This window comes from Ctenopharyngodon idella, chromosome 21, assembly GCF_019924925.1.
Source record: "Ctenopharyngodon idella isolate HZGC_01 chromosome 21, HZGC01, whole genome shotgun sequence".
Classification (NCBI taxonomy): domain Eukaryota; kingdom Metazoa; phylum Chordata; class Actinopteri; order Cypriniformes; family Xenocyprididae; genus Ctenopharyngodon; species Ctenopharyngodon idella.
Genome location: NC_067240.1, coordinates 23166452 through 23454809, shown reverse-complemented (window position 1 = coordinate 23454809; position 288358 = coordinate 23166452). Strand labels below are relative to the sequence as shown.

Here is a 288358-nt window from a genome sequence, read left to right as displayed (position 1 = left end):
ATATTTTTGATGAAATCAGAGAGGTTTCTGATCCCCCAAATAAAGCAACATAAGCAGGGGTGCGCATAAGTGGTATGCAGGTGCTCATGCGTGGTAAAAATAAACGATGCGCACCAGAAAACTTGGATGGAAGCGCTTTTGAGTACCAACATTTTTGAGGACCGGTTCACAGGGACACGTTTACTTGGAGTAGGATTTTTCTCCATCACTGGTAAGATAGCAATCATGATGATAAGTGTGTTCTTTATTAAGTGTGCAACAGATCGCAGTTAATCCGTGATCCGTACGGATAAGGTCCAATGGTTCGGCATGCATGTGATTCGCGGATTAACTGCTAAATTTAACCATCATAGAGTTAAAGTTTATCATTTGGATGTGTTTTGTCTTGCCAATTAACACATTCAAATGAAAAGCGGAAGAAGGGGAGAAAATCGGGACTTCCAAGCTGTTATCTGTGCGCACAGCCTCACAACCCCCAAAAAGCGCGCACGCAGAGAGAGAGAGAGAAACAGAGACAGTCAGACAGTGCTCGAGCACCGAATTAATTCCTCTTTCGCGTTTACTTGCGCTTGAACGGACAGAAACCGGATGTGTGTCAGTTATTGTACTCAACTGTGCTATTTTGAGACACTTTTAAATATGAACTAAGATGTGCTTTTAATATACTATCTTTGTATTTAAAAAATGTATTTAGTTACCATTTATAGTACACTTAACCCATAGTGTACATACAGAGATAGTATGTTAAAAGCACATTTTAGTTCATATTTCATGGTTGTCTGTGACGGCCCGAGGCGTGGCCGCACAAGAGTGGTAATGTGAACGTATCGTCGCACACGCATCCACATGCAAGCATTCATGCACACACGTTTACATGGAAGACATGTTTATACATTTAAGGTTAATCTTTGTTTATCTATCTTATCTGTTATTCACATTCATTTTGGTTTCAGTATAATTGCTTTTAATAACTACACAAAACAAACAATATTCATTCATTCTTTATTTGGTTTGCATATAATTACATTTATAACATTTTTATATACATTGTTACTGATTTGGAGTGCACACAAATTAGTTACATTGTATCTGTTATTTATATTTGTTTCTATCTTTTGAGTTTAAGTTTACCGTTGACATGTGGCGATCTTTCGACATGGTCTGCTGCGGCCGCATCTTGGTGTCACGAAAATTGGAGTCCGGCTGGAACAGGGCATTTAAGCGCTATTGGTTCCGCACGGATTTTCCATTCGCTGAGGTTGCCCGGGGGAGGAGGAAACGTTGTTGTCTTTTATTAATTGATTTATGTAGTTGTACATTTGCTGTATTTGATTGCATTTTGTTTTTCTTTATTTTGATTTGATATATTTCTTTGTATGATTCTATTTTGATTTATTTGATGTTATATGTTAAATGTAAAGTTTAATTTGTTTCCCTCTTAATTTGTAATGGGCCCATCCTTTCCCTTATAAGTTGTTGCTTTGTTCATTAGATCAAGTCAGCTTTAGTTTGTTGCTTTCATTGTCTGAATAGTTTGACTTTATTTTCTTTTTGTTCATTTTGTTACTTTTTTTTATTTTGTTGTGTTGTAAAAGATTATGAGTTTGTAAAGTTGATTTTCTTTTCTTGGATTCAAATAAAAAAAAACCATTTTTCTAGTAAATAGCTGGTGTTCCTTGTCCTTGGCTTCTCGGTCCCTCACAATGTCTCAAAATAGCACAGTTGAGTACACTTAGATGTACACTTAGATTATCTTAAGAAGTACTAAAGAATTTTTAGTATATTAAGTACAAAATTAGTGCACGAAAATAGAACACTTTAAGTACATTATAGAAATGTACTTTTGTTTTAACTGGGAATCTACAAAACAGGCAAAGAGGTCAAAACACAGGCAAACAGTAGTGATGTGACATTTGAACCGAGGCTTCGGAGCTTGTGCCGAGCATAAATGGCCGTGCCAGATGAAGCCCCGATTAGAGGCTTGTGTTGGTAACGTAGAAATCACGTGACGAAGCCTCACTTTCTGTCCAATCACATGCGCGATTCACTTTGAGTGTCGGAAAGTTCGAACCCCCAGATCTTTATGAGTTTTTCATTTAGACTTTTAAAATACCCAGTCATACAAGTAATATGAAGAATACAAATTATTTCAGGAAAATAATTTGCCATATGAAATTCATATACCTGTACATTTATTCTTCTGTTACGTCATATTGATATTCATACTGGGATGAAATGCCACAGTTTAATGGGTAAATTAATGTATCACAGAGATAAATTCAACACACGCACGCACTATTAGGCTTTTATTTGAGCGCATAACATGAAACTGAGGTGGCTGCTTCGTCCGATGAAGCTTCTTTCACAGGGTTTTGGCTGCTTTATTTTTTAATAAATAGCAGATGCCGCTGTTTTCGACACCCTCGAAGCTTTGAATCTTTTCCCAAAACAATGAGGGGAAAGCCTCAGTGCTTCACGAGGCTTCATTTGCCCATCACTAGCAAACAGTCCAAACAATAGCAGAGTCCAAGGAAGAGGCAGAATGGAGAAATCCAGGGGAACAGGCAGATAATCCACAAAAAAAAAAAAAAAAAAAAAAACGTGAATGCTCAGAAATGCAGTACAGCTACACACAAGACTTAGCAATGACTGACTGAATTGATCATGATCAATCTCAAGCCTGCAGGCTTATATAGGGTGTGCTAATGAGGCTAATGAGACACAGCTGACAGCAATCAGGGATGATGAGTCCATCAGTGAGTTCTGGGAAATGTAGTTCATGTGTAAATGGTAATGAACAAGAGGGGAGTGCCCTCTGGTTGACAACCAGGGCACTCTTGCTGGTGATCGTGACACTATTAATCGTATAGAATCTTCATTTTCTGCTGATGCAGTAATCATTAATAAATGGTTTAGTTCAGTGGTCTCAAACTCAATTCCTGGAGGGCCACAGCTCTGCACAGTTTTGCTCCAACCCTAACCAATCACACCTGATCCAGCTAATCAAGGTCTTCAATTACTAGAAACTTCCAAGCAGGTGTGAGTTGGAGCTGGTTGGAGCTAAACTGTGCAGAGCTGTGGCTCTCCAGGAATTGAGTTTGAGACCACTGGTTTAGTTCTTCATGAGTCATACATTAACATGTAATTATCTGTGCATTACTACTTAAAGGTGCAATGTGTAAAGTTTGGGAGGATCTATTGACAGAAATGCAATATAATAGTACATAACTGTTTTCAGTGGTGCAAAAAGACCTTACATAATGAACTTTTATGTTTTTATTACCTTAGAATGAGCCATTTCTATCTCAAACACCGCGGGTCCCCTTACATGTCAAGTCACCATTATGCGCCGCCATGTTTCTACAGCAGCCCTAAATGGACATACACTCTACAGAGCATGTTTAGTCACTATGTTGTTCTTCTAAATCGTTTGTGTTTTTAGAGGCAGCTTGCATCGTCACTACGTTGAATGTGCATGAAGTAGTAGTAGTAGTAGTAGTCGTCGTCTGGTTTATTAGAAGCAGAGACAGAGTGTCTTATAAGGTCAATTTCATTTTTCATGTACTGCATTATGAAAAGAACTTGACAGGCTTATTTCTGCTCATCTTTGAAAACATATTTCTGGCTTCAGAAGCTCCTTATTGCGAAAATGACAAACCATCTGCAAACAATAGCAGAGACAATAGCTGGATGGACATGTTCAATTTCAAAGAAAAAAAAAAAACCTCACTGAGCCTATAACCGCTGGCACCAGGATATACTGTCATGTCAGGACACACATTGTGAAACCGGGACATCTGATCAATCAACCTACCCTAGATGCATGTTAATACCTGGTGGTAATGTGTGCTAAAGTTCTACAGAACTCTGGTCTGTTTGTTTCTCTTTCTCCTTGCTATAACATCCAAAATCTTCACTGCAGGGGCCCCTCAGAGCATCAGAGTGTCATTCAAAGCGTCCTCCTCTAACGTCAGCGATCCCTCAGAGGTCTGCCGGATGGTTTGAGCTTGGTCTCGCTGCTCAACCCACTTCAAAGGCCTGGGGTCTCCAGAGACCCTGTGAACCAGTGCGGCCAGCCTTCCCCCAAGACCGCAAGTTGAATGGGAAAAATCTTACAAACCTAACTTAATGTAATATTGAAACCAACACAATTCACATAACAGAAACTTTTAAAGTCCCCCTGTAGTCAATAATTTTATCCCTTAAAACTCATCTTTGATCACCAAAATTACATATTTAAATTTTTTCCTGTGAATTTTTTTAATGCCTTAAAATAGCTTGAATGTAACTCTATACCCTTGCCATTTAAAGGGGCTCTATGTAGGAATGACAGTTAATAATTTTCCTGGATCAATAAGACATGTTCCTGGATCAACATCTTTGTTGATCCTGGAACAACATTCCAATCAACCAATCAGATTTGAGGGACAAGTTTACCGTTTATGTCAAGTTTAGGCTTGCAACCAGGGTTAGGTGCTTCTACATCAATGTTATTCACCTATCTTTCCCCTCTGATTTTAGAGATAAGTTATGGGTGGGATTAGGTTTAGGGGTAGCAATAGGGTTAAGACTAAATTTTCAGACTGGAATGTTGTTCCAGGATCAACAAAATATGTTGATCCAGGAACATGTCTTACTTGGCAAAATCACAGTAAACGTTGGAAGGCAGCTGCCTGACTCTGACATGGCAAACAGGAACATGGTTTGTGTAACATTAGCAACACATTATTAGCTGTTTGATAACATAGTCAAGCAAAAGGCTAATCATATTAATTACCTTTAAGAGTGACACCATTGTGCAGCGTTTACCTCAGTAAGTTGACCAAGTGGATAATTTGGGCTAATTTGCATATTCATTGATCCACGTATATTAAATGAGGCAATGGTGTAAAGTTACATTCAAGCTATTTAAGGCATGAAGAATTTTTTTTCACAGGAAAAAAAAAAAAAAACGTTTAAATATGTCATTTTGGTCATCAAAGATGAGTTTTAAGGGATAAAATTATTAAACTACAGAGGGGCTTTAAAACAGTTTATAGATATTCTTCATTCTTTCTAACAAACAGCAAAAGACAATGTGAATTACAGTGTGTACAGTGTTTTCTACATTTTTGAATTGCAGTGTACAGTGTTTATTGTAAGGGGATAGAATCTGCAGCTTAGTACTCACTACTCACTACTCACGAGTATTTTTAAATAAGCTACTTTTTTACTCTTACTCAAGTACTTTTTGGAAAGTAATGGTACTTCTAGTAAAGTATATTTTTTCAGTACTCTTTCCACCCCTCACCCAGCAACATGCTGGAGCTCTGAGAAACATTGTGGTTCATCTTTCTTTGTTTTCCATTTTTTTCCTGATAGACTTAAAGCAAAATCAAAGAATAAACTGGTCTGATGTCATTTCAAACAAAATCAGGCCAAAACTAAATCTGTTTGGAGTACTTCTTGGGAATTTAAAATGCCAAATCTAACTGTTCAGAAAAGGTCGAATTTGTAAACACACAAGTTTGTGATGCTTTTTCCAAATGTTCATCAAAACTGTTTCGGAAAAAAGGGACAAATCGTTGAACTATGTTAGTAACAATGGAACTTGCGACCATAGTTGGCTAACAATGCTTTTTGGGAAACGCACCCCTGATCGGTTGTTCAGGCGAGCAAACCAGTGTATGAGAAGAAAAAAGGAAGTGATGAAAGCCAGCCAACAATGAATGACAACACCAGAGCAGAGCCATTTGCAAATTATCAGTCATGTTACATGTCTGTGGTGATTAAATTGGTGTGAAAATGGAAAACAAGCACTGCTTTTAGCTTTTCGGGTTTCCTGATTTGAATGACAAATACAGATTATTGCCACCTGCTGGTATGGAGAGTTATTTCCTCTCACACAGGTGCAGAACATAAATGGTGGTTAAGCATTATCTGTAGTCTTGATGTTGTGTTCAAATGCAAGAGACAGGTGACATGAGGCGACATAACATTCTGCCTTTGCTGCCTCTAGCTCTTAGATGCCAGTTTGGTGTGTCTGGGCCTTTAACACTCTTCATTTTCTCTACATTTTTGTTGCCTGCATCCACTCCTCTTGCATTTATTAACTTATCTCTTATTCATGCATTAATCTTGTTTTTTTCTCAATGCTTTTGGGAAACACACCCCTGATCGGTTGTTTAGATTAGCAAACCAGTGCATGAGAAGAAAAACGGAATGAAAGCAAGCCAACGACGAATGACAACGTTAGAGCCATTTACAGCTAATCACACATATTCGAAGAAGTCATTTTATGAATTTGTGGTGATTAAATTGGTGTTAAAATGGCAAACAAGCACTACTTTGTTTGCGGCTTGTATATCTGCAGTCGTAGCTCTTCGCAAGATGCAAGAGACGCAGACGACATGGGGCGAGACAGTCGGCTTTTGTTGTCTCTGTTTCTTTGATGTCGTTTTTGTGTGTCTGGGCCTTTAACGCGCTTCATTTTCTCTACTTTTTTGTTGCCTGCATCCCCTCCTCTTGCATTAGCTTATCTCTTGCCTTTATTCGTGCATTAATGTTTTTTTGTTTTTTTTTCTCTCTCTAAAGGCAAATTCCTTGCACAGGCCATGTCAACATACAGCCCATAAGAGGCTTATCAAATAATGAATAGAAATTGATGGATTATCAAATAATGAATGCCAGGTTTTTACAACATTTAAGAGTAATTTCTTAGAATAAAATACTGTTTTCGAGGAGGAGGACTGACAATAGTATTGTTATCTCTGGTGAACTTTTAATATGGGTTCTCAACCAGAAATGCACAGACTAAGCATACAAAACTGTACAATGGTGGAAATCAACATAATTTTATATTTATACAACGGCAAAATAAAACAGAAAATAGTACAATAACTAAGTGCAAGCATATTATTATGTACTGTGGACATCACACAATTTAGTTACTCTATAAATATACAAGAGATTACTGTGGATACAGATAATCATTGTAATTCTACAGCATATTTCTGCTACACCACAGTCATTTCCTGCTGTGGAGTCACAGTATAGTTGTCATTCATTTGTAATGAATTAAAAGTACACCAACTAGAAGCCATGAATAATACAGCACTGGCCAAAAGTGATGTCCGGCCTAGGAAAACTGACATTTTCACCCTTCATTCAAATTATTAAAAATCTATTATAAAGAAATTGTATGCATACTGCGTAGTTGTGCTTGGAGTCAATTGTTTTATTTGTAATAAAGCAATAAAACATGCCAAATTGTGCAGACATAATTTTTGGCCAGGCTGTCATACAAAGAAATTATGGACACATGTAAAAACAAGAGACAGCCAACAAAATATATTGTAGTCAGTTGTTCTTTCCTCATATTTAAAAAATATTAAATATGTTCCTCCTCTCCCCCTGCACTGGCCTGCAGTCAATAATTGTATCATTTAAAATATCTTTGATAATCAAATTTAAATGTCTTGTTTTTCCTGTGAAAATAATTTCTTCATAAAAGAGCTTGAGTGTATCTCTACACCTTTGCTTCATTTAGTATATGTGAATTCATGAATATGCAAATTAGTCCCTGCCTCCACTCAATAACATCAGCTAGGACTACCTAATCCACTCGGTCAACTGTAAATGCTACACAATGGCAAGTGGAAATGTTGGTTTAATTCATCCATATATGTTTGAACCAGAAAATGATTCAGAAGAAAAAGAGTGAATTATACAGGGGTGCTAAGCACCCTCAAATGAAAGCAAGAGCACCCTCAGTTGATATTGTAATAATATCATATTGACGAAACAGATTTGGTAAATGCTCCAGTGTTCATTTGTGTCAAATATTTCTATTTACTATGTGTTTGCATAGTAAATGCAGCTAATCAAAGACATGTTTGTTGAGCTCTTGAACGTAGTGGCCAATCAGGAGTGGTTCATTTAGTCAGAATCCACTCGCTGGTCAAAACGTGAGAATTTTTGTTCAGCGTTTAGTTCTGCATGCTTGCTAATCCTCTCTTACATAAACCAAGTACCTTCTAAAAATCAGCATCCTTAGAAATAATGAAAAAGCCCTGCACTGCTTGCTGACAGGATTGGTTTCAAGCTTATGATGGTGGGAAAGGGAGGTGTTTTTGAGACTGTCTTTGGCACACTGCAGTTTTAAAGGTGACCAGTACCAGTTTTAAAGGTGACCTATTATGCCACTTTTTACAAGATGTAATATAAGTCTCAGGTGTCCCCAGAATATGTCTGTGAAGTTTCAGCTCAAAATACCCAATGGATTTTTTTTTATTATACCATGTTTTAACTGCCTATTTTTGGGTGGGAGAAAAAATGCACTGATTTGGTGTGTGTACCTTTTGGTGTGTGTACTCTCATTAGAGTAACAAATGATTTGCTCTTATCATCAGATCGTGGTTGTATCTCTCTTCTAGTGTTACTGGATCTTAGTGCTACATTTGACACTATCGATCACAAGATTCTTTTAAATAGACTCAAAAATTATGTTGGCATTAGTGGAATTGCTTTGGCGTGGTTCAAATCATACTTATCTGACCGTTATCAGTTTGTAGTAGTAAACGAAGAGACGTCATATCGATCAATATGGAGTTCAATATGGAGTACCGCAAGGCTCAGTACTAGGACCGTTGCTTTTCACTCTGTACATGCTACCCTTGGGAGATATCATTAGGAAGCATGGCGTTAGTTTTCACTGTTAAGCTGACAATACTCAGCTCTATATTTCTTCGTGCCCTGACGAAACTTACCAATTCACAAAATTAATGGAATGCATAGCTGATATAAAAAATTGGATGACCATTAATTTCCTACTACTTATTGGACCAAAAACTTCTGCACGTAATAACCTAGAATACTGTCTAACACTTGATGGCTGCTCTGTTAAGTCTTCGTCGTCAGTAAGGAATCTGGGTGTGCTCTTTGATACCAATCTCTCATTTGAAAGCCACATTTCTAGCATTTGTAAAACTGCATTCTTCCATCTTAAAAATACATCTAAACTATGACATATGCTTTCAATAACAAATGCAAAACAGTTAGTTCATGCGTTCATGACCTCAAGGCTAGATTACTGTGATGCTCTACTGGGTGGTTGCCCTGCTCGCTTGATAAACAAACTTCAGCTCGTACAAAATGCAGCAGCTAGAGTTCTTAATAGAACCAGGAAGTATGACCATATAAGCCCAGTTCTGTCAACACTGCATTGGCTTCATATTAAACACCGTATAGATTTTAAAATCTTGCTAATCACTTACAAAGCACTAAATGGTTTAGCTCCCCAGTATCTGAGCAAGCTCTTAACACATTATAGTCCTTCACGTCTATTGCAATCTCAGAATTCAGGCCAATTAATAATACCTAGAATAACAAAATCAACTGCAGGAGGTAGATCCTTCTCCTATTTGGCACCTAAACTCTGTAACAGTCTCTCTGTTTATCTCGAGGTTTACCGTAGTCAGCTGGATCCGGGCCGTATCCAGATCAGATGGAGGACCTGTGTCTAGACAAGACAACAACGCAGCCCTGAAGTGTCAGCAGAGATTGAGTCAACTAGATCATCCCCTGTGAAGGCCTCACCGACACGACAGCCAGTGGCACAGATTCCCAACAAACCATCCCATACCGACGTGATGAATACGATCTTCAACTACATGGAACTGGATTAAATATTTTGACTGTTGCAATCCCAATCGGATTTATGACCTGTAACGCTGCCTGAATCATAATTACGCACTGTTCGCTGTTGGCCAGAGGAGAACTGGCCCCCCGACTGAGCCTGTTTTTTCCCAAGGTTTTTTTCTACATTTTTATCACCTGTTTGTCATCTGATGTCACCTGATGGAGTATGGGTTCCTTGCCGCTGTCGCCTTTGGCTTGCTTAGTTGGGGACACTTGATATTCAACAATGTTTTTCATCTGCCTGCATTGACACCATTGTATGCGTACAGAACTGAGCTGGACGATGACATCACTGTTTTCTACAGTGCTGATATATAGACAAATTAACTAATTATTGGTTTTTACGGAATGAATCAATACTGAATTTACTAAAGGCTGGACAATGACACCATTTTCTTTAAGAGCTGCTGTGCAGCCAAATTATTTACCAGTTATCACTGTAAAGCTGCTTTGACACAATCTGCATTGTAAAAAGTGCTATATAAATAAAGGTGACTTGACTTGACTTTAAATGCAAATGAGCTTGTGCTCCCCACCCCCAAGACCACGATTCCAATACCATGAGGCATAAATAATACAGGGGAAGCTCGCACAGCAAATATAAGTCCGAAAATGGATCATTACAAACTGTTTGTGATGCAGAACATCAGATCATGTAGGTATGGCATATATTTTGTGGATGTTTGCTAACATTCGATTCTGAATAAGTTTGATAGCGTGCTGCATAGCTAACGTGGCTAAAGCTACACACTGTTGGAGACACTCAATAAGAGTGAAGATACATTATGAATTATACAGACTGCAAGCATTTTCAGGTTAAAAATGAAAATAACAACATGGCTCTGGTCTCCGTGAATACAGTAAGAAACAATGGTAACTTTAGCCACATTTAACAGTACATTAGCAACGTGCTAATGAAACACATTCAGAAATACAATTTGCAAACATGACAAAATATATATGAAATTAGACCAGATTATAGCACTTAAACATGGAAAAAGTCTGATTTTCATGATATGTCCCCTTTAAGGAGAAAATACTCAATGATGTTTACTAGCATATTAGCATACTAGCAACACCACACAGACATATAAACTACATTAAAAACTTGATTTTCACCATAGCGGGTCATTAATCAAACTTGTAGGGTCTTTAAATACAAATCCCCAAACCAATCACTTTTGGCCACTACTGTATATTTATAAGTCTCTGCAACACTGTTTCTACAAGAAGACAAGGATTTGGGTATGGTGGCCATATCACAAAGTTTTTCTTGTCTTTAAGGGAGACATGAAGGAAGGAGTTTGCTTGATCACATCAAGGACAGAAAAGGTGGCAGAGCAGATCTTTTCACAAGCTCTCGTTATCCAACCATTGCAGCAGCTGGCCAGATACCGACTTGAGCTCTGCAAGGCATCAAACGGAACAATAAGCTCTTCTGTCATCTGCTGTGGATTTCTACTTTTATCCTTGCCTTTCATCCACTTTTCCCTCGCTCTGACCCTCATTCCTGAATGATGATGCCTGTGCTGCTGTTTCTACAGAGAAACATTGATGGTGTGGCCCCAGCGAGGCTCTCGGCAGGGCTCTGACAGGTAACTCCCCTGGCGGTCTTTTGCCCCAGCCGGCTGCCATTAATCCCTCTTTCCCACTTGTAAACGTCTCATATGGAAGCTGTTAGCACTCCTGATGGGGGCCGTGGAGTGAATTGTGAGGGATCTTGTTTTTAATTACACTGCCTCATTGTTTCAAATAAAAATTCTGTCATTATAGTGACCACATCTGTTTATCTTGGGAAAAAAGCTCCATGAAGTACCATAAATGTTGCCCATTGTAAAGTCAGACATAACGAGACACGCACAGACAAATGACATATGTACGCAATTTCCTGCGAAAACCAACCTGTCAGGTCTAAAATATAAACAACTATAATAGGCTTACTATAGTGAATCAGGGTAAGAAAAAAAGACGTTTTGGAAGAAGATTTGATTGATGTATTGACTTGTTATTTAAATGTTGTTAATTTTGAACAAAAAATAGTGTACCCCCTAGCGTACATAGTGTACCTTTAAGTAATTACATAAATAACATTAAAGGCACAGTACGTAAGTTTCACTGCTAGAGGTCGCTTAGTCAAATCAGTGACAAAGACTCATGGGAGTGGAATCATGGGAGTTGTTGTGTTCACCCCCACAGCCATTTTCGATTTATGGGGTTATTTTTGGTGACTAAACCTGCAGGAAACGATAATAAATAATTGTGGACTGTCACGAATGTGCAAAACAATCAGCTGTGACTTTCTAGATGCTACCAGAGATTTTCGGCTTTGATGCTACAAATAACCCTAACCCAACCTCATTTTTTTCAGGAAGCACATTGTCTTTCTATGGTTTCTTCCAATGGCTGAGAGTAGGGCGGCCGTGTCACTGGTTAAAATTTTGGATTGCTCTGGATTATACATTGTTGGAAACATTTAGGATAATGTAAGTCAACAAAATATATAACATTGTTTTAGTGGTTTTTGGATATTTTAATGCAAAAATCTTACATATTGTACCTTTATTTAAATACAAAAGAATAATAATAATAATAATAATAATAAATAAAATAAAAAATTATATTTGTTTCATGAATTCAATATTCTATGAAGTTATGAAAGGAACTGTAAACATGTTCATGTCTCTAAAGGTGTTCATGCATAAAAACGGTTACTTATGTTGGTTTATTTCATGCAGTTCTTTTTACAACTAAACATAAGGACGAGTATAGTATGACAAAATGTTCATTTTTGTGTGAATGGTTCCTTTAATTACTGTGTGGCTGTGTCCAATTTCTCCTGTGACCATTACAGTTAGACAACTTCTAATAAAGATGAAATATACTGTATGCAGGCTGCTTGTTGTACTGGAGAACCGGTATGTTGTTCACCATTTATTCTGACATTTAAGCATTGACTACAGCTTGGCGCATGGTTAAGCAGTGCAGAGTGTGCAGTCAATGCCTCAGATATGCACAGGTAGCCAGCCAGAAGCTGTTAGAGGTCAGCAACGGCATGTATTAAGTGGGATTGACTAAGCAGAGATGCTGCAAAGCCCCTAAATAATTCACACATTCCCCCACACAAAGGGCTCGGCCCGGCCCAGCAACTTTTCTAAGTGAGAAAATCTGCTTTGTCAGCGCCGCCCATGGGTTGTCAGCTCACACCATTTCACATTTTTCTCCCTCGCGCTCACGCCTTCAAGAATGGTTAACGAGCGACGGTGCTGCGTGTCTCGTGCCGTACATCCCGTGGGGAATTCTGGGGTCAGGCTCTAGCAAGACAGTGGGATCTTTTGGATGACAGTGCAGTTTTTCTTTTTTATTTATTTTTTTACTGTAGTGATTTGCTGTGGTAAACCTAACTCTGGACAAATTTTGGTGGCCTTTTAGTGTCAATGAGTGCATATCATGAATAAGTAGGCATAAGTAGGAGGAGTGTTATTTTAGTATCATTGATATCCAGTTTTTGTTAATATTTTGAATTAGATTTTATTTTTATATTGTCATTTTAGTTTGTTTTCATTTTATTTAGATAAGGTTTAGTTTATTAGCTTTTTAAAAAATGTCTATATAGTTTTTAAGTTTTAGTTTGTTTAGTTTTAGTTCTTTTAATACATTAAGTAAAACAATGAAAGTGAGAAAATTCTTTATTTATTTATTTTGTATTTTATTTGATTTCAGTTAACATTTATTTCAAGTAATGAAAATGCTTTGTTATGGTTTTAGGATTGTTTTTAACTTAGGTTAGACTTAGCTTTAGGGTTAGGGCTTAGGCTTAGTAAAATAAATAAATAAATAAAATTCTTTTGCGTCAGGTTTTTTTCTGTGCAGTCAATAAAACATTGTTTGAAGATATTTTCAGATTTTTCAGCCTCACATGGAAAAAAATACTGTATAACATATTTTATTGATTTGTTTGTTTTATTTAGTTTGTTGTTACTTGACACAACTTACCTACTGTTACTGCAACAATTTCTGCAACCATAATCAATATAAATATCAGATAGTTCTAATATTCACTAGATATACATATTGTTATTATTAACATTCCTGTTAAATAATAAACTTTATTTTAAATTTGCCTTAAACTTAAATTAGGCTCCAGCTTCCACACATAGGACAAGTGGTTTAAAGAATGACTGGATAGATTTCTGTGGATGGTAATAACGGCCTGTTAAGTATTTGCGAAAATGGTGCATTCCATAGTAAGCTTATTTGCATAGAAAGGAAGTGTATTTGTGCTAGAATGAAAGACAATGGGCCCTATCATACACCTGGCGCAATGCGACGCCAGGCACGATGAAAGTGTTTTTTGCTAGTTTCAGCCTGACACAGTTACCATTTTCACATCCAAATATTAAAAAGGTGCAAGCACGCTTGGCTTTTAAAGGGAATGGGAGATCACACCATGACTCATTAAGAGACTAGGTACAACCCTTTTGGACCATGCGCCTGGTACACCAACTATTTTTTCCGTCGTTGAACTAGAAAAAAAAAGTGATTTCGGACATGACCTAAGGGCACCTGCGCCATGCGCTTCAGACCATGCGCTTAGATCATTAAAATAGGGCCCAATGACTCAATCAAGACTTTGATGTCATATGTATGGGTTCATAGACATGCCAGCAGCAGAGAAAAAAACAAACAAACAAAAAACGGCACATAACGGAAGCCCGTTTCCACTACATAAGAAAAAAAAAACATGCTTTGGTAAGTCTTAATTATGACATAAAAAGTTTTCTGTCATTCACTACGACGTGTGTCATAACGACAGTATGGGGATCGACCTTGAGAGCCCCAATCACCTCTGAGTATCATAAAAGGCCAATGAAATGTTAACGAAATGCCTCGCAAGTACATATGGGTATTTAAGGCCAGCCGCGTGCAAAATGCACTTCACTTCTGTTCTTTGGAGCCTGAGCTTCGCATCTCGTATGAGGAGCGAGTTTTCCCTTTCACCTCAAAACCACTGGGTTTACAGCACATTCAGCGATCTTGAGGCAGTTCCCTGGGTGCTTCAGTGGTTTCACAGAGAGTAAATTTCCCTCTAAAAGAGTGAATTTTCTCTAAAAGATCTTTGCACAGCGGTCTGCGTCTTTTTAAAGATGCCATTCCAGCACAATTGCTGCATTCTGTGTTTGAGCCGCGCCCATGCAGAGGCAGTGTTTGTGGGTGGATCATGTTCTCACTGCGAGAGCATGTCCATTGGAACGTTGCGGTTGCGGCTCTCATATCTCCTCTCGAAGAAGAGACTGAGAGCATCCTCAGTTGCTCCCCATCCTGTTGCTTCTACCTCCGGATACGAGTACTCGGTGTCGAGCGCTGGGGGCGATCTGGTGGCTGCAATGGAAGTAAATCCGCCAGGTACATCCTTGCGGACCTTCCATTCACCAGCATGCTCTGTTCCCCTGGTTGAGCTTCCCGGTTAGTTGGGCGGCTCACCCACAGGTGAGATTGGGAGCTCTGGTGGATGATGAAGTTTCCCTCGCAGCATCAGGGGGCGTGCTTACAGCTTCTGATGCTGACAATTTGGCTTAGCTGCTGCCTTCAGGCATTGTGGCCCAGTCTGAGACTGACACTGATACGTACACCTGTGCCCACAGAACGCTGCCACCTGGCGGAATCGTCCGCGACACCCGTCCAAAGCATGCAAGTTTACCTTGTCTCTCATGACGAGGGCATACAATGTTGCTGGCCAGGCCACCTCCACCCTCCACACTTTGGCCACCCTGCAGGTCTACCAGGCCAAAACGTTGAAAGGTCTGGACAAGGGTAGTCCTGACCCAGAGCTGCTGTGAGAGCTGCGTTTGGCCACCTACTACGCTCTCCGAGCAATGAAGGTGATGGCGCAGGCTCTGGGTTGAGCGATGTCCACATTACTGGCCCAGGAGTGCCACTTGCCAAGATGAAGGATGCGAGAAGGTTTGCTTTCTTGATGCCCCAGTCTCTTAAGACGCCCTCTTCGGCGAGACTGTCAAAGAATTTGCGAAACAGTTCTCGGCAGTTAAGGAACAGACGGAGGCCATTAAGCACATCCTGCCTCGCGCGGTACTGCCTCCAAGGAGCCCAGGACCCCCAGGCAGCAGGCCCCGTCTACTCTGCGAGTGCTGCACCAGCCCCGCCTCGGTCTAGGCCGGCAGCCAGACCCCAGCAGTCTTCTCGCAACCAGGTGGTGCCACCCGCCCTTCCGCAGGCTACTAAGAACCCTCGTAAGGCTTCAAAACAGTCCTGAGACGGGCGACCCGGGGACAGAGAGGTTGCGGATTTGCTTTCCCCACAACACCGGGCAAGCCTCACTCCTTCGGGGGGAAGGAGTGAATTTTTTTTCACAAAAAAAAGCAGTTTCCTCTCTCCCTGGGTCAAATTTCTTCTCTTGGTGTGCTTTGCCTTCGTTCTTGCAACACACTGAAAGTCTGCATCAGTACCTCGGTGGATGCGACTCCCTCGCCTTCTCGCACCCCAATGCCCTTGGACCAAGGTCAAGGCTCAAGTGCACCATGTGGATTTTTCAGGACACAGTGCCTCCCGATGTGACGGACCTTGCTCCGTCTCACCATGAGCTCCCCCCCCACGGGTACCATGGATATCGTTCCTTTAGTACCACTTGTGCAGTGCTTGGGCGCGTGGCTAAGCACTCCCCAACCTGTCTCACTGGTTGGTCAGGACAATCTGGCTCACCGGATCAGATTGTTACATATGAGACTGCTACAGCATTGACTTCAGACTCGAGTCCTGAGATGGGCATGGTGCCATGGCACACATCGCGTGGCTATCACACTTATTTGTCGCTGTCTTTTCAGCCCTTGGTCGGATCTTGCGTTTCTGCAGGCAGGAATTCACTTAGGACAAGTGTCCAGATGTATCGTTGTCTCAACAACCTCCAAGACAGGCTGGGGCGCTGTATGCAACGTTTGTGCAGTTTCGGGCTCCTGGACAGGACCCTGTCGTCACTGGCACATCAACTGCCTAGAGTTACTGGCTGTGCTTTTGGCCCTGGGGAGGCTTCGGCCGTTGATTCAGGGCAAGCATGTATTGGTTCGGACGGACAACACAGTGACCGTAGTGTACATCATCCGCCAAGGTGGTGTACGCTTTGTCACATGTCACAACTCGCCCGCCATCTCCTACTTTTGGAGTCAGCAGCGGCTGAAGTCGTTGCATGCCGTTCACATCCTGGGCGACCTCAATCGTGCAGCCAACGCGCTCTCATGACAGGTCACTCTCCGTGGAAAATGGAGACACCATCCCTAGATGGTCCAGCTGATTTGGAGCCAAATTGGGAAAGCACAGGTGGACATGTTTGCCTACCATGAATCCACACATTATGCTCTGTGGTATTCTCTGACCGAGGGTCCCCTCGGCACAGATGCACTAGCAGACAGCTGGCACAAGGGGCTATGCAAATATGCATTTCCCCCATTAAGCCTCATCTCACAAACCTTGTGCAAGGTCAGGGAGGACGAAGATGAAGTCTTAATGGTTGCCCCTTATTGGCCCAACCAGACTTGATTTACGGAGCTCATGCTCATGGCATCAGCCCCTCCCTGGCGAACCCCCTGAGGAAGGATCTTCTTTCTCAGGGGCAGGACACAATCTGGGACCCACGCCCAGACCTCTGGAACCTTCACGCCTGGTCCCTGGATGGGACGAGGTAGAACTCAGAGGCCTATCACCGGCGGTGATAGACACCATCACTCAAGCAATAGCCCCTTCTACCAGGTAGCTCTACGCTCTGAAGTGGCGCATGTTCACTAGTCAAGTCAAGTCAAGTCACCTTTATTTATATAGCGCTTTTTACAATGCAGATTGTGTCAAAGCAGCTTTACAGTGATAACTGGTATATAATTTTGGCTGCACAGCAGCTCTTAAAGAAAATGGTGTCATTGTCCATCTTAAGTAAATTCAGTATTGTTTCATTTGGTTGTAAGAATCAATAGTTATTAATTTAGTTAATTTATCTATATCAGCACTGGAGTGAACAGAGATGTCATCATCCAGCTCAGTTCAGTTCGCATACAATGGTGTCAATGCAGGCAGATCAAAACACTGTTGAATATCAAATGTCAAAGTGTCCCCAACTAAGCAAGCCAAAGGCGACAGCGGCAAGGAACCCAAACTCCAACAGGTGACATCAGGTGGCAAACAGGTGTTAAAATGGAGAAAAAAACCTTGAGAGAAACCAGGCTCAGTCGGGGGGCCAGTTCTCCTCTGGCCAACAGCGAACAGTGCTTTATTATGATTCAGGCAGCTATCATAAGTCTTATTGGGATCGCAACATTCAAAGTTCCATCCAGTTGAGGATCGTATTCATCACGCCGGTATGGACGGTTTGTGGTGTTCTTCCCGAGGCAAAGACCCACAGAGATATGGCCTTGTGTCAGTGCTTTCCTTTTTACAGCAAGACCTTTAGAAGCGCCTGTCTGCCTCCATGCTTAAGGTTTATGTGGCTGCTATTGCTTTGCGTATCCACAGTGGGTACGGAAAGTATTCAGACCCCCTTAAATTTTTCACTCTTCATTATATTGCAGCCATTTGCTAAAATCATTTAAGTTCATTTTTTTCCTCATTAATGTACACACAGCACCCCATATTGACAGAAAAACACAGAATTGTTGACATTTTTGCAGATTTATTAAAAAAGAAAAACTGAAATATCACATGGTCCTAAGTATTCAGACCCTTTGCTGTGACACTCATATATTTAACTCAGGTGCTGCCCATTTCTTCTGATCATCCTTGAGATGGTTCTACACCTTCATTTGAGTCCAGCTGTGTTTGATTATACTGATTGGACTTGATTAGGAAAGCCACACACCTTTCTATATAAGACCTTACAGCTCACAGTGCATGTCAGAGCAAATGAGAATCATGAGGTCAAAGGAACTGCCTGAAGAGCTCAGAGACAGAATTGTGGCAAGGCACAGATCTGGCCAAGGTTACAAAAAAAATTCTGCTGCACTTAAGGTTCCTAAGAGCACAGTGGCCTCCATAATCCTTAAATGGAAGACGTTTGGGACGACCAGAACCCTTCCTAGAGCTGGCCGTCCGGCCAAACTGAGCTATCGGGGGAGAAGAGCCTTGGTGAGAGAGGTAAAGAAGAACCCAAAGATCACTGTGGCTGAGCTCCAGAGATGCAGTCGGGAGATGGGAGAAAGTTGTAGAAAGTCAACCATCACTGCAGCCCTCCACCTGTCGGGGCCCTCCACCCGACAGAAGCCTCTCCTCAGTGCAAGACACATGAAAGCCCGCATGAAGGACTCCAAGATGGTGAGAAATAAGATTCTCTGGTCTGATGAGACCAAGATAGAACTTTTTGGCCTTAATTCTAAGCGGTATGTGTGGAGAAAACCAGGCACTGCTCATCACCTGTCCAATACAGTCCCAACAGTGAAGCATGGTGGTGGCAGCATCATGCTGTGGGGGTGTTTTTCAGCTGCAGGGACAGGACGACTGGTTGCAATCGAGGGAAAGATAAAGGCGGCCAAGTACAGGGATATCCTGGATGAAAACCTTCTCCAGAGTGCTCAGGACCTCAGACTGGGCCGAAGGTTTACCTTCTAACAAGACAATGACCCTAAGCACCCAGCTAAAATAACGAAGGAGTGGCTTCACAACAACTCCGTGACTGTTCTTGAATGGCCCAGCCAGAACCCTGACTTAAACCCAATTGAGCATCTCTGGAGAGACCTAAAAATGGCTGTCCACCAACGTTTACCATCCAACCTGACAGAACTGGAGAGGATCTGCAAGGAGGAATGGCAGAGGATCCCCACATCCAGGTGTGAAAAACTTGTTGCATCTTTCCCAAAAAGACTCATGGCTGTATTAGATCAAAAGGGTGCTTCTACTAAATACTGAGCAAAGGGTCTGAATACTTAGGACCATGTGATATTTCAGTTTTTCTTTTTTAATAAATCTGCAAAAATGTCAACAATTCTGTGTTTTTCTGTCAATATGGGGTGCTGTGTGTACATTAATGAGGAAAAAAAATGAACTTAAATGATTTTAGCAAATGGCTGCAATATAACAAAGAGTAAAAAATTTAAGGGGGTCTGAATACTTTCCGTACCCACTGTATCTGGACCGGACAAAGAGTTTCAGACAATCTAAACAGCTTTTTGTCTGTTTCGGTGGTCAGCAGAAGGGGAAGGCTGTCTCTAAACAGAGAATGGCCCAGAGGATTGTGGATGCCATTCTACGTGCTTAACAGGCCCAGGAAGTGCCATGCCCACTAGGAGTTAGAGCTCACTCTAGTCATGGCTTGGCTGCCACTTCGGCTTTGGCACATGTTGCTTCACTAGCAGACATATGTAGGGCTATGGGCTCTGCTACACCCAACACCTTCATGAGATTCTACAATCTCTGAATGGAACCAGTTTCATCTCGAGTTTTCGGCAACATCGGTTATGTCTCGGACAATCTGAGTGGGTGTAGTGCTTGCATTAGCGCCCGTCCTGAACTGTCTAGTTCAGTTCCCCAGGAATGGTGAACACTAGACCACTTCTCCATCAGTCTAGCACTTCTTCGGTATGCGAGCTCGGTGGAGGAACTCACTACCAAGCCTGTTACTCATGTTGCTTCCCCTTTCCAGGTGAGCCCTTGTAATATGGCTAGTGCTCCATATGTAGGGGTTGCCCTGACGGTCACCCCATACAATGTATTCTCCACTGTTCAGCTCCCCTTTCGGTGAACCCAGTGTCTTCCCCTTTGACAGAGCAAGCTGTGGGTAGGTAGTCTCCCGCTCTGATGAAGCCCACCACAGAGATCTTCCCAAGGTAGTACTCCCCACTGGTGAGTCCTTAGGTGTATTTCCACATGATACCTCCCTTCGGGTGGGATGTGGTCTCCGTAGCATTCCTGTTCATGAATGCTTCCCAACATTAACAACCAGGTTGTAATGCGGCTGTTATTTTCAAAAGCTATATGCTTCTGCCTTTAAAGAATCAGAAGAGGCCCCACAGCCACAGTGACCTCTTTTAGGTGAGTAGCACTCCTTGTCAGGAGGCCTGAGGTAATTTACCCACATTTGCACCGCATTGCCTCGTGACACGTTAGTTGTGGCGTTTAGTTTAGGGACCCCCATACTGTTGTTATGATACACGTCATAGTTAACAACAGAAAGGGAGCATCTCGGTTACAAATTTTAATCCTCGTTCCCTGATGGAGGGATCTGAGACTTGTGTCCCTCAGGCCACAACTCTGTACTGATTGCTGATGTGGCCGAGATGCTACCTCGTCTCATCAGAACAAAACTGAAGTGCATTTTGCACGTGGCTGTCCTTAAATACCCGTATGTACAGGCGCGGCCTCGCATGCGAATTTTGCATGCCAACTTCATTCGCATTTCATTGGCCTTTTCTGATACTCAGAGATGATTGGGGCTCTCAAAGATGATCCCCATACTGTCTTTATGACACACGTCTCCGTTCCCTCCATCAGGGAACGAGGGTTACCATTTGTAACAAGACGTTTTTCTTATGTGGTGGAAATAGGCTTCCATACATAACCCCTTTAAATGAGGAGGTCAGGACAGCCTCAGGTGCCAATAAGGTGATCCCAAGGAACTTAATCAGACTGCAGCTATGGCCGATGAGCAGTGTAAATCAATCTATTTATATGCCACCCTCTATGAAAATAATTAGCAGGGTTGTTCCCAGTGACCTTCTCCATCTCTACCTGACACAATGTGCCCCTCAGAAATAAGCTTGAACAGCAAAAGTCATTACAACACATCTGACTGCGTAGAGGACATACTGTATAATGTTCACGTCAATAGAAAATGCAGGTTACCTCATATACATATTCCCTGCATACATTAACTACGTAAGTAAGCATTCATGCATTGCCAGTATGTATTGCCTAATGAGTTTATTTTAAATCAGACAAATATTTTCTGAGACCTCATATAGTTTTCTTTTTAAGAAGATGGATTGTGGACTAATGACACCGCAGCTTTGCCAGATTTCTAAAACACATTTGGCCCCAGGTAATATGTGCCTCAATAACCTTTGTATGCATAATAGCGTACATCTATTTTTATTTTTTCCAGCACCATGCTATGTCCCTTTTATACTTGCGACAGATTTTGCTAACTCAGAATTAAGGCAGGGACACACCAACCCGACGTCAAAGAACTAGCGGCAACGAAAGTTGATGGTGTTGTCGCCTCACGTCGGCTGCATCGGGGAAAAAATATGTGCTTGAACACACCAAAAGAACTTCAGCCTACTGTCAACTAGCACACGCGCGTTCAGCGCCTGCGTATAAAGGAGATAACTGTCTATTTAAGAAGATATATTTGTCTATATTCGTCATTCAAAAAGGGAAAGCAAAACTAAGACTGCATGTATGCAAACCATAAATTAACCGTTATGAATATCAATCATGCTGATCACGTTCTTTATTCCACTACGCTCATGTTATTATGAAAATATTTGTGCATTCGAGTGCTCAGGTAAAATGACGTAAAATTAGAACACCTTCTGTCTGTGCCGTCATGACTTATTTGCTTGCTTTCATAACTTTTGCTTATATTCTCGTGAACTGACTCGTTTGCTATACTGAACAGCCAATCAGAGTTCTCCCTTTCTACCACTTTGTAAACAGCCCGACGGCGATTCAACATGTCAAATCAGGCGAAAAAAGCAGACGAGGACCAACTTCAGCCGATGGTTTGGAACAGACTGAGAAAACTTGGTCGGCCTACGCACAAAAACAAATTGGGACTTACGATTGGGTCATACAATAGCTTACTTTTGTGTGAGGAACAGACAAAAGTTCAATTCATCAGCCACCCAAGCTGTCCTTCGCATAATGAGTGAAGGTGTGATGCCTAATTCGTGAACGAAATGTTGATCAATGAATCCATTGATTCTTAATGATTCATTCACTAATCTGACTGATGTGGTTCTTGAGTTGAACTCAATGACGACTCAATGATCCAATCACAGCAGTTAATAGCTGATTATCAGTGAATAATGACTGAAATGTTGGAATTGGAATGTTCCGTATACAAAACTATCATATAAATTCAGAACACTTAGAATATAATGTGGACTACTTTTGAAACATTTATGGTGAAAAGAATGACCAGTATATTTTTCAAAATTTCCTTTTTTGTGTTAAATGGAAAAAAGAAAGTCATACAGGTTTAGAGAATGACATGATGAACTATTCCACCACTGTTTTTGAAACGGAACAGTAGGTGTAAAGATGAATATTTGGAACAGAATCTCTAAACCATGCATGTTCAGATTTGGCAGGACTTTTGCCACAGCTGATTCTCTTTTCTTCTCTATGCCCCAAATAACCTTCTCCTGTTTAAAACCCCAAACTTTGCAAAAGGCGATCGGTCCCTGGGCTCCAAGAGAGGAAATGACACGACTCTATGATCCATAGAGTTTAAAAAGTGCAGCTCCCTTGCCTTGCCGCTTTTTGTCAGACACAGAACTTTTAAAAGTTCCTGGGAAATGAGTGTGTAAATTAACTGTACTTAAATTATTAACCGGGAATTGCATAATTTAAGTCCATTCCTGTGAATGCATCGTATCTTAGTTAGAAAGGACAAAAGTTTAAACAAGCTGCTTGAGTTTTCCATGAGGTTTTCTGCAGTGACAGCTGCCTGTTTGACAAGCATCCTACACTAATTGCAACCTGTCAAGGCTGGAAATAAACAAGAGGGAACATGTTCAAACAAACAAGCTAGTGTCATATTTTTTCTGCAAACAAATAATCACTGACACTAAAAGTAAACTTTGGGATATTAAAATGCTTCACTGATAAATGGCTGAATTCATCAGAAATTAAGGAAAAAACGCAATGCACAAACTAACAAATTTACATGAGATACAGAAGTTTGAGAAGTTTGGAATCTTTGAGATTGTTTTATAAAAGGTTTTTGAAAGAAGTCTTATGGTCACCAGGCTGCATTTGTTTGATCAAAAATACAGTAAAACATTAAAGTGCCCCTATTATGCCTTTTTTAAGGTTCCTAATATTGTTTTGGGAGTCTCCTACAACAGGTTTAAATGCATGCAAGGTCAAAAAACACTTTCATTTTCTCATAATATACGTTTAATGTCACCTGAGTTTTCAATCTTTTTTAAAAGATTCGTTTGAAGCAGTTCAGAAAACCCCTCCTTTCCGTGAGCCTACACTGCTCTGATTGGTCAGATGGCCCAATCCTTTGTGATTGTTCTACTGCGCGCACCGCTCGCCCATTGCTATAACTGAATAACAGCTATCAGTTCACAAGACATTTTGTATACAATGTATGGACAGAAAAAGATAGCATCGATTTTACCGTATCAATTTGAGCCCGAGCCCGAGTCCGACGATGAAACGTCTGAAGTAGTCGATCAACCAGAAACTGATTCGCAATTACAACTGGAGTACGACGTTTCTATATGGTTAGTGTCACCTTAGTTATTTATAAGACGTGATAGCAGTGTCACTGTTATACTTTATGTAGGTGCACCTGTAGGAACTGTATCAGAATGCCAAGCAAAGCTGAAAACCTCTAACATAAGATAAACATTTAGGCCAGATGTGTACAGACATTTTCGTCATAACTATTAACAAAGAAAAATGGCTATATCATTGTTTGACATCACAAGGGGTGTTTACTGTTTACAGAGAGAATACTTCAACTAGTTAGCGCGGACTAGCATCTTAACATCCTATTACAATACAGATAGAGCTCCACTCTACTGTAATAATAAAAACGCAGAGATAGAGAGAGAGAGAGAAACAGTTTGTTTTGTATGTTGTAAACTCCCATGTTAGCCGAGCACAAACGTGAATAGCTGATAATGCATTGCACTTTGTAAACAAAAGTCGTGCTCCATCCTTGATCATTACTCCAAGTACTAAGACAGACAAGCTGCATTAATCGACACATTTTTGGACAATATTGGACCCACATCTGAATAGCAGAACTACAGAAACGTGAGTTAGCCGGTTAGCAGGAGACATACAGACCAGGGTGTACGTTACACAACATAACATACAAAACTACAAATTTTGAACGATCGCTAGAAAATATAAACATCAATTATTAATCATACTTACAGGCTGAGATTCAGAGGAGCAAGCTGGTCCAAAGAAACTGGGCATTGATCCATAATGACCAAGCGATTTGTGAATCCTGCGTTAAACTCCTCGAGGTTTGAGAAGCAGTCGTCAGTAAAATGACGGGAACACAACAAAAGATTATACTGCTGTGGTATTGCTGAAAAAATTAATTTTTCCTGGCGTCTGCGCGCGCAATAAGTGGGCGGGCAATATGCTAATGTTTTGTTGTGACGTCACAACGAAACGGCTTGGGATTCGTTTTACAAACGACTCGTTTAATTGACTTTGAGTTGACTCTTACTTTTGAGAGACAATAACTTTATAAGGTGCACTTTCAGATTTAAAACTTTGCAGGATGCTTTTATTTACTTAGAGGGTTAGGGTTAGGGTAACCCTATTGCAATATTATTACAATTTAAAGTACTATTTTCTATCATGTTACACATGAAAGGTAATTTTCAAAAATCCATAATAGGGGCACTTTAATATTCTGAAATGTTATTACAATTTAAAGTACTATTTTCTATTTGAATATATTTTAGGAAAGCTGAATTTTCAGCACCCGTTACTTCAGTCTTCAAGAAACATTTCTTATTCTTATCAATATTGAAAGAAAACAATATATAATTTATTTATTGTGAATACTTCTATTCAGAAAGGACACATTAAATTGTTCAAATGTTACAGTAAAGACTATTATAATGTTACAAAAGATTTCTATATAAAATAAACACTGATTTTATTACTTTCTTGTCATCAAAGAATCCTAAAAATGTATCACTGTTTGCAACATAACAAGAAATTGTATCACTGTTTTCAACATTACATTCACTGTTTTCAACATAACAAGAAATGTTTCTTGAGCAGCAAATCAGCATATTAGAATGATTTCTGAAGTATCATGCGACACTAAAGACTGGAGTAATGATGCTGAAAATTCAACTTGCATCACAAGAATAAATTTCATTTTAAAATATATTAAAGTACATAAATAAACTACCTTCTTGCTGTGAGGCCACCATGCCCCCCTTAAAATTCTGGTCAATAGAGATAATTATTTTCATGTTATTGAGAATAAACAATAAATGGTTGACATTATACAATATTGCATTACTGCCTTAAAAAGTAACAAATTGCGTTGGTTTATTTTTTATGGAAAGTAACTCATATTTTGTTGTAATTTAAAAAAAAAAAGAATGTGCTATTTTATTCGATACTTGAAAAAGTAATCTGATTATGCAACTCACATTACTTGTAATGCGTTACCCAAAACACCGATAATTAAATGCTTGGCGGGCTTTTCATATCACAACTAGACCAAATGAAACTGAACACTCATGGAATGAGTGAAACATCATAGTAAAAAGGTATCTACTTCCTAATTTATTATTCCAGGTGTCTGTCAGTAATTGCTTCCCAATATCATGTAGAGCCTCAAGGCTACCTGAGCCGACAGTGAACGAAATTAAAGTAATGTCAAATGCTTACGGCTTTTCAGTTCATTTGTGGGATGAACAATATCCACATATAGTATGAAAACAGACATATTTTTGTCAGTTCAACCAATCACAAGCTCATTTTAGGGGTTGTGTGGTGTACGTAGCCTCAGCAGCTCAACCGTTGAGCTAAAACTGCGGTTCCGCCTGCATTTGCTGTTGCAGTGTCAGACTAATTGGCTGACTGAATTAGACCAACTGTGAAGTGAGTGATTTTGATTGTCTCAATCTGTTTGTTTTTCAGTGAAAGGCTTTTAAGTTTCTAAATTCACCTCTGCAAATGAATTGGATGGAAAAACATGCTAGTTTGCTTGACATGAAAGCAAGCTACTTTCATTTCAACATACATTTTTCCCTCCAAAATGTCTCCAGTTATACTAGGGACAATGAAAATCAAGGTCAAGGGTCAGAAAGAAACCGGGTTAAGAAAATAAATTGTCCCAGGAAGTGAGACAGACTGAACTGATCTGAGGTTTTATAATGCAAAGAGCTATTTTTCTTACCCCTTAATCTGCATGTCCTTGCAGCGTTTGCATAATTACACCGGATTTGCTTGCGTTAAATGTACCGCAACAGGCTCAATAGTGACACATCCCCACTCAAAGCAAGGACAACACTTATGTAATGTAGCTTACACTGTGCCAGCTGAGCCCTCATGTACGGTAATGAAAACCCTACGGACGTATTTATTGTTCGGCAAGGCTTCTGATCACACCAGCCAGGTGTTGCAGTTATTTTCCTGTTTTTCTCAAACAAGTGTTTTGCTCTGGGGAAAGTGCGGCCATGGAAAATGAAGACGCATGCAAACTTAGGATGACTTGCGTCAACAGCACTTACATGCCATTGGGGAACTGAAAGAATAATTCAAAATTGAAAATGATAATTAGTTGTTGACAAAAATGAAAAAAAAAAAAAAGTTATTAGTCCATAAACATTGAGGTTTTATATCGTAGTGTGCATTCACCTAAAGCTGACAGCAATAAAGAGGTTTGGTACAATACCGCTGTGTTCCCAATGATCCTTCAAAGTGAGTCTTCAAAACCAGGTTTGAGTTATGACTGCATATAAGTTTACAATAATGTCAGCAGAGGAAACTCTGCTTGCTTTGATTTGTAGTCTTTGTATACTAGTGCATCAAGCAATTCATCATTATGGGAAATGTTTCTCTGTCTCTCGCCTATCTCACATCCTCACCGCTTTGGAACAGAGGAAATGTGTATGAATTGTTTTGCATGTAGGTCATAAGCACTTTTAAAGGTGAAGCATGTAATTTCTGTACCATTGGTAAGACAAACATATAGTCCCGCCCCCAAACTCACATTATTGGTTGAGTCATTGTTTCTGTGTCAGGCTGGTCAAGATGTTCAAATAAAAAGTGATAACACCACACAGAGCCAGAGCAATGAACACTGAACATGAACATTGTCATATGGTTTGGACGATGGATGGATGGATGGATGAGATTGATAAATAAATAAATAAATAAATAAATAAATAAATAATACTTCTTGTGAAACCTGACATGCATAATCAGGGTACTTGTTTAAAGTTAAAAGCTTCAAATTGCAATAGATTCAAAATAATATTTGATAATATCAAGAAATTCTGGATATTTCCAGTTCATGGAAACAAATGCCCTACTATCAGCCATTTTACTCTGTTCTATATTCCAATAACTCAAGTACAAATAACAGCTAAACCTTCCCAGAATTTACTTTCCAGCAGTGGGCAGAGATATTCGTTTATTATTTATTAGATTAACTGGATCTTTTGAGCCTTTACATGATAAACTAGTAGTCATACATCTTATTTAGCTCTGTGTTTTTGGTCAATCAAATTCTGCCCCCTAATGGCAGGCCACATGGAGGCTCACTGGTTGGAGGCCAAAGATCCAGAAGCTCCCTCATCTTTCTTTCATGTCTCCTACCTGATGATGAGAGAAGATCACACAAACATGGTAACTTGTGTCAAAGGCCTTTGATATTGCTGGTTGAGATTGCTTACTGGTGCTCAAAGATACAGTCTCTATGTCTTTGTTGTTGTAGATTGTCCAGTGGTGTTGATGGCAAACAAACTTCAGGCTCAATGAATTATTAAATAGCTTGTGCTATTTCGCAAATTATTATTTATGGAAGTCCTCAGAGTAAAAAGGTGATTGTGAGATAAAGTTTAAAATAAGAAATAGTCACATTGTGAGATATAAACTCACAATTATGAAATAAAAAGAAAAGTTTTCTCACTTCCTTTTTTGCTTCCAGAAGTTTTGCAACAATATTAAAAATGAAGGTTACAAAACATTCTAAATTAAATAACATCTCAACTTTCTTCTGAAGTAGATGCCATTGAAATTCATGGTCACCATTCTAATGCAGGTCTAAATATAAAATAAACAGGTAGTTTATCCTTTACTTCGTAGCCAGTCTCATATCATTGGATCCACAGATAGTTGATGCAATGATTGAGTCGGGATATCCCATCTGCCTGCTCTTACTGTAATGCATATTGACATATTGTCTATAGCAGCATTGGATTCTGTACATCCTAGCATCTTTGTCCAATTGATGTCCATTTATGCTGATTTACACGTGTTCTGTGAATCAGATCCTACACTCTAAATGGGGACCTATTATGCCTCTTTTTACAAGATGTAAAATAAGTCTCTGATGTCCCCAGAGTGTGTATGTGAAGTTTTAGCTCAAAATACCCCACAGATCATTTTTATAGCATGTTAAAATTACCACATTTTTGGGGGGTGAGCAAAAACATGCAGTTTCTGTCAGGACCACTATCCTCAAATATGATTGATAATTGCATAGAGTTTGCAGCCTAGCATGGATAAGAGCAGGGAGAGCAGCAATAACCCCCCTAGGGTAAACCGAACAGAACCAATATATGCAGATATAATTAATGTCAATAATTTAACATGTACACATTTCAAGAATTAGTCTGATTCAGGGGAATCATAAGGCCAATCCTGACTGAAGAGAGGAGGAGCTGGGGATGGAGGAGGGTAATTAGCTCCTGAGAATGCAATAGCTGCTGATAATACTGAAGAGCTTATATATGGATGCTGTTATAGGCGTCGTATTCCTATAGGTAGACTTGAGTCACCTGGGAGTCAGCTGATGCGAGCTTGACTGACGTGACCTGCCAGAACTGATGCTAATGCTGGATTTCTGTCAGGACCACTATCGTCAAATATGATTGATAATTGCATAGAGTTTGTATTGGCGGTATGGTTCTGTTCTGGGCAAGAACTCCCTGCGCATCCATGCAGCCTAGCATGGATAAGAGCAGGGAGAGCAGCAATAACCCCCCAAAACAAACCATATGCTGATATCCCCCAACACAAACTGACTGCGAAAATCTGAATGCCATGTTCCTTAAAATGTGGTTACCTGAATGAGCCCAGGCCACAAACACATTACCAGTACCTGAAAGCTTAAGCAACATCATATTGCCAACAATACCGGAAGACTTAAGCAATGAGCATGTTGCCCTTACCCAGATGACCTAAACGAGTATGTTGCCAATACCCGCATAAGGCATAGCAACAAGCATGATGCCAAAATACTAGCACAATGAGCATATCCCATGAATAAGATGCCATCTGGAATGAAGAAAGTGAAGATTGGTTATCAAAATGAATCGACACTGCTAGCTTAAGGTTTGTATCTGCAGTCCAAGTTCAAATTCTATGATAAATGTTACTACCACCTGCTGGTATTGACAGTTAATCTTCTCATGCAGATACAGATGTACACGCTTGTTGGCTGTAGGCTTGTGGTGAACCTTTATCTGTGTGAGTTGTCTTAATCTTTACTCAGAATGTGAAGATAGATTCTCTTCTAGAATGGTGTCCTTCTCTGCTGCGTCAGTTGTTCACTTGGGCAAAACATCCTTAACTTCTCCCCTGCAACAGACAAACTGCTGTGAGCTTGAGATGAGAGATGGAGATTTCCTCTTTACTTGGAAATACGTCACTATACTGAAGTAATGTCAGTGACAACCTCCAGTTAATGCAAATTTAGCAACAACAATCAATAACAGCTGGATGGTTTAATGCAACAAGCGTGATGCTTATACCTAGATTTACTTAGCCATGAATATGAGAATTGCTTAAAATTCCCAAAGCACTAGAACAAGTTTTGTATTGTTGACGTGTACTTGCATAATTCCCAAATATTTCCACAGTTTAGTCAAGAGAAATCCACCTGGTGAAGTTCACACTCCTTACGGGATCATCAAGCCACGACGTTGTTAGTGTTGAATAAGAGACCTCTGTGTATTTAAGGACAAGCATGTTACAATACTCTGATGAGTTTTAAGCCACAGAATAGTTGCTAACTTAACACAGAATTTTGCAATAGGATCGGATATCATAAAGAGCATAAAGCATAAGTCTAAGACAACAGTTTAAGATAGCATGTACCTGAATAACTTACCACAGTATGTGCTTATAGTAGGTGGCACTGGAAGCTTAGGTAACAGGCATTTTTTTATACATTTGCCTTCCATAGCAACTAGATAGCCTTAAGAACAGCATGTTCCCAATAGCAACCATAGCTTTAAAAACAGCGTGTTCCCAATAGCAACTATAGCTTTAAGATGAGCGTTTTTTTTTTTCGAATAGCAACTAAGAACAGCTTGTTCCAAAAAGCAACTATAGTTTAAAGAACAAGCGTTTTTCAATGGCACTATAGCTTTAAGAACGAGCATGTTTACTATGTGCTGTGCACAGCAGAAAATCCGTTAGCACCATGAATCGTTTTTTTCCTGTCTCTACCGCAAAGCTGCTTGAATCTGCGATGTATAGCGCCAAACACAAGGCAACCCGACCAGAACGTATGCTGCTATACAAACGAAAGCGACCCGACAAGCGTGCGCAGCGATCGAGCCAGTTGCACATGACAACAGATAAGTAACGCACATTGCCAAATATGATCACAAAAGCTTTGCAAAAACATTTTTACTGAGAAGGACTAGAAGCCTAAGCAACACTGATAGCTTTAGCAACAGCATGTGTTAGCTTTAAAACAATGAGCATTAAAAGGAACTTAGCTTAGCTTCGTGGAAACATTCAGAGATGAAGGAGAGTGACATAGCCGGCTGTGATGTGGATGCTTGATCTTCTCTTGAAACACTTCTTCATGCGGGGAGTGCAGATCCATCTGAAGCATCAGATCCATCTGAGCTTCAAGAGCTCATGCAACAGCAAAACAGGACAATTTCACGCACTGAAAATTTCAGAAACTTTCAGTAGCGGTGTTCAGTCTTATATATGTTCGAACAGGAGTCAGACAATGATGCCTACAGAGCCAGAGAATATATGCTGCGTGGAGATAGAACAGGTATAGTTTAGTTTAATTACAGTTATAACTTATGTTGTCATCTTGCTTTTATCTACTATTAGTACAAGTCTGCTGTAGCGGACCCTGTCCAAATGATGGCCAAAACTTTACTGATGAGTTTTATGAAGTTTATTGTATATCACAGAAAGGATGAAGCTGTTTTCACTCCAGAAAATCACCATAAGAGCTGAATAAAACAAAAAAAAAAAGAAGTGAGCATCAAAGTCTCTCTCTCCCTTGCATTATCATCAACATACACAGCGAATTACACAAAAACAGTATGACGTCATACTGCTCAGAAAATGAAAATGGCTTGTTCTGAGACATTGCTTATGATTTAATGGGATTAAAAAAGGAGTGGGTGGATTTTTATCATTATAGGGTGGTTGTGTACACACACTGCCAACACACGTCCATGTAAAAGTGAATTTTCGCATATTAAAAATAAAGGTTCTTTATTGGCATCGATGGTTCCATGAAGAACCTTTAACATCCATGCACCTTTTCATTCCACAAAAGGTTCTTTATAGTGGAAAGGGCTCTTTATATTTTTTAAAGGTTCTTCACACTGAGGAAAAAAAAAAAAAAAGGTTCTTTTAAGAACTGATAATGGTAACATAAATGGTTTTTCTATGGCATCACTGTGAAAACCCCCTTTTGGAACCTTTTTTAAATTTAACCATTTAAAAATTTAAACATTTTTAAAATTGTACACATGCTAGACAATGGCATTCTAGCTAACAAGATCTTGGCTAGCATCACTGCTCACAATAAAATTTTATTCTAAAAGTATTTTTCTAAACATTATCAATTAAAGCTAGATATTTTGTACTTTAACTAGGTACTTTGTGTACCTGACTAAATGAAATATCTCATGAACAAAATGTATGCATATATCTACTGGCGCTTTTCCACTGCGTGGTGCGACTTGGCTCGGCTCGGCTCACATACTTTAGGTTTGCTTTTGCACTGCAGTTTAGTACCGCTTCAAATTGGGAGGGATTATAGACTGATCGTATAGTTGTGCCGCCTCTACTGCCGTGGATCCGCTCCTCGTCTCCCAACGAGTCTGCGCCAAGTCATTTAAAGAAGTTGAGCAAACAAATGATCCTGCGGCGGCTGTTACTGACTATTTAAATCTAGTGAGTTTGGTGTCTCGTGTTTCAAATCCAATGACACTGGTAGTGACGATTCTCTATATTCTCTATAACTCGCAATTCTGAGAGAAAAAAAGTCCAAATTGTGAAGTAATGCATCAATTACCTTTTTATTTTTATTTTTTTAATTCCATGGCGGAAACAAGCTTCCATAGCAATCATATTAACTAATACAGAAAAAAAGCTGATACATTTGCATATTTTAAATGGTGTGATTTGTTATAATTAAAAATGATGATGGCTTGTTTAACTGTGAAAAAATGAATGACACCATCAGTGAAACATGAATGTTTGCCTGGTGCACCTGAAATTCTCTCAGACCGCTAAAGGGATTTTTCCCCAGTTATCCCCTGGGATTGGCTGGCAGACTCATGAGGATGCAAACGCATTGGTTTGGTGACTGATGATCCGAAGCATGACACCTGTTTATCCAGACATTTGGTCTGATGTGAAATATATGATAATGAAATTAATCTGCGATGACTGCGTTTAGTTGAGTGATTTCACAGTTCACATCATGCACGGCATGCACGCTAAATTGATTTAATAACACGGGCTGCCATCCACTAATTTGCTTTGATGTGATATCACTTCATTCTATGGTGTGAAGTGCATCTGTACAAATGAAGTATTTACATCTTCATTGTAATTACTGGGGCTAATATTTCAGGCTGACAAACAAGCGTAAATAAGAGTAATCTGCATAAAAGTAAGTTTTCAATTAGAAAGACAGGAAATGCTGCCAAATAATCTCAGTGGGATTATAAGAACAACATAATTATGCATAGCACATCCATTTGATGGCATCCTTCATAGAGTAGTAATAAATAGGTAATAAGTAATGTATTAACCCTTTAAATAGAATTATATGCATTCCTAATGCATTTGTAAATGCATACTCAAATAAAGACTGGCCAAACACCCATTTTTCAATGCAAACACCAATATTCCAAACTTCAGTTTAGTTTATTTGAAGAAACATTAAAAAACAATTGCACATTTTTTAAAGTCCTTATATAACTTAAAATGGAAGTTTAAATCCATGTTGAGAATAATAGTCTTTATGATGTATTTAATCTTTGTATTGGTTAAAAGTGATGTCTGGCCTTGGAAAATTGACATCTTCACCCTTTATTCAAATGATTAAAAAATTGTTAACGATTTTGTACGCATATCTATCTGAGACTGAATGACACTCCTCCAAAAAATGATTTTTCAAGCACCTTATTACGATCTTTATTTACGTTTTTAAGTCATGTGCCCTCTAGCTGGTGTAAAAATATTGTCAGTGTCGTGTTACATCTGTCGTCATGAAATGAGGTATGACCGCCGTTACCAATCAAAACGCGTGTTTATTTAAAGGGTTAGTTCACCCAAAAATGAAAATTATGTAATTTATTACTCACCCTCATGTCTTTTCACACCCGTAAGACATTCGTTCATCTTCAGAACACAAATTAAGATATTTTTGATAAAATCCGATGGCTCAGTGAGGCCTGCATCGCCAGCAATAACACTCCCTTTTTCAGCGTCCAGAAAGCTACTAAAAACATATTTAAAACAGTTCATGTGACCACAGTGGTTCAACTTTAATATTATAAAGCATCGAGAATACTTTTTGTGTGCCAAAAATAACAAAATAGCGACTTTAGACAATATCTAGTGATGAGCGATTTCAAAACACTGCTTCATGAAGCTTCGAAGCTTACGAATCATTTGTTTCAAATCAGTGGTTCGGAGCGCCAAAATCACATGATTTCAGTAAACGAGGCTTCGTTACGTCATGAGTGTTTTGAAACCTCAAAGTTCACATGACTTTGGCAGTTTGATACACGCTCCGAGCCACTGATTCAAAACAAAAGATTCGTTAAGCTTTGAAGCTTCATGAAGCAGTGTTTTGAAATCGCCCATCACAGATATTGTGGAATAAAGTTGCTATTTTGTTATTTTTGGCGCACAAAAAGTATTCTCGTCGCTTTATAATATTAAAGTTGAACCACTGTAGTCACATGAACTGTTTTAAATATGTTTTTAGTAGCTTTCTAGACACTGAAAAAGGGAGTGTTATTGCTGGCGATGCAGGCCTCACTGAGCCATCGGATTTTATCAAAAATATCTTAATCTGTGTTCTGAAGATGAGCGAAGGTCTTACGGGTGTGGAGCTACATGAGGGTGAGTAATTAATGACATAATTTTCATTTTTGGGTGAACTAACCCTTTAAATGCAATGTGTGGACTTTTTGCACAGTCCCTTACCCACTTTTTGTCTTATTTCCATTTAGCAAAACTCTTTTCTTTTTTTTTTTATTAACGACTACCCCAACCCTAAACCTACCGTTATTGATTTATAGTGCATAAACACTTTATGAGCACCTGTGTTCCCTGGGATTGAACCCACAATTGCATGATCTCATGATTGCATATTGTTGTATATTGCAGTGCTCTACCAATTGAGCTACGCAAAACCCGAAATATAATGCAGATAAAAGGGTACAATGCATTAAAATGAAAGTGTCCTGTTGTCGATAGGGGCACAACTTTAGTAAACACTCCTATGGGGGGACGTAGTTCAGGGAAGTGACAACGACCTATATGGGCGTATTGGTTGGAGGACATGTTGATCTATCTGTGCCCTTCTGACGCCAAACCTGGAAGCGCAGCCCTGTCTACAACATCAACAGTGTAGGAGAATGACAAGGAAGAGAAGAAATTGTTGAATAAAGTAATTATTTTTGTTTTGTTTTTGTACACAAAAGTATTCTCGTCACTTCATAACATTAAGGTTGAACCACTGTAGTCACATGGACTATTTTAACAATGTCTTTACTACCTTTCTGGACCATGAATGTGGTAATAACGTTGCAGTCTATCAGAGGCCAGACAGCTCATGGATTTCATCAAAAATATCTTAATTTGTGTTCCGAAGATGAACGAAGGTCTTACAGGTGTGGAGCGACATGAGGGTGAGTAATTAATGACAGAAATTTCATTTTTGGGTGAACTAACCCTTTAACAAATTTATTAGACCATCACCCAATGTAAGGTTTGTGCCAGGCTGCCCTAAACGTAACAGTATTGGTGATTACCAAAATATTTCTTTTTTTATGTTTCTGCAATGGTTAATCCACAACAGTATGCGTAAGCTCTTTAGTCATAGTAGTGTTTCTAATGCTAAAATATAATTATAGTTGGGATTTAATGGATTCAAAGATAAATCACACAAAAGTTTAATCAAAAGCAAGTCTTTGGGAACAACTAGAAACTATTTGGAAGTCAATAACAAAAGAAACTGGAAAAGTACATAAACAAAATGGCAGCAAGAATGCAAGCTGCCAAAGGAAGGCCATACAAAATAAAAGCTTTTTTTTTTTTTTTTTTGGTCATTATGTGTGAATAAAGACTATTTAGTTGTTTCAGTTTGTTATTTGCCTAATAAATGACAATATATTTTTTTATTTTTTATTTTTTTGACAGGGTGGTCTAATAAATTTGTTAAACACTTGCTACAGGTACGTTCAGTTTGTTTTAGGGGCCGTTTACTCGACAACATTTTCAACTAAAAACGTAAAACTTTTAATGCGTTTTAATGTCATTTACATGACAATGGCGCTTTGTGTGCATGAAAACGCAAACTTTTGAAAACGAGTTTTTGAAAATGGTCTCCGTATAAACAACAAAAACGCGAATCTGTGGAAACGATGACATCATGCACATGCATATTACATGCTCAGTCTATAGTGTTTCATCACCATCTAATGGCCTGGCAGAAGAATACAGCGTTTTTAGTCACTTTCGCAGATCCGTGTGAATTGGGATCGTTTTGACAATGTACGCAGAAAACTCAAAAGAAAAACTTCTACGTTTTAAGCTTATCGTTGTCATGTAAACATACCCTTGGTTTCATGGACATTCAGTTTGTTTTGATTAGTCACATGCCTTCCTTTGCTCAGTTTTTCCGCCACTCTTTAGTTATCATGGTAGCAGATATGATTAGTTTTCAGTTCAGCTGTGTATCATTAATTACCCTTGTTTGCCTTGTTATTTAAGTTGCTGTGTTTGCATCATTCATGGTCATGTTTCCGCATAGCGGTTTGTTTCTTTCGCTCATCTTGTTTGTATTGCCTTCTGAGTGGATTATTAAAGACTTTATACCTGATCTTCATCTTCATCGTGTCTTCCTTGCAACCATTGGTGACAGCACTACACTGTATAATTGTTGAACATTTAAGTTACTCTGTAGTCAGTGTCACTGCATTATGTTGTGTTGTCACACTGTACTTGCGCCAATTTACATGTAATTATATGTTTTTTTTTTATTATTATTATTCATAAAGATAGTGACTGGAGACAAAAAAAGTTGGGAGAGGAATTCAAAACTACTTAAAAACAGTTGCCATGTTCAACGCGTAGTGTTCGACATGCAGAAGCAAAAATCAGAGGATTAAAGGGTTTTACAAATCACTTTGACATTGGTGTACTGTATATGAATCACTTATATTGTTAAAATGTAAAAAATAAGTAAAACCCACTCAGACACTTACATTTTTAAAGTGTATCCAAGTGCTAAATGAATCAATTAATGAAAAGAACTTTAACTGTACAGATTTGCATACTGTATGACTATTTTAGCGACCAACAAGGATGCACAAATTAAAAACCATTTATACAACCTTTGATTATTTTAGTAATTCAATGTCCCAGGCAAAATAAAGCATTTAACAACACCTTTTTTGACTATCTTCTGAAAAATAAACTGTCTCTCCGTAGACAGTCCACTTACAAAAATCACTTCTGCTCTATTCAACATTTCAAATATTTTTGTTTTTGTTAATACACTCAAAAAACCCTGAAGAGGCTGAATAAACAGTATCATCAAGCAGCACCAGCTCTGTCCTTCATAAGTTCCTTCCTTTATAACTTCTTGATTACTTTGGTATTAAACAGAGATGAAACTGAATAGGGGGAGGAAATGACTTTCTGATGAAGTGTAATTCTTCCTGGAAATGTTGCACCTACAGTGAGCTCGGCTTAAATTTTAATCTCAAAGTCTGGATGATGAAATAAACATAAAACATATGGATGATAAAGCCGCTGCTCCGCTTAATTGATGCTCCATCCAGCCTTGAAGCATCTGATTTAAAGAGCAAACTGTGTTGCAGATTGGCTCCCTGCTCCATTCTGCAAGTGTGCATGCTAAAACCTTTACAGTCACAATAGCAGTACAAAGACGCCTTTGGCAGTGACGAAATTATGTCTAAAATTTTAGTTCTCAGGTGTCAGATCTCTCCAAGATGCTCTGTAATTATACGTTTGTCTTATGTTCCATTTGAAGCCAACATGTCTCTATGGTAACTGAGGAGTGAAACAAATAAATTACATAGCAGCCGTGTGTTTTTCTTTCTCTTCCTTTTTGCACCAGCTAATAGCCTATCAGTCTGAATTCAACACAACGTTGATTATTTGAGAAGAGACTGCAGTGTATTGTCATTAATGCTTCTGGTTATTTCATTCACTTTTAACCAGATTTCATGTTGCAGCTACAAAACATTTTATAATATTTAATTATAAGGAAAACAAATAAAATAAAACTTGTCTTTGTACCTGAGATGTTTTATATAGCGTCTCAAGCAATGGGCATCTTATTAAAATTCTCTCCTAAAAATTGTAAATTATTTCATTAGCTATTTACTCATATATACAGTCTTGGTCAGACGTTTAATACACCTTGTCACCTTGGAATTATAAGGTTCTACCTGACATTTTTGTCAAAATTGAGTTATTCACAGTTTCTTATTCTGTGACAACTTATTTACATTATGTGATGTTTTTTTTTTTTTTTAAGAAAACGAAAAGGTTCTATCTACAAAGTTGAACTCTAACTTGGTACTATAAGGTTCTGTCTCTGGTATCTGCCAAATTACAGTCATATGGTGCGGCCATTGTAAAAACACGGGGAAATCAATCAATCAATCAAACAATCAATCAATCAATCAATCAATCAATCAATCAATCAATCAATCAATCAATCAATCAATCAATCAATCAATCAGTCTATCTATCTATCTATCTATCTATCTATCTATCTATCTATCTATCTATCTGTCTATCTGTCTAACTAATAATTAAAAGAATAAAAAGAAACTTAAACTAACGGTTCCTGCGATAATATGTGTAATTACCCACCATTTTCCTACCTAAAATTAACATCTGCACTGGACAAAATATTTAGCACCCCTTTTTATGCTTAACTTGAACCAGAAAATAATTATTCGTCCTAAAATATGAAATAAATGTCATAGAAAGCATTACATTTCACTTTCTCATACATGTCGACACATTGTTACAACACTAATTTTATGTTTTAAAACAAATTACAAGAAAACTGTTTGTTTCTTGAAAAATATTGTTTTGATTAATGTTTTGCAAGATAGAACCTTATAATTCCAAGTGAAAAGTCTTTTTTTTTTTTTTTTTTTTTTTTTAGAATATGAATGTTCTATCTGCATTTGACCTGTTCCAAAAATCTCCATTTACAAATTTGAAAGGATTTTGATTTTGCACATTTAGAATACATTTAGGGTCTCTGTCATATTCATGTATGAAAGAGACTTGTTCCCCATATAATTTTTGCTATATGGAATGCAAAATCTTTTAACCTCAATATCTCAAAACTGCTTAGAATGCAGATAGAGCCTTATAATTCCAAGGTGGTGACCTTGCAAAAGCTGCAAAATGTTCATTGTTTTAACAAAATAAGAGGGATCATACCAAATGCATGTTATTTTTTATATAGTATTGTCCTGAATAAGATATTTTGGTAACACATATTCACTATTAACTATGACTATTCTCTCAATAAACTTCTAATTTACTGCTTAGTAAGGTAGTTGTTGTAGTTGTTAAGTTTAGGTATGGGGTAGGATTTAGGGATGTAGAATATGGTCATGCAGATATGACATCAATTTGTGCTTTATAAGTACTAATGAACAGCCAATATGCAGGCTAATAAGCAACTATAGTTAAAAGTGATAATTCCCCATACTGAAGTGTTACCAATATTTACCTAAAAGATGTTTATAAAAATAACCCCATTCAAAAGTTTACATACACTTGATTCTTAATACTGTGTGGTGTTACCTCAATGATCTATGGCTGTTTTTTTGTTTGTTTTGTTTTGTTTTTCCCTCCATCATCCTTCAATCCTCCAGATCCCGCAAATTGTTTGGTTTTCCAGCATCTTTTGCATATTTGAACTCTTTCCAGCAGTGACTGCATGATCGTGTTTCCTTCTGGAGCATCATAGAATGTTTTCACCTTTTGTAATGGTTGCGTACGAGTCCCTTAGTTGTCATCAGTGTGAAAAGATGGATCTCAAAATCATGCAGTCACTTGAATATTGAATCACGATGCAATAAGAACCAGGGGGTGTAAACTTTTTGAATTTGAAGATCAGGGTAAATTGTACTTATTTTGTCTTCTGGGAGACAGGTAAGTATCTTCTTTAGCTTCTGAAGGGCAGTACTAAATGAAAAAAAAAAAAAGATCTTTAAACAAAATCAAGAAAAATTTACACATTTCAGCTTCTTCAAAAGTTTTCACCCCCTCATAATGCAATGAGTCATTTGTATAAATTCAACTACGGATACTGCTATAAATTCAAACTTAAATTCTATATAGCTGCTGTGCGCGAGCTGATAAACGAAACATAGAGTGGATTGAGTGCGGCAGCATAGACGTGAGCTTGTCAAGCGCACATCCCTTTTTCACAGACGCTGGAAAGTTTGCAGTTCAGACGGATATGTTAACAGCAAATAAAGTAAAACATATTACTAACATTTACTGACGGTAAAAAAGAGAGAGCGCACTTCTGTTGCATGCTCTTGATTGCTGATTGCAGCACATGTGCGTCATTTGGATTAAAACTAAATCGTATTTGTAAAAAACTTGAACTGTTATGTGATTTATGTATAACGAGTGGTTCCCTTTGTTATTACAGGACGAGAAGTTTACTGCGCGCAAACATCCGAAGAGCACGCCTAGAAAGCCACGTCTAAACGGCGCTTGAATGCTGCATTGAATTATCTTGTACATCTTCTTGTGCTTGAACCGACAAATTCACTCAAAATTATGTAAAAATGCTCCGATGGTATCGGAGTTTTGCGAGTATCCTAGTAAACATCTGGTTATGCCATTCTCTATTGACACAACGTGACGCGACGCTCGCATCCTGTGTAGGCATGTCAGCCGTTAAGTGACTGAATGCCAGTGGGCGGGGCCTATAGTGTGATGATGTAAACTATTTGTTGATGTCTTGCTCTGGAGGCAGTCATTTACAAATGTTTTGCCTGTGTGATGTCACAGATCCCGCAATATCAAAATGAGACTTTTTTTTGGAGATTGATTAAATAAATGCTTTGTTTATAATGAGGAGGACGTTTTAATATATGAAACTTGCATGATGTTTTAATGGTACAAAGACCTCTTACTGTATATGTCAAAATATCAAGGCAAATTTGATTTCTCATGTCATGACCCTGTTAAAGTTCTCAGTTTGTGCAGTTTTAAATACAAAATCTTACTTTGTTTAAAGTACATCTATATGCTCAGTTAGGCAGATGGAATTTCAACAAGACAAGCATAAGAAACTTAAGCCAATACCTGTCATGACATTATATGTCACTGAGTTGTGATTAGCCCTTAACAGTAGCCTTGAGAAGGGGAAATATGTCTTATTCTATTGTGCAACCACCAAAACACAGTACTTGAGATGAGGAACCAAATAAGCACTCATGGATGGCCTTGTTTGAAGTTTGAAAGGACAAAGTGGCTCATTTATTTTGTGGATGTGGTGAACTTTGAATGACTATTCAATGTTTTGCAGTTTGTACTTATAAAAAGAAAAAATGTTGACAGTAGTCAAAGCTTCTGTTGTTTGGCAGTTCTCCTGAAAATCCTTTTGAGGGAATTTTATTCTCTGACGAGAACCACGTTTCTTGATATATACATTAATTCATAAAACATTTAAGGTCTGATGGTTTCTTCTGCATCCCTTGAATCTTACTAGCAGCAGTATCTATGTTTATCAAGAGACCCATTTATTATTAAGAAAGGGTGTGGATATTATACAAACATTTAAATCCAATGGGAAATGAGTTGCTTGAAAAGATAATGTTGTGTTCACACTAAATGGATGAACAGGCAGTAGTTCTAAATATTCTATTCTAAACTATTCTAAAATAGTATTTAAATTCAAGCAGCATTAGCCTTCATTAATATATGTCACAAGTAAAGCGGTATAAAAGTATATTCCAAAAGTCCGTCATGGCAGCTGGAGGATTTGAGCAAAACATCTACAGAGCTAATGATAAAGGATGGAAGGTTGACATTAATTGCTACATTGTAACAGCAATGAGTCATTTGTTTACTAAGCTTTCAGTGCTGCAGTGCTGTTCTTGAGCTTGATTTTACTTTTTAAATCATTGCATATCAATGCAATAGGCTCTCCAATATCAAAAAAGTTTATCAAATATATACATTCTATCATCATTTACTTATGACATTCCAAACTTGTATGACTGACTTTCTTCAGTAGAAAAAAATAAAAAAGAAATAAATTACACAATAATTACAGGGATTTGGATATGGATATGCATATGGATCACTTCGTAGAAAATAATACAAAATCACCACCTCGTAAACTAGTTATATTTTCTCACAAGATCGTTTTTTTTTTTTTTTTTTTTTTTTTGCTCCATACAATGAAAGTCTCAAACATTCTTCAAAATATTTTCTTTTACATTTTGCAGAAGAAAGAAGGTGTTTGGTATTTGGAAAGAAGTTATGAGAGTGTGTAAATAATGACTATTTTAATTTTTAGTTACTGTATCTGTATCCAGGGCCTAAAATTAAAGGGTTAGTTAACCCAAAAATGAAAATTCTGTCATTAATTACTCACCCTTGTGCCGTTTTACGCCCGTAAGACCTTTGTTGATCTTCGGAACACAAATTAAGATATTTTTGTTTAAATCCGATGGCTCCGTGAGGCCTACATAGGGAGCAATGACATTTCCTCTCTCAAGATCCATAAAGGTACTAAAAAATTTAAATCAGTTCATGTCAGTACAATGGTTCAATATTAATATTATAAAGCGATGAGAATATTTTTGGTGCGCCAAAAAAGACAAAATAACGACTTATTTAGTGATGGCCGATTTCAAAACACTGCTTCAGGAAGATTCGGAGCGTAATGAATCAGTGTGTCGAATCATGATTCGGATCGCGTGTCAAACCGCCAAACTGCTGAAATCACGTGACTTTGGCGCTCCGAACTGCGGATTTGACACGCTGATTCGGATCGCGTGTCAAACCGCCAAACTGCTGAAATCACGTGACTTTGGTGCTCCGAAGCTTCCTGAAGCAGTGTTTTGAAATCGGCCATCACTAAATAATTCGTTATTTTGTTTTTTTTGGTGCACCAAAAATATTCTCGTCGCTTTATAATATTAATATTGAACCACTGTACTCACATGAACTGATTTAAATATGTTTTTAGTACCTTTATGGATCTTGAGAGAGGAAATGTCATTGCTCCCTATGTAGGCCTTACAGAGCCATCGGATTTAAACAAAAATATCTCAATTTGGGTTCCGAAGATTAACGAAGGTCTTACGGGTCTGGAACGGCATGAGCGTGAGTAATGACAGAATTTTCATTTTTGGGTGAACTAACCCTTTAACACTCGTCAAGCGCCAAATACAAGAAAAAAAAAAAAAAAAAAAAAATCAGCGTTAGCGAGTATATGAAATGGTGTCAATCGCCAGTTGCCCGGCAATATTTTTCTAGCAATGAGTGCAGTGTTGTGAGAATGTGAACGTGAACGAACATGAACAATGCCCGACACAGTTAACTGGCCTGTGCTGCATCGTCACAAAAGTTAAAGCCTTGCCAATTGAAAAATTCAAGCGCAAGAAGATGCGAAAGGGAACTCAATTCGCTGTGTGGGAAATTGTCTGTGCGCAAACATCTGAAGTGCTCGCCCAGAAATCCGCGTCTCGACAGCACGCAAATACTGAATTGAATATTTCTTGCGCTTGAAAATGCCCGTATTGGTGAGTATCCTCATAAACATAGCCAGCTATGTCTTAAGTGAACATAAACAGTTGAGAAAGAAAACACATGTGTAACAGTATATTGGATCCGTGCATTAGCTCTTAAAGTGACAGCAGCCTAATGATTAAATGATTACTGCCGTCTGTGTATTTAATGTTAATCAAACAACAAAACACAAAGAAAAATCATTCACTGCTCTTGACTGAATAACTTTTGTGTAACTTTAATAAGGATTAATCCATGTTTAATTTATACAGTGAAGACTATGCAGTGTTATTTTACATTTGAATACTTTATTAAATTTCTGTAACTGAACACAACTGAACACTTTAAAATAAGGTTTCGTTAGTTAACATTAGTTAACTACGTTAGTTAACATGAACTAACAATAATTCTACAGCATTTATTAATCTTAGTTGATGTTGATTTCAACATTTACTAATACATTATTAAAATCAAAAGTTGTATTTATAACATTAGTTAATGCACTGTGAACTAACATGAACAAACAATGAACAACAGTGTTTGCATTAACTAACAAAAATGTATTGGTTTTCAATAAATACTGTAACAAATGTATTGTTCATGTTAGTTAATACATTAACTAATGTTAACAAATGAGACCTTATTGTAAAGTGTTCCCAAAAATATTTATGGCCGGAAAATTTTCTTAAGTTCCCAGCCACTGGCAGGTGTGGCAAAAGGTCAGTTTTAGGTCCTTTCTGTACCTGAAAATATTAGTAAAATAATTTTTTGTAATAATGTCTTAACAGTTGACACTTTACATAATTCTATATTTATAGAATTCTAAAATTAAATTTGATATTTATTATATACAGTATATGACTACATAAATATTATGACAAATTGCTTCTGATGTTCCTCGTTTGCAAGTCACTTTGCATAAAAGCATCTGCTAAATGAATAAATGTAAACACAATTATCAAATAATGAGTCAATAATAGATATTGAATGACTATAAATAATTATCGTTAAATAAACAATTGATATTGATGACAGTTAATCTATCACACTGGAAATTAAATACAGTATTTTTCACAGTATGGTCTATTGTATACTGGACATTTATTTATTTATTTTTTCAAAAACTTGCATACTGCAGTACATACTGCAGCACATTCCGCATAACATGCTGCGTGATGTTTCAGAATCAGTTCTCCGAATTTTTCCCCAGATCTCCTGTATTAGAGCAAAAATTGTTTTGATCATACAGGTGCTGGTCATATAATTAGAATATCATCAAAAAGTTGATTTATTTCACTAATTCCATTCAAAAAGTGAAACCTGTATATTATTATCATTCATTACACACAGACTGATATATTTCAAATGTTTATTTCTTTTAATTTTGATGATTATAACTGACAACTAAGGAAAATCCCAAATTCAGTATCTCAGAAAATTAGAATATTACTTAAGAATACAAAGAAAGGATTTTTAGAAATCTTGGCCAACTGAAAAGTATGAACATGAAAAGTATGAGCATGTACAGCACTCAATACTTAGTTGGGGCTCCTTTTGCCTAAATTACTGCAGCAATGCGGCGTGGCATGGAGTCGATCAGTCTGTGGCACTGCTCAGGTGTTATAAGAGCCCAGGTTACTCTGATAGTGGCCTTCAGCTCTTCTGCATTGTTGGGTCTGGCATATCGCATCTTCCTCTTCACAATACCCCACAGATTTCTATGGGGTTAAGGTCAGGCGAGTTTGCTGGCCAATTAAGAACAGGGATACCATGGTCCTTAAACCAGGTACTGGTAGCTTTGGCACTGTGTGCAGGTGCCAAGTCCTGTTGGAAAATGAAATCTGCATCTCCATAAAGTTGGTCAGCAGCAGGAAGCATGAAGTGCTCTAAAACTTCCTGGTATACGGCTGCGTTGACCTTGGACCTCAGAAAACACAGTGGACCAACACCAGCAGATGACATGGCACCCCAAACCATCACTGACTGTGGAAACTTTACACTGGACCTCAAGCAATATGGATTGTGTGCCTCTCCTCTCTTCCTCCAGACTCTGGGACCCTGATTTCCAAAGGAAAATCTAAATTTACTTTCATCAGAGAACATAACTTTGGACCACTCAGCAGCAGTCCAGTCCTTTTAGCCCAGGCGAGACGCTTCTGACGCTGTCTGTTGTTCAAGAGTGGCTTGACACAAGGAATGCGACAGCTGAAACCCATGTCTTGCATACGTCTGTGTGTAGTGGTTCTTGAAGCACTGACTCCAGCTGCAGTCCACTCTTTGTGAATCTCCCCCACATTTTTGAATGGGTTTTGTTTCACAATCCTCTCCAGGGTGCGGTTATCCCTATTGCTTGTACACTTTTTTTCTACCACATCTTTTCCTTCCTTTCGCCTCTCTATTAATGTGCTTGGACACAGAGCTCTGTGAACAGCCAGCCTCTTTTGCAATGACCTTTTGTGTCTTGCCCTCCTTGTACAAGGTGTCAATGGTCGTCTTTTGGATAACTGTCAAGTCAGCAGTCTTCCCCATGATTGTGTAGCCTACAGAACTAGACTGAGAGACCATTTAAAGGCCTTTGCAGGTGTTTTGAGTTAATTAGCTGATTAGAGTGTGGCACCAGGTGTCTTCAATATTGAATCTTTTCACAATATTCTAATTTTCTGAGATACTGAATTTGGGATTTTCCTTAGTTGTCAGTTATAATCATCAAAATTAAAAAAAAAAATAAACATTTGAAATATATCAGTCTGTGTGTAATGAATTAATATAATATACAAGTTTCACTTTTTGAATGGAATTAGTGAAATAAATCAACTTTTTGATGATATTCTAATTATATGACCAGCACTTGTACACAGTCAAATATTCACTTTAAACATAATTACTTGCTGTTTTGTGTAATCATGTGCAATTAATTGGAGCATATCGAACAATTCAGGAGAAACCTGACCGAGCCATTACATTTAATTAACTTTTAAACTGGGCTGTCACTTCTGTGAAGGACTACTTAATTAGTGACAAATTGTGCTTTAAAGAAATCATCCAAATGACCTAAAAGGAAGTAAAGAAATTCACTCTAAACAGCCAGTCAGTGCAGAAACATGGAATACATGTTACAGTAACAATAATAATGGATTTCAGCAATACATGCTACAATAATAATAATGCACTCTGGAAATACCTAACAGTTAAATGTAATTCATGTGAAGTCTAAGTCACAATTAGAACCTCCTATCATGCGTGATAAATATTCATGAATAATGCATCGGCTACAATAATTATCGGTTGACAATGCAAGGTTCGGGTGGGGTTCACTGATGCAACCATGGTTACAGATGCTTTAATTGTCACTTTTGAAATGGCTTGGTCTACATTTTCCCCCAAAGTTTTGTCTTCTCAAGTCAAACTGAAAGTATACATTCAGTAGAGTATGGAATGTGGGCGGTAGCGTATGACGACCAGGGATTGGAATTGGAAAGTTGCCGATTTGAGACCTGCAAAGAAACAAGCAAAGGCAAAGCACCAGGGTCTCTGTAATAGATGTACTGTAAGTTGCTTTGAATAAAAGTGTCTCCTTAATTATTACTTTCTTAAAAGTGGGTGGCACCTGTAGTCATTGAGGAATAACAGGATCTGCATCTTTAAGAATGTAGCTGGGTGTAATTCAGTAGGATTGCAGTGAGCTAAGAATAGTTTCGAAACTGTATTACCTTTTCAAGTCTTTGAGTCGTCATTGACATGCTGCTGTATAGTGAGCAGGAATCCTATCTATTCCATAATCTATTCTAGCCATTAGTGCCACTCATGAAATCATTTCCTCTGTGGGGTTGCCATGGTTGCCGGCCATCAACATAGAACATGTTAACAGATGTCACCCTAACACAACTAATTTTCCAATATTACCCTGGAGTCATGAAAAATGCTTCATAAAAATTCAAAAACTGAAGAATATAAACTGGTAACACTTTAACCGTCTAACCCAACAGTCTACTAATAATCTAATGGGAGTTAGTTGACATGTAGTTGCAAAGTTACTTATAGTTAGTAGAATGTCTAAAGTGGAATATCGAAATAAATTGTTACCTATATGTTAGATAAAGGTTTTATAATATTCTGAGAATTAATTTCACTTTAGACACCAAAACAGTATCATATAAAATAATATGTAAGGGTGGATAATGTTCAGTCAGAGATATTATGACTGCATTATCTCATATATTGTATCGCTAATAAAAAATGGGCAAAAAATCAGAAGCAAATGTTCCAGAAAACTGTGGATTGATACTGTAAATACTTCCAGTTTATGCTAGTGAAGATTCTGGTAACACTTTATTTTAAGGTAATGTAGTTTCTATAGTAATAACAGTAAATTATGCATAAGCTAACCCTAACCTAAACCCTAACTTTAACCCTATAAGTGCATGAAGTTAATTAATATTACTCCGTACTTGTGTAATTACAGTGTAATAACAGTGTAACCAAGATTCCTAAGCAAATGTTAATAAGTGTTTAACTTCGAAAAATTGGCCCTTATCCATATTTTCTTTTCTCAAGTTTATTGGTTCAGTTTAGGTTGCAAATCAATTCATAAATACAAACCGTATACATTAAGTTTAATAAATTTAATATAGACAGCTGACATTTCTTTGCATCAATAAATTTCTCTCTACAACCATGTATGTTTTGCATAGAATATGCGAGGATTTTCATCATTGTTACCTCAAAAGAAAAAAAAAAAAACTACAGAAAAGAAGTTCAATGAGTTTCCAGTCATCACAAAATATCAAACTAAAGTTTAATGTCACTGAATGTCTGCAAAGTGGCCAACAAAAGTCTGATAGACCAAATACAGGATAAAATTCTGCACACCATTATGGAGAAAACCAAAATAAATGAGCCGCAGCTTCAACCCAAGGCATTTAGCTTTGTAAGATTAGCTGTTTATGTAATCAAATTCTCAATTTTATTTACACAAATGTATACATGTGGGAGACTCATCCTGTATAGATGTCACACATTGAAAGCTAGGTTATGCTAGAGCTGAAGTGTTGTTTTATTATCAAAAAATATATGAAACATTTTGTGCTCCTCTTACAAAATCGTACATACACATTGTTCAGAAGTAACGTCTGGGAGAAGAGAGGAAACTAAATGCTATATATTTTCCTGAACACTCAAAATGGCTGTAGATAAAACCTTTATTTAGCACAAAAATTCATCAAACAATATAATGAGCACATCAAACAACAGACATATCCATCCTAAAGTCCTGCTTTTAGTTGAGTTGTTCAATACAGGAGAAAAAAAAAAAAAAAATCAAACAAACGTAACAGTACACACAATATTTTTGCTAACCTCATTAAAAAAAAAAAAAAAAAATCATGGGTTTCATGTCTGTCACTGGTGTTCGTCTTTTAGTATCAAGCAAGAGTTTATTACAATAGCAATCAAGCACACACACACAACACACTATCAAATTTCAAATTCTCCTGAAAAATCAAAAGAGAATGAATATGATTAAGCCCTTCTGTGATGCTGTGTTGTTCCCTACAGAGTTCCCCGTGTTCCTGTCTCCTTTCACTACCCATAGCATTTAGTATGTTAATTGAATGTCAACAATTGCTGGGGGCTTCGGCTTTTAAACGCTATGATCACAGCTGTCACTCCTCATTGCTTCAGATACAGTGGGCAAGTGGCAATGAATTACAGTTATAAATTATATCAAAGATTTTTTTTAAATATATTTCAGTGGAATATTACCCATTGGAGTGTGAAATTTAATTATACAAGAGACAAGATTCAGTGTTTCATAGGGTCAGTTGAGATCTACATTAAAAACAATGAGTACATCCGAAATCGTGTACTGTCTGAGTAGTTACTACATTTGAATTTGAACTTACTTTGTGACTATTAAAAAAGGATGTTCTATATAGTATGAATATGGGTAGTATGAATAAAATTTGGATGTACTGCATCCGTCATGTTGTTACCATCACATGACCTACCAGCACCAGTTGTGTCTCTTCACTGCTATTCATATGGTCTATATTGTATACACGCTACCATTCAAAAGTTCAGTAAGATTTCAATAAGATTTATTGGTAACACTTTATATAAAACCTTTATTTTTAATGCATTCATTATGCTTTATCTTATGATACATTGTATGATATCATGAATAGTTGTAAACAGCTATATTACATTAGGTCACACTTTATATTACTCTGTCTTTAACTACTATGTACTTGCATCAAATGATAATAATAATTGTAAGGTACAATGTACTTATTGTATTGTGTTGATGGTAAGGTGGGATACTGGTAAGGTTAGGGTTTGGTAGTGGGTTAAAGTGTAAAGGAAGGGTCAACTGTGTAATTATAGCTGTAATTACATGCAGGTATTAAAAAAAAAAAAAAAAAGTACAGTGTAAAAACATGTATGTTTTTACAATAAGTGCATTGTATCAAATGATTAATTTAAAGGGGACCTATTATTTTTTATTTTTATTTTTTTTTCCAAGATGTAATTTAAGTCTCAGGTGTCCCCAGAATGTATCTGTGAAGTTTCAGCTCAAAATGCCTCAGAGATCATTTATTATACCATGTTGTAAATACCCATTTTTGAATGTATGCAAAAACATGCTGTTTTCGTGCATGTGTCTTTAAATGCAAATGAGCTGCTGCTCCCCAGCCCCCTTTCCACGATCACAGCTCCTGCCTGCATCAGATACTCTGCCAAATACTAACAAAATATCTGCTTGGTTTTGATTATCATCTATATCTTTCTTCTTTATCATGAAGTGTTTTAAAGCTATATCAGTTTAAACTTCAAATTTATCATTTTCTGAGTGCACACATTTAAAGCACATGCACAGAAAGCTGGTTGTCAGACATCACGTCTTGTGAGTATTAAACTAAGTTCTCTTTCATGTCTCATTTTGTTTAAACTGTCAAATACACACAAGGTTATGTCAAAAACACACAAAGTTCACAAACACAGTTGGTGATGTCTGTGAACATAAACAGCAGAGACAGAAATCTCATGTGTATATTAGATGTTTGGGCGCATTACCTTCAAAAATTAAACAAATCCACTGCGCCTCAATGTTGGGAGTACTGATGTTGAAGACTGTTATGTTCACTCTTACATCCAACAACAAAACACCTCAATCACTTACGAGACATTCTTGTCACTACAGCTGCTCCGGTGTCGAGACAATAACCGACCGTGTACAACTCTCTCAGGGCGGGGTCTATGCTAATACGGCAGACTCTGTCAGCAGTCGAGGGCGGGGCCTGTACAATGTGACATCACATTGCTCAGAAAATGAAAACTGCTTCTTCTATGAGACTGTTGAGGTTTTATGGCGATTAAAAATAAGGAGTTGATGGATTTTTATCATTATAAGGTGGTTGTGTTCACACACTGCTGACACATTTATGTTTAAACACCATGTAAATGTGAATTTTGCATAATATTAGTACATACAGCACTTAAAGACACTTAATATAAAGTGGGACCAAAAAACCCAAACTTCTGAACGGTAGTGTATATATATAAAAATAAAAACAACATTAGCCAATTCCTCTTTCAGTCTTGGGAATTGGGAAGTGTGAACTTTCAATTCATTTTCAACAGCTTTGTTACATGACAGCTTTGCTTTTTGGTTTGGGTGTCTTGGTTTGTTTAGCACATTTTAATGTTCAATTATAGAGAAAGAACAAAAGTCAGGCTTAACACACACACAAACAGTAAAAACATCCACACATCAAGAAAGTGTTTCTCCCAAACTCAATTTTTCTTCATTCTGTGCCAAGCCAAAAACAAAAGAATTTTAAACTAAATCAGAAACGCTCTCTTCTCCTTTCCAAAATAAAGTGGAAATCAGCACATTATGTGTGAGTTTGGGGTCACTGGGTTTCTCTGCGATCTGTGGGAGCAAAAGGCAAGTAACTTAAATGCAAGTATTCTTGTCTAAATAAAAGTCAGTGGGGTGTGCTTCTTGCCACGAGTGCATTGTATTAAGGCACAGGCGCTGTTCTCCTTTTTGAACAGAGTGGGTGCACAGGTTCCATCCCAGTGCAAGCACAGTTTGGGTTCAGGTGATCACCGTCATGAGAGGAGTCCCAGATGGAGGACTGTCAATGTAGGACTCGAGTAATAATACAAAATGTGATGTTACAAATAGTTTTGACCTCAAAAAGAGAAGAAAACTGTCACATTTATGTGGCTTACGCAAGATAAAGCACCCACTGTACTTTCCTCAGCAAAAAAATATATTGATTCTGATTGAAAAAGAGGACACTAATGAGTAAAAGCGAGGTATGGATCTGATTGGTGACTGTCATGATGTGTCGAATGGTTCTCTGGTGATCACCTTGAAAGTTTCTGGTTCAAACATTGTTTTACAAAGTATTTTCACAAATCTTGAGGAAATCCTTTTCGGCTCTTGTCAATGTTGGAATCTTCAAGAGGAACGAGTCCTCTGTATGTACGAGTGTAACGTAGTGTGTGTGTAGAAGTGAGTTTGTGAGTATCTAGAGGCATAAGTTGCTGCTGATCTGGCAAGTGGAGCCAGTTCCTGCTTGTGATAAGAAGAGTTTTCCATTGGGGCAGACACACACCTCAAAGACAGTCTGTCTGGTTCCAGAGGGGGAGGCTTTTCCCTCCGGCAGACGTAGGAGCTTGATTTTACTGGCATCCAAGCTGATCTAAAAAGAGAGAGAAGAGAGGATCTGAAATTTATTTCATCGTTTCACATTATAGCTATTTTAAATAAATGTACCTTCAATCAGTGTGTCACTTTCCTAGGTCCTTTATTGTCAACCTCAGATGCCTTTATTGTACATTCTTTGTTTTAATATTACTTTTTAAAGCCTGTTACTAAAACTTGGAACATGTCTAAAAGTATTATTTTGTTATTTTCTAGCAATAAATATTTAAATCAACATCAAAATTAAATAATAAATATAGCTGCCAGCAGCAATTATCGGGGTTCAAGCGCTTTAAGACCTTTAAGCGCATGCTTAAAAAGGTATTATGTTTTAATTAGCAAGCCTGTAACCATCTTCATCATAGATGGAAAAGACCATTTACAGCAAATACAGGCAATTTACCATAGAAAATATATAGTTTTTAAAGCTTTTTAACAGTTATCGAGCCAAAAACCTAGGACTAGTTTGCCAAAGTTGTTTTTTGAAATAATCTCCAGTATTTAACGATTGATTCGATGGACAGTGGTGGTCCTAGAGGCAAAGTTGCTCAGAATAAGGAGTTCTACCATGTGGTATGAATGTTGTGGGTGTGTGCAAAAAATTGTGTGATACACAATCCTTTACGCAAATTCTTTCAAATTTCTCACAGGCCTCTAGGGCCGTGAGTCAAACAGGCCCAGCGAGTTTTGTTTTGATCGGCCTCCATTAACCTTGTCTAATAGCTGCTCAAACTTCATTGGCCGATGGCAGCCATGTTTTTTGAGATGCGTCAATGTCCTCAGACAGTCATGGCAACTTTTTTTCCTGTTATACCGCCACCAAGTGGCCAGTTGCTGCATCCTTTTTCACACAACCACAGAATGAGCTCTTACATAGGTCTGCTGAGTTTGGTGAAAATATCTCATTCCGTTCACAAGTTATAGCCATTTAAGTAAAACGTCTTAGTGGCCCCTAGGGACTGTGAATCGAAATTTCCACAGTTTTTTTTATAATTATTGACAATCAGACTCCAGAGAATCTCACTTCACTGGTTTGGTTCCGATCGGGTCAAAAACCTAGGACTAGTTCGCAAAAGTAGATTTTTCTAAAAATCCAATACCCGAAAATTTCGGCAAGAATGAAATCCGAGGCATGCATCTTGACCATCTTGAGCCGAGAATTCCAATGACACAAGACACTTCAGTCTACTCCTAACGGTTTAGGAGTTATGAGCGATTTCATACTTTTCACCGCTGTAATGCCCGCGTTAGAGGGGCGAGCCTTGGTGTTTCTGTAGGTGGTGTGAGTACTACCAGCCCTCTAAGTTTTAAATCTCTACGACTTACGGTTTGATCTGCCCGAACACTTTTAGGGGGGAATGCTGATCCTTGGAAAATTAAACAATTACAATAGGGTTTCAGCACTACGCGCCTCTAATTGAACCTCTAATAAGCTACTTTGGGACCTTATGATGGTTTATAGTCAGAGATAAACTGCATAATATTTTTGTGGAAAACTTTTTTTTTTCTGGATTATCTGATGAACAGAAAGTTCAAAAGAACAGCATTTATTTGAAATAGAAATCTTTTGTAACATATAGATGTGTTTACTGTTACTTTTGATCAATTTAAATTGCAATAATATTTCACTGTATTACTGTTTTTACTGTATTTCTAATCAAATAAAATGCCGTCTTAGTGAGTATTAGAGACATCTTTCAAAAACATAAAAAAAAAAAAAAAACTTCTTTCCAAACTTTTAACTGGTAGCGTATGCCGACATGATTTTATGACATTGGTACTATATGACTTAAATTGTTGGATACAGCAGAGAAGGTCAAGGTCTCTGAGGTGAACAGGCCAAAATCACTATTTTAAGAGAGATACGGAAATTTGATGTGTTTAAAACTAGATACATTTCATGCTACATTAATTTTATATTAAATAATAGTGTACTGTATTCATAGAAAGTGCTTTCTATAATAGTTAAGATTAGTTCCATGTTTATTTTTCTCTTTTACTATCTAGAAATTGTAGGCCCAAAAAGACCAGCACTGTCATTTTATTGAACAAAATATTTCATCTCACAGCCTGTTCATCCAAGTCAAGTCCTCTAACTTCCTACATCCAACCAATCGTAGCAGTTTCAGTGACATAAGCACTCCAGTAAGTCTCGCTTAGACACACTTTTAGCCCTTTACCCGAGCTGCACCTTTCTCATTTCTCACTTTCTATTTTTCATGGGACCCTTGAGAAAGCATGTATTACCAAGGCTGGGAGAGGAGCTAGTCAAGGTATAAAAAGGTAAGAGGAGTCATTACTGACAGCCTCAAGGAAGCATTCCCGTCAAATGACCTGAAACACTTTTTAAGCAGGGGTCTCAGCTGACTTCCCCAGACATCTGCTACCAAGCAAATTCGAGTGAGGGAGCTTTTTTCTCCCCTCTAAGGTGGCTAATGCGCAAGCCTCCAGTCTAATTGTGGCGGAACTGTCAAGGGGGCAGTTGGGCCATTGGAGGTGTCTGTTTCTCCTGGTAAAAAAGGATCGACAAATGAAAGTGCTGAGGGGTACTGGAGTGGAATATGCGACAGACGGGAGAAAATCAAGAAAGCATAACCTGAAACTATGAGAGCTGATTGAAGCCCGGTCCCTTGACCTCAGTGGGACTCGTTTATCCATCAATCTGCAAGTCAAATGGCAAAACCCAGGGGCGTAGCAATTATTATAAATGGGGGACATGTCCCCCATCACTCTTTTAGAAATTTCTGCATTGGTTCCAATACCTTTTTTTTTGTGAGAGAATTGTGATACTTTGCTCTTTTATTCAAAAAATGTTTCTGGTGAAGATTTGAAATTTTGCCTCCACAGCTTTGGCATGTTTATGGAAGCTTGTTTCCCCCACGGAATAAAACAATTTAAAATATAATTGCGACTTTTTATCTTGTAGGATATAAACTCATAATTGCTAGAAATAAAGTCAGAATTGCAAGATATAAACTCACAATTGCGAGAAAAAAGTCAGAATTGCGAGAAAAAAGTCAGAATTGTGGGATATAAACTCGCAACTATGACTTTTTTCCTCGCAAGTGTGAGTTTATATCCCACAATTCTGACTTTTTGCTTGCAATTCTGACTTTTCTCGCAATTGCAAGTTTATATCTCGCAATTCTGGCTTCTTTTCTCAGAATTGTGAGATATAAACTATAAAGTCCAATTCTGAGGGAAAAAAAAAAAAAAAAAAAAAACTTGCAATTGCCTTTTATAAAGTCAGAATTGCAAGATATAAACAATTGCGAGATATAAACTCACAATTCTGAGGGGAAAAAAGAATTGCAAGATATAAACTCGCAATTCTGATTTTTTTTCTCAGAATTGTGAGTTTATATCTCACAATTCTGAGAAAAAAAGTCAGAAAAAGTCACAATTAGCTTTTTTTTTTTTTTTTAATTTTTATTTAGTGGCAGAAACAAGCTTCCATACATGTTAGCAGATAGCTGGGCCAATTAAATTTATAACTTGATACAATTAAAATAGAAGTACACAAACCCATTCTGTATCATTTTAAATGGAATGATATTTGTAAATAAAATGAAAGGTTATATATTGTGAATAATAATTTTTATGTATCTTTCATGTATCTGTACATGGTAATGTTAGTCAATGCACAGCATCCTCATAACACAAAGCATATTTTAAAGATGGGCTGAATAGTAATATCAGACTTTAAACACAAAGCAATCAAGAAAAATAGATATTTTTATGCAAATAAATATAAAGAAATAAAGATACACGGATGCTGTGTGTTGTTCACACAACTTCATGAATGAACTCTGTGACATTATTCTGAAGTTTTTCCTCTACTCCAAATCGCTAAACTCTTCATCCAGACACGGTGTGATGTTCATCACGGCACCGAATAACCTTCCAATAGGCTACGTCAAATGTGTTTTGCATTTGATGTAAGTAGATTAAAACAGTGGCCAGTAACATGCCTACTGTATCTGAGTTCATCATTTCTATAATGGCGGTAAAAAGAACCACAAGTCTTAGCGAATAATAAGAATAATGAAAATAGCATGTAAATATGAGTGAAGAGGTTTACTTGTATCTTGTAAACATCTTACAGCAATTAAAAGATTAGTTCACTTTAAAATGAAAATTACACCATGATTTACTCACCCATGCAGAGTACATTTATGATGGATGGATGCACTTTTTTGAACTTCAAACAGGTGGTTTCTGTGCACTGCCATTATATAGCTTGGGAGCATCAGGGTGATTATTAATATAACTCCTATAGTATTCTTCTGAAAGAAGAAAGTCATATACACCTAGGATGGCTTGAGAGTGAGTAAATCATCTGGTTATTTTCATTTTAAAGTGAACTAATCCTTTAAGTCCTTGCTCTGATTATTGGAAATTGCATAATTGGTGCACATGTAAACATAGTCAAGTTTAATGTGCTTATGGTTACTACGATAATGAGCTTTATCGCATTAGTTTGATTGAAGTATTATGTTTAGGCTATACGGTAAAGTTTAATTGCCCATTATAATCGCATTATGAGGATGCATGTAAACGTGCCCATTGTTATGGAATTATGATGAAAATGAAACAAAAAATAACAGAATTAGGACATTTTTTTTTACTCATTCAAACTGTCTGAAACTGTCATTTTGGGAGGATGAATGTTGTGAATTGTGCTTCCATATGTATCAGACATGTGGAAGCACATTTCAGCTTCAGAGTACAAAAATATAACAGGCAATTATAAAATAAAATTTAAAATAAGAAATAATGTCACACTGTGAAACAAAGTCCCAATTATGAGAAATAATGTTGCAGTTGTGAGATATCAAGTTGCAATTATCACAAATAAGTCATAATAACAACTTTATTAATTTAGTCTGAAGCAGAAAATGGACCTCCATAGATTACAGTTATTTGTGCTCTCCCCTAATTATTACTTTTCCATGCCTTAATGACTCTACTTTTGAAATCATTCCCTAATTGGGAAAACCATTCTTGCTGTTTTTGTGTAGGTCTTTGGAATTGGTCTTTTCACCTAGTTCTCATAGAACATATATTGCATATTAGTTTCATTCATTTAAAAATATGCTGATAATTTAAAATTCATTACATCTCCCATAAACAGATTTCAACCTGTGCCTCTTAAAAGACCATCGACAGCTCATTTATCAACACATCACCAGTCTGTACAATTTAATCACGAATATTTGAGTCAGATAACTGACATCTACATATTGTATTACAGCATGAATGTTTAACTAAACGTCTGCTTCCCTTGGAAGATGAGAAGGGGACATATGGATGTAGACGGAGCGCTTGTTTTGACGACAACTGATGGCAGATGGAAGTGTCACAACACAGAGTACATTAACTACAGCATTAGGACTCCCAGCACAGAATGAAGGACAGTTACCTCTCCGTCTTTTGACTCCAGGCGTAAATCGCTCCTACAGGTCACTTGGAAATCACCTGCGTCGGCTTCTATTTTCACTCCTTTAGGCGCCTCCATGTAAAGCGAACGTGTGGGTGACTCCAGCCTGAGCAGAAGACATATCACAAAATGGAATATCTTTCTAAATAAGACCTTCAAATCAGACTTCAAAATGTTACAGCAATGAAGCTGATGAGACTTTAGTGCTTCAAAGGGTGGTATTGCAAAGTGAATGATTCCCTGGAGAAAATGCAATTTTATGTCGTCTCGTTTTTATCACCAAATGTAATTGAAAGATTTCTGAGAATATCCAGAGTGTGTAATATGAGAATTATGGAGCATTCAGTTAAACATTCATATGTTAATCAAGGCACTTTGGGAATATATAGTGGAGTGTTTATTGGGTTTTTAGGTTTATTTTAGTTAATTTCTGTATAGACATTTACTACATAGAGATCAAAACAAAACAAAAAAGATATCATTTCCAACATTACTTCTAAAAGATACATTAATTTAACACACTTTGGCCTTTTGCCTGTTACACCTGGTGTTAAGGCCCCGATATACTTCAAACGACATCGAAGAACGAAACTGATGTGATGTCATTTTGAACAAATTTAGGCCAAAACGAAGTTTGTTTTGTGTTCCTTTTGGAAGTTTGAAACAGATTGCCAAAGAAAACTCAAGAAAAGTTCGCTCCAGCTTCAAAACACCTTCGTACTACCATTGGTCTGTGACGATATTGTTATAGGAGGTGTGCGCTGAGGCTCTGCCTTCTTTCACGGGGAACTTTTCTCTGGCTCATTTAATCTGTTGAATCCATTGAGGCAAGATCTCTGCAGGTGAAAACATGAACACACTGGATAGCTGCTTTATAGTAGAAAATAAAGTTGTGCTTCTGATGAAATGAGGCACTGACACTGTTTTTCATGTTTGATACTGTAAAGCTGCTTGCTTTTAAGTAATCTATTGAATAAAATGGCATAAAAATAAACATGACATGACTTTACTGGAGTGCTAATTTGCAGAGCTCGTGCTAACATACCCATGTTGTTATGATCAGATGCTTTTCTTATTTTCTTAAGCTTTCTATTAAAAATACTTGCTGTTTTCTCATTTATGTTGTGTTTATTGTGTTACTGAGAGGAAAATGCGCAGCACATATTTATATATTCATCTAAATGTCACTCTCAGCAGTGTGGGTGGCGTCAGATGTTATAGATAACAGTATATCGCTGCTCACATATTTCAAACTTCGTTTTACCCCTAAACAAAGTACGAAAAAGGATTCCGCTGTGAGTATATCATGGGCCTGTAAGATGCTTTTTGGTCAATCACAAGAAGATGAGGGAGACACACACCTGTTTACGCCTGGTGTTTGTCTCTTTTATCCACTTTCAACCACTTTTGTCCTATTTTCTTAGAGGGGAGGGTCTATGGGCTGGTAAATGTAATGGGCTTTTTCAGATATTTTGATCTAATGGACAAAATAAGCTTGCACAATTTACATATGAATGCGAGCGGAGACAACGGAAAAACATACAGTATGGAGAGCTGCAGCTTTCGTTTTTGCTCTAATAGCCGCAAGACTACGCCAAATGTTGTGAGTTTGTGTTATAAATCAGGAATGCTGAGAGAACATTGTGCTTGGTATGTTTTTCATCTTTAAACCAAATTTGGGTCTTCAGCCAACAAAGTTTAAATCCTGTCTGGATAGCGTGCTTCCCATAATGTTTACGCTTTAGGTCAGTAGACACTAGGTAGAGAGTAAGTGGTCTTTAGTGGCTGTTTGAACATATTCGATTACATGAGCATTTACACTACAAAAGCAATCTGGTCAAATGCGTTTGACTACCTCTGGAAGTGGTTGAAAGTGGACAAGCTCAAAACGTTTTAGACCCTGTTTACACTTGTATTTAGCGTTGTCCACTTGTGATCGGATTGACCAAAACGCATCTTAATACCAGGTGTAAACAGAGCCCTTGTGTCAACATGCACCAATAGTAAGTCAACAATTGTTTTGGCCAACAGATAATGTAATTAATTAATACAATTCCCAACTTGACTACACAACAACATGTTTAATTTTTTTCTTTTTTTTAATAATTATTTTAAATAGAAAATATTCTGGACATTTAGTTGGTACATTAAATAATTCGAGATTAAGCAGTAAATTTGTTATATCATGCCAAAATTTGGCACAGTGTCAAAAATATTTTATAATAGTAATAATATTATTATTATATTTTTTTATAGAATGATTATATTTGAACAAAATTATTGTTTTACAATAAAACTATGTTTTAAATCATAATTCTTTTATATAACAATTATTGTTTAGCTATATTTATAAAAATGGTTTATTTTATAATAATAAAATAGTATGTTTGTATATTAAATCTCAATTGCAAAGGATAAAAAGCATTTCTAGAAAAAAAAAAAAAAAAGTTTTTGAAAATGGCTTTTTATGAAAAAAACACGATACAACACAATGACCTGCTATAGTTAATGAGCTGTATAAGAGCTCTGATTAGCATGATATTATAAGCGAGGCGAAGGTAAGAATTGGAAAAATGTGAATCTAAGCAGGGCCAATCTGATGCAAATTACCAATAACAATAGGGAAGATGAGGAGACTGAGCTAGAGATTTAATTGAAAAATCACTTTTTATTTCAACAATAGCCAGGATGGACACCTTAAAAGTTTTTAAGATGGTTACGCCTCAAGATATGAAAGCTATTTTGGAGTTTCAACGTTACACATCAAAGTAAAATTAGGATCATTAGCTTGATGAAACATGAAAGCATCCTTCATTATCCTGAACCCGGCATTTAACCTTTTCAATTTCAAACAGTCAGCATCTGCGAGATATCGGTATTCACAGTGAGGTGGAGCAGCAACGCAGGTGCTGTCAAAAAGGAAATTTAAGCAGATTAGGTGGCATCGGGTTGGTGCACGACAGTCGCACCTACCAGGGATAAAAGGGAGTTGACTAATTTGTCGCAGGTAGAAAAACAAAGGGAAAATCTAATTTACCCCCTCTTGGGTTTGAGAGAAATAGGACAGAGGCAACACAACCTGCATGTGTTCTACTCAGCCAAGGGAATACAGCCCTACAAATGCAGCTGCACAGAAAGAGAAACAGAAGAGGAGTTCAAATAAACCTGTACAGTAGCTCAAACAGTAGCATGGCACTAACAGCTACTACTACTTTAAGGAGCTATTTTTACCTTAAATTTGTTGGTGCCACCCATGTATTCAGCTTGATTCAGTGATGTTAAATAATATTTCTGACCACATGAAACACATCTCTTCATAGATGTCAATGGCAAATGTAAATACTTAAAGCATTGGTTAGCATTAGCGGTTAGCATTCCCATTCAACTCAAAGCCATTTGCTTGGCTGGTGCATATGTTTCATAATTTCTTTTGTTCATGGTTTCCGTTCATGTCCATGATGGAATATGTCATGTGTCAGATGAATTTACGCCAAAATACAACAGTTTTTGACTGGACGCATAGCACTGACTTGCCGTAAACAACAACAAATATGAAACATGTTTTCTCCTCCCTTTTAAATGGTAGTAAGCCTATTTACTTTCCTAACAACGCACAATTTTATTGTTAGTTGCATTTTATTATTTACATTTAGCATGCTGGCATTTAGCAGGCTATAGCCTGCTCACGGCTATTGACAACATTGCTTCTAGCCACAATTTTTTTATTTATTTATTTATTTTTTTTACATGCAACAATTTTTATGTATTTTAGTCATAGTGTGCAGTGTGCTTCTGTCAGTCCTGTACAAACCAGCAAACCTCATACAAAACAAAACAACAATGTGCAGACAGGTGAAACAGGTGCCTCCATCAGTTTTCAACAGTGTAACTAATTTCCAGACATTTTGCTTTATACAGCCTTACGCTCTCACTGAGGACTATTTCAAGCTTGCTGTTACAATTTTCCAGCCCGCCACTGGCTAAGCTGATTATTCGCAGTACGTTTATTCAACGATAATGAAAGGACCCAAGGGTGACTGTGGCCCTGTGTACGGTGCACAGCATCCACCCAATTACTCCTATAAATACAGGCCCCAATGGTGCTCAGCGAGACAGTTCTGGGCTCTTTTCAACTCCGATAGGAGCGATGACCAACGGGTCACGAGCAGCGAGTTCGCTTCCATGACCGAGCGCATGGCTTTCAATAATTACTATCGCCTCCTTAAGCTGCGAATGTAGAACGGACATGGCTGTTGAACAGAAAAGATAAGAGATACCACAGAAGCACTCTTGTTATATTACATGCACACTATAAAATGTGTTTTATGGCCTATTGTTTCACTGAATGCCTCTTTCTCCATTATTCTCGATTCTCACTGCCTTCCCTACTTTTATGGACTGCAAATTTTCCACGGCGGCTCAGTCAGTCTGTACCTGCCACAGTCCAGTGTCTTAAAAGTGTAATTATTTCTCATTCTTGCATTATGGGAAAGGAATTGAATAATAAAATGTTAAATCCGTATCGACAACGTAGTATTACAAGGACAAAAAAACGTTTTTTTGCCGAAAGCCACACAATTCCAAATTGCTACCTGCCAAGCCTTTTAGTCTAATGAAAAAGGGAGTGAATTTTACTTCAGCCCGGATGGAGAGCATGTCATGCAAAACAATAAAACAAAGGGTCAAAATTTCATTTCATATTCAGTCATGAAAACGCTAGGATATGAAAACATCATATCTAAAAAAATAAAAACGCGTGTACATATATATATATATATATATATATATATATTCAAAAATCTATCCAAGCATTAATGATGTCTGAGAGTCATGACTTGAGGATTAAAATCACAACACTTGGGGAGAAAGTGTCATGCCAAGTCTTTACAGTCTGAAGAATTTAAAGGCACTTCCATCCATCCATCCATAATTTTCATTTTTGGGTGAACTATCCCTTTAAAGCAGCTAGGACCAGCTTAAAGTAATCTCAGCCTCAGACATCACGTCCACAGACCGTTGGGTGAACGCCTGATGCATGAGGCAGACATCTTCTACTTCTGAATGCTTTCTTGCAAAGGTAGATGATACAATTATGGCTCTCAATTAAATTAATTACATAATATGCTGATTAACTAATCACATTAATTGCATATATATCAATATTTTCTGAGACAAGCCCACAAATGAAGATAAATCAAGACATTATACACTTTGGGAAAATGATTAAAAGCATTGAACAGACATAACAAAAGGTGATTTTTAGAAGTATTATCCATCCATCTATTCTCTAAACCACTTATCCTCCATAGGGTTGCAGGTAGAAGCATTTATATTAAAATTATATTATATTATAAAAATATAAATTAAATCTGTTCATGACATAAAGTGATACTGTCTTTTCAGAAGACATGGATTAAACCACTAGATTCATAGGTTTACTTTTACAACTTTTTGAAGCTTTAAATTTGTTCGCATGGATTTCAATGGATTGATGAGAATGAGAATTTTAAAAATATCTTCAATTGTGTTCTGAAGATGAATTAAAGACTTTGATTTTTGCGTGAACTTTCCCTTTAATGCTAAAACATTACAAACACCATTAAATCACCAGACAATTTTTTTTTGTGTCTGTTATACTTTATCCTGAACTAGTTAAACACACAGTCCTTTTTACAGGTATTCGGGGAGATTTCACCCCTCATTTTGATTGACGGCTGTCAGTGTGTTGTCCTTGTTCATCACAGAAAGCCTGATAAGCCACAACACCTGTCTATGCTTGTGGCTTTACTTCTGCTTGCTCCATCAGCAGAACAGACAGCAATGGGCCAGTAATGTGTTTGTGTGTGCGAGGGCCGTTCTGGAGGAGCCCGTCTCCCCACAGGCCATTTATTGCTCATTATTTCCTGCTAAATGTGCATTCCCTGCCATATCTGACCCAGTTGCCAATGCTCTACCATTCATGTTCGCCTTCTGCTTGGGGTATTGGCATTGCACTTCACGTGTTTGTTTTAGTTAATGAGAATCTACTTTAATTAGATTTTGATGAGCATCCAGGCATCGATCAGGACAGGAAAGTGCGTCCATCCAAGAGAGGAGGTGCCAGCGACACACACATTGATCTTCCTTTGTCTGCATGTATACAACATTACTTGGATCGAGCCCTGGTCTTAATGAGTAGCTTCACCACGGGTAAACTGTACTTTACAGAGCCAGCACTTTCTCCAAAGAGGCCTCCGATTTTATGTAGAGACCAGGGACATATTTTGTTGTGACATTTGGATGCGACAAAAGCAGAAAATAACACTTAAATTGGCTGTAATTGCTCAAAGCTTTCAGAGCAAACGGCAAGAGTGAATATCCCCTCAAGAACTATCATAATGCACTGCCTGATCTTTGGAAGCGGCGTGTTGGAGGAGGTTGGAATTTTATCTGGACCATTATTACACGACAATGACATCGGCCTAATGTATAACTCTTATCTTCTCCCACCATAACGCTGACCAATAATAACTGTGGAACAATGTATCTGATTGAATTCCGCAAGCCTGCAATAATAGAGAACATTTGTCTGAATTTAGATGGTGTGACGGCATTCGATAGCTTCGAAAAGAACATCAACTCTATACAAAGCAAACGTAAACCATTAAAATCACAGAGCACTGACATCCTGTTTGTTTTACGAGTACCTTAGACGAGATAGTATTGAGATATCATGACAACTGATACCAAACATCCATTTGGGTGTTTTTTAAATAAGCAGTGTTGGATAGGTTTCCGAATGTGTAGTGATACATTTAAAAGGCTGTAATCTGAATTGTGCCCACCCTTCCTCTCTGCTGTCAAAAATCCCTTACAGAGGTTCTCTATAATCTGCTGTCAGCCAGACGCATACGGTAAAAACCTAAATTTAGGGATACGTGGAATTTGCACAAATGTCATGCTTTATTTCCCTCCTTTGTAGCTCTCAACAGAGGCGTGTAGTGCTAGTTGGAAAAGAATCATTTTTCCCTGCAATCTTTGATCATTACACTCTGTGTGGGAAATTGCAATCGACGTGCAATCATCTCCCTATGCAGCTTGGTAGCACGGCTCTGAATGTGGCGTCTTCTGCAGCTGTACTTTGGTGAAGGGCTTGCTGTTAATGATTTGGATAATGCTAGCAGATGCAGATCTATAAACAGCATGTTTTAAAGAAAATAAGCTGCTTTAAAGAGAAACCTAAAAGCGTTCTTAAATGGTTCATCATTTTGAAATGTGATATTTAAACTTCCATCAGTGTCACGGCTTTAGATTCAAGCACAAACACACACAAACACAGCAAAAGAAAATTTTGATTTTGGTAATCAGTAGATTTCTTTCGCAGTAAAAAAAATAAATCAATAATTAAAATATATAAACTAAGGATGTGCTATCAGTACCATGTTGGTTATATACTAATATTAGACTTATATTTTTACACTATCAGCCAATATTGTTTGAATACTGGACATTTAATTATTTCCCCTAGTTTCTTTTTTAGAAAAATAAATGTATTTATTTAGAATATCTTTGCTGTTATCTAACGCTCACTTAAACTGTTAAAAATACTAATAATCAGATAAAATGACTAAATTCACTTGTAGCATTTAAAATGATTGATTTTAGTTTTTACTGTTCACTTATTTAAACTAAAAGGTATAGAAATTTAATAATTTAATAAAAATTGTCTAAGATATGAAGATTTCTTTTTCAGAGAATATCTTTAATTTATTTTTCTTAGCCCATTGACAGTTTTTTTCTCCTTACCAATTGTCACCAATTTTTTTTTCACACCAAAATAAACAATTTAACACCAAACAAAAAAATAACTTACTACTTTCTAATCTGTCTAAATAAAACAAACTCTAAATAAAAAAAGTCTTAATAACTTACACAAATATTCTTCTAATGTAAATTAAAGGGATAGTTCAACCAAAAATGAAAATTATTTTCTATAATTTACCTACCCATCCTCTGTGTATATGACTTCTGTGTATATATCTTCTTTCAGCCAAACACAATCAGAGTTATATTAAATAATATCCTGGCTCTTCCCAGCTTCCCATGATTAGTGGCAGAGTTTTTGAAGCTCTAAAAAGCGCATCCGTCCATCATAAAAGTAATCCATATGACTCCAGTGGGTTAATAAATGCCTTTTGAAGGAAAGAGATGGGATTTTGTATGAAAAATATCCATATTTAAAACTTTATAAACTCAAATCATTGGCTTCCAGTGTCATGACAAATTGGGTCCTCCCTCGAAATCGGGTCTCTATCAACTAAGCACATATGAACGTTATTAATTTAAAATGTTTAGATTACTATATAGTAATACATAATAAAAACCAATTGAATGTTTCTTTCACTTGATAACCAGTTAATTAATAATAGCCTATTAAGTGAATAATTGAACATCATTACATTCTTTTTATAACTGAATATTTGGACATTTAACACTTAATTTAATACGCAATTACATTAAAGGTGATTGTAAATGTAGGGCAAGTGCAAATGCAAGTATAAACTAAGCTATCAAGCAAATCGGGTATCTGTATGCTATGCTGGTACACAATACAGACATCAATGGTCATTATAACGTAGTTCAAACAGCATTTATCATAACATGATTTTGTAGGAATTGTAATCAGGCACTAAAAGAGAGTACCTAATAAAAGTCATTTGAACCAATGTGATCACTTGGGGTCCTAACAGAGACCTGATTTTGAGGAGGACCTGATTTATCACCACACCGGCAACGACCGTAGCCGAGAGTGACGTGATATGAAGGCCAAGTATGGTAACCCATACTTAGAATTTGTCCTCTGCATCTAATCCATCCAAGTTAGGGCACACACATTAGGAACAGTGAGTAGTGAAGACACACACACTGCAAACAGTGAACACACACCCGGAGCAGTGGGCAGTCATTTTGCTGTGGCACCCGAGGAGCGATTGGAGGTTAGGTCAAGGGAACTTCAGTTATGGGTATTGAGGGTGGAAGACAGCGCTGTTCATTCACTCCCCATTTACATTTTTCCTTCCGGTATTAAGAATTGATCCGGCAACCTTGGGGTTACAAGTCTGACTCTCTAACCATAAGGCTACAACTGTCCTCACGACTCGTATGGAGAGAGTTGAGTTTCGGTGGATGGGTGACCCGTCATTGCTGGAAGCCAGTGAATATAGTTTATAAAGTTTTAAATATGGATATTTTTCTTACAAAAACCCATCACTTCGCTTCAGAAGGCACTGGAGTCATATGGGATTACTTTTATTATGGATGGGTGCACTTTTTTGGGCCTCAAAATCTCAAGCCCCATTCACTACCATTATAAAGCTTGGTAGTGCTTATATCCTTATATCCTGGAAGAGCCAGGATATTTTTAATATAACTCCGTTTGTGTTCATCTGAAAGAATATAGTCATATACACCTAGGATGGATTGAGGGTGAGTAAATCAATTTTGGGTGAACTATTCCTTTAATCTTGTTTAACTGGAAAACAAGACAAATAAAATTGCTATTTTTATCTCATTTATTTATTTATTAGTTTTTTGTCTTTTTTTTTTTTTTATTTCTTTGGCTATCATGTATGACTCTTTAAAATTCAGTTTATGACAAACTTTGGAGCAAATTGGAAAAGAACATGTGGTCAATAAACCTTAAACTTATAGCTGTGTATTTAATGAAAACACCTTGGAACACTCAATCAGAATCCAGAAATCAATAATGTAATCATATTTTGTTAAACTGTCTTACCGTAACTCTTTGAAGGGCTCGGCCCTCACATGCGGGGTCTCCACTGAGTTACTGAACACTGCACCCTCCGCTCCTGCAAACACAATCCGACATGTACAATCTCAGTCATGCTCTGAACGAAGCCGCGGTCCACATGCTAAAATCAATAGACATAATCTGTGAAGCTCCTGTATTGATCCATACAGTCTGGCTGTGTCCCTGCAGATGTGACCTACAGTTGAGTCACCAAAACCTTTCCGCTAGGCTTTGCTGAAACAACTGAAGCTGTTACGTCACGGGTTAGGCTTCGATAAGGACTGTGGAGGTGCTTCATGGAATGCTAATGCTAATTTAGAGTCCTGTTGTAAACTACACCTAGAGCTCAATACAAGTGCAGTATCATACAGCAGGAAGTGTGATTTTCCTCTTGTAGACACTAAAGGATGATTTGACTGAAACCTCAAACTTTTTGACACCAAAAGAACCATGACTCACAGAATAGCATGGCTTGGGTGCTTTAAGAATGTATGTACAGCTTGGATGTTTCCTGTGGAGATGCTTTCAAATTACAGTGCACCCTAGGAGGCTGAAGTGTTCCTAAAAAAGGGGGCTACAAGGCCTATCTCAGGGGGGAGTGCTACCATTTGGTCGAATGGTTGCTCCGGGAGGTATAAGATCTGTTGCCCACATGTAGGTTGTGAGAGCAACTGTGGATAGATTTGTACCAAACTATCAGCAGGGGGCAAAACAGGGTTCTCCACAGGTGTTTTATTACAGTAAGAAGATGGTTTTATCTTAGTACAGCTCACTTCATGTGAAAGATTTAGGGTCTCAAATATAATTTGGCTAATTGAAGGAATTCAAACATCAGCGGACAAACACCAGAGCACCTGTCCAGACACCAGTGCAATCACAAAGAAATCAATAGCTATTACACCAGCAGCACTGTGAAAATCCTTTTCTTAGGTATATAGCATTTTTGTGTTGTTTTCAAGCAGTGGTGTCGTTTCACAAAAACTTAGGGTATGGCATGATTACTTCTGGCCATACAACAACGACATTCCCAAGTATGCTAATCATATTATATCTAAACAAAATGTGGACAAAAATCTACCATACTAAAATAATGAACGGAGTCCACGGAAATGCACAGACTTAAGGGGTTAGTTCACCTAAAAATGAAAATTCTTTCATTAATTACTCACCCTCATGTTGTTCCACACCCGTAAGACCTTAGTTCATTTTTTGAACACAAATTAAGATATTCTTTTATAATCTTTTGTTTTTAATCAGTGGTTCGGAGTGTGTATCAAACTGCCAAAGTCATGTGATTTCAGTAAACGAGGCTTCGTTACGTCATAAGTGTTTTGAAATTTCAATGGTTCACCACTGGGGGGCGTGACTTTGGCAGTTTGATACATGCTCCGAACCACTGATTTTAAAAAAACAAGATTTGTAACAAGATTTGTAAAGCTTCGAAGCTTCATGAAGCAGTGTTTTGAAATCGCCCATCACTTTATTGTTGAATAAAGTCATTATTTTGTTTTTTTGGCGCACAAAAAGTATTCTCGTCGCTTTATAACATTAAGGTTGAACCACTGTAATCACATGAACTGTTTTAAATACGTCTTTAGTAGCTTTCTGGGCATTGAAAGTGTTATTATCTTGCTGGCGATGGAGGCCTCACTGAGCCATCGGATTTTATGAAAAATATCTTAATTTGTGTTCCGAAGATGAACGAAGGTCTTACAGGTGTGAAACGACATGAGGGTGAGTAATTAATGACAGAATTTTCATTTTTGGGTGAACTAACCCTTTAACAACAATACAAAAATCAATGTTCTGAAACAGCCCTACCTACACATTGTCCTAACAAGACTCAACGGTGAACAAACATGTATTCTATGATAAAAAAATAAATAAAAATTGAGTCACTCAATATGTATTTTTAATTATGTTAAAATGGTGTAAGATTTAGGAATTTAATGTACTTATCCATTTCGTTGCGAATGCAGTGCGCTTGCAGAGACAGCCCGCCCACACGCTTTTCTGATTGGCTGTAATTTTTGATTGATTATGTCTTGTCTCGTGTCTAGTCTGGTTCGGACAGGCAAATTGCTTGCCGCTGGAAATTTTGTCGCATCACGTCTGGTTAGGATATGGTGTTAGGCTTTTTAAATTTGCTTTTCAAAGCTGCAACTTCTGCCAAAGGCCAACTCAAGCAACAGAATTTATTTAATCAATTTACATTAGAGCAAAATTGTATGAAATAAAAGTCTAGAGAGCTGCCTTGCTGCAAATTACTTACACTAACTATATCTTTCAAAAGTTTAGGGTCGGGAAGATTCTCATGTTTACCAAGGCTGCATTTATTTGAACAAAAATACAGTAAAAACAGAAACATTGTGAAATGTTATTGCAATTTAAAATAACTGTTTTCAATTTTAATTGGTTTTAAATTAAATGTCAGCATCATTACTTCAGTCTTCAGTGATCCTTCAGAAATCATTCTATATGCTGATTTGCTGCTCAGAAATCAATCTATTATCAATGTTGAAAACAGTTGGGCTGCTTACATTTTTTTTGTGTGTGTGTTATACTGTTACTTTGGATCAATTTAGTGTGTTCTTTCTGAATAAACGCATTAATTTCTTTGAAAAAAAGTGTTAGTAAGTGTTACTACTACTGAATATATGGACAAGCTCTTAGAGAAACAATGTTTCTTCGGCTAATACTGAAAAGTATGGTAGAATGCAAAGTAAATGAGGTGTGTGAAGAACTTTATCTTTTTAAAGGTAAATATATACATCAACATGCCATGTGCCTCTGATAACATCACTTTTGGATTAATAGAGAAAGCAGGACAGGCTACATATGAGATCAGATACACATCTCTCCTGTGGCACATTGGGTGGGCTTGTTCATGGAGAATAGCTAGAGGCGGCCACGGCAGATTCCCTCAAGGTCAGGAATTACTCCAAGGCACAGCAACAAAGCGGCCATGCCTGAAGGCCTTGGGACTTTGCAGAAAATGAAAAACAAGTTTATCACCTATGCTGTATGAAAATGATACTCTTCTTCAAAATCAAAATGCCTACTCCTCTCTGACAATAACATAGATTATTATGGCAGCTTCATAATAAGACTTCATGCAGATATATGGGCCTTATGAATGGCAAGTAGATCATGAAAATCTCAGTGGTCACCTGTGGATTCATTTAGGGCCTCAAAAGAAGTTTTGTTTGCAAAGAGGCATTCATGGCTGGATTTTCTAGAAGTCTTGCACAGAAATAAAGAAAATAGTACAAATATTTTAATGCCCCTTGGACTTTTTCATGGCTTTTTTTTTTTTTTTTGCCAAAAAAGTAACAACAGATCACTACAAAGTGATTTGATTATTTATATATATATATATATTATATATATATATATATATATATAAAATGACTGAATTCATAAGTATTCACCACCTTTTACGTTTTTTTAAAACGTGGTCGATTCGATATTGATTCTCAAAAGCCACAAATCGATCTTTTTCCTTATTTATTTCTGATTGACGTTAATCTTATTACTAGTCTTCTCCACTAGATGTCATCCTCTTATTTAAGTATTCAAGTGAAGCAGACGTGAAAGAGAACTGGCGTGTGCTATGGGAGAAGTTTCGTAAGTGCAAACAGAAATTAAATTTTTTTTTTTCTTTCCCGTCTCCTTGCACTTGAACAGACAAATTCACATAGATTTATCTCAAAATGCCCGCCTTGGCGAGTATCCTAGTAAACAGTTGGTTATAGCGTAAGTGAAAGACAATGCATGTGTATCAGTATTAGGGGTGGGAATCGCAGGGTACCTCACGATACGATACGATCACGATACATGGCTCAAGATGACGATAATATCGCGATTCTGTGATAATCGATATATTGCTAGACATTCCTATAATGACACATCACGATATCTGTCTAACTATGAAAACAAAATGGCAGTGAAAAGGTTAAGTGCAGGTTTTCTCTCTCTATCCGAAAAATGGATTAAAGACCGCAATAGGAGAGAGTGGCAACAACACTGGTAAGGTCTCATTACTTTTAATGAAGGTAATTGTGTGTTATGCATCTGCGACTTACTTTCTCTTTCATATGCGGCAGTTTGCGCGTCAGATTGCTGAAGAGATACTCAGCTGTTCATCTGCGGCAATGCGTGATGCAGTAGCGCTGTCATATCTGACTCTCACACGTTTCAGTTTTAGTATTTTTGGGAGAAGTAAAATTTACATTTGTGGTTTCAACAACCAGATGCATTTAGACTGATGCATAGACAGTTTTGTCTGGAATGCGTCCCAGACCACCTCCTGAAGTGGTTTGAGCGATCAAATTTAAATCCTTCTCAAATGCGTTTCAGAGGGCATTTAGACCTGGTCTTTTCACGATCAGATAGCTATCCGATCAGAGAAAATGCATGAAGTGACCAGGTGCAAACAGACCCTTTGACGTTCTTTACCGAGCGCTTACACAGATATACACGGGAGCGTTCGAAAGCAGGCGTCTATCAGAGAATCCCTAATATATGCTTTCAAATGCTCCCGTATCACACAGAAAAGGACGACAATATATCGCCATATCGATATTTTGTCCCACCCCTAATCAGTATATTGGATCCTTTCATTAAGTCTTAAAGTGACAGCAGCCTAATATTCCTGCTACTGTGTTTTTAATGTTAATCAAACTACAAAAGAAAAAACTGCTCTTCTCTGAATAACTTTTTTTGTAACTTTAATAAGGATGAACTTTTATTTAATTTCTGCACAGAAGATTATATGCAGTATTGTTTTACATTTAATTACTTTATTCAATTTATGTACCTGAAAACTACTGTTAGACCTACCCGAAAAACCTGAAAAGCACTGATTATTCATTTGTTTCTTTGTTCTATTGTATTTATTTATTTGTGCTATTGCTTGTAGTTTAATTTTTTTTATTAATGACTGTTTACTTTTCTTTAATAATCTTTGAAATTTATATTAGTTAGGTAGTAGTTTTAGCTATGGTATCAAAATTGAATCATTGAATTGAATAAAAAAAAAAAAAAAATATCGAGAATCGAATCAAATTGAGATCTTGTGAATCGGAATTGAATCGAATCGGGACATCTGTATTGAACAGATATAATTAGGCTTTTATTCACATATGAACATTCATTAATGCATATACAGAGCACATCAAATATGGTAAACAAAAGCTCAACTGTACTGCACGAGAAAAACAAAACAAAACAGTTTTTCCACTACACATTTGCAATAATTATCAATGGCATTTTGTTGCCCAAATTGTGAACAACATTATATTTTCCTGAACTTCCTGAGCTGCATAAAATCGTTATTTAGAATCACAGATGCACAATTTCTTTCACAAACGTGCTATACAGTAAAATAATCATAAGCAATAAGAGTGCAAATCATGCTGGTCTGTGTCTGTATTTAAGGATCCAGTGCTTTGTTGCACCGATGTCTGTAACATTTCAACAGAATAGGCAGAGCAAATGAACAAATAATCTGTGGCGGTCTTGTAGAGACGACGCTTCCCACGACACAAACTTCACTGGTTTGTGGTAAAAGTGCTGCTGTTCAAAGATGCTAATTAATGCCCTTGCAGTGAAGTTGTTAGCTTGTCTAAAAGAAGTTTTATTTATAACACACTTACAGAGCTCAAGGTTGCTTTGCAGCAAAGGTCATACTGTATGAGTCATTACATTATAAAATGCATTACAAACACAAACCATGCAATAGTACAAGAGCACACAACATCATACATCTTAAAGATGCAAAACATACTGTTAACATACAGTTAAATGACCAAGCAGATTCACCCTTCAAAGGTGAAGTGTGTAATTTCTGTGCCAGTAGCATCACCAGAATAGCAACTAGTAAACAGAATAAACACTAACTCACATTAATGCTCTCTCCTTCACTAAGCCATGGCTAAATTTAGGCTCTTCATTTTATTTCCTCTTATTTTTTCTGCCATTGTGTAAATAATCAAATTAAAATTAACAAACAAAGCTGCTTATACATCCATCTGAAAGCCAGTCCAAAGGCTGAATTATACAAGAGATTAATGATGGAATATGACACGTGTTGCTTCTGTTGTGACCGGGGGGGATAATGCACATGGCAGACAATTACCAAGCACCAATCGCTATCAACAATCTGAAAATCGCTTAGCTTGAGCTGCCCATGAGGAATTATCAACTTTTTACAGTTCTCTTCATTCCTTAATCCGAAATATTGTGGATCTTTTCACAGTAATATGCACCAGAGGATATCTTAAGAGAAAATAGTTTTGAATCAGACATATCAGACATTGAACTTTTAGGTTGTATTTGAGTGTTCATTGTTTTCCATACATTTGTAGAATGGTCTTTGAGAATCTGGTAACACTTCAGGTTAACATTACTTAATGCATGAATCATAAAACAAAAAAGAACATAATTCATTAATCTAGATGTTAAATTCTAAGTAATTATAGATAAATTATACATCATTTTTTAATAATATTTATCATAAAATATTTCAATATTTTACGTAACTTGAAGGATGAAATAAACAGATTAAAAGTTAGTTATTATGGAATGTTTATGTTAGTTTTAATTTTTGAAATGTTGCCGTAAAACTTTAAAGTAACAATTTGTATTTTCCTACACTGACCAAAATCAAAAGTTCCAATGGAATTTTCTATGGCTACTTCACACTGTCAGTTATTGGGATTGACAACTGCATTTACTTACAGGTGTGAGTCTTGAAATGTCCCGTTCACACAGCAACTTACACTAGCATCTTGAATACGGTTTACATGCAACTGGAGTCAAGCCTGTTTTCTCTTACCAGTAACCATAGCAAGTGACCAAAGTAATATCAAAAATGGCGACATCCATAAAAATTATCATCATCACTTTTTGATACGAAAAGAGTCCAATGGAGCCATGAGTTCATCCATTGAATCTTCATTAACCGACAGCAGCTTTTAAAGGGGACCTATTATGCAAAATTCACATTTATAAGGTGTTTGAACACAGATGTGTTTCCACAGTGTGTGTAAACAACCAGCCTATAATGTTAAAAATGCACCCACTCCATTTTTATAATCCCCATAAATCATAAACAGTACCTGCCCATGACTGGTGACGATTTGCCCTATTAGCATAGATACCGCCCGGAGTGAGCCGCAGCAGTCCGCCATTTCAGTTTCCTCACTGTAGCAGCTGGAGATATACAATGCAGGGCTCAACACTAAGGATTTTTTCTACTGGCCCAGTTGGGCCAGTGGTTCAAATTTTTACTTGCCCTGACAATTTTTACTGGCCCCAAAATAAAAATAAATAAATAGATAAAATAAAAGAAAAGAAAACGGGCCTATAAAATAAGCCTAGTTATTGTTTTCATTGTTTTTAAAACATGTAACCTTAATAAATAAGGTAATGACACCAAAAGCTACTAGATTAATTCACTTAAATTTTAAATGTTAGACAAGTAAACAGTAAGTAATAAAATAAGAACAAAGAATCAAATTACAAGTAATAGCACAAATAAATACAACAGAATAAACAAATGAAATAAACGGTGCTTTTCAGGTTTTTATGTAGGCTTAAACAGGAGATTTTCAGGTACAGAAACTGTAATCTAATGTATAACTATATAACTATAGATTAAAACGTTAAATACTGTTGTTTGAAATTATTTATAAAATGAAAGGATACTTTAAATGTGAAATTAAACCCGCCAGGAGGTGGCAGCAAGTCCCCGTTAATGAGCGAGTGATTGAGATTCAACCGATTCATTCAAACGGCTGATCCATTCAGGAAGTGTTGCTCAAAGACGCAAAACAATTCTGTGTGGATTTTGTTTGGAACTGTTTTCGTTGGCGAAATAGAGCGAAACAAGCGATTTGGAGTCTAAAATGTAAGTCACTTAATATAAACTGCTTGTTTATTAAACTGTACGTTGTATTAAATCAATATCACATTTGTAATCATGCTTATATTTGGATAAAAATGGCGCTCTTCATGTAATATTGGTTAGTTATATTAAATTATATAAATTTATTACACGGCCCTGTGGAATACTTGATTCTGATTGGTCAATGGCGCCATCCAGCAGTATGTTATTCCCCAATAACAACCACTAAAAACAGTTCACAGGCTCATCCGGGTAGCTGAAGTCTGCAGCGCTATACGCTTACTAGGAACGTTTTTTTTTCCTCGTGGAAGTTTTGCCTTTGGTGAATTAATAAAATATTAAAAAGCAGTCAAATTTTGTGTAGTTATTTAATTATGTCATCCGGTATCGTGGACTCGCTCTCGGTTCATACAAATGCAGCTTCTGACATTTTGCGACCATTGTTTTGTTCACTGTAATGGATTATAAGATAAAAAACAGGTATGATTTTAAATCAGTTTAATCTCAGTTCAATATCTCTTATCCCTATAATTATTTATGTGGCGAAATGCCTATGTTGTATGACTGTACCGTAGCTCTTAAATGTGTTTCTGTCTAGTTTGAACTTGCCGCGCGAGCAACTGCTCTCACTGCGGAAGCGGACTTAGATTGACTCAGATCAATATTTTGTGTCTAATTATTTACTTATGTGGCAAGTAGCCATGTAATAAGCGGGATAATGTACATCCAGCTGGTTGTTATCTCAGAATAAACCCCGACAGGGTGATCAGGACTTGTCAGGGTGATCTTGTATCAGCCTGAAGGGGTTTACATAAAAGACATACAGGGGCATTTGTGCCCGTTATCTTGAATTCTGGGGGCATTCTAAATGCATTTTAATAGACTAATCACACAGTGATCTCGTGCACTCTAAATATGCACGCGCACTAGTCTAATGATGCCTTCACGTACTCTCTGAATTTTCATAAATACGAGTTTCCTAGGTAAAAACTGCACATGAACGCCTTCCCATTTCGAAACTTGAATGCGATGAGCTCAATCACGACTTCAGAAGTGGGCACGTGAAGGCAGCATAACCTACTAGACTACGTCACATAGTGTATGCGTAGCCCTGCAATGTCTCTGCCAAAAAACATTACAAATGTTGTTATTGGATGTACCAACGAACATAAGAGTCTCCATAGACTCTCGGCATCTGAGTCACTAAGGACACTGTGGTTGAATTTCATTTATGAAGGAAATGTTCCAAAGAAAGTTGGTAAAGTGTTATTTGCGCAAATCATTTTATGCCAGACTGCTTCACAAACAAGGGTCGGTTTAACCCTGGATTTGCAAAAAAGATTAACATGAAAGTACATGCTAGTCGATGAGTTGAATGAAACAACTTAACTCCACAACAACAATATAAATTTATCCACTAGCGATTCAGAAACGCCCAGTTGCATTTTAAAAGTTGTAACTTCTTAATCTCTCCATCAGTATCCAACCCCGGTTCGAACAATGTAAAGCTGAACACCACTACTGACAATTTCTGACATTTTGGCTGAGTGAGATTATCCAGTTTTGTTATTGATGAAGTACAAGCTGTTAAAGCTCCACCCTCTTCTTGGAAAGCGGGCCAGGAGCAGCAACTCATTTGCATTTAAAAGGACACACACAAAAACGGCATGTTTTTGCTCACACCCAAATAGGGGCAAATTTGACAAGCTATAATACATGATCTGTGGGGTATTTTGAGCTGAAAATTCACAGACACATACTGGGGACACCAGAGACTTATTACATCTTGTAAAAAGGGGCATAATAGGTCCCCTTTAAATCTGGGTGGAGAGCGGAGCATTTTAGTCGTGCGTAAAATACAAAACTGCTGAAAGCAACTTCGCCAAAGAACAGTGACTGGATCTAGAACCTTCAGATGACACAGCTCATATCTCCACTGCTGTACGTTACCAAAAGTGAAACCACACATGAAAACCCACAACACACAGTAGACACGCATCTCACACTGTCGCGAGAATTCACAGGTGAGAGTTTGGTTATAGAATGTAGTTGTCACTCCCGTAATTAGGCTAACTGAACTGTGTTAACATAACCATATTAAAGACTCAAATACAGGACTGACAACCGTATTCTGTTGCTGTGTGAATCTGGCCTATGGTATTCTGGTTTCTAAACAGGCTTCTGTAATGCAAGGCCATGGGATCTTTGGCCTGTGTCATTGTCTGACTAGTGAAAATACACAAGTCATTCTCATTGCTTAAATATATATATATATATATATATATATATATATATATATATATATATTTATTATATATATATATATATATATATATATATATATATATATATATATATATATATATATATATATATATATATATAAAATACACATTTCCAGCAAACAGCACAATTTGACGTATCATTCTTGTCTATGAATTGAACTAACTAGTAGTATGAACAACAGTAATAATGAAGTTTGCTTTAGCGACCTAATAAAGAAGAAAAACAATACCTACAATGGGAGCTCGTCAATACTGCAAATGAACATTTCTGTAAGGGCTTTTAAAAAATACTTGACTAGAATATTTCAGCACTTTCCACTGAAATAAATATACATGGAAGCACCATGGCATAAATATTCTTTACACAAGCCTAATGAAATCTGTGTACATAATATACAAGTAAATTTAATGGATAAGGAACGAATATAAATAATCCCAGGAGTATTTTCACATTGACTGTTCATTAGCATCCTGTTTTCTCTGCTCCATTAGCGTTACATTATTCTCTGACTGTCTAAAGCCAAATTAGCTGCAAACTCCAACAACATCAGCTCGATAAACCACCTGTGGAGGTATTGATATATCATTTTTTCAATCCCCCACCTCATTAAAGCCAGTGCTTTCAATGACTTGCACAAACCCTAGATAATCACGAGCTAATTCTTCCAAACAAACCTGCAGCTGCTGCTCCCTGCTGACACCCTGCAAAATAAACTTCATAAACAGATTGAGGGTGTAATCAATAAAGCCATTCGAGTTTCGCTTTAACTTCCACATACCGTCCCCATCTCAGATATTTTTATCATTGTGTTTCTATTTCATTGGCCGTGACCCTCCTCTTCCCTCAGTGTCACATCTGATCAATCCTGGAGTTATGGGCCAGTGCTCAAGTGTTCTGGGCACTCATAAAGATTCACTTAATGGATTTGTCCATTGGCACAGGAACCACAATAGAATCTGACCCGTGCGCTGGAAGGTGCTCCCTCTGAAAAGATGCTTTGTTTACTTATGAACCTGTCAGTTGTGGCACCACGTAAAAAGCTTTGGAGTGTGTCCGATCAAACACAATCTCTCCGCTGAGCGACTGCTGCTTGACAAGTTGGCACACTTTCAAAATACACTGTCAAATCATTGTTTTAGTCAGAATTTGAACAATATTTGTAGCAATATCCAAACATGCTTGAAACAAAATGACTTTAAAGGCAACCCTTGTATAAAAATGGACTTTAGTATACCTAGCTAAAAACATACTTTAAAAGGATGTGCAAACTGAATCTTCCCATCACATATCACATCAGAAAGTAAATTATTTTTCAAAATGAAAATAATGTTCTAAAAGTGGAAATAAACTGCCTAACAAGTGTTTAATAATATTAAAAGTTTTTATTTGGTAGGGTTAGAGGACTGTGTAGGGAGGGTTTTTATTCTCCCAATAACGAAGCATCCATTTAATAATTGTAATAAATATAATCATTTACACTCTATGATATTATTGCATCCTATTAATGTACAAAAATACTGAGGTGCAAATAGTAATTAGATGCTATATTTTTATTGGCAGATTATTTAAACTTTTTGCAAAGAACTGCTACTTTTACATGGTGTAAATAGAATATATCACAATTTTCACCTTGTGTAAATAGCATATCGCTAAGAAAATCCTCCTATTGTCACTTAGTGTAAACAAAATATATCGCTATTTTCACTTAGTGTAAATAGCATCTACTGCTATTTGCACTTAGTGTAAATAGCATCTATCGCTAAGAAAATATGCTATTTTCACTTAGTATAAATAGCATCTAATTTCTATTTACACAGTGTAAATAGCATCTATATTAAATGAAATTAAAGTTTTTTGACCCACTTCAGTAGGACTTTTTAGTGTAATTTTATAATTACTTCTGTTGTCTTTGAAATATTATTAAAGTGTACTGCCAAATGTACTGAAAATTGTACGCCATGCATTTAAATATATTTGTAGTTACACAAATAACACTACAGGTAAAATTATAATCAAGTACTTTATATGTGCTTTAGTATGTAAGACACATCAAAATGAGTGTATTTTAAAGCATAACAAAATATGATAAAAATATTATATTTTGTACTTTAAAGTAAAAATTTTTTAAAGATATATACACTACAAATGCACATTAATAAAATTAAGCACACTTTTTTTTCCACAAGGGTAAATTGTGTAAGAGAATTTATCTTGTAGCGGTCACAGTCACAAGCACAAGTTCACAAGATCAAAAAAAGCCTTTTAAATGAATAAGAAGAACACGCAGGAGAATGAGCGTAAAATACACACTCGCATTAACATTACCGGACACCAAACTGAGGAAACTAAGGGTTTAAATAACAGGGAGAGCTGATGAGTAAAACTGAAACAGATGTAGGATTAATTAACAGGGAAACTAATGAGCAGGAACAAAGGCAAACAGGCAGGACTGAACTAAAACACTGAAACTAAACAAAACAAAACAGAAGCATAACCCTGACAGTAGCCTGATTTCATTAGTGTTTGTCTGTAACGTTTAGAGTATAAGTATATTTTTAAATGTTTGGATATAACCTGAAACATGGAGTATAAATGTGTTGACAGCATCTAAAAAGCACTGTAAAATCTTTATGAATCCTTTATATTTGTATTTTAAAGGGGACCTATTATGCAAAAATCACTTTTATAAGGTGTTTGAACACAGATGTACAGTATCTCACAAAAGTGAGTACACCCCTCACATTTTTATAAATATTTTATTATATCTTTTCATGTGACAACACTGAAGAAATGACACTTTGCTACAATGTAAAGTAGTGAGTGTACAGCTTGTATAACAGTGTAAATTTGCTGTCCCCTCAAAATAACTCAGCACACAGCCATTAATGTCTAAACCGCTGGCCACAAAAGTGAGTACACCCCTAAGTGAAAATGTCCAAATTGGGCCCAAAGTGTCAATATTTTGTGTGGCCACCATTATTTTCCAGCACTGCCTTAACCCTCTTGGGCATGGAGTTTACCAGAGCTTCACAGGTTGCCACTGGAGTCCTCTTCCACTCCTCCATGACGACATCACTGAGTTGGTGGATGTTAGAGACCTTGCGCTCCTCCACCTTCCGTTTGAGGATGCCCTACAGATGCTCAATAGGGTTTAGGTCTGGAGACATTCTTTAGCAAGGCAGTGGTCGTCTTGGAGGTGTGTTTGGGGTCATGACAATGTTGGAATACTGACCTGTGGCCCAGTCTCTGAAGGGAGGGGATCATGCTCTGCTTGAGTATGTCACAGTACATCTTGGCATTCATGGTTCCCTCAATGAACCGTAGCACCCCAGTGCCGGCAGCACTCATGCAGCCCCAGACCATGACACTCCCACAACTATGCTTGACTGTAGGCAAGACACACTTGTCTTTGTACTCCTCACCTGGTTGCCGCCACACACGCTTGACACCATCTGAACCAAATAAGTTTATCTTGGTCTCATCAGACCACAGGACATGGTTCCAGTAATCCATGTCCTTAGTCTGCTTGTCTTCAGCAAACTGTTTGCGGGCTTTCTTGTGCATCATCTTTAGAAGAGGCTTCCTTCTGGGACGACAGCTATGCTCAGTTTCAGGGTCTTGGCAATCTTCTTATAGCCTACGCCATCTTTATGTAGAGCAACAATTCTTTTTTTCAGATCCTCAGAGAGTTCTTTGCCATGAGGTGCAATGTTGAACTTCCAGTGACCAGTATGAGAGAGTGAGAGTGGTAACACCAAATTTAACACACCTGCTCCCCATTCACACCTGAGACCTTGTAACACTAACAAGTCACATGACATCGGGGAGAGAAAATGGCTAATTGGGTCCAATTTGGACATTTTTACTTAGGGGGTGTGCTCACTTTTGTGGCCAGCGGTTTAGACATTAATGGCTGTGTGTTGAGTTAGTTTGAGGAGACAGCAAATTTACACTGTTATACAAGCTGTACACTCACTACTTTACATTGTAGCAAAGTGTCATTTCTTCAGTGTTAAAAATATAATAAAATATTTACAAAAATGTGAGGGGTGTACTCACTTCTGTGAGATACTGTTCACAGTGTGTGTAAACAACCACCCTATAATGGTAAAAATCCACCCACTCCCTTTTTTTATTATCCCCAAATGTTCTGATGTACCAACAAACACAAGAGTCTCCATAGACTCTTCGCATCTGAGCCACTGAGGACACCGTGGTAGAATTTCATTCATGAAATGAATGTGCCGAAGAAAGTCATAAAGTGTTATAGTTCAACCACGATTTGTTCAACACTGGATTTGCACAAAAAATTAACATGACGGTACATGCTAGTCACTGAGTTGAATCACAAGAACTACATAAATTTATCCACTAACCATTCAGATATGTCCAGTTGCATTCTAAAAGTTGTAACTTCTTGAGTCTCTCCATCAGTGTCCGACTCTGGTACACCGCTACTGACAATCGGTATTTTGGCTGCGTGAGATTCTCCAGCTTTGTTGTTGTTGAGTATGCCAAGTATGAGCTGTTGAAGCTCCGCCCTCTTCTGAAAAGGAGGCCGGGAGCAGCAGCTTATTTGCATTTAAAAGGGGCACACACAAAAACGTGTTGGGGCAAATTTGACAAGCTATAATAAATGATCTGTGGGGTATTTTGAGCTGAAAATTCACAGACAGATTTTGGGGACACCAGAGACTTACATTACATCTTGTGAAAAGGGGCATAATAGGTCCCCTTTAAATAAATATATAGTTACATTTTACTATTATATAGATATATTTAAATGATTAAGTAATGATTAATTTATTGCACAATGTCAGGGTTTTGATGTTTCATTGTGTTTATTTCAGTGCCTGCCTTTTGACCCAGTTTCCTGTTGTGTCTGATTAGTTGTCCAGTTCACCTGGTGTCTCGTTAATTACCCCATTAGTTCCTGTCTATTTATATCCTGAGTTTCAGTCTGTTCCTTTGTCCGTTCTCATCTATGATGTACATGGTTGTGTTCTCCTGTGTTGGCTTGACTATTAAATGCTATTCCTGTCGAGCGCCTCATTCACCACAGCCACTCATGACACACAAGACCAGAAATCAGACCAAAGAATGAAACCATTATAATGTAAAATAAGGTAAATGCATTAAATAAATGTAATGTGTTGAACATATATTAATATCATTGATATCATTAAATACAATATTTAACCAATACAAATACAAATTATCCTATTAATTCCAGGAATTCCATATTTTATGAACCTAAAAGGAATCACAAACATTTGCCCATTTCAAAAGTTGCTAATAAGTCAAATGTTTATATTGTAGATGCTGTCAATACGTTAACAATGCATATAGTAATGCATAGTATAGTAATACAATAGAAAGGTATTTTCCACATTCAAGGCCCAGAGAAGTATAGTAACGACATTGTTAAAATAGTCAACGTGATTATAGTGGTTCAACCTTAATGTTATGAAGCGACGAGAATACTTTTTGTGCACGGCGTTCTGACGTAGAACACGGAAGCTCTGCACTGCGTCAACTGCGTAGGCTGCACTCCAACAGTTTTGCTCTGAACAGATGTACACTACTTATGAGGTTCTTATTTTATTGTTTTCCTTTTGCCATTCTTTATTGGCATAGTGGAGGAATGACAGGATGTGGAATGTGGAACAGGATTAAAGGTCACTGTACAGAAAAAAAAAAAAAAAAAAGAAAAAGAAAAATACAAAAAAAAGAATTGCCAGTCGAGTAAGAAAAATAAATTGAATTCAAGTCAAGTAAATGTTAATTGTTTCAAGGAAAATTAGATATACTAGAAAAAAAAATGCAGCGGAGCCAGATTTGAACCTGCATCTTTGAGGTGGGTTACAGGTACGGATAAGACAGGTTTGGTTAGGTTTAAGGGTTGGTTAAAGGGTGAGGGAAGGGTCATTAGTGTAAATATAGATGTAATTACAGAAATTAATTACAGCTGTAATAACACATGTATTTTTAAATATACATACAGTACAATGTCAAAAACATGTACACAATAAGTATATTGTATCAAATGATTAATGTAAATGTTTTTGCTAGGGTTGTCAAAAACGCTGTTGAGCGGTTTTTTAAACACCTTATTGGCCATTGTGTTCACGCACTCAACAGATATGTCTGTGATTGGCTACAATGACCAACGTTTTAAAATCATGTTGTAAATAGACATCTTTGGCGCTCTTAACCAAGCGCTTACACAGATATACACAGGAACGTTTGAAAGCAGCGGATCCCTAATATATCTGCTGATAGACTGATCCGCTGATAGATGCCTGCTGTCAAGCACTCCCGTGTGTATCTGTGTAAGCGCTCTGAGGTGTTTAAGAATCTGCTCAGCGGTGCTCAAAATGCTAGGGGGAAATGCTGGTATTGTCACATTTTTAAAATTTCAGTACTGACTTAGTACCGAAGTTGGTACTTTTGACAACCCTAGTAGGACACATCGATAAAGTTTTTTAATCACTTACAGCTGGATGTTAGGGTTGGATTAGTTTCAGCCTTAGATGTCACGCCCACGGACTGATGGCTGAATGTCAGACACATATGGCACACAAAATTGGAAACACTTCAGGAGTTTCAAAGTCATCATCTGATTGGTTGAATTCTACAGGATGTCTGGGAGACGTGTGTGTCGCGTTCTTTAACGATCTGTCTGGAAACAAAGCTGTTGTGACGCCAAACCCCCTCATGGAAAAAGAAAGCTGTTGTGTTTACAACTGTGACAATGAATGCTTATCCGGGTCAACTAAATGCTGTATTTTCAAAAGTATGTGACGTATGTGAAGTTCGCGGCAAAGACTCTTTAAAATATGTCCAAGATTTTTACACGGCGGTCTATTATTGTAGGGACATCAACGCTACATTGTCATGCCCCTAAACATGACGCTGAACAAAATGAACTGTGATTGGTTGTTTAAATATCAGTCAGATGGCTTCTGGGCAGTCCTTGGCCAATGAAAGATGAAAGCACCTTCTGCCGTCAGTCTGAAGGTCTGGCTACGCGACACTAGGGTTGGATGGGCTTGTATCCAGCAGAGAAGCGTAGTGCATTGACTGTGAGGAGCTCCACATGAACGTGAGTAAATCACAAGCAGAACTGCAGGGCGGTATGACTGTATAATGCTCAGAGTGCGGTCAGAGCACAACAGCTTGTTACCGCAGATTAATGGAGACAACCGGGCACCATCCGTTAATGGCAATGCAGGCAACTGTGTCAGAGGAACACCGCTGCAGGTGGCCAAATGAGGGGAAATTGCAGCTATCTGTCTGCAGCCAACAGCACTTTAGAATCAGACCAACTTGTAGCAAGATTCCCAGTGGGTACCTTATTGTGATTAGCATGAAAAAGGAAGTGTGTTTCTGTGCAAGATTATTATAATTTTGTATAATTTATTTTATTTTATAATTTAGGGTCACACTTTATTTTAGGTGTTTTAAACTACTATGTACTTACATAAAAAAAAAAAAGTCAGGTACAATATACTCATTGTGTTCATGTTGTTTTGCAAAACACTTTTGCTGCTATTGAGGTGGGATACTAGTAAGGTTAGGTTGGTATGGGCAGGTTTAAGGGTGGATTAAGGGGCGAGGGAAAGGCAAATAGCGTAATTAGGGATCCAATTACAGAAATTTATTACAGCTGTAATTACATGCAGGCATTTTCTAAATATAAGTACAATGTAAAAACATGTATTTACAAAAAAAGTGCATTGTATGAAATAAAGAAATAAAGTGTGATGTAATTTAGTTTATTTTCATTTTTTTTTTTTTTTTTTAATTACATTTAATCGATACCACAGCAGAATACTAAAGTGAACTAATGTAAGTAAAAAAAAAGTCCCAAAAAAAGTGAAAATAAGTAAACAGTCAGTAATGCAATAAAAACAAAAAAGCAAATTACAAACAATAGAAAAAATATAGATAAAAAGATTCAACTGAAACATGCATGTCTAAGTATTCAGCTAACAGCCTACTACAGAAATGGAATAATCGAATGTAAAATAAAAGACAGCATAGTCCTGACTGTAAGAATTAAACGTGCTTTGTTCCTTATTAAAGCTACAAAAGTCCTTCAGTCAAGAGCAACTTTTGTAGTTTGATTAATATTAAAGTCCCCATGAGATCAAAATTGAAGTTTTTTGGCTTTTAGTATGAATATGTTAGCCTTACTGTTATCTATAAGATAGTGTGTTCCAAAACAATGACAACATTTGCATTTAGAAGATACAAGCATTCAAAATTATACTTGTCTCACTTCCGCCAACATGGATCAATGATTTTCATGACATCATTCTGCACTTCAGCTTCTCAGACAAGCAAAGTGAACTCTGAGGTTCAGGTTCGCGCCTAAATTTGTCACATAAACATAAAAATGTCAAAATGCTGAGCTTGACGAGTATTCACGTAAACCCTAGCTGGTTATGTTGTAGTGAGTGTAACAATATATTGGATCCGTGCAGTTCTTAAAGTGACAGCAGCCTAATATACCTGCTGCCATCTGTCTCTTTAAAAGCCCACTGAAATGCCTTGAAACGCACAGTGTCATTCAATGTAGCATTTCGTTTATATCACAGCTTGGCAAAGCCGCATTTGACAGCGTATGACAGCCACTGTCTAATAGATTCCTGTTTTAGATTTAATTATGAAACTGTTACTAAAGCAAAAAAGTGAACATGATCATGCTGAGGATGTGTAAAAAGTTGTAATTTATGTGTGTAATTTATGTTGGTGCATGGCACCGGTGTTATCCTAATCATCAGTGCTGTTTCTAATCAATCATTTGCCCTCCTAATCTCCTCCATATCGCTTTAAAATATAGCATTCTGTGTAGAATTCAAATGGGTCCGATACGTTTTTTTGGTCTGCGCCGAATCGTGAATATGATCCGCTCTATGCTATTTTGTCTCTGGACTGGAGCAGACTGCATGCACGCAGCGGCAGTTCACGTCACACCAACATGAAACCTGACTTCATTCACCTCAATGGAAAGTATATTTACACTGTCTTAATCATTTGCTATCCCCTATATAGTGCACTATGTGCCATGTAAAAAAATAGTAATTGTCTGAACAAGTGACCAATTTTAGCCGCAGCTTCAGCGTCTGTTTATAGTGTAGGAGACGGGACGTTTCAGATTCTAGAGAGCATTTGATTGGACAGAAAATCTGATGTCTGAGTTCTGCTTCGTCTCGGAGCACACACACAGAAAGCTGCTTGGAGAACAGCGCGAGTTCTCTTTCACGCTTTAAAAACAAGCATGCCCCATTTTGCAAAAGTCACGTTACATGATTTCACTGATTTGCATGTTAGGTTTGGGCTTTTAAGTGCAAAAAAAGCCCAAAAGTGCACAGCTGGAAAGGGAATAAATTGGGCACAATAATCGTTTTATCTTGATTATCGTATTGTCACAATCCGCAAACGAAACTCAATTTCAATTAATCACACAGCCCTAGTAGGGAAAAGACTGCACATTATGCAGCATGCATAAAGCAAATAGTTTTATTTTTATTTATGTATTTTTTCAAATTAGGCATTTTTATCACTCTTAAATTATGTTATATACTTTATTTCATTCTTTATAAAAATTTAAACCTTTGAAGTTTAAACAATCTTTATAATGCAATAGGGGTTTAAAAGGATTTCTCATATATACTTATTATTCTGACACCATAAGAACCATACATGAATCATAATGCATCAGCTCAACAAATGCTACTTTCTGATTCTCATGCAGAGATGACAGAAAACACATGCTGTTTGTCATGGTAAATGGTAAAGTGGCAACTCTTATGCAGCATTTAATTAAGTAGCCTTTTTAAGGGGGTGTTCACACAGAGCGTGTTATTTTGAAAGAAAAAAGAAAAACTAGATGTGCCACAACCCTCAAGATTTCCATATGGCACATAGACCAACAAGTCAATTTACCCATAGTACAAATAGTATATTACTTCTATCTACTCTTAATTGTTGTGATTTACAATTTACACACAATTTATTATTTAAGCATAAATACTAGCATTTGTAAAACCGCATTCTTCCATCTTAAAAATATATCTAAACTACGACAAATGCAGAACAGTTAGTTCATACGTTCATGACCTCAAGGCTAGATTACTGTAACACTCTACTGGGTGGTTGCCCTGCTCGCTTGATAAACTCTAGCTGGTCCAAAACGCAGCAGCTAGAGTTCTTACTAGAACCAGGAAGTATGACCATATTAGCCCGGTTCTGTGAACACTGCATTGGGTCCCTGTTAAACAGCGTATAAATTTTAAAATCTTGCTAATTACTTACAAAGCACTAAATGGTTTAGCTCCCCAGTACCTGAGCGAGCTCTTAACGCATTATAGTCCTTCATGTCTATTGCGATCTCAGAATTCAGGCCAGTTGATAATACCTAGAATATCACAATCAACCATAGGTGGTAGATCCTTCTCCTATTTGGCACCTAAACTCTGGAACAATCTTCCTAGCATTGTTCAGGAAGCAGACACACTCTGTCAGTTTAAATCTAGACTAAAAACGCATCTCTTTACCCTGGCATACACATAACACATTATCAATTTATGTTTTCAAATCCATTAAAGGATTATTAGGCTGCATAAATTAGGTCAGCCGGAACCGGGAACACTTCCTATAACACCAGATGTACTCGTTACATCAGAAGAAGAATGGCATCTACGCTAATATTACGTTCTCTGTTTATCCCAAGGTTTACCGTAGTCAGCCGGATCCGGGCCATATCCAGGTGAGATCGAGGACTTACGCCTAGACACGATGACAACGCAGCCCTGAAGTGTCAGCAGAGATTGTGTCAACAACGATTGTGTCATCCCCTATGAAGGCCTCATCGACACGACAGCCAGTGGAACAGATCCTCAACAAACCATCCCATACTGGCGTGATGAATACGATCCTCAACAAGATGGAACTGGAATAAATACATTGACTGTTGCAATCCCAATCGGACTGATGAAAGCTGCCTGAATCATAATCATGCATTGTTCGCTGTTGGCCAGAGGGGAACTGGCCCCCCGACTGAGCCTGGTTTCTCCCAAGGTTTTTTTTTTCTCTCCATTTTAACACCTGTTTGCCACCTGATGGAGTTTGGGTTCCTTGCCACTGTCGCCTTTGGCTTGCTTAGTTGGGGACATCTGATTTTCAGCGATGTTTTGGGCCTGCATTGACGCCCTTGTATGCGAACTGAACTGAGCTGGATGAGGACATCACTGTTTACTCCAGTGTTGATATAGATAAATTAACTAAATTAATAACTATTGATTCTTACAATGGAATTAATCAATACTGAATTTACTTAAGCTGGAAATGACACTTTCTTTAAGAGCTGCCGTGCAGCCAAAAGTATATACCAGTTATCACTGTAAAGCTGCTTTGACACAATCTGCATTGTAAATTAAATTAACTAAATTAATAACTATTGATTCTTACAACGGAATGAATCAATACTGAATTTACTTAAGCTGGAAATGACATTTTCTTTAAGAGCTGCCGTGCAGCCAAAATTATATAGCAGTTATCACTGTAAAGCTGCTTTGACACAATCTGCATTGTAAAAAGCGCTATATAAATAAAGTTAACTTGACTTGACTTGAAATACTGTAGTGGTAGAAATCAACCTTCTATTGCATGTAGTGTAAATAATATCTACCTTATTTTACTGCATAAATAGCTAATAATTCAATTAAAAATTAATTTTATTTATTTAAAAAAAAATACCCTGATTTGATCCTGCATCTCTTGCATGAGCACCACAGCTCAGTGCATCTTGACGCAAGTGCTAAGCACTAGAACAGGCATTTGTGAGACAGCCGTAGCATTTGTATCTCAGAATCTTGCGAAACACAAACAACTATCCAAGCAGTTAATTGTCAAGGGTCGCTCCAAAAGTCAGTTTTAAAAGCATGAGTAAAGTGATTTTAAATAAAACGACAACACTAAATAAAGACCTTCAGTGTTTACCTCCACAAAGCCTGTCCAGTTTTCGCATCTGGAAAGTGTTCATTGAGTCAACCTCAAACACAAGCATGCAGCATCACACATGAGCTTGGGTGAACAGACCTTCTGTTAGGGAGATAACATCATCCTCTGCAATAGGGCCATTTGTCATCGCTACAGTGAGCAGGACGCTCTGGACTATAAGACTGTGTGCATTTGGGCAAAAGAGAAAAGAAAACCAGCCTCGGGGAGAGAAGAAATGTTTACAGAGGCTGTGAGCACATATAGGTTTATATAAGAGAAATGGACTGTATCCTTAATCAAATTAATGGAAATGTACAGAGAGTGGTGCTGTGTCTAGGATACTTTTTTTTTTTCTATAAAGAATATACAGAGAATCAGTATTAGGGAAGTGCTTTGAAATTTAAAACACCATACAGTCATGCTACCATAAAGAATAATAAAATAAAAACTTTCAAAATAAACTTCATATGTGACCCGTGGTGGCAAAATGATTCACAATGAGCAAATTTTCAAAAATTAGTTATTCTCACCTTCTCTATTAAAAAACCTTCAAAATGATGATTTGTTGGAATCCGACAAAAATGACTGAGCTACTGTTTGAAGTCGATAGTCAATAGTCAGGAAAGTCAATTTTGAGAAAAATCAAGTTAAAGTTTACTAAAGGCTCCAAAACAAAATCACCTAGCAAAGATACCTTAAAATCAAAGATACCTTAAAATCCCACCAAATTTGGCACAAACCAAGTCAAAACCCATATCTATAGGGGAATAAATAAATAAATAAATAAATAAAACAAAAATTATATATATTCAACTTTTTTCCATGATTCCACAATTGTTTAACATTAATGAAACAGACAGCCTATATACTAAGACCTACAGTACCAAACGGATCTGATATAATGTTACACATCAGATGTTTTTCCCCAACAGCTAGCCAAAATGTTCACTTAAGACATAACAGATAATGTTTGCGTGAATATTCGTCAGGACAGATTTTTTGAAATACTTTAATTCTGTGTATGTGTGTATATCTGGATCGCGTGCTGTCTGAGGCGTCTTTGTGCACGCGCTTCAGATCCCGAGTAAGATCGTTTTGTTTACAACAGCATAAGTTTGAAAATCACATTTCATTTATTAAGACTCATGCCATCGAGAATTTGCTGAATTTGAGAATTTGTGAATTTGAATATTCACAAAGTTGGAATGCTGTGCTTTACAACGATATCAAACTTGTGCTGAGAGGAAGTGCCAGTCGCCCAGAAGCGAGCAGAGAAAAATGGCATTTTTCATGGACAAAGGAAAGGTACTCCTCTCAGAAAACGTACAAATAAAGATACTTTGAGCTATTTCGAGCATTGGGATCGCTAGACGAGGGCGTAATGAACTCATTTTTGTGAAAACCTTAATTTCAACCAAAATTGACATTTTTCACTTGTTTTGCCTGTACCTCGAAATTAGCCAGTGCACCTTCCGACTCATTTTGCCAGAATGGGTCACATATATATTTAATTATTAAATTAGAGCATTCATCTGGCGCAAAACCAATAAGGATATTAATTAACTGAACATTTTGTAATAAATGCAACTAATAAAACATACATTTATATAACTGAGTCGAAAAGTCGCAAATGGTGATTAACAGCAGCATTTAAAAGGTTAGTTCAAAAATGATTCTGTAGGACGGAAATATCTTACATTTCTGTTTCAAAGATTAACGAAAGTCTTATGGGATTGTAATCTCTTTAACCAAACATTTTACCTCAAAAAAAGAATACGCTTAAACTTAAAAGACTCAGTGAATCATATTTGAATGGTGAATCATTCATTTGACCAGTGAATTGTTTATTTACATGAACTGTGCGAATAAACTGATTCAGACTTCCTGAGTACGTACCATGACACACAATGGAGTGTGTTCGATTACTGCAACACGGTTTTGAAAACTAATGTTACGATACTAAAAAAGATTGGTCTAACTACTAGCACTAACTTAAGCCAGCTATTCTCTAACACTGAAGAGAATGGAGGAGTTCATGTTCAACGTTCATCACATATTGTGTAATTTGGCCTGAATAGTGTAATATGCATGTAGACACGCTCACATAGTTCAATGTACCACTAAATGTACCACAATTTGCTCCACTTTACATTGTATCTCACAGAGGAAATGATTGTTATAAGGCTAAATTGTCAAAACAGTGAATAGCCTCAACTAATACAGCCCCTATTGAAAATTCCAAGATGATGTTATAAAAAGAACCATATATCAAACTCCTTATATCACAAAATTGCAAGAATGATACTTAGTATGTTTTTGTGCTCATAATATACCAATATACTGTGCTCAGTGTGAAAATCTAATCTTGCTTGGTGACCAGAGACAAGCTGAATTATTTCTGTGTGTGTGGGTACAGCAGAGCCTTAACCATAATTTACCTGCTTTTATAGACTCTTTATCATCTGCTTACCATGGTCATCTGACAGAATTCCAATGGTCACTCAGCACAGCAAATTTCCCATTCAGCCATGATAAAACGGTGAAATGTAAGGGCCATATTTCCTCTGTAAAGGAATCTCCTGTACCACATTTCACAGACTGTTAATCTCCATCGCCTCAACAAACGCATTGAGATTGAAGCCCGTTGAGAAGGAGGGAATTGAATGTGTCTATAGATTAAATTAACAGCTTTAATTACAGGCAATGTTAAATGCTGTATGCTGTGATAATTGCAGTTAATGAATATCCTTTAATAGACAAAAATATTTTTATCTGGTTTTTAATATTTTACTGAAAAAAAAAAACGAGAAAAAATACTGATTATCAATGTTGTTATTTTTTTCTGTGGAAAATAATATATATATATATATATATATATATATATATAAATATAATTGAGGCTAATCAATGTGTGCTAATTATAATTAAAGCAAAGTATCTGACTGCTAATATCATTATCACATGAACTGCTGCTAACTGTGAACATACTGGTGAGAGGAAGAGCTACAAGCACAATCTGACATATTCAGCAAATTCCCTGTCACGGCTCATTTCGATTATCACAGCGGAGTGCTGCTATGTCTCATCTCAGGTTCTCAATATCACGGATACTCCCCAGTCATTTTCCAGTAAGACTCTGGGAAATAAAACTAGGGCTAATGATAGTGGTTTGAAATCATGCTATTAAGATATTGTGCAGTTTGGCTTTTGTTTGATTGCATTTCTGTAATCAAGGGATGAGCTTGAAGATCCCTGAAGATCCTACATGAATTACTTACAATTGCTGGCAGGTGAAAGCTAAATGGCAGGTAACGGGTAAGGAATGAGCAAAAAGTGAAATCTGTGACCGCAGAACAGTGCAGAAAGCTCAACGTTGCAGAATTCCACAAAATTCTCAACATTTACAAGTTCTACACATTCCTATGGAAGCTTGTTTCCACCAGGATTTTTTTTTTTAAAAATGAAAAGATCTCACAATTCTGACTTTTTTTCCCCCACAATTGCGAGTTTACATCTCAAGATTCTGACTTTTTTCCCCCCCTCACAATTGCGAGTTTACATCTCACAATTTTGACTTTTTTTTTCCAAAATTGCAAGATATAAAACAATTGTGAGTTAAAGTCAGAATTGTGAGATATAAAGTAAGAATTGTGGGAAATAAACTCGCAATTTTGACTTTTTCCCCTCGCAATTGCGAGTTTATATCTCGCAATTCTGACTTCTCCGATTGCGTCTCCGACTTTATAACATGCAATTGTGAGTTTAAACACTCATAAAATATGGATATTTTTCTTACAAAAACCCATCGCTTCACTTCAGAAGACCTTTATTAAAGGGTCAGTTCACCCAAAAATGAAAATTCTGTCATTAATTACTCACCCTCATGCTGTTCCACACCCATAAGACCTTTGGAACACAAAAAAAAAACAAAACAACGACTTTATTCAACAATATCTAGTGATGGGCGATTTCAAAGCAGCGCTTCATGTTGATTCGAAGCTTTACAAATCTTTTGTTTCAAATCAGTGGTTCGGAATGTGTATCAACTGCCAGAGTCATGTGAACTATTGAAATTTCAAAACACTTGACATAACGAAGCCTCGTTTACTGAAATCACGTGACTTTTGTAGCGAACCACTGATTCGAAACAAAAAATTTGTAAAGCTTCGAAGCTTCATGAAAGCAGTGTTTTGAAATCGCCCATCACTAGATATTGTTGAATAAAGTCGTTATTTTGTTTTTAATTTTTTTGGCGCACAAAATGTATTCTCATTGCTTCATAACATTAAGGTTGAACCACTGTAGTCACGTGAACTAAATATGCTATACTTTAAATATGTCTATTAGTTTTCTGGGCATTTGAAAGTGTAAATTAACTTGCTGGCAATGCAGGCCTCACTGAGCCATCGGATTTTTTCAAAAATATCTTAATTTGTGTTCCGAAGATGAACAAAGGTCTTACGGGTATAGAAAGACATGAGGGTGAGTAATTAATGACAGAATTTTCATTTTTGGGTGAACTAACCCTTTAACCCTCTTAACCCTTGGAGCCATATGGATCACTTTTATGCGGATGGATGCACTTTTTTGGGCTTCAAAATTTCATGCCCCCTTCACTACCATTCTCAAGCTTGGTAGAGCCAGGATATATTTTAATATAACTCTGATTGTGTTCATCTGAAAGAAGATAGTCATATACAGCTAGGATGGCTTGAGGGTGAGTAAGTCATCGGAACATTTTCATTATTGGGTGAACTACCCCTTTAATGCACTGTGAACTAACATGCAAACCATAAAGAAATGTATTTTTATTAATTACCGTGAACAAAAAATTAATAAATGCTGTAAAAATATTTTTGCGCATTAGTTAATTCTAGCTAATGGGACCTTTTAAAGTGAAATCAGCAGATTTTGTCTGGCCTTGACTATGAGCTTAAACAGACATTTTATTCATGCTATATTACTTATCTGCCGAGTCTCAACCTTAATATTTCTTTATGCCCTCAGAAACCATAAAATAAAAGATTACACGAAAGAAGGGAATAAATGAACAGCTACATATGGCAATTTTTAAAAACCATCTAACATTTTAATGCAAAATTGCCTAATCACTCATACATTATGAGACTCGAAGCTTGACATAGCATCTCTCGGGAGTGACTTTGGTACCCAAGCAAATTGCTTTCCCCTCTTTAACATCTGATTGTTAAAATTAATGAAGAATAACATTCAGCTCCGACTAATATAATGCTCCAGGGACAACATCAGCACGGAGGCCATATCATTGTTTCAGATATAAATATCTCTTTTATTTCAGTCTTACAGGAAAATATTGCAGCCTTTCATTAGTTAATTTGAATGCTTGGCATTTCAGTGTTCGGGGTTAGGTGACAGTTTCCTGAATTTTGTCTCATTTAAAAGCACAAAAACAAAACTAGTAGTCAAGGGCTTTCCAGTAGCTCGTACTGAAATAAAGCAGCAAGCCTGAGCAGATGTTGCAGGGCCTGTCCTAATTTGCTCTTATTGCTCTTCCTGTGGAGCTGAACAAAATAAGAACTGAATTTCGCAGCTCCCCCGCCCCTCGTGAGACATTTTGAATTTCCTTCCCTACTCTGTATTCTTTTATATCGGAGCCGACAGTTATACTATTGCAGTCTCTCATCAGATGAAGCACTGCTTATCTTAAAAGAGTTGCAAAATACTGTAATCGAATGTCTCCAGTTGGGAATGATTCTCCTCTGCACAAGCACATGAAAGAAAAGTGTGTGAGTGAATGAAAAGAAAAGTTTTCAGTGCGATTTCTTCATGTCCTGAAAGACTTTAAGGTTGTATTATTTTATGAAACTATGATTCATCCCTTTTAGTGACTGTATATGCGTTTGCATTTACTTGTGCATTCACTGTTAAAAATAAAGCCTCTAATTAGAAACAAAAAGGCCTACATAGCATAGCAGAACCTTTTTAAGTCCCACAAGGAACTTTATTCTCTAGTACTTCAGAAAACACTCAGTGTACACTGAAAAAAGGTAACCTAAAAATGTGCTGAATGTGGTAACTTCTAAATTAATTGATCATATTCAAGTAAAAAATGTTATACTGAATTAACCTACATATATTAGGTTACACCAACATAACTAAATTTAAGGGTAAGATCAGGTAGAAATAATTGCAGGTAACCGCTTTTTACAGTGTACTTAGCATCTAAAAAACCCCAGAAGATATCACAATTAAGAAAACTTTCTGTACTTAATTGGAGTAAATGCTGTCTTTCTCCATGCTATACACTCAATTATCATGACAAATTGAGAATTTATGGGCCAATGACATATAAGAGTATCCGTGATAGACAAAATGTAATTTAAAACACATGTGCCAAGCTCTTAGAAATGTACTCTTACTTCCTGTAGCTTAAACAGTAGATCATAGCATTGGCAACGGCAAGTTGTTCAAGTTTGTTCAAATCCCCAAGTAAACTGATAAAAAGTGAACCTTGAATACAACGTCGCTTTGGATAAAAGTGTGTGCATAAATGTATAAATGTAAATGTACTCTTTGTATTCATGTTGGCTTCATATCGTTAACTTTTTACCTGTTTTTAACCTCTAAAATGTCATATGGTGTAACCATAAAGTAAAAAAGTAACATAATATGTTTAATAAGTAAACATATTTTCGTTACACTGAATACATGCGAGTTTGTACCTCTTATTTTCAAAACATTAAGTTTTTAATGTTGTTTATATGTCTATGTGGTGTTTTAATATGCTTTATGACAAATCATGTGCAAATTCATAAGTCAGTACCATTGCTGAGTATTTTCTCTTTAAAACTGCAATGATCTAAAGACAGTTTCAAGCCTAACGTCACAAACTACCTTACCAATCACGTCAACGTGCCAGCGGGCTTTAGCATATCATTAACTGACAGCTCTGAAGCAGGGGCGTCTCAAGAGAATATATCCCAGTATATTTTTCTGTTGATATGAAAAATTGTGTACATTTAGCAATAAAGTGGGTGTATGATGTATATTACGATGTTATGATGAACGATGCCTTTTTCCACTGATTTTCTGAGTTTTTCAAAGCGTTTCTAAGGATGCTGATTTTTAGAAGACAGCTGTTATGTTGATGAAGAATGGGAACATGGTTTGTAACATTAGCAACACATTATTAGCAGCTGTTTGATAGTCAAGTAAAAGTCTGATCATATTAATTAAAAGAATACCACTGTGCAGCGTTTACCTTAAGTTAACCGAGTGGATCTCTGAGCTGGCCTGAGCGAGTGGAGGCGGGGCTAATTAGCATATTCACAGATCCACGTATATTAAATGAAGCAAGGGTGTAGAGTTACATTCAGGCTATTTTTAGGCATGAAGAATTTTTTTTTTTTTTTTTCCCCACAGTAAAAATGCTTAAATATGTTGCTGATCAAAGATGAGTTTTAAGGGATACAATTATTGACTAGGGGGACTTCAAATATACTTTAAGGTTTTTTTTTTGTTGTTGTTTTTTACAAATATCATGAATTATTGATATATGATATTTGTATTGTATTTCATAAGTATCATGAAACATCATAAATAATATCTTAGTCACACTACATGACATTTTACAGCCTCAACTAAACTTGCCTTGTCATAAAAAGGTCAAATTATATGATATTTTAATAGACTTACTTTGACACACAATCATGATGGTCCAACCATCATACAGAGGTTTGCCAGATAAAAGTTTAGTTTTTCAAATATTAATAAGCAGTGAAGCAGTTTTGATAAAATGTTTCTAAGGGTGTGTTCACACTTGGCAGGTTTGGTTCGATTAAAACGAACTCGATTGCTCTGTTAGTGTGGTTCATTTGATTAACTGTGAACGCTGCCATCCAAACACTGATACACACCAAACCAGTCTGCTTCCAAACGAACTCTGGTGTGGTTCGACTAAAATATGAACACAACACAGACCAAAGACATCTAAACGAACCAAAAACACCCTAAAAAGGACAGAATGCTGAAGCATACCTGTTTTGTCACATTATAGGTGCAACGCTGCCCACTACAGTTCGGTACAGGTGTCTCCTTGCAGCAGATCTTTGTTTGTGTGCAACGGAGGAATTCCTGCCTCTGTTTTGACTTCTTTACACATTTGGTAAACTTTTCACAACTCCTCAGCTGGTAAAAATACCATCATATGTACGCACATACAACGAACGAATTTAGCCCAAAACACAGCATTGTTTTAGATGTTCGTTCTGTTGCAGAATTTTTTTTTTTATGTATCTTTTGGTTCGTTCTGACAGTGTGAACACTAAGCGAATCAGGACTAAATGTATTATTATTATTATTTGGTCCGGACCAAAAGAATCAAGAGAACCGATCTACAAGTGTGAACACACCCTTTTGCTGTAGCGGTTACAGTGTTCTTTCAGAAACCCTCCACCTTCCCCAGCTCCACCTGTATAGATCTGCTAAAAGTAATTCATGTATGCTATATTGTACAGCAACAGCATGTCTTACTTGCTCACAGCAGCGTGTCTTGTATGTATTAGCACAGCAGAAAGTCCCATACTTGCTATGTAGCAGCAGCAATAACCAACAGCAGCAGCGTAGCAGATCTATTCCACAAAGACCAAACATATCAATATTGTCATATCCATTACCATGCAAAACACTCAGAGAGTTGTCATGACAGTATATATATCCTGCTACTCTATAGTCTTAAAATTTCTTAAATGGTATAACATAAGTCTTAATTAGCATTATAATAGGTTACATTTACATTTGAGGTAACCTTACATTTGAGGACGGAAATACAGGAATCTCGATACAGCCTCATGTGACTCTGATTCTGAATATGAATATGAATGAATATGACCAGTGCACATTTTAAAGTAAAAATGCAGCGCTGTTACATGTTCTATGAGCTTGCACTTTCAGAGCAGTTTGCAATCAATGAATACAGCAAATTTATGCCCAGCGATTGCTTATGATTCACTGTTCATGAATTATGACAATGTTTACTTGTAATATGTTGTAGATGATTGTAAGAGTGCATATTTTATCTCCCTCATCTGTTTGAATGCGATTTCCGCTAGAAGTAGTAAAGACATTTCCAAAAGAGTTCAGGTGTATTTCGGGCATGTTTATAATTAAAAGTCCACAGAACCTATGCAGAACCTTTTTTTTTTTCTCCCCTCTGGCAGTGGTGTAATGTAACGAAGTAATAATACTTCGTTACAGTACTCAAGTATTTTTTGGGAGAATCTGTACTTTACTTGAGTTTTTATATTTCTGTCAACTTTTACTCCACTACATTTCCTAAATAAAATGTATACTTTTACTCCGATACATTTTCCCAAAGCATTTTTGTTACTTACAAAATAAAGTCGGAAGAACACAGACTGCAAGCAAGCATGTGCAAACAAGTGCTCGCACAACCGCGGTTGATTTCATTTTCCGGATTGCGTCCGTTGCTGCAGCGGCTGAGAAGAGTGCGCTGTCATTTTACAGTACGAGAACGGCCTCTAGAGGTGAAATAAAAACTCACTGATGCCTCGTAGAGTTTGTTTTGACACATGACGTGAGGCTCCGCGCTGCACAGAGCGCGACACTTTAAAAACGGATTTAAAACGGACAACAAAACGGTACATTACACAATGTACACTACAGTACATGATTTCATATCATTAATTAGTTTGATGACTAGATGCTGCATTAGTGGAGAACAGTAGTGTGTTTGCTGTCGAGGCTGAGAGGATGCTAACATTAGCAGTACCTCAAGCGGTTAAAACAATGTGACAAAAACAGCAACTGTTTAATGTCACGATTGTTACCATTCATTTGCATTAATTTATATCCATTTGTTCGCTGTTATGCATTCGTTATCCAGCGAAGTTGCATATTTAAGCTGTCCTTAGCATGCAGCGACAGAAACATAACAAATCAGAAATGTATTCGATTTCAGTTTCAGTGTCCAATAACCTTCAAAGGGCATAATTACCAATATATATAATTGTTGTTATATAAAAAGAAATTTACAAACAATACAAAAAATACAAATTAAATAAACTTGTTTTTCAGATACAGTAGGTTTATTTACCATGTATACATTTATTTAACATATTTTGTTGTTTTATTAACATTAATGACAAATATAGGCTACGGTCCCTTTAAGACTGAATCCATGGATACTGACACATTTCCTGTTTTCACCCAAATGTTTACGTCCACTTAAGCCATAACCGACTGTATTTACGTGAGATACTCCACACCATGGACATTTTGACAACTATGTGTGCATTTGACCATTCAGGCGCGAGGAGAACTGATCGCGCTGTCTGAGAGAACTGGGATCGTCCGCAAGAAAGAGAGAGCGAGCGTGCGGAGAGGGAGCGCTTCTGGTCTGTGTCATTTAGCGCGATTCCACCCATCCCGCCTTCACTAATCGATAACGAATTGCGATTGAAAGCATGCAGTTCACAATGTGTGTGTTGTCATCATTAATTTGAAGTATTTCCACTCCCTTGAGGCTGACATTGTTTCTGCTGCTGCCACCGGTGTCTCTGTGCACGGAAAATTCTGTCAGTTACGTCACGTGAGGTATCGGTCTTTGGTATCGGGGGTATTTTTACGAGTACGAGTACAAGTACATGAGCTTGGTATCTGGTATTTAAAATATAAATAATTTCATAATTCTTAAATAAATACAGTTTGAAGTGGAAATATTTAAAAACCTAGTGTACTTTTTGTATTCAAATAAAGTAATTTTGCTTGTAAATGTCTCCTCGTATCTCTTATTTAAGGAAAAGCAAATTATTTTATCAATTTGCATTGCAATAAAGTTCTTTACGTGCTCTTAAATTTTCCATTTTCTTGGGAAAAAGATAGGTGTCAAGTCCTGCAAGTCATTGGATGAATCAGATTTTTAAAGGATTGGCCCAATAGAAAGAGGTTTTGTGGAAGAACAAATATTAGAGTGAACATTGGTATTTAAGTGTTGCTTGGGCTGACAGGTGTTGTGCCTACTAAAGTTCTATTCTGAGTTGATCAGATGTGTTCTGATGGCAGTCGAAGTTGGGTTTACCTATAGACTCACTCTCAGCTGTCATGACATTAGAGTAGTCCTATTATATGGCAGGAGCTCTCAAGATTGATAAGCAATAGATGTGTACAAGGAGACATAGGCATTTATCTAAGTATTAGAGTAGCAGGACTTTCCTGACCTTAAAAAGTGCACATCATCCCTGTGTGGTCTACCAAAGGCCTTCAGACTACTTCAGATGCCTGGCATCACTCCAGGAACACTTGAGATAAAATCCGAAAGAGAAACATCCAGTTCTAAATACCCCTGTTCGCACTGCAGTCCGTTGCTAAGTTAGAGTGGATGTAAGGTAATGAACTGTGGCTTAGGGAAAATCATCGGGGGAAAAAATGGATGTACACAGGCTTGAGTAATCACTTTAAAGGAAGTTTAGCTCTACCCCTGAGACAAGCACAGCGCCGTGATCAAATACGGCACAAAACAACCTTGAAAAGTCAGGATTTTTTTTTTCACTTCCCAAAATAAATCACTGAAAAAAAGATAAACGGAATATATATATATAAATATATATATTCTCACCATCTGGGGTTTTAATGTTGGAAAGCTCTGCCAAGTGCTTCTCGTTTTCACGCCAAATGTGACCAGAAACTGTGGGGCCTTTTCAAAACAGGTTGTGCCAGCAGTGAATAAATGGGGACAACATATATTTTAAAGACAATATTTCTTAATAATAATAATAATAATAATGATAATAATAAATATTATTATTATTAAAGATTTTATATTGTCACTGGAAATTTCTATTAACTATACAGCAATAAAATACAAATCAATGGAATAACATTTGGATTTTTTAAAAAACAATATCAAATTCACTAATTGTGTCAAAATCAATGATTACTTTAACACGACAGCCCTAAAAAAAAAATCATGTGTAGAATCTTTTTCCCTCCACAAACTTCCTTGTCTTCAGACCTCAGTTTAAAAACCTGTATGTTAGACAATATTATTGAAAATTATATTACATTTATTTTTGAAAGCAACAAATAAATGACAAATGTTTCATTATATTATAATAGATGCTTTGCCATTTTTTGGAGGGTTCTTATAAATGTGAAATGGACTTGGATGTCAAAGCTCAGCACAATGTCTCATTCAAGTCTGTGCTTCAAAGCAGTTCTGAGAGGCTCAGTTAGCACTTCAGCTTTCTCTTTGTAGACTGTGCCAAACAACTGTGTGGGAACAAGGCTAAGGCTTTCTGTGAGCATAAAAAAAGTTTAATGCCCTCAAATGTGTTATAATTTAAATGTTCACTCACCCATAACTCGTAATTTCTCTGCACCAACTACCACCTCATGGTCGTCCGCAGAGAAGAGCAGTTTTCCTGCACTTGATTTTACCTCCAGCATTTTGCCCCGTGCATGAACTCCATGAGAACCTGACGAAAAATACACTTTTTTTTACAGTTTATGAAGAGCATTTTCCATATGTTCCCCCAAAAATCTAGCTCAAATTAAGAAAAAGTAAGATATTCTGACAGGATATAGCAATTAAAGTATTAGTCTAATTTGGCACAGTCAATCTTGTAATTTACTTAATGACTTTTCTGACTAGCTAGTACACAAAACACTTTAGAATTCAATTAATGAAACACATACTTGTTCTTACACTTCCTTTTAATTGTGTTTTCCATACAGTTGTTCTAGCACCATAACTCAAGTGAAAGTCTTAACTAGTCCATTTAAGGCAAAATTACTTTCATTAAAATATGGCCTCACTATTACACTATTAACCAGGACTTAATAGTACATGCATCCATGCACATGCAATTACTGCGCTGTAATGAAGTCTCTAGTCACAGTTATAAAGGCTACATCATGAGAGAGATGAGACTAACAACCTGGCTATCAAAGAACCCTTTAACTCTTTCAAAATAGTCATTTAACCATCTGTCCCATAAAATTTAACATTATAGCTGCCTGGATTCATTTTCCTTCCGTGAGAGGATTGGCCCATAGTCGCCTCCTGAGTTCAGTGAATATTTCATTTCATGCTATCTACCCTAATATAAACGCCCACAGAGATGGGGCGAGAAATCTTCATTCCAATTTATAGTCTGCGAAATCTTGGGGAACAATACAATTATTGTATATATATTATACATATAATTATCACAAAGGGTTTGCATGAGGGTTTTTAAATGATTCTTAGTTTAAGTGTTTGTATTTGTGTGCTTACCTGCAACGAGTTGAGATACTAATTGCTTCTTCTCGTTGAGGATGTTGACAGACACGTTCTTAGAAGACTGCAGGAACAATGGGCTTCCCTGACATTAAAAAGAAGAGTTAAAAATATAAAAATAAATAAATAAATAAATGAAAAATAAATAAATTCAACTTTTTATTCATAATGCAAAAAAGAGAAAAATACAAATTGTAAAAAGTAAACGTGGTGGTAACGTGCAATTGTTTTGTTAAAAGTGCAGTAAGCGATTTCTGAGAATCATTGTTGAACACTGCACTGTAAAACCTGATAAGTTATGGAAACTCAAACCATTTGAGGAAACGATTGCCTTAAATGATTTAAGTTCATTAAACTCAAAGTAATAAAGTTACATAAGACTAAGCAAAAACTAACATTGGTAAAAAGCAATGATAACAGAACAGGAGCACTGTAAAACTCAATAAGTTCAGAATACTCAAACATTTAAGTAAACTGACTCTTTTAAGTTAGTAGAAATTAAAATTTTTGTGACAAGTGGGGCGGGGCTGAGAGCTGTGGAAGCGGAGCAAGGCCAGTGTTGTGCACAGGTGTCTCTCATTAGCAATCACGTCACCGGCATCCCTTCGCTCCCACAGTTCTCAGCCAGCCCATCCTCAACCTAACCACAGGCTCTACTCTTCACCACAATGGTAACCCTACAAAACATAACTCCCTGTAAATCCCAACATAACACAACATTAAACACTAACTTATGTCTCGCTATGTTAATCTTGTGCAAAAACACACAAAATAACACTTAAGGTGCGTTCCATTCGACCGTAAGTGGACTGCGAAGTAGACTTCACGGGGTATTTCGCCATCTTAAGTGAGATTTCAATCCGAAGGGAGCGAACATGTTCAGTTCGAAGGGCACTGTGAACGGCATAGGGAATAAGGGAACATCGATACATCACTTCACAGGAAGTAGAGAGGTAAAATCATCCAACTGTCATTGCGCACCGCGTCACTAGTCAGAACTATGATGGAGCAGAGCCGTTGAAAAAGTTTTTAGGAATTTACGTATGCGTTTTGAGTATTCATACATTTTGTTATTCTTATACGAACGAAAGTATGAATGTTATGGCGATGAGTGTTACATTTGCATATTTTATTGTATGAATAGGCATGACAAAGTAAAAGTGTTGAAAAGCAGCTGAGACTCTGTCATATTTTATTTTACTTTATTTACCTCAGGAGTGTTTACTATGCGGCAGCGCGTGGAAAAGAAAGCGCACGAGATGAGACCCAAACCATGGATTAAGAATACATTTATACAGTTAACTAAATGAGAATTTATTTTCATATGGCATGACAGTTACAGCTTCAAATCTGTTAAGAGTCCATTTTAAATTCGAAAATAAATTATAATATCTATTTATTTATATCATATCATAATCTGCGCGACACCGTCGTTGACTTTCTTTGATGACATTTGCAGGGCGTTCCAAATGAGAGATTATTGTCAGCGAAGTCCACTTCAACTGATATACCGTGCTCAGGGAGTAGGGAGCAGTAAACACTGCGTAGGGACCCTGTCGAATGGAACGCAGCTTTAATTTCAACATTTATTTTCCTTATACAGTCTGACGCAAAGCATGCTGGGAATTAAAAATCTGCTGCAACTCAATCATATTAAGTTCAGCTTACAACAATAAAATGTTGAGTTCACACAACTTTTTTCTATTAGGTACAGTGAGCTTTCATTATAATTTGAGTGAGATGAACTCATTTCCATTTAATTAATTTCTGTTTGGTGAACTTCATTGCTCCACCCCCAAAATGTGATACAAGAGTGGATGTCTCTATCACAGCAGAAGCGAAGCAAAATAGTGCTTCATGAAAAATAAAGTGAAGATGACAAACGAACGACAAGGAAGAACAAAAATATGAAAATACAGTACACAAGAGTATATATAAGCAAGAGTATGGAGCAGAAACAACACGACCTCTGCATCCATTTTCAGGCCTTCCAGGCCAGCTTTTCTAACATTAACGTGGGTCCTAAAGCTCTTGCCTGATCATAACCCTTCTTATTCCAGTGATATTCCTCTGACCTTTCTCTCTCTCTTACTCATTCTCTTTCCACCCCCATCATGAATGTATACGCCCCCTACTGCTGATTGGCTAGAAGTTTGTTGTGGTGCTCGGTCCACTTTCCACTTTCAACAGTGCTTCTCAGAAATCTCTTACTGCACCTTTAAAGAACTATTTCTACCTGATCTTACTTGAAACTTGAAAATTAGTTGAAATTTAGTTTTGTTGGTGTAACCTAATATATTTATGTGAATAACATTTTTCTTATTTGAATAAAATCAATCAATTTAGATGTTACCACATGAAGCACAATAGCCAAATAGTAATACATATATATCTTGAATGTAAGTGTATAAGAATTTTATCTTATTGCACTGGCTGTTTTTTTCACTTGTTTTTCCACCTAAAACTAATAGAAAAAAAAAAAAAAAAAAAAAAAAAAAAATCAACCAGTGCAAAATACACACAATCAAGATGCATTCTCTGAAAACAAGTCCTAATATTTTTATGTAGTCATGCTTATCAGGTGAATCTTATTTTAAGGCTGTTTAGATATTGTATCTGGAAAATAAGACAAAGATGCTTGTTAAAAATGATTTTGCAGTGTTATAACCACACATCTGCCTTTTTTAAAGAAAAGCAATTGCACAAAAGTGTAAGCATTTGTGAAGTCTCTCTTCAGGCAGGGTACTGTGCAAACACTTGGTAAAAAATTTCTCTTTATGCTTAGGGGCCGATCAAAAATTAACACAGCATGCATGTCTGGGTTGGTTTAATTGTTGGGCAGATGGTCTCCTCCAAGAATCATGCAAAAATAAATAAATAAATAAAGCTGAAAATAGTTGACAAAAACAATGATTCTGTATAAAACACTAATAGTAACAGCCAGTTATGCAAGACAGATATCTGTCTTAATCTAGAACAATATTTCATGCTCCAGTTGACTTTAAATAAAGATACTATTGTGTTGCATACTAAAAGAGATATGCATTTAATGTAAATTATGCATTGCAGTTTTGCTGCTCTGTTTTAACTCAAGTGTAAAATGCTCTTGATTATTGTGAGAACATCTGTTTTTTTTTTTTTTTTTTTTTTTTTTTTGTTGGTAAAAATAGGTCAAACTGCAGTTGTGTGAGGCTAATTAAGAGGAACATACTTGACACAAGCTACATTTTCCATGACATTCACTTATCTTTCATTAAACTCCTTGTCATTAGGGAAATTTAAAATAGGAAAATAAATATTATATCTTCAATTCTAAAGTTTTTTTTTTTTTTTTTTTTTTTTTTTTAAGAGATGGCTGTTATATCAATTATGACACTGTACTGTAAAAATAAATAAATAAATAAATAAATAAATAAAATAAAGTGCAATGAGAGAAAATGACCAGGTGATTAAAGAGGGGTTAGAAAAAGTAGAAAGGATTTGTGATTTCAGCTGAAAAGGAAAGTTAAAGGCTGACTAAGTTCTTAAAGAAGATTTTTTTTTTGCAGAATAAGACCAAAAATGTGCAATGACAAAGTAAACAAGGTCAATTCTGATTTCATTTTGACTTTAAAGGCTCAACGTAATAGAAATGTGAACCAGATTCATCATATGCTGATATTGGTAGAGTGTTGTTTACACAGAGAAACATCAGGAATGCAACAGGTGTTCAATTATTCATTACGCTGTGACCTTCTGAATGAGACGCACATCTAAAATGTGTTGCACAAAAAAAAAACAAAAAAAAAAAAAGGTTTGGAATATTAAATTTGAAGGCATCATCACAAAAGAGAATAATGAACAAGTAGTGAAAGTTTACTTTCTATTTCAAGGAATCTGATATAATTAGAGTAAATTTTTTTATATCCTTTATTTTAAACATTTTTCCCACATTTATTTTTATGCTTCAGTATGTGGCAGTCAGTTAAGCACTATTGGATCAATAGGTTGGCAGATTCATCCCCAGGTTGCTATGAACTAGAAATGTGGCAACAGCTGGTGGGTATCTGAGGTTACAGTTCTGTGCCTATGGCACTTTATGGGAATGTTCCTGCAATGCATCTTCTGCAACTTGCATTGAATAAAAGCATCTGAAAAAATTAATGCCTTTTTTTTTTATGGAATTATGAAAAATCTTGGGTTAATTCATCAAACTCTGGTGGCACTTTTCCACATGCTATTTCAATACCAAAACCCTCACAATATTCACGAACCATTTGCATCTATCTCTGTCTGTCTGTCTGTCTGTCTGTCTTTCTGTCTGTCTAACAATTATCTGTCTGTCATCTGTTTGTTTGTCTGTCTATCTGTCTGTCTATCCGTCTGTCTCTACAGATAAATAGATAGATGGACGGATGGACGGACAGATGTCTATCTCTCTATCTTTCTGTCTGTCTATCTATCCGTATGTCTGTTCAAACAGACAGATATTTATTTCATTAATTTAACATTCTGTGTTGTTCATATGTAAAATGCTTACGTTTTAGACACTGTCAAATATTAACAATGTACATTTAGAGTCTATGTAAACACATGAAAATTTAAGTAACCATGCTTTATAAATATTTGTATGTTGGTTATTTCTCCTGGTGTCGCTATCTTAGTGTATGGTGGTTGTCTAATTCCTGGAGTAAGTCTTTTATTCCTATTGCAGTGGATGGGAGTTTCCTCTCATCACCAGTCCCATCAGGCTATTGCTATTCACCTCATCTCCTCTGTCTGTTTCTCTCTATCACTCTGTCTTTCACTCTCTATAGTCTCACTCGTGCTAGACAGATGAGATAACGCCAGCACCCTACACATTATCAAGCCATCCATCCACTGCAGCCTCACTGATATTATTACGCCTGGACATTGTGTGAGAGAGAGAATGTATGTCCTCCTTGCTATCGCACAGACACCATGCTGACAGGCCCTGATGTGCACTTACTGGTCTGGACTGGATTTCTTTGGCATACAGCGGCTGAAGGAATTCCGAATCGCCCTCCAGTTTCAGGCCTCTTTCTGTGATACGCAGGTGACCCATGCCATCCTGCAGAAAGAGGTGGACAGAAAGAGAGCAAAAGAAAGGAAGAGGTTAATGACAAATGAAAAAATAAATAAATACATACAAACATACAGTGCTCAGCGTAAATAAGTACACCCCCTTTGAAAAGTAACATTTTAAAAATCTCAATGAACAAAAACAATTTCCAAAATGTTGACAAGAGTCAAGTCAAGTTTCATATAACATCTGTTTAACTTACAACATGAAAGTAAGGTTAATAATATAAATTTTTCAGTTTTACTCAAATTAGGGTGATGCAAAAGTGAGTACACCCCACTGAAAGTCTCTGGAGCAAAGCAAAATTTTAGACTACAAATGTCTAATTTAACAAGAATTCAACAACAGGTGAGTCTAATTATTCATTACACAGGTGTCCAGCAGACAGTTGACTACAAAAGGTTAAAACCCCTTCCCATTTCATGCTGTCAGCAATGGCACCACATGGAAGAGAAATGTCTCAAGACCTGAGAAAAAAAATAATTTCTTTACACCAGAAAGGTGAAGGCTACAAGAAGATCAGCAGAGCTTTACTTATCAGTCAGAATACTGTAGCAAAAGTGGTACAAAAAGATGCAACCATCTCACAAAGACATCCAGGTCGTCCACGGAAGTTAACACCTCGACAGGAGCGTCTTCTGATGAGAAGGGTTGAAGAAAATCGGCATGCAAGTTCACTGCAGTTATCTAAAGAAGTAGAAAGCCAAACTGGGGTGACTATTTTCCGTGACACAATACGGCGTACACTGCAGAGGAATGGCATGCATGGGTGCCGTCCACGAAAGAAGCCTCTCCTAAAACCCAGGCACAAAAAAGCCCGCCTAGAGTTTGCCAGGGCCCATGCTGACAAAGATGACGACTACTGGGACTCTATACTCTGGAGTGATGAGACCAAGATAAATGTTTTTGGAACTGATGGCTTCAAAACTGTACGGCGTCGCAAAGGTGAGGAATACAAAGAAAAATGCATGGTGCCTACAGTGAAACATGGTGGTGGCAGTGTCCTTATGTGGGGCTGCATGAGTGCTGCTGGTGTCGGGGAGCTGCATTTCAGTGATGGCATCATGAATTCACAGATGTACTGCTCTATACTGAAAGAGAAGATGCTACCATCACTCCGTGCCCTTGGCGTTGTGCACTTTTCCAACATGACAATGATCCTAAACACACATCTAAGGCCACTGTTGGGTTTCTGAAGAACAGGGTGAAAATGATTCAGTGGCTCCTGATCTGAACCCAATCGAACACCTATGGGGAATTCTGAAGAGACAAGTTGAGCATCACTCTCCCTCCTCTCTAAAAGAGATCATTCTTGAAGAATGGAAAAAGATAGATGTTGCAAAATGTCGCCAACTTGTTCATTCCATGCCTAGAAGACTTGGTGCTGTCATTAAAAAACAACGGAGGCCATACAAAGTACTAGATGTAGTAGTTTTTGTTGTGGGGTGTACTCATTTATGCATCACCCTAATTTGAGTAAAACTGAAAAATGTGTAATCCAAGTTATATTATTAACCATACTTTCATGTTATATGTTAAACAGATGTTATATTAAACTTAGTCTTGTTAACATTTTGGAAATTGTTTTTGTTTATTGAGATATTGTTTAAAATGTTACTTTTCAAAGGGGGTGTACTCATTTACGCTAAGCTCTGTAAATATAAGCATCCTTCAAATAAAATTTAAAGCAAAATTACATTTTAAAAAGCTAAATTTAAAGCAAGACTTATCAAATTATATAAAAACCTCACAAAACTTACACAAAAATAGTTATATTTATACTTAAAAATGCCAGTGAGGTAAAAAGAATAAACTTAATTCAATATATATTCTCTGAAAAAAAGCATTTATACTTTACTTAAAAAACAGACAAGAAAGAACATATTTAAACCTAGCACTTAAACTTTTATTTTACAACTATTATCTATTATGTGCATGGTAGATTGGTCTATGCGGATTCATTCTTTCTCTCTGGGTACGCACTCGTGTGAGAGAGAGAGAGTATGCGCACTCTCTGCCAAGCGACATAAGAAAGCAACACTTTTTAATGCATAACATAAACTGATGTGCTGCTTTATATACAAAGTAAAGATGTGTGATTAGTTACTTCAATTATCAGTCACGCAATAATGTAACATGCATTTTGTGTGTGTGTGTGTGTGTGTGTGTGTGTGTGTGTGAGAAGTATGGAGAGAAAGTGGGGTGGGTAGACGTAATGTGGCTTACTGTGTGCGTAATATTTATTTAGGCCATATAATAATATTTATAATATTTATAACCATTACGAAGAGCTGCACACGCAAGCAACAGGATTTTGGGTGTACAAGCACTGCTTGTACATCGCCTTTGCTGCTAGAACTGCCTGCGATTTGCCAATTTTGTTTGTCTCTCATTGAAAATGAACTTGTGCTTTCCACGTCCTGTGTGAAACTGCATTTATGTCGAAGGAAGTGGTAAGTTACTGCCGGCCCAATCTAACAGTGACCCACCGGGAATTCTCCCGATGGCCACTCCGGGCCTACGCTAAGCATTAAATGCATGGAAATGTGTTTTGATACAGGGTCCCAATAGCTTAGCTTGCTATTTTAACATTACTCTTACAGTAAACATTGACTGTTTGCTTTGAAGTCTGAAGCCTTTGGTGAGGAATCTTTTGCCACTTCCTATCCCTCACATGCTCTTATCACCATATTTAATAACATTCACATCAAAGGATCAAAGTGCCTGTCACAATTGTACCCTGCTTTGGTCTGCTGGCCATTTTTTCTGCACAACTGCCATTAACGTGAGCAAATATGAGGGGTGTGTTTTATTACGTCTGACTGTTATGAAAGTCTGTAACAAACTGCTGCAATTTGCAGGTCTGTATGGATTGAGAAGACACTTTAGCATTAGCATGTGGATAAGAATCAAAGGCTACGTTCACACACGTCAGTGTTTGGAATCTCAGTGTTTACTATTTGGTACCTTAGCAGCCTACATAAAAGGGGCAGAAAAGGATCAAATAATGTCTATATGGATGGGTAACCGAAATCAGTTCCTTTCGCAACTTACGCTAGCCTTGATTAATTCCTATAACCACAGTGACAGTAGATACGCTATTAAGACTTTTTATTGTGTTTTAAGGATTTTAGCTGAGTTCTTTAAACAATTTTCTGCTTTTTTCAAACAATTTAATTTCTGTTTGGAAAATAGAACTTTTGGAAGATGGCAAATGGAAATTGCTCATATTTCACTTTCCAAACAAAACTATTTCCCCGCCATTGACGAGATTTTACAGCTTTCCATGTTTTCACTGTAATACGCTAGGGGGCACTATCATACATCTTCTGAATGAGTACAGTATCTCCAGATCAAAACGGAGGCAAAGAAGAAGCAGAAACGAGCGGTCTTATAATGTAACCAGATGCATATGAAAAATAATGCGATCAACAACAATAAACAGCATATAAATCAAAATGGTCTAATGTTACTAAGTGAAATGTCAACCCAGGAAGTGGTTAATACTGTGCAAGCTTTGGGGGTGTTGATTGACTTGATCTACTAAAATATATGTTTTGATTATCGTACTGAATCTGATCCAGACGTAGCCTTTGACAGAAACACGATTTTTTCAGCTTTCTGCTCAAAATGTTGCTTTTTTTATGAAACTTCTCAAATGTTGATAAAAGAGAATGCATGAAGCTAGAATAAAACGTTGCATGTTCAGATATTCATACAACAAAATATTCTGGGGGCCATGAAATGTTTGTGAAAAAAACACTGGCCAAAAACACTGGCGGTGGCTGGCGACTTAAACTGTTCTGGTGCGATGGGTGGGCAGGTGCGAGGAGCGTATCCTTTGATAGAGACGTCTCACATCATGAATATTATAGCAGTGAAAAAAAAGTGTATTATTCAGATAAACGCTGATGTCTATTTTACTGATCAAAATAGGATAAATCCCTTTTTGAAAGTGCTTCTAATAACGACTGTATCGATTGCAGTGTTACGCCACTAGGTGGCAACAAATCACTGTTATAATTGTATTTATCACTGAATCATTCTTTTAGAAACAAGTCTTTATGAATCTTACAAAAATATTCTGTTTCAGCTATCTGGATCTTACATGTGTGTTCGAGCATCTTATGCATGTTAAATTTGTGGTAACACTTTACAATAAGGTTAATTTGTTAACATTAGTTAATGCATTAACTAACCATGAGCAATACATTTGTTATTGTATTTGTTAATCTTTGTTAACCTAGTTAATAAAAATACAGCTGTTCATAGTTTGTTCATTTTACTTCACAGTGCATTAACTAATGTTAACAAATACAACTCTTGAGAATGTTAGAAAAAATAATAGATGTTACCTTTGTCAAGGTCCATCTGATGCAATTATTTTATTTTATAAAGGGGAGTTTTAGGTCATTTGACCCATCTCATACTATACCTCATACCTCTAAACAATGATTAGAGGATAAAGAAAAGAGGACAGGATATGACATGGCTAATTTGTACATCATTGTAATGTTCAATCATTGTTTAACACTTATGACACTTTTTTTTTTTCCCAAGTCTTCATTTCTTTTCTTTGTGATATTATTTTTAAATATCACAATAAATATTGTATATTGTCACAATAAATATTGTTAAATATTGTATCGTGGAATTTATATGGAGGTATTATCGTATCATGAGATTTTGGTATCGTTACATCCCTAACAAACCTACACCACATTTTAAGTTAAATTAACATTACCATCTCAAACAAGCTAATGAGCAGCTTGTAACCAACTATCATGTTCCAAAACCAGTTCCAAAAATCCAAAGATTTAAGATTTTGTTTTTCCCAGTAGAAGAGATTTAGGGCAGGTTGGAAGTAAAACTTGACTTTCGTGGTGAGAAAATGTAAACTAAGTAAAGATGCAGGAGAAGCGGAAGGGAGGAGAATGAGATTAGGCGCCATGTGATGGTGAATCTTTCCAGGTCTTCCACTACACGAATCAAAGCAGAATCGAAGGAGTGGCGGATACGGGCAGAGGAAAGTCAAAGAATATGATGAATTATTCAGGCAGGTTTGCAGCAGCTGACAGAAAGGCCGAAAACTCTCAGGTGTGTTTCTGAACGGTACCATGCGGGAATCAACAAACCTCCTCTGGCGTGCCACAGTTTATGCAGCATCAAGGAGTAAATTGATTTCCACCACCAGTGTCACTGCACTGGCTGTTTGATATTTATTGTGGAAGAGAAAGTGTGAGAGAGGAGAGAAAGAGGAGACAAGAATTGCAAAGAGGGGTCTGGTGAAAAAACAATCTCCTTTATCTGATGCTGTGACATTGAGGGGAGGGACAGTTTAGAGTGCTTTAAAAAGAAAGAGAGAAGGGAGAAAGACACAGATCTTGTGAGAAGGTATTGTGGAATTAGCAGAAAAATTACTTCCAGGTTTCCTAATGCATGGGGTTATCAAACTTCAAGGTCACAGACCTCCAAATGCGATCATTTCCCCTTGGGCTATGATGGGACCCCCTTAAAGGCAGCTGTATATTTTAATGTATAAAGAACAATGTATATCATGGATCGAACTTGTTGGTCCAGCACATCCCACAGATGCTCAATTGGATTGAGATCTGGGGAATTTGGAGGCCAGGGCGACACCTTAAACTCTTTGGTGTGGCAGGGTGCTTTATTGTGCTGAAAGAGGCCACTACTGTCATGAAGGGGTGTACCTGGTCTAAAACAATGATTATGTAGGTAGTACGTGTCAAATTTACGTCCACATGAATGGCTGGACCCAGGGTTTCCCATAAAACATTGTCCAGAGCATCACACTCCCTACACCAGCTTGTCATCGTCCCACAGTACATCTTGGTGCCATCACTTGCAGGTATACGGTGTACACGGCTGTCCATGTGATGTAAATGAAAATGGGACTCATCAGACATGGCAACGTTCTTTCACTGCTCCAAGGTCCAGTTCCGATGCTTGCGTGCCCATTGTAGGTGCTTTCGATGGTGGACAGGGGTCATCATAGACACAGATTGGTCTGCAGCTATGCTGCCCCATATGACTGTGACACATTCCTCCCATAACATGATTAAATTTTTTGTGACTTGTGACACAGTAGACCTACTGTTTGCTCAGACCAGACGGGATAGCCTTCACTGCCCTCGTGCTTTGATGAGCCTTGGGTGCCCAACATCCTCTCGCTGGTTTGTTGTCTTATTTGTTGTCCCTTCTTGAACCACTGTTGGTAAATTCTCACCACTGCTGACCGGGAGTCTTGTCGTTTCAGGGATGCTTGTCACCCTGCCATAACAATTTGGTCGCTCAGATCTTTATTCTTGCCCATTTCTCCTATATCCAACACAGTGATTACGATAACTGATTGTTTGCCTACCATCTAATCTAACCAGACATTAATATGTGGCCTTGTTAGGAGATGATCAATGATATTCGCTTCACCTGTCATTTGACTCATCAGTATAATAAAATAATATGTGATTTAAATTAAGTCTTAACTTATTTATTTTGTTGTTATCATTATTATGTTACACCATTTCCCATTAATTTTTCCACAGAGCCCAATTTGAGAACCTGTGTGTTCTAAAGCAGTGCTACATTTGAGTTTGTGACTATTATGTTGACATTTCAGTTTTAGCATCTCGGAGATGCACTCTCCTACATAATCTCTTGATTATTTATTCATTATTATTAAAAGGTAATGACAAAAAAAATAAAAATAATAAAAATAAAAATAATAAAAAAATCTGAGCAAGCATAAAACTGGATTGATATGTGCAGCTCAATGCCAAAACAGCACAGAAAGTCTGCAAGGCTGTACAACTCAAGCACATCTGCACACTGCACAGGATAGCAATTTCGGAATAGTAGAAGGTGAAGGTTTAGCTCTTGAATCTTAATTAGCTAACATGACTGGACAGTCTAGGAAGATTACCTAGCAATGTCAGTGCAGCTAATTAATATTCATGAGCTCAGTCTTCACCATATAGGCCTAGTGACATTACAACCCAACCATTTTCTTTCCCCACAATTTAAAAGTCATTCTGTTGCCAAGGTTGTAAAGTCATAAGATCGCTTCCTCTGCCAAAGCTCTGTCAAGATATCTCATTTGTGATCATGTACACAAACTAGGGCTGCACGATTTGGGAAAAAAAAAAAAAAGAAATTAATCAAACTGCGATTTTTATGATAATAATTGTGATTGCGCTTTAAAATTTAATTTTTAAATAATTTCGCTTGCTTTGCTTGTTTGTAGGGCTGCATACTACTACAGGACAACCTGTCACTCACATTACAATAGCAAACAATAACTATCCAATCAATTCCAAATGGACAGTCCCGACCTACATTTTCTTGTTCCAGAAGCTGTTTCACATGGATATACATCACAATAGGGAAGATAAGCCTATTGCAACTTCTGTTTCATGCAGACTTTAAAGACTTCCAAAAATCTCCTATTGCAGCATTCAGGTTTGGAGCAACATGAGAATGAACAAATAACTATATTTTTTGGATGAACTATCCCTTATGCCAGGTTCAGATGACACAATATCAGCCGATTTTGGCACAGTCCGTTTGATGTAGAGTGTTGTGGTGATTCGTAAACAACAATGGGCGTCAGGACGCAAGAATTTATCATTTCATCTGGTATAGTGTGTCATAGTGGACGACAACCGATGCCGATGTTGTTTTAGAAAGACTAGCATGTTTAAAAAAAAATAAAAAATGTTCAGTCCTCCACGACAAGCTCCGTCACATCTGTGAAGTTGACCAATAGGAGCACAGAAGCTCTTCTGTACACAGCTTTCAAACATGGCGAAACAAAAGAGAGGTGAAGATATTGAAAAAAACAGCATATGCTGGTTAAGGTAGGTTTTGGAGCTGGTATGCTGGTTTGAGCTGGTTTATGCTGGTCAAGTGCTGGTCCTATGCTGGTCCATGCTAGTCCTATGCTGGTCCTATGGTGACCCATGCTGGTCCTGGACCAGCTTAGGACCAGCAAAGGACCAGTTTAGGACCAGCATGGACCAGCATAAGACCAGCATAAGACCAGCATAAGACCAGCACTTGACCAGCTCAAACCAGCTTACCAGCTCCAAAACCTACCTTAACCAGCATATGCTGGTTTTTTGGTGCTGCCAGGTGGAATTATGCAATGGAGGGAAGATTTGTGGAACTATGGCAATAAAACTCCAGTCTTTGTGATGCTTCCTCGAGGGACTATCACGAAAGAGTGAAACAAGATAAATTCTGGTGAACGGTAGCGGAGCCGGTGAGTACTAGAATTAGCATTAAGCTAAAACGTCGCTTCGATAGCCGTTTGTTTACGTTTTTGTTTCCAGAAGTCAGTCACTAGTTCCACCTTCTCAATGACATTGCTTCATCAATGTTTCTTGTCCATGGCACGACAAGAGTTTAGGAGTCAAAATTGCATTATCTGACACAATGACTATCGTAATAAATGAATGAGGACAACACATTGGCCTACATAACCAGAACACCCTTGTTGACAGATGTAGGACTGAAAGCCTGTGATTCTATCTGGAATGGAGACTCATTTGCATTACAGTCACATAAGGCTCCGCACTTACTTGATGCAAACGCTTTGATGCCATTGACACAGCGCACGTCAACACTCAGTGAGCTCTGCAGAGCACTGCGACCTCTCCTCAGAACATGATGCCCTAAAAGGACTCACCACTGCTAGATTCAAATGCATCTTTGTTGCAAAATTGCCATGACTCATGAAAGTCAGAGCAAGAGGGTGTACAATTATTACTGAGACGTCAACGGTTTGCATTTCTTTCCCTTTTTACCTAAAGAGAGAACAAATAAAGAGCTGAAATTGCTCATACAGGAGGCTTTTTGAACAACCTGTACGCTAGTGTTTCATTCTCAGGGAAAATTAGTCACAGAGCAAATAAGCAGGGTTAATTGGTGTCCAAATCGATTAGGCTTTTTCAGTGTAATTGCATTCTGAAGTCGGCAAAATGCCACCAATGAAAAATGACATTTTCGAAACACAACCTTTGTAATGCAAATAATATGTGAATTCTAATGCTGTCTGTGTATTTTACCCGTTAACACTACCGAATTTGTCTTGGCTTTGCTAAAAAATACTTTTTATAGGCAGCAACAGTCACTTCACAGCAACCTAGTGTTGATGCTGCTACACCATGCCAATTTGTATAAACTATATGAGTTGCTTTGCATGTATGGTGAAAGAGAGATGCTGCCAATAAGAAATTGTGTATCCAAGCAGAAAAATATCTAAGATGACATGACACATGCAAAGCTAGGTGTCAGTATTTCCATGGAAATGCATTTGGTCTGATCCTGTTCAGATTAAGAAGCAGCATTTGAATATGCTGAAGGATTACAACATTTAATTCCATGCCAATCCACCCGCGGTTTAATCTAATGGAGAATAGCTTGTGATCATAAATAATGCATAGTTATAGGTTAGTATCACTTTCCTCATCCTGTGATTTTATGCAGGCTGCAGAAGAGAAGATATTGAAGTAAAAAAAAAAAAAGATTCAAACTCATGTAAAAATGTTCTCTTTTTAACTGTGCCTGTATTTTAGCAAAATTCCAAAAGCATACCTTTACATACAATTCCATGCAGTTTCCAGTTGAAATAAACACTAGAGGCAGTAAAACACCAAACAACTACCTTTTCAAACAAATTATGATTACAGGGGCACATTATCAATTAATAACGACTTACTTTCACACTTGCACAATACTATGTTATGACCTCAAAACACTTTTACCATAGTGTATGATTTGTAAATGAATACATTTTGAGAGTCACATCACATAAACAGCTCCATATGAATAGCTTTTCTGACATAGTAAACTTGCTCGGTAGCTCACCTGGTACAGTACTGCACTTGTGAGGTGGAGGGCTTGTGTACCAGAGTCCCATGAAACACAGGACAAAAGTCATGATAAAAGATTGTAAAAGCTAAAATGGCATGTTTGCTGCAACAAATGTGTTTTTATTTCACATTTGCTTTTGTTAACACTATCGGCTAGGTTTAGGTCAGGGTTTAGTGCACATCGTACATTATTTTCAAATGTGAAAGAGTGTTAACCTTGTAACGCCACTCATTGGACATCTGAATTTATGAACTGCCACGATATGTACAACAACCAACGTGATAAAATGTTGCCAGATTCATCTGGTTTGGACTAATGAAATAAAGAAATAAATTCAATCATTAAGAGGTTGTTTATTTAAAAACAAGTGCTGCTTCTTTGTATCTTGCTGTCTGGTAAAGTGTTTTCTCTAAGAGAAGATAAGAAGTTGCACCCTCTTGGACTCAACCTAAAAACATGGGAAGCCTATTTCGCTTGGATCACAGGTGATAGCCATATCCCTGCTGTAGCCCGTGTGTACCCTCAGATGCCTATCGATGGAATTGCCTCTCGGCTTGCTGGAGGCTCCATCTTGAGATCTGATCGAGTTCTTCAAAGTCAGAGAAGCCGCCTTTATATCATCTATCATAGGAACGTAGCATTCCTCAGGAGTGCAGAGAGAAATGGAAAGAATGTGAAAAGCACAGGGAAGTGGTGGAGACGGAGATGTTTGTTGCATTTAAAGCAATAATTAATCCAATTGAGTTTAGAAGCGGCATTTAGATGTCAGATATTTCTTAATATTTGCATTAAAATCAATGTGTTCATCCAGGTAACTGAAACTGGTGCTACTTTCATGTCTCTCAAATCACACCGTGCACTCATTCTCTCTTGTTTTACACAAACAAAATTGTCACATGGACCACTTTTATGATACCTTTATGGTGCTTTTTTGTCCTTTTTGGAGCTTGATAGCCATGGTCCCTCCCTATCCTATTGAAAAGTGCAGCATCAACATTCTTCAAAACTTCTCCTTTTGTGTTTCACAGAAGACAGAAAGGTATACAATAAATGATGACAGTTAACAAAAGCAAATGTGACATAAAAATGCATTTTCTGAAGCAACCATGGCATTTTAACTTGCTTCTTTGAGTCTTTGGGCCCTATTATGCACCTGACGCAATGTGACGGCAGGCGTGATGCAACGCGCGTTGTTTAAATAGCAAATGCACTCGTGCCCATCTGTTCACCCATGGGCGTGCTCGTCTGAAAATGAGGTGTGTTCAGGCTCATTGTTGGGTTGTCACTATTTTGAGGCAACTGAAAACGAGTGCGCCATTGACCACCAAAAACCTGGTTTAAATTTTATTCTTTTTTTTAAGGGTACATTAGTAATATGCGCATATAGACGTGTGCACAACGGGCGTACACTCTGATTATTACACACACAGGGACGTGCAGCAGCACACAAAAGTACCAAATATTAAAAATAAAAGGATTACAATGTAAAAGATTATTATTGTGTACATAAAAATAAAAATGCCTACATGTCATAATGGATATTCACTGCATCTATCAGAATTAGTCAAACCAAAATTTATTCAGACACCTTAAACATTTCATTCATTAATACAGTTTATTCACTATAGTTTAAAAAATGGTAATAAAATATGACAAGATCTCAGAGTTAAACTGTGTCAGAAAAAATTAATCTTAATCATGTCAGATAACACTTAAGCAAAACATGGTCAGGTCAAAGTGTCTGAATAATTTTTGGTTCCAAATTTTTATCAATTTTACTGGTAGTCGACTGTATGAAGATTTTTTTGGGTATAATATGTCACAGTTTACTTTATTTTGCTATCCTTACTTACATAAATGAACTATAGTGTCCTGCACCCACTAGTAAAAATATATCAAAAATATCTGAATTTTTGGTTTGACTGTACCTATTTACAGTAATGACAAATGAAAATGGCTAATTATTAGACCAGTCGTGGCAATACACACACGTATTTAAACTGACTCCTCAGGTTGAGGGTGTCTATATTCCACCATGTAAATAGCAATCCGCCATGGTGCAAGTGTACCTGGCTTTTAAAGGGAATGGGAGATGACACTGATTGGTTTATTGCACGTTATGCCGAAAACACACCCATGACTCATTAAGAGACTAGGTACATCCCCTTTTTGACCACGCGCCTGGCGCGCTGAACATTTTTTCCGCCATTAAACTAGCAAAAGTGGATTCGGACACGCCCTAAGTGCACCTGCGCCATTTGCTTCAGACCATGCGCTTAGATCACTAAAATAGGGCCCTTTGAGTTGTTTTATCATGATTCATGTTTCACAGGACTCGTACCCAAACGCTCCACGTCACAACTGCAGTGCTGTACTAGGTGAGCTACCAAGCAAGTTTACTACATCAGCACAAATCATGCATATAGAGCTGGATATGTAATGAAAACATCAAAATGTATTTGTTTACAGATCATGCACTATGGTAAAAGTGTTCTGAGGTCATAACATAGTATTGTGCAAGGAACCACGCATATCTGCCACAGTAATCCAAATTTCTGTAAAAAAAGGAACAAAAGTTTTTTACTGCCTCTAGTGTTTATTTCAGCTGGAAACCACAGTGAATAGTATGTATAGGTAAGTTTTTGAAGTTTTATAAAAATGTAGGTAGAGGCACTTTCTTTTTTTTTTTTTTTTTTTTTTTTAAGTGAGCATAGGTTGTTTTAATTAGCCAGGTGAATAAACATGAGGGATTCATCTTATCTGACCCACATACAGTAGATGAGTGAGGCTTCAATAATGCTTCCCCAGAGCACCATCACCACCAATCACTGTCAGCTCTCATGGATTTCCTATAGAGTTCATATCACTTTGGACTGTACTGATCCGTCTCAGGCTGCCTATAGAAGTGCTAAATCAAGTGATTGCAGAACACACATTTATACTGACATTTTGAGTCAAAGAACTGTGAACATATTTTGCAAAGTCAACAGAGCTTTGCTGGGCTTTTATCTGAAAACTTCACAGAAGTTCAATCTTCTTACCAACAGTCATGATCATCTGGATTGCGAATTAGACTGACCATCAGCTGTGCACAGATTTAGGGTCTTTTTTCAAACCTGATGCAAATTATTGCTGACTGACCAGGCTCCAGCCAGCAGGTGAGCTTCGTCTCGCTTGAGTCTCTCAAACGGCAGAAAGCAATCATGTGGTCTTTGAGTGACAAGGCTGCTGATGAGACACAATGTCCTGCTTGTGTTCGGATGTGGCCGGTCGGCAGGCCTCCGTTCTCTGGAGGAAAGAACATTGACTGAGGTGTCTGCTCGCCAAAGACACGTACGATAAGGTCTTTCTCCCCTTTCGATCTAGGACGGATGATCAGGATCCTATAAAATTCTGTGGGCGGCAAATTTACGGCTCTCTCACCACACCGCAAGCCGCTTTATTGAATCAGGGCACAAGGAGATTGAATAGCCTTGTTTTCAAGGAACAACATTAAAGAGGAGTGTCCACTTCAAGGTCTTAATAGATTCCTCCACACACTAGGGGGTGTAACTCAGTGGGTGTCAACTAAATGCTTTCATCTTTTTATTTCTGGGTCGTCACTGTGTCCGCACATTCAGTGCGATTCTCATCTTGCCCTGCAAAAAGGTGAATGCACCAAGTGTGTCTAATGTATACTGATATGGATCAGACTAGCAATGCCATGATGAATGTTTCATTTGGTTTTACTTAAAGGATTAGTTCACCCAAAAGATCTAAAACCTAAACGGAATATGAGCTGGTCCACAATTCTTGCATTAAAGGATTAGTTCATTTCAGAATTAAAATTTCCTGATAATTTACTCACCCCCATGTCATCCAAGATGTTTATGTCTTTTTCTTCAGTCGAAGAAGTGAAGTTAAGGTTTTTGAGGAAAACATTCCAGGATTTTTCTCCATATAGTGGACTTCACCAGGGTACAATGGGTTGAAGGTTCAAATTGCAGTTTCAGTGCAGCTTTAAAGGGCTCTACACGATCCTAGATGAGGAATAAGGGTTTTGTCTAGCGAAACGATCGGTCATTTTCTAAAAAAACAAAAAACAAAACAAAACAAAAAAAAAATTACTTTTTAACCACAAATGCTCATCTTGCACTGCTCTACGATCCGCCATGCATTACATAATCATGTTGGAAAGGTCATGTGTGACGTAGGCGGAAGTGCCGTGGTAGGGCGAAAAACTCCATCTCATTTTCTCCTCCAACTTCAAAATCTTCCGACATTGTAGTTTTACCTTTTTTTGCAAAAGGCGTTTGACTTAGTCTTTGCACATTCACGTTGTAGACACTGGATCGGTACTTCCAGCTGTCACACGTGACCTTTCCAACGTGATTAAGTAATGCGTGGCGGATCGCAGAGCAGTGCAAGACGAGCATTTGTTTTTAGAAATTGACAGATCGTTTCGCTAGATAAGACCCTTAATCCTCGGCTGGGATCGTGTAGAGCCCTTTGTAGCTGCACTGAAAATGCAATTTGGACCTTCAACCCATTGGTCCCTGTTGAAGTCCACTATATTAGAGAAAAAAAAGTTTTCCTCAAAAACCTTAATTTCATTTCGGCTGAAGAAAGAAAGACATAATCTTGGATGACATGGGGGTGAGTAAATTACCAGGAAATTTTAATTCTGGAGTGAACTAATCCTTTAAGTACAAGGATGCAGGTTTTATATTATATATTATTATACACCTGTTCAAAAGTTTGAATGTTTTTGAAAGAAGTCTCTAATGCTTACCAAGTCTGCATTATTTGATCAAAATACAGTTAAAACAGCAATATTGTGAGATATTATTACAATTTAAAATATATATTTTTTAATTTGAATATATTTGAATATATATTTTAATATTTTTTAATTTGAATATATTTTAAAATGCAATTTATTCCTGTGATGGTAAAGCTGAATTTTCAGCAGCCTTAAGTCTTCACTCTTCAGTCATTCTAATATGCTGATTTGGTGTTCAAGAAACATTTCTTATTACTGTGTTGCTTAATATTTTTGTGGAAACTGTGATACATTTTGTTTTTTCGGATTCTCTGATGAATACAAAGAACAGTATTTATTTGAAATAGAAATCTTGGTAATTTAATTGAAGGCTTTTATTTATAATGAATTATCAAAGCTATTTTAATGCATTTATTATGCCTTGTAATGCACCTTATAATGCATTGCATGATGAATAATTATAAGTGATGTATTACATTATAATACTTACAGTATTTATTCATTTACCTTTAGAAAGTATAATGCATTAAAACACATGGCAAACAACCAATTTCAGATGTAACAATGAATATGTAAATATAGTATAATGCATTCTAACTATATTGGTTACAATTATTTATGAAAAGATATTAAGCATTATAATGTGCATTATGAATACCTTTCAATACCTATGACCCCAAACCATGGCAGTGTATACTGTATATACTATATGTGAGAGTGTGTTGGTTAAACGTACCCAGATATATCAAAAGCTTATAAGAGTTTATTTAAAAAAAAAAAAAAAAAAAAAAATTTAAAAATATATGGAAAGTCATTGCACAATTTTGCCTGTAGCAACTGAAAGTGACAAAAAAAAATGCTGTGGGAGACCACTTTAACGGCAGAAGTGCTTTCACCCCCTGAACAGTAAGGAAAACAAGTCACTATGCCCTTTGGGCCAGAAATAATAATCATAATAACAGCTACTCTTTGAATGTCGCTCTTACTGTTTACTTTATATCATTGCTGCCTGAGTGGCCACTATAAACCTCTGTAGGTTTAAAACTGCCTGGTGCTTTTATAACCAGGGTTGAGAGTGGTTTAGATTGGTTTCAGATGGAAACAGGGAATGGTTAAAGCATACTGCATCAAAGTATTTACAGTTGCCTGGCTGCTGCTGTCACCACCATAATAATAGATGAACAAACAGTGTACATGTTACAACACTTAAGTTTCCTTTTAGCATACTGCTTTGATGTAAAGGTATTTAATTAATAATATATTTAATAATAGACTACAATAGCAAATAATAATACAGTACCATGTGCCTGAAGCTGAATACCTAAAAAAGAATGACATGGGTTTGTTGCAGGCTCCTTTTACTGTGTGCATCTCAAAAAATACAAACTTGTCAAAAGTATGTATTGCCACGATTGGTCAAATAATTAGCAAATTTCATTTGTCATTATTGCAAATAGGTAATTCTGATACATGCAATGACTATCCATTATAACGTAGGCATTTTTATCTTTATGTACACAATAATAATCTTTTACATTGTAATCCTTTTATTTTTAACATTTGGCATGTTTGTGTGCTGCATACTGTGTGTGTCCCCGTGTGTGTAACAAGCAGAGTATACGCGCGCTGTGGACCCGCCTACAGGCGCATATTACTAACGAGCCCTTTAAATAAAAATAAAAAAATTGCGCCATTGACTTTAGACCAGGTTTTTGTTGGTCAATTGCACAGTCGTTGCCAGTTACCTTAAAATAGCAACACGCCAACAATGCGCCGGACACACCATTTTCAGACCAGCACACCCATGGGCGAACAGATGGGCGCGAGTGCATTTGCTATTTAAACAACATGGCGCTGGACATGAAAATGATAACTGCGTGGGGCTGAAACTAGCAAAAAACACTTGTGTTGCATTGCACCGGGTGTATGATAAGGCCTAAAGACTGACTTGTGCAGAAATGTGGCACAAAAATAATGTAACTTTATGGCACCTACTGATGTAAGATGTAATCTGCAGAAAAGGCCTGGAAACTAATCTGAAAGAATCTGAAGAGATATTATGAATCTTACATAAAGGTTGCAATTAAATAATAACAATAATAATTTTAATTGGTTACACATGTTACATCTGGTATATAGAAATGGAGATAAAGTTACATATAAGATAGGCATTGGATTTAGTTTTGAGAAGCATCTTTTTAAGCCTTGCCGAAATTAGATCTGAATACAGAAGCAGATATTTTTGTCACAGATAACAGATAAAGAGCTTGCTGCACACCTCTAGCTATAATAAAAATAATTTTGCATCATTTTGAAACATTTTAATTTATTTCATGAAAAAAACAAAAAACACACAAAAAAAAAAGAAAAAGAAAACAGCCCACCACTTGTGACAGGCTCAATGTGCTCACAGAAAATCTCAAGGTTCTTCAGGTTGGTCTCAACACATAGGGGTTAACTGCTTCCTCCCCTGGGAGTCTCCAACCAGCTTTGATCCACATTTCAAAGGCATTCTGACCTACCCCAGTTCCTCTATCCTATCTATCAATTTTTTTATGCTTTTCATAATGTATAATCTTTTTTGGAGGTACAAACAAAGACTTGATCAATGGAATTGTATTCTGCAAGAGACAAAAAGGCATTGCGCTCTGTGCTTCTGTTTGTCCATAGAGACACAGGCTAACGGCCCCGCCTGCTAATGTTGGCCTGTGATAGAACAAAAGAAGTCAGTTGCATCACTCTCTTATTTTTGAGGGAGAGTGCAAGAGCATATCATTATAGTAACATCTAAGAGAAAAGACCTCAGAGTACACATGCATAAAAAATAAGGTTAACTTTTTAAAGAAGGTGTTACATAATGCTAATGAAGCATAATGTAAGTTTAAACGAATAGTTCTGTCTTTGGTCTCGTTGTGTGAGATTGCGGTTTCGAGTTCACTCTGGCCAAATGCTGTTCTGTTCTTTGTGTGTTGTTGTGTTCTGTGTAGCACGGCAGTCATGTTTTTCATAGGCCGCAAGCTTTCATGTTGTCATGATTTGTCAGTGAGCTCTCATTGGCTGCGTGTTCGTGTCATGTTTTGTTTGAGCACATGGTTTGTGACTATGTTCACTGGCCACTTGCTCTTATTTTGTCATGTTTTGTTTGAGCACATGGCTTGTCATGTTTGTTTCTATGTGACATGTGTAGGGTTGGGAATCGTGAGAAATTTTCCAGTTCCGTTTACGATTCCGGTTCTGCCTAACGATTCCGGTTCCGGTTCCGTTAAAATAATTAAACAACTAATAAAAAAATAGTAGTAAGGGAAAAATGCACAATACTCAACTCAAACAGTCCTTTTTGTGTTTATTATTTTTGTAAAATGAATTTAACACTGTTAATCTCAACAAATTCGCTAACACTTTACATTAAGGTTCATTAGTTAACATAAGTAAACTACATTAACATGAAATAATAATAAACTGCATTTCTACAGCATTTATTAATCTTTGTTAATGTTAATTTCAACATTTACTAATACATTATTAAATTCAAGAGTTTGTTAAATTCAAGTATTTGTTAACATTAGTTAATGCACTGTGAAGTAACATGAACAAACTATGAACGGCTGTATTTTTATTAACTAACATTAACAAAGATTAACAAATACATTAACAAATGTATTGCTCATGGTTAGTTCATAAATGAACCTTATTGTAAAGTGTTACCACAAATTAGATAAGATGCTTGAACACACACAGAATATTTTTGTAAGTTGGATTCATAAAGACTTGTTTCTGAAAAAAAATGATTCAGTGATAGAAACATTTAACAGTAAATTGGTTGCCACCTAGTGGCGTAACAATGCAATCGTTACAGTCGTTATTTGAAGTCTAGGTAATTTATTATACATAAACATCAGCGTTTTTATCTGAATAATAAACTTTTGTATACTTCTGTTATAATTGGAATAGGCCTATTTGTCACACAGAAATAATGATACTGTGCGTCTGAAAAGATTGTTTGTGAAGCTGTTTATATCTACACATGACAACTCTCTTCAGATCAACGGCAGTGCGAACACAGATTTGAATGTCGCGATTTTATTTTTGTCAAAGGTTTAATATACATGGGGGAATCGTTGTCATTTAAGAATTAGATCATGTGGGTGATGAAATCGAGAACGCGATCTTTTAAAGATTAATCGTGCAGCTTTGGGCACCTCTCTCCCTCTCTCTGCATTGAAATCTGACGTATACGAGTAGCGCGAGGGCTTTTCAGTGTATTTATTGCTATAATATTCATGATGTGAGATGTCTCTATTAAAGGATACGCTTTCTGCACTTCGCCCACCCATCACACCAGAACCGTTTTTGGAACCGAAACTTGCACGGTTCCGGTTCTTGTCAAAAAACACTACCGGTTCCGGGTGAGAACCAGTTCTCGGTTCCCAACCCTAGCCATGTGCTCTTCTGTCTATTGTCTTAATCATACCCTTCATGTTACCTGATTATTGGTTTATTTTCCCCACCTGCTCTCCCCTTGTTACCCTCCTGATTTCCTTCCCTATTTATTGACGCTGTGTTCTCAGTCCTGTGACAGATCATCCTTTTGCTTCATGTTGCCTGATTTGTATGCTCCCCATTGTGTCCTGCCTTGTCCAGCCTTGCTGCAGTGTTTTCCCCTATGGGGTAGTTTTTGTTTGTTTTTGTTTAATCTTTTGATTAAATAAAATCCCTTACACTCTGCATCAAGTCCTTGCCTCATCCCTTCACCAACCCTAAAGTTCACACAGAAATGAAGATTCTGTCATCAATTACTCTCTCTTATTCCAAACCTGTAGGACTTTTACCCCCATTAAATTTCCAGCCCACTATTTTTAATACAGTATAATAAAAGCAAATCATGACTGGGGCTGTCAAGTTTCAAAAATAATGCCAAAAGAAACAGATTTAAATTTAAGTTGCTACTCACTGAAAATGTTTATATCCACCTTAAAGGTCAGTTCAACCAAAAATGAAATTTATGTCATTAAGTACTCACCCTCATGTTGTCCCAAACCTGTAAGACCTTAATTTGACTTCGGAACACAAATTAAGATATTTTTGATGAAATCTGAGGGTATCTGAATCAAAACATAGGCAGCAACGACATTGCACTTTTTGAGGTCCAGAAAGGTACTAAAGACATTGTTAAAATGTCGACGTGACTAGTGGTTCAACCTTAATATTATGAAACAACGAGAATACTTTTTGTGTGCAAAAACAAAAATAACTTTATTCAACAAATTTGTCTTTCCCGTCACACTGCTATGCTATTTTCGTTGCAGAGCTTCAGCAATTATGTCTGAATGCGGGCTCAGTATTGGCCAATACTGAGCCGCCGTTCGGACGTAAACACTGAAGCTCTGCAATGAAAATAGCATAGCAGTGTGATATCTTAATTTGTGCTCCGAAGACAAACAAAGGTCTTACGGGTTTATTAATGACAGAAATTTGGGTGATCCTTTAAAGGACTAGTTCACTTTCAAATGAAAATTACCCAAAGCTTTACTCACCCTCAAGCCATCCTTGGTGTATATGACTTTCTTCTTTCTGATGAACACAATCAGAGAAATATTAATAAATATCCTGACGCATCCGAGCTTTATAATGGCAGTAAGCGTTACCAAACGAGTATGAGCTGAAGAAAGTGTCTCTATCCATCATAAACATATTCCACATGGCTCCGGGGGGTTAATAAAGGCCTTCTGAAGCAAAGCAATGCGTTTGTGAAATATAGCACACAAGTCATGTGGACTACAGTTATGATATCTTTATGGTGCTTTTGCATCCTTTTTGAAATGTAAAAGCTTCAGTTGTCATTTATTTCTATTGCATGGTGAAAATAAACCAGTTTATTATTCAAAATGTATCCTTTTGTGTTCAACAAATGAAAGAAAGTCAAGTTTTTAGTGACTTGAGGGTATGTAAATGATGACAATTTTCAATTTTGGATAAACTATTCCTTTAACATACTGTGTTAAGACTATTCTGTGGTTTGGCACAATAAATTTAGTATTGCATTACCTGGAATTCTATTATTCATGTAAAACGGATACAAACCGCTGTCATTAAAAGCAGAGTGCTGTTGAGTATCTATCTAATATTTTCTTTGTTCTTTAAATCTCAAAAGCTACTTAACAAGCCACTAGCAGCCTATTACAGTGCCCTTAGTGTAAGAAGACATTAATGAAATGTCCTGCCAACACTAATGGATCCTATACCTCCCATTCTCTACAGTGTTCCATTATAATATCAGAGAAACTCTAATCTCCTATTCTTCTCAGGTTAAATTAATTACTTTGCATTTGTATAAGAAAAGAAGAAAGTATATTTTGTAATCTGAGTTATTTGATGATATAAAGAAACTTTTCAAACTCTCTGCAATTGCAATTTACAGCAATTGTCTACCTGGACATAATCTTGTAGTGTCCGAAATGAAACAATTGTCATATGTAAACAGATGGTGTAAGCCATCTGACTGTTTCCCTGAGGATTGTTTATTTGCACTGCATCTGGTCTGCCATTACGACAAACACCCTCGACACTCCACCCATATCCATCGTTATGAAACTCAAATGCTACACTGGGCTGTTCGGCCTCCTCATTTCCATTTAGCTCCCAAACAATTAATTACTTTTGTCAGGGGAGTAAAATCTGTTACATTTCCCTTTTGCTCCCACGCCTGACCTTTTCATGCTGCTCTGAGTGGGATAATTTTTTGAAAATCATTGGCGGCTATACTGCGAAAAAAATGAATGAAACTGCTCTGAATGAAAAAAGCACTAAATCCAGCAATGTGGCGCCTGAGCTTTTTAGATGCAAATCGGACCAATTCATTCTGAATAAAGTCAACAAGCTTCTCGAAAGAACAATTGTTTTGTATGCTATTTCTCTATCTCTCAATCTGTTCTTTTCTCTTTCAGGCAAACTGAAAATGGACAAAAACTAATCAGACTCTATTGAAAGTGCTGCACTTTCTTTATAAAACTAATATCTTAAGCAACTTCCTTTATAAAACTAATATCTTAAGCAACTTCCTCTAGGGAAGTGGACACAAAGGAAACCTGGAAGCGATGACATAAATCTTTTTTACAAATGTAAATCAAATGTATTGAATAGGAAACCTGCCATAAAAAAAAAAATACATATCTTTGTATTTTTGTGTTTGACACGGTTTGATGTAGTAATATGCATTGTTGGGGAAACCTACTTTTTAAAAAAAGTAATGCATTACAATATTGCACTAACTAATTAATTGCATTACTTATTTACTTTTTATGGAAAGTAAAGTGTTACGTTACTTTTACAAAAGTTCTATTTTGGCAAATGTAAAGGCCCTTTCGCATCAAAAGTGAAATGAATAACCCTCAGGCAGAAGGAAATGCAAATTAACTTGCATTACTTACTTGAAAAAAGTAACTTAGATATTTAAGTAACACATTACTTTACTTGTTACTTGAAAAAAGTAATCTGATTACGTAACTTACATTCCTTGTATTACCCCCAACGCTGGTAATACAAGAAGTTCTTTTTAACAGTATGTTTTAATAAAATTTTGCGGCAAGTTAAGTTGTTTCATGTTTTCAACACTGACACTAGCAAGAAATGTTTTTCATAACCAAATCAGCATATTACAATCATTTCTGAAGGCTCATGTGACACTGAAGGCTGGAATAATGGCTGCTGAAAATTAAGCTTTTCTATTACATTTTACTGTCATTTCATTTGTCCCAGTTGTGCCGCGATTTAGCTCTTTAAAAAACATTAAAAAAGGAAATATTATTTGCATTTACATTAAACAAAACTAAAGTTAATTGAATCATTCAGCTGAATGTTTTTGCAAAATGCACTGTGATGTTTTCCAGAAGAAAAAACAAAAAACAAAAAACTTTTGCGTCAGGTTTTATATGCACACGAGCATATAGATGGCATCAAAGCTACTAGGCATGGACTAAAAGCCATAAAATGCACATTTTGATTTCATGAGAACTTTAAAGATGAGGAGAGACAGAACAGGATTACTCCAGTGTCCATATAGTGAAAGAGCAGTGGTTTATGATGTAGGCGTGAAAAATTGATATCCACTTGTGAATTATCGAATAACCTCAAGTGCTATTAGTGGCTGACATGATTTAGTCAGTTGTCTCCATTTCACCCTCCTCAGTCTGTCCAAATTAGCACAATATTGTCTTTCCTCTTCCTCTGCCAGCTCAAGACCAAACATGTTGGTCCATCTAACTTCATTCTGCCTTGTACTTTTAAAAATAGAGGTTCCAAAAAGGGTTTTTTTTTGCAGTGATGCCATAGAAGAACCTTTTTTGGTTTCCCAAAATAATCTTTCAATGAACAGCTCTTAAAAGAAACATTTTCCACTATAAAGAACCTTTTGTGGAATGGAAAGGTTCTTCATAGAACCAATAATGTCAACCTTTATTTTTAAGAGTGTAGTAGCCCGAAACACTCATTTAGCAATCAGAACTGGACTAGAGGCTCTGTTTTTAGTGGTTCCTTAGAGACGCTACATTCTAATGAGATGAGAGGCTAGAAGCAGGACCTTCAGAACAACAACAACAACTGTCCTGGAGGGACTGCCATCTATGCTCCATGGGCTCTACATCTCTCCATCAGATGGCTTGAGTAACTAAACATGGTGTAGGATTTACTTCAAAACAATTTTCACTCAGAAATCGCTAGATAAATTCACAAATAATAACAAAGAATTGGCAAGTGACACATTGAATTAAAAACAAATTTTTGAATTAGAAAGACAGAAATAGTATTTTCTTGTAAAATGTACTCCAATAATCTTTGTTTCATTTACAAATTTGAAAAAGTTGTGGCGCTGTTAAAGCTGGCATGGTTTTACCATCTTAAAGTTTGGAACATACGGAGTCCCTAAACGGATATGGTAAAGGAAAAAACGAGATGGAGGAAAGATTTATGGTCAATGCTTTTGCACTCTCTTGCAAATGTTTTGCGTCCCCCTGAGAAACTTTGCGTTCCCTCTCAAAAAGTGTGTTCGCTTACATTTAACGATTAACAGAAGCAGTTCTTTTGTTTTTAAGAGGATTGCTAGCTAGTTATTTTCTAATATCAGTAAATCAGGGTTTTGTACACTACATTCATTTTTATTCATTATTAATACAGGGCAGGGCATATTTCTTTGGCTTCAGATGACCTATGGCATATATATCCTACTAAATAAGCTTCAAAAAGCTAATATCTGCTTGCATAAAGCTAATTAGTGATTTGTAAGCACGATTAAAGTTCCAACTACTGTGTCCAGAGAGTTTACAGTATATGAAAAGGCAGCACATGAGCATTTCGAACTACTGCATTGATGACTTGCTGTAAAATGAGCTTTATGAGATGATGTGTCTGGCCTTCTTATCTAGCCCTGTAGGGGAGGGCTTTAGAGATTGTGAATGTGCAGCAGCTACAGCCTCGGTGTTATTTTCCGTTTATGGATGGCGTTGAGGTGCCACAGTGGCAGCTCATGTTTGTCGGCAGGTTGAAAATGGTGCTGCATTCTATTAACCCAAGTACGCCATTGCTTAATGTGTCAGGTCTAGCAAATGATGTTTTTATCCTAGTGGGCCCTGGAAAAGCCTGCGGCTTTGGCACAGCATGTTGGATTTGTTCACTTTTTATTGTGTTGGAGTCATTCTTTTCCAGCTTACGTTAGCTTTTTACTGGGAGAAAAATACAGTACAGTACCATACAGGAACAGGAAGACAAATGCAAGGAAAGTACATAGAACGCACTCACTTTGTTAGATCCTTTCAATTAAAATTAGAGCTAGATTCGATTTAAATGCAATTCACAAGCTGCTGATTTAGATTCTGATTTATTTTGGCATATACAGTACAGAGCTGTGTTCAAGGCTTATTCAATCTGGCAACTTTAAAGGGGGGGTCTAATGCTATTTCATGCATTCTGACTTATTTACACTGTTAAAAAGAGTTGGATACTCTTGCTAAACATGGTCAAAGTTTAAAAAAAAAAAAAAGAGTTGGATGTATGACGGAGTATTTCTGTGCCAAATACACTCCTTCAGAGTTCATACAAGTTTCGGAAAGTTTTTTTTCCGAGTATGGCCCTGCATGACGTCATAAAGGGTGGAATTCCTTATATGGGCACTACTCCGGGAAAAGCACACATCAACCAGAGCAAGAGCCGCCCATCAACGTGCTTCATTCAGTTTTACGGAAGTTGTTGGCAGCACTGCACAGGACTTGCTTGAGAAAACTTGCTTCCCAAAGAACCCAACGTTAAGGGAACAGTGGAGCTGAGATATTTGTGCTCACGCATTACATTGATGTGCTCTCGACATTTGTCATTAAAATAACCATAGAAACCGCCTCAATTTAACTATCAAAATAAGGATAAAGTTGTGTCTGAAAGTTGCAATAAATTTTTTATTGGTTAAAATGAATGGAGAATCTCTCGTGTTTTTCCCGTGGCTGCTCGAGCCCTGAGGATCGGCGCTTACGGTTTTATAAACATGGCCCAGTTGAACGCTGGATTTGCAGATCGTTTGAAACTGAAAGATGCGAGCGGTCACAGCAATAATTATCCCGGCCATGAGTCGGAACTGCAGGTGTTAAGTAAAAATGCATCAAATGTCTGTTTTGTTGGCAACCGGCACGCAAGTGCATATAATGTAAACAACACGAACGTATAATGAATCAAAAGTTATCCAGTGATAATGCGATTGTGTATTGTGTGTGTTTAAATACATTTGTTTAGCTGACCATCGATAGCTTCCCTAAGCAAAAGCTGCGCGTGACTCTTTAGCTTCACCCACGGCATGCCTCCAGGAGCTCGGCTGTTTTCGGAAAGACTCAGTACAGCGTATCCTTCGTTTATAAATCTGATAAAACTAAAGACTCTTCAGAGATATGAAGGATGCTATACTACTCTATAGGTACTCAAGATTAACATGAGATTGAACGAAACTGTTTGTGTTATGTACCCTTTAAAAGAATTTCTTTAAAAAGAATTGACTCAGTCATTCACTCTGGAATCAGGCTATACTGCTCATGTCTGTTTTTGATTCATGTCTGTTTTTGAATCCAGCTGCACTGTATGTTTTGATTCACTAAAAAGAACTGGCTCATAAGTGTCATTTGTTCATGGATCAAACTAATCATTCTTTATGTTTTTGATTCATTCAAAAAGAAAGAATTATTACGGCATTTGTTCATGAATCAGACTACTTTGGTGGTACTGCATGTTTTTGATTAGCTACAAAGAACCGGTTCATTTCAGCTACATGAATCAGACTGCAGTGAATCGGGCTGTACTGGTCACACTGTATATTTTTGATTCTTAAAAAAATAAATAAATAAATAAAAAGGCCCTAAAGAGTCATTTGTTCATTGATGCTGTTTCTTTTTTGTTGTTGTTGTTTTTTTACTATAATTCACTAAACTGAATTGGATGTAGTGACTACTACAAGAATGGAAGCGCTACTGTACAAGGCAGCTACTGAAAATAAGCACAGACCATATTGGGATCATTCGAATCAAGACTGTGGTAATTTAGAAAATCAATGTTTTTGTTCTTTGGGTTTAAGCAGAAACATGCATGTGGCAGTGAAATGATACATAGCTTTATTGAAAGAGGCAGGTCTGACTGAACACTCAAAAGCGCAAAAAGCTCAAAGTACTGACATGGAGGGCAGGTCTCCAGGGAAAGGACAGGGACATCATCACATCATCAGTTGGTCATTTAGAGACTCTCCACACCAGCTTTTGAACTGACACTTATTGTTTCCTCCCAAGAGTTCAATTAATTCTGGTGTGAGCATCACCGCAGGCCAAGAGATTTGCAATGTGCAAGTGCGAATGTATGATTTCTCTAGAGCTCACGGATTCATGTTCACAGCTGACCCGTGCCTCACACAAAACCCTTGTGACAAGCTGTTGGTGGGACCATTGCAAAATGGCAGAGTTAGTCATGACATGCATTTCCATAATAGCTTCGGAGGGTGTCAACGAGGCGGCGCTTGAATGAGAGCAGGCAGCACAAGCTAACAGTTGTATTATTGATATAAATAGAGCTGCCAGAATCAGAGGATCTACGAGGATCAACAATATGAAATTCTGTAGCCTAATTGTGTTTTTCTGACTCAAAAGAAACGTGAAGATGCAATAGCTTCTCTTTTTGCTTCCTGCATGTTAGTGTTTTTTTCCCTCCTTATCATCAGAGTCTACTCATACTCTCATAGCTAAACTCATGGGATCCATAGAACAATGCTGCTCAAACAGCCCCAGGTCTGAAAATCCAATATAATCGTATTAGTATCTGTGTGGTTGTAGCATGTTTCAAAAGAAGTCTCTTATGCTCAGTAAGGCTGCATTTATTTGATCAAAAATACAGTAAGAACAGAAATAGTATTACAATTTAAAATTACAGTTTTCTATTTGAATATATTTTAAAATGTAATTTAATCCTGTGATGGCAAAGCTGAATTGTCATGATCCTTCAGAAATCATTCTAATATGCTGATTTTGTGCGCAAGAAACATTTCTTATTATTATCAATATTAAAAAAAAAGTTGTGCTGCTTAATATTTTATTATTAATATTGATACATTTGTTAATACATTTTACAATAAAGAAGTATTTCTTGGACAAAATTTCTGTATCATTTTCTGATTTGGGGTATTGAAATCTGAGTCATTTTAGCACTGAGCAGTCTTCAAAATATTCATAAAGATTTGTATGTCTCTAAAGTTAAATGGGTTAAGTTATAAGTGCTGTCAATACAGTGGTAGAAAAGAGTCTATCCAAACATACTGTACATACAAAAATGTATTTGTACACTTCACCACTTAAACACTGTAGTGATCATCCTGGAAAATATGAGCAGAGACATGTCAAAATATTATAAAATCACCTCTGAGATGTAAAACACGCCTCATTAGTCCTGAAATGGGCATTCACTGCCAAATAGCTATGAAATGAAGACATTAAGACTTCGGCATGGTACTATATTAATCAAATTAATATGATATGATGTTAATTACATTTTGTCTAGAGAATGAATATTGTGTGGAAAGAGACAAGGATGTGCAATCTCAATTTCTAACGCATTCTCCCGTGATGTCAACATTGATACGCACCGTCCTTTGGCATCAGAGGACACTAAATATTTAATTCCGTTCTAGCCCTGACACATTGGCCATCCTGCAATCTGAGGTGACATAAATCAGCAAAACATCCAGCTGCTCATCTGCATCTGCACTCTTCACAGACCCGATCTCCACAGGTCCCTTGAGAACCCGATGCCCTTCACACCATCTTACTCCAGTCTAACACTCCCTTTACAGGAAGACTCAGAATCTTGACAAAAACAAGTAGCAGTAGTTGAACATATCACCCCACAGTTCACATAAACATCACATTTCATCTGCATAAATCTGCATTGCAAAATCATTTTAGTCACAGTTAGGAATCAGGCCCCAGGCCTACACTGTGAAAATGTTTTGTCAGGTAACCTAAATATGTGCTTCCTGTGGTAACATCTAAATTAAGGGGTTTAATTCAAGTCAAGTTTTGTTTAATATGACTGAATCAATCAGACTGCGTCCCGGATGGGACGTTTAACTAAAATTAAGTCATTAACATTCTTTGTGTGGTGGAATTTAATTATTATCGAAGCCCAACAAGTATAAAATAATCACCCATGTGTAAAATATACCATCACTACAAAGGAGCAGAGGACTGTTGAGACAGGCAAGAGGCAAAAGCATCTTTGATAAATATAGATTTATAGAATCTGCATTTTTGTATGAGATAATTGAAAAAAAAAAAAAAAAGTTCAATGTCTTTATATACACTACTAGTCCAAAGTTTGGAATAAATAAGTTTATTTATTAATAAGTAAATAATGTTTTTTTTTTTTTTTTTTTGAGTCTCACACTCACTAAGGCTGTATTTATTTGATCACAGTAAAAACAGTAATATTGTGAAATAGTATTATTACAATGTTGAATGCATAATATTTTAATAATTCTATTTAATTTATTAATTAAATTATTATTTATTATAATTTATTTATTATAATAAATAAATGAATACTTTTATTCAGCGAGGATGCATTAAATTGATCAAAAGTAATAGTAAAGACTTTTATACAAAGTATTTATTATTTCAAATAAATGTGGTTATTTTGAACTTATTATTAATCGAGAATCCTGAAAAAAAAAAAAAAAAATGTATCACGGTCTCCACAAAAAAAAAAAAAAAAAAAATAAATAAATAAATATATATATATATATATATTAAGCAGCAAAAACAGTTTCCAACAATGATATTTGATCATAAGAGGAACCAATCTCAATAATTGAGCATTTTAGAATGATTTCTGAAGGATCACGTGACATTGCAAACTGGAGTAATGGTTGTCGAAAATTCAGCTTTGCGTCACAGGAATAAACTACACTGAAGTATATTAAAATAGAACAATGTATTTTTGATCAAATAAAAACAGCCTTGGTGAGCTAAATTATTTCAAACCTTTGACACATAGCGTACATTTTTCAAATGATTATATGATGGCAGAGGATAAGCTCATAAATATTAATTAGCTGAATTGAGTGCAGGAAATGTACAGGAAAGTTACCCAGAAATTTCAGCATGGTCTAATTAATATTCATGAGATCTCCATGTCAACGTCACAAACAGTCGATTGCGTCTCCCTCACTTCAAAACACCACAGGGACGTACCCAAAATTAAAATGACATGAGTAGCACTCAAAACATGGAGTTCTGCTGCCAAATAACTTGTTCTCTAATTTATTATTATTATTATTATTTCAAATGATGACAGTCTAGAGAACAGGACCCTCTCCATCTTTAATGCATTGGAAAATGTCATCTCCCCCAAACACACACACACACACACACACCCCTACACACACACAAAACCATGACTTATCACAGGTGATGAGGATTACTACAGCCATAAATGGAAACCCTCTGCGTGTCTGGAGATTTAACGCATGAAGAAAATGACAACAATAAAAAAAATATAAAAAATGAAATAAGGATTCTACAACAGATGTTCTTGCATTAGGTGAAGCGAGAAAAGAGGCAGAATTCACCACTTGTTATTTACAGCTTTTATTTAAATGACAGCTTGTTCTGAACACAAATGAAGATTTTTTATGAAAAAATATTTCTGAAGCGATTTCTGTCCCTCCATATAGACAGCTGCGCAACTTCCACTTTGACGCTTCAAAAAGTTCATAAAGAGATCGTAAAACTAATCCATATGAATTGAGTGGTTTACTCCAAATTTTCTGAAGAGACACGATCGCTTTATATGATGAACAGATTGAATTTATGCTTTTATCCACATATAATTAACACACACATCAGTTGTGGTAAACGGAAGCTCAAGCATGTTTGCTTGACGTGTGCAGAACCAATGAGGTTCATTCTCGTGTTACGCAGCATGTTTGTGCTTTCGGAAGAGGTTTGTTCTCACGTGTCATTCAGGTTTGATTGAGCTTCTGTTCACTGATCAAATTTTATGTGAATAAAAGCCTAAATTAAATCTGTTCATCAAACTTGAACTTTTTGAAGCATCAAAGTGGTAGTTGCGTAGCTGACAATGGAGGGACAGAAATCGTTCAGATCACTGAAAACACTAAAAACACTCTTATCAATAAGCGGAAATTGGCTATTTTTGCTTTTTCAGAGCAGTTTCATTCTTCTGGGTTAAAAAGCAAAGTTGAAGCAAAATCACGGAATCTGACGTAGAAGCGTACATGTATTCGGAGTGTGTGATTGGCTGCCGGGGCTGGAGAGCACATAGAGTGTATAAAACATGGACGTAGTGACGTCATCCTTAGATTTCTGACGAGCATTTTTGAAGCCCAAAGTGGGTGGAGCTGGCCGTCGCCATCTTGGCAGCACGTCACCACGTGTCACTCCTGGATAACCGAAAATGGGCAAAGAAGCAGGATGTGGGTGGAGCTGAGGTGCCTGGTTGCTGAAACCATGCCCACCTAGCTCGACGTGTTCAAGTTAGCTCAGGCTAAGGAGCTATCTATCTATCTTAGACACTATCTAAAATATTAATAAAGATAAAATTATACATCATTTGAAAGTTCTAAGGGTTTACTGTCAATCTACGATGTCTGTTTTACGATATAGATGCTCCAGCAACAGTAATATTGTAATTTGTGTCGGGTGTGCAAATGACAACGCACAAAATCAAAACGGGACTTCATACCTTTGTAATGAAATAGCAATCGCGAGATGAATCCAATCCGTCACACTTGGGTAAAATGTCCATAAGCGTCCATTGAAAAACATCCAACAGCACTTTTTATCCACAAAAGAGTTAAATCCATGAAATATTGATATATTGTCCATTGTTTGTGTCATATTTCTTCTGAACGATCTACTCTCCATCATCGTTCTTCAAGAAATTATGCAATCTGACACACATTTGACTCTCACAAACAAATGAGCCCGCGTCCAACGTATACTTTTCAAAATACTGCAGCAGTTATAGTGATAATATCCAAGCAGTGCTGTCGGATTTTGTGGTGTCTTGAGAGGCATATTCTCCAGCCATTGTCATTGTAGTAAATCAGACGGACAAAACTTGCCAAGACGATCCAACAACATGTGTTCTGTTTATCTTCCGCATGTGTGTACACAGACGCACATCTGTCTCGACCATTAACCGCACAGCAAGACATTATTTGATAATGGTATGAAATAATCCCGAAAAAAGCACAAACACGGCAGAGATGCCAAGTTCAGCGGTTGGAATTAGCTGATGTAAAAGGGTCCAATATATGATTATTTTTTTTAATGAGTTCTTATTATTTTTTGTTTGTTTTTTAAGAAAAAGTACATACTTTTGAGTATGTAACAGAAGAGAAGGCGACTTTTGGGACACACTACTACCAACCGCTTTGTGCATCCTGTCAATCATTCTGTCATGTCCTCATATACACACTCCACATTCCAGCTCATTCAATTTACGCACATTCAAAATATAAATAGAAAATGATTATTAAAATAAAATTATGCACTTCCACAACAATCTTACGTAAAATGTTTTCTAGTCCAAATGTTTTTAATTAGCAAACATGAACAGACAGCAACAGATTTCCAGTTCCTCTGCATCCCCAGTACCAATCATGTAAGGATTTAAATCCTACAAAGTACTAAATCACTGTACAAATGTTACATGAAAGTTTTGAGAGTTTGTTTATAGAGGGTGTTGCGTTGCTGTGTGGTTTGGGGTCCTATGACATTTCTGCCCCGGGGCCCCTCCTTTGATCGGCCCTGCTGTACATCCAATTAATCAAGACCCAAAGCACAGTAGGAGAAAGTTGAAAAGATCAGTAAACACATGAAGGGAGGGAAGGCAGTTGGCCTCAGAGAACTGGCTCTACGTGCGAAAACCTGAACAGATCGACCACTGAGAGGCAAATGAAAACAGTAGTTTGCTTGGCTGAAGCTCAGAAAATACACCGATAGAATTGGCAGATCACTATGATGGAAACCCGTTATTTCTGCTCACTTCTAAGTCGGTCAAAGAATCAATGCCCAGCAGCAGTAATGAAGCCCAGAGTAAAAGACTGCACTTACTATAGTGAAGTTCATAACTTTGAGGATCCAGATGGTGAGAGCGAGGTTGACCACTATGAGGATCATGAGGAGGAGGACAAAGAAATAAAGGCAACGTTTCCGCCAGCCGTAGATCCCCACTTTATACACTTGCGGTTTTTCAGTACTCTGGACATTGTTCCTATGAGGGCACTGTTCCTGGGTCATCTGCAAGAAAACACAAATAAAACATTAATTATGGTAATTGAAGATTTTGTTAGAGGCATTGAAACATGATTCAGGGGTCAAATAAATGATATGACACTTTTTTATCCTAATGTACTATTTATCCAAAAATACACATGCAATTCATACATAAAATTACTTAAATATGCCACTTTATTTACCATTTTTGTTGGTGTGACCAACAAAGTCATGTGATCCAAACATGCGGAACGCAACAGGAAATGATGATAATATCATAGAGAGCAGGTAAATAAGTAAAGGTTAATTAATGTCATATAATTTGACATTTTTGACAAAACAGGACAAGGTTGTAAAGGGACATGGTTCAGGTTGTACAATGTGATGTGGTGCATCTCCCAAAAAACTAATGATCTTGAAAAATATAAATAAAAAATAATATTTTGAAAATGATTATTAAGATGTGTGCCCTCACATGTATTCAAGGTGTAAGCAAAATATATTACGTTTTACTTTAAATTAAACTTAATGAAAATTTAAGTTAAGTTAACTTAAGTTAAATAAACTTTTACTGAAAGTCGTGAAAAAGAGATTTTTAAAACCAACATGAATACAAATATTACATTTCTGAGTGCCTGGCATATATGTTTTAGATTTTGAAAAGATTGATATGTCATTAACCCTAAAAGTTGGTTGGCAATCCAATAAGCCCACTGAGTCTCTGGTTCTGGCCCTTTAAAGCTTGAATAATGTATGCTGATTCTAATGGCGGTTACAAAAAAAGGAAAAGACACTGTACATTTCAAAAGCCATAATAATAGATTAATATCTCTGCGCAGAATGCAATTTACTGTCGACAGTGTTTTGAGCAGCACCCTTTGTTGGCATAGTCAATCACATTTGACAAGCACACACATTCAGGCAGCACTGAAACAAATGACTTCAGACAGCTCTGCGAAAGTTCCAACGTACAGGAACACGCAATGAAATATTCAATAACTTTCCCTTTCTCCATATCATAGGATTTTACTACCCATTCTGCCCTTATCATCAACTCCTCATATTGTATAATCATCAGGATTTAAGCACACAATCTGTCATGATTTTGCTCTTCAAAGGGAATCGCAAAGAACACGCCAGGCTTATTGTCATTAAAGTAGGCCCTGAGATCAATTGTATTTGAGCGGTGGAGAATTTGATAATCTTCCATAGGTTTGAGTACCACTGCCCTATTTAGCATCCTCTCTGTCTTATTGTAAGATTAAATGGAGGAGTAAATGTGTACACTGCAGTACAGGACAATGGGAAATAATGCTTTGAGAGACAGTGCTTTTGGGATAGTCTGTCACTTTTGCCCTATTTATAACGAAATCATTCACTCAGACAGCCATCTACGCTGGTTACAAAATAAATGGAAGTCAATAAAGGGAAATCAGTGGGCTGGAAGTTTATCACTGCTCAGCCAGCATGTAAACACTGACTGTGGGATACTCCGATATAAGTTTGACCCAGTCAGTGGAAAAGTTTGCTATGTTTTTGTTTTTTGTTTTTTTTCCACTGCCCTCTAAAACCTACATTTTATCTCTAGGCAAGATAATTCTACCAATTTCACAAAGGTCTATGATTCAGAACACAGACGGGTGAAGATTAATCAGTAGGCCTACTATACAGCAAGTTTTTATTATTATTTTTTTGGGGTGGGGGTGGAACAGGCTACAGAGGTGGAAAAATGTATCAAAAAATGTATGTATTATATAATAATTTTGGATTCATCGGTTTTACATGAGGTATTCACATGTTTGAACCATTACTTACAGGCAGGGCCTAAAATTAACACTCGCCAAGCGCCAAAGGTGAGTAAAAATCGGTGTTGGCGAGTATATGAAACTGTGTCAGTCGCCAGATGGCCGGTAACATTTTTATGAATTAAACAATGCAATGTTGTGAGAACATTAACGTGAACGACACTCTATACAGTTGACGGCCAATACTGCATCATCACGAAAGTTTAAGCCTTTCCACTGTAAATGTTCAAGCGCTGGAACACGCGAAAGGGAATCTGTTACTCACGCGCTATGTGGGAAGTTCAACAACAGAAACATCCGAAGCGCGCGCTCTAAAAGCCGCGTCTCTGGCAGCGCGCAAATACCAAGTTGAACTCTCTCATGCCTTCCTGTGCTTGAACAGACAAAAACGCTAACGTCAAAAAAATGCCCGTCTCGGGGAGTATCCTAGTAAACAGTCTGTTATGTCTTCAGTTGAGAAAGAAAATTAATGATCCGTGCACGTGCATTCGCTCTTAAAGTGACAGCATCCTATTGATCCTGCTGCTGTGCTGTCTGAGTTTTGAATGTTAACCAAACAACAAAGAGAAAAAAAAAAATCACTCACTGCTCTTGAACTTTAAAAAGGATATGAAGACTATGCAGTTATTTATTTGATTAGCCTACTTTATTAAATTTCTGTACCTGAAAACTACTGATAGATCTGCATGAAAAGCCCTGCTTATTTAATTTGTATCTTTGTTGCATTGTATTTATTTGTGCTATTGCTTGTAATTTGATTATTTGTTCTTATTTTGTGACTGACTGTTTACTTGTCTTTAAAAATGTAGGCTATTAAAATTATATTAAGCAAGTAGTTTTAGCTGTGGTAGGTGAAAAAATACTATAGTGTTTTTGAACCATACTATAGTAAATTGTAGTATACTGTATATATTATAGTATTTACAACAAATTGTTAATGAATGCTACAGCATACTGTAGAATTAAAGGTGCAATATGTAAGAATTTTGAAAAGAATTTTAAAATATCCAAAAACCACTAGGCCAGTGTTATATATTTTGTTCACTTGAGTACTTACAATATCCCAAATGTTTGCAACTATTTGTAAATCGTGAGAAAATTGCAATTTTAACCAAGGCTTCGGGACGCGTGAGGAGTCGCCTGTCAATTGCGTCATACCCGCGTTACCCTCGGTTTCCGGTTTTATTTTGTAGAAACCATGGAAACACCAAAAGTTCCGCTGCTCGCAAAACGTGTGTTGCACAATCGCTCCAGCGGCCTCGTTCAGCTCCCACAACACTCGGTCCTGCTTTGCTTCATACTACAGTAACGTTAATAATCGCATCCATGAACATGATTTCTTCCCGAGTCCTATCCCAATTCTTTTCCACCGCCCGTTGAGGTGAAGACCACATGTCCCAAGATTCCGCGCTCAAACTTGGCGTCATCAAGCCACGCCTTTGTTTTGAATAGGCCTCTAGCGACCTCTAGCGGACAGAAAATATTACATATTGCACCTTTAACTATAGTGAACTGATAAACTGTAATAAATACTGTAGTATACTTTAGTTTTTACTACAGTAAACTGTAGTGTATATTATAAGATATAAGATATATATCTTAAGAAAAGAGCACTTTAGCACTTCTGGTTCTAAAGTCAATGGGTCTTTTGGTTAAATGCTTGAAATAAGGTCAGTGGTTAACACAAGCTCAAGAACATTCCATTGATTATCTCTGATAAATATAAAACCTTATATATTGCTTTTTTTAAAAAAAAAACAGGTAAAATAAAATAAAAGATTTTCTTCCTAGAACAGGCAAGCTTACACTCCGTTTATTGACAATGATTGATGTAAATGGTCCGGTGTCTCCACAATTAAAGATAAAAACCTCTTAACATCATTGTGATATTTTCAAAATATGGACATAAATAATTACACGTCCTTCGGCTATTCTGATGTTCAGTGCGTCTGTAGGAATTAGGGTTTCTGAGCCTTTCAAAGATTTAACCGAAATGAGAAGTGGTGGAGTGATTAATGGGACTCAATGAGGAAAAACAACATAATTCATTTGCTAATACTCCTCTGCAGGGGGAAAGCCAAACCGTTGTGCATTACTTTACCCAGCAGGAGGAAGACTGCTTCCCACATTTGAGTAAAATAAATAAAGCTATTTTATAGAAAATAATTGGTTTATAAGTCAATGACATATAAGAGTGAACACAATAAAGAAAATTAAATAAAAAAAGGAAAAATATAACTCTTAGAAATGTAATCTTTGTGTTTATGTTGCGTATATGGTTTTAAAATGTTTTTTATTCAATTTTCAAGAAAAGTTTAAGTGAAATGGCTCTATATTATAAATGGCTTCTCGATTTTATTAGATTTTATTAGAACCATTACCAATTCTTACATCCCAAGTATCTATCTTTTAGTTTTCAATTGATGCGTGAATAAAACTTCACTAAACATTGTTTGTAGCGCACCTACCATCCAATAAAGTAAGCTTTGTGCTTTGTTACTTCTGATATGAACAAGTCAAAGCTTTCAAATTTTGTCATTTAAACAATAAATACTGTGTTTTAGCATTCTTTAATGTGGCGAGACCAGTCTAGGGAAAAGTTACTTTTAAAAGTAATGCGTTACAATATTCCATTACCCTAAAAAGTAATTTCTTAGTTACTTTTTATGGAAAGTAATGTATTGCGTTACTTTTGCGTTACTTTTTTTTTTAAACCAAGCATCTCTTCAGCTTTATTACTAATTATACCACCAAATAAACATGAATGAACACCAGAAGGCATGTTGAAAGATACAGTACAACTCAACAAAATGTAATTTGTCTTGTGTATTCGCTCAATCAGTGTTTTAACCACTGAAAGACGTCAACAAAACAGCTTGTAAACAATGTCATGTACATTTACCTCAAAAAAGACCATAGATCAATAACCATATTCGATTTAGTGTTGTAGTCAAGACCAAGAACAGAGTGTTTTGAGACCAAGACAAGACTAAAGCTTTGAGGGGTTGAGACCAAGACAATATCAAGACAATGCAGGGCGAGACAAAGTCAGTACCAAAACCAGACCAACACTCCTAAAATTCATCTGCAAGATAGACATGTACTGCCATTTAATGTCATCTGGTGTGTTATATATGTGTGTATTGTGTATTATTTATAGTTATTATAATGGGAGGTGGGGTGGGTTTCTGAATGAACCTGAAATTGAGACTTATTGACCTTGACACAGTCATGAAGGTCTGCTTTATGATATATTTTTGTTGGGTTGCACCACAAGTCTTTTAAATCTTAAGCAGTGAAGCAGTTTTGTTAAAATATTTTTTTCCCTTAAGAAATAATGATAGATTATACCAAACTACTTGCGCTTTTATTTTCATGCATTTCATTCTTTTAACTTTAGTCTTTTTTCTTTATTCTGATATCAGGACAGTTTTGACTTTATTGATAAATATCAAAATGAATTTTAATCAGAAATTAAAGTCTTTGCATGCGTGAATTGCATTTGTAATATATTTTTGAACAAATAATAGATCGCACAATGCAATTATACAGCAATGCAGAAACTATCATTGCATTTGTTCCGGTCCATCTTAACCTTAATGTTGAATGTTCAGTTTTAACTATTTTCTAAACTGTACAGTAATAAGCTACATTAAGAATTTCTTTATCATCTGGAAGCTCAATTACATTCCTGCAAAGTGACCTTGGTATGCTGGAAACAACAGCCAGGCCGACCACAATAAAATATACCCTGTAATTAAAAGAAGACTAAAAAAGAAAGCTCAGTGTCTTTCCCATTTCTGAAGATATTCCTGGGCTCACACAACTGTAAATGGAGTTGCTGAAGGACAGGTCAGGTGATGTGAAAGCACTACTCTACACTGCTGGTTCCTCGGGGAGAAGCTGAGATGGCAAGTTACTCATCTGTGAACTGAAGTGTTAGTGTCCTGCCCTTGTCAGCGGCAAACGCTACAGATGTTTTCCGTATCGTAACAGGGACTGGTAACAAAATAAAGTGGAAAAGGACTTACAGCTAAAGATCAAGAACTATTGACCTAAAAACCTTAAAATAGAGCAAAATACACGAAACTACTCTAAGAATATTACTGTAATTTATCCAAACCTTTCTTTCTAACATTGACAAAATTAGGTTTATTATGGTCTCCAAAGACCTATACACCAGTTTTTTTTTTTTGTTTTCTTGATTGTATTTTCTGCACTCAAAAGAGAAAAATTCCTTGGCTTAATTTAATTCAGTTGTGGGCAGTGGTTCTACATACTAGAAACAGTTTTCTTAACATTAAACATTTTCTTAAAGGCATAGTTCACCTTAAAAAAAGTGAACATTCTCTCATCATTTACTCACCCTCAAGTTGTTCCAAACCTGTGTGGATTTCTTTCTTCTGCTGAACACAAAAGAAGATTTTTTTTGAAGAATGTCAGTAGCCAAACAGTTGATGGGCCCCATTGACTTCAATAATATATTCTTCCAAAATATATTCTTTTGTGTTCAGCAGAAGAAAGAAATTCACACAGGTTTGGAAAAACTTGAGGGTGAGTAAATGATGACAGAATTTTCATTTTTGGGTGAACTTTCCCTTTAATATTATTTATTAACTGAACTCTCGCACACACACAGATGCTCTCGGCAAAGTGTCACAAGAGACGGTGTTACCTCATGTCTCAAAGCACATAACATTACAATAATAATGAACATAAACAACTTAGAGTGCCTTTACCTGACTGCTGCAGATTCATTTCGGTGTTGATACTGTTGATAATTCTGAGTCTGAGGACGTGAACAGCTCTGGTTAGAACGTCATGGAATGCCATCTCTTAATTACAGTAGCTATGGCGTGAACACAGCATAAGTTGTTTTTGATTCGGTACAGGAAAAAGGTGGCTGCTGTTTGTTTGCTGTGCTCTGTGAGCGAGGTCTGTCTGCATAAACTCTGGATAGCATGAAACGCGCTGATGATGTATGATGTCTGCGCGAACAGGGTGCGCAAGGGAATGTAAAAACATATGTTGACAGACAGGTAGGACATCGTATTATTTCATTCGGACCGAATATAATAATTGGATAACCATTTTATGGTCTTACGCCTTCCACAGACGATATATATTTATAAAAATACATTTAGACTATTTAACATAGTGATTGCTATCAGGATATGAAGAGACTTTCAACCAGTATAACAAAAAATGTTTCTGTAGAGAATCACCTATTGCACCTTTAACGGACAACTTTTGATTTGAATAATATTGAAATCAACATCAGATTAAGAAATGCTGTAGAAGTATGTTTCATTGTTAGTTCATGTTAACTAAATATCTAAACACTATTAGCAAAATGTCTTATTATAAGAAAGTAAATACAAAAGTACACACAAGATGAATCATTAACAATAAGACCAGTAACATGCATTAAGAAAACAAACTTTTGATTTCACACCAGCTTTAAATGTACTGAGACCACAAAAAAAGGTCTGCAGGGCACAGCATAAATTCTACACTAACGGTTGTTTTCGAGGCTCAGTGTGGAGCATCGAGGCTCAGGATTTAAGACTAAATCCTGCTTTTATAACAAATGTCATATGTACCCTTTGTTCTTTTTGTGAGTTTGGCAGGTTGCAGTGCTTGAGATTTTAAAGAGGATGATGCTTTACTGTTGGCTCTAAAAAAAGGAGGATTGTCAGAAAGCCACAGAATATGAAACACCTGCTTGTAGTTTAGCCTCCTTCCCTGGTGCCTGCATTTATTGGCAGCTCACTGGAAGAGTTGTGGGCCCATTCTGTCACCTTCAAGAGCACTGCTCTTATACCTTCATCCATTCCTCAGTTTCTCAATGTCGCTTAGAGCCAAAAGCTAATACATGAACCATTTACTTTGTTTTTTAAAAAGCAGAAAGTGTATTTGTTTGTTTGTACATTCAGCATTACAGCGATTTTGTCACAGAGACTCGTGAGGCCACTTGTTTCCTCTGAGCTATAAAGCAATCATCTGTACAGTCTTGTGATTGCGTCTTCACGGTAGACTCTGTTGTGATTCCTGCAAAATATCATAACCATATCAATATGGGGTGAAAGAGACCAATCTGTCTTGTTTATTTGATGTTATAAAGAGAGGCAGAAAATTACCCAATGGCCTATAAAGTTCCTTCTATCCTCAAAAACAAGAAAAGCAAAACTCCAAGCAAAAAAGTTGACTTTTGTGACTGTAGGTCACAAATTTAAGAATCAAAGTAAAAGTCACACTACCGGGATCTGTAAGACTTTTTTAAAATCTTTTGAAAGAAGTCTATTATCACCAAGGCTGCATTTATTTAATAAAAATAAATAAATAAATAAATAAAATTAAAAAAAAAAAAAAAAAATTATTTGATGCACAAAGAAACATTGGAAATTTGGTTGGAAATTGCGTTGCTTAATATTTTTTGTGGAAATCATGATTTTGTTTTTCAGGATTATTTGATGAATCAAACTTTCAAAAGAACATCATCTATTTGAAATAGAAATCTTTTTGTAATTATAAATATCTTCACTCTCAATTTTGATCAATTTAATGTGTCCTTACTGTATAAAAGTTTCAATTTCTTAAAAAAAAAAAACCTTACTGACTTCTAACTTTTAAATGATAGTGTAACTGATAAAAAAATGGCAATATACAATTGTTGGTCTTGCCAAATCTTATTAACCCTTAAATGCATGAATGTTTCACCAATCATTTTTACATATGTGGGTCTTTTTGCCGACCCGGATCTATATCTAACATGGATGGATCTCTTCCTGTTGCGATAATATAAAACTCTCCTGATATTAGAGTAACAATTGCAGAAGAATAAAATAAAGCATATTTTGTTACCTTTTGGAGCTTGGAAGGGTTCAGTTTGAGCAGATGTTCTATACCATCATCACTGTCCTTGTCAGAGCTCATTTCCCAGTACATTCAGCATCTTCAAAATCAATATTTTGATCTCTGACAGCTTCTTTACCGGATCCACCATCAAGTGACAGTGTCATTAATATTTGATTGCATTCAATACTTGCTCTGCAGTAAATCGCTGAGCCATTTCAAGTTTTGCTGATGATATTTCCTATTCTTTTGTTTTCTGCCTGCAGTGACTATGAGTGAAACGTCACTTTATGTATCAGACATTGTCACCTTGTGGAATAAAGGTGAATTGAACTTATTCAGTCATCAAAGATTGAAGTATTGTGCCGAAAAAAAATACACTGTTACACACCTCAGGTCGTTAGCGACCCTATACAATTTTTACAAAAAATTAATGGATTAAAGAGGCATTCTTTTATAATTGTATTATTTTTCCTTGTTATATTGTTTATAATGAATTGATTATATATTAATTATAATCTAAATTTTAAAAAATGAATGAGGAGTAGGGTAGTGAATGACGTCCCAGGTCACTAAAGACCCGAGGCAGGCGTTTAAAGGTTAAAACAAAATGTCAGAAACAAATTCAGTGACTATTTTTATCTCAGAAACACTAATTTAAGGTTGCTTGACCATTGTTATAATAATACTATGAAAATGATGTTGAGTCTGCTTTGAAGAATGAGCAGCCCAGCAGCTTACGGTGGATCTGATATACAGTATTCTGACATGACAGACTCATTGCAGTCAAATCGTACAACCTGGAAGGAAACAACTGCAAACGACAAAAGAAAAAAAAAAATGTAAATGAACTCTGGTTTAGTTTAGTTCATACCCTTTTCCTAATTTAAATTTACTCTTCATTTTCACAACTGTCCTTCAGATCCACAAGCAGTATAATGAACCCATGACTGTGGGGTTTCAGAAAATGTGGTTGTTATTTTAATGATTCACGGGTAGAGGCCAATTGCAATGCAAATGTCTCATCATTAAAGCAAATGTTTTGCGTAAACTCATGTGAAACAGCATCTTTTAGTGTTTTAATAGTATCAGATGAATGAATTGCTTGACAATTTGAGTACTTTTGCAAAGCATCCAATGTAAATATGGCTCATTAGCCTGACTGTTTGCTAAGGTAAACTGGTGCTTTAGCTAATGTTGCTGCACTCCACAGGTAATACCAGTTCTGATTGAAATTGACTTGTTGGGAAATAAAATGTGCTTTCAGTAAATTAGAGCTCAGTCGGGTAACTAAAATTGGAATCTTGTAACATGGATTTACCCAGCTTGATTCCGGTGCTACATGTCACTGAATTCAAAATGAGTCCAAACTATTTCTTGTCATTCTCTAGATTAATGACTGAAAAATGGAGCTGATGACCAAGTGAATATGGCAGGGTATATCTTTTAAAACTTAAAATTATAAGAAAACGATAGTGAAGTTTGGCTTAGATATACAGTAGCAATCATTCCCAAATAGTTTGAATAGTGTTTAGATCGTATACATTCAAGAATGGAGATTTTATCTTACAGTGAAGGAGTGTATTTATTTTATATTAACGTGGTGAGTGGACTGTGTAGCATATGATATGCAGATATATATATATATATATATATATATATATATATATATATATATACACACACATACACATTATATACACACACAAACTTTTATGTTAGATGTGATTAATCGCAATTAATCGATTTGACAGCACTAGAAAAAAGTGTTTAATTGTATTAAACTTAAATTGTATTGAAATTAAAAGGCCATGCTGACTGTGATGCTGAAGCAGGAGCTGGCCAGTAATGAGTCGGCGTTCTGATATAGAACAGGAAAGCACTGAAATGCAATCACTATGTCAACTCCATGTGACAAAAGTTCAAATTGTTAAATAAATTTGTTATTTTTGTTTTGTTTTTGTGCACAAAAAGTATTCTCATTGCTTTATAACATTAAGATTAAACCACTGTAGTCACATTGACTTTAATGAGTATTTATACCTTTCTGGACCTCAAAAGGTACAATAATGTTGCTGCCTATGTGTGCTTCAGAAACCCTTGGATTTCATCAAAAATATCTTAATTTGTTTTCCGAAGATGAACATCTTATGGTTATTCATATATATATAAAAATGTATTTAAGCTCTTCTGTTTCTTCAGTTGATTTTCTGGTATTGTTTGTTCTATTCGTGCTGTTACATTCCCTCTCGTCTGTATATTACCTTGGTTTGTTTTTTAGAATAAATACCATTTGTTATTTGAACGATTTTGGACTCTTTTCATCATCATTGGACTTTAATACATGACAGTTTCTTTATCTTACTTTTATTTTATCTTAATTTATTTATTTTGGAACTTAAATGATGTGAACCAAATGATAAGATTATTCATAAAACAAGTCTGGCATCACTGCAAAAACAGCTTCTCATTATGTAACACTTGAGTTAAAAACAAAAGACTTAAAACAGTAGAGTATTATATTATAAATATGATGAATGAGCCACATTTGAAGTTGCTGCATAAAGCCAATACATGCACATCTGAGCACACATCAGTTGAATTCTATATTAATGCACCTTATTGGCAATGTTGCTCAGCAGCCATTAAAAATCTTCAATTACATAGTTTTAGTTACATGGCTGCGACAATTCAAAACAAAATACACTGCAGGATCTTTTCATTTCCCTTTCCAGGCTTCCACATTTTGCTCATTTCTCTACCACAAACCTTAGTGGAATCTTAAAAAGCTTCCATAGGCTGATCTCAGGCTGGTTCAAATTCTCAGAGGCCTATGATCACGTCTGGGGCGAGGGAAAGCTGTTTTTGATGCGGACACTAAAGGGCAGGCAGTAACCAAACGTCCCATAACCTTCACAGCTGTTTCCTTCACTCTCCAGCCAAAGTCCCGCCCCCTCCTTCCCTCCTTATCTGCCATTCCCACTCCAACCTGGCATCATCACAGAGAATCGGAACAATCACCTTTCTTACAGCGTCCTTTCGTCAGAGCGTGCGCATAAAACAGCACCGTGAACCCTGTCAGTAACTCTGCAATCTTTCCACAGCGAACCCCGTTGTTACTTATTTATAGTAGCATGTTTCCCAGAGGGCCAAAGTAATTGAAACCAAATGTGTGGAGCCAGCGAGATTGGGAAACAGAGTAGCAGTAGCATCTGGACAGGAGAAAAAGAGAAAGAGATAGAAGCGGGAGGGACTGGGGAAACCCTTTGTCCCCTTGTCTACTATCGTGGCACAAACTTTTTGGCTTCCAATTAATACAAGACTTCAATGCACTGCCAGAATAATCCAATACAATGGGACTGTAAGGAAGAGAGACAGAGAAAGAGATGAAAATAACACAGCAACTCCAACTGCTCCAGCGCAGACAGAAAACTTCCCAAAAAATGAAGTAGCAGTTCACATTAAGCGCAGCCCTGTCTCTCTGCTGCCAGGAAGTCACATGCGTTTCCTCGCACAAAGCACAAGTCAGAAACAATAAGTTAAAAACTTACCATCCTGACCATGGCTCTCAAACTGAAGTCCAAGCTAGTGCACACAGGGTGTGACAGGCGGATAAAAGTAGACTGAGACACCCCTTAACGATGGCATGAGGCCTATTTTCTCTGTCTTTCGCTCTCTTTCTTTTTTCCGACTGACTTCAGGCAGTTACAATCCCCCCTTCCGACACTGTCATTTTTTCCAATAGCAGACGCGCAAGCCAAAATCCCTGCCCCAGAGTCTGCAGGAATTTCCTGGACTCTTAGTCTGGTATCTGCAACAGAACCACAGCGAACAGCAACTGAGTCTTGTGACGCTCTGCTACCATCTGCATGAGTAACTGCCCTCTGGTTTGTGGCCAGATTTAGCACTAGGAGACACATGGGGGAAGTTAGGGGGTTGATGTCTGGGGTTTTTATTTTAGTACAGCCCCTCACCCTCCATATGTGTGTGTGCGTTTCAGCATGCAGCCATGGGAATTGGAAATGCATTTACTTTTCTACTTGATGTTCCTGCCTGGCTGACTATGAGGGATAAAATTGCCACAATGCCTTTCCTAGGCAGCTTTTTCTGCAGGCATGAAGTCATCAGACTGATGAATAATAGTAATCATTGTTTAGGTCCCTTCCTTTAACTGGCCAGTTCAGCATTAGCAGGACGTACCACGGGGAGTGTGAAACCAAGACCACATGCGTGATCAATAAACAGAATCCCCAGGGCGATTAATCAGCATGTTCATTGCTAATGCCGGTGGTGTGCTGGACTATGGTGTTAAGGTACAAAACATTAACATAAATGTATTCATACTGTGTTTTACCTTACTGCGATGACAAAGAATTGTGTTTGGGGTGTTTAGGCTTGAATTTATTCAGATGGTTGTTTGCTTCACACTCTTTGTCAAGGGTTCGAAAACAACCAATTAGAGTCAGAATTCTGAATCAGGGTTTAGAGGCACCATTTCCATGTAACCTTGCTGAATAATGTTGTGGTTGGGTCGAATAAATTCACCACCAAACCTTCAGCATGGTGTTGTTTTGGAGGAGGTGTCTCCTAGATTTTACTTGTAAATATAAACCCGAAAGTTTAACATTGTGAACGTGTAAATTAAATTAAATGGAAGTGAGTGCAGTTGTTCACATAGTTTGGCTATAGCTGTAACACACACTTTACTTCATATACAGTAGCTGCTCTTTTCCAGAAAAGCTTTTATATGTTCTTATATTACTCTGTAGTCTGCACTTTTTCAAATATAATTATTGCTTAATCCAAATAATACTTCTCACCAGCATCAAATATCATTTAACCACAAAATAGATGCACTCAGCAGAAAAACAAACTCCTTATGTGAGTTTTGTTGCTCACCTATTATTATTAAGTGAATAAATGTCCAGCTAATATGACACAGTAACCACTACACATTGTGGAAACCTGCTGAATGACTGCCAACAATAGTACTGGCAGTCTGAAATATATTATCTACTCCCAAAAAACAACTGCAGCCTACAAAACCAGGAAGCCAAGAGGTCCTCTGAGGGACAGAGCCAATACAACAAAAGTAAACAAACTGGAGCAAAGCAAGTGGAGAAACAGATGTGTTTTCTCCATATCAGTAAGTAGAACTGCTGTCTAGGTTTACACTATTTGGTCAAAAAAATCATATTGTGTTTATTGTTTAGAAAAACTGCAATTGAATTCTGTATTTGAATTGTGATGTGTTAAACACTTAGCATTTCACATCGCTCCTGCTTTGATATCAAGACTAGAAGAACCAAAATCATCAAATCACACTGAAACAACAGCTCTCATTTTCAATAGGGTGTATAAAAACTACAAACTAGCAAGCAATACCCTTTACCTCCAAATTATGTTATGTTTTGCCATTGCTCTGCTGTGAATAGAAAGAGCTAAGGAATGTCTCAAATGATGTACTATACACTATGCACTTATACAATGCACCATGCACCGTAACACATAGGCCCGGTTTCACAGACAAGGCTTAGATTAAGCCAGGATCGGGCCTTAGTTTAGTTCAGTTAGCCTTAGTTCAATTACAACATTTAAAGGGTTAGTTCACCCAAAAATGAAAATTCTTTCATTAATTACTCACTCTCATGTCGTTCCACACCCGTAAGACCTTTGTTCATCTTCGGAACACAAATTAAGATATTTTTGATGAAATCCGATGGCTAATAGATGGATGGATAATTAAAGGATTAGTTCACTTTCAAATAAAAATTTCCTGATAATTTACTCACCCCCATGTCATCCAAGATGTCCATGTCCTTCTTTCTTCAGTCAAAAATAAATTAAGGTTTTTTGATGAAAACATTCCAGGATTATTCTCCTTATAGTGGACTTTAATTGGCCCCAAATGGTTAAAGGTCAAAATTACAGTTTCAATGCAGCTTCAAAGGGCTTTAAATGATACCAGACGAGGAATAAGGGTCTTATCTAGTGAAACAATCGGTCATTTTCTAAAAAAAAATTAAAAATTAGGTAAAACTTTACAATAAAGTTCATTAGTTAAACATTAGACAATGTATTAACTAACATGAACTAACCATGAGCAATACATTTGTTACTGTATTTACTAATCTTCGTTAACTTTAGTTAATGAAAATACAGTTGTTCATTGTTTGTTCATGTTAGTTCACAGTGCATTAACTAATGTTAACAAGTAATAGGAGTAAATAGTAAAATAGTAAATGTTGAAATTACCATTAACAAAGATTAATAAATGCTGTATAAGTGCAGTTCAATATTAGCTTATGTTAACTAATGTTAACTAATCAAACTTATTGTAAAGTGTTACCAAAAATTGTACGTTTTAACCATAGACGCTTGTCTTGAACTAGCTTTCTTCTTCTTCTTTTAGAATTCCGGCAGTGTAGACGCTGCTAAGTGTATTACTGCCGTCCACAGGTCAAAGTTTGAACTAACTGTTATATACTTGCACTAGCATATTGTATATGACAATTTAGTTCAAACTTTGACCTGTGGAGGGCAGTAATACACTTAGCAGTGTCTACATTGCCGGAATTCTAATAGAGGAGAAGAAGAAGAGAGCTAGTTCAAGACGAGCGTCTATGGTTAAAACGTATATAATTTTTTATTTTTTTTAGAAAATTACCAATTTTTCGCTAGATAAGACCCTTATTCCTCGTCTGGTATCATTTAAAGCCCTTTGAAGCTGCACTAAAACTGACCTTTGGGGCCAATTGAAGTCCACTATTGAAGTCCACTATCAGGAAATTTTTATTTTAAAGTGGACTAATCATTTTAACACTTTCAGATGCCCAGAAAGCTACTAAAGACATATTTAAAAGTTCATGTGAGTACAGTGGTTCAGCCTTTTGAAATCACCCATCACTATTGTTGAATAAAGTCGCATTTTTTTTTTTTGGAGCACAAAAAGTATTTCTCGTCACTTCATAACATTAAGGTTGAACCACTGTAGTCACATGAACTGTTTAACTGTCTTGCAGGCAATGGAGGCCTCACTGAGCCATCAGATTTTAATAAAAAATATCTTAATTTCTGAAGATGAACGAAGGTCTTACAGGTGTGGAACGACATGAGGGTAAGTAATTAATGACAGAATTTTCATTTGGTGAACTAACCCTTTAAGTAGCTTTTATAAACGTGCCTTAGAAAAAAAAAACAAAAAAAAAAACATTACTGGTGTGCATCTTGAGACAAAACAATGACACTGACATATTTTAAGATATGTCATTGCAAGTTTCCTTCAGTTAAGACAGCTCAAACATGCATTTTAGTCTGGGACTAGGCTCAAGCCTTGTCTGTAAAACCAGCCAAAAGTGTATGAATGCTTAAGGAAAGGTGTGACATTAAAGTGCATTAAGTGTCCAACATTCCACTTTTTTTCTTTTCTTTTTTTCCCCCCTATTTAATGTTAAATAAGTGCATCATCCAGGTATTATTATGTACTTTTTCTTGTTGGAATTTTCAGCGTGAACACATTACTCTGTTTATACTACAAAATAGAAGTCTGTGAAAAAAATAGACTCTGTGAAAGTGTTCACATCTTTCTCTTGCATTCATATCCAGTTCTCTTTGCATTCACATTGTAACTGGATTTAAATTGGACTCTTTTTCCAGTTGTGATAGGATTGCGTTTTGGCTGTTCATTTACACGACAGCGGCGTTTTGGTGGCCTGAAAATGCAAACTTTTGAAAACAAGTTTCAAAGTGTACGTTTTTGAAAACTATACAGTTATCATCTCGTGTAAACTGCAAAAATGCGAATCTGTGAAAACAGTGACGTCTTGCATATGCGTATTACGTGTTTACGTCTATCAACCTTATTTTTCAACGCAGAAATAAGATGTTTTCTATGAATGTGTGAGACTTCCGATTTATTAGCCGCTATAGGGAAATTACGAGAAGAATATCAAAATGCAGTACTGAAAATAAGGCCGATAGGCATGCGTGAGGCAAGTGCTCTGTAAAAGAATGCGTATGTGCACAGGCGCTAAGTCTTTCTTTACAAAGTGACATTGCCAACTACTGTACTTGTCTGGCATGCGTAGTACAGCATTTTTAGTCATTTGTGCGGATCCGTGTAAACAGGGATAGTTTTGATAACGTTGTCATCTGTACAAAGAAAAAGCATTTCCGTTTTTAGTACATTGTTGTCGTGTAAACGTACCCCTAGTTTGGACTTTGTTTAAGATTGCACATTTTCCCTGTTGAGTTGGTTGTCATGGTTATTGATTTGATTTCATCATTTAGTTCAGGTGTGTGTTAATTATCCTCGTTTGCACGTAAGTTCCTCTGTTTCTGTTCAGTCTTGTTGGGTTGTGTTCATGTGTAGATGTGTTGTAGTAGTCCTCTCTGTTTGGATTACCTGCCTGTGGATTTATTAAAGACTGTGTTTTGTCTTCATCGTGTTTGTGTACTTTCTAGCAACACAACTGCATGACAGAAGTGTTGAACATCCCTTTTTTCAATGTTAAATAAGTGCATCATCTGGGTATGTGAAATGTACTTTTTCATGCTGGAGCTTTCAGTGTGAATACATTACTCTATTTATTCTAAAAAAATTGCATAAACTCTGTAAAGTGTTAACATCTTTCTCTTGCATTCACATTGTAACTGGATTTAAATCGGACTCTTTTTCCAGTTCGGTTGTGATAGGATTTCAGTTTATTATTACTGTGAAGAATTTAGTAATGATATTTAGTTTAAAACATACACATCCCATTTCAAATCAGGTAAAACACCATAGACTCCAAACCAAAAGAGAACCAACTGAGATGGAGTTTGTATGGAGCATCTACATCTTGTGCATATTGCTGTGAAACATTGTCATGAGCCCTACGAACTAAATAGGCCACCACCTACACTGTATGCAGACAACTTAATTTAAACATATTCAACAATTTAATTTAATCAATTTAATTAAAATTAATTTAAACATATTCATGTGTAGCCCTTTGGGGTTTAATAGTAGCAACAGACCATGATTTCCATCTCAACAATTAAATGTGAGAAATTATTCTTCTGTAAAATTTGGCCTATTTGGTTTCACATCTCAGTTATTCTCTAAAACAGAACAATTTCCATAGGACCACAGCTGCATTTTAGTACAGTTGTTACGTAAGGTGTCAGGAAGTGTTTACATCAAGTACAAATAAATGTATTACCAGATATCACATTATCTAAATCACATCAGCTTGTGTCACAGTGGTTTACTTCAATGCTAGACCACTGATATGACAGTGCGCTGAGCTGCGGTGTTAAACTTGACATGAAACACAAGAATGTCGATATGCGGTAAGAGCAGGGACAACTGGGGGCCAGAAAGTGAACTGAACATGATACTTAAGGGGACCAGGGGAACAAAATAATCAGTGTTTACCAGTGAGGGAGCTCACTTATTAAGCATAATGAAATCGGCTTCTTTCCATTACTGCAGTGGTACCGCGGAGGCTGCACATTAGTCCTGTTTGTGCTGTTGTGTGTGTGTAGCCCAATAGGCTCACCGGAAAAACGTGCCTATACCTACATTTTTGCAAAAATCCAAAAACGTACCTATACAATACAATTCACTGCAGTTTTTTTCAGCAAAAATCAACACTAGTGCGAGTAAGACAGCAGCAACTTTTATTCCTTATTCCATGATTACAGATGCAGACTATTGATTAATAGAGCCTTTTTTAAGCTGTTCCTTGCACAATACTATGGTACGACTTCAAAACACTTTGCATGATTTGTAAACTTAAACATTTCAACTTTTACATCACATATCCAGCTCCATGTGGTTTTTCTGACATAGTAAACTTGATTGGTAGTTGGATGCAGAGCGCTCGGGCATGAGTCCCACAAAACATCACAACACCTGATGAAAGAGCTTAAAGGAACACTCCACTTTTTTGAAAATAGGCTCATTTTCCAACTCCCCTAGAGTTTTCGAATCCATTCAGCCGATCTCCGGGTCTGGCAGCACCACTTTTAGCATAGCTTAGCATAGTTCATTGAATCTGATTAGACCGTTAGCATCTCGCTCAAAAATGACCAAAGAGTTTCGATATTTTTCCTATTTAAAACTTGACTCTTCTGTAGTTACATTGTGTACTAAGACCGACAGAAAATGAAAAGTTGCGATTTTCTAGGCCAATATGGCTAGGAACTATACTCTCATTCCGGCGTAATAATCAAGGAAATTTGCTGTCGTACCATGGCTGCAGCAGGCGCAATGATATTACGCAGAGCCTCTCATTGCGTAATATCATTGCGCCTGCTGCACCCATGGTACGGCAGCAAATTTACAACTTTTAGAATGCATCTGGACATTTCTAATTGGTCTAATTAGTTTATTTTTAGGGGCCCGAGCTCCGATGGTGTGAGCTATTATTATTACTCGGTCAATTCTTCTTTTTCTCCAAAATGAATCGCATTTTTGAGGGCCCAAACATGCTCGGAAACTCATGAAACTTTGCACACGTGTCAGAAGTGGTGAAAATTTACGTCTGATATGGGTTTCAGAATTAGGTGTGGCAAAATGGCTCGATAGCGCCACCTACAAAATTTAAATTAAGCGCCCTTCGTACTAAGTTTTACTTACAGGTATGAAATTCGGTAGACATGTGTAATAGCCCAATACCTACAAAAAAGTCCCTGGGTCCAAAATCTGAAAACCCACCAGCAAGTGAAATATTTAGAATTTTCTCTGCAAAATTGTTTGCAGTTTTTGCCATTTCCAGACGTTGTATTTTAATGAACTCCTCCTAGAGCTTTAATGAGATCAACATTATATTTGGTTAGTCTAATCTAAAGGCCTTTGCAACATTAAATTGTGAAGATCTTGAGTTTTCACTGAAAGGGCATGTCTGTGGCAGCCTGACAATGTTCGATATTTCGCCATGAAACAGGAAGTTGTTGTAACTCAGCCATACAATGTCCGATCTGCTTCAAACTTCACGTTTGATAAGAGTCCTGCCCTGAACACATCTACATGCAAATAATCAGTTAGTCATAGTGCCACCTGTTGGCAACAGGAAATGGCATGCTTTAGTCATATCGCCACCAGCTGGTAGCAGGAACTGTGGCAAATACAAATGAGTGATGTTGTCCTCCTGTATTTATATACTTCAATGCATATATTGCCCACCGTGCTCTGTTTTCTAAAGCCACCAGGTGGCGGTGGCACAGGTGCGAGGACCCTTTCATCGCTGCTTGCAGCTTTAATTGTAGTTGTAACTAATTTATATATCTGTTGTGGAGTTGATTCAACTCATTAACTATCTGTGCCGTCATGTTAATCTTTTGTGCAAATCCAGCGTTGAATTGACCCTCGTTTGTGAAGCAGTCTGGCGTAAAATTATGGCATGGTAACAACACTCTACACAAACAACTCTTCCTCTGCTCTAAAGCAGCCCAACATGGCCTCATCCCCTTTGTTGCGTGTTCCTGGGGGCAGGATTTATGTAAATTTTGGGGTTTGTGATGTCACCAACCCAGGAGGAAGCTTGTTGTAGCCCCTACCAGCCATTTGTTGTAGTCCTTAAAAAAGTGATTTCTGTAAAAGAAAATATCTCCCTTTGCATATAACTTTGAGCATCGTAACTTTGCAGATGTTGTTTATGCTCAAACAGCAACATTACACACTAACTAAAGTTAAAAAAAATTTCAATCATAATCAAGGACCCCTTTAAAGTATCACAAAATGCGCAAGAAGCAACGTAATATCATTTTGCAGAAATGTCGCCACAGGCATGTATTTTCAATGAGCCTGGGTTGGTTCAGCCACAAACACTTTATGACTAATGTCAACTGATCTGCAGTCAGGCGCTACCAAGAAGAATTGCGACACTGTTTAACGTTTGAGTGCCCTAGGAAAACTTCTGCAAAGTTGAGCAACCGTTTGCGCAGCTACTTTGAGTAAAACAGTTATCAGATCTGATGTCTGTTTCAATATGGCGCAAAACTGCCACACATAGACCAAGCATTAAGAAGACAGATTTCATATCAGCACAGCTAAGGACAACAAACTCGGCCGTTCTATCAAAACAACCCTGCGGGGTAGAAATGCTATTAGCCTCTGTTAATCAAAACGCCTGCCACTGCATCAGGCATTCCTCCCACAGTTTGGGCAAAACATATTGCCGTCATTATGCAAAGCCGCTTTTCTGGGTCGAAGTGCTGATTGTTCCTCAGAAGCTGTGAATGATCAACATGACGAGTCTGGCATGGCAAGACAAGGCAGCGTCTGCGGGCAAGTCATCTTGGGAGAGAGGATAACGGGGAGGGCTTGAAAAATCCACCCATCCGACGCGAGTGAAGCCGCTGTTAAATGTTCCTTGGCACTGTAACTATTGTTTAACTGTTCAGTGGGTCAAAAATGAGAGGGCCTTTTTTATTGACTTGATCATTATAGGGATGAAGGATCACCTCCCAGGTTTTAGACTTTACTCATGCGCGCACGGATGGCTGAACAGATATAGTTGAACACTCACTATACCCAACTTTCCTTCATGCATCTTTTCAGAGCCTTTATTGTAATTTTTCCGTCAAAGTATGCTAAATACAACAGAAACACCATCATTTACATAACCAAGTCAAAAAATGAGTACATAAAGGGACTCGAATTGGTGAATTAATCATTTGTTCTGAATCTGATCATTAATGATTTATAGAATTGAATGTCCCACTTGCCAAAGCTACAAATGAGAGAGGACCTTTTAGGCTGTGATTAGCAAACTAGTTAGCTGCATTGCTACCTTTGAAGGCATCCTAACCGCCATGGAACCTTTATAAAATGTGCGTAAGCACAGATTTGATTTTATAGTGCGCGTACTGCATACGCTAAAATCCACGCCAAAATTCATATTCATAAAAACTTTTTTATCTTTGATGTGGAAAAGGTTCTAAGTGCCACGTCAGGGTCTAAGCAGACGTTTTTCTTTTCCTTGTGGTAGAATGTCGGAGTACTGCAAATATCTGAAAATCTAAGCAATTCTTGCCGCTCGCCATTCTCAAGTAAAGGATATAGACGCTGACTGGTGCTCTTTTATATGTTAATGACATTAATTAGGCAGCATTTACAAGGTGGAGATCTGAAACCATTCAGCTGCGCACAATTCCAAGGTCATTTGCAATTTATAATTGTCAGATCTGGAAGAGAGGCAATTTTTTTGTGTGCGTATATTCGTTCTCTGAATCACACGTATGCACATTTGAGAAATGATCATAAGATCAAATGTAGGACTGTTTCTATGCAACATTTTATAAATGACACCACAGGTGACTGATTTGGAACAATAAATGTAATACGGGAAACTCAACTGTCTAACGCAGAGTTTAGCATTAGTATGTTGCTATTTGCATTCCGTGATGCCATTTTTATGAAAGGATACATTTACTTCTGCCTAATTTGGCTAAAATTAGGTCTTAGAAGGCAGTCTAATCAAGCTGCCTAACATTTGGATCAGCTTTTGTGCCAAAAGCATGCCTATGATGCAATAAAAAATTCACTAGGTTTTGGAACAGAGTTATAGCAAATCCTCCATACCATCTGCCCCAACCATATGTACTCACACTGACTGACACGCATATATCCGGGCCTACATATTTTGACACACCATTATCCCAACATCTGACAGCTGTGCGGACATTCCTAGGTACATGGAGCCTGGGGAGCACGATATAGTTGAAAAGGGCCAATCGATCGCTAAGCAAATAGCATCTCTGGCATCAAATCTGCTTGGCAGTGGTCTGACAAACCTGGCTATGTCAAAGAACTGACTGCCACATCTATAAGCATTCAATAGGTAATTGAGGGCTGGCTAGGGAGGGGGTGGAAATGTTAACAAAGACCCTGGAGCTGCAGTCAGTGTGTAAACAGGAGTCCCGCTAGTGGATAAAGACAGGAAAGATATTATGCTACCTAAATGCCATAAGGCTTTCCCTGGGGCATGTGGTCCTTAGCCCATTTACACTTCAGCTCACTGCACTCAGTTCTGTAGCTAAGAAAGGTAAACACACAGCTTGGCAAAAATGACTTACAACTGGGCAAGGCCGTGTATAATCAAGGGAACACACACATATAATGCCCTTGACTGAATTCACTAATCAGTTGTGCTTTTGTTGCAGATAGAATTTCAGCACAAAAATCTGCATTTTATTCACTAAACCACCCACAAAACAGTTTTGTTTATTTTAGGGTTTAGTTCGTTAAGTAAAACCAATGTAATTAACACCAGCTCAGAGGTAATAAAAGTGAACAGCAGGATTCAGAAATCTGTAAGATAGTTTAATAAAACTAAACCGAATGTAATATAGCCTAAGGTGCAAAGACAAAAATATTTACAATCTGCACTTTAAAAAGCTGATGCAAGAGCAATACCTGGAGAAAGCTATCCACTAGTATTCACATACTTCCCACTGACAGTTGCTCATCTGCAGCAAGCTTTTTTTTTTTTGAGCCAGTCACCTGAGCCATAAATGTCACATGACTTACCACTCTGGAGCTGACAACACTGATTAGCTGATGGCACCACAAGAACACATGGGCTGTGTCCGAATTCGCCACCTATACCCTTATATAGGGCAATATTTTAGGGGACAGCCATTTGTAGTGCTGTCCAAAACCACAGCAGTTGTTATCGAGTGCACTCATTCAATCCCACAATGCACCGCAATAATGAGTATACAACCGATGTAAGCTCAACGGCTAGAGAATACCCATAATGCACTGTGAGAGTCGCGTGCCGAATGAATTCCTGCGTCTGACCAGAAGATGGTCTCGCAGATGAATCATCCAACCATCCATTTTCCAAACCACTGGTCCAATGTGCGTAATATCATACAGGTATAAATTTCTTTTTGATCGATTATTAAATTGTTTAATTAAGGTTTATACATAGTTCCCATGACAGAGTACAAGAATCTTTTCATTACTAATGAAGCTGCCAGTTTGCTACGCTTCAAATAATTATCAAACAGCAAGCACAAACTATGCAAGTGAACGTCAAGTGAACTATATTAGTGGCCTAATGTAGGGAATAGAGAATGAGGGTATAGGGGGTGATTTCAGACACAGCTATGAGGTCCACAAAACTTGACACATCCCAGGCTCCTTGCAAGTTTGTTCTTTTTTTTCTGCACTTTAATTGCATTTTTGAAAGAGTTTTGCATAAATGTTTAAATAAAAGGTAAAATGTATGTATTTTTAAATCGGCTTCTCAGACAATCAGTGCAGAAAATGTGTGCCATTTCAGTGTGGGTCTAATTACTAGTAACACTTGATTTCATCATCTTTATTCTTTTTCTCTCTCTCTACATTCTTTATAACCTCCCACCATGAGCAGCACTGTAAAATTCCCACATTGCCTCCAAGGGTTGTAATTAGACTCTATTACACTCCAGGAGAATCAGAGCTTGATTGGGCCTGAAGACAGACTACAGATCTTCTCTGTGATGGCCTTTAAAGACTTTGAATCACACAAGCTTGAGTGATGCAGGAGAGAGCCTCATTCTCTCTGATGGCTTTAATCACCTTCCACAAGATTGATTTGTGTTTATTTTGCTGACAAAACATTGATTACCATGACTGCACCGAGCCTCAAAAGTATGAACAGATTGTACTTGGCTGCCTGCAAGGGTACATTGGCATCTTCTTCGGGAAGGAAACGGGAGTTGGTGGAGTTTGAGGCTGAATGGTGATTACATGTTATGAGTGGATACAAGTGAGTTGTCTAACTCTTTGCTGCTGGAATCATTTTCTTTTCACATGAAAGTTTTGAATGCACTTTACTGAGCTGCACAGATGTTCCACAGTATAAGTTATATCAGTCAGTTTCTTGATCTTTTTCGTTTGTTTGTTTGTTTGCTTGCTTGCTAGAAAAAAATATAATATAAAACATTTTTAAAACAAAATAAATTTACAAAATAATAATAATAAAAAAAAATATATACATAAAGAAAGTTACATTTTTTGCAATGCAGAAAAATTAAAGAAACATTTAACTTTTGAAACACATTTAACTTCCATGACGTATTTTCTTGTGAAACAGAATATTCAACTAGATAGGTAAAGTTTGTCAAGATAAAACTTTGTCTAAAATTATTTTTTTAAAAATCATTTTTAAAAGTTTGAAGGTTTTGCAGGCAATATGCAGTCAGCCAGACAAATAGACAAAAAGAATTTCAGATAGATTTTTTAGTTGCTAGGTTGATCTGGGTGGTTGCTATAGCATTGCTAGAGTATTACAAGGTTGTTTAGAACTAGGGCTGGGTATTGACAATTTTCACGATTTGATTCGATTTCTATTCACATGCTTGCGATTCGATTCAATTACGATTTCTATTCGATTCGATATCAATTATTTTGGATGTAGTATATCAGATACAGTACATGGCAAATTTTCTAGAGGAAAAAAATCTCTCAACTAATGCTGTAAACTACACATGGGAGTCAATTGGTAATACATTACTATAATATTGTTAAAATTAACTTATTTATAATTAACTTATTTATATACAAACACTTAAATTACACTGAATGTTGTTTTTTATAATAACTTAAGTTTAGAATTTCATAATCATATTTCTACTCCAATTCGTTTTTTTGAAATATAAACATTTAAATTGTGGCTGTCATAACTGATTTATTCAAACATGCATTAAATATTGAAGAACATTAAAAATTATAATGAATATGTAACGGTGCATAGCTATATTTATTAGAATGCTGTTTTCTAGAGTTTTTTCTACCTGATTAACGAGTTTATGGTCACTGAATACGGTTTTTCTGAGGTAAATGTGACGTTACGTGACATTGTTTACAAGCTGTTTTATTGACGTCTTTCCGAGGTTTAAACACTGAGTAAGCGATTACACGAGACATGATACAGATTTCGGTAAGTTGTACTGTATCTTTTAACATACCTTCAGATGTTTAGTCATGTTTATTTCGTGCTGTAACTAGTATTAAAGCGGAGAGGATGTTCACATACGCTCTGTGCTGCCGCTTCACTTTAACTGAGGCGCTACAGCGATCTGTCACGCCACATTTAACAGCGCCAAAGTGGTATTTATTTTTTGAGTCACATAATAAGATGGACTTCATTTGAAATCTGAGACTTTGCTTCATATCATCAAAAGTAACAAAGCACAAAGATTATTGCAATTTATTGGATGGGAGATGCGCTACATGTTCTGTTCATTCATCAACTGAAAACAGACTAGACTAATCGATTCTTGGGATTTAGGAATCGATATCGATTCGTAAAAATATTTTTTTACCCAGCCCTATTTAGAACTGTTTTATTGCTAGAGTATTCTGAAGGTTCTGAGTATTCTGTTACTAGATGCCAAGTTGTTCTGAGTGGTTGCTAGGGAGTTTCTAGGTTGTTATGAGCTGTTGATAGGCCATTTGGGTGGTTGCTACGGCATTGCTAATGTTGCATTTGATACTATCGACCACAGCATTTTTTTGATTAGACTCGAAAATTATGTTGGCATTAATGGAATTGCATTGGCATGATTCAAATCATATCTGACCGGTATCAATTTGTAGCAGTAAAAAAAAAAGAGGTGTCATATCGATCAAGAGTTTGTTAAGACCGTTGCTTTTCACCCTGTACACGTATATATGTGTATATCATTAGGAAGCATGGCATTAGTTTTCACTGTTACACTGATGATACTCAGCTGTATATTTCTTCATGCAATACAAACTATATTGACTTGAGTATGTGGTTGCTAGGGTATTGTAAGGGATTGCTAGGATGGTTGCTAGGCAGATAGTGCTATATGGTTTGGGGTGGTTGCAAGGGTATTTTAGGTGGTTACTATGCAGTTGCTAGAGCATTCCTAGGAAGTTGCAAGTGTGTTCTGAGTGATCGATAGGTGTTGCTTGGCAGTTGCTTAGGTTTTCTAGAAAGAAAGAAAGAAAGAAAGAACATCACCTTAAAATAAGTGTAACCAATAATCCAAACTGAATCATGCACAAAATAATTGGGAACATGCATTAAGAAAGCAAATGGGGTCGATTTTGATTTAAAGTTGACTTCACAGGATGTTCAGTGTGGGTCTGCTGCTTTTGTTTTTCTTTTCTAGCCTAGGCGGCACATGAAACGTGTTTGGACAAAATCGGGGGTGACAGAAGTGATATTTTATTCCAGAGGGCTTAGAAAGGTCCTTCATTTCCAGGCCACTTCTTAAAGCCACTGGCAATACTTTCCCGCTGTCCACAACACCACGTGGCATAACCAATTAAAGCACAGCCATAAACATCACGTAAGGGATGACAGCTAGAACCGCCCCCAAACAGCAAACTAACAACCTGGAACAGACATTCCACGTCTATAAATAATGATGCATCAATTAAAGAAGCCCTCAGTAACCTTGGACATAAGCACATTAGGAACTCAGCTTTCAAGTGGATTTGTCCTAAAGGGCATTTTTAACAGCTTTTATTTCTAAGCCATAATAACACTCTGCTCTCTTTCTTTTACTCTTCCTCTCTGAAATGTGGAAACGCTGAAGAATTCAGTGTGCTGTGAATGTGTCCCCCGGATACTTCAACACATCTGAAAGCCCTCTATGTGTGGGGGAGTCTGTCTAACTCATCACCACAATAAGACTCAATGGTGAGATGTTCAAAAGGCGGAAATTAATTCATTTGTTAGAAATTAATTCATTCTCTCTGCCTTTGCGAGTTCACATAACACCCACAAAAACTTAATGTAGAAGTAGTTGCTTTATAAATGGAAAGATGGAAATATAAAGCAGGGAGATAATGAGATGAACAGAAACAGGTGTGTGGGAACTAGTTAACAGCCAGGGAAACTAACTAGGGAACTAAAGAAAATGGGAACAGAGCAAACAGAGTAAAAACGAAACTAATACTGTATATATATATATATATATATATATATATATATATATATATATATATATATATATACACACCAATCAGGCATAACATTATGACCACTGACAGGTAAAGTGAATAACACTGATTATCTCTTCATCATTGCACCTGTTAGTGAGTGGGATATATTAGGCAGCAAGTGAACATTTTGTCCTCAAAGTTGATGTGTTAGAAGCAGGAAAAATGGGCAAGCGTAAGGATTTGAGTGAGTTTGACATGAGCCAAATTGTGATGGCTACACTACTGGGTCAGAGCATCTCCAAAACTGCAGCTCTTGTGGGGTGTTCCCGGTCTGCAGTGGTTAGTATCTATCAAAAGTGGTCCAAGGAAGGAACAGTGGTGAACCGGTGCCAAGGCTCATTGATGCACGTGGGGAGCGAAGGCTGGCCTGTGTGGTCCGATCCAACAGATGAGCTACTGTAGCTCAAATTGCTCAAGAATTTAATGCTGGTTCTGAGAGAAAGGTGTCAGAATACACAGTGCTTCACAGTTTGTGTTACACAGCCTGTTGGGTCGGACCACATGGGCCAGCCTTCGCTGCCCACGTGCATCAATGAGCCTTGGCTGCCCATGACGCTGTAGGCAGTTCACCACTGCTCCTTCCTTGGAACACTTTTAATAGATACTGACCACTGCAGACCGGGAACACCCCACAAGAGCTGCAGTTTTGGAGATGCTCTGACCTAGTCGTCTAGCCATCACAATTTTGTTTCTTGTCAAACTCGCTCAAATCCTTACACTTGCCCATTTTTCCTGCTTCTAACACATCAACTTTGAGGACAAAATATTCACATGCTGCCTAATATATCCCACCCACTAACAGGTGCCGTGATAAAGAGATGATCAGTGTTATTCACTTCACCTGTCAGTGGTCATAATGTTATGTCTGATCGGTGTATATACAGGTCCTGGTCATATAATTAGAATATCATCAAAAAGTTGATTTATTTCACTAATTCCATTCAAAAAGTGAAACTTGTATATTATATTCATTCATTACACACAGACTGATATATTTCAAATGTTTATTTCTTTTCATTTTGATGATTATAACTGACAACTAAGGAAAATCCCAAATTCAGTATCTCAGAAAATTAGAATATTGTGAAAAGGTTCAATATTGAAGACACCTGGTCAAGTCAAGTCAAGTCACCTTTATTTATATAGCGCTTTTTACAATGTAGATTGTGTCAAAGCAGCTTTACATTGATAACTGGTACATTATTTGGCTGCACAGCAGCTCTTAAAGAATAGTGTCAATGCAGGCAGATCAAAGCACTGTTGAATATCAAATGTCAAGTCAAATGTCAAGTGTCCCCAACTAAGCAAGCCAAAGGCGACAGCGGCAAGGAACCCAAACTCCATCAGGTGACATCAGGTGGCAGACAAGTGGCAAATAGGTGTTTAAATGGAGAAAAAACCTTGGGAGAAACCAGGCTTAGTCGGGGGGCCAGTTAACCGCACCCTGGAGAGGATTGTGAAACAAAACCCATTCAAAAATGTGGGGGAGATTCACAAAGAGTGGACTGCAGCTGGAGTCAGTGCTTCAAGAACCACTACGCACAGACGTATGCAAGACATGGGTTTCAGCTGTCACATTCCTTGTGTCAAGCCACTCTTGAACAACAGACAGCGTCAGAAGCGTCCCGCCTGGGCTAAAAGGACTGGACTGCTGCTGAGTGGTCCAAAGTTATGTTCTCTGATGAAAGTAAATTTTGCATTTCCTTTGGAAATCAGGGTCCCAGAGTCTGGAGGAAGAGAGGAGAGGCACACAATCCACGTTGCTTGAGGTCCAGTGTAAAGTTTCCACAGTCAGTGATGGTTTGGGGTGCCATGTCATCTGCTGGTGTTGGTCCACTGTGTTTTCTGAGGTCCAAGGTCAACGCAGCCGTATACCAGGAAGTTTTAGAGCACTTCATGCTTCCTGCTGCTGACCAACTTTATGGAGATGTAGATTTCATTTTCCAACAGGACTTGGCACCTGCACACAGTGCCAAAGCTACCAGTACCTGGTTTAAGGACCATGGTATCCGTGTTCTTAATTGGCCAGCAAACTCACCTGACCTTAACCCCATAGAAAATCTATGGGGTATTGTGAAGAGGAAGATGCGATATGCCAGACCCAACAATGCAGAAGAGCTGAAGGCCACTATCAGAGCAACCTGGGCTCTTATAACACCTGAGCAGTGCCACAGACTGATCGACTCCATGCCACGCCGCATTGCTGCAGTAATTCAGGCAAAAGGAGCCCCAACTAAGTATTGAGTGCTGTACATGCTCATACTTTTCATGTTCATACTTTTCAGTTGGCCAAGATTTCTAAAAATCCTTTCTTTGTATTGGTCTTAAGTAATATTCTAATTTTCTGAGATACTGAATTTGGGATTTTCCTTAGTTGTCAGTTATAATCATCAAAATAAAAGAAATAAACATTTGAAATATATCAGTCTGTGTGTAATGAATGAATATAATATACAAGTTTCACTTTTTGAATGGAATTAGTGAAATAAATCAACTTTTTGATGATATTCTAATTATATGACCAGCACCTGTATTCCATTGACATTGGCATTTTCAAGTACACAAGCCTTTGCAAAGACTGTTCAGAAGTTGTTTTATCTGCGTAATAAAATTAATATTAGGTTTTCCATTATACTGCTTTTTTTCAAAAGGGCAAACTTGTATGCGAAACAAGATTGTTACGGTACTATTACTAATTTGCCTGTCCATGCACAAAGCAATACATTCATAATATCAGTCTGGATATGACTACTACTATAACCTATTAATGGTACACATGACACAACTGAGACTGCTCATCATTCTGCTGAGTGAATTAGTTTCCTGGGACGGGGAAGGTGACATTGTGCACAACGGAAGAAGGTGCCCCAAGGTCAATTATTACACTAATACAATTTCCACATAATTACAGTTAAACTCTCTCGTCCTCTGGCCCATCCTTGAACCATGCTTGCACATTTGCAAACAGCGATAAACACAGCCTCCTCGAACTCCACCGTATCAAAACGGGGCCGAATCGCAAAACAAAAAAAAGCAATCAGGGAAAAATCAATGCTTTTCAGTTTCATTTTCACATCTTTGCCGACCTCTTATCTTCTCCTGGCAAAGGCATTTGGGCAGTCATCTGTTGTTTGTACCTCTACAATTCGAAATTCTCTATAGTTTATAGGGCCCTACACTTGGTCAATACTACTTTTCCTTTTTACAAAGTGCTCTCCTTTATTTTCCAATGAAAAACTAGATGGTCTAACCGGCATGAATTTTCTTTTCCTATCCCATTTGTTATTTCTGTCCACGGTTCCAAACATTTCGACAGTGGGTGACTTTCAAACTGACAGACAAACAGATCAAAGGAAACAGAGCAATGGTTATGCTGCCTGACAGAAAATGCTTGACCTTTTTTTTCATTGTACAAAGGAATAATTTGTGAGCAACATGTAGGGATGTCAAAGTGGTCATGAGTCAAAGTATGTTTGAATTGCATGAATGCAATAGTGATAATTGCAGTTTACTGTAAGAGGGTAATGATAGTCCTACATGTCACAATTGAGCTGCCAAGTGCCAAATCATCGCACATCCATCACGGCGGTTAACCTGGACCGCTCTTGAGCTTGTGTGCTGGACATTTCATTTGTAATGCCGGTTTTGCATAAAATGTGCATCTCAGGAAAGGAGACAGTTCAGAAACCTGACAAACTGTCTGGAGGCTGACAGGTAGTACACACACTGTCAACCTTTCTGCATCAGAAATTATCTGTGGGTTTGTAACATTTGCACTTAGCCAGGCCAAAACATGTTAATTCTAAGTAAAACACCCTTGATATTACTGTCATGTTTTCATATGCACTAATGCATACTTGTCTTTATTCTGCCTTACAGCTAACTTGGAGATTATTTATTTTCTCGTGTCTCCTAAAGGAGTTGCCCGACTGTGATAGCTGTTCCTCATGGCAAGCCATGAACATGATGCAAAATTTCAAGCGTGATGGGGTTGAAAACAGGAAGGTGTGTAAACTTAACTATTTCATTACAGTTAACTAGTTGTAAGAAAGCTCTTATTAGGGCCCAAGCCCTAGGTAATTTTTTTTTTTCGACCTTCAGGGCGACGGCCCTATTGTTTTTCTCTTTTTCTCGACCTTTCAGGCACTTTTGGGTCCCTTAACATGCTCAAAAACGTTTGAAACTTTGTATGTAGGAATTGTCGACCATCAGAGCCTGGCTCAAATTGTCATGGGGGGGTGGTCATGGGGGGGCTCCGTGGCACACCCTTTTATATGGTTTTGAGGGGCTCTGTAGTGCACCTCTTTTCACCTACAGTAACCAAACTTCACACATTTATAGATCTCATTGGGCCGAATAACTTTCTCACTCATACGCCAGCCCAACAGGAAGTCGGCTATTTAGGGTTGTTTGAAAACACATGCTCTGGAATTTGATATACTCCTCCTAGGGAATTCATCCGTTTACCACCAAACTCAGTCAGCATGAAGACAAGACATTGAGGATGCTAAATTGTGAGTGGATTTTTGATATCTCGAATGGTTTGGCTGTGGCGTTGAAACAAATTTATGGCGAGAAAAGGGAAACAGGAAGTGTGTTATAACTTCTTCAACTACTGCTCCAAAGGCTGTCATACAATTCACACCAAACTTATTCAACATGAAGTCAGGACATTAAGGATGCTAAATTGCAGATGGATAGTGGAAGTGTGTTATAACTTCTGCAAACATTGATTGATTTTGATGAAACTTCAGCTGTGTGTTCATTGTAGGAGGCTGATCACATGGATGTGACTATTGTGAGTCAAAGTCAAAGCACCACCAACTGGCAACAGGAAGTTTCACTTTCAAAATTCTTTGAAATCGCCCTCTTATTTTTCTCCAATTCACTTCAAACTTCAAACAAAATAATGTCAAGACATGGCAGATGTATACCTGTGAAAGGATTCTTGATATCTTAAATACTGTTGCCATGGCAACATGTCAAACTTTTATAATATTCTTGGGTATTTTTGAGGCTCTTGGCATGCTTCAAATTGCATGAAACTTGACACACACGTCAAAGTTTCAGCCAGTAGACATGGGCAAAGCCATAGAAATGAGCAGGGAGGAGGGGCTCTATAGCAAAAGTTGACGAAAGGTGGGGGGTTAGTCTTACCTACAGTCACCAAACTCGGTACATAAATTATTCTCACCAAGACGGAGAACTTTTTAATTTACAGTCATTAGCTCCGACCAACAGAATGGATTTAATGTGGATTTTTTGAATAATCAGGTTTTTAACTACTCCTCGTAGGAGGTTAATGCAATTGCCACCAAACTCGGTCAACATAAAACAAAGACACTAAAGATGCTAAATTGCGAACGATTATAGGATATTTTGAACAATTTCGCCATGGCTAGGGATTAAATTAATGACAAAAAAAAAAAAAAGGGAAACAGGAAGTGTCTCATATTGTGTAAAATCATTGTTTGGTGGTAGCGCTGTGGCTTGGGCCTGTTATCACTGCTTGCAGCTATATTTTGAAATTTAAAATAGTGTTTGTTTTCACTAAATTTCAGTTGAACTGTCTTAAAACAATAAAAGTCAAGCTAAGCATTACTGAGATTGGGCAGAGCATTTCCAGGTGCCAGAATGCTTTGTGTTTAACTGGATGGAAAGAAAAGTTAGAAGATTAACTGTTGTTTTATGTGTGTTATTCATGTTATTGTATATATTGTTATTATCACTTACCGATCAATATCAACATATTGGTCGAGATTGACAATGTAACTATTATTACATTTACATTCACTCAAAAAAATAAAAAATAAAACAATAAATAATTGTTGGATTTACTTAAAAAAGCAATGTCAAGTGGTTCCACACAACTTGTACATGTACAAGATCTGAAAATGTAAGAATGGGCTTTTCTGAATTTAACTTTTCTGAGCCTTTTTTTTTGCAATGACTGGTGTTAAAGTGATTTTTAGTGGATGCTTAAAGTCAGTTTTCCTGTCACGTTCTCACAGGCATGACGCCCTTTGGCCAATGTCGGGCCGTCAGTGAGCATCTGTCCGGCTAGTTTTTGTAGTGTGTTCCACACGTAAGCTCTAGTCGGGCTCACGCCAGTGGCAGTTCGCCCGTTTCAGCATATTGAATCTGCTTCAGGCCGTCGGTGAGAGAGATTGCTCTGATTGGATGTTCAATTTTGACGAGCAAAATTCGTCAAGATGGCACAGACAGAAGGCTCTTCTAATTTTATGTCATCTTAACTAAGCATTCCAATACGTGAATATTTTAGGTAGGAAATTGCAGAGGTGCCCTTAAGCTTGAAAGTTTGGTGTATGTACGAACTACTGAATTGGAGACTTCTTAGTGCAGGAGAAAAATATATATATATATTTATGTAAACAAAATCTTAAATATTATACATTTTAATACCAGCTATTTATCAGAATCATCAATAACATGAAAATCCATCTATCCATCCATCCATCCATCCATCCATCGACTTGCAAAGTAGAATTTGCCATAATACAACACAACTTTTTACAGCAAACAATATCAAAAACACTAAATAGAGTAAATACCTCAGAATATCACAACTTTGTCAAGTTTAGGAAATTAACCAATTAGAAGCATACAAAAGGGTACTGACAAGCTCACAAAATAAATAACTACATGTGTTGATAGATCACATAATATAATACTACTCACTATAAGTGATGAGAACTTGCCATGAAAAATTTAATTATTAAATTAAATTAAATTAAATGTATTTTTACATTTATTGTACATCAGGGTTTAACGGTGTTGGAAGGTCTCAAAGTGGAAAAGTTTTGGTACTTTATTCTGGTGGGGGTGTGACATTGAGAAGATATGCCTTTAGATGACAGATCACTTGTAAGATGAGTTTTCCCCCTAATAGCCAGTGGACTTCACTGTCAGACCACCCCTGGGCAATGAGGGAGCGTTGTCTTCAAGAGCAAAACACACACTCACTCACTCATTGAGTGTCACTCTCCCTGCCAATAACTCTTTGTGCATTCAGTGGCATACGACACACGTCAGGGTACTTCTTCACCACTGCCCTTTAAGGCAGTTACAGTTCCATCTTCTTGTCACTCTAGAGGGGCCCTCTTTGCTTCAACTTAATTTGGTGGGAGAGCAGAGCGGGAGATTTTCCACCAACCTGACAGGCCCTTGAAGGAACACTTAGGGACAGCAGAAGAGAATCCACATTCATTTGCTGAAGACATAGATCTCACACCAGGCCGCGTCCCCAGTGTTGTCGCTTTGCGTCTGGCACATACGCAACAGAAAGCTTGACCTTACTGTGCATTGAAATGCTTAATCTTGTGAGACAGAGGCTGAGTGGATGAATCAAAGCTTATATAAAAAGGTCAAACAGATAGTTAATCTACTGCAGCGCTTCAGTGGACCTTGAAAAAAACTCACTTGTGAAACCATTTCATCAAAGATGGACTTGGACATGTACATGATCTGAAAATGTAAGAATGGGCTTTTCTGAATTAAGGCTTTTTTTTGCAATGACTGGTGTTAAAGTGATTTTTAGTGGATGCTTAAAGTCAGTTTTCCCGTCACAGGTGTTCTTAGCAGAGTAAGGGGCGTGATGCCCTTTGGCCAATGTCGGGCCGTCAGTGAGCATCTGTCCGGCTAGTTTTTGCGGTGTGTTCCACACGTCAGCTCTAGTTGGGCTCACGCCTTTAAAGATGTGTATTGTAATTGAAATCTACAGAAGCAAGTAGATAAAGCGTAATAAAATAAAAATAAATATGTACTTTGAATGTTTTCCATTACACTAGTATGAAAAAAGACATTATGAAGTGAAAAAAAAGGATGAAATAACCAAGGTTCTTATGAGCATTCAGAATGTGTAAGGATTAAAGTGGGTCAATTTTTTTTGCAGTATCAAAAATGTATTTTTTTTCTTACAAAGCTACTTCCCAGATTTAGCTGTGAAGTGAGCTAGCTTTAACAGGCTTTACATAGCAGGGTTTGGAAACAGCTGGAAGTCCACCCTTTGGCTTATTCTTATTCTGGTTGAGCCCAGAACTGCAGAGCGAATTCCAGCTGCTTCTAAACTTTAAGCTTTCAAGAATTACTGAAAGACTGGACCTTTCAGAAAACATACCACAAAGATTCATGACAGATGAAGTAAAAAAAAAGAGTTTTGTTGTTGTTGTTGTTTGCTTTGTTTTGTTTTTGGCAACACAACACCACAATAAAAAGAGCACCATCTTAGAATCTGAGAACAAGCGCCGTCTCACAACCCCAAGCTTTACCCATTAGATTACACTGTTAAGTCAAAACAAGTCAGTCACTCCTTTCCATTACTTTCTTTCTTCTGAGGAACATAAAAGATGATATTTTTGGGAAAAAAAATGTCTCAGTATTTTTCCAATATTGTTTTGGACCCCACTGACTTTCATGGCTTGGGGGCATGTCCCCCTCGGGAGAAATCGCGGGGGGCCTCCCAAGCCTGCAGGGTCCCACATAATTGCGTGCTTTGCATGGTGGGTAAACACGCTACTGCATGTAAGGATTAAAGTTTTTTGCAGTGTCAATTTTTTTTCTTACAAAGCTTATGCCATATTACAAAAAAAAAAACCCAAATTAAATTAAATTAAATACAAAAAAAACAAAACAAAAAAAAAACAGATGTAGTTTGCAGCTAACCAGCGTTGTTAGGATTTCATTTAGCTGTAGCTCCAGTGTGACAGTCACATGACATTTATTGTTCAAGTGATTGGTTCAGAAATTAACTCATAACTGAAAGGACACGAGCAACGATGGCAATACACACATCACATGGAGTTTCCAGAGTGCATGCCAAGAAATGCTATTGAGATGAACTGTAATGCTAATGGATAGTTTCTCCAGGTATTATAGATCGCCTTGATTTGCTACTTGCTGATCAGTTGCAGTCTCATTCTAGAGAATATTCTATTGCCAAAAAATATCTATACACCCCTCCGTAAAAGTCAATTTGGTCAAATTAGAGGGGTATACTATCAAACAGATGGACTAAAAGCCAAAATCGATTTTAATTTCATAGAGCCTTTAAGGGCAAATAATGATAACGCAGCTTTGGTTTTATTTAGGCAGGCTCCACCTTAAAGTGGCCTAGACTGGCATGTGCGAGCGAGACGATGCAGTGCAGTTTCAGCTTTTTTTTTTTTTTTTTTGCCTTTTTCTCTGGTGGCCTCATTAGCTGTCTCTCCACCGCCTCAGCAGTGCTGCAGCTCCAGCCCTGCCTGATGCTGACAGTCATTGCTCCGTTCCAGTCCCATGCAGATCAAAACTAGTCCTATTCCCTCAAAACTGCCTCTCCCACCAGGGAATGTCGAACAAAACCATGCCGTCCCAGATAGGAAGTCCCTAAAACATCACCATTAGACTCATCAAGCTGCCACTCAACAACCAGAAGCATCTTAAAACTGTTTGCTTGGTGTTGACGCAGTCGTCTTAGTGGTTTAATGAAGTCCCGCTGAAATGTTGACTATTTGCTTGGAAAACTCACTCGGGACTCTTTAAGTCAACACTGAATCTGTAGAAGAAACTCCCTTTGCTTAATCCTTTGGTAAACTACACCACTGTCAGAAACTAACTTTCGTATTGATTTGATCACACAATTTTGTCAAAGCCAGTGGAGGCAAAAGCCATTAAATAAGGTGTATTGTATTCTGTATCACAATACAAGCCGATGCTTCCTTATAATGACTCACCCGAGATAAGAAGAAAAAAAAAAAAAAAACATTTGTCTCGTAGACGCGCATGGTTTTCCCTCAGGAGAAACAAAGAGAATATCGACTCCTTGTGTACCCTAAATGGTATAGAAGATTCCCAAACTAAAACATCACAACAAGTCTAGCCTTTGATGAACAACACTGTCTAGAGTCTTTCAAGTCTTTTATTGCCTGATAATTGTGGCATCTCCATTTAGCTGTCCAATAGAGACAAGTGTTATTCTCATCTCAGACAGGCTGAATCACTGCAAGGAGGCAATAGGTATACATGCAAACAAGACAAATACTGGACGTTGTCTGTAATACAAGTTTCAGAACATCTAAATTGTAGCATTTGGGGTGCTAATATTTTGAGGAAGGAATGTAACCAGAAATTTTAATGTTTTGGAAAGTTTTGATGAAAACGCAGGGGTTTGCCTGTCGTTGAGTTATAACTGCTGTTGACTCATCATTTTTCCTCCTCATATGCGACAGTCGTAAAGTCACACAGGCAGAAAAAGCTGACAGTGTAAGAAAAAAAAGGCAGTGTTTGGCTTTTTCTGTAATCATTATGTTGCAAATCAGTACAGGTATTTGTCATAGTCTGAAATGTTAAAGATAATTCATTTTGGCTTTCATAAAGTATTTTAAGGACCACAAATTTAATATTTCCATGATATGATTATCACAATAACATAAAAATGACCTTTTTCTCTTGTTCTTCCCCTGTGATTGATTAAATATGTAAGTAACAGAAGCTGGATTTATTCACAGAAACAACATATTTCATGAAACCAACATGAAAATCAAAGTTTATCCTTTTAAACTGTCTCAATAAACATCCCTGGACATATCAAGCATAATTCATCAGCATTCATCATTCATTTCAGATGAAGTCTATTCCAAGTATAGTTTTCCTATAGCTATTATACCTTAAAATGTATTCTTTTTTAGGTAATTAAGTATGAGCAATTCATAATTTAAAATAGTAAGAAGTTATTTTCTTTTCTTTTTTACAGTATGGAAGATTCAAAGGTATAAGATGGCACATATATGATTGTAAGAATGAAGTAATTCCATATATGAAATTGACATCAAAACCATACAGTATAATTGTGATGGTAATCAAAGACAAAGACTATATTAAGCATTTCGGTGGACCAAGTGCTGCTTTTTCTGTAGGAGAGCGCATGTGTGTGACTAATAGCTAATAGCTACTTTCATGCTTTATGACTCACAAGAAGAGACTTGTTTGTGTGAGAAACAAATGAACACAAATAATTATTTACCACCAGTTACAAGAAAAAGCCTAGCCAATTACACAGGGGTAATTAACTGAAGAACTGTAATTTTCTGCTTTAAAGGAATAGTTCTTCCAAAAATTAAAACTATATTTCTCATTCTCACATAGTTCCAAACATGTTTGACTTGCTTTCTTCAGCGGAACACAAAGGGAGTTTTATTTATTAATTTTTTTGTTACTCAGCTCCTTTCCATACAAAAACAGAACATTGACCATGCTTGCAAAATGTTTGCGTTCCTCCGAGAAACTTTGCGTTCGCTCGCAGAACTTTTGAGTTCTTTGTGAGTGAACACAAAGTTTCCCAGGGGAACGCAAAAGTTTTGCGAGCGAACGCAAAGTTTCTCAGGGGAACGCAAAAGTTTTGCAAGTGAACGCAAAAGATTTGAAATATATATTTTTCCTCCAATTTCATATTTTTTTTCCACCACGTCCCTTTCGAGGCTCCGTATTGTTGAGATGTAAGTCTACTGGGGTCATTTTCTCATGAGATCTCCTTTTGCTCTCCATTTCATCTCATTTGTGTCTTGAAACTATTGAGATGTTGAAGATGGGACGAGTTTTCTCTCGTTTTTTGCATTCTGTCAGAAACCTTAAGGTGGTTTTTTGAATTTCACCACACAATTGCGAGTCAAAGACAAGGAGGACTTGAGTTAGAGGCTGAGAGTGTCCCTCTCAGGATATATTTAATGGCCTTCTCTAACTCTCAAAGAGCCTTTTCTTGCTCTGTCTTTCTTTCTCTCTCTCTCTTCCTCCTCACGTTGCTTGTCACAGCTTCGGTGGTTGGATACATAAAAATGTAATTCTTTGCCACTCTTAATGGAGCTCTTGGCCTTCATACTTCAGTCTTTTCATAGGTCGCCCACCCCTTAATTAAGGTATGTGGAAAGCTCTCAAAGCATTGAGAGAAGAGGAAGCTCTCCACAGGACATGCCTAGCAACTCGGATAGGCCCAAATTCAGCTCTGATACAGCTGATAGGAAGTCATTAGGTAGGACTGCACTGTAAGAAAGCAGTAGACTGGGAGAAGAAAGCCAGACAATGAGCAAAAAGCTCTGGGTGAATGTGAACCATGGGTAGTCAAGCTAACCAAAATGCCGGAGACAATGAGTGTCAGCTGGAACTGCTGTTTTCTCTCATTTCCTGTGCTGGCCTGTTGATGAATATGGTATGACGGGGACCGAACACAACCGATTCGAACCCTGATTGCTTATAATTCCCTTCTCAAAGGAGAAAAATTTGATTTGATTTAGCAATGTTGGGGATGTAGAGTGTTATGTAAAAGAAAAAGGAAATGGGTATAGATCTGACAACAAAAATAATGGACCGAGTTATAGTCATTCACTCAGGGACGGAAATTGATTGGCTTGATAGGAAATAAAAGCAGTACAGCTTTCACAATGCCTTGGATCAGATGTCCATTCCTGCAAATTCCATTTGGCAGAAATGCAAATTAAATGAAAGTTAATCACCCTTTCTGAGCGCAACCTTTTTTCCTTGTTCTTCCCCTGTGATTGATTGAAAACGTAAGTAACAGAAGCTGGCTTTAACCTTGGAAGCATCATATTTCATCTTCAGTATTAAAGACAACATGAAATCAGAGCTGATCCTTTTAAACTGTGTTAATAAATGTCACTGGATAATTCATCAGCAAATTGAAAGGCTTAATTTTAGAAGTGTATTCCATGTGTGTGTGTATATATATATATATATATATATATATATATATATATATAAAGGGGTGTCGTTATATACCAGTATTGATGATGACCGTAAATGACTTGTTAATCACCCCAGTATGCAGGACTTGCCGATCAACTGTGTGTACAAAAGGGGGCAAAACCACCTGTTCACCCACCTCCGCCTCCGTTATCTTGCAGATTTGGCCACTGTACAGAGAGTAAGTTGACTTTATTTTGCTAGTCCTGAAATGCTCACACCACCCAAAATAGGGCAATGTGACCATTAGGGAGTGCTAAACGCTATTGCACCTTGGCACTGGTTGCCATCTGTCATAAAACACAAGCAGACACAGCATGCAGCTGCTACTGCCGCATAAAAGCATGTCGTCGGATATGACAGACGAGACACTCCATGAAAGTTAGCACGCCAGTGTATACATTTTTTGGATTCCGTGAAAATGACTTGTTAATCACCCCAGTCGGCAAGACTTGCCGATCAACAGTGTGCGCAAAAGGGGGCAAAACCACCAACCTGTTCACCCACCTCCGCCTCCGTTACAGAGAGTAAGTTGACATTTTGCTAGTCCTGAAATGGGAAATGTTAACAAGTGAGACACATGAGTGATAAGTTCCAAGAAGTCCCTAAAATGGTCAAAGACATCAGCGATCGCTGTAGCTGAATAAAATGCAGATAGAGACATATTGACTGATTAAACATGAAGAGAATTAACGAACCATTGCTACGGTATTATGGTTTATCTGTGCTCTTCAAGCTATCTCATAAGGATATTATTATAATGCAATGCCGATTGGCATAGTTTCAAAAAGTGGAAAACATATAGTAGCTTAATTTAATTTTAGTTCGAATTTCAGAGAAACCCACAAATAAAATGAGGCTGCAACATGGTAATGGTAAACTTGAAATCACACAATGTTGTAATTATTTTAGATGTTTATTAAAAATATTTGTCATGAGCCTATTTGATAATCATTCAAACGAACATTTTTATGTAAAATAAAATATGTTGATCATTATTATAAGATATTCAGCTTACATCCCTAAGGCCAAAATACAGAAGTTAATGGGGAGTAAACTTTGTATCGTCTTTAATATAGAGAGTTGCTTGACTCCTAAATCATCATATAATTGCCAGCTACAACTATCCACAATAATTACATACACAAGTATCTGTTCTTTTACAAAAGAAGGTGGTTTTATGAGAAATTGCTTGTATTGTGTTTAGAATTCACATTATCATGGCAGACAATCAATATTTTAAATAACGCCCAGCCTTTGAGATTCGTAGGGCATCTTTTGTAACCGTAAGGCAAACTAGCCCTGTTGTTTCTTGAGCCATTGATTTTGAAAAGGCCTATTGATGGCAATCACACTACCCACACTAGGGCGCCATGATGATTATAGAGTTCAGAAGTTAGAAGCAGGCTTTGAATGTGGAGTAATCTTGCCTGAATGCTCAGTCACTGATAGAAGGCACCGAATTGGGAGGGTTCGTTCTCCGCACGATCATATGGCTCAGGAGATTACTGCTGGCCCATAGGGAAATGAAGAAGCTTTCCTTAAATCATCTCACTCTATTCACTCCAAAAATCCCAGCCGTCGCTGGAAGGCTTTACGTGACACCCTCGACTAATGTGGCCTTTCCGATGACCTTTCACAGCAAACTGACACAATCACCTTTTTCTGTCAGTGTCCCATTATGTGCTGGTGATTTTCCCAGCACCCTGCATGATGAAGACAGAGTCTTTGTGCACAGTGGAACTAAAGCGAACGGAATATTTCAGGTCAGAGTCTTTGAACGAGTGCTAACTTGTGTATGCCAAAGCTGTCCGCTGCAATGAATGCCTGGAAACTATATGCGCACAGTGAATACAAGGCATTAGGCTTTATCGCGGCTTAAAATACATCCTCGCAGCCTCAAGGGTGGCAGCAGTGCGTTCCCTAGAATTTCAGCAGATAAATGTTTAAAACATTGACAAAATGTTATTTGTTGACATTTACCCACAGAAGATCCCAGAAGCTTCAAGCTTGACAGGCTACTAGGCCAAAGCCTTTAAAGAGTGCCAAGAATTGGCAATATATATGCATGAAACACAAAACCCTTTCAGGATTTCAAGGCGTTTCAGATTCCATGTTGTTTGGTTAAAGTAGGGCTGTGCTATGCACTGAGATGGTATTTTTCTCCTGTGCACCTTTGACAGGAGAGGCTCTCTACTTCCAGAAGGTCTTAGCATTCTCCCTGTCTCCATCTGAAATTATTGATACTGATTTCCTGGTGCTGTCATATTGATTTTTAAGATTTATGAGAGCTAGGCTCCTGAATAGGTCCCTGATCTGTTCGTCCGCATGTAGCAGTCATTCATTTGAACACTGTCTGACAGGCTTTGTCCAAACCCATCCACTTTTTCAGAATCAGAATCAGAATAAGCTTTATTCTACAAGTGTGTGCAAACACACAAGGAATTTGTTTTGTTTTTGTTTTTTTTTCAGGAGCTCTTGGTACGGTGAACGTGATTTCACGTTCCTGGATCTTTTTTTGATCCTGGAACAACATTCCAATCAACCAATCAGATTTGAGGGGACAAGTTTACCATTTATGTTAACCTGGGTTAGGTGCTTCCACAACAGTGTTATTCAACTATCATTTCCTTCTGATTTTAGGGATAAGTTATGGGTAGGGTTAGGTTTAGGGGTTGGGAAAAGGTAAGGAATAAATTTTCGGATAGGAATGTTGTTCCAGGATCAACAAAATAAGTTGATCCAGGAACAAGTCTTACTTGGCAAAATCACGGTGACCCTCTTGGTACATACATACATACATACAGGTTCTATGAATCTTCAAGGTTATATGAACCTTAAAGGAATGTTCTTCAAATTGGGGGATTATTTTCAAAACTGCCCAATCAATTAATCAATCAATCAATCAATCAATCAAGTTGCTGTTTGGATTTAAATTGGCAAATACATTAGAGTCTATGACTGGATCATTACTGCTGTGATTATTATTATGTTTCTAGCATGTTATGTTTGAGAACAGTTCTTTTAACCCTAATTGATGGAGTGTGTAGCTTTTCATTTCTTAAACAACCATGTAGGAAGACACATCATGGCCACACTCCATCACTTAGGGTTAAAAGAACTGTTGCCAAACATATAACATGCTAGAAACATAATAATCACTGCAATAATCATCCAATCATAGACTCTTAAGTATTTGTCTATTTATACCCCCTTTTTTTTTTTGGCTGGTCAGTATACATATTGCCAAAAGTACTGGGACACCCCTCCAAATCATTGAATTCAGGTGTTCCAATCACCATCAAGCGTGGTACCATGATAGGTTGCCACCTGTGCAATAAGTCCATTCGTGAAATTTCCTCGCTACTAAATATTCCACGGTCAACTGTTAGTGATATCATAACAAAGTGGAAGCAAATAGGAACAACACGAAGTGGTAGGCCACGTAAAATCACAGAGCGTGGTCAGCACATGCTGAGGCGCACAGTGCGCAGAAGTCGCCAACTTTCTGCAGAGTCAATAGCTACAGACCTCCAAACTTCGTGTGGCCTTCAGATTAGCTCAAGAACAGTGCGTAGAGAGCTTCATGGAATGGGTTTCCATGGCCGAGCAGCTGCATCCAAGCCTTACATCACCAAGTGCAATGCAAAGCGTCGGATGCAGTGGTGTGAAGCACGCCGTTACTGGACTCTAGATCAGTGGAGACGTGTTCTCTGGAGTGACGAATCACGCTTCTCTGTCTGGCAATCAGATGGATGCGTCTGGGTTAGGCGGTTGCCAGGAGAACGGTACTTGCCTGACTGCATTGTGCCAAGTGTAAAGTTTGGTGGAGGGGGGACTATGGTGTGGGGTTGTTTTTCAGGGGTTGGGCTTGGCCCCTTAGTTCCAGTGAAAGGAACTCTTAATGCTTCAGCATACCAAGACATTTTGTACAATTTCATGCTCCCAACTTTGTGGGAACAGTTTGGGGATGGCCCCTTCCTGTTCCAACATAACTGCGCACCAGTGCACAAAGCAAGGTCCATAAAGACATGGATGAGCGAGTTTGGTGTGGAGGAACTTGACTGGCCTGCACAGAGTCCTGACCTCAACCCGATTTAACACCTTTGGGATGAATTAGAGCGGAGACTGCAAGCCAGGCCTCCTCATCCAACATCAGTGCCTGACCTCACAAATGCGCTTCTAGAAGAATGGTCAAAAATTCCCATAAACACACTCCTAAACCTTGTGGAAAGCCTTCCTAGAAAAGATTAAGCTGTTATAGCTGCAAAGGGTGGGCCAACTCCATATTAAACCCTACGGATTAAGAATGAGATGTCATTAAAGTTCATGTTCACATAAAGGCAGGTGTCCCAATATAGTGTAATATATATCCCAATATATTGTATATATATATATATATATATATATATAACTTTTGAAAATGTCTAAAAATTCTTCTAAAAATGTCATGTGGTAACAAAATTATCAGATATTTTAAGAGACAGTTTAGCACACAGTCATGAGTGTCTTCGCATGACTGTTGGTTGCGCCAAATTATTTGAATGATTTCAAATATTAATAAGCAGTGAAGCTGTTTTGTTAAATATATACAGTATATGTGTGTATATAAAATACAAAAATATAAAAAGAAATTTTAATCTTAGAAGAGGTATATTCAAGTCATTGTACAATATGTTTGAATTGCATTTTTGATGTATTTTTGAATAAATGAATGGATCAGACACAAAATAGGAGTGTTGACCCATAAAGTGTGTCTAAAAGCCCAACTGGTAAATGACAATGACCAAAAGTAACATACAATATTGATTAACAGGGTAGAAGTTGTCCAAGGTCCATCGAATAAGAATCAGGCGTATGAACAGAAAGGTCCTGTGTGACCTGTTCTGTAGGAAGGCCAGTTCTGTCGAGCCCTGTCAAGTGTAATTGCTGCAATATCAGTCGCAGAGGGTTTCCAGCTCACTTGTCAATGTGTTGTGTATCTGTGGTGGAAATGGGTTCAGCAAAGAGCTTATGTAGGGACCGATGGTGCTATCAAGAGAGGTCACTGTCAAGCCTCCCACCGCCCGGCAGCTGACAGCTTTAGTTTAGCGAGTGCAGATGACTGGCTGGCTTTTCTTTGCTGCTGGACTCGCGTGGGCTACAAGATTCCGTCATCTGTGGGAGAACCGGACCGTTTCAATTAGCTGTATTATCATCGATCCAGAGGCTGTGACAGTCATAGAGCAGCAATAGAGGTTACAGGTCTGTCATTTTCAGCATGCAACAATGGGAGTGACAGTACTAGACCTGTGCACTTCCTTTGATGAATTACATAAGTGTCACATGGATGAGGATGAATGGCGTGTCCAGACTTTTTTGACTGGGGAGGCTCAATTCTGTCCCACCGTTTACACAAAAATCCTTCTCCAATCATCTAACAACTTTAACAAAATCATTTAACAACTTTCACCATGCTGCATGGACATCTTACATCTAACAATGTTTTCTGCTTGTCTGTCGATGTTCTTCTCATATTCATACAGATGACATGGGTTTCGCTCATTGGTGAAACTGTATTTTATACTTCATAATTTGATTTAGCCATATAATTAGATCAGAAATATGCATTTGTTAAAATATTTTAGATTTTATTTATAAATAAATTATTAAAATGGCATTTCCTTCGCCAATCAGACACTGATTATCACTTCACTGTTAAACTTAAGTGTTTATCTGCTTCCCAGCTATGATTTAAACCAAAAAAGTTATATCTTATCTTTTATCCTGCCTTTGACTTGAGAGATGGCCAATCATAGTGTAGAATTTTAGGATGGTCAATGAAATGCCACTAGGGGTGTGGATCTTTGGGTAGACAGAGCATCGAATCGATTCACGATTTATATGTTTTTTATTCATTTCAGGAAAGATTTTTGCTAATTCAAAATGATTCAGTTTGATTCACAATGAGATTCGATTAGACTTCAATTAATTATTTGATTCTATATTCTTTAAGGGCAATCATAGTAGAGGTGGGCGATATGACCAAAACTTTTTTTTTCTTTTTTTTCTTCACAATATGAGTTATTTTATTTCACGATAACAATCTATATTACAATATGACCCATTTTGGTCCCACTTTATATTAGGTTTCTACTATGTACAGATATAGATGTGTAGCCAATACTATGGAAGTAAAATAATGCCATATGTTTTTGAAACAAAAAGCATCTTGAATTTCACTACTTGAAAAAAATCTGCATTGCATTAACCGTGCTTGTATTTTAATGCATTGTATTTTTAGGGCTTGCATTTTTATGGGCTGAAATTGAACAAGGTTGTATATTTAAGCTGTGAATATTTCAATTCAAAGCATTTCGCACATATTTTCATTGTTAAAAATTCAATAATCCACATTCACCTTTCAGATTTAACTCTCAAAATATTCATTCTGCTTAAAAATACAACCTATAATATTCAGCAGGCAATTTTCTGTCCATTTTATTTCGCGTCCACAAATTTACTGGTTCAAATTTCAACATTTCACATCCGGGAACTGCAGGAAAAGCAGTTCACAGAGCATAATCTCCGTCTGCTGTTAGTCGACCTCACTAGCAGGTGGGGCAAGCATGTGTTGATGAAGAGCAGAGCAACAGTTAGAGCAAGTCATTCATTTTTATTCATTAAAACGGATTTACATTAACGGAGCAAGCGGTAAGTGCATGTGTGATGATTATCAGGGACAGTATATATGCAGAAAAGGTGATAAAGACACAAAAGTTGTTTACATTTAATTAAATGTCTTCACTGTTACTTTCCCTGTGTAGCCTACATGTAAGCAGCTTCCTCTACTGTGAACGAGATTATGACGTTATTCTTCGATGCTGATGTACAATTCAAACGTTAAATCTGAGACAGACATATAACTTTCCTTAACTTTATATCGCGGCCGTGCTGCAGTACTAGGGTTTCCCTCAATACATCATATTCCAGGATTACCCTGCCTTCGGACATATAGAATGCTTAACTTATCTTTATAGACTAAATACAGTGATATAAAAGACCACCGAACTCGCACCTATACTATACTATATAGGCTACAGGCAAGCAGGTTGACTCAGAATATGGACGCAATGAGCAAAGTTTGACGCTAAGCGTTTCCTAGTGAAATACTGGCATAAAGTTGGCTTGACATTGGATGGTACATATTTACAAATTTAGGGACTGTCTCTAAAGTTACATACGACATTGGTATACACATTTCTAACTTCAATATGCTTTGAAGATAATGACTTACAGTCATAAACTGTAATGTGCTCGTGTAGGTGTCAAGCATGATGCACACCTTTTAGATTTTTTATATTTAATAAAATAAACAAATATTGCTAATTTTTTACTACTGCATGAGCTTATATTTATTTTAATATCAACAATCTAAAATTATGGTATATGGTAGATTTTTGATATTTAATAAAATAAACTGTCAAACCATGTTTAAATATTAATATTTTTCACTGCAGCATGAGTTCATATTTATTATCAACAGTCTAAAAGTTGTGCATCACACCTACATGAACACTTTACAGACTGAAATTCATTCTCTTCAAATACTATATAGCTTTAAATTATGGTATATTTTGTGTATGAGCATACAGTAGGCTAAGTGAAATATATAATGATATTTAAATATGACTTGACAGTTTATTTTATTCAATATCAAGAATCTGAAAGGTGTGCATCATACCTGAAATCTACATGAATACTTTACCGTTGGTTTCATGACTGTAAGTCATTCTCTTCATATGCTATTGAAGTTAGAAATGTGTGTAACTTTAGAGACGATCCCTAAATTTGTGAATATTGACCGTCCAATGTCAAGCCAACTTTATGCCAGTATTTCACTGGGAAACAATTAGCATCAAACTTTGCGCATTGCGTCCATATTCTGAGTCAACTTGCTTGCCTGTAGCCTATAGCCTACATTCTCAATAATGTGCGAGTTTGGTCGTCTTTCACTGTATTTAGTTTATAAAGACGAGTTAAGCATTCTATATGTCCCCAAGGCAGGGGAATCCTGGAGTATGACGTATTGAGGGAAACCCCAGTACTGCAGCACAGCGCCGCGATATAATGAAAGTTATATGTCTACCTCAGATTTAACATTTGAATAATACATCAGCATCGGGGAATATCGTTATAATCTCGTTCACTGTAGAGAAAGCTGCTTACATGTAGGCTACACAGGGAAAGTAACAGTGAAGACACTGAATTAAATGTAAACACAACTTTTGTATCTTTATCAGCTTTTCTGCATATATACTGTCCATGATAATCATCACACATGCACTTACCACTTGCTCCATTAATGTAAATCCGTTTTAATGAATGAATGACTCTCTCTACCCATCGCTCTGCTCTGCTCCTCACCTCCTGCTGGTGAGGTCGACTAACAGCAGATGGAGATTATGCGCGGGAATCTACTGCTATTCCTGCAGTTCCCGGATGTGAAATGTTGAAATTTAAACGACTGAATTTGTAAACGCGCATTTGTGGACGCAAAATAAAACGGACAGAAAATTGCCTGCTGAATATTATAGGTTGTATTTTTAAACAGAATGAATATTTTGGAAGTGAAATCTGAAAGGTGAATATGGATTATTGCATTTTTAACAATGAAAATGTGTGTGAACTGTTTTGAATTGAAATATTCACAGCTTAAATTTACAACCATGTTCAATTTCAGCCCATAAAAATGCAAGCCCTAAAAATACAATGCATTAAAATACAAGCACAGTTAATGCAATGCATATATATATATATATATATATATATATATATATATATATATATTATTTTTTTTTTCAATTAGTACAATTCAAGATGCTTTTTGTTTCAAAAACATATGGCATTATTTTTCTTCCATACAATACGTAGATGCCACATTCGACCACTCCAGACATGTCAGTGCGCCCGCCATCTTGGAACAGTTAGTGTGTTGTCACTCACAGTAAAAATCAATGATGGCACAATATATACTGTAAGTACAATGTAAAACATGTAGGGGTGAATTCAGGTTGATTGGGACACTTTTTCAAGTCATCTGATAACAGTTTAGATACCTCAGCAAAAACTGAGCCTAATATAAAAAGTTCCCAAGCAATTTTTTAAGTAAACAAGTAAACAGTAAGTAATAAAATAAGAACAAAGAAACAAATGACAAACAGTAGGACAAATGGGCAGTGCTTTAAATTTTCAGATAGGTCAGATGTTGATGGGTTTAAAGCAATTCTTACAATCTCAAGGACAATGAAAGACAACAAAGTTTATCTTCAAACTGGATTGACAGCTGAACTTATTGTGTCTGCAAACAACATACTTCCAGTGCATCTTATGCCAGTTTCTCTTTTTATTGATGTTTCCCAACATCTAGTCTTTGCACTCTGATAGGGTCATGAGCTTTTTCTTGCTGTATTAATCATAGAGATGTTGTCTGGAGAAAGAGCTGGTAAGTTTCAAAATTAATCTTTGTAGTTAAAATGCCAGCCTGTCAAGGCAGACCCTGTACTCCTGACAGGCAGATTTGTCACTGTACTGGGTGGCCCAGCCAGTGACACAGTGATGGATTGTGGGATAGAAGGCCAGGATGTCGAGGTGCATGAATAGGGTGCAGGTATTCTTCTCACTCGATCTCGCCTTTATTATTATGCCTTCATGTGTCATCGTCCTCTCATCTTTGATCCGCGTGTAAGGGGAGTGACATTTCCTCGCCTGCATGTGTTCGCAAACTTTTGAGAGATCCCCCAAAGCCTTTGTTTTGCGATGTTGGGGCACGAAAGGCACGCAAACATCCTTGTTTTGATGTCCATTAAATGTGAAAATGTCAAAAGTCATAGCGGATGAAAACAAAAGACAAACATCATTCGCACCAGATCGTAGTAAGACCTTTCCTACGGACCAAATTAAAAGCCAAGCCAGAGACCAGCATGGAAAAGGTGACACTGTTTCAGTTATGAAATTTACACATCCCTGAGAGACGCAAGAGAGTAAACTGACATCTAACGCGGCTTTGTGACACACCGCTGACAGAAGCTTTCTGAATACAGAGAAAATGTTTTTCTTCTTTGGATAATTAGTTCTTGCTTTCCAGCAGAGTCTCGTGTCATGCAATCAGTGTCGCACGGCGGTTATGAATGGGGAGAGAGTGCCCTGCTGGGTGAGGGCTTGTCAACATGATCCAATTCATCTCAACAAAACCAAATACTGATCTAATGTGAAGATTTTCTGAAAGCTACTGTAATAGACTTGATTTTACACTATTCATTTTGTGTTTATTTTGGGTGGCAAGCACAAGTTGTTGCAATCCAATCTTATACTGCTGATTGTTTCAGAAGAGACACAATGTAGAGCAACAGGGCATTCTGGGTGCTTCTTTAACTATGGGTTTGTGTGGCCCTGAGGATAAAATAATAAACTCTTTTAAAACACATTTTTCACAGTTTAACGTAATTATGTGGTGGAAATGATAGTGGCAGAAAGGATGTTTCAAATATTTTAAAAGTAGAATTTTTGTATTTTACAGTCAATGTTCCATTTTATGTATTCTAAATACACAGTTAAATAATATTCTCCCACTTTTTGCATAATTTGATACAATTTACCAGGTAATAATACCCACCGTTCATACTAACACTTCTGACTCCTTGATAAACAAGTACAATTTATTAAATTGTTGGTTGAGTTGGAAATAATGGCACAAATGTGGGACAGCTGAAATTTAAAACTGATAGAAATCATGTAATAAATGCTAAAATAGTTTTTTTTTTTGTTTAGATTATCAATTTTTTAAAAGTAAAGATTGGCATTTTATAACGTTTCTCTTTTTGTTAACAGTGTTCGGGGGTAACATATTAGTAATGCTGGGTACACACTAAAAGATTTTTTAAATCTTATAAGATTTTCAAAATGTGAGAGACCACAAACATGAGGACAAAAAAATCCTAGATTTAACCGTTTTGCTCCTATAGTGTGTGGTGTGTTGTGATGTGACAAAGACAGCATGAACAGATTTTCAACCAGTGTCCTGACCGTGAACACGGGAAATCTCGCAAAATCTCTCAAAACTTCAGAATAAACATGGCGGACGATAGCAGGAAGAAATTGCAATGATAGTGTTTGGAATGATTTTGAGAGAAAATTCACTGGAAAAAAAAGAGAAAAGGGTTTGGGTGAAGTCGTGGAGACGGCGGGAACATGATGGGTTTGGGTGAAGTCGTGGAGACGGCGGGAACATGATCTTTATTTTGTGCTGCACCATGACTGTGTTTCCGTCTTCTGTCAGCTCGCTTTCTGATTGGATATTGTTTCGTTTCACGTGATAATCTCCAGAGCATGTGCGCGTTTGTCCTTGGGGTTCCCCACACATATCAGGATTTCTGAATCAACGTTGGATATTTACGATTCGTGATCGGGGTGGCTCTGACGTTCTTCTGAGAAGATTTAGTCACTCTTAACACACCTCACACCACAGGAAAATCTGATAAGATAATCTGTGGAACCATCAAGCTAATCGGGACATTACCTAGGATTGTCAGAAGGGTAGAAATTGGCCCAAAATCAGCCCGATTATCTTGTGGTGTGTACCCAGCATAATGCAAAGTATGAAGTCAGATTACTTTTTCAAGTAGTAAAGTAAATTACTTTTACATTTACAAAATATTTACTTTTTCAGATAAGTAACACAAGTTACTTTGATTTCCCATTCATTGACAGCTCTCCTGTCCACATGTTGAGAGAAATCGTAAGTGCCGAGGCGTTGTGTGCTCTGTGTGATGGATAATGTAGTTCTAGTCTAAATATGAGCATACATTTACTCATCTCACTTGCACAAAAACAGATTTAGTATTCCTTAAAATGAATAAAAACCATGAAATGCAAACTCAGAATATTATGCAAATCTGCAATAATTAAATATTTTAAATAATACAAGCTTTATGTATTTAATCTTGATTTATTAACCAATGTTTTTGCTGCTGACCTTCAATTATCCAATTCAACCATAACCATACTAATTAGCAAAAATGACTTTAGATAAACACATTTGTGTTTCTTTTCTTTTTCTTTTTTTATTGTTGAGTTTTTAACTTAAAACAGAAAAGTTTTTATGCGTTTTGGGCGTTCATTTATATGACAGCGGCATTTTGGAAAAGCAAAATTTTGAAAACAGGTTTCAAACTGAAAGTTTTTGAAAACGATAGTTATCATCTCTGTGTAAACTGCAAAAACGTGAATCTGTGAAAACGGTGATGTCTTGCACATGCGTACAGTATTACATGTTTAGTTTATCCACCTTATTTTTCAAAGCAGAAATAAGTTGTTTCTGTGAATGTTGATACAACTGTGCATACTACATTCTTGTAATACTGTAAATAGTATTGAATCCTTTTAGCTCACGCATATCACACTACAGCTGTCTGTCTCATACTGTAAATTATTTTTTGTTGCCACAAAATATTTAAAGGAAAGATTCCACTTGTGAGTTTTTTTTTTAATGCTTTAGACCATCTTCCACATAAACATCAAGACCCTCAATGGTGCCTCTGTGTTTGGCAGAGATCAGACCCTATACAGCGAGTGAAGTGGACAATACGCCCACATTAGATGAGGGCACTCTCTACGAATCATAACGATCACATATCAATGGCTCTTTGTGCTGCTCTCCTTTGATGTGATTAGTTGCAAGGGCCAGGGCAACACGAAGATAGCTTCCGGTAATATATTCCTCTCTCAGGGGCATAAACGGAGCCACCGTGAAGTGAGGCTGGAGAAGTAAAGGCAAAAATAGAAGCTGTCACGGTCACTGACCTAATGGATCGGAAAACAAATAAACATGCGTGAAGTGAGGGGGAAAATAAAAATGAATGAATGCATTGGAAGGCCGTGTTAATGAACCCCACCGGTGGCATGGAGAGGGGCTATCATGCGGCTTTTATAAGATGTTTTACAGCACTGCTGAAACTTCATGGGGGTCATAACCACAGATATGTTCCCTTTGTGCAGTGCAGGGTTTGTAGTATAAGCTGTATGCTTATACTGTATAATGTAATTTAACATGAAACAATAAGAATGAAGTTAAGGGGATAGTTCACCCAAAAAGAAAAATCATCCCATGATTTACTCACCCTCAAGCCTTCCTAGGTGTAAAAGTCTATTTTCTTTCAGACGAACACAATCGGAGATACTGTATAATTAAAAATATCCTGGCTCTACCAAGCTTTATAATGGTGGTGAATGGTAGGCTTAAACAAATAGGGCTGTGCAACAAACTGAAGCTCCTCTTCTCTTATATCGAAATCCTCCGACATTTCTATTTAAAAGTTTTCGTTTTAGACTTCTAATTCATGACAGCAAAATAGAGCGAGCTTTGGTGATAACTAAGCAAATATTTAATTACTACAATACTAATTTCTCATTAGAAACATCAGAAGGAGAAAACGTTGGTCAAAAATTTACATTTACATACAAACTGACCAACTGCAACTTTCTGATGCCATCTTTATTTTTTTTAGCTCAACTGTCACAGAATGGAAAGCACAGGATTGTGGGATATCAAAGACACTTGAAGGCAAAAAAACGAAAAAACAAAACAAAAAAAAAACATAATGCCTGCTAAAGCTGTGGTACGCAAGGAAGGAGACCAGATGCCATTTTTTTAATGGAAGTCATTGGAGGAGAGGTTTCACTATGCTGAATAAACTGCATTTGAAAGCTGCTTATCATTTAATGAATCGACAGCCCATCAGCTAATCTTCAATACGTTTGCTCTATTTTGAGTTTACACCGAAAAAAGATATGATTCAGTTTACAGCACTTCTTATTCAATTCTATGGTATTCGCAAATAGTGATTGACTGTCGCACAACTCTGAACGAAATTCAACGACGTCAAGGCTGTAATGTGATTAGTTATCAAGCCACACCTGATCAAAGTTAGCCATTATGCTTTCTCCAATGGTAGAGACACAGACCCTCATATCTCTCAATAATAAGACCATCTCTACATCTATGCTGCTTTCTAATCGATCAGATGAAGGTATCTCAGTAGACTGGAAGTGAAGCGAACATTGGATCTGAATGTGCCTTGATGCCTTCCTACCTTGGAATGCATCCTCCGAAGGCAGCATTTTCAAATTTTCAGATGCAGCCCAGGGCATACTCGCATACTCTCTTGAGTTAGGTACTTATTTTGAATAGCAATTGCTTCACGACCGCTAAAAAAGTATGTTCTTTAAAGTATGAATGTGTGTAGAATGTAATCTGGACATACTACATTCGTCATGTTGTCATTATCATGTGACCTACCGGTGTCAGTTGCGTCGCGTCATTGCCATTCACAAATCCTAGTAAAGTATCCATTGTATGCACACTTCAGAATCTCTCCGGAAGAAGAAGGTCATCCAGATACTTTTTGCCTACTCTTTTATGAGTAATGTGAATTCGGACATACTTTTGTCACATACTGTTTTTCGCCTACTATATAGTAGGGAGGTATGCAATTTCGGATGCAGTATTGGTTTATCTTCTTCTTCACTTCTTTTTGAATCTAGAGAAGCTGTAATATTTCAGAAGATCTGTAACCTTATAATATTTCAGGATTGCCTGAATCACTTGTTAATAATAACTTGTAAACATAAAACCCACACTTAAAACAAGCTGGGGTGTAAGCAGATGGTACGGAAGCACACAAATGACCATTAGCCACCAATTTGCCAAAATGTAAAATATTTATGAATTGTTACATATGGTTCTTAGAAACCAGGTTTTAGAAAACAGCCCGACCCCCACCCCCCCACCTGTGTTTGAAAAGATCTGATGTTATACTCACTACATGCCTGCAGTTTAAAATCTTTTTTGTTCCCAATGGTCCTTTCACTAGCACTTCACAACAGTCAGAGCTTTCATATTATAGAAGGGAAAGAAATATAACCTCAATTTTTTCTACATAAAATGCAACTTTGTGCCTGAAAGTCTTCAAGTACCATTCTTTTTTTTTTAACCATTCAAAGGGAAGGTTAAAACCGTTTTTCATGCACCATTGCTCTCTTAAAAACCAACATTGTCTTCTAGTGCTGTCAGGGACCTGTCACTACTCCCACCGGGTGGTCCGAGAATGAAAGGCACAAACGACAACAGATGCCATGCGGTGACATCTCTGTCGAGTGACAGACACATCCTAATGAATGTGAGTGGACGTAGCTTCTGTATATTGTCTACTCTTCTAAAGGTGGCCATGTTCATCTTAGTAGATCTTACAGTCATGTCTCCTTGCACTATTTTAGAGTAATGTGAACAGCAGGAAGGGTGGGCGTCACTTTAACATACTACCCAGTACTTCCTCTCTCCATCTGATGTTTTTACTCTAAACTGCTGCCAACATCTGCTGCATTGTTCCAGCTGTCAATCACAGCGAAACTGAGCTGCCCTTCCATCGCTGTCCTCTAGAGTTCGGTTCTATCTCAGTGCTTCTCCAAACTATTGGACTTCACTGCTGGGTGCAGTCGTGATTAATGGCACAGTCATGGTGTAATCAGCCAAGAACCATGTTTGACCTTCCTCTATCATGGTACAGAAGTCCTAACAAAAGCTCGAACATGGGAAAATCCAATTCTAATGCTGTAACTCCAGGGCATAGTGACCGTTCTGTCTCGTTTCAGCACTTGCACTGCACTAATATGGCATCGAGACATACAGATATTTTTGTGCATGTGTGCTCATCAGAGAGTAAGTATGAAGAATATCTCTACAGGAGACACTTTGTAACAATCAACCATCCATTTATTACATCATTTAAAAATTCTGGAAACCCATTAGTTTTCCAATTTGCCTCAAAATAACTGCAATGAATCACCTTGGAGCCATTGTTCAACACCTTGAGCATCAAAACCACCATTACAGGAATAGTTCACCCAAAAATGGAAAAATCGGTCATTACTTATTCAACCTTGTGTCATTCCAAACCAGTTTGACTTTCTTTGCAGGGTTATTTAATTAAAATAAAATAAACTAGACAAATAAATAAACTATAAAAAGAAAGAAACAAAGAAACAAAGAAAATGTTACTTGAAATAAAATAAACATTAACTGAAATAAAATAAAGACTTATTAATTACTTTGTAATTGGAAAAGAACAGCAAGTACAATCTGCAGAGTTTCTCCTTTTGTGTTCCACATGCAGTCATACAGTTTTAGAACAACAGGGTGAGTAAATAATGACAGAATGTTTATTTTTGGGGTGAGGTGAACTATCTATTAAATGTAGCAAAACAGGGTGTTTAACACACGAGAAACATAATCACTATTAGTTATTCTCAACTAGTCCCAGTTGTCAGACTTACAATGTTCACAATAGAAAAAAAGTGTGATGTGATCCCTCTGACACAAACTCAAAAGCGTAACGAAATATTAATGCACTTTGCACCATAAAGAGGAACATAACATAACAGCTACAGCACATATATAAATAATTAATGAGACAAGCACCATGGCAATTCAAACAGTGAAGCAGAAGTTGCCTCTAAGTGTCAAGAATATAAACCACCTGCTGTTCTTTAGATGCTTCGCCCATCTACACAGAAAAGATGGGGGAAAATAAACTGTTTTGGATCATTACATGAGAACTGAAGTGCATGATTATTTTGACTCAAACATCAGCAAGTTCAGGAGTGAATTTCCTATCTTCAGCTGCTAAAGCCTTACTGTCTTGCGTGAATCTGATGAAGACAAATTATATCAAACTTAATACAGCATTCTTTCCTCCAGCAATCCCAACTTTTGCTACAAAAAAGTTTCGGTTTATGACACGTACCAAAATTGATGGATGGGACTTTCTCATGCAAAGTATCCACATAATAATGTTAGAGCTTCATCTTTGCCAGGATTCCATTTAAAAGTTATTTTTTTCTGAATTTTCTAAAATATTTTAGAAAGTAAAGTTGGACTTTTATGTGCAATATTTAAAATAATATTTAATAAATCCACTCAATATTAGTCAATTCTAACATCAAAATTCAATTTCATTTTACATGATCATTCATCACTTTCTCTGAGTTACATGAGCGTCAGAGTTGATGTGCTCTGACACTAACCTGGGACATTTAAATGTTACTGTCCTTCGTTATGATTGGCTAACCTTTTTGCATATTAAATGAGCAAAAATGCTTAATACTCAGATAATGAATAATAATCATTTTAAATAATATATTACTTAATTAATTAATTATAATATTAATATTATAATAAATATAAATATAGCTGCAAGCAGCAAGGGGGCAAGCACAAAGAAGGAACAACAAGTCATGCCAACATGGCTCGGAGCACATAGCATATAGTTAACCAGCTATGGTTCCGTGTTTCCTACGCTGGTTTCGTCTCGATCGGACTAACGGTTTTGAAGATATTTGCAAAAGTTTTTTAAGTGCTAAATCACCACATCACACAAACCTTAAGGCAAAACCTAGCATGTTTGGTATCATTGGACTCGGCAAGGATTCAGGAGTCTAAGAAGATGACTCCTGTGAAGTTATAAGCATATAAATATTTTTTTTCTCCACTAGGTGGCGCTGGTCCGAAACTTCTCAGGCTCTTTCAGGGCATCATGCTGATGACCCATACCGAGCTTCATAATGATACGCTAATGGGTTCATAAAATACAGCATTTTCATACAAAATTTAAATTGGCCAACGGCCAAAATGGCTGATATGGGAAAATTATCATATTTGAGATGTCATATTCGACTCAGCATGATGCCCCAAATCTAACGAGACCAGATTTATGATTTTTGGACAAACCCATCAGAAGTTATAAGCAAAAATAGCCATTTTTTGTATCTCCAGTTCAGTAGGTGGCGCTGCGCTGAAAAGCTGCATGTTGCCTCAGGTAATGTACCAAGTTTGGTCTGAATAATGCAATAGAATCGTCTTGAGCCAAAGAATCAGAGGAAAAAAAAGAATTTTGTTTCTAGCCCTTATAGTTCAAAAGTTATAAACGTGAGTGAAAATTTGGACAGGTGGTGGCGCTAGAGGGATTAAGTTAGAGAGTCCAAAATCAGTGTGTTTGATGTTGGGACTGACCTCTATCAGTGTGCCAAATTTCATAACTTTTCCGCAAACAGTTCTATGGGCTGCCATAGACTTACAGAGCGGAAATGGAAGAATAATAAGAATAGCAACGACTACAATAGGTGCCTACACACCTTCGGTGCTTGGCCCCTAATTAAATAATATAATAATTTAAATATAATAATAATAATATCTATATATCCTGCTTCCACCTTATTAGCCTTTTTGTTGTTGTTACCATGTTTCAGAGTTATTTATGTAATGCAGAGTTCCAAATTATGAAAAGCTTTTTTAAAGTTAGAGTATGATGAGGGAAAATTCAAGGAAAATTAAATTTTCCACGACATGACCCCCTTAATAGGTGAGCAGTGAACTCAGATTGTTGAGTTATTTTCTTGTTAACCTTATTGGTCTGTGCGCCATTATTTTATATGGATCAGTAAACTCTGTGTTAAGTGTACAATTTTGCTGGATCTTTGGACCTGATAATATTTTATAAATATTCTGTTCATTCGCCTGTAACTTAATTTCATAATTAGAGAGTAATCAGCCACTGAGGGTGAAAAGGAGCTTATTGATTTGATTACTGTCAACTTGAGCCTACAAACACTGTCAATTAGAATAAAGAAACATGTTCATTCATATATATATATTTAGATATATGCAGGCTGCATGCCAATGTTGCTTAGTAGTTGAACAATTAATATATTTAACACAAAATAAAGAATAAACTGGAAACTACATTGGTGACACTTAAATTACACACTTCAGCTGTAAATAAATAATTTTAATTTCAGTCTGAATGAACCATCAAAACATCCTGCAAATAGATAGCACTTGATAAATAGCAACTGGCCCTGTCTATTTTTGTCTGAAGTGAGAACAAAAAGGCTGGAAAACTTTTTGTGTGTGTGTCTCTATCAGACAGCCATGTTTTAAACTGTCGAGGGAAAAGCAATTCCCAGATTAATCAAGCATAATGCATATGTGCATCAACAAGCTTGGCACCTTCTCAGAGAGCATGCAGTTTATGGCTGCTGCAGCTAATCAGCCTCCGACCAGCTTGTAGACAATTTGCGATCCTTGACTTTGAATATTTTCTCCAGTCCCTGGTTCTCTGAGCTTTGAAATGTGTTTTTAGATGTGCAAGCTTAAGAATCTGCCTCTATAATGCTCCTATGATCCCAAGTTAAAGAAAAAGCCACAGTCTCAATGTAAAATGGATGGACTTGGCTCAATTCAGCCAGTCCTCTGAACATAATGACACTCGCTTCATCATCACATAATCAGAAGTATTGAATTAGGTGCCACTTTATTCAAATAATGTATCATTAGACCATTATCAATAATTACTCTTTTACTTAATTAGCTGCTTTCAACATCAGTCAGGCAATGCTAGGTTTAAATTTAAGAAGTAGGCCTTCACACCAGGAGCTTGGAGATAAAGGATGTGCAGTAGACAAAATCAAGGGGTGAACTTTCTGTTGCTGCCCCGACTTTGTACCTTGAAAAATGCTGCGTTCTTACTTTTCAGCGCCTAATCCTGTTATAAAGCGTAACTGTGCCTCATTATGACAACATTATCAGCCATTCCACACAAATTCAAAACCTTTTGTGCCTTTACGGAACTCAATTTCTGCTCTTTTTTTGTTGCCAGGCACTTTTGGAATGAAATTAGAACAGCATCCACTTCAAAAGCTTCTCGCTTTGCTCTGGGTGATTTCTGAAGCATTGTCTAACTCTGGGAAAAGCCCCAGTGCTGGCATTGACTAAACTCAGCTTTTTCTAATAAAGGAGGACTGCTAAAGCCACACAGGCAGTGCAAAAACTGTGCAACATTGGTTTATGGTTCTCATGCTTTTGCTTCTGTGTTCAGGTTTGACATTTGTTTATCATACAAAAGTAGCCTTTGAAATATACAGTATTAATTTTATTACAATCAGCATTTGTGTTCCAAGAGTGTTAATATACAGTCCATCACATCATTTGACTGTGTGGCATGTTCTGACAGTCTTTGTATTAGCCATGATGATTTTTCAGTGACATTTTCCGCAGATTACATCAATACACCAGTAGGAACAACTGACTTTATGAGTGAGTCATTGAATCATTTACTCATGTGATTCATTCAGTAACACTGATTCATTCAAGAACAAAACAAGTAAGTTTATTACTAAGTCATTGAATCATTCACTTAGCTAAGGGCCTGTCCAAATACCCACACTTGTAGTCTTTGCATTTGACTACTTACATGACGTATTTTCTGTATAGCCCAAGTGTTCAAGTGGGCGTTCAAGATGGTAAGTGTCTGTAGGAATCTTTTGATTACCTGATGGGACACACTTATAGTGTTGTTATACAGAGCTTTATTATGATTTTCAATACTTTGCATTTTAAAATAAACTTATAAATGTCTGTTCAGTTGTCGCTCTGTAACAGATGACACAATTTAGTAATTTCAGTGCTTCTAATTAAATGATAAAAAGCAGCTGCAAATGCTGTACAAAATACACATACTCATCTTTGCACCAATAAAATGTGCAACACATTGTTTTCATTTTCATACCAAATTATATGTAACATCTCATTAATTTAACTTACAGTAAAATGTTTTCCTCAACATTTTTTGCATACAAGTTCCTAAACGTAATGCATGATGGGATATGCTTAGCCTGAAATACCACTTTAAAGCGGTATTCGGATAGTGGGGGTTTAGTGACTGAAATTTGCTGTTTTTTAAACCTGGTACAGTCTTGCACACTTACTTCCTGTTGCTTGCACGCTCTCAAGTGGCCAAGACCGTAAATGTGGGTATTTGGACAAGCCCTAATTCATTCAAAATAAGTGAGTTATGAGTAAGTCACTGAATCATTCACTCAACAGATTTGTTCATAAACACAGATTCATTCTTTATAAATGAATCATTCAGTTGACCAAATTGTTCAAATACACTGATTACATTATATGTAATGTAGCTGTCAAGTTGCTGTCTTTATGCCTGAGTCATTGAATCATTCATTCAACCAATTCATTAAAAAAACGAATTCATTCAGGAACGAAATGTTTCTGTCTTTATGAGTGTGTCAGGATTCACTGAAAATAACAGGACCCAAGCGCAGAGATAAGCGGTGAATGGTGATTTACTAACAATAAAGGGAACAATGTGTAACAGTTGAATAGTCCAGAGACAGTCTTACAACAGAGGTCTAGACAGGAGACCTGGGCACAGAACTGAACAGCATGGGAATCGGCAGTCAGTGGATTATCAGTCTGGGCAGGACAGGACTCAAACACACACAGACGCACAACAAAACAGGGGAAAAACAAGACACGAACAAAACCACTCAAACATTAAATAAGTACAAGGCAGGGCAAATACTAGAAAAAACCAGGCTAAATAATAAATAAAGGAGAAAACTAAAGTAACAAATAAACTAAACTTATAAATCTGAGAGAAAGAACCAAACAAAAACTAGAATAGCCCAAGTAAAACAAGACAACAAAAGAAGGCTAAATATTAAAGAGAAGTTAAACTAAGAAAACCCCAAAGCAAAATCTGAAGCTACAGAGAGAACTCACACCTGGGTATGAACACAATACTAGAGAAAGTTATAAGACACGAACACAGCACAACATTCCAGCAAAGACATGAAGCAAGGAAGCACAATATAAAGGGAGTGCAGCACACAAGGGCCAGGTGAGCGCAATTAGTAAAATGAGGATTAGACAAGAGCTGTGTTCCATTCAACAGGGTCCCTACGCAGTGTTCACTGCTCCCTACTCCCTGAGCATGGTATATCAGTTGAAGTTGACTTCGCTGACAATATTCGCTCATGGAATGCCCTGCAAACGTAATCAAAGAAAGTCAATGACAGTGCCGCGCAGATTATGATATAACATAAATAGATAGCTTATTGTAAATTACTATTTAATTTAAAATATATAAAATACATATGCAAAAACATAAAATAAATATACAAAACACATTATGTATTTAATGTAAATCAAAACTTATGTTTATTATATACTTGTATGACTATTGCGGCTATTAATTGACTATTAACAGATTTGAAGCTACTAACTGCCATGCTATATGAAAATAAATTTTGATTTGTTATGTGTAAATGTTTTCTTAATCCATGGTCTGGGTCTCATCTTGTGCGCTTTCTTTTCCTGCATAGTAAACACTCCTGAGGTAAATAAAGCAAAATAAACAAATGACAGAGCCTCTGCGGCTTCTCAACACTTTTACTTGTCATGCCTATTCATACAATAGAATATGCAAATGTAATATTCATCGCCATAACCATTCATAAATACTTTTGTTTGTATAATAATAACAAAATGTATGAATACTCAAAACGCATACATGAATTCCTCCATCACAGAGCCTTTTAAAAACTCTTTCAACAGCTCTGCTCCATTGTTATTTCTGACTGGTGATGCGGTGCGCAATGACAGTTGGGTGATTTCCCCTCTCTACTTCCCGTGAAGAGATATATTGATGTTCCCTTATTCCCTATGACATTCGCAGTGCCAATCGAACTGAACATGTTCGCTCCCTTCGGATTGGAATCTCACTTAAGATGGCAAAATACCCTGTGAAGTCCACTTCGCAGTCCACTTACGGTCGAATGGAATACACCTATGGACTAAATGGGGGGTGTAGTATAAGGGGAAACTAGGAGGCAAGACAAGTGGAACACATGGCCAACATAAACAAAAACAAAGCCATGTGCTCAAGCACAAAACAAACATGGAAACATTAAACAAAGACACAACAGACAAAGCCACCAGGGTGGAGTCCTGACAGAGTGAGTCATGGAATCATTAACTCAGCTGATTTATTCAAGAACACTGATAAGGAGGAACAAAATAAGTGGCTGTCTTTATGAATGTATTGTTGAATCGTTCACTCAATCAATCCAGTCAAGAATACTGATTAATATCAAGAAGGAAACAAGTGGCTGTCATTATAAGTGAGACATTGAATCATTCATGCATACAAAACAATGATTCATTTGGGAACAAAACAATTGAACTCTTGAATCATTCATTCAAATCATTTGTTCAAAAACAGGCATGAAATATGTGGGACTGTCTTTAAGTTAATCCTTTAATCATTCAGTAAACCATATACATATAATAAATTTGTTCAAATATACTGATTTCTTCAGGAACAAAACAAGTGACTGTCTTTATGAGTGAGTCATTGAATCACTTACTTAACCAATTCATTCAAATACACTGATTAATTAAGGAACAAAACACCACTGTATGTCACTCGAAGGTGTAGCGGATTCTGTTTTGACTTCATTTGGAATTACTTTCCATGACAGAACAAAATAAAAGGCAATATAAATGTAAGATTTATTTGCTGCCCTTAACTTTGCAAGATTATGTGATTAGCTGCATCTTATTATTTGCATTTAGTACTGTTTTATCCCTGTGACAGAACAGACCTGCAACCCATTTTTGGGTCATGACCCACCAGTTGAGAACTAAACAACTTCTGATGAAATCCAGCGGATGTTAACTGCTCATCTAAGTAGACTTCAGAGGCAGCCGTTTTTAAAAGCTGCTAGCTGTTTATCAGCCCACCATTTGGCAAGCTCCAACGACGACAAGAAAATAAGTGCACTGGCTAGAGGGGTATCGATCCCAATCAAATAAATTGCCATCGGCTCAGTTCTGTGTTGATGACTCAATGATGCTGGATTGTCACCGAGAAACATTCAGCTCAGACATTTGGGTTCTAACTAGTGCAGAAAACACACTTCCACTGCTGGATCTATTAAACCAATTTGACATTCTTTATGGTGAAACCCATTTCATTTTGCTTTTATGGCCGCTTTTATTCTGGCTGAGAGAGAGGCTTAGCATACTTATAAATGACGGAAAGTACGAATGTGAAGATAATGGCTCCTGCTTGACTGTCAGAGAATAAACAAGCAAGAAGACTTATGCGTTCAGGGTGACTGCAAATCACAGAGTGGAGGCAGAGCCTCTAAATGAAGTAGAAAGGCCCCAGAGTGCAGAGTCAGGAGGGAAGCAGAGTGACAGGTGTGCTTTAAGCCTGGCACACATTCAAAGATGAGCACAGCCTGTCTAGAGCTCATGGAAGCATCACAGGGACAGAAATAGCATCTTTCATTTCTAGTGCATCGGTAGTAAATGTTTCTTCCAAATCTTTATGGTAACAAAATCATACATTTTTGTGTTACAGTTTACATCAGTATTGAACAGATACAAGGTAAAATGTTTATTAACCCTAATAATTGAATTATACAGTTGTTTCCAAACATCCAGTGAATATATATTGTATTTGCCTGACTGTACTGCTGATTTGTAGCAGCTTATTATATTGACTTATATAATATGTATATTATATTATATTATATTATATTATATCAAGAGTACTAGTATTTATTATTGGAGCCTTGTCATATTTATTGTAATGGAAACTTAATGTTACTTTGATGTTGTATAAAGAACAAGTATACAAGGATGTATGAATGTTTCGGGGTGGGGGGTCAGATAAACCTCATTCAATGGGACTGATCTACAGCAATTTGCAATGTCTACAATACCTGCAGTCTCTCCCTCTGGATAACAAATAATATATCCACTTGTGTTTTAGCCCAACAAGTGTTCACGTTGATTGTTTTCCTGGCACAGCTGGTCGTCTCCTCTCTTTCTGTCTGTGAGCTCCTAATGAGATGCAAAAGCAAACCCCCAGAGTACGTGCCCGACATTCAGCGCAGCATTCAGAGTGGAAGGAGAACCTGAGATGCGCAGCCTCTTCACTCCGCTCTCATTCTGCATGGCCACACAAGCACTCCGGCCAGCACTCCGTCTGCCTCGCATGCCAATGGAGTCTCTCTGTCTCGTTGCGCCGAACACAAAACCTTCCCCTTCTCACATCTCTGTCTGAAGCATCCAGATATGTCTCATTCATCCTCTCTTCTTTTCGGAATTTCAAAAATGGTCTATTTCAGACAGCTGTGAGTAGTGTGTATTTATTTTAGTGTTCATATCTCAACAGGCTACATATCTCAAGCAGAGTGCTGGATACAGTCATTAAAATGGGGAAATATAAGAGAATTTTAAAATTGCAATTTTCAGGCCTGGAAAAGGCATGTAAATAGATACAATCTTTATAAATTAGTCAACATTTATGAAGATAACATTGTCAAAATGATCCACGTTCACATGGATCCGCAAAAACGATTAAAAATGCTGTATTATGCATGCCAGGCAAGCAGTTGACGATGTCACTTTGTAAAGAAACACTACGTGCCTATAGACTGAACGCATAATACGCATGTGCTTGACATCACCGTTTTCACAAAAACAAATGAGACAATAACAGCGTTTTCAAAATCTTGCATTTTGAAACCCGTTTTCAAAAAGTTTTAGCTGAAAAGTGTAGCCGTTTTTTTTTTTTCTCTCTCTCTTTTTTTTCTCGTGTAAACGGCCCCTGACAATATTGAGGAAACCAGAGGGAAACGTGACAACTTGAATTTGAACTCATTTTATTTTTAGTTACTTGCCAAAGCCAGGGTTATTATCATTAAGTAAAACTAAAACCAAAAAAAAAAACCCAAATATTTTCATTGCTTGAACTAAAATTTAGTTTATTGTGATGTACTAAAATCAAACTAAAACTAAATAAACTAAAACTGAAAACTAAAATTTACAGAAAACTAAATTATAAAACTAAAAACAATATAGATATATTTAATAAAAAAGCTAATAAAAATGACAAAAACACACAAAATAAAACCTTAACTAAAATTAAATGAAAATGAATGAAAACAGAAAATATAAAAATAAAATCTAATTCAAATTATTAATAAAAACTATAATGGTACATCAATAACAATAAATAACACTGGCTAAATAAACATATAAAAACATTTTTTTTTAAGTTTTTTTTTCTAATATATATATATATATATATATATACACATATATATATTATTTCAAACTTTATTTCAATTAAAAAAAATAAAAAAATAATAGTATTACTTTAAGTTAACAGCACTGCGATTTTGCAAGTAAAGTTTTAGCACTGAGACTACAGTATTGGCCACTTGTAACATGCTGGACCCAGCATAAAACATGGTAAAAATGCACTATAAATCTGTTTCATTTTGCAATTATGCTCTTAATGAAGCAGAATAACATAATGGAGTGAGTTACTATGCATAAAATGCATCCATCTGGCTTTTCACATACAATGACAGGCACACAAACATCTATTCTGTAAATCACACTGAATTACAATGGTTGATTCTTGGAATGTTGTTTTCCTGCACTGGGCAAGATGACCACACAAACAAAAATGATATTGTATTGCTCTTTTTTAAAATCATATAGCTTTTCAATAGCGAAGCTATTTTATTGATGAATATGGATATATATATATATATATATATATATATATATATATATTTACAATACCTTCTAATATTTCTAAATGTAGATTTCTGCTTATCTTGGCTTTTTAAATTAATTAATTTATTATTATTGAGACTTTTTTTTTTTTTTTTTTCCACAGAAGAAAGAAAATTATGGAAGCTTGTTTCTGCCACTGAATAAAAAAAATAAAAAATAAAAAAGGTAATTGCAGCTTTTTATCTCGCAATTCTGACTTTATAACACGCAATTACGAGTTATAAAGTCAGAATTGTGAGATATAAAATTGAAATTCTGAGAAAAAAGTATTTTTCCTCTCAGAATTTGACTTTATAACTCGCAATTGCGAGAAAAAAAGTTGCAAATATCTTTTTTTTTTTTTTTCGTGGCAGAAACAAGGTTACATAGAAAATCATACGTTTATATGAAAGATTGTTTCCACCGTGGAATAAAAGGTAAAACGGCAATATATAAACCCAAGAAACAAAGTCAGAATTGTGAGAAAAAAAAGTTTGAACTGCAAATTTAAATCTCGTAATTCTTTTTTCTCTCAGGATTGCAATTGCAAGTTAGAAAGTCAGAATTGTGAAATATAAACTCACAATTGCGAAGGGAAAAAGTCATAATTGTGAGATAAAAAGTTTTGGACAATTGGCTTTTACTTTAATGTTTATCTCACAAATTCTGACCCCCCCCACCAATTCCGATTTTATATCTCACAAAACTAAAGAAAAGAAAAAAAGAATTGGAAATTCGCAATTGTGAGGGGAAAAAGGCAGAATTTCAATTCTCAGAATTTTCTCAGAATTATGAGCTATAAACTCACAATTACCTTTTTTTATATATTTATTATTTATTTAGTTGCGGAAACAGGCTTCCACAGGTTAAAAACATGAAGATAAATACATGATTACAGCGCTTTCATTTTTGGCTGAACTATCCCTTTAGGAACAGAAAAGAAAAAGGTCTATTTAAACTAAAAATAGAGTCGCTCTTATTATTTAAGTTTGAAAGACTGTTGTCTGGATTACAAAACAGAAATCTGAACAGGGACATAATGTTAGTTAGAATGCTTTGGGGACAAAAGTCAAGAATGAGGTGTGAGTCACGAAGTAAGCTGCTATAGTGATTTTAATTTTGAGACTGTTATTTGTCTTCTTAATAATGTTGTGCTCACTCTCTAGAGATAATGAAAGCCAACAATGTTTACAATCCAAATATGCGTCATTTCAGCTCATGACAATTAATTTCACCCCAGAGAATGTCAGAGTACGCTTGATTCAAGAGGCACTGTTAGGATAGGAATCTTTAAGAAATAAAGAGAAAACAGGCCTAAAGTTGCTGAAGTCTTGCTAAAACTGAGTTGTTCATCCACACAGAGGAAAAAAAATATATTGCTGTTAACCTACAGTGAGTGAGGATGGGACACGCACACATCTAGCTCTGGGAGGAAACATCATTTCAAGCTTGAGTGGCCGCTGCACTTGTGTCCTGCCAAATCGAAACAACGGCTGTATTCCAAATTTCCTGACCTTTCTGATTAATTCCCCTAACCACTGGCCTGTGCACACTGTCCTCTGGTCACTGTTTCTCGTAATATGAGCGGTTGCTGGACCGACCTGACATCAGATATCAAGTAGTGACAAACACTGTATACCAAAATTTAAATTATCATCATTATTTCTTTTACCCTGAATTGTTTAGTTAATGGCATTTGAGGACGAGAGAGTGTCAGAAAAATAGTCTGTTTTGGCATCTGCTTAATTAGGCTGCTTCTGCCAAGTGACAGATGACTTTGTGCCAAAATACAGCAACGTTTGATTGGACCTTTGACATCAACAACAAAAGATATGGGAAGCATCCCTTTGAAAACACATTCCATCCATCCATCCATCCCAATTCAAATCCAATCCAATCCAACCATCCATTCATCCATCAATACATCCATCCATCCATCCATCCATCCCAATCCAAATCAAATCCAATCCAATCCATCATAATCCATCCATCCATACCAATCCAATCCATTCTATTCCAATCCATCCCATTCCAATCCATCCCATCCCATCCCAATCCAATCATCCATCCATCAATCCAACCATCCATCCATCCATCCATCCATCCCAATCCAAATCAAATCATCCATCCATCCATCCATCCATCCATCCCAATCCAATTCAAATCCAATCCAATTAAAATCCAATCCAATCATTCATCCATCCATCCATCCATCCATCCATCCCAATCCAAATCAAATCATCCATCCATCCATCCATCCATCCCAATCCAAATCAAATCCATCCATCCATCCTAATCCAATTCAAATCCAATCCAATTCAAATCCAGTCCATCCATCCATCCATCCATCCCAATCCAAATCAAATCATCCATCCATCCATCCATCCATCCCAATCCAAATCAAATCCATCCATCCATCCTAATCCAATTCAAATCCAATCCAATTCAAATCCAGTCCAATCATTTATCCATCCATCCATCCATCCATCCATCCCAATCCAAATCAAATCATCCATCCATCCATCCATCCATCCATCCCAATCCAAATCAAATCAAATCAAATCAAATCAAATCAAATCCATCCATCCTAATCCAATTCAAACCCAATCCAATTCAAATCCAATCCAATCATCCATCCATCCATCCATCCATCCATCCATCCCAATCCAAATCAAATCCATCCATCCATCCATCCATCCATCCCAATCCAAATCAAATCATCCATCCATCCATCCATCCATCCATCCCAATCCAAATCAAATCCATCCATCCATCCATCCATCCATCCATCAATCCATCCCAATCCAATTCAAATCCAATTCAAATCCATCCATCCATCCATCCATCCATCCATCCATCCCAATCCAAATCAAATCAAATCCAATCCAATCCAATCCAATCCATCCATCCATTCATCCATCCAATGTATATAAGTAAAATGTAAGATTTGTCAGTACATTTTTATTTATTTTTTTTCTTATGGACACCCAGGCTGAATTTATTTGTTCAAACATGCATTACACACAGCAAAATTTGAAAAGTGTTGATGGTTTGTCAAAGGGTATAACACAATGTACATATGAACCAACTAAATTTGATTGCAAGCTTTGCTTAGCATCTTATAGTTACAGACAAAAGAAAACTAAAAGACATCAAAAGGTTGATAGCATTTTGTTTCTGTAACATACTGTATACAGTAAGACAAAATGCCTAAGAAATTAAGTGCTGTGACACACCTGGCTTCTCCTCTAACTATATTTATACACTGTGTCGAGCACAAATATGCTTAACCAGGCTCACGACCCATGTCTAATAATTGCCCAGATGGTGACTTCCATACCCAATCTTGCACCATAATTAAAACCAAAGAGAAAAACAGCCACACTCACTCTTTCCCCCCTCCATGTTGGCCTTGGATGACCTAGTAGCCGTCCGCCGAGCACAGGGGGATCGCGAGGCAGTAATAGCCCACCTGTTCGTCCACACGACCCTTCCCTGTTAGACCTGAGGCCCTGTCGTCCTGCCATGTAATAAAACGCAGACAGAGGCTGGTGCTGTCTCCACTAAGAACCTTCATTAAAACTCTGGAGTCGTTTGAAAGTCAACAAGTTTGGGGCTACAGAATGGTGGCTGGAGCTACAGAAAGGCCTCTGATTGGAAGACCTCTAGGCCCGGGGAGGAACAAACATCCCGAGTGGGGGGTTTACATGCCCCATAGGCCAGACCCCAATCAAACGCAGTGTTATGGAGACAAAGGGTCTTTGCAACTCAAAGGGAGTTGAATTAAAACAAGGCCAAGAGCAAGATCCCAGTGGGCTGTGGCATTTGAATAATATGGACTCACATCAACAAGCCTCAGTGTGCTGTGGGCCTACTGCTTGTTCTGTCAAAGGCTTTGTTGTGTGTAAGTATCCAGGGTTATAGAGAACTCTGGGTAATTTCACACATTCAGAGCAGGAAAATATGGGGATGTAAGAGATGACATAAACATAAACAAAATAATAAAAAGGATTGCAAGGATCCTTTCATGAACAAAACAGACAGTATACTTTACATTAAAGTGTTCTTGATTCAGCAATTACATGTTTACTTACAATCAACACTTTCCTTTTATTACATTGCAATTACTATGTAACATGAGAGATAATATAAAAAGTGACCAAGATGAAAAACTGTATGATAGCAGTGTCCTGAATGCACTCTGTACATCTGATTAGCATGTCCTAGACTCCCCATCACACATTCAGAAGGAAATTACAAGGAAATATGTTGAGGTTTCTGAATATCAACACACTTTGCAATAGTATCGGTATGTTTTGGAGGATGCCATTTGCAATAATGCAGGTGATATCAAGCAGAAAATTAGCTGGCCCCATCTGGCCCAAAGTCAATGGCCTCTGAATTTTCCCTTCAGGGAACTTGCTCCTTAAATACAGCCATGCAACCCACAAGTTGTACCATCTCAGGTATTACAGTTTAATTCATGACAGATTTCACACCCTAATTCATCTCATCCTAATATTTGCATACAATTTACAAGCAAAGTGGAGTAATCTTCCTGCTTTATTTACCCTTTGTAATGCTGACGGTACAAGACGCTTAATACCTGTTGATGAAAACAGGGGAAAAAAACACTAAGCACTATGCAAACATCATGTTGAGCCACACAGTGCTGAATAAAACTCAGCTTTGGCGAAACAATAATGGCATAGATTACCCGCCAAATGTCATACAAGCAGGCAGGGTTAGGATGCTATGAAGTGGGATCCACTGCCGGCTTGGCAAACAGAGGTGCGCTTCTCGCCTCGTTTGATAAATACGCATTTGCCAAATTGGATTTAGATAGGATGTTCTCTATCTAAGGTTCTACAGATGCTCATTTGCATGTAAGTTCAGTGTGGAGGCAACAGCATGGAGGGATGAGAGATTTCCCTCACAATAATGTAAAATCGGCCCTCCGCACCTGCAGTCGCATACGTTTTCATATAATTAAATCTGGCACAAACGCTCTTCCTCCTAAACTGAAAATATTGCCCTAAGGTAACAGATATGACAGATAAACTTAGATGTTAACCTTCTGAAGCATCACTTGCCAAAGATTTTGGATATAGCTACTTAAAAAAATAAAAAGATTAAAAAAAAAAAAATCATTAAATAACTCACTAAAAATGAAGTTTAACTGCTTAAATCTGTAAGAGGTGGAAAAGTCACAACTTGCAGTTAATTTACCTTCTTCAAACACTTTGAATTTAATTACTGATGGACAAAACCAAGTTGAAACTTAACAAACTAACAAATTTATGAATTAGCCACCAATTCACCAAAACTTAAAATAGTTATGAATTGCCATGCGAGTGTGTTGTATATTTAGAAGTATCCACTGATATACAGTATATATATATATATATATATATGGGTCAGTGACGTGACAGGTCATTTTTTTTGTTCAAAGGCCTTAATAATAATAATAACAAAAAAAGATATGACATCCAAAGTGTGTAAGGTATTACATTTAGATCTCTTTTATTGAATCTAAAAGGTTTTAATTATATTTTGCTACATGTAAAGGTATTTTAAAGATTTTGAAGTGGCAAAAGGTAATTTGGTTTAACCGTCCAAAGGCCAATATGGCCATTTCATTTGTGATTAAAATATCTTAATATGTAACAAATGTATATATTTTTTATTCTGGTATGATTTTAAAACATCATATATATATCATTCGGAGTAACCAATATAAAGGGACCATTTTGGATCAAGTCATGCGGTCAGTATCATGTGACAGGTCATGACATCATTCAGACACCTGCAAAGGACCACATGGTCGTGAAGCAAAGTAACCAACTCTCTTTTAACTGTGAACTGCATGTTTTCACTTGCTCATACACGTCCCGAAACATCAGGTCATTGGGTACAACCGCTATAAAACATGGAAAATGTTGTAATATTTTAAAAACTTGTACTAAATATAAAATGTTTGACTGTCCTTTTGCTAGCTAGCTAGATATCAGCCTGTTAGCATTGTTTGAAAATATCGTCATTCAGTATAACCAAAAGTGTCACTCGGTAAAATCAAAATTTTGGTTAAACCGAATGACTTTTTTGGTGACCAATTTTGTCCATCTTGTAAAAATGATAAAAGCGGTGTTAATTGATTATAAAAACCACACAATCTTATTGTTAACACTTAAAGGAACACTCCACTTTTTTTGAAAATAGGCTCATTTTCCAACTCCCCTAGAGTTAAACAGTTGAGTTTTACCGTTTTCGAATCCATTCAGCCGATCTCCGGGTCTGGCGGTACCACTTTTAGCATAGCTTAGCATAGTTCATTGAATCTGATTAGACCGTTAGCATCTCCTTAAAAAATGACCAAAGAGTTTCAATATTTTTCCTATTTAAAACTTGACTCTTCTGTAGTTGCATCGTGTACTAAGACCGACGGAAAATGAAAAGTTGCAATTTTCTAGGCCGATATGGCTAGGAACTATACTCTCATTCTGGTGTAATAATCAAGGAAATTTGCTGCCGTACCATGGGTGCAGCAGGCGCAATGATATTACTAATCAGATTCAATTAACTATGCTAAGCTATGCTAAAAGTGGTACCGCCAGACCCGGAGATCGGCTGAATGGATTCGAAAACGGTAAAACTCAACTGTTTAACTCTAGGGGAGTTGGAAAATGAGCCTATTTTCAAAAAAAGTGGAGTGTTCCTTTAATGAAACTTCAAAATTAATTATATCTCCATTATGTTTTTTTTTTTACATGTTTAAAAACCTTATTCGTAAATGACCCATATACATATATATATATATATATATATATATATATAATTCATAATAACTTGTTCATGCAACCATAAGTATTATTTATTATTATTATTATTATTCATATAGTGCTGAATCACATACAGATGGTACTCAACCAGAATAAGTTGCTCCCCAGGTAAAGCCACCATTTCAGCAGAACAGGCATTTTCTGCATTTGACCTCTACGCGTTGAGGCCATAACTTATTGACATCAGTGCTAAATTCAATCAAAAGTAAATCATGTTATATTTCCTTGTTTGTTATCAAAGCATCAAGAAAACACTGGTGACTAATTTGAATATGCTCTGTATATGATTATTTGCTATACTGGGGAACTATGGGGGCGTTGCCTGAGGGTGTAGGAGTGAATCAAAGAACTTTAGAGTTTGTTTACACCAGTTTAATGAACTTCAGGTTATGTTGAGCGAGATATCCTAACTTCAATTATTCTATTCAATACATGATTTCACTGAACTGCAATGTGTGTATTCATAAAATAATAAATTTTGGTGATTTCCTTTTGTTCAGGTAAGACTATTGTTATTATTCTTTTCTTTTCCTTTGACAAGACAGAGTAGGTGACTTTCATTGCACATTCATTTACCTGAAGATTTTCACCCTGTCATGTCATTCTCTTTTTAGATTACCCTGGCATTGATGTTCACCAGAAAAGACGTGGATTTAAAAGAAAGGGAAGCATAAGAAACCCTGACAATGAAGCCGAGACTGACACGACAGTACAACAACATCCAGAGCCTGCTCTAAAAGATAGCTCAAATATACGTTCAAAGACAAACATCCATCAAAACTAAAGGAGATTGAAAGGGCTGAGATGAAATGTCTTCTATATAGTCAAGGGAGTAATTGATGAAATCGTTCTAAAATCGCTGCTTTTGAAAAACTAAATCGAAATTCTGCTTGATGCTAAAATGTTGTCTAGTGCTGCAAAAAAAAGTTATACATGTCAGTAATATGTAGCTATATAGGTCAGTTATAAGTTAAATGATTTTTATCTTGCTAATGTGTCTGGTCTGGGTGGCAGCACTGTATGATGGAGTGCACGAACAAGATGATGTCTACCACCGTCTGCCAAACAAGTCACACCTCATTTGCATCAGGTCAGCCTACCATGTCCATTTGACTCACGTGTGCAGTGACCTGAATGGAATTTAATTGGTGCTAAAACATTCCATCTGTCTTATTAATCATGTGAGTCTCCCCATCCCACCTCCATATTTGTCCAAAACTGAGTGATTATTAACTGAACAATTTCAGACTCTCTGCGTAAGTCTGCCCAAAGCGCTAGGGTTAATTGAATTCAATTAGCAATGAAATGCGTACAAATGGATTGTCACCTGGATTTCACAAGGGGTGTCTTTGCTGTTTGAGTGTGAACAATCGGTAACAGGCTTAAAAAAAACCAAAAGATAACCCCTTTTTTAAACAGTAGTTGGTCCTCACAACCAGAAACACAAATTGCCTTCTGCAGTCTTTCCTTTTTTCATGGTTGATCTGTCAAAGTACATCAGTTTCCAGCCTTTTCCTTCTTCAACAACCAAAGTTATCATCTTAAAATAAATTGGTGGGATAAAACGATTACGCTCCCTTGGGTTTCTGGTGTTCCCAGCACCCTGGCACGTTTGATCTGGAATAAAGCCTCAGCGAAATGGGAAGCACCCCAACTGTACACTGGTAAGAGAGAAAGACAGTCGTTTAAATGAGGTTTCTTATCAACCAGCTGTTTATTCAGTCTGCCTGGCGCCCACTGGGACCCTGATAATTCCACCCTTGCGGAAAAGATGTTATTTACGGGGCCATATGGGGAGCACGGCCCTCAGGACTACCTTATCGGGTGACAGGGTTATAACGGCGTAATCGCAATCACAAAAAGCTGTTAACCTTACCCATGCTCACTGAACTTCCTTTAAGAGAGATGGAGACATGGAATAACTTGGTTTAATTATGGATCACAATCACAAAATTACAGTATTTACATTGTGCTGATTACTGTAATAATTGTCTAATGGCAGGAATTCATCAATGATTAGAGCAATGCTTGCACAAAACAATCACCATAGACACACAGACAAACAAACCAGCAATCATGTATGAACAGCAGTGATGCCAAATATATGCATTTTTTTTATTAAATCACACTAAATGAAAGTATTCAATTCACAGCTCTAGTTTAAATTAACTGCAAGATGACACTTACTTTGATATTTTGTTGACTAATACATTGTAAGTTAAATTTGTATGCCGAAATACTGTTTTGGGTTATTGTATGTCAAGTTGTATATGGGTCAAAAAGAGTGTTCATGATTAAAAATTTCATGATTTTTTTTTTTTTTTTTACAAATATCATCAGTTATTATTCATAAATTTAAATAAATAACGTTTTTGGGGAGACACACCACATGATAATATACAATCTGAACTAATTTGTATCATAAAAAGGTCAAATTATATGATACTTTAAAGGGTTAGTTCACCCAAAAATGAAAATTATGTCATTTATTACTCACCCTCATGTCGTTCTACACCCGTAAGACCTTCGTTCATCTACAGAACACAAATTAAGATATTTTTGATGAAATCCGATGGCTCAGTGAGGCCTCTATTGCCAGCAAGATAATTTACACTTTCATTGCTCATGAAAGGTACTAAAAACATATTTAAAAGAGTTCATGTGAGTACAGTGGTTCTACATTAATATTATAAAGCGATGAGAATACTTTTTGTGCGCCAAAAAAACCAAAATAATGACTTTTCAACAATATCTAGTGATGGCCGATTTCAAAACACTGCTTCGAAGCTTTACGAATCTTTTGTTTCGAATCAATGGTTCGGAGCACCAAAGTCACATGATTTCAGCAGTTTGGCAGTTTGACACGTTATATGAACCACCGATTCGAAACAAAAGATTCGTAAAGCTTCGAAGCAGTGTTTTGAAATCGCCATCACTAGATATTGTTGAAAAGTCGTTATTTTTTGGTGCACAAAAAGTATTCTCGTCGCTTTATAATATTAATGTAGAACCACTGTACTCATATGAACTGTTTTAAATATGTTTTTAGTACCTTTCTGGGCACTGAAAGTGTAAATTAACTTGCTGGCAGTACAGGCCTCACTAAGCCAATCGGATTTCATCAAAAAATATCTTAATTTGTGTTCTGAAGATGAACGAAGGTCTTACGGGTGTAGAACGACATGAGGGTGAGTAATAAATGACATTACTTTCATTTTTGGGTGAACTAACCCTTTAAGACACTTATGTCATATCTTATGTCAGGTCAGTTTCATCAACCTGTTCGACCTTTTGCCCCCTTAATATACATATTATATATATATATATATATACATATTATATATATATATATATATATATATATATATATACACACACACACAAACACACACAGGTGCTTGTCATATAATTAGAATATCATCAAAAAGTTGATTTATTTCACTAATTCCATTCAAAAAGTGAAACTTGTATATTATATTCATTCATTACACACAGACTGATATATTTCAAATGTTTATTTCTTTTAATTTTGATGATTATAACTGACAACTAAGGAAAATCCCAAATTCAGTATCTCAGAAAATTAGAATATTGTGAAATGGTCTCTCAGTCTAGTTCTGTAGGCTACACAATCATGGGGAAGACTGCTGACTTGAAAGTTGTCCAAAAGACGACCATTGACACCTTGCGCAAGGAGGGCAAGACACAAATAGTCATTGCAAAAGAGGCTGGCTGTTCACAGAGCTCTGTGTCCAAGCACATTATTAGAGAGGCGAAGGGAAGGAAAAGATGTAGTAGAAAAAAGTGTACAAGCAATAGGGATAACCGCACCCTGGAGAGGATTGTGAAACAAAACCCATTCAAAAATGTGGGGGAGATTCACAAAGAGTGGACTGCAGCTGGAGTCAGTGCTTCAAGAACCACTACGCACAGACGTATGCAAGACATGGGTTTCAGCTGTCGCATTCCTTGTGTCAAACCACTCTTGAACAACAGACAGCGTCAGAAGCGTCCCGCCTGGGCTAAAAGGACTGGACTGCTGCTGAGTGGTCCAAAGTTATGTTCTCTGATGAAAGTAAATTTTGCATTTCCTTTGGAAATCAGGGTCCCAGAGTCTGGAGGAAGAGAGGAGAGGCACACAATCCACGTTGCTTGAGGTCCAGTGTAAAGTTTCCACAGTCAGTGATGGTTTGGGGTGCCATGTCATCTGCTGGTGTTGGTCCACTGTGTTTTCTGAGGTCCAAGGTAAACGCAGCCGTATACCAGGAAGTTTTAGAGCACTTCATGCTTCCTGCTGCTGACCAACTTTATGGAGATGCAGATTTCATTTTCCAACAGGACTTGGCACCTGCACACAGTGCCAAAGCTACCAGTACCTGGTTTAAGGACCATGGTATCCCTGTTCTCAATTGGCCAGCAAACTCGCCTGACCTTAACCCCATGTAAAATCTATGGGGTATTGTGAAGAGGAAGATGTGATATGCCAGACCCAACAATGCAGAAGAGCTGAAGGCCACTACCAGAGCAACCTGGGCTCTTATAACACCTGAGCAGTGCCACAGACTGATCGACTCCATGCCACGCCACATTGCTGCAGTAATTCAGGCAAAAGGAGCCCCAACTAAGTATTGAGTGCTGTACATGCTCATACTTTTCATGTTCATACTTTTCAGTTGGCCAAGATTTCTAAAAATCCTTTCTTTGTATTGGTCTTAAGTAATATTCTAATTTTCTGAGATACTGAATTTGGGATTTTCCTTAGTTGTCAGTTATAATCATCAAAATTAAAAGAAATAAACATTTGAAATATATCAGTCTGTGTGTAATGAATGAATATAATATAAGTTTCACTTTTTGAGTGGAATTAGTGAAATAAATCAACTTTTTGATGATATTCTAATTATATGATCAGCACTTATATATATATATATATATATATATATATATATATATATATATATTTAGAAATTACAAATGTGCTCATCCTAGAAGATGCATAATCAAGTCAAAGTATATAAAGTGAATTTTTATCATATTTTTGAATAAATGTTTCAGAACATGGTGTGCAGGAACTACAAGGGCAGTGACAAGTATTCCAGTTCATTTTTGACAATGTCTTTGATCATGTGCCAACTCTGCAAGCCCAATTTCTGTAGCTCTTTAAATGCTCCTATGAGCAATGATATAATTAAATAAGAATGTAGGATGCTAAGAGACACAAAAATACCTCAACCCCTCACCAGCACCCCATATAATAATTTTGAAAACAGTCTCCACTCCAATAATCTAATGACCCATGACGGAACCCTTGTGCATGCCAGCAGCTAAATCCAGCCCTTGCTTTTGGCAGTGTCTTGAAATAACCGCTGACACTGACGGAGTGGGCCAGGTGGCACCAGCTGGAATAGATGCCACTGTTGATTGATAAAGTGCCGCGGGTGTTGCCGGACCAGCACTTCACTTCTGCCCCCTGCACACTCCTGTTCTGACCATCACAGGGTCAGCCAGGTCAGTCCAACCAACACATTAGCTTCAATACACCAGCTTGAAGATACTGTGATTGGCCTGTTGGGAAGTACATCTAATGTACAGTCCCAGCATGAGGAAAATAATGACAGAAGACAATGAGGCATTAAAATGTCATTTGGAGGAAACTGCTGTGTGATCGTAGAAGTCCAGTTTAGCCCAGTTATGACACATCGTTCCTCCCTCCACTTTGGCGGTTTAAATAGTTTAACGTTCATTAGGCAAAAATGTCTGACCTCAGCATGTGGCAACTGACCAATCAGGATTAATTATTCCAAAGAGCCATGTAATACTGAGTTAAATGAGAACTTATTTTCCCGAAAAAAACAAAAACAAAAAAAAACAGTTGAGTACAGTTGAGGCACATTCAGAATTTTTGCACATTTTTATCACTTTTTTTTTTACCTTTAAATGTATAATTTACCTTTAAATAAAAAATTGTTGTGGGCTATTTTTCTGCCAGAGATCCTGGACATCTTGTTCAGATACATGGCATCATGGATTCTATCAAATACTAACAGATAAAAAATCAAAACCTGACTGTCCCTGCTATAAGTCATATAATGGGCTGTGGTTGGATCTTCAAACAGGACAATGATCCAAAACAAACATCAAAATCAAAACAAAAATGGGTCATTGAGCACAAAACCAAGCTTCTGCCATGGCCATCCCAGTCCCCTGACCTGAACCCTAAAGAAAATGAGTGGAGTGAACTGAAGAGAAGAAGCACCAACATGGAGCTGGGAATCTGAAGTATCTGTAGAGATTCTGCATGAAGGAATGGTCTCTGATCTCTTGTCAGGTGTTCTCCAAACTCATCAGGCATTATAGAAGAAGACTCAGAGCTGTTATCTTGGCAAAAGGAGGTTGCAAAAAGTATTGAATAAAAGCGTATGATTAATTGTGAGCAATGTGTATTAGAGAAAAACATTTCTTTCATAATGAGATTTTTCCCCCATTTAAAATTCTTATTCTTCACTGAAAGTTTGGATTTTTGTAGATTTTTAAAATAAAAGATCAAAAGGATTAACGATGCAGATTTATTTTCCCAGCCTTCTTTGTTCATATTTACCAAGGGTATGAATAATTTTGAGCACAACTGTACACACTTCATGGAAAGTCTTACTATGAAGGCCTTTGTCAGCTGATGTAAAACTCTATTTCATAAGCATCATCCTCTGTGCTAGAGGACATTTCATAGCCTTTTATTTCATTAAATACTCACCAAGACTCTCTCAAACAAGAAAACAGGGGAACACGTTCAAGAGGAGACGTTCCAAGCATTACACCTGATGAATTTAGCATCAACCTGAGATGAATTCTGATTGGTTGGTCAAAGCCCAAATGCCTCTGAGGCAAATGAAATCGATCCTGTTTTATTCAGGTCATCTCCTCAATCAATCAGAGGTGATAGGCTCAGTAAAATCAATATCAATTTCAAAGGTGTATAGTACATCCTTTGTCAAAATACAGGACCATTTGCACTACAAATCAAAATAACAAACTGTGTAAACATACAAAAAGATAACCAGTAATATATGTAATGTAATATAACATATCTGCCAATATTTATAATTTAATGCTTTTTCCACATTTGTTTTTTTTTTTTTTCAGTAAATATGTATCATATTATATTATACTATATTATATTATAAACATGGCAGCATTAACTCATGTAAATTCATTGTTCATTGCATTAGTTTTTCACTGCAGGTTTTCTAAATATTAAACCCATGAGAAACAGTGCTGCATACCAAAAAGTTTTGATTAGTTTTCTAAGATTCCTGGAAATGCAACGTCTCTCAAAACTCAAGCGGCTTGCAAAGGGAATGCATTTTTCCTCAAATCCATAACCACACAAATAAAATAGGAACTTATTGGTATGCAGACTTTTTTTATGAACACTTTCCAACTTCAGATATCCAATCTACTAAAAAGGAGTGTGGCTACGACCAGCCAAGCGGCTCACAGCACTACCTCATCTTAACATGGAATACATTTTTTATTTAAAAGTGAAGCGAAAATTAATTTGAGCCTCAAAGATAGAGTTACCACTCATTTATAAATGTCACTACGTATGCGGGTTGTCTGGTGTACCGCTTTATCTCATTCCAGAGTGGGAGCACAATAACACATCCTCCGGAAGCCAATGATTCACAAATTACATGCTCACACTGGGAACAAAACTGGAGGAGAAAAACATAAAAACAAAATCTCATATAAATGATACAAATTAGGAAGAAGTCACAAAACGAAATAATATGATGCATGTATGCTGCATTCTGCCATGTAGAGACATTGATATTTAAATGAAATCACACCAAGCCTGAAAAAAATATATAATATAATATAATATAATATAATATAATATAATATAATTGTTACATGTATGTTGGTTTGGTTTAGTTCTAGTTCCTGTTTCATTTGTTCTCATTTTCCCACCACTATTTATTTTCCATGGTTTCTAATTAGTTCACACCTGTTCCCTGTATTGTTGATTAGCTTGCCTTGTGTAATTAAAGGGATAGTTCACCCAAAAATGAAAATTACCCCATAATTTACTCACCCTCAAGTCATCCTAGGTGTATATGACTTTCTTATTTCAGCCAAACACAATCAGAGTTACATTAAAATGATCCTGGCTCTTCCAAGCTTTATAATGGAAGTGATTGGAGGATGAGAATTTGAAGCCCAAAAAAAGCAAATCAATGCTTTATAAAACTTATAAATGCTTTATAAAATTTTATAAAGTAAAATAACGAGCTTCCGGTGTGACAGCCATAAGCGTTCCAGTTTGCATCTAAAAAGCGCTAACTTCTGTGACGTAGTACACAAATGTCGTACTATGCGTTATATCGTAGGACATAGCGTAGTATGTCATGGCGTAGTGTAGAACGTCATGGCATTTTGTACTACGTCGCGGAAGTTTTTTAGTTGAATGCGTATGGCTGTCGCGCCGGAAGCTTGTTATTTTACTTCTTTAAGTTTTAAATAAGGATATTTGTCTTACACAAAAGCATTGATTCACTTTTTGGGTATACTATCCCTTTAATCCCTTGGTCTTCCTCTGTTCCTTGTCTAGTGTTAAAGGATTAGTTCACTTTCCAATTAAAATTTCATGATAATTTACTCACCCCCATGTCATCCAAGATGTTTATGTATTTCTTTCTTCAGTCGAAAAGAAATGAAGGTTTTTGAGGAAAACATTCGAGGATTTTTCTCCATATAGTGGACTTCAATGGTCTTCAAACAGATGAAGGTAAAAATTACAGTTTCAGTGAAGCTTCAAAGGGCTTTAAACGATACCAGACGAGGAATAAGGGTCTTATCTAGTGAAACGGTCGGTCATTTTCTAAACATTTTTTAAATGTATATGCTTTATATAAACAAATGATCGCCTTCAAGTGGTTCCGCCAAAACCGCACTTCCATATTCTTCAAAAAGCTTACGCTGTATGTCCTACACCTTCCCTATTCAACTTACGGAACAAACGTGGTGCCAGTTCCGTTTTTTTCTGTAAGTAGAATAGGGAAGGTGTAGGACATACAGCGTAAGCTTTTTGAAGAATACGAAAGTGCGGTTTTAGCAGAACCACTTGAAGGCGATCATTTGTTTACATAAAGTATATACATTTCAATTTTTTTTAGAAAATGACCAATCGTTTCTCTAGATAACACCCTTATTCCTCGTCTGGTATCGTTTAAAGCCCTTTGAAGCTGCACTGAAACCTTCAACCGTTTGGAGACCACTGAAATCCACTATATGCAGAAAAATCCTTGAATGTTTTCCTCAAAAACCTTAATTTCTTTTCGACTGAAGAAAGAAGGACATGGACATCTTAGATGACATGGGGGTGAGTAAATGATCATGAAATTTGAATTTAAAAGTGGACTAATCCTTTAATATTGTGTTATAGCGTGTAGTGCTTTGTTTCCCTCTGTGTTTATTAAGTCAGTTTAATCATCTTCCTGCATGCTTTCTTGGATTGCTGCAGCTTAACTATAATATAATATTTGTTTGTGATACTGTATATATTAAATTTTATAATTGTGGATAAAATCAAAAATGCATAAGTTCAGAGGTCACCTAGGTCAATAAGAACTATGATTATTTATTTTCTATCAATCGATGTTTAAATGACATGACTGGAGAGCAGTGCAATACATATTCATAAGTAATAGATTCAAGCTGCTGGAGAGTGATTGACAGGTGAGATGTATGAGGGGTGTTTTTGAGCCATTGTTTCATAATACCTCCCAACTTCCATTCAGACAACACAATATTCCTTCAGTTAATTGCTTGTCAGGAAAGCATGCAGGTCTGAGACAGTGATATAATGCCTTTGCTTTGTTGACTGGCAACAAGATCTGTCTGAAAACTCGCTAATGAAACAGATGCGGGGAAACTTCCAATTCAAGAATGATGACTTTGCCACTCATTTAAAAAAAAAACAAAAAAAAACACTTAAATGCACAAGTATGGATGCACTGTGAAATAGAAAATTGGCCAGTTTAAGCCAAAAGATGCTGGCGCTCTTAGGGATAAACACCTGTGGAACATTTCTTCCAGATGGTGCTAATGAAACAATTTTTAAATGACAATATTATTTATGTTGTAACTTATGTTTAGAAGTCAGAAAGAGAGCCATAAAGCAAATTCTTAACTGTTAGTGAATGTATTAGATTTGCTTTGATGCCTCTTTTGTGATCTGTAATTACTATAGAATTTGCCTCATGCTGTACCTTATAATTCACAGCTTGTGATTAGATTTGCAAATTGACATCAACAGCTGCGTTCTATTACATAACAAACATATGGCCTTCAAACATAAGACCAAAAGCAAAAAAAAAAAAAAAAAAAGCTTATGAAAAGTCAAATCTATACAATTATGAATCAGACGAGCAAATGTGAATTGAGGACTTCAGCAAAAATACTACAAAAATAATACTATTTTCCTACAATATAAGAAAAATCCCAGATATATTCCAGAATAACGGGTTAGCATGTAGTGCAATCCGTCAATAAAGATTTGTGATGCAGTATGACAAAACAAGGAGACTTGAACACTGAGATAACACAATACAACTACTGTTAAGAAAACAGAAGGCTTAAATACACTGTGATGATTTTTAACGGAAACAAAAAACAGGTGAGAACTAATTAGTATCCATAAAAACCAAAGAACTATAACTCAGGTAAAACAGAAGCAGCATGTGAAAACCATGAACTAGAAACCAATCAGAACATTTTAAAGAAACTATGATACTAAACAAGATTGGTTATGCTATTAGGCTAAAAATAATTTAATAAATACATAAATTTACCCTCAAAGTGCTTATGCATTGTTGAAGTCATTAATCCTTCTTATCTTTATTTAGAATCTCAGATATTATTTATTAAAACCTGCTGAATAAAAGTGATAAATGTGTCCAGTTGAACTGCTGAGCACTTAGCGTGTCTGTTTGCACATTCTAAGCAGAGAAGATGACAGCTCACTAATGCAAAGACCATGTTTCCCCTTTGGAATCCAGCAAGCGAAACTTGACCTTCTCAGATGGATCTTGTTAGGTCATTTGTTGATGTAACTGTTTCTATGCACTTCAAAGGCACCCTTCATATCTGCAATTACTGCGGAGCTATTCTCAACCACTGAGCATGCTGGGATTGCTTACAATAGCCTATCCTTGCACCTAATGTTCATTCATTTCAGTCACAGCCACGATGATGCCAAAAATGCCTTGTTATTAATCAGGAAACTAATCGCAAGCTTCAACAAACAATGTTGCAGCAATTGGACCTTTTCAGTTTCATTAATCACCCTATTCTTATAACATTTAGAACCATACATTACAACTTATACTGATAAATGCCTCAAAACATAAAACATACTGAAAGTCATCGGGGTGCAAAACAACTCTGGATCCCACTGACTTTTATTGTATGGACAAAACAACCACAACAACCACAAAATTCTTTTGTGTTCCACAGTGGAAAGAAAGTAGAGGTTTGGAATGACATGATGGGGTAGGATGACCACCTGGTTATTTCTCTGCTGCAGGACAATAGTGATTTTGCAGGACAATGCAGGACACGTGTGTGAGAGATAAATTTACTATTATTATAGTAAATATTGATTTACATTAGCTGGAAAGCCTGTTTGCCATCACATTGGATAATAACGTTTTACATCGCCAAAAGAGCTTTGTTAATTGTGACCGGCTTTGTGATTGGCACTCAATTTGCCCAGGTTCGAGTAATAAAATGTGATTTTCTCTAATCTGATTAACAGGATAGTAGATAAAAATCACATTTTATGCTAAAATAAATTTCCTTAAAGGGATAGTTCACCCAAAAATGAAAATCATCCCATGATTTACTCCCCCTCAAGCCACCCTAGGTGTATATGAATATCTTCTTTCAGACAAACTCAAACAGAATTGTGTTAAAAAAATATCCTGGCTCTTCGAAGCTTTATAATGGTAGTGAATGGTGCTCGAGATTTCAAAGCCAAGTGCATCTATCCATCATTAAAGTAATCCACACCCTCCAGAGTGTTAATACAGGCCTTCTGAAGTGAAATGATGCGTTTTAATAACTGGCTTCCTGCAATGGCCATACGCAAGTAGAGTTCAGGTGGAAGAGTGACCTCTGACCTGATGTATGGCGTAGGATGTAGGAGTAGATTAAGCTTAGGTGAGAACAGACGCCTCTCGCGGTTCAAACAAAGAGGGCTGGGCAACAAACTCTCTTATATCGAAATCCTCTGACATTTATCTTTAAAAATTCTCGTTTTAGACATCTAATTCGTGACAAGTGTTTTGTTTTGCTTTATCCTTTGCGTTTCCGCATTCGCCATGTGTTGGGTCAGAGGTCATTCTTCCACTGAAACTCGACTCATGTAGAGAAACCAGTTATTATAGTTTATAAAGTTTTAAATATGGATATTTTTCTTACAAGAACCCATCGCTTCACTTCAGAAGGTCTTTATTAACCCCCGGAGCAGTATGGATTGAATTTATGATGGATGGATGCACTTTTTTGGGCTTCAAAATCTCAAGCACTATTCACTACAATTATAAAGCTTTGAAGAACCATGATATTTTTTATATAACTCCAATTGTGTTCGTCTAAAAGATGACAGTCATATACACCAAGGATGGCTTGAGGGTGAGTAAATCATGGGATGATTTTCATTTTTGGTTGAACTATTCCTTTAAGTAGTGACTAGTTTATTTTCCTTTGTTAGACTATGCAAACAATATATGTGTTTTACAGATTTAGTGCATCTTGAACTTGTATTTTTTGTTGGATCTTGCAGGCTTAATCAGGATGTCAATCAGTACGTGTTTAGAAGATGTCCGACTTTTGGTCGTCATCAGTGGAAAAAAAAACCTTGAATGCATTGGTTGCTTATTATCCCACGCTAGCTAGAACATAATGGCTGTGAAAATAGATTTTAAGACGCCACATGCATTTTTCAGTTTTAGATTTCTTATTGTGGTATTTTAATTTCAGGGAAGAATACGGACATAATTGAAATGTGGGTACTGCTTACGTCTTGCAGAATGAGGGACAAAGCTCTTAATTTTGGGACTTCTTTGTCACCCTATGATGGAGGGAGAGACATGAGGGAATCCAATTCGTCAGGATGATGCCCACTACAGCAGTTTGCCATGCACTGCCACAAGCGAATTTCTAAATATCAGAAATGAAACTGCATTTGAAAATAACGTACAACCTACATTAAACTCTACCCCAAACCCAACTGATAGTGTTAACAAAAGCAAATGTGAGATGAAAATGCATTTGCTGAAGCAACCATGCCATTTTTGCTTCTACAAGTCTTTGAGCTCTTTTATTGTGCAATGCTCTGCATTGTAAGTTGTACCAGTTGAGCTACTGAGCAAGTTTACTATAATAACAGCGATATATATGGAGCTGGTTAAGTGATGCAAACATCAAAATGTAGTAGTTTACCAATCTTTTTGAATCGATAATCTGCTTCTGTAATCATGCTTTATGTGAAAAGGGATCAAAGTTGTTGATGTTTTACTGTCTCTAATGTTCATTTCAGCTGGAAACTGCAGTGAATAATATGTATAGCCACGTTTTGGAGTTTTGCAAAAATATTGGTACCTGTTTAAGCACGTTTTTTCCCACGAGCCTATGTTGCGAAATCCAGTATAAAGATATAATACCAAAATACAGCAAATCAAATAGGTTCAAACACTTTTCACAGCACTGTAACCCTAAATTCAGAGGGAGCTGAAATGAAAGGAATGTTGTTCCAGGAATATGTCCTACTTGTGCAAATCACGTTAAGCCCAATGCACAGCCGGAACATCTCTGCACATGGTTAGCTGTGTGTTGTAGCAAAGAAACACTAACATATGTAAAGACCAGATAAATTCCTAATTGAAATGCTAAACTAATATGCCGTACCTCATTCACAGATCTGCTTGTAAAAATAACGTTGTGAAAAGAAAAAACTAGCAAACATCCTGCTGTCTCCTTGACAGCATTTGTTCTTCTTCCACATTGTCTATTCTGTCAACCCTTGCCAAAATATGTTTTATTTCCTCACCCGCTCCATGAGCACACCAACAAACTTCCAATTAACTAAAGAAAGGCAGGAGAAAACCATCAATAAATCTAAAGAGAGCTGACACTGAAATGTTTCAGAGATGTTTTTTCCCCTTCCTCCCAATTGCTGGGGCTTGTCATTTTTTTTTTACACTATCCTTAATTATCTTTCATAATTTTTTGTCATAATTTTTTCCCCTCCCACCACCCGATCTTTTCTTTTCTTTTCTTTTCTTTTCTTTTCTTTTCTTTTCTTTTCTTTTCCCTCTCTCTTCTGGGGAAAGAAAGATGCTAAAGCCAGGTTGACATTGCAGAGGAGGGGGATTCTAATTATATGGCAACTGGGCACAATGGGTGTACGTTTAGCACACCTGTTTGAACCGGGCGGTCGTTTTTAAATCCCATCTGCCCTGACCACCGACATTCACGGTCATTAACACACTGCATTCTGGGATATGGGAGAGTTAATCAACTGTCTTGTCGAGAAAATGGACCTTAGCTTTGGGACTGAAGAAAGTTATGCTATGTTACCGGTCGGGGTGGGATAACGCAAACATCATACTAAATCTTCTTCTGCGGTATCAGACCTGACATTTTTGATTAATGACATCACCACATCCTTTTGTCACAGTGTGGTTGCAGCAAAGGATGAAAACAAAAAGAGCAGGATCTATGCACAGCAGTTGTTTTAATAACTAAAGGGCCGTTTACACGACGCTGTTTTCAAATAAAAACAGAAAACGTTTTATAAGTTTTGGCCATTCACAACAAATGTATTGAGGGCCTGAAAACGCGAACTTTTGAAAACAGGTTTCAAAGTGCACGTTTTTGAAAATGATATCGTTATTGTCTCTGCGTAAACTACAAAAACACGAATTTGTGAAAACGGTGACGTCATGCACATGTGTATTATGTGTTCAGTCTGTAGGCGTGTAGTGTTTCTTTACAAATTGACATCGCCAACTACTGGCCTGGCAGCATAATAAAGAGTTTTTAGTCATTTTCGTGGATCAGTGTGAACGGGGACCATTTTGACAACTAGGGGTGTTGAAATTAATCGTTTCTACGATGCATCATGATGCGGACGTGGACGATTCTGAACTACAAACAGGTGTAACACATGAGGGAAAATCAAAAACAATGCAACAGATGAACAGAGACAAAGGAAACTGAACTGAGAACAGTAAAAATCTAACTCAAAGTCCAACTCAGGCAAACACAAACTTAGAGTAGGCCTATGTGTACATGACAACGATGTACTAAAAAAGTTTTTCCGTTGCATTTTTCACATACAGAAGATCCGCATTCACACAGATCTGCAAAAACGTATTATACATGCCAGGCCAGTAGTTGGCAATGTCACTTAGTAAAGAAACATCTATGTTACTAATGTAACCTCCGTACCCTGAAGGAGGGAACAGAGACATAATGTCGGACAGACGTCATGGGGTCTCGCCATGACGCCAGTTCGACATAACGTTGAATGTGACTGACTGAATGGGAACACTACCCGCATACAGACTGAATACGTAATACACATGCGCATGATGGGACTGTTTTCACAAGTTCACATTTTTGTAGTTTACACAGAGACAATAAAGTAAATAAAATAAATCATTTTTAAAAACTTGTACTTTGAAACCTGATTTCAAAAGTTTGCGTTTTCAGGCTCAAAAATGCTGTGTCATGTAAATGAACGGCCAAAACGCATAAAAAGTATTCTGTTTTTAGTTGAATATGGTGTCATGTAAACGCCACCACAGATCAAATGTGACACCTTTCCATTGAGCTAGGTTTATTAAATCACTCCTTTCTGCTTGCTGTTATGATAAGTCATCGTTATTCATTTGTGTGATCTCCTCTGGTACAACTGTGTTGACATCTTGAAAAGCATGCTTAAAAGAATTAAATTATTGAAAAAATATTACTTTAAAACAATAAGAGAACAGAATAATAAAAATAAAATAATAGTAATAATAATGATAATAATAAATAGTATAGTAGTATTTTAAAGTAATATTTTATTATTATTATTATTATTATTTTATTAATTTTATGACATGGCAGGGTTGTAAAATGTCATGTGGTGCAACTGATAAACTGATGTTGATATGATGCTGTTGATATGATATATATGTATAATCATTTTGCACATTGTTTGGCTTAAGCAGACGAATATTAATACATGTCATGTCTAAATTTAATTACATTTGTGTTACTTGTTCACAGTTTCAGTGTCGTGTTGGTTCATCACTTGGTAATATCTTGTAAAATCTGGGTCTTGAATCAAAACCAGTTAAGAACCATTGCTATACATTATTAAAGTATGTACATTACATACAGAATTTGACTGAGATGCATGAATCATCCTTTGTTTGCAGTTTATCAAATATTATCATTCTCCACAGCAGTGTAGGATAAGAGATTTTCCATGCTATGCCAGATATTTTCCTGAGCTGAAGTCCTTCAAACCAGTGCGGAGGACGAGGTGAAGGCATAAACTACATTAGACAGTGGACAGAGGGTATCCTTCACAAAGACAGACCTTCAGGACAGAGAGAGAAAACAGAAGGAAGAAGAAAGCAAAGTGAGCTCCTCCGAAGGACAGGGAGGGAGATGAGAAGAAATCAAAAGGCTTAGGCCAAGAGCCAGATAAACAGAGACGGAGGCTGTGAAAGCGCATCAGGGATAAAAGAAAAACATCATTTTCCAAACGTGACAACATAATTCAGAAAGGAAAGTTTCTCACACCCTCTGGGGCTCCTCACTGCATGAAACCTGCAGAGAAATACCAAACACTGGGCTTTTTTATACCAACATTTTTCACATGTGCACAAGACACTGCAATCAATATTTTTGCAATCAATTTTCTTAATCAATATTTTTGTCTTTTTTCCAAGAGAAAATATCGAAACATGCTTAAAGCAAAATAAATTTGAGAACCTGAAGCAAAATTGCATGAGAAATTAGGTCTTGTTTTCTAAATATTTACACTACCGCTCAAAAGTTTGGGATTAGTAGGATTTTTAATGTTTTTAAAATAAGTTTCGTCTGCTCACCAAGGCTGCATTTATTTAATTAAAAATACAGTAAAAATAGTAATATTGTGAAATATTATTACAATTTAAAATAACTGTTGTCTATTTGAAAATATTTTAAAATGTAATTTATTCTTGTGTTGGCAAAGCTGAATTTTCAGCATCATTTCTCTAGTCTTCAGTGTCACATGATCCTTCAGAAATCATTCTAATATGATGATTTGCTGCTCAAGAAACATTTATTGTGTACAATTGTACAAAATATTTGTGTGCAATATTTTTTTTTTCAGGATTCTTTGATGAATAGAAAGTTCAAAAGAACAGCGTTTATTTGAAATATAATCTTTTGTAACATTATAATGTCTTTACTGTCACTTTTGATTGATTTAATGCATCCTTGCTGAATAAAAGTATTAATTTCTTTAATTTCTTTTCAAAAAAATAAAAATAAAAATTCTTACTGACCCCAAACTTTTGAATGGGAGTGTATATTGTTACAAAAGCTTTGTATTTCAGATAAATGCTGTTCTTTTGAACTTTCTATTCATCAAGGAATCCTGGAAAAAAAGTACACAACTGTTTTCAACACTGATAATAATAAGAAATGTTTCTTGAGCAGCATATTAGAATGATTTCTGAAGGATCATGTGACTCTGAAGTCTGGGCTAAAGATGCTGAAAATTCAGCTTTGCCATCACAGGAATAAATTACTTTGTAAAATATATAAAATATATATATATATATATATATATATATATATATATATATATATATATATGTGTGTGTGTGTGTATGTGTGTGTGTGTATATATATTATGTATATATATATATATATATATATATATATATATATATATATACACACACCATTATTTCTAACACCATTAGCATTTTTTTTTTCTTATTTTAAGCATAAACCCATTTTTATATTTTATACATGAAATGTAAATAAATAAATAAATAAATAATAATAATAAAATTAAATAAAATTAAATAAAAAAATACTAATGGAGTAAGAATTTGCTCAAACAGATATGGACAACTGATTTGAAAGGTTTTATATATATATATATATATATATATATATATATAATAATTACCATTAACAAAAAATAAGAAAACTAAATAAATAATAATAATAATAATAAAGTTTTAGTTTTTGTTTGGATATATAGTATATTATATATCTTGAAACCCTTACAGTCTGTATGCATTAAACATGAATTTGCCACTAAATAGTAATGATGTATTAACTAGACTCTATTGCCATTTTTTTTAATCAATATTTGCCAATATTACCAACTAAAACATAAACCAAATAAACTGAAAAAATATATATTAAAACTAAGCTAAAACTAAAAAAAAAAAAAAAAAAACTACACTAAACTGGAAGGACAATTTGAAAATAAAATAGAAATAAGAGCTAAATTAAAAACAATTTTAAAAATGAAACTATAACAACCCTGATCCAGACCTTTTGATTCAAGACAGACTTGTTTCTGCAGTTTTTATTCAAATACTGAGACCAATAAATCAACAACTGCATAATATAATGTAATGAATGTCAGTCTAACAAAACTATGTGTGCCTTCAAATAAGACAATCTAACACTTCCCTACATAGTATTCGAAAAACAGTAGGCAAAAAGTCCCTGGATGACCTAATTATTCCGGTGAAAAGTACGCATTCACTGGACACTTGCCACGAGAAGGGAATTTATGAATGGAAGTGAAGCGACGCAACTGATGCTGGTAGGTCAAATGACAGTAACAACATGGCGGATGTAGTACGTCCAAATTTCCTTCATACTACCCATATTCATACTACATAGAGCATACTTTTTTAACGATCGCAAAGTAAATTCAAATTCAAATGTTGTATCTACTCAGTATGTGATTTCAGACACAGTGCTTGACTATACTGTCACCATCAAATCCTCGTCTTTTCTCTGCATGCTTTCCAGTCACACCTCTCACCAGGCCTTCATAAGACCACAATTCCTTTAGCTTCATATACACATGCACGACGTGTTCAGGCAGATGGCTGCAAACAACAAAAAAAAAAACAAAAAAAAAGGGAAAAGAAGGAAACAAACAAAACAATAAAAGCAAAAAATAGCAATACACTTAAAGATACATGAATAGCCAATCTGTCAGCTCATAATAATAAAACTCTGTGCCTCTTCCGTGTGTGTATATTTTATGGCTTTTCAGCTAGTCTCTCAAAGACTGTGTGATTATTATGCAGCCACTCGATCCTACACTCAGGGCAGCATTTATGGGTTTCCTTTCCTGCTAGCATTATCCTCCAGAGGTGATCTGACTGCTATACACAGAGCCCATGAAAATGCTCTTATTTGCCATAATCATTTCTCCTAGGACCATGCCAGGCTTGTTTAATTGGACTCAAAGGCACCCGTTCCTTAATTTCGGAGCCATGAATTTGAAATCAATAAGCAATGAAAAGGAAAAGAAACATCAGGCTGAATTAGTAATCATTAGACAGGGTGCTTACAAGGGAAATTTATAAGTCTAGGCTACCCAGGGTAATTATGAATATGCTCAGACCTATTCATTGCATTGTTACGTAATTAGCCAGATGAGGAAAGTCTAATACAATGTAGGTGTCAAGGCACCCTGGTATATGGGTCTCTCTATATTGAATTACACTCTCGCATTGGATATTGCATTATGCTATGCATTACCTGAAGGTGCTGAAATGAAATTTTTTTTTTTTTTTTTTTTTGAAATACCACATAAAATGTCCTTATGTGACAGATATCAGTGAAATAGGTGACTGTTGAAATAACATCTGTCTTCCTAACAGCAAAAGGCTATATGAAGTCTAAAAAAGGTTAGGTTTGGCTTTTCTATCCATCTGAAAACTAGCCAATTAGAATCTCTAACTTTTTTCATGTCCAGGTTTGCTAACATCTCGTTGGCTTACATGTCTTTGGAGGGCAGGGTTTTAAGGAGAAGGGATGAGCATGAGCGTGTTCAAATTTAGTGGCTTAAGGCCAGTTCATACCAAGGACGATAACGGTAATCATTCGAAATTCTATGAGAATAGGGAAGTACCTATATAACAATAACAGCACAGAGGAACAATATTGTTTGAATCATCATTTTTAGATCTTTTTTTTCCAGCTGATAAATGATACAAACATTGACAGCCAATCAGAATCCAATGACTTTAAAGAGCTTGAGCATTTAAAGCAGCAGATGACATAAAAGCAACAAGCACTTATAATTAACAAAACATTATTGAGTGTTGGTGTAGACTTTAATATAGCTATCATTATAGTTATCTTTCCTGGTGTGGATGGGCCTTAAAGGCACAATATGTAAGATTTTTGGATTAAAAATGTCCAAAAACCACTAGAACAATGTTATATATTTAGTTGACTTGTGTACTTACATTATCCCAAATGTTTCCAAGAATGTTTAAATCCAGAGAAATAAGCAATTTTAACCAGGACACGGACCGTGTCCGTGCGTCGCCTATCACTGACATCATACCCGCATTATCCTCGATTTCTGGTTTTATTTTTGTAGAAACCATATAAAATTATCATGTTATATAGCTCAACACAGTAAGTCTTATTGTTTAAATCTTGTTTTCTTGATTTACAGCGAGTACCATGTTTTACCATGCCTAATATCAATCAAGTTTACTGCAGTGTGCAACAAGTGTCTCATAGTAGCAGTCGAGCAAACGCAGAGTAGCACAATAACAACTTTCAACACACAAATGTATCTAATAAGATAAAACAGCACCACTTTACCCCACATACGCTTGACCAGAAGAAGCGGAAGCGACAACTGCGGCATAATAAAAGTTCCGCTGCTCTCGAAACGTGTGTCGCGCTCCTCTCTCATTAGCAATCGCTCCAGCGGCCTCGTTTCTGCTTGCAAAGCTCTCGGCCCTGCTCTGCTTCATATTACAGTAATATTAATAATCTCATCCATAAACATGATTTCTGCCCGAATCCCGTCCCAATTCTTTTCCGCCGGCTGTAGACGTGAAGACAACACCTCCCATGATTCCGCGCTAAATCTCGGCATCATCAAGCTACGCCTTTGTTTTGAATAAGCGACCTCTAGCGGCGAAATTTACATATTGTACCTTTAAGTTTAGCAAAATGGCAAAAATCATTTACAGCACCTTTAAAGTCAACATTACGGTTTAGGAAATGAGAACTGCTGACTATTCTGTTCTTGCCCATACATTCTTTCACCAGTGCGGACACAATACTGTACTAAAACATCCTGACAGGGTTTCCTGCAAAACAGTGCCACAACACTGTTACTGAATCAACCGTGCAAAACAGACAGTGCAACCAGTGTAGTCTGATTACAAAATCAATGACATTTTGAGGCAGTTCTTTTTTTGTGAATCAAAAACATGCAATGCAGCCACTGTAGTCTGATTCCAAAACTAATGACTCAAATGAGCAGATTCATTTTAGTGAATCAAAAACAACTAACATGAGACATCAGTGTAGGTAGTTGTTCATATGTGTAGTCAAAGATACACATTTTTGACAGTAATATTTTAATAATAATAATAATAATGTTATAAAATGAACCATACTAAGAGCTGGGTAAATTACTTACAAATTGTAGTCACTTACTGATTACAAATTACAAAAAATTGTAATCAGTAATATACTCTCGTAGATTACACATTTTTGGTAACATAATCTGACTACTTTTGGATTACATTTAAGTTACTTTTGTGCTAACCCTTATTTGATGTCATATATATTGTAGGATAATCTTGTACTATTTTGACAGATACAAAGAAAAAATATATTCCAAAAAATATATTCTATTCACCAACAAGAGCATCAACAGATTCTTTTTAAAGTGCAATGTATGGACAGTTAATACTTCAAAATACTAACACTAATGTACCTGTTAGTGTTTGCTGATAGTAACACTGAATAAAACAAAATCACATCTTATGATTTTAAAACATATTTACTTAAAATTAAGTACATTTAGAAAAAAGCAACATTACAAAAACAAATATTGAAAAACATGAAATTCACAGCAATATCACTGCTACATCAAATATTTAATCTATATTTCATCTATATTATTATTATTACTATATTATTATTTCATATATATATATATATATATATATATATATATTTCATCTATATTTCATAAATATTCATCTATATTTCCCCCTCACCGCCGGAAAAACTCGAAGAATCACAAACGTATATAAGTGGCAGGTTTATTATGAAAAAAATATAAACATTAAAAAAATTAAAAATTAGGAGAATCAATGGATTGTGAACAACTTACTGCCATTGTGTAAATAATATGTAATCATGTAATCCATAAAAAAGTAACTGCAGTCTGATTACAAGTATTTTAAAAAGTAGTTTACTCTAATTACAAGTACTTGATTTTTGGAATCTGATTACGTAATCCAGATTACATGTAATCCGTTACTACCCAGCTCTGACCATACTACATGTATGAACTGTTTTCTGTGTCACTATGTTCATTCCCTCAATTAGTTAATTATCCTGTTCACCGGTGGTCTTGTTAATTATCTCATTAGTTCCCTTTGTTTGTCCCATTTAAACCCCGAGTTCTCCTTTAGTCTTTGTTCATTCTCGTTTGCTATATGTTGGTTGTGTCTCTGTTCTCCTGAGCATTTTGTTATTAAACACTGCCACCAACTGTTACACATACATTTACCACGTTTAGTATTGTTATTTAATATGTATTTAAGCTTATTGGTTTGCATAAATACCAAAAAAAAAAAAAAAAAAAAGAAAGAAAGAAAGAAAGAAAAAGTCTGTAAACTGTACACTTTTTGCAAGAATTTGGTTGATGTTAATCCTTTCATTTTCAACCTACCAACTGGCTATGTCCGGATACACAACACCCACTTTTCCTAAGTTTCATCCTACTTTTCTAATTGAACACAAATTTTCATTTTTATGTCCGAACAACATTTCAACACAAACCTTTTTACTAAGAGAACAATGATAGAAGGCACAGCATTCACTGGGCGGTCTGGCTGTCTCTTTTAGAATGCTCAAGGTGGGTAGTTTTGAACCTGAATTTCCCCTCTTTTCCACCTTTCGTGTTGTGTCATTATGGAGAAGCAGAGTGCTATGGCCCAGAGGGTCTGTTTGTTCAGAATCTGTGGCGCGGCAAAAAAGAAGGAGCAAGACAAACGAAAAAGCTACTGAAAGCTTGGCACTCAACCTGCCAGCTGGCTCCAAACAGCTTTAAATTGGCTAAAAAGCTCCTTGTGCTAGTTGCCAAACATATTTCTTCAGCCGAGGACAACGCAATGACGTCCATCCAGTATCTGATACAGTCCTTATTGTTCTTTCTGACTGAAATCATCATTTCCTGTGGGGGATATTGTACAGTGAGAAAGCCGGCGAGGCTGATGAAGGGTGAATGGGCTGTCTGTTCGCTGTCAGAGCACGCCTCACGTCCACTGCCAGAGCTTGCGGCCGGCCTTAAATGAATCTGTCGGTGTAATTGCTCTGTGAGTGTGCTGCTGTGTGAGAAGACTACATTCCATTAGACTGAGAAGACCCTGGGGGGAGACGGCGGGATCTTGGGTAGATGTGTTTGTGTGATAGGGCAGGACATCGTAAAGTGAGTGTTGTAACATCTAGGGACAAGAGCGCATAGGAATACGCGTCTGCCCATTGATGGGGTGTAGATGTTCTGGTTTGTGCAGAAATGTCATTCGCTCATGTGTGAAGTTAAAGCATTCCCAACGGTACGGTTTAAGTTGGCTTTTTTCATGGGAAGACTGATTTGTACATGTCACTGGGAAATGTAGTAGCCTACATGGTATGTAGCCTCTGTATAAAAAAAAAAAAAAAATCCATTAAAATGTTTGCAAATGCAAACTTGGCTTTAAGGGTTACTCCACCCAAAATTTTAAATTCTCTCATTCACTCACCCTCATGCCATCCCATATGTATATGACTTTCTTTCTTCAGATGAACACTAACAAAGATTTTTAGAAAATAAAATATTATAAAAAATAAAATAAAATAAATCTTTTTATCCACCTTAACTCTCCTAGTTAGCTGATATTGGGCTCTAATCTAGTAAGAAACACCCACTTTTTACAATCCAGTCATTTTTGGATGGATAAAACATCAGGTTGCAGAAGTACAGTGGATTGTGAACTGCATTTTACATTTTCTTTAAACATTACCGATATTTGGTCCCGGGGAAAATGTAAGTTGAAGTAAAAGGCCATTTGCATCTGTTCTGTGTTCTTTAAAGTAAAGCTGCATCAACCTCAGGTAGACGTCTGATTGAGTGCCATTCTAATTTGGAAAAATTGGCAGCTTCCTTACTCAGCCCAGCTGCAGTAAGAAAGCACAGCAATCAATGTTGCTACCACTCTGTATTTCAGATTTGTTATTTATAGATTTGGCTCGCATACATTCTCTCTGGTTGAAAAAAAAAAAACCTCTCAGCAACAAATCTGACAGGCTTTAGCAGTTAGACAGGACACCTGAGGCTGAAGGTGCTGCTGAGCATTGATACGGCTCTATGTAAGTGCACAAGACAGCAGTCAATCCAATATATTTCAGACATTCCCAAATTATTTAGACAAACTGTATGGAGATCAAAGTCATGCAAGCATATATAGAGATGTGGGTATTTATTTGACAGCCTAGACTAGTGATTCTAAAGCTCGTCATTCCAATCACATTCGATTAAATCAGACTATCCATTACCTCCTAGCAAGGCCGTAACCATGTCTTAAACACTGGGGGGGGGACCTTTTTTTTTTCTTCTTAATAAAGAATAAAGAAACAAAACAGTGAACATTGAACATTTACATTCCCTAGTGGTCTAGTGGTAGAATTTTTGTAAACAGTATCAAAGGTTGCATGTTTTAATCCGCCCTCGCATAGTTTTTTTTTTTTTCTTTCCTTATTAAAATCAAAGATGTCCATCAATGGTTGTATATCAAGAGCAAGGACACGTTTGTGTGCATTTGTTTTGTGATTTTTCTGGAAAAATAGAACCTCCGCAACGACGATCGATTGATGTGCCCGTCTGTGCTGTGAAGACTGTGCACGAGCAAACAGAGAACGTAAACCACACCTACTTTTTAATTTGATTGGCCATCTCAACCATTTTGACATTGACAAGCGTTCTTAGACTGCTGAGGCAGACCAGACTAAAAATATAACTTTTAAACCTTTTTGTCATCCTAACAACATGCAGAGTGCTGTTTTGAAGTGCAGCAGAGCAGTGCAAGAATTTCAAATATTGGGGGGGACGATTTGGCCATTTCTAATTATTGGGGGGACTTGTCCCCCTCAATGTCTATGGTGGTTACGGCCCTGCCTCCTAGTCAAAATGGAGCATTTGAGCAAATTTATATATTTTTAATTTAAAATTGTTACAGTACTTTTAATATACAGATGTTGCTGTCCAATTTAAACACATTACAAATACTGTAGTGCTGCAACAATACCCATCATGCATCATGGCATGAGGACACTGGCATGTTTAAAGCCAAGTTTTTCTCTAATGTTCAATAAAAATTCTATTTGACTGAAGGGTAACACTGCAATATATTTTGAAATTTGGAGCCTTGTAATCTTAAAACTCCTGCAGAGCTTGTAACTGTTTTGACAGGCTGGTTATATTATCGACATGCTGAATCCAATGTTTCAAAAGAAGGCCGCTCTTTAAAATTTGTCTCAGGAAATCAAACATCTATGCCACTCATAGACTCATAGACAAACAATATAATATCTTGTCTCAATTTTTGCCCGCTGTCTTTTTGAGCACAGCCATACCAGCCTGAGAATTTTACTTTATTGTATCCCTCTTTACAGAACTTGAATGTGGGCTATGCATTAAATTCTTAGACGCACAAAGTTATTTTAAAATTGCAGACAGATGAGAAATTAAACATTAAAAACAACTGAAATAAAATGTACATTTTATGTTGTATATGTATATACCATTAAAACATTTGGGATCAGTAAGATCTTTTATGTTATTAAGAAGATTCCTACAGTATGCTCACCAAGGCTGCTTTTACTTGATGAAAAATACAGTAAAATTTTGTGAAATATTATTGCAATTTAAAAGATATTTGAATATTTAAAATGTAATTTATTCCAGTGATGTCAAAGCTGAATTTTCAGCATCATTATTCCTGTCTTCAGTGTCACATGATCCTTCAGAAATCATTTTAATATGTTGATTTCGTGCTTAAGCATTTCATTTTCACAATCATTTTAATATTTTTTTCCCCCCCTTGATTGATTGATTGATTGACTGTATATTTGGACTATTTGTCATTGCATTTGGGTGGGAGAGAGAACCGGAGAAAGAGAGTGTGCTTTCTGTAGATAAAACTTATTTCGAGGGAAAACATGGAAATAGTTTGACATTTATCATATATTGTTTGTTATATTTATTTGCTTGGCCAGCATCTTTCTGGGTTTTGGTTCATTTGCTGTTGTAGGCTGTAAGAACCTTTAAAATAACTAAAACAATTTGGTGAAGTGATATGGAAATGTAATGCGATCAAAACCTGCCTGGAACTACTTTAGCCATGCATTTACTGGAAAATGCAAAATTACTTGGAATCAATCAATCAGAATCAAGCATTCAACAGCCCTGTAGTGAAATTGGTTATAAAATGCTACTTATTTGACTTAATAAAAATGATTGTCACTACAATGATAGTTTGAATTCAGATTCAGATCTTACACGTACACTGCTGATCATAAAATTGCGTTCATGAAGCAAAACAGCAGCAGTTTGCAGGTGTAATCCATTGTTTGAATGTTAAATCTATTCAAGCATTCAATTCTGCTGAATAAAGGGTTAAATAAATCTAACTCCAGAAGCTCATTAGTCAATGCACCCAACCATACAGCAGGTAAATATGACCATCACTCACACAGACAATATTATCCATAATCCATTTGCTTACATTAACATACTTGAAAATATGCATAAACCCCTGATTATTTGTGTATTTACGAAAGGCTCCCATCAGCTCAAAATAAAGAAGTGCTTTCTGTGTACGCAACTGAAATTTAAAAAACCTTATAAATAATAAAAATGATTTACTTATATTTTAAAAGCCTTTTATAGGTCATTTTCAGGGCTCAACCTGTCAAGATTTATCTCATGCATATCTCATCCCTAATACAGTTAACCAAACATGTTTTGTGATGTATTTGTTCCTATTTTGTAAGTTTAACACCCTTAAGCTTCCCCAAGCTTTTGTTTTGACTTCCTTTGGGGTGGTTCAAACCTTAATTGAGGTGGTGAGACCCCTACAAACTCCCCTGTCTAATTTGCACCATTTTCTCCAGCAAATCATGGAGTTGGAGGCTAGCAGATGTCGGCAGTATAATAAGGTGACCCTCATTCTACATTATGTGTCAGTCACGGAGGATCACCCTTAAGCTGAGCCCCAGAGCTCCTGATTTCAGGTGCGCAGCTGTGCAGGTCTGCATCAAAACGATACGCGGAGTTATTGTGCACTTAATGCCGTGCCGGAGGCCCACGTGCCGCATTTATTATGGCTGAGAATTCAGCAGGCGTTACACAGATGGCAATCAAATAATGAAGGTGTTTGCACCCACACGGACTCCGCTGTTCGTCGGGCATAGACGCATCAACGCGGGCGGCGGTTCTTCATGTGACGCCTTCCGAAAGGTACAAGCATCTCTGTGACACAGACGGGGAGGTTGACAGAGGTTTCATTCTCCCATGTGGAGCAGCTGGACAGCTTTGTGCAAGATAACGGATTTAAATAACCAAACAGAGAACGGGAGGACTTCTTTTCACAGGAAGTAGAGGCATTTTAATAGACAAATGTGGCAGTTTTGACAGTCGAAATGGATTCACATTGTCTCCGCTTTAAGGGACTGATGTGTCAAACGTTGTTCTCCAGAATAAATCCCAAGGCAAACATAAGACCTCATGTGAAGGGTAACGTATCAATTTGAGGTTTGGGTAAGAAGGGATTTAAAGAACAGGACACTTCACTGGCCTTTCAATCCCCATAAAATTTTTGACAGGTAATAAGTGCAAGTCATTTTTCACTGTTGGGTTTTATTGGCCAGATATCATACTTTAATTGGCCAATCTATACATAGACACTGTTTGAATTCAAGGCCATATATTTTAGAACTGACAGAACATCTGTAACCAATATAAATGGATCTGGAACAATAGTAATGGTACACTCTAAAAAAAAACTGGGTTAAAAAAAACCCAAATTGGGTTGAAAATGGACAAACCCAGCAGTTGGGTTAAATGTTTGCCCAACCTGCTGGGTAGTTGTATTTAACTCAACTATTGTTTATAAGTTACTGTATTGCTTCCTTCAAAATGAACCCAAAGTATGTTGGAAATTAACATTTATTAATATGCTTAATAAATGAAAATTTATTAGTAAGTTTAATGAATAATAATTAAACAATAAACATGTATTAAATTGCTTATTAATAAATGTTCACCTTTTGATTATTGTTACTTCTAGTAATTATGTGTCCGATTTGTAATTACCAACATATTTTTGGTTCATTTTAAGCCAGCCATTTAGTAATTTTTAAACAATAGTTGGGTTAAATAAAAATGCCAAGCATGTTGGGCAAACCTTTAACCCAACCACTGGGTTTGTCCATTTTCAACCCAGCATTTTTTAGTGAAGCTTTGTCTTTTGCCCTTTTACACTGCAAAAATATATGTCTTAGTTAGTAAATATCTAATTTTTTACCAGAAAATAAGAACAAAATATCTTTAAAGAAAGATTACATTAGAAAGAAAATTGCATGAGATATGGGACATTAATACTTTGCCTTTCCACATTATTTTTTTTTTTATTTTTTTATTTTTTGACACCAGTCTAACCAAATTTAGTAAAGTTCATGCTTAAAATAAAAAAATAAAAAATAAGAAAGAAATATTCTTTTAAAACAAGTATATAGTTCAGTATATAGTAGATGTCCTATCCAGTATATAGTCAATGTATAAATTTATCATGTAATAATGTAAATGTGCCTTTTTAAGCATGTGTATGTATTTTTATTGGATGTTAATAATAATAATAGTAATTCTCATCAAATTTTCACATCCATAATTTATCTCACTGATGATAATAATAATTTTAACAATAATAATATTAATATTAGTTATTTAACAGATAATCAAAACACGCACATACAGTTTTCACCTGTATAGGTAACCTCTGTTTTATACTGAATGAGAAACAGAGGCTGATAAATATTTGAAAAGAAAACCACGTTTTTGTAGTGCATCAGTTCTAGATGGCTTGAATACCCGTCTAAATGCATCAGCATGACACAACATACAGTACAAGAGACAGTCTGCGCTTACAAGAAAAAAATTAAACAATCACACACACAAACACGTATACCTATACATATATGTGTGTGCCTGCATGTGCATTCAGCTGGATCGAAGCGCAAATGACAGCAACCTAATTCTGTACACATTTCTGAGCATCTTCTTAAGAGTCAAATATGTCCTCATTTTTAATGCATCATGGTCCTGTAGGCTCAGATTACATATTTATTCAAACAGGATTCCTGTTTGATTTGAGTGCACAGACCCAGCTTCCACTGGCTTCACATCCTGCCTGGTCTTCTCCCCGAACCACTTCAAAAGAATGTTGACGGATTGTTTAGTTTTTTACATATTCATTTCGTCTCACCCTCCTTTTAGCCTTTTTTTCCATTTCTCAACACATCAAATGTAAACTAGGGGCCACCAATTAAGTCGGAGCTTGTAGTAGACTAATTAGAGTGCAAAAATAATCCTCCCGTTTCCTGTCTCTGTGGAGTCTGCTGTTGATATACATGCCTCCCACCCAAACAGAATTAATAATCTCTATAGAAGCCCTTACACAGATGTGCTGTGTGGCACAGAGCTCTTAGGCTAATACAAAGGATTTCAGCAGGAACTCATTTCACACAAGTTAAAGAAAGCAGCAGGGACTGAAATGTATAGCTGAGCCTTAGGGGACAACAGGGATAATTGTAACATTTAATAAATGTAACAGAAGATATTTTGAAGGAAAAAAAAGTCCTAGGATTTTTTTTTTTTTTTCCTCTCTCTTTTCAATGATTACAAATATTTAAAATTTCTTTATCTGTGTTCTACAGAAGAAAGAAAGTCATAGCTTGCATCATAGCAACATCAGGGTAAGTAAAAAATGACAAAAGTTTTGGGTGAACAAACCCAAACTAAGCCTTTATCAAATCATTACTAGTTCTCTCACTAAAAGTTATACATACTAGTTATACATACAGCTGCCTCTAGGCCTGTGGAAATACGCATGAAGAATGATCAGAGGACATCCCAGAATGCATTTACCATAACTTTTTATATTAAAATGCAGATGAATGTGGTTTTCAAACTACTGGTGTATTTCACTGATGTTCTTTTCCATTTAATAAGTGTTACTTTAAGCCTGGAACACACCAAGCCAACGGTCGGCTGTTGGGCAGTTTTTCTTCGTCGGCCCACTAAGCTTTCTCAGTGTGTTCCGCACCGTCGGCTGATGTTGGTCCTCGACGGCTTTTTTCGGCCGTTTCGACATGTTGAATCGGTGTCGGAGCTCGTCGGTCAGTTGGGTCTTCTGATCATTCTGATTGGCTGTTCTGCTACTGCCACCTGCTGGTACAGAATGGCACGGACGTGCTACTTGGCCATCGGGTGTTGAGCATCGGTTTGTGGGCAACTCTGGACCCAGACGCTGCCGACGTGAGCCAACACCGCAGTCTGCTTTCATCGCCACTAGTTCGTCGACGTCGGTTTGGTGTTCCGGGCTTTAAGAAGCAGTAAGCGATTTCTGAGAAACGCTGTTGAAAATGGATCGGACCGAGCACCACAACACACTTGTAGCCAATCAGCAGTAAGGGGCGTGTCCACTCATGAGGGAGGAGGTGCCTGTGCATAGCATGTTTGTGAATTTGGGGGCGGAGCTATCAAGTTAGGGGTGTGATCCTTTTGGGTAGGGGAATGTTTGTTTTGGTGATTTCAAATATTAACAGCGTTTCTCAGAAATTGCTTACTGCACCTTTAAGGTCTAAATATGTATATGGCCATATTTTCCATCGATTCTTGTTTAGCTTTTCTGTTATGTTTCCATTTAGTCTTACGTCACTATAAAAGTCTGTCCTTCAAAATTTCAAGACATGTCTAGTGTTAGTCACATTACATAACATTTTCATTTACTCTTCACATACCACTGTCATACTGTTATATAGGCGGTTATGAATGTAATACTGACCTTTGTGTGTTTCCAGTTTAATTGTATCAAGTTATACATTTAATTGACTCAAGAAATGACTGCTAATATGTCAAAGATGTCTGATGCAAAACAAATAAGCAAAAAAAAAAAGGGGGGGGGGGTTAAAATTATTTTTTATACTATTTGGTAACATAAGCAGTTCAGAATAATGACAGGTGTATATCAATGCCAAGAATTGTTAAAGAGCATTTTATAATATTCTGTAATATCCTTCTTCTTAGAATATACATTCTATGTACAAATTTTGCAAACACATGATGGTTTCAAAAAACTATCATATTTGCCATGCTGGGCTTCAGATCTATTCAGTCACAAACAGGTGTGCAAAGCGGCTAATTTCCTTTTCTCTGACAATTAATTCTGTTCAAATCTATAGAGGGATTTTTCCATCCCCTGGCCAGACAGTCTGTCAACCTGCCCTCAGGTGCTCATTAGATCTCCAGCACAAATGACTCCTTCTACATCTTTTCAGTCTGTCTCTGCTGACAAACTAGTCGCACATTTGGCCCTAAGTGCACATTTAAGATGCCCGCACATCTCCACAATGACCTTTTGGCAACAAGAAATACCCTTTTAAGTGGAAGAAAAAGGGAATATAATACTTTATGAGGTGCTTGAAGAGGTAGGAGAGAGTGCATACAGGCTGAATGGCACTAAACAAAAAATTGTGGACACCAATGTGGCAGAAAAGTGCCTTCTGGCTAAATCAGATCGTCGAGATGCAGCAACAACTCTCTAAAGACAAAGATTCTGCCAAACAACACATCTTCCTTTTCAGAAACCAGATATACAGCCTGCCATTGTGGATGGGAAATACGCCACGGCGTGTTTGGCATTTGTGAGTGTGACAGAGATGTTTTGGCAGAGAAACAAAACTGGTTTCAGCTGATATGTAGCCTCAGTCTCTTGGCTCAGAGTAATGAGCTACCTCAGCAGGCATCACACATCACCTGCGTCCACAATATTGCAAGAAGTCACAATGTGGTTCTGCTCGGCAAGTCTAAAGCAACACATACAGCTCAAATGAGGGTTCCTGCACATCTTTAAGTCTCTTCTAACCCAATAAAGATAATTTTGGCGGTTAGGACCTTCATTTTGGGGTCCTCTTAGTTTCCACAACAGCTATGGAATAATGAGAGGAGGATGGTATCATAACAAATTGTCTTAAAACTTTCATTTTAAACCTAATACATTAAATTTCATGCTGAAGTGCATTAAAAACACAGTGCAAATTTGCTGAACCATTATGAGCAATGAAAGTACAAAAAGTGCAATCAAAAGCACTGAAAACACTAAATCAGGAGGGACAAAATATATTTTGAAGTCCTACCTCTTTATCAGATGCCAAAAATCACAGCCTTGATAAAGTCAGAAAACCATGGAGTTGATCGGCTGCCAATGTTTCTAATCTCTTTGCCTCTTTGTCTATTGCCAAGCACAAATGTGGAGTGGACCATCTACCATGGGGATGGACTCCATGGGCTCCTCTGGTTGGCAAGATCAGTGGCTCTCTGATGGGTAGGTGGAAACAGTGAGAAAAGTCCAGTAGTCCTCTCTGTGTGTACGGCAGGAGTGCCGTCAGAAGAGAGCATCCTTCAGTGGGCAAGAAATCCAGAGGGAATGTGCCTGTAATCCCCAGACTGGAAGCATGCGCTGAAGATAAACAGGGAAGAGTTGCCTCAACATTGTTCTTTTTCCACTGGCAGCAACATCTCTCTTCTCCCACATCCTTCTGATGCTATTTATTTATGTGGGACCGGAGTGGAGGGAGCGTGAGTGAGAGAGAAAGAGAGAGAGAGAGAGCAGGAGAGAGCTTGCACTGTCAGTGACTACATTAGCAGCTCTGAGTAGGTGGAGTTTTCTTTGCAGCAGAGGGGATCATGATTCGAAATCCAAAGGAGGGAGAGAGAGAAAGACAGATAGAGAGGGAGAACGCAGCATGAATAGGTTAAGAAGCAGAGAAAGGGATAAAGTAGCGCTGAGGTTCAAGGAAAGGAGGGATAGAAATACATCAGGGGTTCGTAACCTAGTTGACTAGTCGATTAGTTCTGCCACTAGTCGACATGTCAAGGAGGTCTATAATAAAAAAAAGATATCTGCTAGCATTACCATTTAACTCAATGGCAGCTGCTTGGCTGACACAGGACTGGATGGAAGAGTGCTGTCATATATGTACCATAGAAAGATTTGAGCCAATCACATGAACTGTAAATTCCATGCAAAAATTATCCTGGAGCTGCAGGAAAATGATGTCATGACAATGCTGATTGGCTGATAAAGCCCAAAGTATACTTCGTTTTTTTTTAACCACACAATTGAGCACACAGCCTTGCAAAGTATAGGCTACTTAATTTGACTCATATGCATACACAGGCGTTCGACACTTGCGCCAATTTCTCGCCACGAGTTACAGCCAGTGTAAATATCTTTGTATTCTTTCATGCTAGATCAGAGATGGAAACTCGAGTCGCACTTAAGTCGCAAAAAAATGACTTGTGACTTGACTTGGACTCGTGAACAACTGACCCGAGACTTGACTTGGACTTGGACTTGAAGACAGAAACTGAGTGAAAAATAAGTCCCGATTAGTTCTCTATTTACTACCCCACATGACAGCAAGAAACACCACATTTTACTGTTCATTCATTCTCAAATGTGCTGCAGCAGCGAATATCACAAATCATCTCTAAACACACCAAGGCAGCGAGCGCGTGACGCATCTAAAGGCACGCGAATTCATCCCCCATCACAAAACGTGTATTAAATAAATTACCAATAAAATTGTAAAAATATTTAAGTCTTACCTTGCGAAAAACTTTGAAAAATTGAAAAGCAATCAATTATTCTGAAGATGTGAGGTTGCACAGCTGCAGAGGCTTGGTTGCGGTCCATTTTCAAGTACACGTTTCCATGTCCTTTTCATGTTTTTTTTCCCCCAAGTATTTGCTAACATATACATATAATATCCAGATTTACCAAGTTAATTTGCATCTGGATTGGACGAACAATTCCATACGCATTTTTTGACCCTGTCCACCTCATTTCCACAGATCAGTTTGTTGAGTCGAAGTGTGTTATTATATCATCTTATCACAAACGAGACACACAGATGGAAATGTTGTTCGTTGTGTTGTTTACTGTAACGATTGTCTTTACACAGGCTTTGTTACCGCTGGCGCTGACTGGAAGACTACATTTTCCAGCATTGCTTGTCTACAGCAAACTACGGCAACTCAAATAGCTCAAAATGCACAGCACTTTTTTTTTTCCTTGTGGTAGTTCTAAATTCTAAAGTATAATTTTGCATAAAGTTGGAAAGTAACGGTAAGTAATAGTATTTCAGTAGTATTTTTTGTGCTTTATTAGGCAATTTTAAAGTAAAAGTAATCTGTTTTGATATTTCAATTCACTGTTAATTACAATAACAACTACTGTAGCTGAAAAAAATATTGCTAAAAATCAAACAAAAAACTTGACTTGACACTTGACTTGGACCCTAAAGACTTGAGACTTGACTTGACTTGAACCGCAGGGACTTGTGAACATTTCTGGCTAGAGTTGTACAAATGAGGGAAACCTCTCTGCACAATCTCGTCTATGTAGGCCTCCACTGACTCTGTAGCTTGCATGCGTTCGGTCTGTTCTGTTTATGCAGTTTTTTCTTTTACTACCAGGGCACAGTTGCCACCTTGTGAATGTACAAATAACTGCAAAAAAAAAAATAAATAATAATAATTGCACTTTCAACCCATGTGGTTACAAAACACAGGTACTCTTCCTATGATGAAATTCGCGTCACGCGCACTGTACGCGTACACGTAAAAAGTGAAGTATACTTTGGGCAATAAGATGACAAGAACGTACACAGTTTCAAACCCTTCACTAGCAACTATCTTGATCTGTGATATGAAGTGCAGCAGACTGGGAAAAGCATTTAAAAAAAAGTGCATTGCACACTTTTAAGAACCCCTTAAAAAAAAGAATCAGACTCTGATGAGTTGTCTACCAAAATATAATGAAATACTAGTCATTTAAATGTTGGCCTGTCAATGGAGAAAAATATTTTTTTTTTAGAATCAGACGGAGTAGTTGGTGTAGTGTAGTTTTCTACCAGCAGGGGGGTAACTGACCATGTGTTGACTAGTGATCATATGTTGATCACTGATATTATATCATATGACATGTGTTGATCATATGACTTCTGGTGCACTTGGCCACTTGTTCAAGTGGGCATGAGAACTACAAGCGTGTGTAGAACTTTTAATTGCCTGATGGGACAAAAAATGCAATTACAGTTTTTTTACAGAGCTTTATTTAAACATTTTGATTTTTTAATACTTTGCGCTTTAAAATACACTTCTGAATGTCTGTTCAACAGTCCCTATGTAACAGAAAACACAATTTGCTAATTGTGATGCTTCTAAGTTTTGTATTATTTTGTATTACAAAATACACATACTCATCTCTGCACCAATAAAATGTACAACACCCTACAATACCCTGGTTTCACAGACAAGGCTTAAGCCTAATCCCAGACTAAAATGCATCGTTGAGCTGTTTTAACTAAAAGTCAAGTCACGTCAAATCATCTTCATTTATATAACGCTTTTTACAATACAGATTGTTTTAAAGCAGCTTCACAGTGATAATAGGAAAATTAATGGACAGAGATTGTTTTGGCTTTACAGCAGCTCTAGGAAAAAGTTATCGAGCTAAAGTAAGTTTTTGATTGAATCACTTCCGTTGTAAAAATTGTTAATTATTAACTTAGGGGTTGCTTAAATGACACCTTTTTAACTGGAAACAGAAGACTTTTAATGCGTTCTTGTCGTTCATTTACATTTCCATGTTTAGTCTATAGGTATGTGCGTTTGAATGTGTATGTGCGCAGACAGTCTTTCTTTACAAAGTGACATCAACAAATTACTTGCCTGGCCTGCATAATACAGAATTATTTGTCGTTTCCGCGGATCCATGCGAACTGGAATCATTTTGATAACGTTTTATCTATACATAGGGAAAGGAAAGGGAAGGAGCCCTTTGCAGGGGATAAAACTAGACTGAAAGCAACTTGTGAGTTTCTGAACATGATGAATGATAGGATAAGCTTAACCTCAAATACTGAGCCAAAACTGTATTAGAGATGTTTGGATTTAGTGTGTGTTAAGGGCACTAAGCTTTTGAGAATTGTTTTGATCTGGGACAGTCTTGTGATTTGCTTTCTAATGCGTGCACATGATCTCAATTGGCCCAGATTGAGACCTAGAACTGTGTCCAAAGCAATGAAATAAAATGCAGGGGTCTTGATATATTTTTTTTTAAATATTTACATGCAGTCTCAGAAATGCAAAAAATAAATAAATAGTAAATCCATTGCAGACAACTGGGATGGTCTGGATTATTCATTGCAAGACAAAATTGTACTGCCATGAAACAAATCAAGTGTTGTCCAAAGGCTAACACACACTCACATGAAGTTTCTAGACTGTTTTGTTAACTGTATGCAGCATGAATCTGTCAATGGAGATAAGCACACTTTCATTTCTCAACCGCATCATCTCAGCTCTATGGACATTCACTTATATCAACTCTCCATCAACACAGCTCAAAAACAGCAAAGATCGATGTTCATTTACAGAAGATCAACACCGACTTGTCGATTATTATTCAAATACATGATAGGAAGGATGAAAAGATTGCATCTGGTTTGGCACTTCTGTGCCCTGTTTCTAAGCAAAGACTGAATTATTTAAGCTCTCAAAGTCTGTGAGATTACATTATGTGCCTAATATGTAAATGATCATATTCAGTTATGTTTACATGATCTGATAGAATTATCTCTGAAATTCAGTCAATATCGACTATGTAACAAGTCAAGAAGCCAATTTAAATGTAATTTGTGCAACTAAACCGAATATTTGATGTCATGATTTCATGCAGGTTTTATCAATTTCATAAGACTTAACAATTCTACAAACATCTCTCATTTGAAATCATCAATGCACAGTCAGGCTTTAAAACTCTTTGGATCAAAAAGTGTTTGATTTAGAGAGTATATCTGCAGACTTTATATAAGAAATGGAATTCTGAATAACTCAATAATTCCTTTGCATTGGGGAGATGTAGCAGATGCTTTTATTCAAAGTGGCTTACAGGGTACATTTATAGAAATAGCCCCCTTGAAACAACTTTGTTAAAGGGATAGTTTACCCAAAAATGAAAATTATCCCATGATTTACTCACTCTCAAGCCATCCTAGGTGTATATGACTATCTTCTTTCAGACAAACACAATCTGAGTTATATTAAAAAAAATATTCTGACACTTCCAAGCTTTATAAAATCTTTATAAACTAAAATGACTAGCTTCCCGCAGACTACCTATACAAATTGAGTAAAGTTGGAAGCGTAACCCCTGACCCGACGCATGACACAATGCCGAATGACGAATGGGGAAGCGCAGAGGATAAAGCAAAACAAAACACCGGTCAGGAATTAGAAGTCTAAAATGAGAATTTTTAAAGAGAAATTTCTGAGGATTTCAATATAAGAGAAGAGGAGCTTGAGTTTGTTGCCCAGCACTATTTGTTTGAACCACAAGAGGAGTCTAAGCTTACACTACTACTACATCCTACATCGCGTCATGGGTTACCCTTTTGCCGCAAGTCGACTTGCGCAGTATGTGTACAGTCATATGATGGAAGCTAGTTATTTTAGTTTATAAAGTTTTAAATATGGATATTTTTCTTACAAACGCGGCCTTTATTAACCCCCTGGAGCCGTGTGGATATCTTTTATGATGGATGGATGCACTTTTTGGACTTCAAAATCAGGAGTGCCATTCACTACCATTATAAAGCTGGGAAGAGTCAGGATATTTTTGAATATAACTTAAATTGTCTTCGTCTGAAAGAAGATAGTCATATACTCCTAGGATGGCTTAAGGGGAAGTAAATCATGAGATAATTTTCATTCTTGGGTAAACTATCCCTTTCAGTGTCTTGCTCAGGAACACATCTATGATAGTTTTTATATCCTTTGTGGCATTTGAACCTACAACCCTTCTTTTACCAAGTGAGATCTTTGACCACTTGACCACACAATCCCTAGTATATCAACACTCTAACCTGCGTAGTTTCCAATATGGACAGAAGTGTTCCATTTTGTTGTTTGAACAGGTTCAAGTCACTTATTCTCTGTACTAAAGCTACCCAAAGACACTGACCGTTCTTGCTTAGATAAATAGTGATTATAGATTACTGCCTTGTACACAGTAAAGACTCCTCTGTTGTTGCTGGTCAGTTCAAATTACTGTGAGAGAGAACAGTGTTTCTAATACTCACAATACAAATGTCATTTCTTCAAACTGCTAGATTTGTCTCTAAGCGATTGGTGTATGTTGTTTTACATGCAAGTATTAAAAAAATAAACCAATATCACCATAATTTCCTTGGAGATTAGACCAAAAAGTCAATCCAGTGACATTTCTAGCAGTCAATGTACTATTTATATATTTAGACAACAGTTAGTTACGGCCTTCAAATCTGATAGATCGATCAGCATTCCAAGAGTACTTATATAAGTCCAACAGCACTGAAACTTTCAATATATATGTATGACTCTGTTTCTGTTATAGTGTTAGATCAGTAGTAGTCTCAGCCTCAGACGTCACGCCCAAGGACTGTTGGCTGAACGTCTGATGCATATGGTACACAAAATGGGAAACACTTCAGGAGTTTCTGCCATCAGTCTGAATGTCTGTCTAGATCAGCCTAGATCAGTGATGGGGATTTTTCAGTGATTCTTTCTGCAGGTTACATTGTTACGAGTCTTAATGAGTGAGTCAATTAATAATTCATTCAACCACTTCATTTAAACCTTCTTATTCATCCAAGAATGAAACAAGCGACTGTAAAGTACAAGTGAGTAATTGAATCACTCATTCAACTGATTCAGTCAGAGACAGTCATTCATTAAGTGACAAAACAAGGTAGTGTCAAAGACTATAGATATAGAAAGACAGTTCACTCCTATTAGTTATGAATGGGAGAAATTGCAACGCACAATATGGCGGAATACATACCACCTTCTAAGTAAAAGAGCCAATCGCTGATTGATAAAGTCATTGCGTCACTGCAGCTGCCGTTAGAAGCTCCGGTTCCCATAGAAACCTGAGACTCACACTTAGGACTGTACATGCGCATTGGTTCATCTAGACTGAAAAATAACCTTTTTTAATGCTATTTGAGCATAAGAAACAACATTTATGGGACAGTTCATATCAGATTTTGTTGCTGGTTTGAAATATGTTACTTAATTGTGAGTTTGCCAAGCAGTTTTTGAGATTTCAGGATTCCCCCATTCAAATAGATAGGACTTGGTCTTGAATGCCTGAAATAGCTGCCCGGAGGCATTGCAAATATGGCCACTGAGTGAACAGACTTTCCTTGAAAGGGACTTTGGTAGTGTTCTTATGAGTGAGTCATTGAATTATTCGTAACCTCTCAGAAATAGCTGCACCAAGGCTGCATGTTATGCTGGGTACACACCACAAGATAATCGGGCTGATTTTGGGCCGATTTCTCCCCTCCCTCAATCCTAGGTAATGTCCTGATTATCTTGATGGCTCTACAGATTATCTTATCAGATTTTCCTGTGGTGTGAGGTGTGTTAAGAGTGACTGAATCTGCTCGGAAGAACGTTGGAGGCACCCCGATCGCGAATCGTAAATATTCGACATGTTGAATATTTACGATCAGAAATCCTGATGTGTGGGGGGAACCCTGAGGACAAACGCGTGCACGCTCTGGAGATTGTCACATGAAAAGAAACAATATCCAATCAGAAAGTGAGCTGACAGAAGACAGAAGCATAACAAATGCAGTCATGGCGCAGCACAAAGTTAAATGGATTTGGACAGCAGAGATGGAGGATCAGCTTGTCGATTTGTGGCAACAGTGGAAACGAGTGTTTATACAACGTGTCCTGTAAAACATAACCAAAATCATTCCAAACACTATCAATGCAATTTCTTCCTGCCTATCGTCCATCATGTTTATTCTGAAGTCTCGAGAGATTTTGCAAGATTTCCCGTGTTCACAGCTGGGGTTAAAAATCTGTTTTTGCTGTCTTTGTCACATCATGGCACACCACACAGACACACTATAGGAGCAAAACGGTTAAATCCTGGATTTTTTTGTCCTCTTGTTTGTGGTCTCTCACACTTTGAAAATCTTATAAGTTTTCAAAAATCTTTTAGTGTGTACTCAGCATTAGTTCACTAGTGAAATGAACTCTAGAGGGGAGCATTTCACTAAATATATGCACTATATTAGCTTATGTATTCATTAATGTCTTAATTATTTAATAAATTTGTCATGAAAACAGATTATGACAGTAACTGTGTTAATGATTATATTTAAAAAATAATAATAATTTGGAGTCAAAAAATAATTGAAAAATAATTTTATAATTAGATTTAGAAATTAATGCAAAACCTGCCTTATGTGCAATTTACATTTTTTTTTATTTGAGTGCTGATTATTATATCTAAATATACTGTATATTATGTGTGTGTGTACTTCAAACAGTAATACTCGATTATTGCTCCATCAAAGCAGTAATTTTTCTTTGATTTATGTGATATTTATTTGTGTTTGTTTTGTCAATGTATGGATTTATATTATCCGATGCCTCTTAAAGGCACACTATGTAAATTTTCGCCACTAGAGGTCACCTATAAGGCATAGCTTAATGACACCGAGATTGAGCATGGATCTTGGGAGTTGTCATCTTCACCTCACAGCCGGTGGAAAAGAATGGGGATGGGACTCGGGCAGAAATCATGTTCATGGGTGAGATTATTAACGTTACTGTAGTATGAAGCAGAGCAGGCCGCTGGAACAATTGCTAATGAGAGATGAGCGCGGATTTTTATTATGCCACAGTTGCCGCTTCTGCTTCTTCTGGTCAAGCGTATGTGGGGTAACGCAGCACTGTTTTATCATATTAGATACATTTGAGTGTGTTGAAAATGATGTTATAACATTACTCTGAGTGTTCGCTCGGTAGCTGCTATGAGACACTTGTTGCACACTGCAGTAAGCTAGATCGATATTAGAATATCATATTAATAAATGCTGGATGGCTTGTTTTGCTAAATGGCATGCAATTCATTTTAAAACTTATTGTATGTTGGAGAAAATGTTGTATTACTGTTACTAAAAATAAAGCTGCACCTATGCTGTTTGCCACTTAACAAAATAGTGTTTTTCTCTGGGGCATGCAACATGCAGTCGGGGAAAATCAAATAAACGAGATTCAAACAATAAGACAAAACGCTTTGAGCTATATAACAATAATTTTTCTATCTATAAATGTAACCAAACAGTTGTTCCCTTGTTTAATAAAACATGTAATATATTAAAGTGTCTTTGGTGTTTCCAAAGAAATTGAGGGTAATGAGGACATCACTGATGGGCAACGCACGGACACAGTCCATGTCCTGGTTAAAATTGCTTATTTCTCTGGATTTAAACATTTATGGAAACATCTGGGATAATGTAAGTACACAAGTCAGCAAAATATATAACACTGTTCTAGTGGTTTTTGGATATTTTTATCTAAAAATCTTACAGATTGTGCCTTTAATGGTATGTCTTGTATGTTATATTTTATCATTCTTAATGTTTTATCTTCTTAATGTGTTTGATTGTAGTGATTATGTACAGTTTTGAAGTATTGCAGGTATACAGCAAATATTTGTGATGCATAATAACTGCATGACTTTTAAATCAATATAAAAATGTACATGGTGGCATAACCAGAGCCATCAGTGGTTGGCTGTTGGTGTTTGCTCAAGTCAGCTTCTGTGGGGCAGGGGCATCGCTGTTGCCTAGCAGCCACTTCTGACCCTGGCACCACAAGAAACACCAAAGCAAGACCTGTGAATCAATCTGTCTCTAAGGAGTAAGTATATGTCACTCTTTCTCTCTCTCTTATACACATACTCGTACTCAGCAGAATTCACAGGGAGCTGGTGCCAGACACACACACACCCTAGTTTTTCCCTAGTTTGTTTGCTTGCTGGGTACAAACTAAAATATTTTTAAAATCTTGTAAGACTTTCAAAATGCGAGAGACCACAAACATGAGGACAAATAAATCTAGATTTAACCGTTTTGCTCCTATAGTGTGTGGTGTGCTGTGATGTGACAAAGACAGCACACCACACACAAACAGATTTTCAACCAGAGTCCTGACTGTGAACACGTGGAATCTCACAAAAGACTACAGAACAAACATGGCAGATGATAGGCAGGAAGAAATTGCGATGATAGTGTTTGGAATGATTTTGACAGAAAATTCACGGGGGGGAAAAAGAAAAGGGTTTGGGTGAAGTCGTGGAGACGGCGGGAACATGGTTTTACTTTGTGCTGCACCATGACTGCATTTGTTATGCTTCCGTCTTCTGTCAGCTCACTTTCTGATTGGATATTATTTCGTTTCACGTGATAATCTCCAGAGCTGTGCGCGCTTTGTCCTCAGGGTTCCCCACATATATCAGGATTTCTGATCGTAAATATTCAACACATTGATTCATGATCGGGGCGGCTCCGATGTTCTTCTAAACAGAGTCAATCACTCTTAACACACCTCACACCACAGGAAAATCTGATAAGATAATTTGTAGAACCATCAAGATAATCTGGACATTACCTAGAATTGTCAGAAGAGGAGAAATCGGCCCAAAATCAGCCTGATTATCATGTGGTGTGTACCCAGCATTACTGATTATGTTCACCTGTCAATCATTATGTTTCCCTGTGTATTTAATCCATTGGTTTTCTAAGTTCATGGTCAAAAAGTAAAATTTGTAAATGAGTACACTGCTTCATGAAGCTTTGAAACCCTTTTAGGCCCGGTTTCACAGACAGGGCTTAGCCTAAGCCAGGATTAGGCCTTAGTTCAATTAGGATAAGTAGCATTTATAAATGTACACTAGAAAAAAAACATTACTAGTGTGCATCTTGAGAAAAAACAATGGCACTGACATATTTTAAGATATGTCAGTGCAAGTTGCTGTTAGTTAAAACAGTTCAAACTGTGAAACTGGGGGTTAATCTTTTGTTCTGAAGTGATCGAAGATTAATCTTTGATAGGCTCTGCATATCAAGCTCCTTTGTTTCAAAACATTTAAAAAGTGCTAAAGAGTGGAGCTTCTGCTTAGGGTTCATTAAACTGTGCAAAACTTTACATATTGAGCAATTAATGTTCTAATGCAGTGCAGCAATAGTCGCATCCTGCACATTTTGTAAACACCATTACAAGGTTACTAATAATGTGCAACAATGTGCATTTAGAATGTTAGTGTGTGTTATTGCTACACTGTGAAAAAATAAAGTTGAGCTAACTTAAAAAAAACAAGGCAACTTAACAACTAATTCGCTCCAGTTAAAATCAACTTAAATACTTTTGTTCATCTAATGAGTACCAGGTAATCTTTTGAACTTATAACTTCCTGTCAAGACAAAAAAAAGAAAAAAAAAAGAAGTTGAGTTAACTCTATTAAGCAACGTATCGCACTCAACTTTTTAAAGGTGCAGTGTGTAAATTTTAGCAGCATCTAGCGGTGAGGTTGCAAATTGCAATATAGAGAAACTATGGTGGCCAACACAGGACAAAGATGTCATCATCTGAGACAGCAGAGAGTAGCCAGTCAAGCAATGAGCAGTTTGTCCGTTTAGGGCTACTGTAGAAACGTGCCGGCGCAAAATAGCAACTTAACATGTAAGGGGACCCGCGGTGTATGTAGATAGAAATGGCTCATTCTAAGGTAATAAAAACATAAAGGTTTATTAGGTCATAACACCACTGAAAACATAATTATGTATATTATATTGCATTTCTGTCAATAGATCCTCATAAAATTTACGCAATTAACTCAACTAATTCACTCCAGTTAAAGTCAACTTTTGTTCATCTAATGAGTACAGGTAGTCTTTAACTTAAATCTTCTTGTCAAGACAAGCAAAGAATGCTTAGCAATGCAAGCAGCTACAATCCTAGCAATAATCATTTTTTAATAATAATTACCTCATAATTTGTTTAAGCTGCAATGCATGCTGGGAACTGGCACAACATTGTTGAATGTAAAAATGTTGGGACAACATTTGGACACATTTTGGACAAATGCTTGAGAATCTAAGTAAGGTCAACAAAATAACTTTTGTTAATAACATTTTCTTCTAACAAATTTAAAACTAGATTGAACAAAGATTATTTGGGATGAGTCGGTTTATTATCTTGAGTGAACTAAACAAGAATGCTCTAAACATGTTGTTAACAAAGGTTCTGTTGACCTTACTTAGATTCTCAAGTATTTGTCCAAAAGTTTGTTTTGGAAATGTTGTCCCAACTATCCAAATTGACTTATCTAAACAAACATTTTACATTCAACAATGTTGCATGCACTGCAGCTTGAAAAAATTATGTGGTAACTATTATATAAAAATGATTATTGCTTTGCATTAATACTGAGTTAGTCACAATCTGTTTGTGTGGGGAAAGTAGTGATTCATCTTTGTTAGCTTTAAAGTGCTGAATAATGATCAGTTTTTTAAACCCCTGTGAATACAGTTGCATGTTGACCCAGTCTCAGCAATTTCCGTAAATGACATGCATTCACACAATTTCTTCCACTTAAAACAAAGGACACCACAAGCAGACTTGGATGGCTCTCTGCTGCAGTATGCAAGGTGCAAATGTTCTGTTTTAATTGAGAATTCTAAGCAAGGAGGCAATACGTCAGGCCCGTAGAGTGAGCTACCTTAACGTCTCATCCAACTCAATTAAATTTCACCAGTAATTCTTGGCTCCAGCCCACCCTCAGGTCTTGCCACTAAAGCACAGAACAATAAATCACTTCAACCTTGTTGCATCTCCTGAAATCTAACTGAGACAAAGAACTTTCATTTATTACAGCGTTCGAGTTTGAAGCAGGTGTGGCCACTGCCTCAGTTTCCTCATCAAATTTCCAAGTCCAGGTATGGGAGTTTTATTTATTGATACAAACTATGGAATATATGAATGAAATGATGAAACTCGATGCCAGTTTTCCTCAGGCTGTTGAGTGCCAGGAAGAAAATACATCTCATTTGGAATGGATATTGAGGTGAGAGTCAGATATAGACTGTACATTCAAACTAAAACAATTTTTAATACTGTACTTGTTCCTTTTGTTAATTTTTATCTGCCCAGTAGGTTTCTGCTTATTAAAGAATTATGAGGTCAGTTTCAATAGTTATGAAATTAACAGGCTCACAATAGGCTTGATTTGAAGTGCTAGGGATCCGTATGAAAGCTTAAACCATTAAATTAGACAATAAATGCACTGTCAAAGACTCTCTTAGTCATAATGGGCTGCAACACGTTTTTAGGGACTTAAAATGCATTTGTAGTGGCATGAAGATGATGCAAGACTGTTCCAATTCCTTATTAAAGAAATAAGACATGAGAGGCAGTGTGTTACAGTGATTTTACCAAGTGTATGGAGTGTACTTAGGCATTATGGAGGACCATAGTGTGAAGGAATCAATAAGAAAATAATAAAAATATAATTTTTTTGTTTTAAATTGACAAACAAACATATTTAACTGTTAATTTGTGTTTAAAAACGTTTGATGCAATAAAAATATAATATAAATAAGTAACTAATTTTTTTTTACTTTTTAAATGCAAAAATCATTGGCCAACTGATTTGCTTAATCCATTTGCCACCAGCTTTTCTTTGTTCTTTCGCAAAATGCTTGAGTGAACAGTTTACACGTGGAGCAAATAATGAACTTTCAGTTGAATTTTAAGAATTTTGCAAGTGTCTTAAAATTCTGTTAAAATTTTACTGGCTGCGACCATGTGTCCCAGCTGTCTAGTGACTTTTTTTTTTTTTTTTTTTTGACTAGCAAATGAATAAAGAAAAGCATATGGCAAAAGGAAAGTAAAGCAAATGGCAAAAGGAAAGTAAAGCAAATGGCAAACGGATAGAGAAAAGCGATTTGTAAATGCTTTATACAATTAATCTGTTTATTTATTGTAATATTTAATTACATTTTTAAACATGAATTTAAAAAAGTTTTGATTATGTATATTTATTTGTCAGTTTGAAAACTGATGTATTTACTTACAGTATTTTTTTTAGGATTTCAACATAGCTCATCCAATCAGAATTTAGATTCTATGTATTATATATTTTGGAAAACAAATTTGCAAAATGTCAGTGTTTTATCATTTTTAGAACATTCATGTGCATAGTTTATCAGTGTTTGTTTTTGTAAGCAATTATAAGTTGGTATAGCCATTGAATTGCATATGTTATAAATATTTATAATATGTAAAGTTAGAAACTATAACAGCTGCACAGTACAGAGACTATAATGATTGACAGCAGCAATAAGCAGCCCACCTGAATGTATCTCAGCCATGAAATAACTTCGCTTAACTTTAGTATTCTGAAGCTATTTCTGTAAAAAAAAGTTTTTATGAATTGAGTTCAGCTGAATACCAATCACTGAGTGGCCATAACATGACATAATCGCAGCCGAAAGCAGAGGCAAAACAGGAAATATGAAAGAAAAAAACTCATTCCCGCTTCAGCTGCTTTTTTGCTGCTTTTTTGGGGGCGAAGATGAGTTTGTTATTGTGATGCAGTTCTGGCAGCTCCATCCTTACAAAAGCCAGAGACAGCATAGAGAAGAACATACTAAAATCTTATAGCATGATATGAGTCATTTTATTTCACAATTACGATATATATCACAATATAGTTATATTTGCTTTAAATAAGGTTTTTATGTCACAATTTTTGATACCATTGAAAGATCTGATTAAATGGAAACAAACTGGTGTACATCTGCTTTTTGTACAGCAGAACAAAGAAATTTATACAGGTTTGGAACTACTTGAGGGTGAGTAAATGATGACAAAATTTTCATCTTTGGGTGAACTATCCCTTTAAGCGTGTAACCGAGTTAGAAACAATAATCCAAAATCTCTACTGGTGGATAAATTTCTACCGGTTAATCGTGTCTACTGATGTGTACTTGACAAAGAGGAGTCAAAAAGATCATCCTAGACCACCTTGAATCAGAGAGAGAGTCTAAGAAGAGAGTATAGGAAACACTATGTTAATTTGATCAGTAACATATATGTGATTAGATGGAAACAAACTGGTGTAGAACAAAACAATGTTGACTATATAAATCAAGCTAAACTTCTCTTTTTGTGTTTCACAGAAGAAAGAAAATCATACATTCCTGCCTCTTTCTTTTATGTACACTTGTGTGCTTGCGGTGCACTCGAATGAGTGTTTGCTGATGGTGTGAAGTGAGCTCAGAGCTGTAAGTGTTAGAGGATCTGATGTTGATAGCTCAGAGATCAGGAGGCACAGGTGAGTCAGAGCAGTGGTCAGAAGTAATTAAAAACAGGACTGGTCATCAGTGGCCAGTAGAGGGACCTTTGGGAACAAGCTGACAGAAATAAATATCTTGTTCTTAAACTCATTCAATGTGCAAACATACACAACACCACACAGCAAAACTAACTTTCCAAATCTGATTTCCAGATATAGAAATACTCCACAATAATTACTGTAGTTGAATATAGGGTTTCTATACATTTTTTTTTTTTTCTTGTCCATAGATATGACTACTGTAAATCTCATCTAAGCACATTTACTGAATGGTTATGGTCTTATTAATCATGACTTAAGTCTGAAAATCAATGTTTGTAAGATTTATTCCATCTATTTTTTATTTGTTAACAGTAGATTTGTGGACATATTTATTTACATTTGTAGCGTAAAACATATTTTTATTTTTAAGTGAAAAGTAGACCCTTGGGGTAAATTGTTCCAAATTAAGACAAAGGCCTCCAGTGGAATGTTATTGCTGGTCTCTTCATTATTTTATTTAATAATTATTATAATAATTCATTATAATATTATGATTTAATAATTCCGTTAATTGCATGTAGGCTACATTTTAAACAATCATTATTCAGCATAACCTATAATCTATAATACAAGTCTGTTTGAATGGGCTAGGTGTACAAGATGGTGCCTGTGATCTTTGGTGATGTGAGTATTTGGATGTTTACTTCCACTCAAACTCTTCCTTTTTTTATCAATGTTTGCATTTGCTAGGAGAAACTTATATATGAAACTTGGCTAGATATAATGAATGTTTTTAAATTTAAAGAGAAGATGGTGGTCTATCAGAGATGAAAGAACCTCACTCTTATATTATTGTGTACCTCTGTGTGGTAATTCATCGAGATACTCCTCAAAGCCCACATTCTAAAAAACGCTGGGTTGAGCCTGTTGGGTCATTTTGTTGGGTTATTTTTTCCATGGTTGGGTAGTTTTTGTGTTACCCAGCTGTTAGGTTAGAAGCTGGTCAATCTCACTTACAGTTGAAACAATACACACCTCCCCTATGCGGGCCCTCCCACCTGACCAACCCTCCGACGCATCAACTCAGCTCTTGGGCTACACAGAGCACAGGCTTTTTTGCATGATGGAAACGTCTTTTTCTTTAAATAAACTGATTTTTATTTGTTATAATACTGAATATTATTAAATTGGATGTTAAAATATGTTCTCAGAACTCTTGTGCAGGTTATAAGGAGCCTGTCATGATATCTTTCGGTTATGAGAGACGTGGAACAGAATGTAATGGTTCGCAGCTCCCCTGCCGAACAGCAACCCATCACCGGCTCAGATTTTGGCAACAAACCACTGAGCTTACGACAGGAATATATGTAGAAAATAAAAGAAAACTAATCGAAGTGAAGAGGAAAGAGAACTTTGAGTTTTGGACATAGTGCTTCTGGTCTGTTTTGTTGCCATGAGAAAAAAATCAGCGAATTATGGTCAAATTTGTTTTCAAAAGTAATTTATTAAATATTTTAAACTTTTAAAAAGCAATTTCATTTACCTGTATAAGCTGTATAATTGAGTTGTCATTCTTTTCTGCACTTTTTCACTCACATACACATTTTAAATGCTTGCCTAGGCCTATATTTTTGTGCATTCCTAGGTGTTCTTGCTTATTATTAAATGTTCGCCTTTTGATTATTACTGTTGCCTGTGTTGTTACTCTAGTAATTCTGTGTGATTTTAATTTTCAACATATTTTGGGTTCATTTTTAAGCCAGCAATATAGTAATTTTTAATCAATAAAACAACCCAGCATGTTGGGTCAAACATTTAACCCAACCAGCTGGGTAAAAACAACCCAACGCTGAGTTTGTCCAAATTTGACCCTGCGCTGGGTTTACAAATAACCCAAATTGGGTTGTTTTTAACCCAGCATTTGTACTGGGTTAAAAACAGTAATATGTTATTGAAATAAATGTTTTTTACCTGACAACCCAAGAAACATACAGAGAGCAATTATTGTTTGTTTGAAATCATTTGCAGTTGATGTTTTATATTGATTGAACAGTTGTAGCAATTTCAGACTACTTGCAACATTGCAATACAAATGTTTTCAACATTATGATTATTGTGATCTGTCTTTCAGTCCAAACTTCATGACTGTCGGCATGTTGTGGTTCTGTCCTCAAAGGCATTTCACTGACAAAAACATACGTCTCACCGGCAAATTATAAAAAGTCCCCAATGAAATGCAGTGAAGGGCGCAAAGTTTTCAGCCTAAACAAATAAATGTTAGTAATCTCAGAAGGATTTATGCACTGAAGAGCAGTCATATAAATAAAACCACAATAAATCACATTGCAGTTGTTCTCTGTGCCATAATCCATGCCATACTATAAGTGTTTTGAAGCAGCTTACAGTAATTATGTTGTACATCAATACATCTACAGTTTATTTACTTTTCCCATAGTGAATAAACTCTTGCTTTCAGCTGGACATGTTCAGAATGTTAAATATTTTTGTTACTGTGCAGGAACACAGCATGTATTTTGAAGTAAGGCTATATATAAATTCATTTGTTCATATGGTAAGCACTGGTATCAGCATTAGTCTTGTAGGTTTTAGGCAGTGCCCTTTTAGCTAAGATTTTAACTAAAGTTAAAAGAAAAGAATATAGAAAAAAAGGCAAACATGACTGTGGGCACCATTCAAAGAACGTTATCCAGGAGAGAAAAATCAAAGGGCTGTCTGAGTCTTTTTGTCTTCCCACAGAAGTGTCTGGACTGGCGGAGTTTATTCTACCTCTCCAGTATGGCTGGAGGGCTTGTGTAATGATTTTACACAGACAATCCACCACTCACCCAGCACTGATACACTGTACACATATGACTGTGATTTTAATGGTAAAAATGCTACAGTGAAAAACAGTTAATTGGTTTACAGAAAGTTTCCACACTATATACGGTGAATAACTGTAATAGATCTAACAGTTCATTTAATGTAATTTTACGGTAAAATGCTGTTAAATTTACAGTTTTTGGAAGTGAAAAATTGTGAAAAAACATTGTGTTGACATTCCCACAATTCCCTGTGTGAAACTTCACATTTGATGTATTTTCGTTGAAATAACTCTGTTTCTTCTTAGTTTTTCTTAGTATTTTTCTAATCAGTTGTGTACATTAAGGTTTTATGTTACATCTAATGTTGTTAAATTAATGTTTATTGCATTTTTAAAATTTCATGTGTGTTACCATGATGGTGTTTAGTGTTTGTCTGAATGACACTGTGTGTACCTCCTATATATTAGTATATTAGTTTGTGATGAGCTTTGATTCATCATGTGACTCTCATCACCAATGTGTTTGGTGGTTGTCAGTGTATTACAAAGGTACAAAACAATATAATAACAATACAATATAAACCTTTAAATTATACAGTTTTGAACTGTAAAATAGACAAAAAAACTAAGTGCTGTCCCATAAAACCTAAAACGCCGCTACCGTAATTTTTACAGTAAAGTTCTGGCAACCACAGCTTTTTTTACCATAAATTTTATGGGGATTTTTTGTTTTTTTTTTGTTTTACAGTGTACTACCATAATGAACAGACCATAGTGATGAGTGATTCTGCCTAGAAAATGATATAGACTTAATTACATTGTTACAAAGAGGTTATTACATACTAATAAACTACATATTACTGTAACATGAACGAAGCAGTCCGGTTCAGATGACTTACTGGGTTTTTATAATATGTTATTAGTCATACTTGTCATGGTTAAAGAATGACTTTATATACTGTAGTCTCAAACTAAAATGCTTTATTTTTTAATAACATGGGAGTATTGATAGCAAATTAAAGATAAAAAAGCTCATGTATATCCAATTGTTTGTTAATTCACCCAAAAATGAAAATTCTGTCATCATTTACTCTCCCTCATGTATGTAATGTCAGAATGTAATGAAACATTGACTTCCACAAAAAAAACTTGACAAAATGACAACAACAACATTAATATCAAAGAATGCAATCACACTTTCAGTCATATAGGTCAGACCATCAGACAGTCTCGCAACCAAACTCATGCTATGCTGAGCCAATGTTGCGGTTGGTCGAAATGCTCAAACAAACTTTTTTTACACTTTTAAGGGAAATCAAGCTACATATATCTTACTTATACTGGTCTCTGCATAGGAGGAAGTATTTTAAAATCAAAAATAAAATTTTATTGAATTAAAAAAACAACAACAACAAAGTGACACTACATGTGTTACACAGTTTAATATAAAAACAAGGTGTTTTTGACTGATATTAATATGTACTTTAACAATTTAAGTGAGATATACGGAAAATAATAAGGATTCATATAGTTTATGAGACCGTGTCATTTATGTAAAATGCTGAAATAACTAAAATGCTCCTATGGGGAATGTTTATTTTTGTTGCGCATACAGTATTCATCCAAGGAATTCTGAGTTGACATTTTTGTAATTACTTTAATTTGCAATATGAAACACCCTGGAGTAAAAATCCTATTGAATTGGTAGTGAGGAGACTGACCTCTGGGAAGCACATCAAACAGCACATCCATACTCTGTATACGTGCAGACACTCATAAACACACACCTCCTTACACAGGCCATTACCACCTAACCAACTTGTCTGAAGCAGCAAATAACATGTCAGAATTCCCTATGTGGCCACCATATTTACAGCATTACAGCCCGGCACACTCTAATGATGTGTTTTATCTCTCTGCTTTTATGGCTGACATCTCCCTGACACACACACACACACACACACACACACATACAGACACACATCTATCCGATGCTTCTCACACATCTCATCTGATCAGCAATAGTAGGGACTCTCTCAAGTTGGCCTTTTGATGGCTGACGCTTGACCTTGCCTTTTCTTGTCACTCAGCCCCTAATTCTTCAGGAAAAAGCCTCCTATGTTTATCGGGATCTCATTTAGATGGGGTAGATCTAATGCCGTGCCAACGCTCATCAGTCAGAGAGAGAGAGGCAGGGTGGGTGGTGGGGGTTTTCACAGCTGTCTGTCTGACCTACACTTATTCAGCGAATGGGGGTCAGGATTAGCAGCCATTCTAGGGATGGGTCAGCTAGTCGGCTAGTCAATTAGTGAGGTTGACTAGGGCAGGGATTTTTAAACTCTTGTGAGGGATCCCCTTTCTAATATACACCACCGATCAAAATTCTCTTATGCTCACCAAGGCTGCATTTATTTAATAAAAAATAAAGTAACGACAGTAATACTGTAAAATAGTATTACAATTTAAAAGAGCTATTTTAAAATGTAACTTATTCCTGTCATGGCAAAGCTGCCATTACTCCAGTCTTCAGTGTCACGTGAGCCTTCAGAAATCAATGTAATAATTAATTTTTAGATAATTTTTTTATTTGTCCTCCAAGATATTCTAATATGCTGATTTGCTGCTCAAGAAACATTTCATAATTCATTTTGATTAAATAAACGCAGTCCAGGTGAGCATAAGAGACTTCTTTAAAAAACATTAGAAGAATCTTAATTATTCCAAACTGTTGACTGGTAGTACATGTATATACACACTCACTGACTACTTTATTATGTACACCTGTTTAACTGCTCATTAACACAAATATCTAATTAGCCAATCGCATGGCAGCAACTCAGTGCATTTAGGTATGTAGACATGGTCAAGATGATCTGCTGAAGTTCAAACTTAACATCAGAATGAGTATTTCAGAAACTGCTGATCTACCGGGATTTTCACAGACAACCATCTCTAGGATTTACAGAGAATGGTTCGAAAAAGAGGAAATATCCAATGAGCGGCAGTTCTGTGGGTGAAAGTGCCTTGTTGATGCCAAAGGTCAGAGGAGAATGGCCAGACTGGTTTGAGCTGATAGAAAGGCAACAGTAACTCAAATAACCATGCATTACAACAGATGTATGCAGAATCTCTGAACACATATCCGTTGAACCTTGAAGCAGATGGGCTACAGCGGCAGAAGGCACACCGGTGCTTTTCCTGTCATCTAAGAACAGTAAACTGAGGCTACAATTTGCATGGGTTCACCAAAATTGGACAATAGAAGAATGTAAAAATGTTGCCTGGTCTAATGAGTCTCAATTTCAGCTGCGACATTCAGATGGTAGGGTCAGAATTTGGTGTAAACAACATGAAAGCATGGATATATCCTGCCTTTTATCAACGGTTCAGGCTGGTGCTGGTGGTGTAATGGTGTGGGGGATATTTTCTTGTCATACTTTGGGCCCCTTAGTATTATTGAGCAAAGTTTAAACAACACAGCCTACCTGAGTATTGTTGCTGACCATGTCCATTTCTTTATGACCAGTGTACTCATTTTCTGATGGGTACTTCCAGCAGGATAACGTGCCATGTCACAAAGCTCAGATCATCTCAAACTGGTTTCTTGAACATGACAGTGAGTTCACTATACTCAAAATGGCCTCCAGAGTCATCAGATCTCAATTCAGTAGAGCACATTTGGGATGTGGTGGAACGGGAGATTTGCATCATGGATGTACAGCTGACAAATCTGCAGCAACTGCGTGATGCTATCATGTCAATATGGACCAGAGGAATGTTTCTAGCACCTTGTTGAATCTATGCCACAAAGAATTAAGGCAGTTTTGAAGGCAAAAGGGGGTCCAACCTAGTACTAGTATGAGATAACGATACTGAGTGAATGCTCTCCACACATAGAATACGTTCATCAAATTTTCACTTCAAACCCGCTAAATTCCAGCCTCAGCCCAATCAGAAGTACTGGTACTTAGGTAGAAATTTATACATAGAAGCCTGATAAAAATGCTAATTTTAAAGAAAAAGGTTAGACAAGATAGATGCTTTTGGGCACTGCAACACATCTGATGAACCATTCTTAGAGATGCTTTTTTTTTTTTTTTTTTTTTTTTTTTTAAAGATGAACTTCTTTTAACTTTAGAGTCATTTAGCTTTTGAACGCGTCTTAGGTAAAAACACCTGATCAAGGTCACCTGAAACCAGCCTAAGGCTTCCAGTTAGGACAAATTTTTCAACTATTTTCTGAGGCCACCTTGAGTCAGTTTGTATATATGTAGTTTGCACATTCCAAGCAGTCACCCAAGGAGGTTCGCCACACTTCCTAGACTGTCTGGCTCTGTACAAAGATGTTGAGCTTATATTTATACACATGATTTCATGGATGCATAACTGGAGCTTATGTCCTATTTAGACTCTGAAGTAACACCTTAACTGATTATGTGTAATCTGAGGTAAAAATAAATGCTACACCCAAGTCAGTGAGTGTATTTATACCTTATTACTGTTACTATCAAAGTGAAAGATGTAATTGTATTAACATACAAATGTAATGCTTTAATTTGGCCTAAAGCCATTTTAGCCTTATTAATTAACTGTTTCTCCTCTCAGGGCTGATTTGCTTGCAGAATAAGACAGAAAAGAAGAGACAAACAATAAATAAATAAATAAATAAAAAGTAAGTAAGTAAAAATGTGGTTCCACCAACCTAAAAAAAAAGGTGAGCAGCACATAGGCTACTTTCAATAACCAACTTTGAGTTAACCAACTCTGAGCATTACAGTACACTTTATTTCAGTTTTCCATTCCAAAGCTTACATACAATCCACAGTTACCAAAGTTCAGTGGAGTCTCTCAGCCATTTGCCATCAAAAATCACAGTCTGACTGAAAGAAGCCTCAAATGACCTTTGTTTTAAATAATTTGCTTTCAAGCGCTGCCCACTCAAGCCCAGAAAGCTTACAAATGGAACAAACCCCGCTTTCAAGACATGTAAAGTTCCCTACCGTTTGATGTTTCACGTATTAAATCCCTGGTCTGGAGATCTTGACTGAGTTTACTGCCTGACTGTCTATTTTTAGCGTTTCCTTCCTAAACCGTATTTGGTGGTCTCCACCTCCGCATGCTAATTTACCAGGCATAACAACAGTGTAAAGCTGGACTCAGCTGTCTGAAGTTATCACCATGCTTGAGTGTACAGCCAGGCTTCCTGACTGGGCCAGTATAGGCTATTTAAGGGAGCTTATTATGAAACACGGCTCCTTTTGCCAGTGCAGATGCTTCCTAGCTGAAACTACTCTGCCAGAAAATGCTGTAAACAAATACTTGAGCTATAAATGTAAAACAGCACTGGATTGGTAGTACTCAAAAATTCTGGTTAGGTTTTTGTTCTAACCCCTAACCCTAAGTATGAACAATAGTATTAAAGTGTTTCTTCAACTTCAGAAAATTTTACAGCATATCCCAGAAGATGATTTTTGGTAAGTAACAGATAATTTTTTTTTTTTTTTTTTTTTTTTTTTTTTTTTATGTTTATTATATGTAGATTACTTAAATCAGTGAAGAAAAGGAGCGTGAACTTACATATTTTTTTGTTGTCATGTGTCAACCCAAAACAGGGAATTTACCTCATTTAATGCTTAAAATACCAACAGATGTCAAATTTAGTGTACGTAGGCTGTAATTTAGCCATCGAATGTTTTCAGTTAAATACTAAAAAGGCACATTCTGTGTAACGTTTGCAGTGGCATAGGCCGTAGGGAGTGTGGTACATGAAAGTGGCTTTTGACGCGATTGACCCGGGTTCGAATCCATTTGCCAAACTCGCTCTTCTCCCTTTTCCCATCACAAATCAGATTGGAAAGGCATTTATATTTAATAAAAATGAAGAAAATATCTGAAAAGTTGAAATAAAGTGTCTAAAAAGTATTTAATAATAAAGTATTTATTGGGTGGGGCAATAAATTTGCTCCTCTCAGATTGGTTGCTGCCAACTGTCCGTTGCCCTAATTAGTTATGTGTCTCACCAGGTTGCCCGTTGACGGCAACATTGCCCAGCAACATTGCCCAGCAACATTGGTCAAAAAGTTGCCTCTTGTATCATCACCTTAACTCTACACCCTTGCTTCATTTAATATACGCGGATCTATGAATATGCTAATTAGCCCCACCACTACTCACTCACACAAGCTCAGACAGAGTTCCACTCAGTCAACTTACTGAGGTAAACGCTACACAATGGTATCACTCTTTACAATGTCGGACACATAACGGTAATTGGTCCCACTTTATATTAGGTGGCCTTAACTACTATGTACTTACATTTAAATTAATCATTTGATACAATGCACTTATTGTGTACATACATGTTTTTACATTGTGCTTATATTTTAAAAATACCTACATATAATTACATCTGTAATTAATTTCTGTAATTACATTTATAATTACACTGTCGACCCATTCCTTACACCTTGACCCACCCTTAAACCTACCCAATACCACCAAACCTGTCCCTAACCTTACCCATATTCCACCTCAATAGCAGCAAAAGTGTTTTGCAATACAATATGAACACAATAAGTACATTGTACTTATTTTTTGATGCAAGTACATAGTAGTTAAGGCCACCTAATATAAAGTGGGACCCGGTAATTAATATGATTAGCCTTTTGCTTGACTTGACTACAACAGATCTACAATTGATCCACCAACAGACATTCTCATGACTAGGTAAGTAAGGTAACTAGGTAACTAAGTAACTTTGCAAGTACATGTCAACTTATTCTAATCTTAACACTATTACCTATTTACTCATTATTCCCTATTCTGCATGACCATATTCTACATCCCTTAATCCTACCAAGTACCAAAACTTAACAACTTCCTTACTATTAATAAGCAGTAATTAAGAGTTTATTGAGGCAAAATCATAGTTAATAGATAGTTAATAGTGAGAAATTGACCCTAAACTAAAGTGTGACCCAGTCTACTAATACTCTAGAATTAGTTGACATGTAGTTAGTAGAATGCATAAAGTGGACTATCAAAATAAAATGTTTAAAATTTCCACCAGCATGGTTTGCATTACAAACACTGATATTAAATACAATACATCATATCAAATGTGGTGTAAATGACACTAAAATAATTTCCATTACTTAGTTAATTAAATAAACAAGTGGAAAAGTGTTTTAAGAGAGTTTACCAGGAAAACATTTCAACAACATTACATTACTATGCAAGAAAATACAACCCACAGTTTATAGAAGTGAAAATATAACTCCTAACTAAACGCTTTGAGACTGCAGAGCTTCACACATGAATGTGTCATTCAGAATATTCTGAATCCATTTCAGTTTTGGCCTGCAGTATTGTTTCCTCCGTATTTGTCTCACTGGTGGGAGCCGTGCCTCTCCTATTAATTGTCAGCGAGGGCTGGAGGGCCAGCACAGGCAGTGTCTGGTTCATTGAATTATAGACACTAGCCTTCATTTTTATGCCTGGAGGTGCTTGGTGGTGATGTCAAGATGAGGGCCAGAGTTTCTGTTCTGCCAGTGTCAAGAGTAACATGACACAGTCCTATTGATTTGGCTCCATGTATCTACTTGGGAGGTGTCGAACATCATGAATATACGTGCAAATAATACTGTCAACTTTTCTCTGTCTTTCATTCCAACACATTCTCCTCAACGAGAATATCACAGATTTAGATTTGTCCTCACTTTACCCCAGCGACATTTAAGCATCCAAAATGAAATCAAGGCTCTGTTGCCTTCACTAAAAGCATATGCAATTCTGGACATAAACTGTGCACTATTAAAAAAAAAAAAAAAAAAAAAAGAAGCCTTTTGAGTCACAAATACTAGGACATGTGAATTACTTAAAACTAAAAAACCCAAGTTAGACCAACAGAATTCCCCCCAAATGCTGTCCCAACTAGTCAAATACTGTTGTCAGAACAAAGAATTTCAAATTGAACAATATTACAGAAATGTTAGGGGTTTGTGAGTTCCCAGCATGCACCACAGCATGAATAACTTATGCGGTTACTGTAATAAGATTACTGTTTCACTGTTTGCTGACTTTAAAAATAAAAAGATTTTTCATATGTAGCTACGTTTCCATCAAAAGTTGTACTTTTAAAAAAAAGTGTAAAATTAGAATATTGCATAAAACAATTGCGAATTAAGCACTGTTTCCATCCCATGTGTTCAAGAGCACAGATCATCACTTCTTGGGAAAATGGAACAAAATATCTGTATTATAAATGGAAGTTCTGTAGTACACTGTCACGCATCACAGGAAGATGTTACACCAATAAGTGATTATACAGGTGCTTCAGACGCAATCACATAGAGGCATTCCCATAGTGTCGCTAGTTCCGACGCAGCGTGAGTTCCCTGGAAAGGCTCCAGAAGCATGTGATCGATAAATGAGCGAAGACTCACCACGAGTCATCATCACAGAGAGGCACAAAATCACTCTCCAGAACATTTTCGTTCACTGTTCCTTGCTGGTGGTATGATCTCCCCACCTTCATCCGGAATGCAGAATCCCTGGCAATATTCAACAGACAGCTGAAAACTCATCTCTTTCGAGAGCACTTAACCTCATCATAAAAAAATACTATGCCTTCATTTCCTTTAATCCCTCCCTATTCTAGCTTATGCTACTCTAAGCAATGTCTGAAATTTGTATTGTGAACAGGATGTGGATTATGGACTAGGGCATTAAGGGCAGAACAACATATGGAATGTCTCTGAGGTGGCTCCGGCCTAGTTAGGAGGGTATCTGGTCCGTAGAGGGAAATGGCGCAGCAAGCAAGACACCGAGCGATCTCTCCAGTGTTTACTGGCTACCTGAGATGAGTACAAGGGAGGATACTGGCTCATCATGAAGGCTATAAAACCTAGCAAACGTGTTGGTTGTCACCCAGCCCACAGCTCTACATATACAGTACTGTGCAAAAGTCTTAGGCCACCATTAGATGTTGTTTTAGCAATGGTATAATGACCATATTTAATTATTTCTCAATCTCTTTATTAGAATATAACCAGAAAATACAGGAAATTTGTATGCAGTATTAAAAAAACAAAAAAACAAACAAAAAAAAAACAGCTTATATAGGCTAAAGTGGCAAGTATTTACTTACACTTGAGCAATAACAGGAACCTGGCTCTCTTAAACCTAAATGGAATGGAAAAGGACTGAAAGGCCAAGAAAACTTTTAAAATTTGATGATAAATTTCTCAGAGTTTCTTCTTTGAGAAACTGGAAGTAGTCCAGGAGGTCACACTAAATACTGATTTTTGCTTAAAGAAGCCATTTTGTTTGTGGCAGCGTGTTTTACATATTTTCTTCAGAAAATGTAAAAATCATATGTATTATTATAATAAAAATAACTAGTATTTTGATATTGGGGTTTATTATAAGCATTTAAAAAAGAATATGGTAATGTTTTGTTTTTTTTCTTTTTTTCCTTTGGCCACCCAGATGACGGCTCTTGTCTCTACTGCTTTGATTTCAGCTTGAAACAGGCCCTCAGAAAAAAAAGCCAAACTCCTGGAGCAGCGCCCATAGCTTTGCTGATTCTGTTATTTTCTCCTGTCAGCTGTCGTGACTGTTGTGAGAACTTGAGGTGATATATGGTGGGCTTTTGTCAACCAAGGAATCCTAACGAGGCTCTGCCCATCAGGCTTGATTTATCTAACATGTATAGTATTGGAGCTGCATGGGCTTTCTGTCCCTTATTCAGGCCTTGCAATATTCCTTCGGCAACTATCCAGCAGCTACAGACAGAGAAAAACAGATATGCATCTTTCTATAGAACAGTATTGCGGTTTCATCACACAGAAAACTGTCAAAACATATCAAACACATTCATACTCTAGATAAAAAGATTTTAAAGAAGATTATGCTTATTACAGGTGTACATAATCCTTACTGAGATGTATTTGTGCTGACATCTTTGTAGGTATCGTTCGGTGCCACATATTACCATAGTCATTTATATTAGATGATATCTATTCTCAGAGGGTGTTTGTTATGGATTAGGATATGAGAAATGAAATGAAGGTGAAAGCAAATGCCCTGGCCCTGTGTGTTTTTAAAATTGTCCTTGCGATGTTCAGGAGTAGGGAAAAAAAAGTTGTTGTGTTTTTTTTTTTAGCTCCATTCTCACATTTTTCTCTTCACACCCACATACAAATTCATATAATTTCTAAGTATTTTTGTCTTATTTTCTTCAGTAAAATATCTAAACATTCTTAAATCAAGATACATTTACTTGAGAAACAAAATTACATTAGATATAAATCTTTTTATTCCTCAAATTCTCAAAATTAAGTGACTTTATGCTTAAAACAAGAACAAATATCTGCCAATGTGCTATGGGAATTTGATGCTATGGGAATGCTTCTGAAGCACGTGTTTACACATGCCAACCGAGGATTGGCTGAGTATGATGATGTAGCGACGCAGCACAGTACATCACTGAAACCATAAATAGACACCATGCCAACTTCTTTGTCTTCAGAAGCCACATGTGTGAGCCTGTGTTTGTGAAAGAAAACCCTGTGTGTGTGTTGTGAAAACAGAACAGGAGTTAAATTACAACATGTCATGATGCCATGCCCCCGCTTTATTACGGGGGATGTCTCACACAACGTGTGTGTTCTGTATGGGTGAGGAGCATGCAAGGTCAGTCCTCGAGGGGGCTGACTGTGCTCGTTGCGAAAAGTTCAATCTCCGCAAGCTCTGATCCTGCTTGGCTCTCTTTGAGAGAGATGAGAGCCAAGTCCCTGTAGACTGTGGCTCTGCGACTTTGGTCATGGGGCTTGCAGGTAGAGTTGGCTGACGAGGAGCGAAAGACAGGGTAGTTGAGCACTTTCTCTCGCTCTCTCTACCTAGTCTGAGGACCCCATTCTGGATCTTGAAGCTTGCTCCACAATTACTTCGAACCAGAACAAGGAACTTATGCAGACAGACAGGCAGGTGCATTTGAGGAGCTGCTTGAGGTTGTGACTCATGCTGTGGCCAAGCTGAATCTAGAGTAGCCTGATCGAAAGAGACAAACCACGCAGTCTAAACTAGATGATCACTTTCTAACATCTAGTCGAAAGCGATACCCTGTCACCATCTCCCATTATTCCCTGACCTTCACACCGAGGTGTCTAAGTCTTGGGGGAATCCATACTTGGCACGAGTGTATACGCAGGCCTCCTCTACATACTCTACTGTGGTCGGTATGCGCAAGCATGGGTAAGGGGTGGTGACGAGGGTAGAAGAGATGCTTGCGAGCTATCTCTCCCCTTTATCGGCATTGTCGTGGAGATAACCCAGCTCACCCACCAAGCCTTGTAGGACCACCTCAGTCCACGAGGGGGCTGACTGCAGTTATTGAGAAAAGTTTAATATCTGCAAGCTCTGATCCCGCTTGGCTCTTTTTGAGCCAAGCTTGTGCACCCCGTGGTGGCCCTTGTGTGTAAGGCTTGCGCAGCAGCAGGTCAGGCTGGTGCGTCCCTGCACAACATGGCAGTTTTGCAGGCCTAACAGGCTGACCTGCTTAAAGAGTTGGATTACGGCCCTCCGTTTGACCAAGCAGGTGGTCCACGCTATCGGTCACTCAGTGGCTGCTATGGTCATTACAGGGTGACATCTGTGGTTTAACCTCACAGGGATCAATGAAAGAGACAATGCTTTCTTTCTTGATGCCCCAATATTGCCTTCTGGCTAGTCGACAGATACAAGTAGGCTAAGAAACAGTCGCCGGCGTTCAGAGAATTAATCCCTCGCTGTGTCCGGGAGCTGCCACCTTCAACCAGCCTCTCAAGGCTAGGGCCCAGTAACAAGAGAGAGGAGCAGAAGACCAGTGTGGAAGCCTGTGCCTGCAAAGAAAAGGGGGACCGGGAAGCACGCTCAGGCACAGTCACCCTAGGGGAGACAGGATCACAGATCTGTTATCTCCTCCAGAATGGATAGAAAAAATTTTGACACTTATGGGCCCTGGCCCTGAGGCCGTCCCCTTCCAAGGTAGGTTTGTGCACACCACAACATCATGTGCTCAACTTTTCTCTGGGCCCTCGGCAGGTGCTTCCAAATAGTGATTTCCAGTGATTCAGGGGGTGGAGGCGCCCAACGGGCTATTCACCCCATCTTCACTCAAGAGCGATTCAAACATTTGGCCAGTTCAGTCGGTCCCTGCAAGTTTGCTGATTTAGGGCACAGAGCAGGCCATTTTTTTTTTTTTTTAAATGGATCCCTCTGTCAGATGACAGTGGGTAATGATTCAGTTTGCCTTCCGTCCAACAAACCTATGGGTTCATGATGCTCACCCTGAAGTTAATTGTGTCAAAAATCCAGTTTGAGAACTAGTTTGTGACAATAGATCTAAAGGATGCATACAATCACATCAATATTCTCACATCAAATATATCAATATTCACATCAATAGTCTGAACACAGTAAGTTTCTCAGGTTTGCTTTTGTAGGGCTAAGCATACCATTATCGAGTTTTTCCTTTCAGCCTAGCTTTAATCCCCACTCACATCCACCAAGTGCATGGATGCCGCTCTGGCAGCTTTGCGACTCCAGGGCATCCGTGTACTCAACTACGTAGACGATCGGCTGATATTTTCTCATTTGGAAGAGTTGGCAGCGCAACATCAAGATGTGCTCTCTCGCATGAAGTAGTTGGGATTGAAATTGAAGAGTGTGCTTTCTCCACCTCAGAGAATCACTTTTCTTGGGGTGGTTTTGGACTCGACCACGATGCAGGCATGGCTGTCTCCTGAATGTGTAGAATTGATCCTAAATGCAATGAAAGATATCAAGCTAGGTCAGGAGCTCTCCATTCTTCAAGTTCAGTAGTTGTTAAGGTCTCATGGCGGCAACGGCTAGCATCATTCCACTAGGCCTACTCCACATGAGAGTTCTTGCTCAAGAACAGGGTATTCCATCCTCTGAACCATCCCTCCAGCATGGAATCTGGTGACTAGACATGTGCCGATATTGAATATGCACAATATTGTTATTGTGGGCACTTCAAAATACCGTAAATAATAATTTATTACCAATTATTAACATTTTATAATGCATTTAAGAATGCTTTCCCCATCAACCGTATAAAATGCACAACACCGCTGTATTCTGCATCAAAGGGACACGCACTCAGATGTAAACAAGCCCAAAGTGCATGAGAAGCACATGGCGGAAAGAATGAAGGAGACGCGCTGAATGAAAGTGCACGTTCACTCTCTGACAGCAGAGGGCGCTGATGGAACACCAGAATGCAGCGGTTACCCCGGAAACCCCTGCAAACAAAGCAAATGCGCCAGTGAAGTTTTTAAAATGCTTCAAACAGCCATTCATTTTTTTGTACTCTCCATGTTGTTCATCACAGCACCAAATACTTCATACTTAAAGACTTAATAAGCTATTTATTTTCAAACTTAAACATTTTTATATTTTAATCTGGACTGCAACATGCCCTAATGATTATAAATGTTCTGATTATTTGTTATTGTTCAGTAAAACTTTGAGACATACGGCTTCATTAGTTAATATGTTAATTCATTATTACCAAACTGACAATGAAAAATACTTATAAAGCATTTATTAATTTTAGTTCATGTTAATTTCTTAGTTAATGTTTAATAACATTACTAAAATCAAAAGAACTTATTTAATGGACCTGAGATAAAACTAACAATGATCAGTTGTATTTCTTAACTAACATTAACAAAAATAATACTTTCTGTAACAAATGTAGCTATTGCTCAATCTTAGTCAATGCATTAAATAATGAGACCTTATTGAAAAGTGTTACCTGTTCTTTATAGCCTAATTCTTTTGCACTTTAATCTGTTTAAATTTTTTACTTTATATATTTTTTGTGTATTGTATTATTGTATTTAAACATTCAGAGTTCTTTTTGTTATTACAAAAAGAGTTCTTAAACCTGTTATACTATTTTTTTTTTTTTTTTGCAACTTATTTCAATATACTATATTTTAAAACACTATTTAGGGCGGATAGTATGCAAATTGGGACGCAGCAGCAGCATCTCGTTCCCGGGTTACATATGAAACCTGAGATCTTTTTCCTTTAATTTTTTTTTTCCCCATTAGCAGATTTTTTTTTTTTTTCTTGTCTTAAGTATCTCAATTAATTTTGAAACTTTTTTTTTTTTTTTTTTTTCAGAAAAGATGACGCAGAGAAAGATGCGCAATAACATGCATTTCCCCCCAAATCTCAGAACATTCTTGCAGGTTTTGAGAGTACCCCTGCATTTTTAATAGCAAATTTTTCTACCTTTATTTATTTATTTAGCATGATAGGAGGTTTAGGATTCACTACAGTGGCGTTAAGTTATTAGGCTGGAGACTAATCACACATGTAACTAAAAGAGCAGTATAGTTTGGTCATGTACATCTGTAATTGCTTTCTCACCATTTTGCATTTCCTCATCAAACATTAATGAGCGTGCAAATGGTTTCTAATAGACACTTCAAAGAGATCATCAAAGCCTCATCTAACAAAATACAGTATGTGCATATTTTATCAGCTTGCTAACAACACAGCATAATGCACTTGCAAAACTCTTTAAGTCTTCATTACACTGCAAACCATATTCATGTGATACTGTCAGCTCACACCCTCAAGTTATATGTAACTACGTGTTAGTGATGCAAGTTCAGCACATGCAGTGGGCTGAACTTTGTTAGCATAGTGTCAAGCACAAAATCTAATAATGTCCTTTGCAGGTGCCCGCTGATGAAGGATGGCACCTATGGTGCCCAGTTCCTTGGGCTGCCCCCTAACCGACTTTTCTGTGCCCTGCGGCACGTCATAATTTGTTTCCTACCAAGTTATTAAGCATCCTCTGTCAGAGCTGATCAGTGTGATTTAGCAGCTGATTAGGAAAATCACTTTATAAATTATATACAGCTATGTAATTAAGGTACAAACCATGAGTAGCTGGAGTAACTTAACAGTTTAAATCATTGGTAAACATGAAATAAGTCAGATTTTTTTTTTTTTTTTTTTTTTACATTTTATTAAACTTTTAGACAAAATCTAAAAAGTAAAAATAAAAAGTTTTCATGTGTTTTTTGTTGAGTATCACATTTGCTACATCAGGCTTTTATAGCTAATATATTATGATATAGGCCACTACTTGCGGAGAAAAAAAGATGCCCAAATTGATCAAAATGTGCAATTTTTTTACATTTCAGTTCAATTCAATTCACATTTATTTGTATAGCGCTTTTCACAATACATATTGTTTCATAGCAGCTTTACAGAAAATGTATGTTTCTGCATCTCAATTTAGAGTAATCTGATATCAGAGGTGACTGTGTCAAAGTAGTGTCCATATGTCAAAAATGTACAGTTCTAAGATAATACAGATCACGTAGTTAGCTAATACCATGTATTCATTTAGGCAGAAACACTGAGCTCATTAAAGAATTAGTTCACTTTTAAATAAACTTTTGCTGATAATTTACTCACCCCCATGTCATCCAAGATGTCCATGTCTTTCTTTCTTCAGTCGAAAAGAAATGAAGGTTTTTGATGAAAACATTCCAGGATTTTTCTCCATATAATGGACTTCAATGGACACCAAACGGTTCAAGGTCCAAATGACAGTTTCAGTGCAGCTTCAAAGGGCTTTAAACGATACCAGACGAAGAATAAGGGTCTTATCTAGCGAAACGATCGGTCATTTTCGAAAAAAAATGTGAATGTATATGCTTTATATAAACAAATGTTCGCCTTCTAAGTGCTTCCGCCAAAACCGCATTTCCGTATTCTCCAAAAAGTTTACGCTGTATGTCCTATACCTACCCTATTCAACTTAAGGAAAAAATGTAACTGGCGCTGCGTTCGTTCCGTAAGTAGAATAGGGAAGGTGTAGGACATACAGCGTAAACTTTTAGGAGAATACGGAAATGCGGTTTTGGCGGAAGCACTTAGAAGGCGAACATTTGTTTATATAAAGCATATACATTTACATTTTTTTCGAAAATGACCGATCGTTTCGCTAGATAAGACCCTTATTCCTCGTCTGGTATTGTTTAAAGCCCTTTGAAGCTGCACTGAAACTGTCATTTTGACCTTCAACCGTTTGGAGGCCATTGAAGTCCACAATAAGGAGAATAATCCTGGAATGTTTTCGTCAAAAACCTTCATTTCTTTTCGACTGAAGAAAGAAAGACATGAACATCTTGGATGACATGGGCGGTGAGTAAATTATCAGGAAAAGTTTATTTAAAAGTGGACTAATCCTTTAAAGCAATTATTACAAGTTGTGATTGTAATGATTACAATATGTAGTAATTTGGCAGTTGTGTATGCTGATTCAGAATTGACATCATCTGAAGTCCTCACAGGGGATGGCGTCATTTTTTCACAGGTGTTGGGTCATCTGAAATCTTTGTAAGAGGCTTGATCCAAACTGGAACTGGCATAATCTCTAGATATTCCCATCCCAAGGTAGAAAGAGAAAGCTTTAGTAATAATTAGTGTAGCTGCTTTTCATAACATTTCAAGCAATAGATAGTCATGTGCATTTGATCTGATATAATTGGACTGCAAAGTTATGAGATGCATTATGTGAATGCTTGGCTAAAGAGATGTGTCCTTAATCTTGATTTAAAGTGAAGTGTATCTGAGCCCCAGACATTATCAGGAAGGCTATTCCAGAGTTTAGGAGCCAAATGTGAAAATTCTTTACCTCATTTAGCAGACTTAGATATCTTAGGTACTACCAAAAGTCCAGAGTTTTGTGACCTTAAATAGCATGATGGATTGTAGCATGATAGAAGATCGGTTAAATACACAGGAGCTAAACCATTTAGGGCCTTATAGGTCAGTAGCAATACTTTGTAATCGATATGGTACTTAATAGGTAACCAGTGTAGATAAGAGTTATATGATCATATTTTCTCGACCTGGTAAGAACTCTAGCAGCTGCATTTTGGACCAGCTGTAGCTTGTTTATTGAGGATGCAGGACAACCACCTAGTACATACCTGGGCAAAAAAAGAAAAAAAAAGAAAAAAGGGACAAGCACAAAATGGCTAAACACTAAGCTTTTAATTGTCTTAACCAAAAATTATTGGTCAGGAAATTAGCTACATTTAAGCAAATGCACTTCTTAAAAAGCCATTGCTGTCTCAGAAAAACATCAAAGACAGAATGAAGTTTTTGGCAGAATATGGAAAGCTGTGTGTGGAGTGATGAATCACAATGTCTTCAAAAATCTGGTGAGAAACATAATAAATGCATCGCTACCACAGTGAAGCATGGAGGAAGAAGTGGCATTGTGTGGGGAGACTTAGCTGTTGGTATTGGTGAGCTACTTCACTGTGAAAAGTCATTTAATGCTTTGGAGTACAGGAGAATATTGCAGAATGGCTTGCTTCCTACAAATGAAAAGTTGTTATCTAAAGATGAATGATCAGGTGTTATTTTTCAACAAGACAATGCTCTTGCCCAAATTGCAAAGACAACCAAGAAATAGCTTGAGAACAAGTCCATCAGACTCATGTTTTGACCTGGTCAGAGTCCAGATCTGAACCCTATAGTGAATATTTGGTCTCACATTAAACTCAAAAGAACTGGAAGACATTTTTCAACTACTCATAAACTGTTTGAAACCATTAACATTGAGTGGAACAACAATGACTCTTCTTCCTGTAAAAATTTGTCTGCAAGGCTATTAAGTGCTGAGTTACTTTATATAGAGTATGTTTGCATTTGTTGTTAATTTCCTGACCAGTGATTCGTGATTAATGTTCAGAAGCTTAACAATGTTTCTGGGGAGGAAGAAGGCTGTTTTTGTAACATGAAATATGATTTTTGAAAGAAAAGTTGCTGTCTAATATACAGTCAAACCAAAAATTATTCAGACATTTTTGATATTTTTGATATATTTTTACTAGTGGGTGCAGGACACTAGTTCATTTATGTAAGTGAGGATACCAAAATAAAGTAAACCCTGACATATTATACCCAAAAATTCTTCATACAGTGGACTACCAGTAAAATAAAAATTATAAAAATTTGGAACCAAAAATTATTCAGACACTTTGACCTGACCATGTTTTGCTTAAGTGTTATCTGACATAATTAAGATTAATTTTTTCTGACACAGTTTAACTCTGAGATCTTGTCATATTTTATTACCATTTTTTTAAACTATAGTGAATAAATTGAATTAATGAATGAAATGTTCAAGGTGTCTGAATAAATTTTGGTTTGACTGTAACACCCAGGGCTGCGGTTCCCAAAAGCATCGTAAACCTAAGTTGATCGTAGAACCATTGCCACCAATGGAGCTACGATCAACTTAGGCTTATGATGTTTTTGGGAAACGCTACCCAGGTCTTTAACTGCAGAAGATGAAGTAACAGTACATCCTTCTAGATGCAAAATGTATTCTAAGAGATTCTGTGTGCAAGATGTTGGCCCAATAAGTAACTTTAGAAGAAGAAAATTATTGGTCATGCCATATTTTATATCTTTAACACACTCTGTCAACTTGGATAATTTAAAGATTTCATCTGGATGTGATGAAATATATAACTGAGTATAATCAGCATAACAGTGGAAACTAATTCCATGTTTTCTAATAATATTACCAAGGGGCAGCATGTATATTGAAAATAGCAGAGGGCCTAAAGCAGACCCTTTCTGCACTCCAAAATTTACTGATGTTTAATTGGATAATTCCCCATTTAAACAAACAAAATGGTAACCGTCAGATAGGTATGATCTAAACCATCTTAATGCCTGTCCCTGAATACCAGTCTAATTTTGTAATCGATCTAAGAATATGTCATGATCTATAGTGTTGAACGCAGCACTAAGATCAAGTAAAACTAGACCTGAGATGCAGCATTGGTCAGAAGCTAGAAGTATGTAATTTTTATTTTAACGAGCGCAGTTTCTTTGCTACGATGAAACCTGACTGAAATTTTTCATAAATATCTTATTTATTTATTTATTTTGCAAGAAGGAGCGCAATTAAGCAGACACAACTTTTTCTAGTATTTTAGACATAAATGGAAGATTTGAAATAGGTCTGTAATTTGACAGTTAATTTGGATCTAGTTGTGGTTTCTCAGTGAGAGGCTTAATTATATTAAAAAGGTTTACCATGCATCATCTTGCTTGAAGCGACAGTATAATTGCTCGAAAATACAGCTTCGTGTCTTTAAATCCATACATGATTTCCTATTAATTCAATAGAATGTGAGGGAATACTAGGGAATACCAATATGGTGGCACGGTGGCTTCACTTTTTATGACGTCATGAGCAATCCAGTCATTTATATAGATCAGTGGGGTGGAACTAATGTGCAGACGGCAATCTTAATGGCTAGCGCTCACCTATCACCATCTCTGTTTTGATTTCAGCAAATCAGTTTGAGCAAATGCAGATAACGTGATTACAGTTTTTTTTTTTTTTAAATTACGCCTCCTTTTTTCGAAACTCTAAACACAAATCCATAACTTCTCACACAATTCCCCAAACTTCCTATTTTTAGGTCAAAATGAAGCTCTCCACTCAAAACCATTCAATCCTGCTGAAAAACCAAACTTTGTCGTCAAACATGACATACAAGCCCTCAAAAACACAAAAACAAAAGCCAGTAATAAGTTATGTTGCTTGTGGTTCTCCCCCTCAAGAAACATTTCACATGATGAAGACAAGTGTTTAAATTTTTTTATTCCTTAATGTACTGTACAGTACAATACACCAAACAACAAACAATATTCTGCCCCAGCATCCCGTCTTTGTTCTGGGACAGGCCAGAGAATCTTTTCAACATCACAGGCTATATTGGCCCCAGCCATGGCTAAATAGCACTAAAAGTGGTTCATTGGCTCGTAATCATATGGGAACCACTTTAAGTGCTATATAGCACCTCAACCACCCCAAAGAAATGCTGAAGAACCATTTTTTTGTGTGTGTGTGTGCAGGCAGTAGGGGTAAAATCCTCTTGCATGCCTGATCCATCAACTGAAATGTTTAGTCAGACTTCTTTTCCATTCCATCATCTCTGCATCCTACAGAGATAGAAGTACTGATCACTGTAACTGTAACACATGCTTTTTACAAAATGAAAGTAGACATAAACTCTATGTAAGGCAATTTGATGCATCTCTTTTCATTACAGTAGTATAGTGCAACAGCTAAAGTACATGTATGTGTTATAACAGAGTACAGCACTCAAAAGTAACTGTAGAGTACACTGAGGTACAGCTACCCATTTTCCTCCCTGAAGATTCATATGATCGAGGTGATGGTGAAGCAACTTAATTTTGGCTGAACTCATTGCCCAGCCTCCCTCATAGTCGTACCATGGACAAGGACATGGTCAAGTAGTGGCACAAATTTCATCTGAGACTCCTTGTCTCCTTGGCCCTCATCCTCATCCTCATCTTCGACTTCTCGTCCTCCTCCTTTTCCTTCACCTCTTCCTCCACTCCTTACTGCTCTTGCTCATCCTCCTCCTCTCTCGTGTCCTCGACCTTTTCAATCACATCTCTCTGGATCCATTGTTCCAAAACTGAATGAACTGACTCAAGCTCTTTTATTGAATGTTCTGATTGGTGTGTGATAAATTTTGACTCTTAGTGTTTTCACCTGGGTAATTGTGGACTAATTGAGCTCAAGCTACGCTGACTTGAGTGAACAATATTGAATGCTGGTGCCTTCTAAATGACAACATGGTATAGGCGATGAGAAATGAAGGGATTTGTGTGTAGAGTTTTGCAGTGACAGTTCAACAAATCTGACTCATGTGTCAAAACAGGGGAATAGTGTTTATAGTTTAGGGAAATGGTTGTGCTTTTTGATAAATGGCGTTATGGTTTTGAAATTTTAGTTCAAAAGCCTGGTTATAGTGTTTACGCAATCGAGAAAAACTAATATTCACCTAAAAAATGTACTAGCCAATGGCAATTCTATTGCCAAGGTGTGTGTAGAGGGTTGGAAAAGATACTTTGCTGGAATATTCATTTCAGATGACATCTGTTTATACAGTTGTTGATAGAAGTTGGCAGAAGTTATATGAGTTAAAAAAAAAAAAAAAACTGCTAAGGGGTAATTCAATGTAACAAATCATGTAAACATGTAAAAATTGATAATCTTTGATTGAAAAATTAAACAACATTTTATCAAACTTTGATAATTGCCTTAATCTTTTAAACAACTGAGAAGATTCAAACTACATTTTATAAAAATTACCTATCAAGTTTATAATAACTTTAAATTACATCAGCATTAGCAGAGTCAAATTGGACAACTACAGGGACTTATCTCAAGAACAATCATTTAACAGTTAATCTATTGCCAAAATTATGAAAAAAATAAAGATGTTCAAATCAGGAATGTCAGAATCAGAATGCGTAGTTCCCTTTCGTGGGAACTATCGACGCTACGTTGAATGACGTGATGGGAACCCTCTGCGTGATTGCGTCGTGAAGCACTTCTGTATCCAACCAATGATGAGACGAGACGTCAGAGGCGGGTGACGTCACGGACCAGGAAACTATAAAGCATACCCAGAACAAAGAACGCTAGCTTCTGTTGTCTTCAGCAAGCGCTCTCTGTATCTTGTGTGTCTTATTTAGTGTTGTCTGTCCCGTTTTCTGCTCACAGTGATCTCTTCGTCTGAGGACAAGAGTTTCAAAAGCACTCACAAGACACGATATATATATATATATATATAATGGCGGAAAAAATGAATAAGCAGCAGTTCATCAAGTGTGTGCCTCCCTGCACGCGATTCATCTCGGGTGGGGACACACACGAGATGTGTGTTGTTTGCCTGGGAGTCGAGCATGCACAGGCAGCTCTCGAGGGGGCTGTCTGTGTACACTGCGAGCGGCTCACTCTCAGAGTATTAAGATCACGCCGCGCGCTCTTTGAGGAGGGTGCCGCGGCGAGTGTTCCCCGCGGATCTGGTCCCGCTGCTGCTGAGGCACAGCGGAGGCTGCATTCGTGGGGATCACAAATGGATCTGGTAGAGGGGGGAGAGACGGGCTCTGCCTTATCTCTCCCCTTACCTGCCAGACCCAGTGTCTCTCCTTTGGCGGTGGAAGCACGCGCTGCGGTTTCTTCCCCCCGGAGGGAGACACCGACGCTTAACATATCTTCCTCTGAGGAGGTTGACGTGGTGAGCGTCGAGGCTGGAGATGAGGACCCGCCATCCTCGTCTCCAGCTTATGAGGAGCTGCTGGAGGTAGTAACCAGGGCAGTCGATAAGCTAAAAATAGACTGGCCCGCGGAGAGAAGCGAAACGAAACCAAAAAGCCAGTTTGATGAGCGCTTTCTCCCCGCACGGTCACTACCCCAGCTTGGTGGGCAAGGCTTATTCGGCAGCAGGTCAGGCTGCAGCTTGCCTTCATACAATGTCCATTCTGCAAGCTTACCAGGCTGATCTGCTGGGGGAAATAGATGAAAGCGGGGAAGCGACATTTGAGACCATACAGGAGCTCAGGAGGGCGACAGATCTAGCTCTCCGGGCCACCAAGGAGACGGCCAAATCAATTGGCCGCTCTATGGCAGCCTTGGTGGCCACAGAGAGGCACTTATGGCTCAATTTGTCAGATATAAAGGAGAAAGATAAGAACATCCTCATGGATGCGCCGCTGTCTCCTGTGGGCCTATTCGGCGACGCAGTGTCATCTGTCGTCGATAGGTTCCAGGAGACACGTAAACAATCAGCGGCCTTCCAGAGATTCCTTCCCCGCCGTATTCATCCCCCTGGGGCTGCTGAGCGGGAGCAGCCTCAGCCGATAGCCGGCTCCTCGGCGCACAGAGCGCAACAGAAGGCCAGTGTGGCCACCCGTGCTCCCCCGCAGAGAGCTTGGGGACCGGGGCGGCCAGCACAGGCGAAGTCTTCCGGGGGTAGGGCGGATCTGAGGACCGTCATTATTTCCCGGAAGGCTTCAAAAAAGAAGTCCTGACGCCAGCTGTCCGGGACTTACGAGGGCAGCCCCTCCC

The 288358-nt window shown here is 37.0% G+C and overlaps 1 protein-coding gene across 4 annotated transcripts; it reads right to left on the bottom strand.

Annotated features, from left to right (window-relative positions):
• Nucleotides 1–48664: 48664 nt before the first annotated feature.
• Nucleotides 48665–270466, bottom strand: sgcd (sarcoglycan, delta (dystrophin-associated glycoprotein)). 4 transcript variants are annotated; one of them, XM_051878783.1, is made up of 8 exons: nucleotides 270342–270466; nucleotides 140692–140877; nucleotides 108280–108381; nucleotides 103308–103395; nucleotides 102388–102507; nucleotides 67816–67888; nucleotides 58023–58146; nucleotides 48665–52598 (listed from the first exon to the last, which is right to left on the bottom strand). In XM_051878783.1, exons 2-8 carry the CDS (start codon nucleotides 140875–140877, stop codon nucleotides 52425–52427), a joined length of 867 nt encoding a protein of 288 aa, XP_051734743.1. In that variant the 5' UTR covers nucleotides 270342–270466; the 3' UTR covers nucleotides 48665–52424. The 4 variants fall into 4 exon arrangements, with proteins under 4 accessions (XP_051734743.1, XP_051734744.1, XP_051734740.1 ...); XM_051878784.1 differs by lacking the exon at nucleotides 270342–270466 and adding an exon at nucleotides 247402–247795; XM_051878780.1 differs by lacking the exon at nucleotides 270342–270466 and adding an exon at nucleotides 153065–153401.
• Nucleotides 270467–288358: the final 17892 nt, after the last annotated feature.

Coding starts and splice junctions, on each gene's coding strand:
- sgcd (XM_051878780.1), bottom strand. Junction 103,396..108,279: donor AAGAAATCCAGTCCAGACCA/GTAAGTGCACAT, acceptor TTTTAATGTCAG/GGAAGCCCATTGTTCCTGCA. Junction 58,147..67,815: donor GAGCCCTTCAAAGAGTTACG/GTAAGACAGTTT, acceptor TCTTCTGCTCAG/GCTGGAGTCACCCACACGTT.